Here is a 288,358-nt window from a genome sequence, read left to right as displayed (position 1 = left end):
GGAAGAAGGCAATGAGGCAGATGCCATGGAGCCAGCCGCCAGGTGAGATATGCTGAATCTTCCCTGGTAAGCCTCCACCTCATGGTGCTACACAGATTATTAGAAATGGGTTAAGCAAGATGTGAGAATTAGCCAATAAGAGGCTGAAACTAATGGGCCAGGCAGTGTTTAAATGTATACAATTTGTGTGTTGTTATTTCGGGTGTAAAGGTAGCCATGCAGGAGCTGAGCAGAACAAAAAGCAGCCCTGCTTGCCTCATCACTACATGCATTCCCACCAGCAATGGATGAGTGTTTCCCTTACTCCACATCCTCTCCAGCATAGGCTATCATTGGTGTTTTCAATTTTACCATTCTGACAGGTGTAAGATGGTATCTCGAAGTTGTTTTGATTTGCATTTCCATAATCGCAGTGTACTCGTTCTAATGGGAGCTCACCAAATCCAGCTGGACCGGGTCTGAATGAGCATGTGATCAAACTGGACTCTCTGATTGTGGCTGACAATGGGGGCTGACTGAGAAGCTATTGCTAAAGGCAGTGGGACTTGCTTTTACAGCATATTCTGTCTTTTGGGGACTTTAGTCTATATGGATGCATAGTTCCCGAGGCCTGGATGTAGAGGGGAGGGCCTTGGACTTCCCACAGGGCAGAGTTCCCTGCCCTCTTTCAGGCAGGGAGGGACAGGGAGGAGAGTGGGTGGGGGAGCAGGAGGGATTTGGGGGGAGGGAAGGAAGTGTAAATATTTGAATAGAAAAATAAAAAGATTTGCATTTCCCTGATTGCTAAGGAGGCACAAGGCCAGCTGGACTGTGACTGAAAAAGCATGGGATTAATTGGACTCTCTGAACATGGCGAACAATGAGGGCTGATAAGAAGCCAAGGACAATGGCACGGGGTTTTGATCCTACGTAATGTGCTGGCTTTGTGGGAGCCTAGCCAGTTTGTATGTTCACCTTCCTAGATATAGATGGAGGGGGGAGGACCTAGGACTTACCACAGGGCAGGGAACCCTGACTGCTCTTTGGACTGGAGAGGGAGGGGGAGAGGAGTGGGGGAAGGGGGAGAAGGGTGGGAGGAGCGGGAGAAGGGTGGGAGGAGGGGGAGGGAAATGGGAGGCTGGGAGGAGGTGGAAACTTGTTTTTTTTTCTCCTTTTCTCAATAAAAAAAAAACGATTTCACCTCCACCAAATTGAGAGTTGTCAATAAAGTGACTCTCGTCAATGTGTATATTATAATCAGCCCAAATATGCAATCCAAAGAAGTCATGTAAATCTAGCACTTACATACTAATAACTCTGGAATAGAAATAAAGTTAGTCGTCCCTGATCAAAAAAAAGAAAAATAAAAAGAAATTTACAATGATGCTGTATGTTGCCTAATGTTGTATTAGAGGGGGAGCGGGCTGCGTCCCGCTGCCTAGCTCCCAGCTAGCTTAACCCCCAAAATAATCACACAGAAATCTATATTAATTTAAACACTGCCTGGCCCATTAGTCCTAACCTCTTATTGGCTAACTCTTACATATTCATTTAACCCATTTTCATTAATGTGTATTGCTACTTGACTGTGGCTTACCAGCATGAGTCTAACCAGTGTCTGTTTTGGAGAGGAGAAGCATGGTATCTGCCACACTGCCTTCTTCCTCCCAGAATTCTGTCTGCCACCCCATCTAAGGGCTGTCCTATCAAAAGGCCAAGGCAGTTTCTTTATTTGACCAATGAAAGCAACACATAGAAAGAAGACCTTCCTACACCAGCCTAACATTATTTAAAAATGTTAAACTGAGAAAATTGAGATTTATTTTAGATTTTTAAAGTCTGAGACTTGAAAAAACAAATTCTACAGCAGGTAAGGATAGATTCCATATTCCGAGCCAGATAAATAGACACTAGATCCTCAGCTAGGGAAGGGGACAATAAAATAATGCCTACCTACTTTTTGGGCTTTCATGCATTTGCAATGGTCTGCTCATAAATCAAGTCTACTAAGAGAATCTTCATAGGTGATCTAACCACTGAACAATGTTCTATCACCCAGACAAAAATAGGAATGAAGCCCTCTGTAGCACAATTAATAAAAATCCAGGGACAGAAATTGAGGTTCAACTTGAAGGCTGAAAGGCAAACCTTCTATTACTGGCTTACTTCTACCTCAGTCTGAAATGGTGATTCTGTCTCCAGGAATCTCAGAATGAAACTGAGGGATGAAATTAAAGTTGTGTACCACTACCACCCAGTTTCTATGGCAAACTAGCATGGCTACGGGGATTGAAGGTGTGTGTCACCACTGCCTGGTCTATCAGGCTCATCAGTACAGCTGCTTTACTCTCTGAACTTCAGACAATCTTTATTTATTAAAAGATGAATGAAACAGCTACTACAGCCCTCCTAGGGACTCAGAATTGCTGTGGGATAATCCTTCTGTATGCTGTGAATATGTATTGTTCTCATTGATTAATAAAGAAGCTGCTTTGGCCTATAGCAAGGCAGAATAAGGTCGGGTGGGAAAGTCAGACTGAAAATGCAGAGAGAAAAAGGGTGGAGTCAGGGAGAGATGCAAGCCAGTCACAAGATGTGCTAGAGAACAAGTAAAGCCAGGAAGTCATGTGGCAAAACGTCGATGAATAGAAATGAGCCAATTTAGGTCATAAGAGCTGGTTAATAATAAGCCTGAGCTATAGGCCACACATTTCGCAATTAATGTAAGGTTTTGTGTCTCTATTTAGGACCAGTTAGTTGGGACAAAAGAAAAGCTCTGACTCTGTTTACGCAAAATTGTTTTCTCTGGGCACTACACACTATGAGTCTGTGCCCATCTTGGGAGTCCCATCTCTACAGCTGATCCACAATACTGAATAGACAGGGAAGTTTCTGACATAAGCTTTTATAATGAGGTAAAGTAAATGTCTATATCATTGCAGTCACATCTTAGGGCTGCTGCATGGACTTGAACTACCTGTGGAACTCCAAGGATGGCTCAGTTCATGGGACTGATTGATGGCAAAGGTCCACCTTCCATATGAGCACACATCTTGAAATTGATAATTTTCAGAACAGATCCTTTTTCTAGTGTACAATGTCCTTGGTCACATTTTATACTGATTTATCTACAGCCAGTCAGCTGGCACAGCTCTGTCACCATTTGAAGACTGTTAAGTCTTCATAAAAATCGAATAACATATAAGCTTTGTTTGATCTGATTCTATCTGGACTGTGGATGTCCCAAGTCTAAAACCACATAGGGACGGCAGACTCAGTGGATCCAAACATTCTGTGCTATATTCCGTGTTCTACTAGTCAGACTTTAAGTGTGGTACTCCTGTTATTCTCTCTCACACTCACCTCCTCCATGCTCACTGCCTGGGATGGGAATAACATCTTCATTCTATAGTGGAAAAGCAGAAGTCTAGAAAGAAAAAGGGACTCACCCAGACTGACACTGGATTGGAACTTGAAGCAGGGCTTCCTAATTCAATCAATTTTCAGGAGTGTGTTGGGATCCACAGATGTGGATTTATTCCACCTTGACCAGAGGTCAGAGAGTTCAGGCCTATTCTTCCTCCTTCAAGGTTTGATCCAGGGCTATTTGTAGGGCTGCTAATAGTATGTTTTGATCTAGAGTGTGGTTACTTGATGATTTGGGTATTTGAGAAGGTGATCACTTTATTTGTTCCTTGCATTTTGGTAAAAAGGTCTTTTGTTTTCCCCCTACTCTTTGGATGGGGTATATAAAGCCTATGGAAAAGAAATGTGGGCAGATTCAGTGTTCACTAGGTTGCCCTCCCAACTCTATCCTGTGTCTCCCTCTTTTCTTTTGTGTCTCTGTCTTTTCTGCCTAACACTTCTAATAAACACACCCCCAGCCTGGAATACACAAACCTGTCAAGGCTGGACCCCAATAGATGTGGGGACCCCGACAACAGTGAATCACTCTCTGCATTAGATTTGGTCCATATTCCACCTACCCCACATGCCTAGTCCCCCACACAAGGTGAACTGAGAATTGCTTTTGCTGGATAATTTTTTAAGCGATCACATACCTGATTCTGGGGCTGACATAATTAATTACTACAAAGTTTTTTGTGTGAAGCAACAGCAATTCATTATTTCAGCATTCTGAAAGCTACAATTTTGAAATGAAAACATGAACAATGGAGGTCCTGGGGGAGCCTGTTTGATCGTGGGAACAAGCATTGGTATAGATGCATCATTTATAGCCTAGTCTCTGTCTTCCGGTTGGTGTTATTGAATTCTGGTGCCTGAGGATAACCTTTTGACATGGTCACATCTGTCGGGAAGGAAGGAGCACTGCCCGCCACACCACGGACCTTCTTTGCATTTATTTGTTTGGGTTTAGACTTGCAACATGCTAGAGTTAAGAAAAATAGCAGATTTAATCACAGATTTAAGAAAACTTGAGTTTCTGTCGTAACGCAGGAATCCAGCTCGGAGCCAGGGATATCAAAAGAGATGAGCTACAGCACTTCCCTCCAAACTGCAATCTAATAACGGGCTCTTATGCAACGGATCAAAGACACCAGTGCAGCAGCAGACTTTATGCTGTCGTGCTGCTGGACACTCGCATGGTTAGCAGAGATGAGTAATTGTAACATCAACAAAAGCATCTCCTCAGATCCCACAGTTAAAGGAAATGCCATCATTTCCTCCGCCTTTGGTGTGGACCCGCATACGAAAGATGACAGGACAGAGAGCTGGCAGGAACTAAGGCATGCCAGCCCTGACTCTTTGAAATGATTCCATGTGGTATGTAGCAGAGTCTTGGCTGGCTCCGAGTCCCTTTGATTCCCGTGGCCAGACACTGGTAAGCGAAAGTAGAACTCAAAACAAGCTTCTCGCCGGCCGGCCGCCTCCATAGCAAGCAATCAGCATCCCAGGCTTCCTAAAAGACAAGGAAGGATCAAAGACAGGAAATGTGTTGGCTTCAGTAAACACTTGCTGTTCCCACCTCAGAAACACTGGCAAGTTCGCTGTGAGCACCCCCTACCTCCTAACCTAAAGAAGGCACTGCATTTTACCTACCGTTTCTGCCCATGTGGATTTAATGGATAATTCACTAAAACAAGACTGCTACACTACCCAGAGTCACAAAAATCAAAGTCACCAAATGAACTGTGCCAAAAAGGAGGGATTTTATTTATTTATTTATTTATTATCTTTTTTTAATTGAAAAAAAATTTCCGCCTCCTCCCAGCCTCCCATTTCCCTCCCTCTCTTCCCACTCCTCTCCCCCTCCCCCCACTCCTCTCCCCCTCCCTCTTCAGTCTGAAGAGCAGTCAGGGTTCCCTGCCCTGTGGAAAGTCCAAGGTCCTCCCCACTCCATCCAGGTCTAGGAAGGTGAACATCCAAACAGGCTAGGCTCCCACAAAGCCAGAACATTAAGTAGGATCAAAACCCAGTGCCATTGTCCTTGGCTTCTCAGCAGCCCTCATTGTCTGTCTGCCATATTCAGAGAGTCCGGTTTTAACCCATGCTTTTTCAATCACAGTCCAGCTGGCCTTGGTGAGCTCCCAATAGATCAGCCCCACTGTCTCCATGGGTGGGTGCACCCCTCGTGGTCCCGACATCTTTGCTCATGTTCTCCCTCCTGCTCCTCATTGGGACCTTGGGAGCTCAGTCCAGTGCTCCAGTGTAGGTCTCTGTCTCTATCTCCATTCATTGCCAGATGAAGGTTCTATGGTGATATGCAAGATATTCATCAGTATGGCTATAGGATAGGGTCATTTCAGGTTCCCTATCCTCTGCTGCCCCAGGAACTAACTGGGGACATCGCCCTGGGCACCTGGGAGCCCCTCTAGGTCCAAGTCTCTTGCCAACCCTAAGATGGATCCCTTAATTAAGATATGTGCTTCCCTGCTCCCCTATCCAACCTTCCTTTATTCCAATCATCCTGTTTCCCCAAGTTCCCCCCATCCTCCCCTTCTCACTTTTCTCTCCCCATCTCCCCTTACCCCCCCTCCCACCCTATCCCCAAGATCCCAATTTTTTTGCCCAGCAATCTTGTCTACTTCCCATAACCAGGAGGATAGCTATATGTTTTTCTTTGGGTTCACCTTCTTATTTAGCTTCTTTAGGACATTAAATTATAGACTCACTGACCTTTACTTATGGCTAGAATATGAGTACATCTCATGTTCACCTTTTTGGGTCTGGGTTACCTCACTCAGGATAGTGTTTTCTATTTCCATCCATTTGCATGCAAAATTCGAGAAGTCATTGTTTTTTACCGCTGAGTAGTACTCTAATGTGTTTATATTCCACACTTTCTTCATCCATTCTTCCATTGAAGGGCATCTAGGTTAAGGCAACCCACTGATTGGGAGAATATATTCACCAATTCCGCAACAGACAAAGGTCTGATCTCCAAAATATATAAAGAACTCAAGAAACTAGACTTTAAAATGCTAATTAACCCAATTAAAAAAATGGGGCACTGATCTGAACAGAGAATTCTCAACAGAAGAAGTTCAAATGGCCAAAAGACACTTAAGGTCATATTCAACCTCCTTAGCGATCAGGGAAATGCAAATCAAAACAACTTTGAGATATCATCTTACACCTGTCAGAATGGCTAAAATCAAAAACACCAATGATAGCCTTTGCTGGAGAGTTTGTGGAGGAAGGGGTACCCTCATCCATTGCTGGTGGGAATGCAAACTGTGCAACCACTTTGGAAAGCAGTGTAGCGGTTTCTCAGGAAATTCGGGATCAACCTACTCCTGGACCCAGCAATGCCACTCTTGGGAATATACCCAAGAGATGCCCAATCATATGACAAGGGCATTTGTTCAACTATGTTCATAGGAGGATTATTTGTAATAGCCAGAACCAGGAGGGATTTTTAAAATGCTCAAATCCCCTCCCTCGCCCCAGGCTTTCGTTCTTTTTCTCCAGGGGTTGCTCCTGTGCCTTTTTCTTCCTATTTTTCTGAATCTTCAGCTGCCATTTTCTGAGCAGATTCTGTTCAATGCAGGCTCAGTGCTGTGACCTCTGAAAGCCAATGGGTGAACAAAAAAGAACAAAACAGCTTTTTAAAAAAGTTCCTGGATTTGTTGTCCCCAGTTTTCAAGAAACACTAGGAAAGATTTACTACCTGTGTTTGTAGAAGAGTAGATCTTGAAAAAAAGGTTTAAGAGGAGCAGAGTTCTACTCCTGTGCTACTGGCATAGGGGAAAAATGAGGTCAAGGCCGAGAGCTTGCTCTATGGGGAGTCCCAGGAGGAAAGGAAAGAAAAGAGAGGGGAAAGAGGAGAAGGGAAACTAAGTGAAAAAGTGAGAACCCTATTGCTTGGTGTCTGGAAACAATTTTAGGAGTTAGTAGATTTTTGTGACAAGAACATGACCAGTGGAGTCAAGGAGAGCTGTACTCAAGTATAATCCTAAATGTGTGACCAAGTGTAAAGTTGTTAGATTTGATAATATGCTTACCAAATGGGCACTGAACAACAAATCTAATCATGTTCACATCATAGAGTAATTGGAAGAGTAATCACTGATGTTTCCATATAGCTCCAAGGCCGGGAGTCAAAGTTTATCTTTAGTGACATTTTGGGACTTTGCACTGCTGTGGGTTGAGTGAACGCTACACTCCTGGATCTCATTTTGCTCTCCTGTTCAGACTTTCAACTCTCTGTGCTGCAGTTCTAGGCTTTCTTTCACAAACATTCTCTGTGAGCCTCTGCCATTCCTGTTGTGCCTCACTCTCCATCTTGAAAGCGGGCAGTTCATTCCTATGTCCGCAAGCTCTACCTCTCAGCTCTTGAAGTCAGCAAAAAGAATTAACAAAAGGCAACACACACATTCTCTCTCTCTCTCTCTCTCTCTCTCTCTTTCTCTCTCTCTCTCTCTCTCTCTCACACACACACACACACACACAGAGAGAGAGAGAGAGAGAGAGAGAGAGAGAGAGAGAGAGAGAGAGAGAGAGGGCCCTAAATTTGGCACCATTCACAAGGCAGCAGAAGGTGAGGAAGAGGAAGAGGCAAGATAGACGAAATGACTTGAGAATATTAATGGAAATAAAGCCTAGTGATGTGAGGAGTGAGAAAAGGTAACTGGAGGAGTATGTATTGAAATAATCAAATTCCAGTGTTCTTTATACAGCTTTTTATGTGACAGCTCAAAGTACTGTGACTGCACTCTGAGGTACAATCTGGGCCCTCTGATTTCAACATGGTCACTCACTGGCCTCTTATAGAACCCAGATGAAGGGTGAGTGATTTCAACTGGTTTTAAATCTGGTGAAGCTCTTGAAAAACTTAGGCCATATCCATATCTACAACAAAACTAAAGAGAATATATTTCTTGTCCAGGGAACATCTGAAGTTGGTGGCAAAGCAATAAAGAAAAAGCAATTTGGGGTTATTTGGACTTTCCACTGGTTTCGCTACAGACTGATATTGTTTCACAAACTTTAAAATAACCACAAGGCAAAATATTTCTTTAAATAATTCATTAAAGTCTTTCAAAATTGTGGTGTGTGGTTAAGAGCACTGATGCTCTTCTAGAGGACCTGGGTTTGGTTCCCAGCAACCACTTGGCATCTCACAACTGCCTGTCACTGTAGTTCCAGTGAATCTGATACCCTCTTCTGACCTCCGCGGGCACCAGGCATACACATGTGGTTCTCATGCATGCATACATGTAGGAAAACACTCATTCACATAAACACAAATAAATAAATTTTTTCAAAGTTCATTTTATAAAAGGAAAAGGAAGGGAGAGGTGAGGGAAGAAAGAGGAGGAAGGAGGGAAAGAAAGAAACAGCAGTGATACGGCATGAATTGTTTGCGCTCCAAAATCAATTCCTCTGTTGACCTCTGAGCCTGAATGTGATGGCTGAAGAGATGGGGTCTTCAGAAGATGATTAAATAATGAGGGAAGGTATCTCATAAATGGAATTAGTTGTTATTTAAAAGGGACTAAGGGAGGTTGAAAAAAATGGAACCATTAGAGACTAGGTTCACTATCAAAATGACGAAGAGAAGACAAAGGGCTTTGGAGTGAGACCACAATAACAGTGCCCTCTTTGAAGAACAACCTCTCACCAAGCAATGTATTTATGGCCCCTTGACTTTGGATGTTTCAATTTCCAGGACTGTGATCAATACATTTCTTTTGCTTTAAAATGACATAGTCTAATGTGCTTTGTTTTCTCTGCCTGGAAAGACTAAGACAATCTTTGGCATAAGAATTTAGACCCACAGCAAGAACTAGATGGCACTTGAGGTTTGAAGGAAGCCAGGAGGGAAGAGTGGGGCAGGGATGGACAAGTTTGGTGATTGCCCCAAAGCAGGCTAGTCCTCTTCATAACACTGCCAAACTTTCATATACATCACCACTACAACTACCAACACACCACACCCTATATACACATTTGCCTGCCACTGAAATTTTCCCAATTGTCTCCTCTGGTCTAATTGTCATGGAATGTTCTCTTGTTCTCACAGAAGCTCTTTGAGAAACATCAATTCAGATAGTTGTTCTCAGAAAAGTCTAGAGCAAACTAAGAACTCAGTTTCTTTGGGAGAGGGCTTAAATAAGTAATTAATTAGGTGATTAATATGCACAACTTTATAATTTTAACATTTATGCTTTGGAATATTTAGATTAAAAAGGCTATCTTGCATAGATAAATCTCCAGTTTCCAGTTAGATAAGCAGTTATACTCAAAACATGAGGAAATTTGGGCTTTCAGCTTTGATACCACCCACATCACACTGACTACAAAGAACACATCCACTTTCCCAACCAAGGGTCTATTTCCCCACAGCCAGACATTACTCAAAGAGAGCGTTCTTGGAACACACAGCTCTAAATGGGAGGTCCCCATCAAATCCCTCCTGTCAGAGCTCAAGGAACCCCACAGAAGAGGAGGTATAAAGCGTGTAAGAGCCAGAGGGGATGAAGGACACCAGGAGAACAAGTCCCTCTGAATCAACTAAGTAAATCTCATATGAGCTCATATAGACTGAAGCAGCAAGCACAGAGTCTACATGGGTCTGCACCAGGTCCTCTGTGTACGTATGATAGCTTTTAGTTTAGTTTTGTGTAGGATTCCTGAGTGTGTAGATGACTGGACCTCTGACACTTGTTCCTGTTCTTGGGGTTCTTTTTCTTCTGTTGGGTTTTCTTTATCCACCCTCAATGCAATGGTTTTGTTTCATCTTATTGTATTTTATTTTATTATGTTTGGTTGTTATTTCCTATAAGCATGTATTTTTCTAATGAGAGACAAAAAGGGAGTGGATCTGAATGGGAAGTGAGATGGGGAGGAACTGGGAGGAGTAGAGGGAGGAGAGACTGTAATCAGGATATGTTATATGAGAAGAGAATCTATTTTCAATAAAAGAAAAAAAAAGGAAGGCTCCATTTCAACCACATCTACTTCTCAGTTCTCTTAAAATTGGGCAAGGAATGAGTATGTGGTTCCTTTGCCTGGCCTGCTTTCAACCAGGTTGGAGCTGCACAGCTGAGCTAAAGCCACAGAAGGCTCTTCTAACTCTCAGCTTGATTGTCTGCTATGCTCTTGTGTCTCATTACCACTGGAACCTCACAGAGTATAAGAGAGAGCTCAGTAGTGTATGTGGGGGTGACTTGGAAGACCTCCTGTGAGATAGCACTGTCAGTTCAGAAGCAAGTTCAATAAGAAGTAGCAACAGTCTTAGGGGCTCTTCTGAAAATGCCCCCCCCTTCGCCAGGTTCCCTACCCTCCCTCCTATGGAGCTAACAACAGACTCATCTTCCTCCTGTCCTGACCCCCTCCCCAGTCACAACACTGTCCTAAATACTTTCATGCTCCAGGTCATATTTGAATCACCTCACCTAAGAGCTCCCCTCAAGGAACCTTCTTCCATTACTCCTGAAAACTTCATTTTGCAGGTATTAATTTCAACATTGGTCTGACTTATAGATACTTTGTTGATAACATAAAAGAAGCTACTAGAAGGCAAATAATCATCTATTCCCTGACCTAGAAGATTAATGGGGTTTTTCTCTGTGAGAGTCCCTTGAGCTGAATTCTTAGGATTTCTGTTAGGGCGTATTTCAATAAGAAGGTTTTAAATACTCCCATTTTTACTCTCATCTATTCTCCAAAGGCAATTTTCTTTTCATCTGCCTCCAGAACTAGGAGCAAAAAATGGACGATGCCTAAAAAATATTACCATAGGACATTGATTTCAATATTAATGACCTTTCTGTGGAAATGGGAAAGTCCAGTAATAAGGTAATGAAATATAAATTTTCAGGCTGAAATTCTGCTCCTAGGTCAGCTGTCTTAAATAACTGATTAAATGTTAGCAAGTCATTGGCTGCTTAGTCTCAGTTTATATAATTATAAAATGTACTTTCTCGCACTTGCCTTCTTAATAACATAAGGACTTTTTCTGGGAAAGTGTAATGTGTGAGGTGGCTATAAAATGGATTACAAGAAGCTTCCTACTTCCACCCATGTGGTGTGCTGTGACACAGGGAGCCTGGTGTCAGATCTTTGTGTCTATTTGTGCAGTAGGAATAGAAAATCTTTTTACAATATAGCAAATATTTGTTTTTAATTTTCTCTTCCTTCTCAGCCTGAATTCCTACACCGTTTCAGAGATCCCTTTTCATATTCTCTCAGTTCGTCAGGCACCAGGTCTGACTTATGAAGTCAGTTCTCAACCTTTCTCATGGCCACATGGAAGACCAGTTTCTCACTGTGCACCCTGCAGTGCACAGAGTCATAGCCAACAGGAAGCAGCAGTGAACCAGTAGGAAGGTCACGAGTAAGGAGGAACAGGAATTGGTCTTCTTGTGACAGCAAAGATTTCTCAGAGAAAAAACCTGATCATGACCCATAATAGTACAAGCTGCAAAAGATGAACTCCCTTTGAATGCATGCTTTTGAGCAACTTGCTCAGAAATTGACCAGTCAATCAAGGAACAATGATAAGTGGCCTTCCTATGCTAGAGAGGTGTGGGGTTCCCACCATGACCCAAAAGCTAATGTAAAGGTTTGAAGCTTCTCTAGGATATTGATATGATGTGACTGTTTTTTATGTTCAGAAAACCAACTTTGGGCCATGTCAACTCTAACTTGAATCTGAAGTTATATAGCTTTATGGCTGTGGCCCCTTTGAATGTCACTTGTTTATCTAAAAATGTGCTGGTAGGTTTCTGATGAGATTAATAAGAAAAGACATAGAAAGCATTTATTACTGTGGTTGGCACATGGTAAACACACATGAATTGGCACACAGTAAATAGTACCCCTTACCACTTACATTGTTAAATTAGATTTACAGGAGACCACTATTGTTTGGATGTCCTGCTCAAAGATCATGCAGAAATCTTATCTGTATTACAAGGTATTAAGAGATGGGACAGACTGGGATCTTTAAGACATTATTGTACTGTAAGGGCTCTGCTCTCATGAATGGATTAGTCCATTTATGAGGTATCAGTTACCTTCAGACTGGTATAAAAGTCAGTTTGTCCCCATTTCTCGTAGCTGTGCTTGACTGTTCATGTGATGTGCTGTGATATCTCACTACTCTGCAGAGTCTCCAACAGCAAGACCTCAGCAAGTATTGTCTCTCAGCACTGACCAACTCAACCTTCAGGTACATGAGCAGGCAAGGCTTTTATTCCACTATGTAATATTTAGGTACAGCAATAGAAAGCTAAAGCAGATTATCATTGATTTGGACTGACCTCCTGAACTCTAATAAATGAACTCAAAATGAGTCTCTAAGGGTGAAACCTGGTCTTTTTGTTTATAAGATCTGTGGGCATTTAGAAGAGAGGCTATTGCCAATTCCCTAAACAAGCCAGCATTGTCTAACCCTGACAAGCAAAGTTACCTAATATAAATTAATTTTAACAAATCTACTGCTGTTTAATATTCCTGTTCAAGTTCCCTGACAAAATCCAACTCTTCTGCTGGATCATCAGAGAGCCTTTGCATTTTATAGATATGAGGGTGTCCAATTAATACATCATTAACAGAATTACATTATGTTTGTATACTAAATTTTTTAATTAAAAAACTGATTTTTAAAGTTCTAGTGTGTTTTATTTGAGTCTGTTAGTTATGACGGTGATCTGTTCCAGGTCTAAGGTCTGGGATGCCCACTACTAAGAAGTCAAGTCTGAAGTTGAGAGTTGGGGAGATGTGACTGCTCCTGTCTTACTAGCACTCCGTTTCTGGATGTGTCGTGGGCTCAAAGGGACTGTGAAGGAAAAGAGAGGATAGAAGAGGGGAGATGAAGGGAGAGGAAGGGAGAAAACTTCATGAGGTCATTGGCCATTTGGCATTAAAAATGTGTTATTGAATTATTCCTTGAAACCCATGTAGCCTCAACATTAACTATGAATGAAATTTACATGAGGAACAACCATTTAAAAATATGTGAACAATAAACATACTTGATCAGCATTCATCTTTATAGAAATGCAGGTCAGAAAAGATCAAGAGGTGTTCATTTATGTTCAAAAGTGTAAAGGATGCTAAGTGTTGTGGTCAGCTGCCCCTAGAAAAACAAGATGTGTAAATAAATAATGGTCTCCAATGTTGCAATGATGCTCTATTGCAAACAACTCTAGAAGACATTATTATCATCCTTGTTTTGATGGCTCATCCTACACTGTTAGAACAGTGCCTCTGTTTCTGGGAAAACAGTGGTTGCCTGGCCCATTCTTGAGCTATGCTGCGAAGCTGATCTCCTGGTAACATGAAGATTGCTTCATTTCTCAGCTTTTTTCTTCTCACCTTTTGAATGGGATGAAATTACTTTAACGCTATAAAGTAAGGGAAAACATCAGGGAGCATGCACATAGCTAAAAGAGGCTGCTCCCTAGACAGAGCCCCAGGGAAGGAAATGAGAGTGAATATGTCTCCCCTGATCCTCCCTAAAGGCTAGATAAAGCTTTGGCTCTAATTGTATAGAGGCAACTGTGTGGAGGGGGACATGAATGTCAAGAGAACTGAGCAGAATGAAGCACAGCCTTAATTCCAGACACTCAGTTATCTCCCTTCTAGGCAAGACACCTTTTTGTTTTATTTCTTTGTGTTCTATATATGTCTTTTTCATCCTGGCTCCTGCGTGTGACAGTTCATGAAGACTCACTAATGGGCTGGGTTCTTGGTGTCTCTGCATAAGTAGTACATTTAAAATGCTATGATGCTATAGTCTCTCTCTCTTCTCTCTCTCTCTCTCTCTCTCTCTCTCTCTCTCTCTCTCTCTCTTTCTCTCTCTCTTCTCTCCCCCCTCTCTCTCTCTCTCTCTTGTGTGTGTGTGTGTGCACACACTACGTCCACATGTGGCACATCATCAAGGCCAGATTGCTTGTCATTGTAACCCACTTTTCAGTTGTATGAACCCAGCCTCTTTACTCAGCATTGCCAACCTTCAGTTCCTTTATTTCTAAAACAATGTTCAGGAGGGTACCTACTTCAAGTATTGAAGATATGTAAAATACTTAAAACATAAACATCTAGTAGGTGTTAGCTAGCCCAAGTACCTTCGTCACGACTACTATTCCCTTGTGCAGGCTGCAGTGACCAACCCGGTATATATCTCTTTATTGACCATGCCTGAGCTCCTTTGAGGTGTATACTACAGAGAGGAGTCGCTAGGTCATAGGGTGTAGGCTCTCATAATTTCACCATGTACTGCCAATTTTCTCTCCAGAATGACTACACAGTCTAAGTTCACATCATCAGTTCTGGAGGATTCCGGGAAATGTTTTCTCAGCCACTGAGAGCAGAGATTTTAATGAGTCTCCCTTCAATTTCCACTGACATCATCTGTCTGGGAGACTTTTGTCTAAGTTGGGTGGAGACACAGCTTTCTGACACGCTGCCAATGTAAAAGCATGTACCCTAGAGCCCAGAGTTCTGCAAGGTTCACCAGAAGGGAGTCATTTTCACCCTGAGATAGGGCACATGGCCCAGAGTACTTCCTCGGAGTTTCTGACTCACACTGTAGGAGGTCATGACCCTCCAGCTCCTTGGGGATCCTGGGTAAGAATTTCTACTTCTGGGAGTTACTGCCTTTGCTGGATGATATCTGCTCAGGATACCAGGCAGAGAAGTATTGTATGATATCTTCTCAGGATACCAGGCAGAGAAGTATTGTAAACAAGAGAGTTCTGAGGACCCAGAAGCTGTTAATAGAAAAAGATGGAGCAGGAGAGATGGATGGGTTTTTCCTTTCTAAGGTCTTTTTCACGGTTAGTAATTTTACCATGGTTTAACAAATAATATAAATGAGAGGGTTTGGGTGAGTCTTTGAACTCAGTAACATTTTCCCTGGAGGTAGAACACCATCATTACCTGTGAAGGTTCTAGGTTCAAAGTCTATTGGTATTAGAGGATGTAAATACCTAAGCAATAGATACTAAACGACTTGGGCATGTGATAAATGTTTAGTATCCAAGTGTAATGAATGTTTGAAGAGGTTAGAAGATGTGTCTTGGGCTCCCAGGAACAGTATAATTCTAGAGGAGACTCTGGGCCCTCTGAGATGTGACAGCTATATCCAGCCTGACACTCATATCATTATAAATATTCTAATAATGCCAGGCTTAGTAAACAGGTGTGCAATCCCTGTTCCTTGGAAGGCTTAGGCCAGAGGATTGCAAATTCAAAGCTTGCCTGGGTGGCAATAAATCAAAACCCTATTTTGTAACTTAGCGAGACTATCTTGAATTTTATGAGAAAAGTAAAAAGAAAACAGGGTGCATATAACCTAGTGATAATATACCGGACTAGCCTGTGCAAGGCCCCAAAATTCAATCCCTGTATCACAAGTGATAACAATAATTTTTTTTAATGCTAAGTGTTGTAGGAGGCTACTTGTTCGTCCCGGCCACCCAGAACCAAAATAACATCATAGAAACTGTACTAACTAAATCACTGCTTGGCCCATTAGCTCTAGCTTCTTATTGACTAACTCTTATACATTAATATAACCCATTTCTCTTAATCTGTGTATCACCACGTGACTGTGGCATACCAGCTAAAGTTCCAGTGTCTGTCTCTGGTGGAGCTACATAGCTTCTCTCTGACTCTGCCTTCTTTCTCCCAGCATTCAGTTTAGCCCCCCTTCACCGCCTCTGCACAGGCCCAAGACAGTTTCTTTATTAACCAATGGTATTCACAGCATACAGAGGGGAATCTCACATCAGCTAAGTGTAAGAGCTGCTAAGAATCTAAGATCTAGATCTAGAATTCAGTAAATTCAAAAGAGTTCTTTATTGACATATAAGTCAGTAAAATTATGTAGGCTGTATGTCTTTGTGTCTTTCTCTGAGAAGTTTATTGAATCTTAAAGCAGAATGTAAGTAAAGCATCTGTCTCTACCCACCACTGAGCTGTTCCTCACATAGAGTGAGTTTTTGATTACAAAAAAAGTACAGTGATTTTTGGTTTTGCTAATGCTATTAGAAATGAAAATCCACTGAGATTCATGAAGGTGTAGAAATTCCAGGGATGGCAGAAGCAGAGAAGGAAGCCCTGAAGCAGAAAAGGGAAAGACAGCTGCTGTGAGTGGCAGTCATGGGATGTATCTTGGCTTGTGTGTGCCTTCGTGCTGTGATCTGGAAACTGCTTGCTACAGGCTCAAGGTTTTTAATGGAACAGAAGCTCCTTAGGAAATTTTAAATTGTCATGTATATTGATAACTTTTTTCATTGCTCTAAACAAATGCCTGAGAAGAAGCTACTTAAGTGGTGGGAGGTTTCTTTTGGCTTACAGTTAGAGGGGCATACAGTCCATCTAGACTGAGAAGGCATGGTGGAAGGTGGCTTTGTGGAGGGAGACATGGTGTGGCTGCTTGCTCTCATCTTAGTAGAGACTGAGAGGAAGGTGAATTGTACTCCCTGTAGCAGTGCTTCTCAAACTTCCTAACACTATGATTTTTTAAATTCGGTTCCTCATGCTGTGCTGACCCCCAATCATAAAAGTATTTAGTTTCTACTTCAAAACTGTAATTTTGTTATTGTTATGAATCATAACATAATTATCTGTTATGCAGGATATCTGACATGACCCCTGTGAAAGGGTCATTCAAACCCCATGGGGGGGGGCACGACCCACAGGTTGAGAAATGCTGATCTACTGGCTTTCTCTGTTTTCCTTGCATACTCATTCCAAAACCCAGGCTCATGAAATGGTGCCATCCATATTCATAATATTCAAGGATATTCTCATTTTAATTAAAAATTTGAGAGACCTTCATAGATACATCCAGAAATGCATCTCCTGGATGATTCTAAATCCAATCAAGTTGGCAATGCTGATCAACCATCAGACTTGCTAACAGATTGTTCAGTATTAAATACTGCCTATTTTCCTTGTTACTCTTTTCTTTTGAGACAGGGTCTGTATTTGTTATTCAGGCTGACCACAAACTTGAATCCACCTCCTCAGCTGGTGGAGTTATAAGTGTGTACCACAACAGCTGCCTTGGTGTTACTTTTTTTTCTTAGTAAATTTTTTTTAAGGACCAATCCAGCTATACCCAATAGGTTTTCAGAATGCATCTTTTGGTGAGTGAGTAGTTATGAGAAAACAGGGATTTCTACTCTTCTCATATTTCACCAATGCTGAAACCTCCTTTATTTTCTCGTACAATCTCTTTATTTTTATAAGGCAAATAATAGCTAAGATAAAAGGCATGCTGAAATCTGACATTTTTAAACCTCAAGCTGGAGGTTCTGGAGCCTTTGCAGAAGAATTAGTCTGAAGGATGGCGGCATGGGATGTGAAGAGTCTGCAGCCAAACAAATAGCTGATTCAAGAGAATGAGAAGCTATGGCCTTGGGATTGGTGTTAGAAAGTAGGGCAGCCTGAGGAACATTGATGCTTACAATAAACCTTTAGGAGGCAAGGCAAGATGCTGCTCTGCTCAGAAAGGATAAATTAAATAGGGAGCTCCCAATAGAGTGACACCGTTGAAGATAATGCTGGAGGTAGGGTTTGGGGTGGGTGGGATCAGGTATAAAAGGGTGGAAGAGCCTATGATCAGTAAAATAACCAGAAGCTGAGATTTCAAACTTGATTCTAGAATTCAACTTGGAAGATTCTTATACAGTTTTTCCTTAAAGCCTCTCCCTTTTTATCCAGTTTTATCTCATGGTACTCAAGGCAAGCAATTCTGAAGTTTGACCTTCCTACTTAGGCACCAAGTTGATTACAATAAATGTACCTGTCTGGATTTTTCTGGAGCTCAGTCTTGATGGTCACCACAGTCTCTAAATGAGATGCTCTCAATCAATCTCCATCTAAAGTCTTCCCTTGCTTCAGAGGAGACAGGACTAAGGAGACAATTTTAAGCCGGTCTCTGCCAATCACCTTGGAGTTGACCCCACTATCTATAGCCTACAATCTATTTCTGACTCTGTCTCTTGGTTCTAAACACTAGGTTTCAATCAACTCAAAACATTTTATGGAATTCTGTTGTGAACCAGGCCCTCTTAACTGAAAACCAAGTTAAGAATAAGGTTTTTATTCTGGCTTCATGGAGATTATAGCCAAGGGAGAGACTGCACCTCGTACATAGACACTTTCAGAAAGATGACAGATGCTGGGATGGGGAAATGGAAGCATGTAGGAGGAGAGCTAACTGAAACTGTGGGTGAGAGGGTGGGTGGGACAGGAAGAGCTTCTTGGGGAAGTGAGAGCAAGCCCTGAGGCAAAGAACAAGTGGGAGTGAACTGAGTAGAAGTCTGTGGTACAGGCGGAACGATGATGTTGCCAGGAAGGAACAGAAGTTCACGTCATAGAGATCAAAGAAGATAGGGCATCTTCAAGGCTCTAGACATAATATAGTTGGGGCCACAGAGGATATTCCACTTAATTTTCTGTGAATTGGAACAAGCTACTTGACTTCTTTGATACATCCATCACTTGCCAAAACAAAAAGGATGTTGCTCTATAGAGTTTTAAGGGGTAAATGAGGTTTCACAGTGATGGACCTTGGCTCAGCATCTGTCTTGTGGCAGATGTTCAGTAAAGCTGTATATTCCAAGATAACTGAAGATTATTTGAATCTTGCAGGTTCAAAGATACCGTAGCAATTACCTGCCTTCTTCATTCTCAAGCATGTTTACTCTAGTTGTTCCTTGTATTTTCAGGTAGGGGCTTCACTTTGGATTTCCATCTTTGTGGGTCTCATCTTAGCTGTTTCCTTTAAGTGGGGGCAGTAGTAGATTTATAGTTCATCTATTCTACTCAATTATTTGGTAGGATTTATGCCCAAAGTCCATTAGCTAAGGCTGATAGAATTCTGGCTTCTCATGGAGGGTAGGGACCTGGAAGTGAATTACATGTTGATATTAGAAGTCTTTCTCTTCCCCACCCCGGGTTTCCATGAGCCTACTGGATCCAATAGGCTGCCTTAGCAAACCCAATGCCAGTGTGCAGAGTCCAGCATCTTCACCGGAACTCCCTTCCTTTTAGAGCATCTCTGTCATAGCATCACAGGTTGAAAGGTACGATTCACTCTTAATTTGGAAGTACTTTATCTGCCCAAGAGGTTTGTCATTTCTGTAAAGACTTGGCTACTCTAATGTCCCTCACAGTAAGGACAAAGGATAAGGCTTCTTTGTGTGCCCATCACAAGGGACAGGTCCATCACATTGCATTAAAGGAAGCAGCAATCACACTGGACATCTTCCTTCCTGGGAGCCTGCCCCAGGCCTTCATATTCTGTTCTATCTCTTTTTTTTTTTACAGAGTTTCAGCAGACCTTTCCCTACAGACCTGTGAGCTGATGCTCATCTTATCTCAGAACTAAAGTACATCATGTTTATTTTGTTGTCATTCAACCTCAGGTTGACAGGAAACTATCAAGTCCTTCTCAGGAGAAGCTGCTTTCTATGTCTCTAGTCTTCCAGGTTCTTTTGTCACCTAAAACATGTCTGATAGGTATCTAGGGACATATATGTTCTGCATTCATTGTATACAATGCTTTTGATTAAACGTTTACAATGCCCCTGTTTCCAGAAAGCAGAGCCACAAAAATGAACTCTACTTTCACCTTGTTACTGAGGAAGTCTAATGTATTGCTACTTCCTCTGGAGCCCTTGGATTCTTACTGAAGGATGGTTTGTCACAAAGATAAATCCATCAAATACAGTGTCCTACTTCCTGCTCTGATGTCTATCACATTTACTCTCTGTTGTGCTTAGCTTCACATTGACTACAAAGCCAAGAATCAGTTAGAGTTTAAGAACAGAACCTGCACCAATTCTCCTACCGACAGACTGCAGAAGTAGCAGGCAAACTATCCAGCAATTCTCTCCAACATTTTCAGTGTCTAACTTTTGTCCTATCATGAACAACACATTTGTTCTTCCTGGAGTTAATCAGCCTAAAACCAGTTATGATAACTAAGTGAGTTTCTCTTTTAGGTCATGAGACATGTACCCTGGCATATGATGTGGTAACAATGGTCCCACCAGTCTGAGTCACAAAGAATGGCAAGCCTTCTCCAGACCCTTTAAAAAACAGTCTCCAGTGCAGAGGTTACAATAGGGGTTCAGAAAGAGCATTGATTCCACTGGGCCTAGTGAGCCAAGTCCAAGAAATTTAAACTTACTTGTCTTATTTGCTGCTGTTTCCCAATGTCTAGTGCAGGACTCAGAAGTTAAGTGTTGTTCAGTAATACTAGATACATGAATAATAAGTCAACCTAAAAGAAGAACAACTTTAAAAAAAAGTGGAAGCTAAAGTAAATTCAGTAAAAGGATTTTGATTCTCCTTTAAAAAAATAAAAATAAAGAATTGAAATGAATTTAACAAACTTTGAATTTAAAACTTTGCAAAGACTTAAAACTAGAATGTATCTTACTCACTTTTCTAGCACTGTAATGAGATACTATAACCAAGGCAACTTATAGAAAGAAAAGTTTATTAGGGCTTACAGTCTGAGAGTGTGAATCCATCACCTCATGGTGAGAAACGTGGTAGGAGGCTGGCAGATACGGTGCTGGCATGGTAGCTCAGAGCTCGTATCTTGAGACAAAACCACCAGACAGGGTTGAGGGACAACTGGGAATGGTTCATACTTCTGAAGTCTCAAAGCCTGTACCTAGTGGCATGCTCTTTCCAGCAAGTCCACACTTCCTATTTGTTCCCTTAGAGCTCTATCAACTGGGGACCAAGCATTCAAATATATGTGCCTATGGAGGCCATTCTCATTACAACCACCACAGAATGTAAAAGTTAGTTGTATGGTGCAGGAAATCCTTCTGTATATGTGTTACTTTTATTGGTTAATGAATAAGAAGCTTCTTTAGTCAATGGCTTACCATATAGCCAGGCTTAACAAATAACACACACACACGTGTACATATATATATATATATATATATATATATATATATATATATACACACACACACACACACACACACACACATATATATATATATATATATATCTAGAGAGAGAGAGAGAGAGAGAGAGAGAGAGAGAGAGAGAGAGAGAGAGAAGTAAGCAGAGTCATGGAGAAGCCAAGTAGTCCCTCCAAAGACAGACACTGGACAGAAACTTGCAGTAAGCCACAGCCATGTGGCAATACAGAGATCAATAGAAATGGGTTAAATTAAGATGTAAGTGTTAGCCAATAAGAAGCTAGAGCTAATAGGCCAAGCAGTGATTTAAATAACACAGTTTCTGTGTGATTTTTTTCAAGGTCTGGGCAGCCGGGAATGAACAAGTGCCCTCTACCTACAGTATTAGACAGTATTAATGGTCATTACCTTGTTACTATGTTGTTCTCTTGCACTAACAACAGTAATCCTGGGGATAGTTTGAGATTTTACAGATAGATGTGGTTAAATGTATCCATTGAGCATCTAGGCTTAAGAAGAAAACAATTGAGTTATACATACCATTCACTAGATCACAAATTTCTCAAAAGCAGGAACTACTGACTATTCACCTCCATACCTTATAGAACACTTGATACGTATGTTCTGCCCTTAATCCTTTGTTCTAGTGTTCAGTCTTTGCCTTGGATAATAGTCTTATTCTGCCTACAATTCTGTGGGCTGGATCATCACAATGAAGGTTTCATGTCTTTTAGTAAAAACTGGAGTCAACTACTCTCCATAGGTAGTTATGACATGTTAAGAATACATGCACGCTTGATCTGTTAGGAAGGGCCGGACAGGAGGACCAGGACTCATCCTCCGTATAGAAACTGGCTTTTTGGAGCTCATTCCCTGTGGTGGGAAGCCTTGTTCAGCCTTGATATAGTGGGGAGGGGCTTGGTCCTGCCCCAATTTGATATACTAGACTTTGTTGACTCCCCAATGGAGGCCTTAACCACTCTGAGAAGTGGTTGGGTGTGTGATGTGGGGAGGTGAGGGGTTGAAGAAGGGATAGAGGAAGAACTGGGGCTAATAAAATGAGAAAAAATTTACATTAAAAATGAATACATACATAGACTCCAGGAAAGATGTTCCTTAGTCCATTAAGTTCCACAAATTCCATGAAATAAAGTCTTGACACACAGTATCACACATGGATACTTTGCTGGTCCCTGTCTCTCCTCCCTCCTCTTTTCTCAGAAGCCTTTTATTTTTCTAGGCTTTTGATTCATATGAAAAAATTCTTCCCATCTTAATGCAATTCTCTGGCAGTGACTCATCGATATTTCACAATTATATACTGTCAAAAAACAATACTTACAAGCTTGCCAGTGAATTCTTCAGCTGCCTTTTTCCATCACCAACAGAAACAGCAAAGTCTTTTCTGTCACCAGCACACAACTGATGAAAGGAGGGCTTGACCAATAGACGGGCTACTGTGCTACCTGGGTTTTTATGACCATATTGCTTCAAACAGCACAAGCATCATGGAAGATTCCTGCCATGTGGTTAATGTGGAGTGTTCCCCACAGGCGCTTGTGTTTGCAGGTTTGGTTCCCACACATGGTTTTCAGATGGTAGTGCTGTTGAAAATTGTGTGACCTTTGGGAGGGGCTACCTAACTCAAGGAAGGGGATCATTGTGGGGTCAGAACATGAGGTCATTGCCTGGTACTGCTTCTGCAATTCTGCTTCAAGATCTCTACCTTCTAATTTTCCAAGGTGTAACAAACAGACTCCTGCCCCCATGGAGATACTCTACTGTACCTTTCTGACCACGATGGATTTATATCCCCTCAAACGGTAAACAAAAATGTATTCATTCTTCTTTAAATTGTTTCTTCCAAACATTCTATCACAGTGATGTGTAAGATAACTATAATTAATATAATAATTATATAATTATTATTAATTTATTTTATGTGTATGAGTGTTTGCTTGTATGTATATATGTGTAGCAAAGGCATACCTGGGTGCCAGTGGAGGCCAGAAGAGAGGTTTGAATCCCCCGGAAATGGAATTAAAGAGGCTATGAGCTCTTGTGTGGCTTCTGGGAATTGAACCCAGGTTATCTAGAAGGCAAAAAGTCATGTCGAGTCATGTCTCCAGTCCCAACTGTTACAATTCTTAATAAGAAATCCTAAAAGGGAGAGAGAGTGTCTTAGCTATTTCTAGGCTGGAGAGACAGCTCAGGAGTTAACAGCTACTTGTTGTTCTTACAAAGCACTCAGTTGGTTTCTAATATTCATGTAGTAGTTCACAGACTTCCTGAACTCCAGTTTCAGGGGATCTAATGTTTCTTCCTGGCCACCATGAGTATAAAGTATGTCTGTCGGATATATTTAGGGGAAACATTCATATTTATAAAATAAAAAGAAACTTTGAAGACAATTTAAAAGAGATTAGATATTCTCTAAGCAGACACCCAAGTGAACTGGGAAACAATTATGGTTTAGATTTAAAAAGGGATCACTCTAGATCTTCAGGGAAAAGAGCCACTACCCAAAATCCTGGGTATCCTTCTAAAAATTCATGGGTCACCTGTGGGGCAGCTCTGCTGGCCTAGCTCAGCACCTGTTATGGTTCGTGGGAATAAGAATAAGAATAAGATTGAGTGTGGTGGGGTCACCTAGAGCCAGGGGAACATGAGAAGTAGAGATAGAAATCCAGGCATGAAGTTGGCAGGATGGTCTTTACCATAGACATTGTCTTCATATAGAATCACCTTTGTTGAAGAAGAAAAAATACTGTGCAGTGTTCACTAAATCAGATTTAAGTTGAAGAATTATGTGCTTACACATAAAATTAGTGTGAAATCAATGGATTGAAATTCTTCATTTTATGTCTCTTCTGCATTAGCATACCTATTTTTGAAATTGTTAATGATTTTCTTAAAGTTTAAAGAAAGTACACATGCATGGAAGTGAATCAAACTGTCAATAGTTATATAAGCAACTTAATTTTTTGCCTGAATGATTTCGCTTTCATTAATAGTTTGGATTTAATAAGTCTTCATTAACAGTCTAGAACAAAGTAACTATACAAATTCTGTTTTTACAGACAGAGAATTTTTACTTCTTCAAAGATAGGAAAATTTTACATTTGATAGACTGTTATGGATTTGACCAGATCAATAGAGAAGTGGCATGACCCCTTACTAAGGGAAAGTCTAGCCTGACATTTTGTAGAAAGAATAGAACCAAGTCCAAGATCTGAATGCTTACTGTTTCACGTAAAGTCACACACATAGTTACCCCTTTGGAGGAAGCTTAATCCTCGCCACTTCTCTCTGCTTGTTTTGTTCATAACACTCACCTTCCTCCTACAGACTAATTGATTTCTGTTATCTGTGGGTCTTCACTAGACCATCAACACTATAAAGGACTTAAAACCGTAGGGAGAAACATTAGGCAGGGCCCATGAGAGGAGAAGGAAGGATTTTAGGAGTCAGAGGGGTTGGACATGGGGGAAGGACTGAGTGAGTGGAGGGAGGGGAAAATTCAGTCGGAATGTGATGTATATGAGGAAAGAATAAATAAAATTTAAAAAATTGTTGACAGTTTTGTTTGCTCCCTTATCTCAACTTTCTAGAACAATGCCTGGTAGGTTAATTTTAAAGCATATGCATTCCCAGAGCTATAGACTCACAATCAATACTGAGAGACACATAGTTGGAATGACCCTTTCTCTTGCTTTTATCTGGAATACAGACATAGTGCTGGGCTGAATCCACTACCATAGGAAATAGCCAGAAGAATTTCAGGATCTCATATCTTTGCTTCAAGGACAGCACTCAAGTTTGGATTTTTAATGCCCCTTCAAGGATCATGTGTCAAAAGCCAGGCCGATGGCTCACGGCATCATTGGGAGGCACTGGAATCTTGAAGATAAGGGCTCTAGCACAAAGCAATTAGGTCTTGGGTGATGGTGATATGCCTGAAAGGAGACAGTGAGATAGCAACTTCTCCCTCTTTACTTTCCAGTCAGCATGGATGACACACACGAGAAAACTGGACTGATTGGGCCAAGCACATGATGGGGATGCACCACCAACAGCAGGGAAACGACACATTTTATTTTATAGAGGAGAATGGAGGAGGCAGGTTTATTGTATGCGGCTGAACAAGGAAGCATGTCTAGCTAATAGCAGGACAAAGTGTTTATAGGGGAACCTGGGTGGCTAGAGACGTCCAGGAAGAGGAAACTGTGGTTGATACTTTCCAGACTCTGTCAACATCCACACGAGCCAGGAGAAGGCTTTGCATTCTCATGAGTCTGCGGCTCTGGGGTCGTTGACACCGGCATGCTCATATCAAGAACACACATCCACTCAGGACTTCATCCACTGCCCACACTCACCACAGCTCCAAAAGCCATGGACCGACCAACCATAGCTAAAATTTAGATACTGTGATTTTTCTCGGGTATTTTGTTACAGTAACTGAGAGCTAGCTTATACAGACACGAAAACATCAAGAAGTGTCTACCTTATTAAGTAGGAAAAATTTCTTTATGTAATCCAAGGGTCTGGTCATATATCTGTTCATTTCCCAATTTTAAGTTTTACCCTTGCCTGCAAATGTTGTTTCCAAATTCTATGGGAAAATGGCTTTAGCTAGATGTAATCATCAGAGAAAATAAGGAAAGGGGAATTCAGAGGATTACCATCAATTTCCTTTTCTTTTCCTTCAGATTGTATCTCCAGCATTGGCATTGTCTTCTTTGTGATCCCAGATAGCGCCCACAGGCCTTCTTCCATAGATCCCAGCGTAATACATAGGTATAGTGAGGCAAGTACAAACCCCTCTTGGACTGTTATTTGCTTCTTGGATTGATATTAAGTCAGGCTTAACCATAATCCAAAATCAAACCATGAAAGTCTCATGTTTTGTCCCTTAACCCAGATTAGCATGGAAAATATTTTATCTCCTTCATGACTAACATTCCATCCACACACATCTGATGATCAGAGGAGTAGGGATAGTAAAAATAAATCAATTATTTCAAACTTAAAAATGGATCTAATCAACTTTAAAGTGCACTCAGCAAAGAGACCCACATATCTCCCTAGTTCCCTTGTGAATACATTTATGCTATGTAAAAATACTTTGCAGACATTTTCAGTCTCATATCTAATTGTGGTTAAGCCAAGGAAAAGATTGCAGTTTTATCAGAAGTTTATTTTGTAAGGCTGACACATAGCTCTGCCAGATACAGTATCCATCTCTCTGCACTGCGCTGAAGCCAAAGATCTCCTTAAATAAAGTTCAAGTCCTCAGTTATGCAGAAATATAAACAGTCTTCTCAGTGTCATTCAGAATTACATTATCTTTAGGAAGAAAGGAATATTCTAATATTAAACAGCACTGACCTCTGTATGCGGAAGTTTGAACATGATAGAAGAAATTCTGAAATTTCTTCATTAGAAGATAAAACACTGTATTTTCACACAATACACATGGACATGTATTTTTACCATTATTTACCAATATCCTCTCTCTGGACATATGTGGAGTCTTTTTATATTTAAATAATATACAAAGAATGTTTCCATTCTAATGAGACTACATTTTGTAGCATGAAGCGGAATGAAAGATCTGTCAGTTTTATTCAATTCTACCAGGGCAGTGAGCTCTTCCCCAACTGTGGATATGGTGTTTGTGGTTTTCTCCGAAGGCTTGTGAAAGATAACTAATAATAGGGCCGCATATCTTATGGAAACCTCCACAGATTAAAGCTCTGCTACTGGCTTTGTCCTCAGGAGACCAGACTAGTCGAAGAGATGACCCATTCCCACATGGTAATCCCAGATCCCCATGCCAAAACAAAATTATTCCTATTTCCATGTAGAGTTGTGATCTTAAAGAAAACATACTGTGTGTAATTGGAACTGTCTGCATTCTTTTTCTGCTGGCACGTTTAGAAATCCAAATCGCATTTCTCCAGGGAAGCCCCTACAGTGCAATGACGGATAATTTCGAAGGAGATGCCACTGAGAGAAAAAGTTATAAAACTGCCTTTTCTGAAAGAACATTTAAAACCTCCCTCTGGGAGGAAGGTCTGTTTACTCGCAGGCGAGTTGTGCAAGCAGCATGATCGACCATCTCCATACTTGTTTTGGGCTTTTCACTTACTAAGATGGAGCCTCATTGTGTGCTCAATTATACTATGATTCAGCTGACACAGAATATAAGAAACTCTAAAGTTTCTGTTCACCCTTAAGGAAAGACGGTCTTCTCTGAAGCATTTGACCCCTAAAATTTCTAACATCCTGGTATTTAGAATTAGCAAGTGACCCTGATATTTATCTGGATTCATATGTAATCAGCCAAGAGAAAAAAAAAACCTCCGTTGGCCAACATTGTTTTAATATATTGCCTATATACACTGGGAAATGCACTTTAATTAACTGCATAGGAGAGATGGGGACAAAGGACAAAGTTGAGAGCAAGTTAGAGCAAGCTATTTAAGCCATTTTCAAATAACAGTAATTATTTACCAAAGATTCCTCTAAGGGGAAAGGAGTCCCAGATATCAGGGCCCCTTTTCCTTGTTGAAGATTTAGAGCTTGCATATCTAGGAGAAACATTGAATTACTGAGAAAAATAGAGGAAGCCAAACTATGCTTGTGAACCATAGAATGGAGAACACGCCTCCCCTGAACAGCCAAAATGAGATTTTAGGGGACAGAGGTGAAGAAGATGTAGTGGGAAACATTATACCTTGTCAGCTTACCAGAGTTTAGATAAAACAACGTTGTTTAATTATTATCTTGTCTCTTGCACTGGAGAAATGCAGAGGTATTAGGGTTAGTAAGAAGAAATAGGCTACATTTGGAGACTGCCAGAGATCTTGAATGGTACATATGTCTACATGTTCACCTGCTGCCATGCTTTCACAGCTGATCCTCAATACTTTTCATGGGGGAAAAAAGAAATGTCAAAGAAATCATAATTTGCCTTAAGAGGTCACCCATACCTATATTTTAAAAAAGATTTTTTTTTGCTATTAAAATAGTATTTTATTTTTTTCCGTTTATTTATTTATTAAAGATTTCTGTCTCTTTCCCACCACCGCCTCCCATTTCCCTCCCCCTCCCCCAATCAAGTCCCCCTCCCTCGTCAGCCCAAAGAGCTATCAGGGTTCCCTGCCCTGTGGGAAGTCCAAGGACCACCCACCTCCATCCAGGTCTAGTAAGGTGAGCATCCATACTGCCTAGACTCCCACAAAGCCAGTAAGTACAGTAGGATCAAAAACCCATTGCCATTGTTCTTGAGTTCTGAGTAGTTCTCATTGTCCTCTATGTTCAGCAAGTCTGGTTTTATCCCAGGCTTTTTCAGACCCAGGCCAGCTGGCCTTGGTGAGTTTTCAATAGGACATCCCCATTGTCTCAGTGTGTGGGTGCAACCCTCGTGGTCCTGAGTTCCATGCTCGTGCTCTCTCCTTCTGCTCCTGATTTGGACCTTGAGATTTCTGTCTGGTGCTCCAATGTGGGTCTCTGTCTCTGTCTCCTTTCATCGCCTGATGGAGGTTAATATTCAGGAGGATGCCTATATGTTTTTCTTTGGGTTCTCCTTATTTAGCTTCTCTAGGATCACTAATTATAGGCTCAATGTCCTTTTTTATGGCTAGAAACCAAATATGAGTGAGTACATCCCATGTTCCTCTTTTTGGGTCTGGCTTACCTCACTCAAGATAGTTTTTTTTTTATTTCCATCAGTTTGTATGCAAAATTCAAGAAGTCCTTGTTTTTTACTGCTGAGTAGTACTCTAATACGTATACATTCCATACTTTCTTTATCCATTCTTCCATTGAAGGGCATCTAGGTTGTTTCCAGGTTCTGGTTATTACAAACAATGCTGCTATGAACATAGTACAGCATGTACTTTTGTTGTATGATAAGGCCTTTCTTGGGTATATTCCCAAGAGTGGTATTGCTGGGTCCAGGGGTAGGTTGATCCCGAATTTCCTGAGAAACCGCCACACTGCTTTCCAAAGTGGTTGCACAAGTTTGCATTCCCACCAGCAATGGATGAGTGTACCCCTTTCTCCACAACCTCTCCAGCAAAGGCTATCATTGGTGTTTTTTATTTTAGCCATTCTGACAGGTGTAAGATGGTATCTTGAAGTTGTCTTGATTTGCATTTCCCTGATCGCTAAGGAAGTTGAGCATGACCTTAAGTGTCTTTTGGCCATTTGAACTTCTTCTGTTGAGAATTCTCTGTTCAGCTCAGTGCCCCATTTTATGATTGGGTTGATTACAGGCAACCCAATGACTGGGAGAAGATCTTCAACAACCCACAACTGACAAAGGTCTGATCTCCAAAATATATAAAGAACTCAAGAAACTAGACCGTAAAAGGCTAATCAACCCAATTATAAAAAAGATTTTTATGCACATTTTATGTATATTTTATATCCTTTGAATTTTAAGAGAGGACAGATATACGTACTAGTCAGTAATCTGTGCTCCAGACTGTAATAGAGGCTTTGTTCTGAAGAACAAACTTTTGGGGAAAGTGGAGCAAAAAGGGTCATGTAATGACAGCTTATGACAGTGACCCAGTGTGTTTACCAGCTCTAACCAGTGAGCCTTTGTCCCTATGTGTGTGCTGTGCTTGTAGAAGCCAGAAGAGGGCATTGGATCCCTTAGATCCGGAGTTATGGATGCTTCTTAACCAGCACATGAGTGTTGGATTTGAATCTGGGTCTTGATCAGCCAGTGTTGATGGTCCGAGAGAACTTGGCATCAGGATAAAAAGCCCCCCTGTAAAGACATCGCTACAAAACTCTCAGCATCTCCCATCTATTCTCTTAAGGGTTCACTACCTTTCCGTAGATCTCTATCTCCTGCCCCTATAAAGATGCAATATTATCTCCAAACTCCAAACATCTTCTCAAGTCACTTTTTTTCTGTGAATTTCCTCTTGTATTTTTGCTAGTTTATTTTTCAGGCCCACAAATACTAAAGCAAAGTGGGTAGGACAAGTCTCTACTAAGGTGAGAGAGGAATTCGCCCATGGCCATTACTAGTGTTGACATTAAAACAGAGCTCTCGCTCCAAAGGAATAAGGGATCATTTAGTCTGAGCCAAATATGAATGACCAAAGGTCTGAAACTTTTCAGTTTTCCCTGAATAACATGACCCACTGTGGAAGAAGGCATATGAACTTTTACAATATATTGGTGGGACACTAAGTAAGTGGGGTACAGAAAATTTGGTGTTTCTCTTCTATAGGTTCCAGATGCTGCAGCAGTCTTAGCCTTTGGGTTGCTGGAGACAAGAAGTCTGCTAAGTTTAGCAATACATTCCAGGAGCTTTGCCTAATTATCACAGGAATGTGAGGTCAGGTGTTGAGGTTGGAAGTAAGTGGCTAGTGGAGATAGCCTGTGAAAATATTGGCTTCATCCTGTCTCTCTACAGTCACCATTTTGTGCTCAGTCAAGGTCAGTCTTCAGGATCTCCAATGTAGACGTGGCTTCTTCAAGGTCTCTAGGTCCACCCATGGATTGGGAGGGAAGAGGATGTGCCTCAGTCTCCAGCTAGAATTCAATAGTCTATTTCTGGAAACATAGGAAAGTCAAGCATTGGTTCTGAGACACACTTTGCCCAGTTAATATTGTTGAGGTGTCCCTGTGGTGTGTGTAGACAGAGAAGTCACAGCTGAGGTAGAAGCCTGGGTAAGTGTTTAGACTCCTTAGATGCAGCTTCCTGTTCCTCTTTATGTTGCAGGGAATGAGCACATCTGTCTACTGTCTAAGAGGCTGCCCTTCTTAAAGGATGTTTACTTCTCCCCCACCTGCCTCATATGCTCCTCTCACAAGGACCCCAGTCTGCCCAGACACAAAAGTCACAAAGAACCATTGCCACTGGTAATGTTTGCTCTCTGTATCCAGAGCACACTCTTCTATCCAAGCAAATCCTTCCTGTGTAAGAGAGGAAGACATACTGCACAAAAAAATATGTCATGGTGTCTCAGCAAAACACCCAGATGTGTGTTTAACAGGATCCTTTAAATATGGCAATGATCGATTAAAGTGCTGGTATTTCAACTCGAAACAATAAGATTTTTTAACCACCCCTCCCCCTGCCCTCTCCAGTCTCACACACTTCTACAGAGAGAATAGTGTGAAGCACAGTGAGCTTGAAATATTGGGCTTGCGCCTATTCTTAGAGACACTGTTCTCATCATTTCCCAGTGCTCTCTCTTCTTGTAGAAGGGAGAATACTCAAGAGCTGATCTTCTCACCATGAAGATAGCATCCTTGGGATCTCATGTTGCCTCCTAAAGTTGGCTAAAGCCACCTTCCCTAATAAGCTGTCCCATGTCCCCACTCAACCCTGCCCACCTGGTGGAAGATGTAACTAGCCTGCCAGGACTCTGGTCTCAAAGCTTTTTTGAGAAGTAAACATCTGGGGGACCCTTTCCTGCCCCACCCCTCATCTTCCAGAATGTCAGCAATAATTTTGGGTTAACAAACCAAAGGCAAGCCCTGGTTTACCTGGCTCCTGCCAAAAGCAGCTGTGGCTTTTGCAAAAGCAGCAAAATTAGCAGCCAAGGGAAAGGAGGGAAGGAACCCTGGCACTGGGTGGATCTCACACTGGCCTCCTGCTGCTTGTTTACACTCAACCCAGAGAAGGGAAAATGAGGTCACCAAGTAGTGCTGCTTCCCTTGCCACTGGGCACAGGTTACCTGTGACATGACCTCCCTAACTGGATACATTCATCTTCTGTGAAACCTAAACTCTGGCATGTGGAAGGATTATGGGAGTGTGTGTGTGTGTGTGTGTGTGTTTGCCACCATGCTCTGTTTATTCATGCAGTATTATGCATGCTAGGAAAGTACTCTACCAGCTTTCTAGTCTTCTCTAGGTTCAGGTTCTATTTTTTTTTTTTCAGTAGAACATTGTTATTGTTTAACCTCGCTTTGGTCCAGTCAACAGCAGTCCTTCCTTTCTAGTCTCTGACTACTGTTCACAGATTTCTCTTAGATTTAACCTGGGGATCAGAGGGACAAGGTATCTATGTCAGGTTTCACATATGGTTAAGTTGTGTATTTCATGATTCCAAACTCAGATTGCTGGTTTTCTGGGCCTATATGCAAACTTTTCATGTTTCTACCTCACCGAGGCCTTTATAGATTTATCTGTTAACGGTAGATGGAAGAGGATCATTAAAACACCCTAGCACAACCAGTGATAGTGGCTTCAATCCCAGCACTCGGGAGGAAGAGGCAGACGGATCTCTGTGAACTCGAGGCCAGCTTGGTCTATAGAGTGAGTTACAAGTCAAGGCTGCACAAAGAAACCCTGTCTCAAAAAGGCAAAAATAAATAAATAAAAATAAAAATAAAATAAAATACCAACAAAAACAAAACAACAACAACAAAACTCCTAATATGAAGAGGGTCTGAGTTCTTGTCAGGAAAACTAGGTATATACTTGGGAAATTCTGAAAACTGGCATCCCCAGGAGACCCTAGTAGTTTATAGCTGAAAGTGAAATCTAAACGAGTCTCTATTATTTTACAAAAGGTTGCTTTCTGTTTAGCGAGTACTTTAGAGTGGTTCCATGTATGCACTACTGTAGATATTGGGTGTGTTTGTGTGTGTGTGTGTGTGTGTGTGTGTGTGTGTTTTAGAGGTGTCTATGGCATAGACAAGCTTTAATAGCGAGCAGGGTAAAGCCAAGAATAAGCACATTGTATACAAAAGAAGAACTAGAGTGTTTTGTAGCTTTGACAAACATTGTGGCCAAACAAAATGTTCTGCCAGGGGCAACCAGGGTTAACTCCCTGTCTTCTCAGTGCAAACAGGTTATATTTTACAGTTCTAGGTCTTCACCGCCCAGCCTAAAACACCGTGTTATGTAGCTCGGCAGCCTGGTCAGACCAACAGTTTTGTTTGGAGTCGGAGGAAGGAAGAGCAAATTTCAGAACCTTTCCAGAGAAATCTTTAGTCCTCCCCCAGGAGCTTCTATTCATAGAGGATGGAGGCATATTTTCTTTGAAAATTAAATGGCAACATGTTAAAGCATTCTTTAGTGGGGTGAGGAATTCATTAGACCACACTATTAACAAAGAACTAATCGTTAACAGAAAGTGAAGGCACTGTTCACACACAATCTCTTTAAACCTCCAGTGAAGGTCATAACAAAGCTAATAACTGTTGCATTTCTGACACAAAAACCAGAGGTCAGCAACCAAGTCAATTTGTTCAGAACTACCTTCTGGAAAGTGAGGGAACTTTTCTGTCCCCCATTGTCTTGACCACTCTTTTTGAAGCAGTACAAATCAGACATAGTTATCCAGATGGAATCAATGGTAGGTGGCACTAGACAGCCAAAAAATAAACGGTGAGCGGCTAAGTCAGACAACAGCTGTAGTCTGTCTTCATCCCAGATGCCCAGCCTATGCTTCCTTCGCCCAGCACTAGGAAGCCCACTAACTGAGTACCACCTTCTCCAGAAGGGGGAGGGGAGGAGCACAATTCCAAAAACACAAAATGAGAGGGGGGGTGGAGGAGATTTGGGTTTGAATTCTATCTTAACTTTGAATTCTTTGTTTATTCGACAAAACTGACAAGACAACAAGACAATCCTTCCAGTGGAAGACAAATCCTGGTTTCTTCACGTGAGCCACCTGATATACAGGAAGCTCTTACACACAGAAGATCAGGATTTTTTGTAAATCACCAGGCTAAAAACGTCTGTTCTGATGCACCTTCTTGCTCTCTATTTCTCAGATATTTGCCACTTTTACATTTGTCCTGCTATTAAATATTTTCATTCAATTTGTGTTCCTGCAACATATGCAATGCCTAGTTTCTTTTTCTTTCTTTCTGATTCTTTCTGAACTTAAAAATCAAAATAAAAGAGTGTATTCTATTTAGCAATGATTCTTTCTTCCTCAGAAGCATGAGTTATAGTGGGGAGACCATTACCTCAGCATGCTCAGACACTATTAAATTACTCAGGTCAGTAAAAGGGGTGCAGAAAAGGGGGTGGGCTGAGAAGACGTGAAAGAATGGACCTTTTGTTGGCTCACATATGACATTATTTAGAAACAGTTTATTTTGCTAATGTGACCAGATGGCTCCCAGCCATATATAAAAACACCCGAAATCATAGCGATTTGCTTGACAAATGTCCTAAGACCAGTTAACCCAGACTAAAAGATGTGTGTCTATCTGAGGGCAAACTTCGCTCAAGAGCTTCATTGTCTGCGGAAATAAAGCAGCCCCTGGTGTTGGTGAAATTCCAACCTTAAGAGGAAAGGCAGTTGGTTGAGCTGGAAATTAATAGGTTTGAATTTTTACTCTAGTACTTCCTGAGAGGCGAAAGGAGCAGAGACCTTCAGCCCTTCATTTGACCAGCAGGCGTCATCGCTCAGAGTTCTGAGAGGATCTAAGAAAATAGGAAAGAATACAGAAAAAAACCAGCTGTTTGGAAAAGTAAATATTAGGCAACATCTCAGCTGACTCAGTACATGAACTTGTGCATGCCTTGAAACTTCAGACCTTCATTTCAAGAGGACAGATCACAAGAGAATAAAAGGAGGTGTTAGCCTTTACGTCAAGAGACATCTTCAGACGAATTTCACAACTCATTTCTTTTAAATTTTCATGTATGTATTTATTCTCTCTGTGTTTATTTATTTATTCAGAGACAGGGGATGGCAGAGAGTGTATGCACACAACTTCTCCCCTTACACCAGGTCAGCCCAAGGATAGACCTCAGGTCCCCTCACATGGTAGCAATTGCCTTTACTCACTGAGCCGTCTCGCTAGCCTTGATTCTTACTTTCTTGATATGCAGAATATCTTCCCTTTTCTACTTTTAGTTGGCACTATGTGTCATCAACTTTCATATTCTGTTTCTTTTTCTTTTCCTGTTGTTAAAAATAGCAGTCATAATTAAGGTAGTGTTTGTGTTCTCCCCAGTTGCTAACTCCTGATGGGAGGGAAAGACTTCGAAGCATATTCCAGGGAAAGAACTATAGCCAGGCTCTGCAACCGTAGTCTGCTCTGTGCAGGGACAAACAGCAGCTCCCCAGGAGAGTGACAGTCGTGATTGAGGTGATTATCTGTTCCTGGAAAAGTGTCATTACCTTCTCTGACCTTGTGCTTTTAAGTATATTGAAATGGAAGACTGAGGTCCCTGTTTAACTCCTAACTACCTTCACTTGAACAGAGTGTGAGTCACACTTGAGACATTAAAGAATTTCAAAACCTATTGCTTCCATTGGTACATAAATTAAATGATAAGTCTAAGAAAAGCAGGAATTCTTCAGGGCTTCAAATCAATCATCTGGGTGATATTCCAGCACATGGGATATACAATATACATAGAGCTTACATAGCATAGTCCATAAGAAAATATCTCAGATTTCAACTTCATTGAAGAGTCAATGCTTGAGGTAATTTTCCTTATTATCTTCAATTACTAAAAAAATAAAAAATAAACAATTATCTCTAAAACATCACACATTCTCTTCAAATTTTTGCTATTTGTGTGTGTATGTGTGTGTGTGTGAGAGAGAGAGGGGGGGCAGGGAAATTTCTAAGGGTGAATGAAGGTACATGTGTGCTATGGTGCTTGTGTAGAGGTCAGACAAATTTCAGGTATCCGTTCTCTCCTTCTACCTGAGACAAGGTCTCCCTCATTTCCTTCATGTTGCGCACTCCAGGCTGGGTGATCCATGAACCTCTATGAAATTCTCCTGTCCTTTTTCCATCTTCCTAGGTGTGCTGGGATTACAGGTGTCACCACCACACACACCTTTTACATGGATGCTGGGCATCAAGTTGGGTCATCACGTTTGTACAAGTGCCTTTACCCACAGAGCCATCTTGCTGGTCCTATAAATACATTCTTATTAAAAAAAATTAATACTACAGATAAATCTTAAGTCCTCTTCATCCCCTCTCCTGGCAGAAAAATCTGAACCCAAAGATAATGGGTTTTAGATTTGATTTTTATAGCTGGGGATGGTGATACACTGCTATAATCTCCAAGGGAGATAGATTGAATTAAAAGCTAGCTTCTCAAAGGTAATTACTGCTATCAGTTAATTGTGAATCTTCCAGAATGTTTTCTTCCAATACACATAATATGAGCTATCCTAATTTTATTCAGGTTTCACAAAAGCCTAGAACTTCAGAGAAGAAGCGACTTAGGTAAGAATTATCTAGTCTAAATTGCACTTTATAGACTAAGGAGTGTCCCTGAAGCATAGTTTTAGAACAGCCTTCAGAATTCGGTTTCATAAACAAATTCTAGTGTTTTCCCTGATAATCTACTAACAGGAAAAGAATGTAGAATTACTTTCAAACCATTGTAAAAGCTTCAATTTTTTTATTCATAAAATAAAAGGCAATAAATGGTAAAAGTTTAAGACTATATATACTAAATTGAGAGATCTTCATATTTATACTATGCTGTGAGACAACATAAAGGGAATTAAAATATCCTGAGGTAAATAATATATTATCAATACTTACTGTTCACCTTTTGGGTATACAAGTATTTCATGGAAGGTCGTGTATGGTTTGGGTCTAAATGTACGTTTAAAGGCCCATAGCCTAAATGCTTAGGTCCCAGCCTGTGGAGCCATTGGGAGGTGATGTGACATTTAAAAGGTTGAGCAGGTTGGATTCAGGATGGGTACCTGAAGAAGAATTGGAGATTCCTGTGTTCATTCATACCTACCTCCCTTCCTAGCTGACATAAATAATCAGTCTTTCTTCACCACAAGGTCCCATTATCATGATGTATGATACTGTCACAGGTTCAAATCAACAGAACTAGTGGCTGTGGAACCCTCTGATACTGGGATCACAAACAAACTACTGCTCCATTAAGTTGACCTTCTTAAGGATTTTGTCACTGCTACAGAAAATTAAAAAACACAGATGGCATTGCATTGCTAAGCATGAAAAAACAAGCAGGTTTGCATTGAGCTATGGTGACTATCAAAAGCCTTTCTCTCTTTAGACTGGCATTGTTTTGCAAGCTGGTTTTCCACACTTAGAGCTAAGCATCACTTGAACACTGCATTCTAATAGTCATTTTATTTTTCCCACCAGCACTTTTCTTAGCCAGCACAAAGGACTGAATGGTTTACCTGTGTCATAAACTTCAACAAACAAGATTTTTCGCTACTCCTGGAAAGACAGGGATGGTAGTCAACCTGGGCTTTGGTGTCTTCAGAATTTTGAGCCAAAAGCAGAAAGGGGGTGTGGGTTGGGCCTAAACATTCTAATAAGACTTGGCAGCATAGTCTTAGTGCCTCTCTGGGTAAGTTACAAGGCAAGAAGTGTCCACTGTGCAGCCATGAACTACATAGCCCCATGGAATAAGCCGTAGTTATCCTTGGTCTGCTGTTTGGTCACCTCGCAGCCTGCATGTGTTCGATTACAGTTCTTAGACAAATTCTTTAAGGTTTTTGGTTGCATTTTTCTATTTCAGTTTGTTAGAACTATTCAGCCAGACCACATGACTCGAATATCCTAAGACATGAAACATATGCTCACAATGAGGCCACAGAGGTCGACTTGCAGAGCCAATGCCAATTCTTCCTTGTAGTGGAGACTTTAGATGTCTGTGCAATATATTTATCTGAAAAGTAACCGTTCATCCTGCACATCAGGCTGTCATGAGACAAATTAAAGGAGAGGGCCAAGCTTTTCCCTGCTAGGATCATGTGATACCATCCCTCAGTTCCCTTCCTTCATGCCAGGGGAGTGCCATTCTAAAGAATTAAAGGTTCAAAAGAGGGCATAGGAATAAAGTATAGCTTTAAAAGGAACATACTTTCCCCTTTTCTCAAATGGAAGAAGAAACGACATCAGGTTTCTTTCAGCCTCCTCACAATACTGCAGGGTATCTACATAACCAGTCAACTATATATGGTGGTTCAGAAAAGTACTATTTGTTTTCTACAAGATTGCAGTTCTCCCTTGTTATCCCATAGCAGAGTTTCTGGGACTATGGAAACTAGCCAGGAAGAAGGAAGCTTCCAGCATAGTTCCAGACAGCTTTCTTTGTATTGAGTATCTGAACTGTGCTGTGCCTTCAGAAAAGGGGTCTGATAATTTATAAACTTTATTTCTTTCTCCCCTGTTTGTGAAGTCACTTTCCTGTTCCTTCTGGAGATTTACAATTCCTCGACAATTCTACTTCCTCCTTTTCATCCCATTCCAGTTCTCTTGGAATAAAAAAATTTAGAAGGCAACAGATTTGTGGTGAGACTTTGGAATATAGTCAATTCTCTGCCACTTCTATTGGAAATTCGGTGTTCTTGACTGTAAAGCAGATGAAAACATCCATCTAGCGTTTGATCTCATCAGATTAATGAGGTGATTAAGGAATATGAAATGGGTCTCCATGAGTATTGGCTTCTGTCTCCTTTTCCTAATTATCATTAAGGTTGTAGATCATCTAAATCTGGTCTATAGTCACATATTTGGAAGAGTTTCCTTGTCTCTAATGTCTAACTAGACCAGTTCTCTCTGTTCTGAGTTCTGAGTTCTCTTTGTTCTTCTTTCAAAGTTGGTCTAACCCGTTCTGTCTCTGGATAAAGCTCAGATTTTCCCCGTCATTCCCGTTACCATGGACATACTGTGACAGTGATATACTACCACATACCATACCATACAGTGACATACTACCACAGTAGACTATTTTCCGGAGTCTCCATCATGAAAGGTCCAGGTCTCACATGATGTGTTGATCATCTGCCTTTTTTATGAGGACAACTGGATACAGAGCTCTGCTATCTCGATATAATTATTGCTACCATGTCCTACTTCCAGCTACCAATGATTTAATAAGTTCAAGGCTTACCTAAATACTTAATAATAAACCCCACATGCTAGCAAGAGTACCTCGTAGCATGTGACTGGTGCAAGTTCCAGTTCAGTCACCTTTCTATTGGTTCAAAGGGGTCTCCATGTACTCTATAACCACCACGACATTTCACACCACACTCTAGCACATCCTGTGCTCAGCATTAGGGATACTCCTTATTTATCACTGATTTGAGGTGCTCAACTGTTCAGCATGCCCTGATCTCAGTAAATCCCCTTCCCTTGTTGGACAAGAAAACAGGTCCGTGTGCTGATTCAGCTGGTATCCAGTCTGTGCCATGAAAGACTGACTATTGGGAAACCTTTTCTTTCTTTCTTTCTTTCTTTCTTTCTTTCTTTCTTTCTTTCTTTCTTTCTCTCTCTCTCTCTCTCTCTCTCTCTCTTTCTTTCTTTCTTTTTCTTCTTTCTTTATTCCTTCCTTCCTTGCTTCCTTTCCTTCTTTCTTTCTTCTTATATCAGATTCAACATTACATATTTAAACCCCAAAAAGTGTGTACTATAGACTGTGTTGTCCCCAAATTCATATATTGATATCTTAACCCCCAAAGGTGATAGTAATAGGAAAAAGGCATTTAGAAATTGATTAAGTCATAAAGGTAGAGCGTGTGTGTGTGTGTATGTGTGTGTGTGTGTGTGTGTGTGAGAGAGAGAGACAGAGAGAGAGACAGAGAGAGAGACACAGAGAGAGGGAGAGAGAGAGAGAGAGAGAGAGAGAGAGAGAGAGAGAGAGAGAGAGAGAGAGAGAGAGAGAGAGAGAGAGAGATTCCGGAGAGCTTCTTGACTCCCAGAACTGTAATAACAACTAGGGATTTTCTGTGACAGGAGCCCAAATGGACTACATAGAAAAAATTCGCACAAATTGTCTTCCTTCTCCACTGATTTTATGACAGCAATAGAATTGATAGTGACTCAGTTACGCACAATGGAGTTAAATAAGAAAACAAAGTGAAGATGCATCTGAGACCATGAAGAACAATGCTCTTTGCCCTCTATAACATATGTCTCGAACTGCATGACTCCTTTTAATTCTAAGCAAAAAGAATCTAGTTTTTTTTCAAGCTTACTGATCAGACAAATAATACTGTAAATCTTAATTTTCTAATTTTTCATTTCATTATGACAACTCTGGAAGAGTCATAAAAAAGCACATTTCAATGAAGATATTCCAAATTGGCTTTAATTGAAAGAGATTCCTGAATTACTTGATATTATTAGAATTTCTTGGATTTGTTTAATGATTCAAGCTTAATATATTCAACAAACTCTTTGGGCTTCAAATGATTACCTCATCCCGAGTGAGTATACCTATCTCAGAAACAAATTGCTAGTAGTCCTACTTGACATTATGACTATGAAATCAACTTCTCACACCCAAGTTTCTTTTTAAAAAAATCATTGTCATCATCATCATCATCATCATCATCATCATTATTATTATTATTATTATTATTATTTTGGTGTTTTAAGATAGAGTTTCTAAGGGTAGATTTGTCTGTCCTGAAACTTGTTCTGGAGATCAGGTTGGCCTCAAATTCAAAGATCTACCTGCCTCTGCCTCTCATGTGTTCAGATTAAAGGCATGCACCAACATCGCTATGCCTCAAACCTAAGTTTCTATCCAGTTTAAATCCCACTGTTGATGTCCCAGTGTGCTCCTGTCCAGCACTGACCAGTCCTAAGCCATATGCCTGCAAAAATGTTGCTGAAAACATTCAGCATCTGCTCTACTCGCCACTGGGTCTTAAACACTACCTTGCCCTGAAGCCATGTGGGCCTGAGAAGAAGGACACACGGGAGGAGCACAGTTCCCTGCTGCTCAGCAGGTGAGTGGGCCATCTTCAGAGCTGGTCCTGAAGCCATGTTTTGCCTTCATATGACTGCAGCTGACCTCTTAATTAGGGGAGCTCAGAACCATCCGTTCAGATCCAAGAACTCTTCAACCTGTGTGAAGTAATAAATCTATTTTTGTATTAATTTACTAAATGTAGGGCTATGCTGTTATTCAACAACAGAAAACTAATATGCTCAGGTAAGAAAATTAAAGTCAGGATTTAGAGGTTTGCTGTTTACACGTCTTTCAGAATCATGAGTTCAAAAATATTGTGTTTTAATCCCTAATATGACAGACATCGTTGGGATTTATGAGGAGGGGACGCTATTTGGCTCTGGTAAGAGGTGGATCCAAGACAGGCAAGACAATTGCTTATTTTGTACATATCTCTGATAGCTGGGCTTTGAATAAGTGCTCCAGGCACTTGCCCATCTAGGGTCCTGAGTCAAGAGCTAAGGATGCAGCTGAGGAGTTGAGGGGAGGTTTCCAAAACCCAGTGGCACCATGGTAACACTGTAATCTATGATATCCCCTGCAGTCCAGGAGTTGTGATATTAGTGCCTTTCCTTGTTAGATTGCTTTTTTTTCTCCTCATCTCCTGAGACTGAATTTCCAGCCACAGAGACCTTATGAGATATCAAATATTCCTCAATGAGCATCTTTATGGCTTACACAGACTATTACTGTAAGCATGCTGCATCATGGCAGGTGCAACAAAAGTCTCATGGGAAGAATGGGAGACATGAAAATATCTGAATTCAACAGGATGTGTCTCGTTCTGGCTGACTGGATCTGTCTTCTAAACCGCAGCTTAAAGGACAAAACGCTGAGTCCTGTTGTGCAAAATTGATGCGGCGTAATCGACCAGCAAATAGGATTAATCAGGCTAACTTTAATATCAGCTTTATTAAGGGGAAGAACGGAATAACTTACAAAACCAAGGTTCCCAGGAAGAGCAGGAAACAGAAGGGAAGGCTGAGCACACTCACAATATTTATAAGTAAATAATAACCTCAGGGGATCCCGCCCTTCAAGCTAGGTAATTGGCTGGGCTTCCCCTACACAAAGACAAAGCCCAAAGGGCCAGACTCTAATCCATTATAAGTAAGCATCAGTAGGTTCGAGCAGCTTGGGGTCTCAAATGGTAGTTGTGGGATCCCTCTTTTTCCCAAGGGAAAGATGGAGCCACAGAAGGCTGAGGCAGCCCATGAGCATGGATGGAGACAGACCTGTGGGAAATAGATTTCAGTGAATCAGCTTGATTTTATTCCAGAGTCCAAGGAATATATAGGATTGGAGAGCCTGGGGGCAAACCGTAATTTCCATTAAGTGGCATGCTCCTGTCACAAAGCTTGGTATGTGGCAGCAGGGTCCTATAGCAGAGCCCCTTGCACAAGCCCTTTCAGCAGAGATCTGGGTCAAAGGTCAAGCTAAAGATGAGTCAGGCATCTGTTTTTAGAGACAGCCTTTAGATAAGGTCAATTCTACAGTCCCAGGGACATTCTCCAGATGAGGCCAGGAGGCTTGGCTAGATGGAGAGAGCTCTGTTTTACTGAGCTTATTGAGACAAACTGCTAGGTCATGAGGAGACGGAAACCTCTGGTAAATCAGCAATGTCTTCCAACAGTTAGTGGCTTAAAAATGAAATGACCCTCTGGCTAGATGCTTCCCCTTCTGTAGCCTTATATGTAAATGTTTATTATCATTCTAAAGATAATTTTAAACTTTTTTCTGAACTTTGAGAAACAGAAGCATCTAGAGAAGAAAAGAAAGTTTAATTGTAAAGCCTTCTCAGCTAAAGAAGGGACATGAAGGACAAAGAAATAATTCTGCACACACTATGACGTGCTTGGAATCAAAACTAGATATAAAAGTAAAAGCTAGTCATAAATATCAGACTTTATATCATTTTCCAAAATAATTGATGAGACATATCCAGGACAGAGCTTGGATGCAATGCTTCATTCTTCTTCTCATATGCTCTTAATTAATTCTTAAGTTACAAACTTTCATAAGTTCTGGTGGTGTTAGGCTGCTAAATAAATCTGTAGGCAGGCCAGAAAATGACGTATGTGGAAAAAAATGAAGTAAGATCATGGCTTCTTGCAGGTCGCATTGGTCAGTAGGATCAGCTATGTCTGAGTCTGCCTTAGGTGGCCCCTCTGCACGGTTCCCCTCCTTCTGCTGCTTTATACCGTGCCGTAGCATTTCCCTGGGACGTGTGAATGGCTGTATTCAGTACACACTGAAGGTGGAACTGATAGCCCAGGCACGCAAACCCCTCTCTGCTGTCTCAGCCTGTATTTCTATCAGATACTGCTTGCCCTGTTCCCTCTCTCAACCATAGATTCCATCAGAAGGTTTAGTAGTATAATTTTATTTATGAAAATGACATCTTTAAAACTGCCACTGCCTTGATAATTAATGTGTAGGCTGAATATTATTTCACGTGTGTTGGGCATGTATAGTTCCTATCTTGTAAAATTGGGCCTTGCCGTTTTTGCCTTTTTTTTCTTTTTAATGGACAGGGATGTGCCACTTGGTCCCGCATCCGTCAGTACCATCTGCTGACAGGTGGTTGGGAGGTAATGGGATTGGCGGCCTTAGCTGTAAGGGAATGGTGGAAAATGTTGCTGATCACTGGCCTCCTTCACCTCTGCTGGCATGGCTCCCTTTCTGTGCACATTTTATGACGCGTGGGGGAAATGACAGAAGACAGATGCTTCTTGCTGGCCTGGAAGCTGTTGAATCATTCTTTCTAGTCCCAAGACATTCACTGTAGCTTTTTGGAGCTGGTATCTTGGGCTGCTGCTTAGTTTTCACTGTCTTGTAAATGATGTTGTAATTTTCCATTCCGTGGACCAGGCAGGTCTGTGGGATGGTTTCTTCAAAGGCGATATGCTGTGGATGATATCCTCAGGCCAAGAGCTTTAAAAATTAGGAATGAAGAAATTTGGGGTTTGCTGTAATAAGAGCTGCGGCCTGTGTTCCTGCAGCCCCAGCTCCTGGTCGCCTGGCTAGCTTATGCCCCCAAATAACAACACACAAACTGTATTCTTTTAAACACTGCTTGGCCCATTAGCTCTAGCCCTTCTGGCTAATTCTGATATCATGATCAACCCATCTCTAATAAACTGTGTAGCACCAGTCTTACCTGGAAAGATTCAGCATGTCTGACCTGGCGGCTTGCTTCATCGCGTGCATCTGCCCAGGAGAGGAGAGCATGGCCTCTCTCCAGAGAGCAGAGCTGTCGAGTCTGAGCTCACTTCCTCTTCCTCCCAGCATTCAGTTCTGTTTACTCCTCCCACCTAAGTTTTAACCTATGAGGCCAAGCAGTTTCTTTATTACTTAAACAATGACCTTCCTCCATCAGGGGTTTGTAAATAAACCATGGGGTCTTGTAAGAAAAAAAAATACAACCTTGCCTGACTCCTAGGTCCCACACAGCTATTGACAGAGGTTTCTGTTCTATCCAGTCCTGCAGTTGTTCAGTCCCATAGAAATCACACAGAGGTCTGCATTTAATTATAAACTGATTGGCCTAGTATCTCAGGCTTCTTATTAACTCTTATAACTTATATTAGCCCACAATTCTTGTCTGTATTAACCACATGGCTTGGTACCTTTTTCGCAGAGGCAGTCACATCTTGGCTTCCTCTTTATCTAGGTGATGACTGCAGACTGAAACTTCCCTCTTCCCAGAATTCTCATTGCCCTGCCTTTATTTCCTGCCTGGCTACTGGCCAATCAGTGTTTTATTAAAAATAATACAAGTGACAGGATAAAAGACCATTGTCCCACAGTGCACAGCCTCACTTGGGTCTATAGAGGTGCTCATGTCCTTTTAAAGGCTGGACAACCATATCATATTCGTTTTCCTTATAGGTTCTGTGGCTGCCATGGAACCTTAGAAGGCTGCATAGAAGACAAGTTACCTTTCCGAAGGATGGTAAATCTTATCTTAACTACAGACCACTCTCCTCCAGAGGCCTCTGGCACTCTGTTTTCAGAAAAGAAACTGAAGAGTGTGATGTACGCAAGCATTTTCTTCACATTATTAGAAAACTGTGTATGATCAGTCTCTCACATACAGCTGTCTCCCAGTCAGGATCTTTCTCTTACTCACAAGCAAACTATCCCAGCAATTTGGAAGGTGATTTGTTTTCTCTTTCCCTAAAAGCCTTAATATTTAGTTGAACTTCACGATTCCTCCTGTTTTGATGAATTGTGTTCCCTTTACTGTTGATAAATATGAGTCTGTGGATGCTTTCTCTCTTCCTCTGGTTAGAGTTGTAGATACTCTTGATTCACCCTAGAGCTTCCCTCTGCAATGCTGGCCACCGGCTTCTTCTCTCTCTCATAATTACTAAATCACTAGAGCATCACAGTGGAAGGATGTACATGGCCATGTTCTATCCATGTGTGAGCTCTCAGAAGTGGGGGAAGGCAAGAGTAGCGGGGAACCATGCACTGAACGCTTTTCTGGGTGCTTGTGCAGACATGAAGTCCCTTTGGGAGCTGATAGGCTGAAAGATAAGATTTTTCAGCGTCCTTTGCAGAATCATTAATAACCAGATAGAGATGATCTTCACAACCATGTCTTCAGCCGGCCTAATAGGAAGAATTGTATTCTTATTTCATGGTGGGGGCAATTCTGGGGTCATCAGTTCAGAGAGGAAGGTCTCTCCATCAACCTCACCCAGCAGACCCCTGTTGCAGACCTGTTTTGGCTCTCCAGTACATATGAGCCAGTATTCTCGGCTCCACGTTTGATCTTCAAATCAATGGTGGATGAAACGGTTAGAAGATTTGGACATTCTGTTCAAAGAACTTTATAAATTCATCGAGATTAGCTGGATCTGCAGAACATGGCTGGCGTTCTTAAAAACTGTCTTCTGCTCCCAAATGAATTCTTGAAATGCCTGGTAAAAGATTGAACTAAAACCTAGCTGGGCAAGGCCCCGCCTGGCCCCGCCCAGTTCCACCCAGTTCTGCAAAAGGTCTAAACAGATAAGTATCTTCCCCCTCTTGTTTTCTGGGGATTAGATAACAAGCTATCACATGAACTGGGCCAATCAGACAAGAGAGGTGAGGCAGGTGGGGGCTTTCAGGCCTCATGAGTAGTGACGGCCAGTTCCCTGCCTCTGCGAGTGCCTTTGTCTGGTGTGGCCTCGGGAAAGTAGCTGTGTTCTCCTGGTGAATAATAAGGAAGGGCAGCTGACTTCTTAGTAACACCGCCTGACCACTGAATCTGAGAGTCTTGGTTTCCTCTTTTAGCAAATGCGGAAGTTGACCTAATTTATCTGCAGCTTCCTTCCAGCGTCAGAATACCATATGTGCCTCTAGATATGATGGGAGAGAGCCTAGAGAGTGGGAAAGGAGAGCTAATTTTACCCGAAGCCATTGACTCTAGCAAGCCCTTCTCTCCATCTGAAGCAATGAATACTAATCTTGGCTCAACTGAGAAGACAGTTTAACGACCCTCCTCCCCTCAAGTGTGAATATCCACTCTCAACTCATTTGGTAAGCAAGCCGCGTCTACTACAATTAAGAGAAAAGAGCAGTGCACCTTTAGGAACTGAAAAGGTGTTTTTTCTTCTTAAGTAGAAGTTTAGCGCCTCCTCTTCTTGTATCTATTCCAAGTGCCACCCAAGAAAAACTACAGAGTTAATGAGGTGTAGGCTTGTTGTATGAAACAATAAAGAAATACAGGACAACTTTCCTGAGGCAAAGTTCACTTTATTTTGCTGTAAAATGGTAAAAAGAATTAAGCCGAAGCACCACCTAGTGGTTCTCAACCGGGCTGTGCTTCCAATTTTTTTCAGTCTGAGACCATATTGATTTTTGTGTAAGATAATGTGATCAGACTGGCCTGACCTGAGTGACACCGTATTGTATAAAACAGGAGTTTACAAGGTCAGGCCTTACCCTGAGGGACTCCATTGCATAAGAGCATCAGACTCCATTTGGGTGCAAGTGCAGAAGCAGAGCCAGCTAAACACCACCCCCTGTCCAGTGACACTCAGAAGGCTGATCCTCAACCCAGTCACACCACCCTACACATTTATGAAAGCCAATGGGGATTACATGCAAATATTAAAGTCACATCAGGAAAATGAAGCCCAAGTACATATTGAATGGACCAGAATGAGGGAAGATTAAGACAACTTCACCTGGACTGCAGAAGGAGAAGGATACCTAGCACTGTGATGGCAAGACCCTCACCAACCTGTCATCCGATCACCCTGTGTGGGACTCAAAAAAACAACAGGCACACAATTCCTGACTGCAGCCAAGGGGCTGCAGCTTGGCTTGGTCCTCGCTGTGGATGTGGCCTGCTGTAACTGCTATCAGTCAGTCCATCCACCATTCATCTATCTGGACCATTTGGCTCTGATTTCTCCCTGGTCTGCATCTTGCTATACAGCTTGACTCAACTCTCAGACAACTGAACTCCACCCCTACAACTTGACTCTACAGTAGTAAAGGCAGTCTCTCTGACAGGCTTTCGATGGTTAGTTATTCAACCCTTCTCCCTGAAGACTCTTCTAGCAACCCCTATCAGTTTCTGTTTGTGCCTCATAGTTAGGCCTCTTTGGAACATCTTAGTCTGCTACAGCCTTTTTATCCCTTTGTACACATTCTGTAACCTTCATAGGTAAATAATAGAAGATAGATAGATAGATAGATAGATAGATAGATAGATAGATAGATAGATGATAGGTAGGTAGATAGATAAATAGATATATGGATGGATGATAGATAGACAGATGATAATGATAAAGATAGATGCATACATATACAAACATACATATATGATACATAGACATTTCAGTGTGATATGTAAAATATGTTCTGACAGTGAATATTAATAGTTAAGATTGGAACAAAAAAAAGTAGGTTGCCTCAATCAGCTATCAAGGGATTTGGAACTACCTGGCAAATTGATATCAATGGAACAGCATACTTTATGAATTTATTTAGTAAATTCTAATATTTTGGAAACACATGAGCAAGTTCATCTAGTTTCTGACATGGGGGCATCACAATATACGAACATTCATGAGCATGTACTCATATATACACGTATCTGTATATATGTGCATGCATGCTCAACAAAGGAAACTTTTCACATCTGTGTAGAGATGGGAAGATGAGGGGTTGGACCAGGTGGCTGTGTGGTGTTCAGCTAACACCACACTGAAAACTGTGGCAGTGGGTATTGAGTAAAGAAGCCACATTTGCTATTCTGACAAGTGATGAGTCCAGTCTATTTTAATTCCCCCCCCCCCGCTTCTGCAACACAGACATGTCCTCAAATGTCTGGAGATTGACCAACTACTGGATCACCTTCTCACACCTGCAGATTTCAAGCACTTTCCCACCACAAGCCTTTCTTCACCCTATACAAGTGACACTTCTTCTAAGACTGCCCTGGAGATGACTCTCTGACCCACCATCCCTATCTCCCAAAACTATTACTCCATTACCTTTACGGGAAGAACACAAATGATCCAGGACATGCACATGAGTAGAACACAACTAATTTTAATGGTAGTAAACTTCCCAAATGACCAACTAAGTATTTATTTCTATTAGAATTAATCCCAGCTATATATGAAGTAAAACTAAGAAAACCAAATAGGAGTGCTATGAAAAACATGGTTTAGTCTCTATTACATAAAAGAACAATTGGATAGTCTGGGGCTGGTGGGGTTAAATCTATGGTCATCAGGCCCAAGTTCTTGCCCTGTTCTGTTTTTCCTCTTCGATTAGTAGCTTCCATCCTTAGCATTATCCACGGATCAAGTAGTTCTGAGACCTGCAGGCATCACACCGGTACTGCAGTTCCACAGATACACTGAAAAGCAAGAAAGTCCTTCCTTTTCTTTAAAGGAATGTCCTAAAAATATAACACATCTCTCATTTGCTAGAGCTAATGGTCAGTCTCAGATGCAGAAGAAACTAAAAGAGACAGCTATGTCTGATCTTACGAAATTGAAATTATGTTATTGAGCAAAATATGAGTTACTTATAAAATTGGAGTTACATTTGATCAATGTATGAGTTACTTAATGCCACAAACGTGCCGCCTGGCAAAGAACCACAGGAATTCTATGGTGATAACTGTTCATTTGTCCAGGATCAGCATGGCCTCATATCTGGTGTTCTCGATTGGGCTTGCTCAAGGGTCTGAGAGAACACTAATTCCTGGATCCCTGAGCTGGCCTCAATAGAGAAATGAAAGGTTTGACTGACATGGACCAACTGTGTTCTATCCTCATCCTCCAGTGTAACATGAACACTGTCTGTTTGTTGGGGTTTTTGTCCCACCCGGCCCCCTAGATGTTTAGTCCCAGAGAAAAATCACACAGAGATCTCTATAAGTTATAAAGCTGATTGGCCCATTAGCTCTAGCCTCTCACTGGCTAATCTCACATCTTGATTAACCCATTTTCCTGATCTATGTTAGCCATGTGGCTCAGTACCTTTTCCGGTGGAGCAGATCACATCCTGCTGCTTCAGTGATCTGGGCAAGAGTGGGAGGAATCAGCTTTCTCCTTCCCAGAATTCTCCTGTTCTCATTACATCATTTCTACTTCCTGTCTGGTTTTTCTGCCTATACTTTCTGCCTGGCCAGTCAGTGTTTATTTAAAACATGATTGACAGATTACAGAAAATTCTCCCTAACCACTCCAATGGGTAGGTCACCCATTTTCCCTCAGAATGAAAAGTAGAAACACTAAGGACCTTTTGAGACCCAAACTCAAAATTAAAGAACTGCCATTTCTGTATCTTTTTATTGGCCAGAGAAAACTACTTGGAGTGAGTAACCAGAGCCACAAACTTTGAGGTCTAGTACAAAACATGTCAGAGAGGTTGAATGAAGATAGAATCATGAAGAGAATTGTTTTCACAAGTAGAACAGGGAAGAGAGACAATGAACCAACCTACTTTCAATCTCTGCCCTGTATTTTCTAGTCTGTTACAGAATTATATTTCTTTCCATTTTCTGTCCTGACTTAAATGTGAAGACATTGCAATGAAAGAGGATATAAAAAGAGCACAACCCTTAGATGTGTTTGACAATAATGAATTTATTTACTGCTTAATGCATGGTAATTTCCTACTATTAAAGTAGACAATAATCTCGATAGCATTCTTCTACTCTTTATTGTGTGCAGAGATTTTCTAATCACAAGCCTCATCTTGTAGTGATGAGGCAAGCAGGCCTGCTTTTCATCCTGCCCTGTTCCTGCACAGCTAGCTTAGCCCCAGAATAATTACACAGAAACTGTATTCATTTAAACACTGTCTGGCCCATTAGTTTTAGCCTCTTATTGGCTAATTCTCACATCTTGCTTTAACCCATATTTAGTAATCTGTATAGCGCCATGAAGTGGTGGCTTACTGGGAAAGATCCTAACCTGCGTCTGTCTCTGGTCAGAGAATCATGGTGTCTGCCTGACTCTGCTTTCTTTCTCCCAGCATTTTGTTCTGTCTTCTCCGCCTACCTATGAATGCTGATGCAAAAAAATACTCAATAAAATATTGGCAAACAAAATCCAAGAACACATCCAAAAAATCATCCATCATGATCAAAGTGGCTTAATCCCAGATTTTCAGGGAAGGTTCAACAAACAAAAACCCATCAATGTAATCCACATAAATGTAATCCATATAAACAAACTGAAAGAAAAAAAAAAGCATAGATTCTGAAAAAGCCTTTGTCACAATTCAACACCCGTTCATGATAAAAGTCTTGGAGACAGTAGGGATACAAGAAACATAACTAAACACAATAAAGGCAATATACAGCAAGCCAACAGCCAACATCAAACTAAATGTATAAAAACTCAAAGTGATCTCATTGAAATCAAGCGGATACAAATTATAAAAGAAGAAATAAAACTCTCATTATTTGCTGATGATGTGATAGTTTACATAAGTGACCCCAAAAATCCTACCTAAGAACTTATACAACTCATAAACACCTTCAGTAATGTAGCAAGATACAAGATTAATTCAAAAACTCAATAGCCTCCTTTATACAAATGATAACAGGCTGAGAAATAAATCAGAGAAACATCACCCTTCACAATAACCATAAATAACATAAATATCTGTGGTAACTCTAAATAACCAAGTGAAAGACCTGTATGACAAGACCTTTAAAACTTTGAAGAAATAAATTAAAGAAGACACCAGAAAGTGGAAAGCTCTCCCATGCTCATGGGTAGGTAGAATTAACATAGTAAAATTGGCAATTTTACCAAAAGCAATCTATAGACTCAATGCAATGCCTATCAAAATCCTAGCAAAATTTTTCACAGACCTCAAAAGAATAATACTCAACTTCATATGAAAAAACAAAAAACCCAGGACAGCCAAAACAGCCATGTATAACAAAGGAACTTCTGGAGGCATCACAATTCCTGACTTCAAACTCTACTATGGCACTATGTTAATCAAAATAACTTGGTATTGCCATAAAAACAGACACATGAACCAATGGAACCAAGTCAAAGACACTGATATTAATTCACACACCTATGAATACCTGATTTTTGACAAAAAAAAAGCTAAAATTACACATCTTCAATTAATGGTCCTAACATACCTGGATGTCAACATGTAGAAAGTGGAAATAGATACATATCTATCTCCATGCACAAAACTCAAGTCCAAATGTGTCAAAGACCTCAATATAAATCCAGGCACACTGAACCTCATAGAAGAGAGAGTGAGAAGTAATCTTGAACACTTTGGTACAGGAAACAACTTCCTAAATATAACACCAGTAGCACAGATACTGAGAGCAACAATAAATGGGACCTCCTGAAACTGAGAAGCTTCTGCAAGGCAAAGGACACAGTCAATAAGACAAAATGGTAGCCCACTGAATAGGAAAAAATCTTCACCAACCCCATATCAGAGAGAGGACTTATCTCCAAAATATATAAAGAACTCAAGAAGGTAGAAATCAAATTACCAAATAATCCAATTAAAAATGGGGTATAGATCTAAACAGAGAATTCTCAATGAAAGAATCTCAAATGGCCAAAAGACACTGAAGGAACTGCTCAACATCCTTAGCCATCAGGGATATACAAATCAAAACAACTCTGAGATATCATCTTAAACAAGTCAGAATGGCTAAAATCAAAAACATTAATGACAGCTTATGCTGGAGAGGATGTGAAATAAGAGAACACTCTTCCATTGCTGGTGGGAGTGAACACTTGTACAGCCACTTTGGTAATCAGTATGGCGGTTTCTCAGAAAAGTGGGAATCAACCTACCTCAAGATCCAGCAATACTACTTGGGAATATACCCAAAGGATGTTCAATCATACCACAAGGACATCTGTTCAATTATGTTCAAAGCAGCATTATTCATAATACCCATAACCTGGAAACAACCTAGATGCCCCTCAACTGAAGAATGGATAAAGAAAATATGGTACATTTACACATTGGAGTACTACTTAGTGGAAAAAAACAAAAAAACTATGACATCTTGAAATTTGCATGCAAACAGATGGAACTAGAAAAAACCATCCTGAGTGTGGTAACCCAGACCCAGAAAGAGTAACATGGTATGCACTCACTCATTAGTGGATACTGGCTGAAAAGCAAAGGACATTGAGCCTAAAGTTCATGATCCTAAAGAAGCTAAGTAGCAAGGTAAATCCTAAGAAAAACATATATAGATCCACCTGGATAATGGAAATAGAGAAGGTCACCTGGCAAAATTGGGATCATAGGGGTAGGGAGAGAAGGGAGGGTGAAAGGGGATGAGAAAGAAAGAGAGGGGGAGGAGAATTTGAGGTAACTAGTCAAGATGGAAGAAGGACACAGATGAGAGCAAGAAAAGAGATATCTTGATTGAGGGAGCCATTATGGAGCCAGCAAGAAACCTGGCACTAGAGTAATTCTCAGGAATCCACATAATCCAGATAAGACCCTAAGCAATAGAGGAGAGGGTGCCCAAACTGTCTTTGCCTTGTAATCAGTTTGATTAATATCTTAAATACCACCATGTGACCTTCATCCAGCCACTGATGGAAGAGACTCACATCAGCGCAATGGGATGAGCTCCCAAAGTCCGGTTGAAGAGTGGGAGGAATGAGACTATAAGCAAAGAGGTCAAGACCACGATGGGGTCACCCACTGAAACAGTCTACCTGAGCTAATGGGAGTTCACCAACTCCAGTCACACAGGGAATGAACCAACTGAATGTCAGTGGCAGGTGTATGGTTGGGGCAGATTTTGTACTGACTTTTTGGGAACCTATTCTCTTTGGATGAATATCTTGCTCAGCCTAGATATGGTAGGGAAGGCCTTGGGCCTTCCTTAAAGCAATGTGCCTTATCTTCTCTGAGGAGTGGATGGGTAGTGGGGTGGGGCTATATGTGGAGGGAAAGAGAGGAAGGGAGAGAGTGGGAACTTGAATTTGTATGTAAAAATGAAAAAAGGTAGTTTGTTTTCTTTTGTTAAAAAATAAAAGAAAAGAAATAAGAAAAGAAAATGTGGTACATTTACACAATGGAGTAGTATTCAGCAGTGAAAAATAATGACTGTTGTCAGTGGTTTCTGTCCTGCCCAGTTCCCACAATCATTAAGTCCCAAAGAAATCACACAGAAGTCTACATTAGTTATAAACTGATTGGCTCACTAGCTCAGGCTTCTTGTTAACTCTTATAACTTATAGTAGCCTATTATTCTTATCTATGCTAGCCACATGGCTTGGTACCTATTCAGTGAGGCAGTCACATCTTGCTCCTTCTGTAGCTGGGTCAGGACTGCAGACTCTGTCCTCTTCCCAGAATTCTCCTGTTCTCCTTGACTCACCTCTACTTCCTGTCTGGTTGTCCCACCTATACGTCTTGCCTAGCTACTGGCCAAACAGTGTTTATTTAAAATATAATTGACAGAATATAGACTATTGTCTCACAGCAAATGACATCTTAAAATTTGCGTGCAACTAGTGGCTGGAACTAGAAAAAAATATCTTGACTGAGGTAACCTAAACACAGTAAGACATAGATAGTATGTACTCACCCATAAGTGGATACTAGATGTAAAGCAAAGGATAACCAGCAGTCCACAACTTCAGAGAAGCTAGGTAACAAGGAAAACCCTAACAGAATCATACATGGATTCCCTTGGGAAGGGGAAATAGACAAAATCTCCTGAGAAAATTTGGTGTGTGTGTTTAAGGTAGGGAGAGGGTAGAAGTAGAGGAGGAAAAGAGAAAGAGAAAGGGAGGGAGGAGGAGAACACAAGGAAACAGAATGGTCGAGATGGGGGAAGGACAGAGATGGAGAACAAAAAAAGAGATATCTTGATTGAGGAAGCCATTATAGAACCAGTGAAAACCTTGGCACTAGTGAAATTCTCAGAAATCCATGAGAATGACCCCAGCTAAGATCCTAAGCATTAGTGGACAGGGTGCCTGAACTGGCCTTCCCCTGTAATCAGACTGATGATGTCATCAACGAACCTTCATCCAGCAACTGATGGAAGCAGATGAAGAGATCCACAGCAGAGCACTGGGCTGAGCTCTCAAAATCTGGTCAAAGAGAGGAAGGAGCTATAATATGAACAAAGGGGCCAAGACCATGATGGGGACACCCACTGAAACAGCTTACCTAAGCTAATGGGAGCTCACTGACTCTAGACTGATAGTGGGTAAATCAGCATAGGACCAAAACAGGCCCTCTAAATGTGGGTGACAGTTGTATGGCTAGGACACTCTGTGTGGCCACTGTTCATAAGACCAAAATTTATCCATACTGAATGAACTATCTTTTTGGAGCCCATACTTTTTGGAGGTATACCTTGGTCAGCTTAGGTATAGTAGAGAGGGCCTTGGTCCTACCTCAAAGGAATGTGCTAGACTTTGTTGACTCCCCATGGGAAGGAAGCCTTACCCTTTCTGCAGATTGGATGGGCTGTGAGGTGCAAGAAAGGTGGAGGGATCGGGATTAGGGGAGGGTATGGAAACTGGGAATAATATGTAAAATGAAAAATGATTATTTTTAAAAGCATAAATTAATTGACTAATAAAATTAGACAGAAAAGTAGTATAGGCATAGGATATATTAATAACAATATCAATTATAGTCATTAAAGAGACATTTATAAAGCAGTTCCAATGTAACAATACATATATTTCAAGTGTCCTAGTATGTTTATCAAAGTTGATTATGTGTAGGATCACAAAACAGATCTCTACATTTAAGGTTAGAGGCCAGCAAGATGGCTCAGCAGGTAAAGGCACTGGTGGCCAAGCCTGAGGACCTGAGTTTGAACTCTGGAACCCACCTAGTTAAGGAGAATAACTCCTACAGTTGTCCAGTGACCTCCACATAAATGTTATATAATGGTTACACACACACACACACACACACAACGTAAATATATAGTTTTTAAAAATTTGAAGATATTTAAATTAACTTCATGTAAAGGCCTCTCATGCTTCCTTAATTGTTGAAAATGAATTATTAATAGTGTATTTTATGTCAGACTTCTATTTTATACATTTTGAAATAGAAGGAGATAAACTTGTATTTTTGTATTTGAAGTAAAAATCAATTTGATTTCACATTGATCAGCCTGCTTAAGAACTGTGGTCCTGGTGAAACAGACCTAGGACTAGAGTTCTACCACCTTAGCTAGCAGGCTGGCCTGTCCCATCTTTGTAATAGTTATTTCAGACTCTGGTTCCTATCTTGACCACCTCTTTACATTAATAACTTTTAATAGCTTTACTTCAAATGCTTAAGACTCAGTCATCTATGACACCTGTCTATAAACTGACCTGTTTCCAGGCCACCCTGTAACTTTTTCACTTATAATGGACGACAGTCCCTTCTATCTGAGTTCAATACCTCCACTTTACTCTGAATCCCACTTCTCCCTTCTCAGAGATTCCCCCTCTCTCAATCTCTCTCTCTTGCTCTTTCTCTTTCTCTCTCTCTCTGTGTCTCCCCTTTCTTTTGGGGGCACAACCTTAAATATGGGAGAAGAAAGAAATATACTACAATATTTCTTTTTGGGCAGTAACTCATCTTCACAGTCATGATAACAACTAACAAAATAATGTCTTCGGTAGAATATTTGTAGAAAACCTGCTTATTAAAAATAATCAGTTCAAAAGTAGAGTGTTAAAGTTGTTTGGTTACTACAAAGGTACATTCCTATAATCCCAAGAGTTAAAAAGTTGAGGCAGGAAGATTATTATAGTCCAAAGTTAGCCAGAACAGTGGTTTCAGTTCCTTAAAACCTAAGAATGTCACACTTACCAGGCACCAAAATAGTGATGGATATCAGTAATCCCAAGACTGAAGTCCTCTCCAAAGCGTTCATCTCAAGTGGTTTCTAGTTAAACACAAATCACCATAAGCTCTGGATGGACTCAGTAAATCTATCCCTCGAAGTCAACATCGTTTGTGATCTGTTAAATCAGCAGATTTCAGGGTGACTTTTCTTCCTCAATTTGCCTATCTTTATCTTCATCTCCATTCTGTGTGCTATTCGATGATTAAGCCTGCACAGGAAAAACATCAGTGATGTTTTCTTTGTGATTAAGAAAGAAGGCAAAGCTTAACTCATCCATTATTTCACAATATTAAGCACTTAGATAGACTTTATGGCAATTCCCCTTTTAAAGCAATATTTTAAAAGAATACATTATATACTAGAATATAAGCAAATATTGTATTGCAGCTTATGAATCTGTACATAGGCATGAATTTGAACAAGCATTTGCAAAATTTCCAAACCGAGGAGCTGACATTTTGCTAATTCAAAGTTCCTGACACATTCTTCCTTGGTTTTCCTTCCCAAGAAGCAAACAACCCAGCTCTGACTTCTCTCACCATTAGCCTGTGTAGTCAGTCAGTTACTGAGGTCCACAGGAAGGGAGTGCTTTGAAGAGTTCATCCCTGCATGATGATTTGGACTTCCCAAAGAATTTATCATAATTTATTCATAAGTTTCTCTGTGAATTTGAATTACTTAATTAGGTGACTAACACATATAAATGAGAATTCTTGATTTGTATATACTATTTTGGTTTCTATGGCACCCATTTTCTTGGATATATACCTACAAATAAAGGGGATAGATCATGGGCTAGTGGGAATTTAAACCATTACTTCTTGTAGTTAGTTAACTTTCCTGTCTACCGCCTCCCTTTTTATCTAAAATTATGTCTTAATACCTGAAAATGTAGCCTTATTTTAAAATAAAGTCCTTTCATCTATAATTAATAAAAATGAAACTATATAGGGTTTGTTGTGGGAGCTATGGGCTGATGTTCCTGCCACCCAGCTCCTAGCCACCTGGATAGCTCATGCCCCAAAATAACTACACACAAACTGTATTCATATAAACACTGCTTGTCCCATTTCTATTAATGTGTGTAGCACCACAAGGTGTGCTTACCAGGAAGATTCTAGCCTACGTCCATCCTGGGTCGGAGCTTCATCGCGTCTGCCCCAGAGAGGAGTGCTAAGGTGTATGAGCTCACTTCCTCTTCCTCCCAGCATTCTGTTCTGTTTACTCCACCCACCTATGTTCTAACCTATGAGGCCAAGCAGTTCTTTATTAATTAACCAATGACCTGCCTCCGTCATTTCCCCTTTTTCTGTTCAAACAAAAAAGAAAGGCTTTCACTTTAACATAGCAAAATTACATATAACAAAACAGTTATCAAGCAAGAATTACAGTTACAATATTTACATCTATTTTATCTTTTATCATAACAAAGGAAAACAGCTATAACTATCTATCTATTCTTCAACTCCATGAAAGACTCCAGAAGGATATAATATTACCTACGTAAATAAGAAGTAAGCAATTTACAAAACTCTAGAAATCACAGAGACATCTCGCTGCCTGGACAGTCACCTAAAGTTCCTCTGTACCATTGGGGCATCCATCTTCGGCCTACAGGTCCATAGTATCCAGAAACATTTCCAGGAAGCAGGAAATTTCAAAGGCAATTTAGTCACTATCTGCTATGTCCTGCAGAATGTCTCGCAGACTCCTTCATGAATCAGGAACCCCGAAAGATCATCTCACCTTTAGGCAAGTTCAGTAGTCCTCTCTCTGTGGGTTCTCTGTGTCCAGTTTATACAATAGTCCAGGCAAGAGCATTTTCTTGCCCAAATGGCTCCATAAGGTGCCTCTTCAATGCTCATCTTCTTTCTTCTTGAAGTAGATTGATGCTGCCAGGAGCAGACGTGTCTCATTGTCATGAAAAACCCTAAGTTATCAAAACACTTAAAATGCCATATTCTATAGCCTTTGAAAGATATGATGAATGCCTATCTGAAATATATCCATGCACATCTAGAAAATCTAACTAACATGACTACAAACTTGACTGTTATAGATGATTATCTATTAACAACCTATATACATTACATTTTTAAATGAACTACACAATCACAATACCTTAGTCAAGATCAGAAATACATATACATATAACAAAATTGACCTTAAATTTATATCAAAGTCAAATCCATACTGATGCAAATTATTCATATCTATATCATATCCCCCTTTAAATGTAAAAGAACATTTATAAACAGTATTTGGGAATATGGGCACAGTTATTTCTCTCCAAACTGCTTCCTGCTGAATGGGAGTGCTGTTATTCAGGTATTTTATGGGATAACCTGTCTGCTAGGTTCATCTCAGTCGGCAGTTGAGCAAAGCAATTTTTTGAGGGTGTTCACAGCAACCTTTTGGGAGGGCATGGTCTACCATACCATATTGGGATATAAGTAATCCACAGGGTCTCATCCTCTGTGAAAACAAAAGAAGAAACTCCTTTCCAAAGCATCATGTCCTTAGATCCAAATTTTAAAGTCAAGGTATTTTCAAAATATCTATGTTGGATAAATTCAGCAGCATTTATAAACAAATATCTTTTAGCAGCTGTTGCTCTTTCCTCAGCATTCAAGCAATTCAAAGAGAGCATAATAGCATACAGTATCAAGATTCTCTGTGTATTTTCCATCTTTATGCAGCTTTATTTTAACCTCTATTTCATTTATTTTTACTTTTATTTTATATTCATCCTGGAATAACTCTGTAGACCAGGCTGTCCTTGAACTCTCAGAGATCCAACTGTCTCTGCCTCCCAGGCATAGGGATTAAAGGCACGTGCTACCACACTTTGAAGTCACAGAGGTCAATCTCCCTCTGCCTCCCAAGTTTTGGGATTAAAGGTGTGTACTACCACACCCAACTACTCTCTTTCTTCCTTTTTTTACTTTTAAGAACTTTAACTTTTAGCCTGCATATAATTTTAACACACTGTAAATCATTTAAAGGTTTTTTTGTTGTTGTTTTTGAATCTCTCTTTACTGTATCTCTCTTTTTCTGATGACATGAGCCTTTAAATTACTGAGCATTATGGGCAGGATTAAAGCCGTGGCTTTGGTGGCTGGATCCAGCCCATTCCTTAGCTTTCCAGCCTCATGGCAGAGGTAACAGCTGTAGTCATTTTTATTGCCACAACTCTATGGCATTTCAAGGTCCCTGCCAGCAAGCAAGCTGCAACAGTATGTCCACAGACAACACTCAAGTCCTCTCTCTGTAGCCGGCCCTCCTGCCTCAAACAGTCAGAGTTTGCCCTGGCAGGACGGCCGAGAAAGCTGGCATTTTTAAATGGCATAGCTTTTTCCTGCTATGGCTAAAAACCGAAAAGCATGCGTTCAGCTTTTCATCAACACCGTTTAAGTGTTTCATGGCAGGACCTCTTAAAAGAGCTGCAAGGTTTGCAGCTAAAGCTGAGTCAGGAAGCCTTTCTTAGATGAGAGTGCTTGCTTGCCTCTAGCAAGCAGAGTAGACCCGCGAGAGTGCTGCTACCAAGAAACCATGCACAACGCTGTCATTTTGTTCTAGAATTACTTCCCAAGCTGTCTCAGGCTTTATGTGGAAGCAGTTGTCCACGTGGGCACCATTCGGTTGTGGGAGCTGCAGGCTGGTGTTCCTGCCACCCAGCTCCTAGCCACCTAGCTAGCTCATGCCCCAAAATAATGACACACAAACTGTATTCACATAAACACTGCTTGTCCCATTTCTATTAATGTGTGTAGCACCACAAGGTGTGCTTACCAGGAAGATTCTAGCCTATGTCCATCCTGGGTCGGAGCTTCATCGCGTCTGCCCCAGAGAGGAGTGCTAAGGTGTATGAGCTCACTTCCTCTTCCTCCCAGCATTCTGTTCTGTTTACTCCACCCACCTATGTTCTAACCTATCAGGTCAAGCAATTTCTTTATTAATTAACCAATAACCTTTCTCCATCAAGGATTGGGATAGATTGGGCTCCTGTCCAGTGTAACTGGCATCCATATGAAAAATGAACTAGCACATCCAGGCATATGAGATACATACCTGTGAAGACAAAGGCAAAGACAGAGGCCTGTTTCTTCTATAAGTCAGAAACCATCACAGACTCCAGCAGCCCCCAGAAACTAGACAACGAGGAAAGACCAGATTCTTCCTTCCTGGATACAAAAACTTCAACTCCTGTGATGACAAACCAAAGCACAAAGACACTTGGAGAGTCGAATTGCTCTTCCTTCCTTACAGTTCCACGAAGGAAAAAACCACTGTGCAAAGTCACAAAGCAATGGGTCCAGCAACAGTGGAATAGCAAGCTGGATCTGTAGGAAATGGCTCATGTGTGAAAATCAAGAGGTAGGGGTGGGGTAGCGCTCCTGGGTTGTTTAGCTTGAGTAATCTCACAAGACCTGGGCATGGTTGTCTTTAGGATAGTATTTCCTGCTTTTATAAAAAATAGGTTCTTTTCTCATACAGTATATTCTGATTTCATTTTCTCTTCCCTCTAATCCTCCCAGTTCATCACCACCTGTGCTCCCAACCAGATCCACTCCCTTTCTGTCAATCGAAAAAAAAAAAAAGACTTCTAAGATATAATCACAAAACAAGAAATTAAATTAATAAGATAAAACATAATCCACCACACTAAGGCTGAACAAGGAAATAAACAGAAGGAAAAGAACCCCAAGAGAAGTCAGAAGAATCAGAGACCTACTTGCTCACATGCTCAGGAGTCCCATAAAAACACTAAACTGAAATTATAATATAAACACAGAAGCCCTTGGCAGACCCCTGTGGCCTTGTGCTTGCTGTTTCATACTCTGTAAGGTCATGTGAACTTTGCTTAGTTGATTTAGAGAGCTTTGTTCTCCTGGTATCCTCCATCCCTCTGACTCTTTCCCTCTTCTCTGTGCAGGGTTCGTACTGCACTGAGGAAAGGGATTTGACAGGAGCATCCCATTTAGAGCTCTGTGTTCTAAGGTATATCTCTGTCTATTTGTCTGTCTTTTCTGTCTCTCTGTGTATCCCTCTGTGCCTGTCTCTCTTTGTTTCTCAATCTCTGTTTCCTGCACCCCTGCTCTCTCTCTCTCTCTCTCTCTCTCTCTCTCTCTGTGTGTGTGTGTGTGTGTGTGTGTGTGTGTGTGTGCGTGCATATACTGGCTGTGGGTTTTTGTATTTTTTCCCATCTGATACAAGAAGATGCTTCTCTGATGATGGCTTAAAAAAGAATTGATCTATGAGGATAGAAGAATATCACTAGACGTCATTTTATTGTTACTTTTTTTTAAAGACCAGTAGTATCTGGTTTTACCCTAGGTATCTGGGAAAGTTAGTGTCTGGTTTTTGGTCACCCAAGCAGTGTTAGATATTTGTTCTACCTCATGAGTGGGCCTTGAGTCAATTCAGGCTTGGTTGGTTACTCCCACAAGCTTTGTGCCACCATTGTCCTAGCATATTTTGCAGGCAAGACAGATTGTAGATAAAAGATTTTGTGGTGGTTGGATTGGTGCTTATTTTTCTCTTTCAGTAGCCTGCAGAGTACCTTCCTATACCAGACACTAGAATGTAGGGTTGAAAGTTCTATGTAGGCACTAGGTTGACCCCTCCATGTTCAATGAGTTGTGTGGATGTTGTCTTCAGCGATGAGGCCTTGCTGTCAATTTGTGTAGCTTATTTTCTTTGCAACAAGCCAAGTTATTTTGGGGGATGTTCATGGGACTCCTTTAGCCAACAGTTCAATTGGACATAACCCAATTCCAGTACTAGAATCTTCATTTGGTGACAAGAGATGGCCAGTTGGGACTCAATCTCCCTCATTATTTGAAGACTTCATTAGGATCACCTTAATATATTTTTGGAGTTTCCATTGTTCTAGGTCTCCATACCACCCTTCAAATGCCCCTCAGTTCCTGCCATCATTCCCTGAATTCCATGTCTACTCCTCCTCTCCACCTGATCCTGTTCCCATCCCCCACTCCCAACACACGTATAAAATCTATTCTATTCCCCCCCAGGGAGATCCATGTCCTCCCCCCAGTCCTTTCCTCTATACCTAGTCTCCCTAGGTCTATGGATTGATTCTTCCTTGGTTACCATTTATTTAATTTCCAATATCCACATATATGTGAATAGAATATATACCATGTATATTTTTCTGGGTCTGGGTTACCTCACTCAGTATATTTTTCTAGTTCCATTCACTTGCCTGTAAATTCATGATGTCAATTTTTTAAGAAAGCTGAGTAATACTCCATTGTGTAAATGTATCACATTTTCTTTATTTTTCAATGGAAAGACCACCTTGGTTGTCTCCAATTTCTGGCTCTTATGAATACAGTAGCATTAAAGTGGTAGAGCAAATGTCTATGTGATAGTATGACGTGTCTTTTGAGTATAAGCCCAAAAGTAGTATAGCTGGATTTTGAGGTAGATTTATTCCCATCTTTCTGAGAAACCAGCATATTAATTTCCATAGTGGTTGTACAAGTTTGCACTCCCACCTGCAATGGAAAATGTTGCCCTCTTTCCATATCATGACAAGAATGAGCTTTCACATGTATTATTGGTCTTATTCATTCTGACAAGTATAAGATGGAATCACAGAGTAGTTTTGACTTGCATTTCTCTGATGGCTAAGGATTTTCAACCTTTCTTTGCTCTTCAAGTCTCTTCAGAAAAGTGCAAGCCTCCCATGTGTATCATCCAGCCACGGCATATCAAGTTGCAGTGAGACTAGGCACCTCCTCTCCTATTGAGGCTTAATGAGGCAACCCAGTAAGAGAAAGGGTCCTAACGTAGGTAACAGAGTCAGAGTCAGCTCCTTCTCTCTCTGTTAGGAGTCTCACAAGAAGACCAAGCTATACAACTGTACCGAATGTGAATAGAGCCTAAGTCAGTCAGTCCCATGCAAATTCTATGGTTGGAGGTTCAGTCTGTATGAGCCCCTATGGGCATAAGGTAGTTAATTCTGTGAGTTTTTTTTTTTTTTGAGTATTCTTGGATTCTCTTGATCCCATAACCCTTCCTTCCATCTTCCATAGGATTGCCCCATATCTGCCTAATGTTTGGCTATGGGTCTGCATCAGTTTCCATCAGTTGCTGGTGAAACCTCTCTGATGAGAATTTTGAAAGGGAATAATCTTTAGGGATAGCAGCATATCATTATATATCATTTCACTGACTATTTTCTTTTTTGCGAGTCAAGTGTGGTAATATTCTAGGTCTCTGACTATCCAGCCTCTGGGACTTTGCCCTCCATGCTGTGTCAGGGGTTGGCTCCCTCTCAGAGTATGGGTCTCAAGATGGACCAGTTATTGGTGGACCACACCCATAATTTCTGCTCTACCTGTGTCCCAGCATACCTTGGATGTAATCAGAGACTTCATTTCATTTCCCAGAATAATCACACAGAAACTATATTAATGATGACACTGTTTGGCCTATTAGCTCATGAAGGTGAAGGTGTAAGTCACAAACAATCCCACACCAGTTTGGAATTATGATTAATAGAATGGTTATTTATTTAAAGGGGAAAAAACTTACAGATCACGCTCCCAGACAACAGCCCTCTGCGCAATCAGGAAGGGAGTCTAGTTGGTGGAAGCGGAGCAGGAAGTAAGAGAGAAAGGAGAGGGAAGTAGCCACTTTTTTAAACGGAGAGAGACCACACCCCAATGGGCTGGTATATCAGCGGCTATTGGCTGAAGAAGTGGAAGGAGCTCCCACAACAAGCTCAGACTTTTTATTAACTATCTCTTACGTCTTAAATTAACCCATTCTATTATTTTGTATTTTACCACAAGGCTCGTGGTTTGTTACCTCTTGCATCTTGAGTGGCTACATGGCAACTAACTTCCTGACTCCATCTTCTTTCTCAGTGCGTTAAGCTTAGTTTTTCCACATGGCTATATTCTGCCCTGTCAGAGAACAAAGCAGTTTCTCTATTAACCAGTGCTTTAAAAAAAAAAACATATTTACAACATGCAGAGAGGAACCCCACTTCACATGAAGGTAGAACAAATTGTGGGTCAAAGGTTATATGGTTGGGTTTGTGCCTCAATTCCTTCAGAGAAGTCTTGCCTGTTACAGTAGATGGTTGGCTCCACATCTCCCATTGCTAGGAGTCTTAAAAAGGATCACCTTCTTAGATTTTGGGGACTTTCCATTGCACTAGGTATTTAGCTCATCCCAGAGGTACTCCTGATTCCAGTTCTCTTCTCCAGTACTCTCTCCCTTTGTCTTCTGTGGGACAATGCTTTTGTACACTGTAAAAATTTGTCACTCATATTGGTTTAATAAAACACTGATTGCCCAGAATCCAGGCTGGAAGTACATGTTGTGCAACAACACCGAGAGAATTCTGGGAAGAAGAAAGGTAGAGAGTCAGTCACCAGCCAAATGCAGGAGAAGGAAGATAAGAATGCCTCACTGATAAAAATTTACCAAGCCACATAGCTAACTATAGATAAGAATTTTTGGTTAATTTAAGCTGTAAGAGCTAGTTAATAGTAAGCCTGAACTAATAGGTCAAACAGTTTATAATTAATAAAAGCCTCTGTGTGTTTCTTTGGGACTGTACAGCTGAGATTTCAGGGGTGAAGTGTGGGAAAGGGGACAGAAACTTCTGTCCACAAATAATGTGCAAACTTTTGGCAAGAATTTTCACATAAAACCTGAGAAAACTTTAAAAAATAGAAAGGATTCTAGATGGAAAAATATCAGAGTCAAGCACAGCTTCTTGGTAGCAGCTTTGTCTTGGGTGGACTCTGTTTGGTAGAGGCAAGAAGAGGTGCAGCTTCTTTAACGCTGAAGGCTCAGTGTTAGTGGCAAAAACCATGCAGCTCTTTTGAGAGGTTCTGGCACCAAACACTTAAATAGTGTTTATGAGCAGCCCTCAGCAGACTTCTTGGTATGGCATGGACATTGAAACTCCACAGAGTTGTGACAATAAACATGGCTCTCATTAGTACCTCTGCGATGAAGCTAGATTCTCAAAAAGCTAAGAATGGGGTACAGCCAGCTACCAAAGTCCATAGACTTAATCCTAGCCATATTGTTTAGTATATTAAAAGACTCATGTGATCAGAAAAAGATAGAGGTATATAGTTAAGAAAGATTCAGACAAACAAAACAAAATCCACTAAATGGTTTACAGTTTCTCTAAATATATATGCATGCGAGGGAGAGAAAATGAAAAGGATAGAGAAAGTCCTTTAAAAAGAGAGAAAAAGAGTAGTCAGGCATGGAGGTACATGTATTAAATCTCAGCACTTAGGAGGCAGAGGTAGGTGGATCACTGTTTGAGGTCAGCTTGAAAATAAAAATAAAAACCAAAGAAAGAGAATAAAAAGAAGGCCATGTAAAGATAGAAAATACACAGAGAATATGGATACTGCATGTTATTGTGTTGTCCTTGAATTGTTTGTCTGCTGAGGAAGGAACAACAGTGCTTAAACGACATTTGATTATAAATGTTGCTGGTTTAATACAACCTATATATTTTGAAAATGCCTTGCTGTCAGAATTTAAGTCAAAAGATATGTGACTTTGGAGTTGAGGTTTTGTTTTCACAGGAAATGAGAGACTGTGGATTCATTCTGGGTTAAGAAAAATAGTTTAATCAAGGAAGATGCCCTGAAAATTCTCTAATGGAAACAGAGGTCCCAGATGATCCAACATTTCAGAGCACCTCTATTGCAGTTTCCTCTAAGTTCTACATCCAGAGCAGCTTCAAGACTGCTGGCTGAGATGATCCAGCCTCCATATCGATTCCCATAGTGACCGTACAAATTTACACTCCCACTAGCAATGCAGGAGTGTTCTATTTCCTATATGTACTTTCCAGCATGAGCTGTCACTTGTGTGATTCATCTTAGCCATCCTGACAGGTATAAGATGGAATCTTACAGTCGTTTTGATTTGTTTCCCTGAGGGCTAAGGATGTTGAACATTTCGTCAAGTGTTTCTCAGCCATTTGAGATTCACCTGTTGAGAATTAATGTTTATATCTGTACTCCATTTTTTATTGGATTATTTTTGTTGTTGTTGTCGATGTCTAGGTGCTTGAGTTCTTTGTATATTTTGGAAATCAGCCCCGTGTCAGATGTGGAGTTGGAGTTGGGGAAGATCTTTCCCTGTTCTGTAGGCTGCCATTCTCTCTCTCTCTCTCTCTCTCTCTCTCTCTCTTTCTCTCTCTCTCTCTCTCTCTCTCTCTCTCTCTCTCTCTCTCTCTCTTCTTTTTTCTTTTTTAGTTTTACTTTTTCAGGACATTGTTTCTCTGTGTAACAATTTTGACTGTCCTGTAATTCACATTGTAGACCAGACTGTCCTTGAACTAACAGAGATCTGCCTCACAAGTGCTAGAATTAAAGGTATAATGTGATGTAGTTTATTTATTTATTTGGTTCATTTACATGGTGGGTTTCTTTTACTGATTTTTATGTATTGACCCATCCCTAGGTTGAATTCTATTTGATCATGTTAGATGATCTTTTTGAGGTGTATTTGGTTTATCAGTATTTTAATGACTACTTCCATTTCACTAGGGATTAAGGTCTGTTTAAATTTTTTATCTGAACTTGATTTAACTTTGGCAAATGATACTTATTAAAAATTATTTTTTTTAGGCTTCAAATTTGGCAGAGTACAGGTTTTGTAAAGTATGTCCTTTTAATTCTCAGATTTTTCTCAGTGTCTGTTGGTCTCTTTTTTATATCTGATATTGTTTATTTGGGTTTTTTATGCCTTTTAGTTAATTTGGATAAAGGCTTGTCATTCTTAATAAATTTTTCTCAAAGAACTAACCTTTTCTTTCATTGATTTGTTGTAATGTTTTCTTTGGTTCTATTTTATTGACTTCAACTCTCAGTTTGATTGTTTCCTGCCATCTACTCCACTTGAGTTAACTTGTTTCTTTTTGTTCTAGAGCTTTCAGGTGTGCTGTTAAGTTGCTAGTGTGAGATCACTCAAGATTTTTTTTAAGTAGGAATTAATGTCTTTCCTCTTAGGACCATACTTACTGTGACTCTGGTTATATTGCACATTCATTTTCATTCAATTCTAGAAAGTCTTAAATTTCTTCTGTATTTCTGTCATTACCCATTTTTCTTTCAGTAGAGAGTTGATCAGTTTCCATGAGTTTGTAAGATTTCTGTTGTTTCTGTTATTGCTGAAATCCAGCTTCAATCTGTGGTGATCTAGTCAGATGGAGGGATTTATATCAGTTTTCCTGTATCTATTGAGATTTGCTTTGTGTCAGAGTATGTGGTCAATTTTGGACAAAGTTCCATGAGGTGCTAAGAAGAAGGTATATTCTTTGTGTTTGGGTAAAATGTTCTGTAAATATCTATTAGATCCATTTGGTTTACAATGGCTGTTAGCGCCAGTGTTTCTGTTTGATTTTTGTCTGATTACCTGTCAAAAGGTCAGACAGAGGTATTGAAGTCTCCTGCTATAAGTGTATAAGGGTCTCTATGTGATTTAAGCTGTATTAATATTTCTATTGCCAAATGGGTGCCCTTATATTTGGGACACAGATGTTAGGAATTAAAATGTCTTTTTAGTTGATTTTCACTTTGATGTATAGTATCTTTACCCATCTCTTTGAATTAGTTTCGGTTTGAAGTCTATACTGTTAGATATTAAAGTGATTATCTCAACTTGTTTTGAGGCAAAAAAGCACATCAGAAAGTGTAAGGGAGCTAAATTCTGCATTCTAAGAGATTTAAACAGAATGAGAAATGGAATAGAGGGTATAGTGATTTCAGGACAAGATCCCACCCAACTAAGTTTCCAACTTGTGAAAAGAAACTAAAGAAAAGACTTGGGTGTAGTTGGATGCATCGTTAATCCTAGCACAGGGAAGGCAGAGACTGGAGATCTCTGAGGTTGAGCCCATCCTGGGCTCACAGCAAGTTTCAGGGTAGCCAAACTTAGACAGTGAAGGGCAGAAAGCTGCTGAAGATGTTGCTAGGATTCAGGCATTATACTGGTCCCCTGTAACCTGGTAGGATGAATCAGCCAGTACCCTAGCCAGCCCAGGGTTCTATAGCTGCTACATCACTATATGCTCTAAATGAGCATAGGTCCCTTTAAGAGACATGCTCCACCCATTTCCCCCTCCCTTTTCCACTGCTTTTCTGAAGAGTCAATCAGGTCCTAGCCCCTTCTTCCTCTTTCTATTTCTCATTCGTTCTTCCCTTTCCTTTACCCTTCTCTCAATGAACTCCCCACTTAAGGTTTGCCTGCATGGCATATTTGTCTCCCACTCACGGGGAGTCCTCTGGCTCTCACCTGACATTACAACAGATGTGGTTAAATGAGGAGGCCATGTTCCAGCCCCAGTAAGCACCTTTGCCATGTGCTTACGGTTTTAGAGTTAAGGATAAAAGAAACAGGTTATGGAATTTGACTCCATACCTAAAGAAAGGCATTGAGGCCAGGAAAGTGTCAGGGGTGTCCCTGAATGGAGGCCTAGTAGGAAGGTCATTGCATGAAGCTGTAAAGAAGAAGCCTAGATTGTTTTGGAGAGCTCAAGATTTCAAGTCAAAGATGCCAGAGTCATGGGATACCTGTTGAGGAGAGCTGCTAATACGGAGTAGAACCAGTCCAAGAGAAAGAAGTGTATTGCTGTCAACAAAACTGACCAGAGTTGGAGATCTGATGAGTGTTTTGACATCAGACATGGAGACGCCGAATTTGCCCAACTGGTTTTTAGTTTTACTTTGGTACAGTATTTCTTTTTTTTTTTTATTGAGAAAAGAAAAAAAAAACAAGTTTCCTCCTCCTTCCAGCCTCCCATTTCCCTCCCCCTCCTCCCACCCTTCTCCCCCTCCTCCCACCTTTCTCCCCCTCCCCCCACTCCTTTCCCCCTCCCTCTCCAGTCCAAAGAGCAGTCAGGGTTCCCTGCCCTGTGGAAAGTCCAAGGTCCTCCCCCCTCCGTCCATATCTAGGAAGGTGAACATCCAAACTGGCTAGGCTCCCACAAAGCCAGAACATGAAGTAGGTTCAAAACCCCTTGCCATTGTCCTTGGCGTCTCATCAGCCCTCATTGTTCGCCATGTTCAGAGAGTCCAGTTTTATCCCATGCTATTTCAGTCACAGTCCAGCTGGCCTTGGTGAGCTCCCAATAGATCAGCTCCACTGTCTCAGTGGGTGGGTGCACCCCTCGTGGTCCCGACTTCTTTGCTCATGTTCTCCCTCCTTCTGCTCCTCATTGGGACCTTGGGAGCTCAGTCCAATGCTCCAGTGTGGGTCTCTGTCTCTATCTCCATCCATCACCAGATGAAGGTTCTATGATGATATGCAAGATATTCGTCAGTATTGCTATAGGATAGGGTCATTTCAGGTTCCCTATCCTTAGCTGCCCAAGGAACTAACTGGGGACCTCGGCTTGGGCACCTGGGAGTCCCTCTAGGGTCAGGTCTCTTGCCAACCCTAAAGTGGCTCCCTTAACTAAGAATTGTGGTTTCGTGCTCCCCTGTCCAACCTTCCTTTATCCCAATCCTCCTGTTTCCCCAAGGCCCCACCTCCTTCCCTTCTAACTTTTCTCTCCCCATCTCCCTTTACCCCCATCCCACCCCACCCCCAAGATCCCAATTTTCTCCCCGGCAATTTTGTCTACTTCCCTTAGCCAAGAGGATACCTATATGTTTTTCCTTGGGTTCCCCTTCTTACTTAGCTTCTTTAGATTCACCTATTGTAGACTCCGTGACCCTTATTTATGGCTAGAAACCAATTATGAGTGAGTACATCCCATGATTATCTTTTTGGGTATGGGATACCTCACTCAGGATAGTGTTTTCTATTTCCATCCATTTGCATGCAAAATTCGAGAAGTCATTGTTTTTTACCGCAGCGTAGTACTCTAGTGTGTATATATTCCATACTTTCTTCATCCATTCTTCCATTGAAGGGCATCTAGGTTGTTTCCAGGTTCTTGCTATTACAAATATTACTGCTATGAACATAGTTGAACAAATGCTTTTGTCATATGATAGGGCATCTCTTGGGTATATTCCCAAGAGTGGTATTGCTGGGTCCAGGGGTAGGTTGATCCCGAATTTCCTGAGAAACCGAAACACTGACTTCCATAGTGGTTGCACAAGATTGCAATAGAAACCCTAACTAAGACAACTACCTTTAAGAAAAAACAAAAATGATCCCAAATATGCACATGAGTAGAACATAACCAATTTTAATTATAGTAAACTTCCCAACTGACCAACTAAGTATTTATTTCAATTAGAATTAATCTCAAAGTAAAACTCCAATTATCAGTGCTGTGAAAAAAAAGTTTTATTTCCTATCACCCCAAGAAAACAAATGGTTGGCCTAGGACTAGTGGGGCAAATTTATAGTCATCAGGCCCAAGTCCTTTCATTGTTCTGTTTCTTTTCTTCAGTTAGTAGCTTCCATCCTCAGCATTATGCATGGTTCATGTAGCTCTGGGATTTCCAGGTATCACAGCATTATTGCAGTTCCATAGATACAATGGAAAGCAAAATAAAACCTTTCTTTTTCTTTAAAAATTGTTATAAATATGTCACACATATCATTCGCCAGAGCTAATGGTCAGGCTCAGATGCAAGGGAAACTGAAAGAGGCTACTAGCTATATCTGTCCTTACATAATTGGAGTTATGTTATTGAGCAATGTGTGAGTTACTTTAGGCCACAAATGTGCTACCTGATAAGCAACCACAGGAACTCTATGGCAATGACTGTTCATTTGTCTAGGGTTAGCATGGGCTCATGCCTGATGATTTTGATTGAGCTTGCTCAAGGGTCTGAGTGAAAGCTCACTCTTGGATCCTTGAGCTGACTCAACAGAGAGAGGAAAGGCTTGACTGACATGGATCAGCTGTGTTCTCTTCTCATCCTCCAGCAGGTAGTTTGTTAATATTCCCACAGAATGAAAAGTAAAAACACTCAGAACATTTTGAGACCAAATTCAACACTGCCAAACTGACATTTATGTATCTTTTTATTGGCCAGAGAAAACTACTTGGAGTGAGTAAAAACTGTCCATATACTCTTTATGGAAAGAACTTGAGACATACTAAAAACAAGAGAAGTGGGGTAAAGTCTCAGTCATGAAGATAATTGTCTTCCACAAGTAGATCACGTAAGAAAGATGATGAACCTCTTGTAATCTCTGCCCCTGTATTTCCTAGTCTGCTACAGAATTACAGTACTAGATCTTAATTCTTTATGCACTGAACATTAAAAAAACATGAAAAAGTTATAATGAAAAAGGAGATAAGAATAGTTTATCCCTTAGGTGTGTTTTAGTGACAATTATGCATTTATTTACTGCTTGATACATACTGAGTTCCTATTAAAGAAGGCATTAATGCTGATATTAGCACTGTTTCTTGTTGTTTTTACTTTTATGTTTTGCTCATTGCACTTTTGGGAGCCCACTGTCCAGCTCCCAAATAAATCACATAAGAGTTTTCCTACTTATAAATGCCCGAACTTAGTTTGGCTTGTTTCTTGCCCACTTTTCTTAACTTAGAAAATCCTGTCTACCTTTTGTCTCTGGGCTTTTACTTTTCTACACACCTTTCTTTACTTCTTATTCCATCCCTGCTGTGTAGCTGGGTGGCTAGCCCCTGATGTCCTCCTCCTTTATTTTCTGACTGCTTTGATCCTCCTTCCCAGATATCCTCTATTTATTCACTCTGCCTGCCAGCCCTGCCTGTCCTTTTTGGGCCCAGCTATTGGCCGTTCAGCTCTTTAGTAGACCAATCAGATTATTCAGGCAGGCTAAGTAACACAATTTCACAGAGTTAACCCAATGCAAAATAAAAGAATGCAACACATTTTTGCATCACTAAACAAATGGTCCAGAGCGTAAACAAATGTAACACATCTTAACAAATATTATGCAACAGTTACGGCTTTTTATTCTGTGCAGAGATTTGCTACGTGTGCACTGATCCACAAACTTTTTCTTCAAATAAACTAGCCTACACTGTCTAGGCTTCCTACAAGTTAGTGTGGTCATAGGACTGAGCAGGTGGGCTTACTACTCCAGAACAAACTCATAAATTATCCCAAATGCAATCCTCTCCTCTCCCTATTCACAACTGTATATAAACTACTCTAAGAATGAAGTTGTAGAAGACAAGAGTAGCTTAAAGCAACACGACTTTATCCTTTGCCCTGGCCTAATCAACTACACTAGAGTGTGAAATGGACAAGACTTAAACTTCTAAAGAACCACCTGAGGCTGCCATCCAGGTATCCTCTAGTACCAGGCACTCATTTTCTACCTAGACCTTTAATAAAAATAAAAGTAATAGCCCAAATCCCTTGCCACTTTACCCAAAAAATAATTATTTTAACTAAAAATGTATTTTTGATTATAGAATGCTATCTGTGTCATATGAAGACAAGGTCTTGGTTTACAGTTATTAGGGTTAACCAGTGTCTTACCTTTACCCTCAATGACCATCCCAACCCCTGTAGGTAACAATGCAGACAAGCATGGGGATTGAGACACTGGGTCTTTAAACAGTAAAGGGATTTCCAGGGTTATCTCCATGACCCTGGCAGTGCTTTCCCTGGACTCAACTTGTAACTTTTATTAAAGTGCAGAGATATCAACAACAAAAAGAAGTTGTTCCTAGTTATATATGTAGGCAGAGACTGCTTGTTAGATCCCGGCCATCCAGGCCTAAAATAATCAAACATGAATTCCTCCTTGTTTCTCCTAGCACTCAGTTTAGGTTTTTTTGCCTAGCTCTATTCTGCCCTATCAGAGGCCCAAAGCAGTTTCTTTATTAATCAATGATAACAAAGCATATTCACAGCATACAGAAGGGAATCCCACGTCATATGTATTCAAAGATTAATACAAAACACAACGGTCCAGCTACTTGGTAGCAAGCAAGAAAGAAAGAAGGCCTGTACTAACTGACTTGAAGGTGTTGCTTGTTATGGTATCTGACAGAGTAACATTTATGATCACGTGAAATGTTCTAGAAACAGAGAGTCGATGGAAGCTTTTCCTGGAAGATGTGTGTGAAGGAATTCCATCCAACACTGTTGCTCACCATTTGCTAAACCATCTTTTCTGACCTACGAAGTGGAGAAGAGGGAGTAGATAGACATTTGTAGCATGTATGACAGTAAGACCCAAGCTTTTGTCTGTAGATTCATACTGCATGACTGCAGACGGTCATATGACTTCTAACAAACATGAAGACATCAGGAGCAGGTAAGCTGGATGTCAGTGAGAAAGGTGACGGCAAATGGCTGTTTTCTTGTGCTGTGTCATCAGACTTACGGGCTTCAGAAATCTAGATTTTCATTTTCTAGAAATAAAGAAAATAAACAATATAAAAACGCAATTAAGTAGGAATGAGCAGAAACTTGCAGGTGTCAAGAAACTTGTAAATAAACTCATAAAGTGCCAGGAACTTCGTTTCTACCACTGGTTCCTGAAAGAGAAGGCCAGGCTAAGTCCCTCCTCAGAACCGCAGCAAGTAGACACTTTTGCAAGCACCGTGGGCAACTATGCCTGGGCTCCTTTATTTAAAGAAAGCCTGGGGATGAAGAAGAGCTGCGGGAACAACGATGATGGGGCCACAGCACAGACTTTCCCAGTCAACTGTGAGCTCAAACTTTTGAGAATGTTTTCATCTAAGGAGTCTTAACGTTTCAGTTTTCTGTTCCTACCTGAAATAATTTCTCTTCTGGAAGAAAGCAAATCCTAGGATGAGCAGAATGATCCCCAGAAGGGCAAGTTTCACACACGGAATTATTAGCAGGGAATGCAGTGTGCTGGTGACACCTGTAACTACAGGCAAGTTCAAAGGACAAATCAGTTAAATAATAGTTTTAATCAAGAATTAAAACAGCTTTAAAATCACTTACAGTATTCTTAAAGTCTTAGGGAATGTCAAAATCAGAAAACCTTATCAATTATACTTCAAATACTACTCATATACTACTAATTCAGGATGAAATTCAGCAACCTAGTTCAGCTTTTATGATTCATAGGCATTACCAAATATTTTACAGTGAATAGGTACAAAGTATTATTGTTAATACTTCCCAGTTATATAAGGACAAAGTTCCTGTTTATTTTATTTTTATGAAAATATAATTACACAATTTCTATCCATTCCTATTCCTTCCTCCAATCTCCCAATGCTCCTTCTTAAATTCCTAACCTCTTCTTTCTTGTTTTCCTTACCTATTTTTTACATTATATGCTAATGAAATCTGCTTAGTTTTTGTTGCTTGAATGTACATTATTTCAGAACTGGCCACTTGGTATTGGATAACCAATTGTGGGGCCATCTCTGAGGGAAGACTACTTCTCCCCCTACGTAGCACCCCTGGTTATGTATAATTTTTAATCTAGCAGTGGCTTAGTTAGGGTCTTTATTGCTGTGAAGAGACAATCTGACCACTGAAACTCTTATAAAGACAACATTTAATTGGAGTGGCTTGTTTACTGTTTCAGAGGTTTGGTCTATTTTCATCACAACAGGGTGCATGGCAGCATGCAGGCAGATGTGGTGCTGGGGCTGAGAGTCCTACATCTTGAAAGCTACAGTAAGCCAACTGCCTCATTGGGTGGTTCCTGAGCATAGGAAACCTCAAAGTCCATCCCTGCAGTGACACACTTTCTCCAAGAAGACCATACTCACTCCAGCATAGCCACACCTTATTATAGTGCTGCTCCCTATGAGATTGTGGGAGCCAATTACATTCAAACAAACGCAAGGGGTGAGGATCCATAGGATTTGCTGCTACCATGCTTGTATATCTATTGATGTTGACTTGTTTAGGTTTCATGGGTGAAGCTTTCCTGTCATTTCCAGGAGACACAATCTTTTTTAAAAAAGTTTTTTATTTATCCTTTCATTCATTCATTTTACATACCTGTCCCAGTTACCCCTCCCTCTTCTTCTCCCATTACCTACTCCCCAGCTCCTCTCTACCTCCTCCTAATCCACTCTTTCTCTGTTACTGTTCAGAAAGGGGCAGGCTTCCCATGGATATCATCAAAGTATCAAATATCAAATAACTATAGACTAAATGTCTTCCCTTAGGTTTAGGCTGGGCAAAGCAATCCAGTGTGAGGAATAGGTTCCCAAGAGCTAGCCAAAGAGTTAGAGACAGTCACAACTCCCAGTGTTTGGAGCCTGACAAATAGACCAAGCTACACAATTGTCACATATTAGAGTAATCCAATGCAGGCTCCCTCATTGTTGATTCAGACTCTGTGAATTTCTATAATCCAGATTACATATCTTTGAACTCTCTGATTGCAAAAATCCTTCCTTCTTGTCTTCAAAAGGATTCCTGGCACCCAGGCTAATGTTTGACTGTGGATCTCTATATCTGTCTCCATCAGTTACTGAATGAAGGGTCTCTGTTAACAATAGCAATATGATCATAGGACATGGTCAGTTCAGGATTCATTATTGCTAGGAGTCTTAGCTGGGATCATCCTTGTAGATTTGTGGGAGTTTCCTCTGCATAAGGTTTCTGCCTGATTCCCCAAATCCACGTTTTCCAGTCTTCTCTTTCAGTACTCTAAACCTACACTTACTCCCCAAACCAATCCCTCAAGTTCCTATGCCCACCCATCCCCATTCCGCCCATGACTTCTTTTCTACTTCCCCTTCCCAGGGACATCCTTGTGTCTCACCTTGGGTCCTCCTTGTTACCTAGCCTCTCTAGGTCTGTGAATTTTAACATGGTTATCTCATGTTTTACAGTTAAAATCCACTTATGAGTGAGTACATACCTTGTTTGTTTTTCTAGGTCTGGATTACCTCTCTCAGGATGATTTTTTTTAGATCCATCCATTTGCCTTCAATTTTCCTGTTCCTCATTGTTTTTAACAGATGAGTAATACTCCATTGTGCAAATGTACCACATTTACTTTATCCATTTTTTGTTTGAGTGGCATCTAGATTGTTTCCAGGTTCTGGCTATTACAAATAATGCTTCTATAAACATAGTTGATCAAGTGTCTTTGTGGCATGATTGAGCATCCTTTGGGTACATACCCAGGAATGATATAGCTGGGTCTTGAGGTAGATTAATTCCCAGTTTTTTGATAAAATGCCAAATTGATTCCCAAAGTGGCTGTATAAGTTTGTAATCCCACCAACAATGAAGGGGTATTCCCTTTACTCCACATCCTCTCCAGAAAAGGGAGCTGTTTTTATTTTTGTTCTTAGCCATTCTGACAGGTATAAGATGGAATTTTAGTGTCAGTTTGACTTACATTTCTCTACGACTAAGGTTATTGATCATTCAGTTAAGTGTTTTTCAGTCATTTGAGACTCGTCTGTTGAGAATTTTCTGTTTAGGTCTGTACCTTATTTTTTTTAAATGGATTATTTGATTTTTTGATATCTAGTTTCTTGAGTTCTTTATATATTTCAGGAATCAGGTCTCCGTCAGATGAGGGGTTGGTGATGATATTTTTCCATTCTGTAGGCTGCTGTTTTGTCTTATTTACAGTGCCCTTTGCCTTATAGAAGCTTTTCAGTTTCAGGAAGACCCTGTTTATTAATTGTCGAGTTTTGTGTCCGTGCTACTGGTGGTCTATCCAGGAAGTTGAAGAGACAAAATCTTATAGTAGATTTCCTGCCCTGTGGCTCTTTTAATGTTTTCACCCCTCTTTTATAATATTTCCTGAGCATTAGGTAAAGGAATTGTGTTGTATATGTATCCAAGAGGACTGGACATCCTATGATCACTGTGTTCTGCATTTTGACCATTTGTGGCATTCTACAATGGTTTCTGTCTATTACAAAGAAAAAGTTCTTTGGTAAAGGTTAAGAGCCACATTTACTAGTGGAGTATTTTGAATTCAGATAATCAATGCTCTGGTTTAATGAAGGGCTATAATACCTTTGTCTCTAAGATCACTGACCTCACTAACCTTGAGTAGTTGGTTAGGTTTTTAGTACCCGGCATGATCGTCCTCCTATTGAGTGTGTTTTGGCTATAATTGGACAGCTTTTGGTTGCTGCTAAGATATGGTTACTGTTTAACCTTAGGGACCAGCCTTGCTAGTCTTTGTTGTGGTTCATAAGCTTCATAGCCAGGTGGAACTACCAAGTGCTTCCCTTTTGGGGCACTTTACACAGCACTTTGGTGACTATGAGATTTAGTCTTCAGGGAGGAGGTTTTCAGGTCAAATCTAACTTAGATCCTCTGAGTCCTCTGTCTGAATGGCATCCCATGCAAATTTTAGAATTTTGAAAAGCATTATTCTTTTTTATTTAAAAAAGTTTTGAGAATTTCATGAAATCATATTCACCTACAACTCCTCATCCTAACCTATCAGATCCCCATTCGCTTTGTTTCCCCCAACAACTTTTTAATCTTTATTTTTATAACACACTGACTTCAGTTAGTTTATCCTGCCCATATACTCCTGGTTTGGGGCCTGTGAGGAACTTCAGCCTCAAAGATAGCTGACGCTCTCTCCTTAAGAACCCATCAACTGTCCTTAGTTCACATTTCTCAGTGGAGGGACTCAGGGGTCTCTTTCCACTCCATGATAAACATTGATTGACTTCAGCTTGCACAGGAAACTGCTTTGCTGGGAGCTTGTGAGTTTAGAGACCCGGCCTGTCATGTCCAGAAGTCACTTCCTCTGACCTTTGCTAACCTCAGAATTTACCAAAAATTTTTCTCCTTTTTTTCCCCTTGACCAGTTGAAAGTTTCTGTTCTATCTACTATTCACTTAAAAAGTGACCTCTCTGAAGAGCCATGAGAGATGCAGTGATCTACAGGTAGAATGATATAAATTTAGAGGGTAGTTTGATTCTATGTCCATTCTGCAGAATAGGAGCTGGTGAGCTCCACTGTTACGGAAAATCTGTCACTTGTCTGCTAGACAACTAAGAGGCATGTTTTGGTTAAATAACTCAGACATCTAGAGACCCTTCACCAGCGCAACTCAAAGAAGGGAAACACACACACTCTACTACTAAAAAAGTGACCCGAGTTAACAAACACTGGTCATTAATATCACTTAATGTCAATGGACTCAACTCACCTATAAAAAGGCACAGGCTAAGAGATTGGATACGAAAACAGGATCCAACATTCGGCTGTTTACAAGAAACACACCTCAACCACAAAGACAGGCGCCTACTCAGAGTAAAGGGCTGGAAAAAGTCTTATCAAGCAAATGGACCTAAGAAACAAGCAGGTGTGGCCATACTAATTTCTAACAAAGTTGACTTCAAACTTAAATCAATCAGAAGAGATGGAGAGGGACATTTTATACTCATAACAGGAACAATTCATCTGGATGAAGTCTCAATCCTGAATATCTATGCCCCTAATATAAAAGCACCCACGTACGTAAAAAAATATTACTAAAACTCAAGGCAGCCATCAAACCACACACACTAATAGTAGGAGACTTCAACACTCCTCTCTCACCAATGGACAGGTCAATCAGACAGAAACCCAACAGAGAAATTAGAGAATTAATGGAGGTAATGAATCAAATGGACTTAACAGACATCTATAGAATATTACACCCAAATAGGAAAGAATATACCTTCTTCTCTGCAGCTCATGGAATCTACTAGAAAATTGACCACATACTCGGTAACAAAGCAAACTTCCACAGTTACAAAAAAATATTAGTAACCACCTGTGTCTTATCAGATCACCATGGATTAAAGTTAGAATTCAACAACAAGGCTACCCCCTGAAAGCCTATAAACTCATGGAAACTGAACAGTCAACTATTGAACCATACCTGGATTAAGGAAGAAATAAAGAAAGAAATTAAAGTCTTCCTTGAATTCAATGAAAATAAAGAAACAACCTATTCAAACTTATGGGACACTATGAAAGCAGTCCTAAGAGGAAAGTTCATAGCACTAAGTGCCCACTTAAAGAAAACAGAGAAAGCACACATTGGAGACTTAACAACCCACCTGAAAGCTCTAAAAAAAAAAGAAACAGACTCACCTAGGAGGAGTAGAAGACTGGAAATAATCAAACAGAGGGCTGAAATCAACAAAATAGAAACACAGAAAACAATCCAAAGAATCAATGAAACAAAAAGCTGGTTCCTGGAGAAAATCAACAAGATTGATAAACCCCTATTCAAACTAATCAAACGGCAGAGAGACAATATGCAAATTAATAAGATCAGAAATGAAAAGGGGGACATAACCACAGACACAGAGGAAATTCAGAGAATCATTAGATCTTACTACAAAAGCCCTATGCCACAAAACTGGAAAATGTAAAAGAAATGGACATTTTTTTAGATAAATACCATATACCAAAGTTAAACCAGGACCAGGTGAACAATCTAAATAGACCTGTTAGTCACGAAGAATTAGAAGCTGTTATCAAAAACCTCCCTGCCAAAACAAGCCCAGGACCAGATGGTTTCAATGCGGAATTCTACCAGAACTTCCAAGAAGACTTAATACCTATACTCCTTAATGTATTTCACAATATAGAAACAGAAGAGTCATTGCCAAATTCCTTTTGTGAAGCTACAATTACTCTGATACCAAAACCACACAAAGACTCAACCAAGAAAGAGAATTACAAGCCAATCTCACTCATGAACATCGACGCAAAAATCCTCAACAAAATACTGGCAAACCAAATCCAAGAACACATCCGAAAAATTATCCATTATGATCAAGTAGGCTTCGTCCCAGAGATGCAGGGCTGATTCAACATACGAAAGTCTATCAATGTAATCCATCATATAAATAAACTGAAAGAAAAAAACCATATGATCATTTCATTAGATGCTGAAAAAGCATTTGACAAAATTCAACATCCCTTTATGATAAAAGTATTTCAGAGATTAGGGATACAAGGGTCATACCTAAATATAATAAAAGCTATTTACAGCAAGCCGACAGCTAACATCAAATTAAATGGAGAGAAACTCAAAGCCATCCCACTAAAATCAGGAACATGACAAGGCTGTCCACTCTCTACATACCTCTTCAATATAGTGCTTGAAGTTTTAGCAATAGCAATAAGACAACATAAGGGAATCAAGGGGATTCGAATTGGAAAGGAAGAAGTGAAACTTTCGTTATTTGCAGATGATATGATAGTGTACATAAGCGACCCCAAAAACTCCACCAAAGAACTTTTACTGATAAACACCTTTAGTAATGGGGCAGGATACAAGATCAACTCCAAAAAATCAGTCACCCTCTTATACACAAAGGATTTGGAAGCAGAGAGGGAAGTCAGAGAAGCATCACCTTTCACGATAGCCACAAACAGCATAAAATATCTTGGGCTAACTCTAACCAAGGAAGTGAAAGATCTATTTGACAAGAAGTTTAAGGCATTGAAGAAAAAAATTGAAGAGGATACCAAAAAATGGAAGGATCTCCCTTGCTCTTGGATTGGGAGGATCAACATAGTAAAAATGGCAATGCTACCAAAGGCAATATATAGATTCAATGGAATCCCCATCAAGGTCCCATCAAAATTCTTCACAGATCTTGAGAGGACAATTGTAGTAATAAGAAGTGGCGGGCTGCGTCCCTGGCACCCGGCCGCTCCCAAGGCTAGCTTTACCCAAAATAATTACACGGACACTGTTTTCTTTTAAACACTACTTGGCCCATTTCTATTTAGCCTCTTCTAGGCTAATTCTTGCACCTGGACTAGCCCATTTCTAATAAGGTGTGTTGCATCCCAAGGTGCGCTTACCGGGAAGATTCTAGCCTACAACCATCCTGGGTCAGAGCTTCATTGCGTGTGTCTGCCCAGGAGAGGAAAGGATGGCGTCTCTCAGCTCACTTCCTCTTCCTCCCAGCATTCTGTTCTGTTTACTCCACCCACCTTTGTTCTAAGCTATGAGTCCAAGCAGTTTGTTTATTACTTAGCCAATGAAATCAACAGATTGATATATGACACTCCCACATCAGACAATAATCAACTTTATATGGAAAAACAAAAAACCCAGGATTTCCAAATCAATCTTATACAATAAAGGATTTTCTGGGAGCATTACCATCCCTGACTTCAAACTCTATTACAGAGCTACAGTAATGAAAACAGTGTGGTACTGGCATAAAAACAGAGAAGCCGACCAATGGAATTGTATAGAAGACCCGGTTTTTAACCCACAAACCTATGAACACCTCATTTTCGATAAAGGAGCTAAAAGTATACAATTGAAGAAAGAAAGCATCTTCAACAAATGGTGCTGGCACAACTGGATGTCAACCTGTAGAAGAATGAAAATAGACCCATATCTATCACCATGCACAAAACTCAAGTCCAAATGGATCAAAGACCTCAGTATCAATCTGAACACACTGAACCTGATAGAAGAGAAAATGGGAAGTACCCTACAAAAGGTGGACACAGGAGATCACTTCCTATGTACAACCCCAGCAGCACAGACATTAAGGGCAACATTGAATAAATGGAACCTACTAAAACTGAGAAGCTTCTGTAAAGCAAAGGACACTGTCACTAAGACAAAAAGGCAACCCACTGACCGGGAGAAGATCTTCACCAACCCCGCAACAGACAAAGGTCTGATCTCCAAAATATATAGAGAACTCAAGAAACTAGACTTTAAAATGCTAATTAACCCAATTAAAAAATGGGGCACTGAACTGAACAGAGAATTCTCAACAGAAGAAGTTCAAATGGCCAAAAGACACTTAAGGTCATGCTCAACCTCCTTAGCAATTAGGGAAATGCAAATCAAAACAACTTTGAGATATCATCTTACACCTGTCAGAATAGCTAAAATCAAAACCACCAATGATAGCCTTTGCTGGAGAGTTTGTGGAGGAAGGGGTACCCTCATCCATTGCTGGTGGGAATGCAAACTTGTGCAACCACTTTGGAAAGCAGTGTGGTGGTTTCTCAGGAAATTCGGGATCAACCTACCCCTGGACCCAGCAATACCACTCTTGGGAATATACCCAAGAGATGCCCTATCATATGACAAAAGCATTTGTTCAACTATGTTCATAGCAGCATTGTTTGTAATAGCCAAAACCTGGAAACAACCTAAATGTCCTTCAATGGAAGAATGGATGAAGAAAGTATGGAATATATACACATTAGAGTACTACGCTGCGGTAAAAAACAATGACTTCTCGAATATTGCATGCAAGTGGATGGAAATAGAAAACACTATCCTGAGTGAGGTAAGCCAGACCCCAAAAGATGAACATGGGATGTACTCACTCATAATTGGTTTCTAGCCATAAATAAAGGTCACGGAGTCTATAATTTGTGATCCTAAAGAAGTTAATAAGAAGGTGAACCCAAAGAAAAACATAAAGTTATCCTTCTGGCTATGGGAAGTACACAAAATTGCCGGGCAAAAAAATGGGATCTTGGGGGTGGGGTGGGATGGAGGTAAGGGGAGATGGGGAGAGAAAAGTGAGAAGGGGAGGATGGGAGGAACTTCGGTAACAGGATGACTGGAATAAAGGAAGGTTGGATAGAGCAGGGAAGCACATGTCTCAGTTAAGGGAGCCACTAGGTTGTCAAGAGACTTGAACCTAGAGTGGCTCCCAGGTGCCCAAGGCGATGTCCCCAGTTAGTTCCTTGGGCAGCTGAGGATAGGGAACCTGAAATGACCCTATCATATAGCCATATTGATGAATATCTTGCATATCACCATAGAACCTTCATCTGGCGATGGATGGAGATTGAGACAGAGGCCCACACTGGAGCACTGGACTGAGCTCCCAAGGTCCCAGTGAGGAGAAGGAGGGAGAACATGAGCAAGGAAGTCAGGACCACGAGGGGTGCACCCACCCACGGAGACAGTGGGGCTGATCTATTGGGAGCTCACCAAGGCCAGCTGGACTGTCACTGAAAAAGCATGGTATAAAACCGGACTCTCTGAACATGGCAAACAATGAGGGCTGATGAGAAGCCAAGGACAATGGCAAGGGGTTTTGATCCTACTTCATGTTCTGGCTTTGTGGGAGCCTAGCCAGTTTGGATGTTCACCTTCCTAGATATGGACGGAGGGGGAGGACCTTGGACTTTCCACAGGGCAGGGAACCCTGACTGCTCTTTGGACTGGAGAGGGAGGGGGAGAAGAGTGGGGGTAGGGGGAGAGGGGCGGGAGGAGGGGGAGGGAAACAGGAGGCTAAGAGGAGGCGGAAACTTTTTTTTTTCTCAATAAAAAATTTTTAAAAAAGAGGCAGGGTTTGCATTAGGGATAGAAGTGACCAAGGAAGAGATGTTTTTTCTTTGTTTGTTTTTACCCATAAGGAACAAGCAGCTGTGGTTGAAACGCAGTGGCTTACAACTCTGTTCAGGTTCCCCATTTATTCTTTAATATTTGTACATGGATTTTACACTTTAGTATATGATAAAAGACTTATTTAAGACTCCCCATCCAGGGGCTCTTGGCCACAAATGAAGTACCAGGTACAGGTTTCCTTACGTAGTTTATATCAACCAGAAGCAGTTAGTAGCCTCTATAACATCCATACGATTTTCACTCACAGGCATTGATCACTCATCAGTTGATGGACATCTAAGCTGTATCCATATCCTAGCACAGGAGCATCCATGAACACAAATAGGCATATATCTCTGTAGTCAGAGTACTTTTATGTTCCCAGGAGGGGAAGAGCTTGGTCGTATGGGAGATCTCTTTCTAGTTTTCTAAGGTACAGCTACATTTATCCCCATGGTGGATGTACCAATTTTACTCCCAACAGTGCATGAAGTTTCCGCGACTTCCCACATCTACTGTCTTTTATATTGATATTAATTATTCTGGCTGAATTAAGACCAAAATCTCAAAGTAGTTTTAATTTGCATTACACTGATGGTTAAGGATAGTGAGTCATTTTAAAATATTTCTAGGTCAGTTGTATTTCTTCTTCCAAGAACAATCTATTCAGATACATAGCTCATTTTTAAATTTGGTTGTTTCTTTTCCTGGTGTATTTCATTTTTTTAATGACTTGCATATTCTGGATATGAATTCTCCATCAAATCTGTATGCTACCTCTCTAGTCAATTAACAGTTTCCTTTGCAGTTCCGAAACTTATTAATCTCATGATTTCCCCACTTGTTGACTTTTTAAAAATCTAAATTACCTAGCAACCAGAGTCCTATTGAGAAAGCCCTTACCTGAGTCTATACCCTGCAGGGCATTTATTCTTTAAATATGGGACACTTACCTTGATTGAGTTCTATGGACAGAGTCTGGTTGCCAGTCGGATGGGAGACAAAGCAGAACACAGCAGACACATTGTTCTGCTCCCAGAGGTAGGTGCTCCTGACAGTCACGGTGCCATTGCTGTGTGATTCCTGCATAGTGACGTGATTCCCATCTGGACTCCAAAAGATCTGCGCAGCCGGCTTGCCTGCAATTGCCTCACAAACTGCTGTTCTGTTTTCCCCTGGAAGCAGGGTTACTGCTGGAGGCACTGTGGAGATGGAAGCGAAAATGATTCAGTCTTGTCACAAATTACAAAGGTGTCTGATTCTATCTAAAATCTGGTGACCTGAAATAGCACGATATGTGACCATGTAACTCACCTAGCACGTGGAGGTCATGACTCTCTTGGAAATTCCCCTGAGGTGTTAGTATATCACATGAATAAAGCCCGTCATGATCGACAGCCGCTGCATTGATCTGAAGGTCAGGACTCTGATCAGGTGTGGAGGCCCAGGTGATTCTCTTATCTGTGCAGTTGGTTTCATTGATCTTTGTTTCTGCTATGTAGATTATTCTGCAGGGAGGCTGCCCTCTGGGGACTATGACCCATGTTATTAATACTGTTTCTGTCATTGGAAAAGCAGGGCAGTGCAGCAGAGCCTTTTCACCCATCTGTACAAACAGTGTAGTGCTAACTGGACACACACACAAAGAATGAAAAAAGGAAATCTGTGTTAAGTCTGTCTACAGCAGTGTATATGAAGTTACAGAAGAGCATTGCTTGACTTATAAATGTATTCCAGATAAATTCGATTTTTTCACATTTCTTTTTTTCTGTGTGTTCAATCTATTAGAATTAAATATATTATTTACCTTCTAAAGTAAAAATTCAATGCCTGTTGGCTGCATGCATCATGTACCATTAAACCTCCCACTTCCTGTAGACTGACTAAGCATCCATGATGGATACAGGTTTGCTTAGTGGTGATTACTCAACAAAATTATCTGTTATAGTCACCTGTGACAAAAAAAGTCAGTAATATTATCTCTTTTACATGAGCAATAGTCGATGTGAATAATAAGCCTTGACTCTGATAAGCATTGTATTAACCATCTCAAATATACCATTTCAGTGGCACTTGCCTATTTGAGGTCTCCAGGTCCTCATCTGATGGAGGAAGGTCATTGGTTAATTATAATAAAGAAGCTGCTTGGCCCTCATAGGTTAAAACATAGGTGGGCAGAGTAAACAGAACAGAATGCTTGGAGGAAGAGGAAGTGAGCTCAGAGGCCATGCTCCCCTCTCCTGGGCAGACTCGATAGCTCTGCTCTCTGAGGCACACGCGATGAAGCTCCGACCCAGGATGGACATAGGCTAGAATCTTCCCGGTGAGCACACCTTGGGGTGCTACACACATTACTAAAAATGGGTTAGGCAAAATATGAGAATTAGCCCATAAGAGGCTAGATATAATGGGCCAAGCAGTGTTTAAAGAATACAGTTTGGAACGCGGCCGGACCACCGGGCGGCGGAACGCAACGCGGCCGGACCACCGGGCGGCGGAACGCAACGCGGCCGGACCACCGGGCGGCGGAACGCAACGCGGCCGGACCACCGGGCGGCGGAACGCAACGTCGGCGGAACGCAACGCGGCCGGACCGCGGAACGCAACGCGGCCGGACCACCGGGCGGCGGAACGCAACGCGGCCGGACCACCGGGCGGCGGAACGCAACGCGGCCGGACCACCGGGCGGCGGAACGCGGCCGGAGGACGCCCAGCGCAGCCGGCGGGGACCCACTGGGACCAGAGCGGCAGCAGAGGACACAGGCTGCTGGCGGCGGGAACCGTCCCAGCAGGAGAAGCAGGCTGCAGGGACCGCGCGCGCAACACCAAGAACAGATCGCCCCACTACAATTAAACCAAAGAGGTAGGCCTTCGGTTGGGGAGGTCCCTGGCAAAGGAGGAGCCGGGTCCTATTCCTGAAGACCTTTCTGAGGGGTGAGAGGGATCTTGGCCCCCGGCAGGATCCAGGAAACAGAGCAAGGGCATTTTGTAAGAGGAGCCCCTGGCCAGCAGGGGAACCTGAACCAGTTTTAAAAGACCCCTTAGATAGCATCGATAGGAGGAGATGGGCAGGTGCTAAGGAAAGAATTCACCCAATAATCTGAAAAACAACATGAAAACACCAGAACCCAACGATCTTACAACAGAAGGTCTCCAACACCATAACACAGAAGAAGTGGAAAAAATTGACTTTATGAAAGCTGTAGAGTCCCTTAAACAACATGTGAAAAATGCCCTTATAGAAATGGATGAGAAGTATAACCAAAAATTTGAAGAAATGAGTAAATACGTACATAATACCCTGGGAAACCAAGAAAGAACGATCAAACAGGTAATGGAAACAGTTCAAGAATTGAAAACTGAAATGGAAGCAAGGAAGAAAACACAAACTGAGGCCCAGCTGGATATGGAAAATCTAGGTCAACGAGCAGAGCCTACAGAAACAAGCATAATCAATAGAATACAAGAAATAGAAGAGAGAATCTCAGATTCTGAGGACAACATAGAGAAAATAAACGCTCTGATCAAAGAAAACTGCAAAGCCAACAAATTCTCATCACAAAACATTCAGGAAATATGGGACACAATAAAAAGACCAAATCTAAGAATAATAGGAATAGAAGAAGGAGAAGAGTCACAGCTCAAAGGCCCAGAAAATATTTTGAACAAAATTATGGAAGAAAACTTTCCCAACATAAAGAAAGATATTCCTTTGAATATTCAAGAAGCATATAGAACACCAAACAGACTGGATCAAAGGAAAACATCCCCTCGCCATATAATAATCAAAACACAAAATATACAGGTTAAAGAAAGAATACTAAGAGCTGCAAAGGAAAAAGGCCAAGTAACTTATAAAGGTAAACCGATCAGACTTACACCTGATTTCTCTATGGAAACAATGAAAGCCAGAAGGTCCTGGATAGAAGTACTGCAGAAGCTAAGAGACCATGGATGCAAGCCCAGACTACTATACCCAGCCAAGCTTTCGTTCACTATAAATGGAGAAATCAAGACATTCCAGGATAAAAACAAATTTAAACAATACGTAGCCACGAATCCAGCCCTACAGAAAGTAATAGAAGGAAAATCGCAACCCAAGGAATCCAACATTGCCAACACTGCTTACAATAACTCAGGCATCTAGCGACCCTTCACTAGCACAACTCAAAGAAGGGAGACACACAAATTCTACTTCCAAAAACAATAAGAATATCTGGCGTAAACAACCACTGGTCATTAATATCACTTAATATTAATGGTCTCAATTCACCTATAAAAAGGCACAGGCTAAGAGATTGGATACGAAAACAGGATCCAACATTCTGCTGTTTGCAAGAAACACATCTCAACCACAAAGACAGGCATCTACTCAGAGTAAAGGGCTGGGAAAAGATCTTTCAAGCAAATGGTCCTAAGAAAAAAGCAGGTGTGGCCATATTAATTTCTAACAAAACTGACTTTAAACTAAAATCAATCCGAAGACATCGAGATGGACACTTTATACTCATAACAGGAACAATTTGTCAGGATGAAGTCTCAATCCTGAATATTTACGCCCCTAATATAAAAGCACCCATGTATGTAAAAGAAATATTACTAAAACTCAAGGCAGACATCAAACCACACACACTAGTAGTAGGAGACTTCAATACACCTCTCTCAGCAATGGACAGGTCAATCAGACAGAAACCTAATAGAGAAGTAAGAGAACTACTGGAGGTAATGAAGCAAATGGACTTAACAGACATCTATAGAACATTCCACCCAAATAGGAAAGAATATACCTTCTTCTCTGCAGCCCATGGAACCTTCTCGAAAATTGACCACATACTCGGAAACAAAGGAAACCTCCACAGATACAAAAAAATATCAGTGTCCACCTGTGTCTTATCAGATCACCACGGATTAAAGTTAGAATTCAACAACAATCCTACCTCCAGAAAGCCGACAAACTCATGGAAACTGAACAGTCAACTACTGAACCACACCTGGGTCAAGGAAGAAATCAAGAAAGAAATTAAAGTCTTCCTTGAATTTAATGAAAATAAAGGGACAACATACTCAAACCTATGGGACACCATGAAAGCAGTGCTAAGAGGAAAGTTCATAGCACTAAGTGCCCACTTAAAGAAAACAGAGAAAGCATACATCGGAGACTTAACAGCACACCTGAAAGCTTTAGAAAAAAAAGAAGCAGATGCGCCCAGGAGGAGTAGAAGACTGGAAATAATCAAACTGAGGGCGGAAATCAACATAATAGAAACGCAGAAAACAGTCCAAAGAATCAATGAAACAAAAAGTTGGTTCTTGGAGAAAATCAACAAGATCGACAAACCCCTATCCAAACTAATTAAACGACAGAGAGAGAACACGCAAATAAATAAGATCAGAAATGAAAAGGGGGACATAACCACAGACACAGAGGAAATTCAGAGACTCATTAGATCTTACTACAAAAGCCTGTATGCCACAAAACTAGAAAATACAAAAGAAATGGACATTTTTTTAGATAAGTACCACATACCAAAGCTAAACCAAGACCAGGTGAACGATCTAAATAGACCTGTTAGTCGCGAAGAGCTAGAAACCGTTATCAAAAATCTACCTTCCAAAAAAAGCCCAGGACCAGATGGTTTCAATGCAGAATTCTACCAGAACTTCCAAGAAGAGCTAATACCTATACTCCTTAATGTATTTCACAATATAGAAACAGAAGAGTCATTGCCAAATTCCTTTTATGAAGCTACAGTTACCCTGATACCAAAACCACACAAAGACCCAACCAAGAAAGAAAATTACAGGCCGATCTCACTCATGAATATCGATGCAAAAATTCTCAATAAAATACTGGCAAACCGAATCCAAGAACACATTAGAAAAATTATCCATTATGATCAAGTAGGCTTCATCCCAGAGATGCAGGGCTGGTTCAACATACGCAAATCTATCAATGTAATCCACCATATAAATAAACTGAAAGAAAAAAACCATATGATCATTTCATTAGATGCTGAAAAAGCATTTGACAAAATTCAACACCCCTTTATGATAAAAGTCTTGGAGAGATTAGGGATACAAGGATCATACCTAAATATAATAAAAGCTATTTACAGCAAGCCGTCAGCTAACATTAAATTAAATGGAGAAAAACTCAAAGCCATCCCACTAAAATCAGGAACACGACAAGGCTGTCCACTCTCTCCATACCTCTTCAATATAGTGCTTGAAGTTCTAGCAATAGCAATAAGACAACATAAAGGGATCAAGGGGATTCGTATCGGAAAAGAAGAAGTTAAGCTCTCGTTATTTGCAGATGATATGATAGTATACATAAGCGACCCCAAAAACTCTACCAAAGAACTCCTACAGCTGATAAACACCTTTAGTAATGTGGCAGGATACAAGATCAACTCCAAAAAATCAGTGGCCTTCCTATACACTAAGGATAAGGAAACAGAGAGGGAAATTAGAGAAGCATCACCTTTCACGATAGTCACAAATAGCATAAAATATCTTGGGGTAACTCTGACCAAGGATGTGAAAGATCTATTTGACAAGAACTTTAAGTCTTTGAAGAAAGAAATTGAAGAGGACACCAGAAAATGGAAAGATCTTCCTTGCTCCTGGATTGGGAGGATCAACATAGTAAAAATGGCAATTCTACCAAAAGCAATCTATAGATTCAATGCAATCCCCATCAAAATCCCATCAAAATTCTTCACAGATCTGGAGAAGACAATAATCAACTTTATATGGAAAAACAAAAAACCCAGGATAGCCAAAACAATCTTATACAACAAAGGATCGTCTGGAGGCATTACCATCCCTGACTTCAAACTCTACTACAGAGCTACAGTATTGAAAACAGCTTGGTATTGGCATAAAAACAGAGAAGTCGACCAATGGAATCGAATAGAAGACCCTGACATTAACCCACAAACCTATGAACACCTGATTTTCGATAAAGGAGCTAAAAGTATACAATGGAAAAAAGAGAGCATCTTCAACAAATTGTGCTGGCAAAACTGGATGTCAACCTGTAGAAGAATAAAAATAGATCCATATCTATCACCATGCACAAAACTCAAGTCCAAATGGATTAAAGACCTCAATATCAGTCTGAACACACTGAACCTGATAGAAGAGAGAGTGGGAAGTACTCTACAACACATGGGCACAGGAGACCACTTCTTACGTATAACCCCAGCAGCACAGACATTAAGGACCTCATTGAATAAATGGGACCTCCTGAGATTGAGAAGCTTCTGTAAAGCAAAGGACACTGTCACTAAGACACAGAGGCAACCCACCAACTGGGAGAAGATCTTCACCAACCCCGCAACTGACAAAGGTCTGATCTCCAAAATATATAAAGAACTCCGGAAACTAGACCGTAAAAGGCTAATCAACCCAATTATAAAATGGGGCATTGAGCTGAACAGAGAATTCTCAACAGAAGAACTTCAAATGGCCAAAAGACACTTAAGGTCATGCTCAACTTCCTTAGCGATCAGGGAAATGCAAATCAAGACAACTTTAAGATACCATCTTACACCTGTCAGAATGGCTAAAATCAAAAATACCAATGATAGCCTTTGTTGGAGAGGTTGTGGAGAAAGGGGTACACTCATCCATTGCTGGTGGGAATGCAAACTTGTGCAACCACTTTGGAAAGCAGTATGGCGGTTTCTCAGGAAATTCGGGATCAACTTACCCCTGGACCCAGCAATACCACTCTTGGGAATATACCCAAGAGAGGCCTTATCATACAACAAAAGTATATGCTCTACAATGTTCATAGCAGCATTGTTTGTAATAGCCAGAACCTGGAAACAACCTAGATGCCCTTCAATGGAAGAATGGATGAAGAAAGTATGGAATTTATACATATTAGAGTACTACTCAGCAATAAAAAACAAGGACTTCATGAATTTTGCATACAAATGGATGGAAATAGAAAACACTATCCTGAGTGAGGTAAGCCAGACCCAAAAAGAGGAACATGGGATGTACTCACTCATATTTGGTTTCTAGCCATAAACCAAGGACATTGAGCTTATAATTAGTGATCCTAGAGAAGCTAAATAAGGAGAACCCAAAGAAAAACATATAGGCATCCTCCTGAATATTAACCTTCAGCAAGCGATGAAAGGAGACAGAGACAGAGACCTAAATTGGAGCACAGGACTGAAATCTCAAGGTCCAAATCAGGAGCAGAAAGAGAGAGAGCACGAGCATGGAACTCAGGACCGCGAGGGGTGCACCCACACATTGAGACAATGGGGATGTTCTATTGGGAACTCACCAAGGCCAGCTGGCCTGGGTCTGGAAAAGCCTGGGATAAAACCGGACTCTCTGAACATAGCGGACAATGAGGACTACTGAGAACTCAAGAACAATGGCAATGGGTTTCTGATCCTACTGCACGCACTGGCTTTGTGGGAGCCTAGGCAGTTTGGATGCTCAACTTACTAGACCTGGATGGAGGTGGGGGTTCCTTGGACTTCCCACAGGGCAGGGAACCCTGATTGCTTTTCGGGCTGGGGGGGAGACTTAATTGGGGGAGGGGGAGGGAAATGGGAGGCGGTGGCGGGGAAGAGACAGAAATCTTTAATAAATAAATAAATTAAAAAAAAAAAAAAAGAATACAGTTTGTGTGTTGTTATTTCGGGTAAAGCTAGCCGGTGGCGGGAGCTGGGTGGCGGAATGCAAACCCACAGCTCCTACTACACTCACCAGTCATATCAAATAAAGGTCATCTAATTAGATGGCGAAGGGTTCTTTAGCACAGACTTGGGAGGGTGCTAATCCCATAGCCTCTCTTATTCTGAGACAGCAAAGGTGCAGAGGCCATTGTTCAGGTCCCTCCTGCCGTAACTCTCACATCACCAGATTCTTCCACTCATCCTAAGTCTCTCCAGAAGCTAAAGCATTAGGTACTGTTTCTAAGCAAGGTGAACTCTCCATATCCTGCTGGCCACAGGATAAAGAAGAACAGTACCTTGTGGCTCAGGTAATGAACTATTTTGTGATGCTTGATTTCCATTTGTACCACTTAACTCTAGAAAATGTTTAAATAAGAATGTTTAAATAATTATAAGGCAATAATAAGAAGTTTAATCATCACTGACATGTCAATACCTTGGAAATTATATTTTAAAGCTATTAATCCATTATTTCGCATTTATGAATGACCTTATTTTGTCAAATAGTTTGTAGAGTAACCTTGCTTTCCTTCTTCCAGCTCCTTGACAGTTCCAGTGTACACATACCACATAAGATAGCTTGGTTAAACTCCTTTCTCCACATGCCATTCCCTAATTAAAGCCAGAATGTTGGACACAAGATAGAGTAGAATAATGCTTTCTGTCATGGGTAATGAACTACTCTGTGTCATTTGATTCCAATCCATACCTGAACATCTTGACTCTAGAAAATATTTAAATAAGAGTGTTAAATATTTAAATAATTATAAAATGGTAATTAGAAGTTGTATCATCATATGTCAACATCTATTTCAACATTTTTAAAAATAGATTTATTACATACTAAGAAAGTATTACCATTTATGAGGAACCTTATTTTGTAAAAAATTTGTAGAGTAGCTCTGCTTTCCTTATTCCAGCCTTTTGCCAGTTAGGCATAATACAAATCTGACTTGATTAAACTCCTTTCTTCAGATGTCATTTACTGGAGGATTTACTGGTCACACTGTAAGCTCAAAGTTTGCATTTGCATTGATTAAATAAAAATAATCATGGTTCAGTAGATTGAGTTAGCAACTACTTGACAGAAAGTAATCATAGAATATCAGAGAGCATGAAAAAGAGAAACAGAAACACAGGAAGTAGTAGGGAAGGATTTGGAGTGGCACATCTTTCTTTGTTTTGATTTGGAAGGGTAGGACAGGGGCTTTTTGAAGACACCAGCAAGGAGAGGTTATCTAGCTGTGACCCAGCATCTCTGAGCTAGAAGGTTTTCAACCCAGCCTTTGAATCTTGAGTCTTATCTATAAACAGAATGTAGAGATTTAGTTAAAGCGACCTTTAGTGGCCGTGAGAGAGCCAGTGTCCACGGGAACAGAATTTCTGCCAGGCTGCCACCCTAGTGGCTGCTGATGGAGAAGCAGACCGAGAACTGTGGAGTAACAGTTGTTGGCTGAAATAGCAGTTGATTAAGGTGCAGACACAGTGCCGAAATTTAAGCAACATTTGGTGCTCCAGTGTGTGGCAAGATCACACATATATTTAAATGAGTAGTCATTAGTGGGTCACATTATTAGAGAAAGATTAGAAGATGTGGTCTTGTTTGAAAAAGTGTGTTGCTGTGGGTGGACTTTGGAGTTTCAAGAGCTCAACTTAGACTCAGTGACTACCTCTTCCTGCTGCCTTCAGATTCAGACCCAAGTATAGGACACTCAGCTGCCATGTCTGCCTGCATGCCTCCATTCTAACAACAATGAAGATAATGGACTAAGGCTTTGAAACTGTAATCAAGGCCCAATTAAATGCTCTCCTTTATAAGAGTTGCCATCTTCATGGTTTCTTTTCTCTACCTAAGACAGATGCTTTTCAAGAAATAAATAAAGCGGAAGAAAAGAATAAAATTATTTTGTTAACCTAACATACTATGAGGCATCATCATGTCCATTAATAGTAGAATTGAACTAACTCTAAATGCACATCTCAAGTAAAAAAGAAAAAAATTCCTATGCCAAGTAACAAGAGACAACAAAAGCACATAAGATCTTCAATTAAAAACAGAGAAGGATACAAAGAACACTCTCACTCTCTGTTCCTTGAGAACCAATTCCTGATGGTCCTTCCTAGCATGAAGGCATAAGTCACAAAACAATCCTACACAAGTTTGGAATTATGATTAATAAAAGGATTATTTATTTAAAAGAAAAACTTACAGATCACCGTCCTAGACAACAGCCCTCTGTACTACCAGAAAAAGGGGTCTAGTAACCAGAAGCAGAGTCCAAAGCAAGAGAGAGAGCTCACGGCTACCACTGCTTTAAAAAGCAGCAGAGATCATGCCCAAGTGGGCTAGTATCTTAAAGGCTATTGGCTGAAGGAGCAGAAGGAGCTCCTGCAGCACCACCCCCTTTTGTTTAAGTAAGAGAGATCTAAACATATTACAAAATTATATACAATAAGAACAAATATCCTATTTAACTAGCTTAAGTCTTGTATAATAAATAACTTGGTCAAGTCATGAGAGGAAAGTAACTATATTTATCTAGACTTCAACCCCATTGAAGATCTGAGAAGGAAAATAATGTTACCTGAGTGATTAGGAAGTACAATTAGACAACTTCCAAAATATGCACCAAATCACAGAGACAACTGGCTACCTGGGCAATGACCCAAAGTCATGTTTGCAGCATTGAAGCAACCAACTTTTGCTAAGGCCTAGAATAACTGACAGATTATTTTTAAAGGCAAGAGATTTTTCAAAACCATCTTACCCTGTCTTGGCAAGATTTAACAGTTCTGCTTATCCATTTCTGGATACTATGTATTTTGTCAGTAGTTGAGGTATGTTCAGTTCCTTGCCAAGAGGCCGGTTTTACCAAGAAGAAGACAAGCTCCAAGTGGAGTGTCTTTGGTGCTCAACAATCTCTCAAGAATACTTCAGTGTTGCCAGGAACAATTGTGTCTTTCTATCACAGAACTCTTTTTTTAATGTTTTGTTTTGTTTTTGAGATTTATTTATTTATTTATTACATATACAGCATTCTGCCTCCATGTATGCTTGCACACCAGAAGAGGTCACCAGGTCTCATTATAGATGATTGTGAGCCATCATATGGTTGCTGGGAATTGAACTCAGGGCCTCTGGAAGAGCAGTCAGTGCTCTTAACCTCTGAGCCATCTCTCCAGCCCTCTATCACAGAACTCTAAGTTAGATCAAATGCCATTTTCTACAGTTCTTTGAAGAGGTTGAAGATTATCTATTTATACAGTATATAATCCCTATGTATCTAAAGAACCTTATTAGTCTAACTATAAATATGACAAACATAGATGACTATTGATCTATAATTCCTAATACCTATCTAAGTTAAAGACTAAGAGAATAGACAACTGTGCAATAAATGAGGACAATGACCTCCAAATGTAAACAATATATAAGTATCTTAATCAGAGGTAGAGATGTACACTGCAATATGGTAAATATATATATATACATATATATATATATATATATATATAAACATAGAAATGTTTTAAACAGAGGTAGAAGCATGCATGCATACAATATTCAATATAATTTAACTTTGTATCCATATATAAGAATCTATACCAATGTAGTTGTCTATAAACAATAACTCACAAATACTAATCTATTTTCCCATCATCCAATTTTTCCTCTTTTTTTTCTAAAGATCCCTGAGCTTAGAAAAATTCCTCCCCAAACCCTCAACCGTAATCAACGCCTAAATGATGTCCCTAAACCCAAGGACAAAATTTGCTGGGAGAGCAAAGTGCTTATATTGGTACTCTGTTGGTAACTTTCTTCTGTGTCCCGAAGAATGGCTGGCAGTCCATGAAGCAAGAACTACAAAGGACCATCTCACCTTTAGGTAAATTCAGCAGTCATTTTTCTGTGTGTCCTGCATGTCCAATTCTTTCATCAAACAGTTCAGGCAAGAGCAGTTTCTTGCCCAAATGACTAACCAATTCCATAAGGAGCCTCTCTGATGCCCATCTTCCTCTGATACTACCAGGAACACATGAGTCTCGTTGTCATAAAAAGTCCCAAGTTTTTAAAACATTTTAAATGCCATATTCTGTAGTCTTTGAAAGGTTTGAAGAATACCTAGCCATCTGAAAAACATCTCTGTACATCTAGAAAACCTAACTAACATGACTACAAGAATGACTATTATAGATGACTATTTATTAACATATGTTTCTTCGTTATACATTTTTAAATAAGCTGCACAAGCACAATACCTTAATTAAGAGCATATATATATATATATATATATATATATATATATATAACAAAATTGACCTTAAGTTTGTATCAATAAACTAACATCCATACCAATGCAAATTATTCATATCTATATCATATTCCCTTTTAAATGTAAACAAACATTTATAGACAATATTTGGGAATATGGGCATACTTTTCTCTATACTGCTTCCTGTTGATTGTTGGGCATAGTAATTTTTGGGGGATGTTCACAGTGACCTTCAGGGGGTCTTGTTTTATCAAATCACACCAGTCTGGAAGCAATTCACAGGTTCTCAGCCTCTGTGGAAACAAGAGAAGAACCTCTTTTCCAAAGCAACATATCCTTATACCCAAATTTGGAAGTCATGATACATTTATAATATAAAATCTGGTTTAGCTTAGTAGCCCATACAATGAAATGTCTCTCTATACTTAGCTCACTCACAGTCAAAAAATTCAAAGACAACACAATAATATATATAATCCAGACTTTCTGTGAATTTTCCATTTTTACATGCCTTATTTTTCTTTACTCCTTTTAATCTATGACTACCTGTACTATGTCTCTTTAAAAAAAACTTTACTCTTTTTAAATTATTATCTTTATTTTATGACTCTCAATACTCTTTTTATTCTCTCTTCCAAGCCTATGTACATTTATCCAACACTATGACTCACCTGGATTTGTCTTAATTTTTTTTTTTTTTGGATTTTTCGAGACAGGGTTTCTCCGTAGCTTTTGGTTCCTGTCCTGGAACTAGCTCTTGTAGACCAGGCTGGCCTCAAACTCACAGAGATCCGTCTGCCTCTGCCTCCCGAGTGCTGGGATTAAAGGTGTGCGCCACCACTGCCCGGCCTTGGATTTGTCTTTATTGCATATCTGTAATTCTTTACTGTCCAGGAGCACTTTTTAAAATGCTAAGCACTTTTTAAAACTTAAGCTGTGCCATTACTATGGTATATATGGTACTTTCTGCTTGTCAGCCCAGTCCAGCATGGTGGAGTCACTCACGCTTCTGAAAGCCATGCATATAGCCCCATTCTCAGGCACACAGCCTGTCCATATTGCCATTTTTCAAACTGAAGCAGTATGCTCACAAACTCCACTCAAATGCCCTGTAGCTGAACCTCTTGCCTGAAAGAGTCAAGAGTTCGCACTGGTAGCATGATCCAGAAAGCCACCATTTCAAAATCGTATGGTTTCTTTTCTGCTACACCTGAATCAGGAAAACTTCTCTTAAAGGATCTGTGCTATGCTGCCAGAAAACAGCAAGGAACTGTGTTAAACTCTCTATTTTTCTGTCTAGAATTCCTTTTCAAGCCCTCTTTGGTTTTAAGTGGATTTTAATCAACCACATTGGCACCAATTTGTTTCATGGAGGCCACTTGTTGGTTCCCAGCTGCCCAGCTAGCTCAGACCCTAAATAATCACACATAAACCATATTAATTAAATCACTCCTTAGCCCTTTAACTCTAGCTTCTTAACTAACTCTTACATATTAATTTAACCCATTTCTATTAATCTGTGTATGGCCACATGATAGTGGCTTACTGACAAAATTTCAGTTCTTTCCAAACTTCTTCCTACTTTAGGTTGGGGAAGATAATTTTGAGGTTGCAGAGACCTTTCAATGGGTCTTATTCCATCAAACCACATTAGCCTGGAAGGGATTCACATGAAACTTGTATATCCACTATAGAAATCAATATGGTGATTCCTCAGAAAATTGGGAATTGACCTAACTCAAGACACAGCTATACCTCTCCTGAGCATATACTCAAAGGATGCTCCACCATATACCACAAAGACATTTGTCCAGCTACATTTATAGTAGCTTTATTCACAATAGCCAGAAACTGGAAACAATCTAGATGTTCATCAACAGAAGAATAGATAAAGAAAATGTTGTACACCCATCCAAGTATTAACCAGGCCCAACCCTGATTGTAAGATACACTGTTTCTTTGGGGTTACTATTGACAACCTGTCAAAAGCAGTGAAGTAAAGTAATGGACTGTATGTGTGATATCCCCCCCAGACCCCAGATTTTTTCTTTGAGGTTACAAACAATCAGGAGTAATTTAAGGAGGACATACAGTGAGCATATAGTTTAATGGTACAGAATGGTAGCAAATGTACTGCAGCTGCTGTTTAGGTTGGGCAAGTAGCCAAGAAGCAAACACAGCTGTCTGTGGGGAGGCAATTTAATGGCAAACAATAGAGAACCTAATCAAACAAACCCAATTAAGAAGACCTTATTTCCATTATTTATCTAATCATCAAACAAACTTGCTAATTTTGATTGGTTTCATACTTACTTATTAGATAGTGTTCTGAATAATTTTGAATCCTTTCTGAAATAGAAAACAAGATTAAGTATTAAAAAGGCTTGAGAAAACACTAAGGTGGTGTTCAAAGTTATCAATAAAGTCAGAGTTATTTAGAGAGGACTCCATTGTTGCCATAAGAGAGAATCCAATAATCCAGGCCAAGTTCAGCATGCATAATTCATGGAACTTCACCCTGATATCATGGCACACAAAGCAAAGGAGTTCTTTCCAAGCCTAAAGAAAGACTACTGTCAACACAGTATAACCTTCATCTGACTTCTGTGATTCTCTCCTCCTCGTTCTTCTGGCATAAGGACACATAGACCGTGTATGACCTCTGAAACCTGTGATATAATAAAATATTCAACCCCAGGTGCTCCTGAGACTGTGGATGACCACAGGAAAAAGAAGTTTTGTGTGAGATTCTAGGTGTTTATTTTGAAACAAATACTGTGCCTCTTACTTCCTGCATTCTCACACAACATGCATCTTCCTGCACAGATAATGACCTCTGCATTTTTCTGATGTCCTCAATCAGAAACTGACCTAGGACAATTGAGAAGCAAAGAGCTGTAAGTCAATGTATATACCGGGGTGGCTGTTCCTGGTTCTGTAGGATAATCTCCTTGTACTCTGCCTTGTTTCACAAGATGCCTTTCCTCATTCTAGCAGACAAATGCTTTCTTGAAAACACCCAAGTCTCATTCTGACCACATTGGTACTTACACAAACCAATTTCTATTATGAACATAAAAAACAAAGGTAAATTGTATGCAAAAACAGGGGCATTTTAAGTATCCCCTTAGAAAAATATTTCAAGAGGAAAAATAAAATAAAATAAAAAAATAAAATACTTTTATTGTATTTCCAAATTTTACGAATTATAAGCATTGTTATAGTTCCAGAACATATTTCTTTCCACATTTCATAGGCAGTTCGCTGAGTACTGTTGGGCTCAAAAATAAAAGGAATATTTTTGTTCTTTCCCAGTAATCCCCATTTCCCTAAAGAGGGCTATATATTTAGCTAAAATTTAAACTAATCCTAAAAAGAAATGTATTTGACTTCTAAAAAAGAGCAACAATCCCCAAAAGTAAGACATGATTTCTATTTGTAAGGTACTATAAGTTTTGATGGAACTGGACATATTTTTATATAATGCACAGGGAAAAGAAATGTGTGATGAATGAGGGACATAGACCTTACAAAAGAAAAGGATAATTGTGATAGGTATAAAAGTGGATATTCTGAAATAGATGGGAATGGCATAGCAATGATGAAGATGGAGATGAGAGAAGGCTGGACCTGGGAAGATGGGTCATGTGTGTGAGCTTGAGGACCTCTGCTGTATCTTCAGTATCCACATTCGAGGTAGAAGATGACAGCTCCTGTCTCTAATCCAGTGCTAAGGCAGCAACAGGGGCATCTGTTTCCCACTGACTAGCAAGCCTAACAATTCCATTGAGTCCCGAGTTCACCAGAAACCTTGTCTCAAAAAGTAAGGTAGAGAGCAACTGAGGAAGACACCAAATGTCACCCTCTGTCTTCCACATACACACTTGTGCAGACACATATATGTGTACTTGCATGCACATGTGCATACACAAAGATGAAGCAATGGAAAGTAGTGTTGTTCAGCTTGGCAAGGTTCCTTCCTGAAGTGATCCAAGAAGGTAGGTAGAAAGCTTTGGAGAGTCATTTCGTATTCTGGGCAATAGTCTCGTATGAAGCATGCGATTCGCAAACACTTTCTCATATTCTGTGAGGTGCCTTTTCATTTGTGATAATAATCTTTGGTGAAGAAACATATTGAATTTTGACAGTCTCTTCTGTCTGCTTTTGCTGTTGTTTTATGCTTTTGTAATAATATCTCAGAAATGATTGCAAAATCCAAGATCAAGACTTAGTTTATTTATGCAGATGTATGGTTGATGTAAAAAGTAGTTTTGTAGGTTAATTTCCTATATTTAAATCAGTCGAGGGTCTTGGGCAAGGTGACACATACCTTTAAGCCCAGTATTTGGAGAAAGGGGCAGGGGGATCTCTGAGCTCCAGCACAGCCTAGTCTACACAGCGAGTTTCAGGCCAGGAAAGACTACACACTGAAACACAGTTTGAAAAAACAAAGAAAAACAAAACCCAACAACATCCGAAAGTAAATTGAGAGCCTATAGAGACGACTCAGATGTTAAGAGCATTGGCTGCTCTTCCAGAGGGCCTGGGTCCAATTCCCAGCATCCACATGGTAAACCAAGTGTAATTCCAGTCCCAGAGGCACCAGCCATGTATGTGGTACACAGACATAAGTGCTGGCTAAAACACCCATGCACAGAAAATAAAAATAATAAAAAGTCAACTAATCGTAGATGGAATTTTATTCTACACTCTTAATTCTACTATATTGATCTCACTACAGTATTTAAGTAGCTATATTTTAATAATGAAATTTGGAATAGAGAAATCTTTCTTCTTTATGCAGATTATTTTGGCTTCTCAGGGTCTGTTACACAATATGATGTGAACTTTAGAATTAAGTTTGATTTGTTGGAGATGATGTTTAATCTTGGGGTGTGTCATCATTATAATAGTGAGTCTTCCAAGATGATGACAATCAAATATTTTTACATCTTAATTTTTTTGTTTATTCATGCTACAAATCTGAGCATAACTTCTGCAAATTCTAATCAACAAAAAACAGAAAAAACAATGACAAAAAAGAAAACAATATCATTGTGATCATTTCTGAACCTGTCAAATAAATGTTTTAATCACTAACAACAAGAACAGTCAGTAAGTGGCCTGCTGTGACAGCACATACCTTTAACCCAAGCGCTAGGGAGGCAGAGGCAGGTGGATTTCTGTGAGTTCCATGACAGCCTTGTCTACAAAGAGAGCTCCAGGGAAGCCAGACCCCATCTCAAAAAGACCAGTAACTTCCATTATTTTCCCTCTACTGTTCTTGACCCCACCCTTTTCTCCCCCTACACAAATACTTTATTTTCTCATAACTGCCACAGCATGGAAGACAAGGTAGACTGTGGATCTGATACAAATGTTCCAACTTTAACCACAGTGTCTGAAAGTCGGGATTGCCTCTTTCACAGCAACAGGATGGAAATCTATAGATGGTCTGGGGTAGAGCACTCACCTGTCACATGGAGGGCTATTATGTTGCTATTAATAACCACAGAATTAAAGTTTACAGAACAACTATACGACCCAACGTCACTGGGATATACTGGTTCAAAATGTAGAGTAAAAACTGAACCATAGACCTTGTCTTCCCAACCAGTATGTTGCCGAGGTCCAATCTCAAGAGGTAAACAGTTTTTTCCACTGTACTTGCACCAAGTCACATTAGGTCTCTGAGCACAATATGTCACAGGACATTCCATTTTAAAGAACTTTCCCACTGTGGCATATTCTGAATGCCTGGGAACGATAATTTGTACTTGACATGGCCTTTCACCTAAAACACAAAAAGAAAACTGTAATGAGTATGATCTTCTCAAAGAATCATAGATACCACAGCAATTATTTCCACCAAAGATTTCTCACACAGAATTCCATAATCTTCCTCAATACTATTTTCAGTACTTTATCTCCTCTAGCTCAGTGTGGTGCATAGATGCACATAATCAATATTTGCTTTAAAAATAAATTGCTTCACTGAGTGCTGGAGGCTCACACATTTAATCCCAGCACTCTCGAGGCAGAGTAAGGCAGGTTTCTGAGTTTGAGGCCACACTGCTCTACAGAGCAAGTTCCAGGACAGCCAGGGCTACACAGAAAAACCCTGTCGCAAAAAAACAAACATAAAAACAATTAGTTAATTAGTGAAACACTTAAATTTGATTTTATATGTTTTTTTAAGAACATAGTTTCCTCCAGGGCTAGAGTGTACAATAGTTACTGTAACATGTCGTTTTGGGAAAGAATTTAAAGACTATCTCTTAAATTTAGTTGTATAGGACAATCGCAGCCATTACAATACCACTTGTCTTTAAATACTTAATAGTGCCTGTGGTATTTTCTCCCCTAGAAATCCTTAAAGAAGGACAAACAGACACCTGAGTGGTAATCCAGGCAGCAGCTGTGCAGTTTAAGCTCTGTTTGGCAGATATTTCCAGAACCTTCTCTACTCATTCATAACTAGTTATACAAGTGCACTAACCCTTCCTTATCAGTGTGCACATATACTTCCAAGATCCAGAGCAAAACCAGGCAAACAGAAAGATGACAAACAATTCTAATGTTCTTATATGTGCTAAGCACTTTTGGGCATCATATATGGAAGTACTCCTTATTGTAGAATCATGTCCTGATACACCTATCATGATTTAACATTATTGTAAGCCAAAATTCATTTAGTAAACTTAGTCTACCAAGCACTATATCTGAACCTAACCTTCCTTAAACTTATTCAAAATAGATTAGCCTGCAGTTCGCCCAAGTAAACAAACATAAAGTTTCTTTCATAGTGAAGTTTTGGTACTTCATGTAATTTTAGAATATAGTTAAACAAAAATGCTGGCAACATGGTATACTGGATGATATTGGCCATTTACTTTGTGACTGCATAGTTGAGTAGGGATATAGCCAGCACTGCAAAAGGCTATAACAACACATATTCCTAGACATGGAAAATAGCAACATTCATATCACTTACAAATCATTGTAAAATTTTGATAATTTTCAAGTTGAACCATCCTAATTAAGGAATCACTCGGAGTGTTGCTTCAGTCCATCACAATAATGACTGAGAGGTAATCACTAGTATTATCTGAATCCTAGAACAAATAAGCCATCTATCATAGGTCACCAGCTATTGGGAGACAGACTCAGGACTAGAATTTAAACCCAGGTACACTACTCACTCCAAGGCATAGGCTGTTATCCAAAAATTTATTTTGAATGGGAAATTGTAGTAAAAGTTCTTGGCACTATACTTAGATTATATTTAACAACAATAAATGCCAAGTGTTACTGTTTTTATATTAAAATGGATTTATAAAACTGATATATAAGTTGAGCAATTGTCAAAAGTCATAAAAAGCTATAATTCTTGGAGCCAAAACAAAAATTCAATAGTCTTCCAAAGTACCTCTGATCTGAAAAGTGAACCCTAGCTACATTCACGGGATTAACAATGGTCTGTAATGAGTGGGTCTGTGCCAGGTAAACAAATAGAGAGATTGAAATTTGAATGCTGTATAAAGATGTAATTCTTTCATATAAATAGAGATCTATGGGATAAGACTGACCAGCAAGGCTTGACCCAGCTACAAACTAAAGAGTTTTGGCTCTCTTTCCAAGGTGGCTCTTGGTACTTCATTGTAAGTCGACCAGGTGGCAAATGTCACCTCATGTCACCTTCAACCCTATTACTCATTGCCTTTGCTCCACAGCTCAGGGTTCACATGCATGCCACTTCATGGAGCCTTGTCCTTCCTATGTGTCAATGGTGAGTGTCTGTCAGTTAGGTTGGAAGATAATATATAAATATTTCCAGTGGACAACAGAAAGCTTTTGGTGACTCCAGAGAAGAAAAATTCATGGTGACAAGTTACAGGTGCTTCTGGTCATGGAGACCCTGATCACCTGGTGTAAGTGGGCCTTGTCTTCCAGAGATGCCAGGTCCATAGATCTCTTTCAGGAAGAGAAGCCATTGACAGTAGTGTTTGGTGAGCTCCTCTCATTCTATCAGAAACCAGTCTGTGTTTTACAAATGATGCCCAGGGAAAGGTGTTTCCTTGCGATGCTCAGTAAGACTTTGTTATGTAATAAAGGTACAGTGAAGTCCACCTTCATTTCCCTGCAATATATTTCCTCACTTCCCTAATACAGTCTGCTGTGGAAATAGCACACTGAACTTCGGTGCCTCTCAAGCTCCAGACATGGTTGGCCTGAGGGAAACCTTGGTTGGTTTGTGGGAAAACAAAACAAAACTACCTATTGTTCCCCAGAGTTCATTTCCTTTTCTAATAATATTAGAGAAGAAAATGAATTGAGCCATGACCACCCAGCTAAAGTCTGAATTATTCTCCTGCCAATGTTTTCTGAACCATGGACTATTTGTGATAGGTGTGAATTCCAGGGGGTTATTTGGACAAACATGGCAATTAGGAAAGAGAAAAATGTATTAGAGAGACCTACCAGATAAACTTGTTTTTGTTTGTGACTGTCCTACTTGGTCCATCAGACATTTCCCTGATCCATGTTTAACAGGGATGTCTTGTCAGACTCTGAGGATGCAAAGAATGACATCCCTACATTACACAAACACAAGCACATGAGACACTCCTATCATGGGATGAACACATAAACCATAAGTGCAAGAGCAATAAGACAGGGATATGATATTAACTAATTTCAAGGTAAGAGAACTGAGAACTTGAGAAAAGTGAATTACAAATCACAAATGCTTCCTGTTACTGACACTGTGAGAGAAGCTGAGTAACTCGCCAAAGATAAGCCTATTAGCGCTCATTCCGACTGAAGATGGTAACAGATGACATGGAACTAGCCTGGAAGGAAATATCACTTCCCAAACCACTTAAGAAAACAATAAAGCTAATTAAAGTTTGAAATAAAAGAAAACAATAACAAATAATCACTCTTAACTAAATTGACACAGTATTTTTGCTCTTCCACATTCTGGGTATTTGTCCAGAAAAAAAGGCACTTAGTCGGCATCACACCTCAATAAAACACTTGACTGTTTTCTTTTGACAGATGAGGAATTGAGGACTAGAGCGGCTGCTCATAACCAATAACAGCCAGGGTCTACTGATAAAGCTATTTTTATACACCCATCCTTAACCACTGCACAACAGAGATTGTTCAAGAAAGCAACCAAAAATTCAGTCACATCATATGAACCTGATTACAAATACTTTTCAACATTTTTTTTTCCAGCAAGTTCAAACTCCAAGTTACAGCAAAGCATCCAGGTAACGGAAGTTAAGGAGGAAAGTCCCATGGATGTTTGGTGATAGTTTCAAATCAACTTCAGTAACACAATAGAGGACAATTTTATAGTGCAGTAAAGGAAGTAACAGGAACTTAAAGGGCCCTATGATGCTAGTGAGTCAATTTAAGGAGGCAATCAGCTCATAGCTTAATCTGATTGTTCTCAATCCAGGAAATCCTGAAGCATAGGAAAGTATTTCTAGGTATCTTGATGCCTTTTGATACACAAAAGGTGTTTGGAATTTGGGGAAAGATGCAGCTCTGCTTCCAGTATTTCATGTGAACATTTCAACAGGAATACTGGAACCATGAAGATGAGACAGAGAGGGGACTAGAGAAATAACTCAGCAGATAAGAGCACTTGATGTTCTTCCAGAGGTCCCAAGTTCAGTTCCCAGCAACCATCTCAGGAAGCTCATAACCTCTGTACCTGAAGATCCACAGGATCCAATGCCTTTTTCTGGACTCTATAGGCACGCACAACATGCAGAGGACCCAGGTTCAATTTCCAGCATCCACATAAGTGTAAATCCATTTCCTGGGCAAACTGAGACCTTCACACCATTGCACATAAAATAAAGTTAAATCATTAAAAAATTCTTAAAAAAAAGAAACTTGTGTTCTGGTGGGAGATAATTTCTTATAATATGCTTGAGCCCAGAATTAACTGAGGAACAGGAAACCTCTGCTAACCACTCCACAGGCTTTCCCCTTCTCCAGGGCATGTTGCTGTGCAGAAGCAAAGTGTCGAGAGATAGCAAAGAAGAACTGCAGGTTTTGGTAACAAAATGGCTTTGTAGGGATGAGCCAGCATCACCTATGGAGAATCGCTTTCTATGTTCAGTTGGCAACCACTTACAAGTCACCTTGTTCAACAATGAAACAACAACACCAGTGCTCGCTGCTCTACTTCACAGTATAATGCTTGTCCAGTGTTTTCTTTCATATTTCATCCCACGAAAACGAACGTGATTGTATTTGGATTGAACATTATTTGAGAGTAATGGTGGCCACAGCTATGAACTCAAGTATCCAACACTTTTCCTACCTAATTAAGCACCACTGCTTCCTGCTTACATCCATGTGGAGAGAACATGAGATTTATTTCCCATTAGTATGACAGCCAGAGAGATTTCATGAGCAATGGTGACAAATTTGTACTTAACCATTTATAATGTCTGCTAAAATATCTTTACAGGACAGGCTTCCAGGAAACTTGGCCAAGCTATGGATTCCGTGTTTGCTCTGTAGGAAGGAAAGTGATCTCCATATTCTAAGTTCACTTACACCCTCTAGTATTTTCAGGAAGCAAAGGTAACTACTGAGCTATACGCTGGACATAAACATCCCTCTCCCCTGAGAAAGCTCAACAAGGAAAACTCACTGAAATGAACACTGAGGAAGAAAACAAGAAGTCCGCTTAGGAGGTGCCTTACCAAGGATGCTCCAGAAGCCCACATGCAGGATCAAGAGTTTGCTAAACAACCCTGGAATCCCAAACATGGCAGGCGGTATCTTCATTCTCAGCACCTATCAGGCAGGAGCAGACTCCTCAAGCAGAAGGCTCCTCTTCCTCTCTAGGGATCTCCAGAGCTGGATGGTATTCTCTGCCCTAGCAGTATCTTAGGGGGGAAAATCAGGAGAACTGCTGGGAGAGGACAGTACGAAGAGCCTGATTGATTCTGTGAGAGCAAGTGAACAGAGACTCTGTGCTGTGGTTTTGCTTCTCATCCAATCTGCTCTTCACTTTCAGGCTCTCTGATGTGCAAAGCCTCTTGGTCACTGCTTCTCCTTCCACCCTGCTACCGTTCATACACCACCTTGAGGTTTTTCTCAAAGTGAACAATTAAACTTGAAAGAAATCTAAATTGCTCCAGCCCTTTAGGTTTAGATTTTGAGCAAATCAGTTTGAAAATCCATGGTAAAAGTACCTATGGCAAGCATACATGCCCCCTTTTCATAAGTTGTGATTATAATACTTCTGTGTAGTATATCTTAGGACCCCCTCATCTCCACCCCCACCATGACACAGTAAGATGAGAATGCTCACTGCCATGAACACAGTGAAGACTTCTCTGAGGTTATGGAGAGAATGAGTGACAGGATGCACTTCAGCAGCAGAGGAGAACAGGGCCTCATTCTTCAGTCTGTAGATGTCAATCAACGGAAAATGGTTACCATTAGTACTGGCTTTGTGTTCTTGCAAAATGTTAAAGTTCTAAGAAAATGAGATTTGAATACCAATTGAAGGAAACTTCCATTTTTGGTATGTGGTTGTTGTCTAGATTAAGCAGTAAAGTAAGAAATGGAAAAGTTCTAAATTAGATAGCTGGGAGGCTGTGGGGTCCCAGCCCACAACTAATCACTAGCTTTTAACAATAGGAACTTATGTATTTCAAATGTAAAGGTTTGGTTTGTATCAACGGTGTATTTGTAGTCACTGAGAGAAATTGAGAAATCTTTCCCTCAAAGGTTGGTAATATCCATCGAATGTCAAACTCCAGTTATTGTGTATTCATTGAGCCAAACAGATAAGCCATTATGGCTGGAGATACAAGTATGAATGAACAAACTGCTCCTGGATTTAAGAAACTTAGTCAAGCAGTATCCATGTACCCCAAGCACACCAGGGAATACAGTCTATGGAGCTCTCAAAAGCTGAACTGCTGACCAAGGAGTCACCCTGTTTATGGTGCATTTTATACAACACATTCCTTTTCTCTGTCCAGAATGGTGTGGATAATTCCTGTGACAGTTAAAGCAAGACTCATTGTCCCTCTAAAATGACCTGCCTGAAAGCTCTAGAAAAAAAAAGAAACAGACTTACTCAGGAGGACTAGAAGACAGGAAATAATCAAAATGAGGGCTGAAATCAACAAAATAGAAACACAGGAAACCATACAAAGAATCAATGAAACAAAGAGCTGGTTCTTTGAGAAAATCAACAAGATTGACAAACCCTTATCCAAACTAATCAAAAAGCAAACAGAAAACATCCAAATTAACAAAATCAGAAATGAAAAGGGGGACCTAACAACAGACATGGAGGAAATTCCGAGAATGATTAGGTCCTACTACAAAAGCCTGTACTCCACAAAATAGGAAAATGTAAAAGAAATGGACAATTTTTTAGATAGATACCATCTACCAAAATTAAATCAATACCAGGCAAGCAATTTAAATAGACCTATAAGCCACAAGGAGATAGAAGCTGTCATCAAAAACCTCCCAACAAAACAAACCCAGGGTTGGATGGTTTTAGTGCAGAATTCTACCAGAACTTTCAAGAAGAGCTAATACCTATTCTCCTCAAAGTGTTCCACGTAATAGAAACAGAAGGCTCATTGCCAAACTCTTTTTGTGAAGCTACAGTTACCCTGATACCAAAACCACACAAAGACTCAACCAAGAAAGAGAATTACAGACCAGTCTCACTCATGAACACGGATGCAAAAATTCTCAATAAAATACTGGCAAATCAAATTCAAGTACACATAAAAAAATCCATCATCATCAAGTAGGCTTCATCCCAGAGATGCAGGGCTTGTTCAACATATGAAAATCTATCAATGTATTCCATCATATAAATAAACTGAAAGAAAAAAAAACCATATGATCATTTCATTAGATGTGGAAAAAGCATTTGACAAAACTCAAGACCTGGGAGGTTTAAAAGAAAAACCTTTAGTCATCCATCCTAAAATTCAAGATATCAGGCAAACCAGAAGTAAACATAGCCTGTCACGAGCAGACCTTCAAAATTCTCTACTCTTCTGCTTGTTCTCCACCCTACTCCTCTTCCTCCTTCTCCTGGTTTGGTGTGTGTGTGGTGTATGTAAATGTTCATGTCTGGCCTTGTATGTGATTTCTGGGAACCTGAACTCAGATCCTCATTCTTATGCAGCAAGTTTTTTACTGGCTGAACCATCTTCCCAGTCTAGGGATTACTTTTTTTCATATAAAGGAGTCTATGCTTAATAGATAAAACTTGAAAAAAAATCTTACAAAATACCTCATGGATTTTAAGTGATGTCTATCTTGATAGTTTATCGGTGTGTTTGGATCTTTATCTCTTCACAACTGGCAGTACTAAAAGCAATATTAGCCAAGACTTTGCCATAGAATCTCACTCTTGTTTTTATTCTAGTAAAGAATTGAAAGAAACCAGATTCAGAAATGCATTGCTCTGTGACAGTCTGTATTGCTTTGTGTTTATAACTTATCCAGTAGCTAGACTTTTTATCTCAAACCACCATAATCATGTATCATTTAATCTGAAAACTGTAATTTCCATGTCAATGCACAAGTTAAAGAGTTTGCTGCATTCTTAGAAGTAATTATTTGTATACGAGGAACAATTTTTGAAACACAAGCTTTAAGACACAAACTTCTGGTTTTATGTTGAATGATAGAAAGTAAAAGAAAATTTGGCAACATGCAAATTATTTTCACAACCCACTGGGAGCTGCTTGCACAGCAAATTATCCCATTATCTTCCTGACTCAGTTACTTTCATAAAGCAACTTTATTTTCTGTAGTATTTTCTCCAGGTATTCAAAAAGAGCAGTCACAAATTTAGATGCAATAGTGTTTGGTAACATCAGTCACTTCTTAGCCCTAACTTTTTTGACCCTCACCCAAATAATATTCCATAGCCTCTACAAGAAGCATCACTGTACATCTAAAACAAATTGTCATTCTAACGTATGTGCTTTCCTCACTAATGCTATTGCTAGCAGTAGCACCTACACATGACTGCTCTTTACAAACAGCCTGAGTACATGATAGAAAATGAACAGTTCCTAGATCCTGCCCTTAACGTGCTGAATTCAGATCTCACAGAGCAGGAAATTTTTCAAAACTGTCTTACCCTATTTTGGCAAGATTTGACAGTCGTGCTTATCCATTTCTGGATACTATATATCTTGTCAGTGGTTGAGGCATGGGCATTTTTTTGCCCAAAGGCCAGTTTTGCAAAGAAGAAAACAAACTCCAAGTGCAGTGTCTTCTGTGCTCAACATTCTCTCAGGAATAGATTAGTGCTGCCTGAAGCAGTTGTGTCTCATGTCAACAGAATCCTAAGTTATTTAGATGCCATACTCTACAGCTCTTTGAAGCAATTGAAGATTACCTATCTATGCAGAATATAATCTCTATGTATCAGAAGAACCTTATTAGTCTAACTATAAGTATTACAAACATATATGACTATTGATCTATAATTCTTAATATCTATATAACTTAAAGACTAAGACTCCTTATTAGAATATTATACAATAATCAATTGTGCAACAGGTGAGGACAATGATCTCAAAATGTAAACGATGTATAAGTATCTTGATCAGAGGTAGAAATGTACATTGCAATATGATAAACATATATCAATATATAAAAATATTTTAAGCAGAGGTAGAAGCATGCATGCATGCAATATTCAATATAATTTAACTTTGTATCAATATACAAGAATCTATACCAATGTAATGGCCTATACAATAACTCACAAGTATTCACTCTATTACTCACTATTATTATTAATATGAGTAAGCTCACACTAATCTTTTATCCCATCCAATTTCCCTCTTTTTTTCAAAGAGATGCCTGAGCCTATAAAATTACCCCCCCCCCAACATCCAACTTTATACCAATCATAATCAACCCCTAAATGATGTTCCTAACCCTGAGGACAAACTTTGTTGGGAGAGGGGACATCGTCTTCTAAATTACTTCCAGCTGTCATGGAGGTGGTGTTCTTACTATGGGATCCTGTGAAAATAAAATGATGGTTAAGGTTCAAAATTACTGTTTAGTATAATTGCAAATAGTCTCTGAGTATTTGGTAGGGTTTTCCTGAGGCTCCAGTTTGAAGGTCTGGCCAAAACAGTGTAATAAAAAAAGTGCACCATTTCAGCTAACCAACTTTGAACCATCTTGAGCAGCCCAAAACAGGTCTTGTTGTAGTGCTATCAGCATCATAACATCATATGAACCAGTTGGATTTGCTGTTGTGGGGCCCCAACTTCTTCCTGAAAATTTCAAAGATCACTGCAGGAAAATTCATTGTTTATTGTGGAAAACTTAAACATTACTTATATAGACATATACAGACATATATATTCAATGAAAAGTATGATAGAGACAAAAATAGATATGAAGAAAAGTAAATTTTTTAAAAATTTCTTCTTTATTTCTGTTCCATTTCATGGCTCCTGATATGAGACAGAAACTCTGAATTTTTATTTTAACAACAGCTTGGATTTAGAGAGGGATAGAGCCAGTGTCCAACTCCAAAGCCAGCTCTTTATATCCATAAATATATATACATACATATGCATAAATTTCAATAACCGTACTTACAAATTGTATTCATTTTTCTTGATGATTTTTATTGGATAGTTATTTTTCCTTCTGTGATCATCCAAACATCCAGGGTCTCTTGAATTTTTCAAGATGAGCATTTTTCTGCAAAGACAAGAACAGAACTCTGTCCCAAACCTATATGCTTTCCTTACAACCTATGTGGTTGTCACCATTGTGGATGAGCTGTCATCTCTCTTTTTTAAGAGGTTTCTCGGCCGGGTGGTGGTGGCACATGCCTTTAATCCCAGCACTCGGGAGGCAGAGGCAGGAGGATCTTTGTGAGTTTGAGGCCAGCCTGGTCTACAAGAGCTAGTTCCAGGGCAGGCTCCAAAACTACAGAAAAACCCTGTCTCGAAAAACTATAAAAAAAAAAGAGGTTTCTCATTTTCAAACCAAATCTTTATTAATTTTGATGGTATCCATAGTTTTTCTTCTCCTGTGGAAACAAGAGCAAAACTCCTTCCCCAATGCAGCATGTCTCCTGGCTCCCATTGTGAGATCAGCACATCCTTGAAATAAACCGGTTGATTTAATTTAGAAGACTTTTCTATTATCCAATGTCTCTCTGCTGCTGTTGTACCTTTCTCATTAGCATTAAGAAAATTCAAGGTTAATAAAGTATTATGTAATCTATTTCTGAGGGTATTTTCTACCCCTTTCTGTTTGTTTAACATATCCTTTATAGTTCAATTTGATTTTTCTATAACTGCCTGACCTGTAGGATTGTGTGGTATAATACCTGTAATACGCTTAATATTATAGTAAGCAAAAGATTGTTTCATTTTCCTAGAGACACATGCTGGATCATTATGTCCTTATTTGTGCAGGTATACCCATGATGGCCATAACTTCTAATAAATGTATAATTACTGAATCAAAGAAGTTGCCCACTGAAAACCTGAATAAGTGTCAATGGTGTTGTGTACATATTTTAATTTTCCAAATTCTGCAAAGTGGAACACATCCAACACATCCATCTGCCAGATTTCATTCCTTTGAGTACCCTTCGGTTTAGTCCCTGCAGGTAGTGGTGTTTGGTTATAGAAAGAGCAAGTAGGGCATCTCTTTATAATCTCCTTAGCTTGTTGCCATGTAATACAAAACTCTTTCTTTAAACCTTTGCTATTGACATGATGTTTTTATGAAATTCTGAAACCTGCAACATGCTTCCAATCAATAATTTATCAATTTCTGCATTACTTTGTGCTAAAGGACCTGGCACACCGATATGGGGTTAGATGTGTGTTATGTATATAGGACAAAGCCTATTCCTGATTATGCCTTGCACCTGGATAAATAGTGAAGTCAATTCTGTATCATCTGGTATAAATTCAGTGGTTTCAATATTCGAGACAACTCTTTCGGCATATTGTGAATCAGTAACTATGTTAAGATGTTCATTAAAATCCCTTAGCACCATGAGAATAGCATATAATTTTGCCTTCTGGACAGAATTATAAGGATTTTGTTCCACCTTACATAATTCTTCTGCTTTGTATCCTGCCTTCCTTGATTTTTTTGCATCAGTATAAAAGGTATGGGCTCCAATTATTAGAGCATCACATACAATTTGGAGAAGAATCCAAAAAGTCCTCTTTATATGGTTAAATCTATCACTTTGGGGATAATTGCTATTAATTTCTCCAAAAAATTAGCACAAACTTTTTGCCATGGTTCATTGTCTCCCATAAATGTTTTATTTCATCAGTAGCGAAAGGCACTACAATCTCTGCTGGATCTATACCTGCTAATTGACAAAGACTCAATTTACCTTTTTTAATTAGTTCAGAGACTTTTTCCACAGAAGTTTTTAATTTTTTACTTGGTTTACATGTTATCATCTGCATTAAAATTCCTGTAGGAGGAATTCTGGAAGGAAATAGGACTAAAATACAATTAACCCTGACAGCTCTTTGGACTGGAAAGGGAGGGGGAGAGGAATGGGGGGAAGGGGAGAGGGGTGGGAGGAGGGGGAGAAGAGTGGGAGGAGGGGGAGGGAAATGGGAAGCTGGTGGGAGGAGGTGGAAATTTGTTTTTTTTTCTTTTCTTTATTCTCCTTTTATCAATAAAAAAATTAAAAAAAAAGATTTGGATTCACCCTATCCACATGTGCCTCCTGTAATTTTTCCTCAACAACTGTCAATTCCTATTCTGCTTCAACAGTTAATTTTCTGGGACTATTCAAATCTTTATCACCATCTAAGGTTTTGTTTAAATGAATTATTAGATCAGGTGTTATCCCAACAGCCGGTCATAGACTGGAAATGTCTCCTAACAATCTTCAAAAGTCATTAACAGTCTGTAACCTGTCTCTCCTAATTTGTGCCTTTTGTGTCCTAACTTTCTGCAAACCAATTTCATAGCCTAGGTAACTGCTAGAATCTCTTCTCTATTTTTTCAGGAACAATCTGTAATCCCCATTTGTCAAAACTTTCTTTACTTCTTCAAACATTCTAAAGTATCCATGTTTGAATCAGATATCAAACTGTCATCCATGTAATGGTAGATTATAGATTTAGGGAATTGCTTATGTTTTATTTCCAATGGCTGACTTACAAAGTATTGGCATAATGTAGGGCTATTGAGCATATCTTGTGGGAGGACAGTCCATTGATATCTCCTAGTAGGCTGAGAATTATTATTATAATTAGGAATGTGAAGGCAAAGATTTCTCTATCCTTTTCTTGTAAAGATATAGTGAAGAAACAATCTTTCAAATCAATAACTATAAGAAGCCATCCTTTTGGTAATAGAGAAGGCAGAGGGATTCCAGATTGTAGAGGGCCCATAGGTTGAATTACCTTGCTGACAGCTTTTAGATCTGTCACCATTCTCCATTTACCACATTTCTTTTTTTTTTTACAACCAATGCAGAAGAATTCAGGGGCTGGTTGAATATCATCAATATGGTGAGCATCTAGTTGCTTTGTACCAGCTGTTCTAAAGCCTGCAAGGTATCTTCAGCAAGAAGCCACTGTTTAACCCATATAAGCTTCTTAGTTAACCATTTTAAAGGTAGAGATGTTGGTGATTCTAAAGGTTTTAGTTGCTTTATGTTCTTGTACAGCCTAAATGGCTGGTGACCGTTGTGTGTAGTACCTTATAATATCCTTACCAGAATAATGAGTTCCTAGAGTGCAGAAATGTTAACCTGGGTATTCCTTTGCTGTAGCAGGTCACAACTTCATAAATTTACTGCAATATTACCCAGATATGGCCTTAGCTTCCCTTTTTGACCTTCTGGCCTAATACAGTCAACCCATCTCGTGCTTTGTTTAACTTGAGATATGGATAAAATTCCTAGTAATTGAACATCTGCCTCTTGAAGTGGCTAATTTGGATGCCAAGATTCTTGGGTAATGACCTCATATCTGTACCTGTGTCTATCAAACCAACAATTACAATGCCATTTATATGCATTCTTAGTTTTGGTCTTTGATCAGAAGTCTGCCAGAATATATGCTTCTTATTTTCTATTGCAATTTTTTGACTCATCCTCCATGTTTATGCCATCATTTAGAACAGTATGGTCTTTTACAGAAGTCTGGTAATTTTCCTGGTAAGACATGTCTTCCACAGTTACTGGGAATGACTGGGCCATGTTTGGCTTGGGGGTCTGCGAGAGGCCTTTCAATGAGTTTCTGGATGGTATCAGATTGCCTTGTCTGTCTTTTGTTGATCTGCATTCATTGGTTCAATGTCGGGCTTTGCCACATTCTCTACATATACCTGAAGGCTAAATCCTCCTACTCCTGCCATTCTCAGAGGAGATATTATTCTTAGGAATTCCTTGTCTACATTCCCTTCTCTGATGTCCTCTTCTACTGTAATTAAAATGTTTGGCACTTTTGATGTCTCATTATTCCTTTGGAAATTGCTTTTTCTACCCAAGATTCAGTATTATTGTCAAATGTCTCAATGTTAATTGTATGCAGGATGCATTCATTCATAGGTGCTGATATAACCTTTAAAGACCCAAATATCATTTTGCATTCTAAGTTGGAATTTTCAAAAACCATAGATTCAATAACTACTCTTCTATCATCTTGGTCTGTTACTCTTTTTTGTACATTCTTACTTATTCTTTGTAAAAAGTCAGTAAAGGGTTCTCTCTGGCCCTGTTTAACCCTGATATATGATTCAATTCTTTTTCCTGATTTTTGAATCCTGTCACAAGCATTTAAAGCTGCTGTGTGGCATAGGGACAAAATTTCTTCATTGTAAAGAGCTTGAACCTGTGAGTCAGCATAAGGGCCTTCACCAAGAATTTGCTCTTGGGAAGTCTCAAGGCCTTTTGATTTTCCCTGTTGTTACACTATTTTGGCTTCTTATATGAAATAAATTTTAAACATTAATTGAGGTTCATCATCCAAGACTACTGAAACTAATTTTTAAAAAAATGAGGTGGTGTTGCTTTGATGCTAGAAGCGCAAGTCTTTATCATTTCTTTAACAAATGTGGAATGCAAGCCATAAATTACAACAGCTTGCTTAATTTTTTTTTTTTAGATCATTCATTCCTATAGGTATCCATCTACCTTCTTTGGGTCCTTTTAGGCCTTTAGAACTTGATGTTTTGTCAGAGTAGATTACAGGGTAGAAAGCTAAAACCTTGGGTAAGTCATCTCTGACAGCTACCGGTGATGTTGAATCCTGTCCTTGTGCCTTTTCCCCCTGTTCATCAGCTTCAATAATTTCCTCAATTATTTCAAATCTTTTTATTATTGTTTTTGTAAAGCCTGAATCTCCTGGCCTGTATATATTTCTAGCAATGTCCATACCAATGTAAAGTATTCAATTCTATATCATACCCTCCCTATTTTAGAAAGAGATTGACTGTGACTGTTAACTACTTACAATCTGTCCCCTTTTAATGAAGACAAACATAAACAATCATTTTCAGGAATTTGGGCATTGTTTTCATCAACTGTTTTCTGTTGTTTGTTAGGCAAACTATTTTTAGGGTTCATGGAGACCTTACAGGTTTTGTTCCATCAAATCACATTAGCCTGGAAGGAATCCACAGGTTCTCATCTTCTCTGAAAACAAAAGCAGGATGTCTTTTCAAAGTAACTTATCATTAGACTCAAATTTTTAAATCAAATGTTTTTAAAATATATTGTTCATTTAGCTTAGCAGCCCATACAATGAAATGTCTCTCTGTAGTTAGCTCATTCTCAGTCAAAAAATTAAAAGAACACACAATAATATGCATTTTCATTTTATGTGGCTTATTTGTTTTATATGATTTTATTGCCTCTTTAAAGACTTTGTTTTATTGTTTAAAATATTTGTTTCTTTTTATAACTGTTTTTACTCTTTTTCTCTCTCTCTCCCAAGACTACATATATTATTTCAACACCCTGTGTCTCATTTAGTGTTCTTTTATGTCTAAATCTCACCTATTGTGTATCTAAAATCTTTTTCTGACATGGAGTGGTTTTTTTAAATGGTCAGCTGTATGGTAGCTGCAGCTCTAGATATGGGCTCCACCTCTCTCAGCCTTTAAATATGGTCTTGGTGTCTGTTGTTACATACCCCTTTTCATTTCTGATTTTATTTATTTGAACATTTTTATGCCCTTTAGTTAATTTGGATAAAGGTTTATCAGTCTTAGTAATTTTTTTTCAAAGAACCAATATTTCTTTCATTGATTCATTGCATTGTTTCCTTGGTTCTATTTTATTGACTTTGACTTTCAGTTGGATTGTTTCCTACCATCTACTTTACTCTACTTAACTTGCTTCCTTTTGTTCTAGAGCTTTCAGTTGTGCTGTTAGGTTGCCAGTGTGAGATCTCCCTAGATTTTTTTAGGTAGGTACTTAGTGCTATGAACTTTCCTCTTAGAACCACACTCATTGTAAACCATGAGTTGGGTTATGCTGTGTATTCATTTTCCTTCCATTTTAAAAAGTCTTAAATTTCTTCCTGTATTTTTGTCTTTATCCATTTTTCAATCAGTAGAGAGTTTATCAGTTTCCATGAGTTAGTAAGCTTTCTGTTGGTTCTGTTATTGCTGATATCCATCTTTAGTCTGTAGTGATCCAACAGGATGCAGGGATTTATTTTAGTTTTCCTGTATCTATTGAGATTTTCTTTGTGTCTGAGTATGTGGTCAATTTTAGACAAAGTTCCATGAAGTACTGAGAAAAAGGTCTATTCTGTGTATTTTGGTGAAATGCTCTATAAATATCTATTAGACCCATTTAGTTTATAATGTCTGTTAGCTCCAGTATTTCTGCTTGGTTTTTTTCTGATGACCTGTCAATTGGTCAGAGAGGGGTATTAAAGTCTCCTACTATAAATATGTGAGAGTCACTATGTGATTTATGTTGTAATAATATTTCTTTGACAAATTGGGGCATCAACATTAACAACTGAAAGTTTTTTATTTAATTTTCCTTTTGATGTGTATATAGTGTTCTTACCTATCTCTTTGGATTAGTTTTGGTTTAAAGTTTATAGTTAGAAATTAAAATGATTATCACAACTTGTTTTGAGGGCAAAAAGCACACAAGAAAGTGGAATGTGTAACTTCCTGTCTTAGGCCTCCATCTTTGGAAGCCTCGCCCCGTGCCAGCCAAACCTTGCCCATACATGGAGGAGGGTCAAGGCAGCCCACCAAAAACTTGGCCACTGTCCCAGTCTATTTAAACTGTTCCCCAGAAAAGTTCCCTCATAGTCTCTTCTCTTTCTGCCCCCCTCCCATGGTCACATTCACGGGTTTCCAGTTTTCCTTGGGGCCACCAGAGAGCACAGGAGTCCCATTAAACCTGGACCTCCTTTAATTTGGCTTCTTGTGATTTGGCTTGATTGGATTTTTGCGTCAGCAGAAAGCTTGCATTAGGAAAAAATACCTAACATCTGGAGGTCCCACAGATATAAGCAGCCTTTCCGCATGGCCTATGTCCACATGTCGAACGCACACTAGTCCACAATCTGAGCTATCTACGCCATGCTAAAACCAGCTCCTGGACTACAGGGCCTGTGTCTTTGTGAGTCCCCTTTTCTTGTCTATGCAATAGAGTTTTGTGGGACCCATTTGTATTTTCTTTTGTTGATTATCGGACTCTTGTTGAAGCCATGGGCCTGAGCCAAGAGTCCCATCTCAGTGGCTAGGATGGGCCTAGATGAGGTGGATTTTATTTGCTTTAGGGAAGACTAGCATTCAATTTCCATGGCCCCATTTAGGCCTAAGGGGTATTTTGGCAGATGAGCTGTAATAGACTTAAGCCACGTAGTCAAGCAAAGATTTTAAAATGGGCACTTGCAGTTTAAGCCAAATCTGCTGACACCTCTGGGATGACTTTAACAAAACCTTTATAAATTGGGACTATCTAATACAATCTGTCCCAAATGGTTAGTTTCCCTATGTACTAAGATTTGGCCTCAATACTATCTTGACAAGGGGACACAATGGCCACCAGAAGGAAGCCTTGAGCTTACTGTCCTCTGGGACCTAACAAATTTTTATTGCCATAGGGACAAATGGGCAGAGCTTACATATGTCCATGATTTTTGGGTTCTGTGCTCTCATCCTTCCCTCAGTAGCCAATGTCTCACAGCCCCTGTCTTGGTTTCTAGGGCCGCAATACCTCCAAATTCTCAGTCATCTGGAAACTGAGACCCTGACAATTCTAGATAGACCATGCAGCCAGAGGCACTGGCCCTCCCCCACTCCCTCAAACCACACTACCCAAACCCCTCCTGTGGAACAACATTCTCTACATTTCTCTCCATCCCTGTCTACCCCCTTCCTTGCCAATCCAGAAGTTTAAGGTCAAGTTCCACCTTACACACCTTACTCCCCCCTCCCCCTGCTACCTCATCTTCCCACCCTTAGAGTCCCCCCTGTGCATTGGGCTAGCCCCTCCCAATCCTCCCTAGTTAGTCTCCTCCCATACTAGATTCCACCATAGCTCCGCCCTTCTCTGCCCTCTCCAGAAGTGGCAGGAGTCAATGGTATTATGCAAGTTCATGTTCCCTTTTCTCTTCCAGATCTCTCAAAGCTAGAAAAGTGGCTAGGTTCCTTTTCTATTAATCCTTCTGCTTATAGTAAAGTGTTTCATTACAGAGGCAAGACATTATGGTTTGTTGCCTCCATCGGTGTATGAAAATCGTCTCGGAAAAAAGTAATTAACTTTAAAACTTTTGCCAGTTTTTAAAAATTGGTTACAAAGACTATAGTCCAGTATACCAGGCTAGATCCAGCCTCCCCAGTGTGAGCCATGGTCTTGGATACCCATTTTATTTTTCAGTAAGCACCACATATTAGAAAAACATTTTTAAAAGGCTGAGGAGGTTCCCCAAGCCCCTATACAGAAATTAGTGAAAATGACCTTTAAAGCTTTTAATGCCCAAGAAGAAACAGCTGAGTCTTCCCGACAGATGAGCCTACAAAAAGCAGTTAATCTGCAAGCTCAGACCTTAGCAGCTGTCCTAAGGCCACAGGAAGGGGGACAAGGGAAGCCAAACACAAGGCTCTACCCTTATGGAACCCAGCCTAAGTCAGCCTCACAGGCAGGCTGTTACAAGTGTGGCCTAAATGGCCATGTGGCATGATATTGCACTAAGCCTTCTACGAGGCTATGCCCTATCTGCCAGTAACCTGGACACTGGAAATCACAATGCCCCAGTGTGGGCTTGTCTTCTGTGCCATGCCATGAAGGTCCAGCCTCACCAACATTGACAAGTGAAACTGTGCTGCCTTCAGACTTCTCAGCCTTGCAGAGTGTTGATGCTGCCCAGACTTGGTATATCCCATAACCGTATCTGATCCTAAGGCAAAGCTGCAGGTAGCAGGTAAGTCTGTAACTTTTCTTTTGGTCATAGGATCTACCTATTCTGTTCTAATATCTTACTCAGGCCTTATCCTCTCTCCCACCAACTTCAGTTATGAGGGTAGATGGGACCGTTCATCCTCACTTAAAATTTTGCCACTGCCCTACATTCTTACAGAACAATTTTTCTCTCATTTTTTCTCAGTGATACCTGCTTTCCCAGCACCTTACTGGGTCAAGATATCCTTAGCTAACTCCTAGGTCTCTCAAACTTCAATGGACAGGACCTCACACAACACCTCCCTTCTTACCTCCCCCAAGGAACAGATGCCTGGCTTCTCCAGGATGACAGTACACAGAATGCTTTTCCAGCTACATTTCTTGCTGAGCATGGACCCACCAACACCCAGCTCTCCCCTTCCTCACATTGTCACATGCTTGCAGGAAGAAGCACAAATTGAGTCAACACCCCTTTTTCCAAAGAGAGCCTAAATGTTAGTAAAATATCACCTCAGCTTCCTGTCACCGCTTATAGTAACAGTTTAGAATGTAAGTCCCAGTATTGGGCTTCCATCTTTGGAAGCCCCACGCCTGTGCCTGCCAAACCTTACCCCTCCCCAGAATAGTGTCAAGGCAGCCCACCAAGCTTTGACCCCTCCCCGAGGAGTGTGTTAAATTTGTCCACAAAACCTTGACCACCTTCCCGGGAGGACTTCCCAGTTTTCCTTGGGGCCACCAGAGAGTGCAGGAATCCCATTAAACCTGGACCTCCTATAATTTGGCTTGTTGTGATTTGGCTTGATTGGGATATTTGTGTCAGCAGAAAGCGCACATTAGGAAAATCTCCTAACATTGAAAAACATTCCTAATGGAATGGAGTTAAATTCTGCATTCAAAGAGATAAACAGATTAAGAAATGGAATAAAGGGTGTGGTGATTTCAGGACAACATCCTACCCGCCTAAGTTTTCACCTTGTAAAAAGGAAAAAAGAAAAGCTTACAGTTGGGTGTGGTGGGATACAACTTTAATCCTATCACTGGAAGCCTAAAGAAAGCCACTGAGGCCTGGAATGTGTCAGGGGTGTAACTGAGTGGTGGTCTAGTGGAGAGGCCATTGTGTGAAGCTGTGAGGTTAAAGCCTAAACTGTCTTGGAGAACTCATGATGTCAACAATGCCAGAGTAATGGGATACCTGTCAAGGAGAGCTGCTGACACGGAGTGGAACCAGCCCAAGAAAAAGCTGAACAGATTTGGAGATCTAAAGAGTGTTTTGACAACAGACATGGAGATGGAGAGTTTGGAGCTGCCTTGCTGATTTCACTTGCTCTGATAGAGTATTCCCTTCCCTATGTTTTAAAAGAGTAATGAATATTACGATAATGTACCATTATACATTGGAAGTATGTGATCTGCTTTTTTATTTTGATTTTTACAGATGATTACAGTTAAAAGATTGCATGAGCCTTAAAAAATGCTTTGAACATTGGATTTTAAAACATCGTTGAGACGGTGTACTTTTTCAAAATCTGTGGGGTCTTTTTAATTTGGACTAAATGAATTTTGCACTATGGTATGGTTTGGGGGGGCAGGGAGTGAAATTTGAATGTAATTGCCCACCAAAATTCCAAAGAGCCTGGCAGTATTAAGAGATGTAGCACTGTTGAGGGAGTATGGACTTGTTGGAGGAAGTGTGTGGCTGGGGGCAGGCTTTGAGATCCCTTTTACTTGAGCTGTGTTCAGTGTCAGTCGACTTCCTGTTGTCTACAAGATGTAGGACTCTCAGCTACTACTCCAGTACCGCATCTGCCTGCATCCACCATGTCCACAATGATGAAAATGAACTAAAATTCTGAAACTGTAAGCAAACCACCACAACTAAATGTTATACTTTATAAGATTTGTCATGGTCACGGTATCTCTTCACAGCAATAGGAACACTAACTAAGAGAATTACATTTAAGGGAAGAACAAAAATTATCCAGAAGATGAACATGAGTAGAACACAACCAATTTTTATTGTAGTAAACTTCCAAATTGACCAATTAAGTATTTATTTCAATTAGAATTAATCTCAGCTATGTGCAAAGTAAAAATACAAATAACAGTACTTTGATAAACGTGGTTTATTTTCTATTACACTAAGATAGGTCTAGGAATGGTGGGGCAAATTTATAGTCATCAGGCCCAAGTTATTCCATTGTGTTTTTTTTTCCTCAATTAGTAGCTTGCATTCTCAGCATAATCCATGGATTAAGTAACTCTGGGACCTCCAGTTTTCACACCAGTACTGCAGTTTCACAGATACACTAGAAAGCAAAAGAAAATCCTTCCCTTTCGATAAAGGGCTGTTCTGAAAATGTCACACATATCATTTGCCAGGACTCATGGTCAGGATCAGATCCAAGGGAAACGGAAAGAAGCTATTAGCGGTGTCTATCTTTACATATGGACTTATATTATTGAGCAATGTGTAAGTTACTTTATGCTACAACTGTCCTACCTGATAAGCAAACACAGGAACTTTATGGCAATGACTGTTCATTTGTCAGGGTTAGTACGGATCATTATGTCTGATGATTTTGATTGAGTTTGCTCAAGAATCTGAGGGAAAGCTCACTCTTGGATCCTTGAGCTGACCCAACAGAGAGAGGAAAAACTTGACTGACATGGATCAGCTATGTTCTCTTCTCATCCTCCAGCAGGTAGGTCATCCATAGTCCCACTGAATGAAAAGGAGAAACACTCAGGACCTTTAGAGACCCAAACTCAAAACTGAAAAACTGCCATTAATGTATCTTTTTTAAATTTATTTATTTATTAAAGATTTCTGTCTCTTTCCCACCACCACCTCCCATTTCCCTCCCCCTCCCCCAATCAAGTCCCCCTCCCTCGTCAGCCCAAAGAGCTATCAGGGTTCCCTGCCCTGTGGGAAGTCCAAGGACCACCCACCTCCATCCAGGTCTAGTAAGGTGAGCATCCAAACTGCCTAGGCTCCCACAAAGCCAGTACATGCAGTAGGATCAAAAACCCATTGCCATTGTTCTTGAGTTCTCAGTAGTCCTCATTGTCCGCTATGTTCAGCAAGTCCGGTTTTATCCCATACTTTTTCAGACCCAGGCCAGCTGGCCTTGGTGAATTCCCAATAGAACATCCCCATTGTCTCAGTGTGTGGGTGTACCCCCTCGTGGTCCTGAATTCCTTGCTCGTGCTCCCTCTCCTTCTGCTCCTGATTTGGACCTTGAGATTTCTGTCTGGTGCTCCAATGTGGGTCTCTGTCTCTGTCTCCTTTCATCGCCTGATGAAGGTTAACATTCAGGAGGATGCCTATATGTTTTTCTTGGGCTCTCCTTATTTAGCTTCTCTAGGATCACTAATTATAGGCTCAATGTCCTTTGTTTATGGCCAGAAACCAAATATGAGTGAGTACATCCCATGTTCCTCTTTTTGGGTCTGGCTTACCTCACTCAGGATAGGGTTTTTCATGTACCTTTTTATTGGCCAGAAATGACTACTTGGGGTGAATGAAGACTGACCATAAAATGCTTATGCAAAGAACTTTGAGATCTACTAGAAACAAGACAAGAGAGGTGGGGTGAAGATTCAGTCATGAAGAGAAGTGTCTTCCATAAGTAGAACAGGGAAGAGAGACAATGAACCAAGGTACTTGTAATCTCTGCCCGTGTATGTCCTAGTCTGTTGCAGATCTCTTAACACTTTATGTCCTGACTTAAACTTGAATATGCTGTAATAGAAAAGGAGATAAAAAGAGCTCATTCCCTAGATGTATTTGAGTGACAATTGTGACTTATTTACTTATTTACTGCTTGACACATACTGATTTCCTACTCTTAAACTGGGCATTAATTTTGATATTAGCACTATTCCTTGTTGTTAGTAGGTTTTACTTTTATGTTTCTGCTTTTTGCATTTTTGGGCCAAGTAAGTCACATGGAGTCTTATTACTTACAAATGCTCGGCCTTAGTTTGGCTTGTTTCTTGCCCTCTTTTCTTTCTTTCTTTTTTTTTAGTCTTTTTTTTTAAATTTATTTATTTAGCTATTACAAACAATGCTGCTATGAACATAGTTGAAAACTTGATCTGGGGAGGGGGAGGGAAATGGGAGGTGGTGGTGGGGAAGAGGCAGAAATCTTTAATAAATAAATATATATATAAATAATTTTTTTAAAAAAAATAAAGAAATTTAACCAGAAAAAAATTATATGTTTATTATGTGTACAACATTCTGCTTCCATGTAAACCCACACACCAGAAGAGGGCACCAGGTCTCATTACAGATGGTTGTAAGCCATCATGTGGTTGCTGGGAATTGAACTCAGGACCTCTGGAAGAGCAATCAGTGCTCTTAACCTCTGAGCCATCTCTCCAGCCCCTTGCCCTCTTTTCTTAACTTAAATAGTCCTGTTTACCTTTTGTCTCCAGGCTTTTACCTTTCTACACACCCTTCTTTACTTCTTATTCCATTTTTGGTGTGTAGCTGGGTGCCTGGCCCCTGATGTCCTACTCCCTTGTTTCCTACTTCTTTGATGTGCCTTCCAGGATTTCTCCTATTTATTCAATCTGTTGGCCAGTCCCGCCTATTTTTCTCTATCCAGCATTTGGCTGTTCAGCTCTTTAGTAGACCAATCAGGTAATTCTGCTAAGAAACACAGCTTTAACCAAATCAATTAATTAACCACAGAATTATTCCAATGCAAAAAAAATGCATAACATATGTTGCATCATTAAACAAATGTTCTGGAGCATAAACAAATGCAACACATCTGAACAAATATTCCACAAGTCAATAAAAATTCCTGCTATTTATTGTGTGCAGAGATTTTCTAAGTGTGCACCAATCCATAAACTTTTTCTTCAAATAAACTAGCCTACATTGTCTAGGCTTCTAACAAGTTAGTGTGGTCATAGGACTGAGCAGGTGGGCTTACTACTCCTGCACAGACTCATAAATTATCCCAAATACAATCCTCACTTCTCCCTAGTCACAAATGAATATAAACTACTCTGAGAACAGAATTGTAGAATAAAACAGTAGCTTAGAGCAGCATACGTTTGTTCTCTGCCCTGGCATGATCAACTACACTAAAGTGTGAAATGGACAGGACTTGAACTTTTAAAGAAGCACCTGAGGCTACCATCCAGGTATCCTCTAGTATCAGGCATTTATTTTTTACCCAGACTTTTAATAAAAAGTAATTGTAGAAATCACTTACCACTTTACCTAAGAAATAATGCATTTAACTGAAAAAATATTTTTTACTATGGGACTACTATATGTTTCATGTAAAAATAAGGTCCTGGTTTACAGTTGCTAGGGTTTAACAGTATGTTACCCTTACCCTCACTGACAACCCCAAACCCTGTATTCACATTGGAGACAGCAAAGGGGATTGAGACCCTGAGATTCTAAACAGCAAGGGGATTTCCAGTGTTATCTCCATGGCACTGGCAGGGCTTTCTCTGGGCTCAACTTTTAGCATCTACTAAACTACAGAGATACTTATTTAAAAAATGGTTCCTAGCAATGTATACAATGATTAATTTCAGAAAAAGACAACTGTCCAGATACTTGGCAGCAACCAAGGAAAAAAAGCTAGCTAGAGGCTAACTTGAAGATTTTGCTTGTCATGATATCTGACAGTGTAACATTTATGATCACATAAAATGTGCTAGGAACAGGAAGTTGATAGAAGCTAACCTGCAGGATGTGGGTGACAGAAATCTATCCAGTATGGTTGCTCACCATTTGCTAAGCCTTCTTCTTCTTTGGTTTGAGAAGTGGGGAAAGATGATAGTAGATGGACATTCATAGCATGTATGGTGGTAAGACCCAAGCTTTTATCTGTAGATTCATACTGTATGGCTGCAGGCTGACATACAACTTCTAACAACCATGAAGACATCAGGAGCAGGTAAGCTGGATGTCAGTGAGAAAGGTGATGGCAAATGCCTGTTTTCTTGTGCTGTGTCGTCACACTAATGGGCTGCAGAAATCTAGATTTTCATTTTCTAGAAATAAACAAAAAATATTATAAAATACAATTAAGCAGGAATAAACAGAAACCCACAGGAGTCAAGAAACTTTTAAATAAATTCATAAAGTTCCAGCAACTTCATTTCTACCACTGGTTCCTGAAAGAGAAGGCCAGGCTAAGTCCATTCTCAGATCTTCAGCAAAGCAGAACTTTGCCAGCACTGTGGGTATCTAAGCCTGGGCTCCATTATTTAGAGAAAGCCTGTTCTGTAGAAGAGCTGCGGGAACAACCATGATGGGGTCATATAACATACTTTCCCAGTCCACTGTGAGCTCAACCTTTTGACAATGTTTTCATCTAAGGAGTCTTAACATTTCAGTTTCTATTCCTACCTGAAATAATTTCTCTTCTGGAAGAAAGCAGATCCTACAATAAGCAGAATAATCCCCAGAAGGGAAAGTTTCACATAGAGAATGGTCAGCAGGGAATGTAGCGTGCTGGTGACACCTGTAACTACAGGCAAGGGTAAAGGGCAAGTCAGTTCAATAATGGTTCTCATCAAGAATTAAGACAAACAGCTGTAAAATCACTTACAGTACTCCTAATGTTTTAGGGAATACCCAAACCAGAAAACCTTATCAATTATAATTCAAATTAAATGATATTCAGATATCATTATTTCACGATCTAATTTAGTAACCTAGTGCACCTTTTGTGCTTAATAGGCATTGACAAATATTTTACAGTGAATAGATGCACACTAAGTATTGTTAATACTTCCCAGTTATATAAGGAAGGTTTCATGCAAACTTAAATTCATTTTTATAAAAATATGATTGCATTTTTTTCTACCCATCCCTACTATTTACTCGAACCTTTCAATGCTTCCTCTTAAATTCCTAGCCTCTTCTTTATGAATTGATTTAGTTGCCTATTTTTATACAATATGCAAATGCAATCTGCTTTGTTTATTTAGTGTAGCTTGAATGTGCATGATTTCAGAACTGGACACTTAGTATTGGATAACCAACTAGGGGGTCATCTCTGGAGAAGACTACTTCACCCCCTTCTCAGTAACCTTTAGTTATCCATAATTCGTAGTCTAGGGATGGCTTAGTTAGGGTCTTCACTGCTGTGAAGAGAAAAACTGAGCATGGCAACTCTTATTAAGACAGCATTTAATTAGAATGGCTTGTTTACTGTTTCAGAGGTTTGGTCCATTTACATCACAACAGGGAGCATGGCAGCAAGCAGGCAGATGTGGTGCTGGGGCTGAGAGTCCTACACCTTGCAGGCAACAATAAGTCAGCGGCCTCAGTAGACGGTTTCTGAGCATAGGAAACCTCAAACAAAGCCCACCTCCACAGTGAGACACTTCCTCCAAGAAGACCATACTCACTCCAGCATAGCCACACCTTATAGTGCTGTTCTCTGTGTAATTATGGGATCCAATTACATTCAAACATTTGGGGTAGTCACCTATCTGATCATAGGAAATGACCAGTTCAGAATATGTATTCACTATTTCTAGGAGTCTTAGCTGGGATCATCCTTGTAATTCTTTGTTTTTTTTTTAAATATTTATTATTTATTATGTATACAATATTCTTTCTCTGTGTATGCTTGCAGGCCAGAAGAGGGCACCAGACCTCATTACAGATGGTTGTGAGCCACCATGTGGTTGCTGGGAATTGAACTCAGGACCTTTGGAAGAGCAGGCAATGCTCTTAACCGCTGAGCCATCTCTCCAGCCCCTCATCCTTGTAATTCTTGAGGGTTACCCTTTCATCAGGTTTCTGCCTGATCCCCAAAAGCCATCCTTTCAGTATTCCCAACCTTTGCCCACTCCCCAAACCAATTCCTCAAGCGCCCATGCTCACCCACCCTCAGTCCACCCACGACATCCCTTCTATTTCCCCTTTCCAGGGACATCCATGTGTCTGACCTTGGGTCCTCCTTGTTACCTACCCTCTCTGGGTCTGTGGATTGTAACATGATTATCCTTTATTTTAAAGTTAATATCATATCCACTTATGAGTGGATCCATACCATGTTTGTTTTCCTAGGTGCAGATTACCTCTCTCAGGATGATGCTTTTCTAGTTCCATTCATTTGCCTTCAAATTTCCTGTTTCTCATTGTTTTAAACAGAAGAGTAATACTCAATTGTGTAAATGTATCACATTTTCTTTATCCTTTATTTGGTTGAGGGTTGTTTCCAGATTCTGGCTATTACAAATAAAGCTGCTATAAAATAGTTGAACAACTATCATTGTGGCATGATTGAGTATATGCCCAGGAATGATACAGCTGGATGTTGAAGTACATTAATTCCCAGTTTTCTGAGAAACGGACAAATTGATTCCCAAAGTGGCTATAAAAGTTTGCACTCCTATCAGCAATGAAAGGTTGTTCCCCTTGTCTACATCCTCTCCAGCATAAGCAGTCCTTCCTTTTTTAAATCTTAGCCATTCTGACAGGTGTCAGATGGAATTTCAGAGTCAGTTTGACTGGCACTTCTCTATGACCAAGGATATTGATCAGATCCTTAGGTGTTTCTCAGTCATTTGAGATTCAACAGAGAGAATTTTCTGTTTAGGTCTGTACCCCATTTTTAAAAATGGATTATTTGGTTTGTTGATATCTAGTTTCTTGAGCTCTTTATTTATTTGGAGATTAGGTCTCTGTCAGATATGGGGTTGGTGAATATCTCTTCCCATTCTGTAGGCCACTGTTTTGTCTTATTTACAGTATTCTTTGCCTTACAGAAACTTTTCAATTTCAGGAGGTCCCGATTATTAGTTGTTGACCTTAGTGTCTGTGCTACTGGTGTTATATTCAGGAAATTGCAGAGACAGAAACTTATAGTAAATTTTCTGGTCCTATGGCTCATTTAGTGTTTTTCCCCATCTTCTATAATATTCTCTGAATATTAGGTATAGTAATTATGTTGTATATGTATCTTTGGGAAATGGACATTCTATGATCACTGTTCTCTGCATTTTGACCATTTGTGACATTCTATAATGGTTTTTTGTCTATTACAAAGGAAAACTTCTTTGGTAAGGGTTAAGAGCCACACTTATTGGTAGGCATAAGAGTATTTTTAATTCAGATAAGCATTACTCTAGTTGAACTTAGGGATGTAGTACATTTTCTCTAAGATCAATGATCTCACTAACCTTGAGTAGCTGGCTAGGTTTCCAGACCCAGGCATGATCTTCCTCCTATTGAATGGGCCTTGAATAAAATTGGACAGCTTTTGTTGTTGTCAAGATGTGGTTACCACTATTGAACCTTATGGACCAGCCTTGCTGGTCATTGCTGTGGTTCATAATCTTCATAGACAGTTGGCACCACCAATTGCTTCCCTTTTGGGGCACCTTGCACAGCACTTCGGTGACTATGAAAGCTAGTTCAGGGAGACAGTTTTTGGGTCAATTCAATCTTAGATCTTCTGAGTCCTCTGTCTTAAGGACATTCCATGCAAATTTTAGACCTTTGAAAGGCATAATTTTTTTATGTAATAAAAAGTCTTGAGAATTTCATACAATGTATTTTGATCATATTCACCTACAACTCCTCCTCCTAACTCCTACCAGATCCATACCCCTCTTTGTTACCTCACCAACTTTTGATCCTTGTTTTTATAACACACAGGCTTTAATTTATGTTCCCCTTTAATCTCCTGAGTTGGGGACTTTGAAGAACAACAGCCTTAAAGCTAGCTGACTCTCCTCAAGAAACTGTTAACTGTCCCTAATTCCTCATTTTTCAGTGTATGGCACGAGGAAGACACCATCTCACACAGCTCATGTGAAAGGATTTCTGTTAAGGGAAAAGTAGCATTAAAAAAAAGGAAGGAAGGAAGGAAGGAAGGAAGGAAGGAAGGAAGGAAGGAAGGAAGGAAGGGAGGGAGGGAGGGAGGGAGGGAGGAAGGGAGGGAGGGAGGGGAGGAGAGACCAACCTTTACAGAAAGTAGCATCAGAAAAGAGAGGCAGGGGGCGGGGGGAGACAGAGAAACAGGCAGAGAAGCAGAGTGGAGGGACAGACAGTCGGGGGGGGAAAGAAAGGGGAGATAGATAAAGCAAAAATACATCCTCAGTTCTGTGAAACATTCTACCAAATCACTGATCCTGATACATAGATTATGAAAACATCCTGAATGTATAGATAGTTGATAAGAACTGCAGGTGATAACTGAAAACTTGTTACTGGTGTCTGAAGCGGATCTGCTGTCCTAGTTAGCATTAACTATCCACTTGACACAGCCTAGATCTTCCCAAAAGGCCAGGACACTATGGGTAGCCCCACTCCCTGGGCAGGTGAGATAGTAGCACAGGTCTGAGGAGCTGGTAAGCAGCTCCATGGTTTCTGTTTGAATTGCTTTGACTTTCCTCTCCCCTCCTCTAAGTGGCTTTGGCCACATATTTGTCACAAACAGAATGAAATTAGAATACTTCTCTTTTGTGAAAGAATAAGTTAAATTTCAAGTATTTATTCTTAAAAAGGGGTGACACTTACCTTGATTGAGTTCTATGGACAGAGTCTGGTTGCCAGTCAGATGGGAGACAAGGCAGAACACAGCAGACACATTGTTCTGCTCCCAGTGGTATGTGCTCCTGACAGTCACGGTGCCATTGCTGTGTGATTCCTGCTTAGTGATGTGATCCCCATCTGGAGTCCAAAAGATCTGTGCAGCCGGCTTGCCTGCAATTGCTTCACAAACTGCTGTTCTGTTTTCCCCTGGAAGCAGGGATACTGCTGGAGGCACTGTGGAGATGGAAGGGGAAAATGATTCAGTCTGGTCCTAAATTACAAAGATGTCTGTTTCTATCTAAAGTCTGGTGACCTGAAATAGCATGATATGTGACCATGTCACTTACCTAGCACTCGGAGGTCATGTGTCCTTAGGAAATTCCCCTGAGGTGTTGCTATGTCACATGAATAAAGCCCATCATGATCGAGAGCCACTGCATTGATCTGAAGGTCAGGACTCTGATCAGGTGTTGATGCCCAGGTGATTCTCCTGTCCGTACAGTTGGTTTCATGGTTCTCCTTTATATCAACTCTGTAGGATATTTTGCAAGGAGGCTGCCCTCTGGAGGCTATGAACCACATTATTAATACTGCTTTTGTCTTTGGAATAGCAGGGCAGCACAGCAGAGCCTTTGCACCCTTCTGTACAAACAGTGTAGTGTTAACTGGACACACACACAAAGAACAGGAAAAGGAAACCTGTGTTAAGTCTGTCCACAGCATTGTACATGAAGTTACACAAGAGCATTGCTTGGCTTATAAATGATTTCCAGAAATACTCAGTTTTTCTCACATTTTTGTTTCTGTATGTTCAATCTATTAAAATTAAATACATTATTCATTTTCTAAAGTGAAAAGTCAAGGCCTGTGGGCTACATGCATCTTGCACCATAAAACCTCCCACTGACTGGATACTGACTTAGAGTCTGTGATGGATACAAGTTTGCTGAGAGGTGATTACTCAACAAATTATCTGTTATAGTCACTGTGACAAAAGAGTCAGTGATGTCACCACTTTAACAGGAGCAGAAGTCACTGTGAATGAGCTTTGACTCTGATAGACATTGTGTTAACCATCTCAACTACACCATTTCATTGTCACTTGCCTCTTTGTGTCCTCAGGTCCACACAAGTCACATCAAATAAAGGTCATCTAATTAGATAATGAAGGGTTCTTTAGCACAGGCTTGGGAGGGTGCTCATCCCCTAGCCCTTCTTACTCTAAGACAGTAAAGGTGTAGATACAATCAATCGTTCAGGTCCCTCCTGACATAACTCTCACATCACCAGATTCTTCCACTCCTCCCAAGTCTCTCTAGAAGCCCAAGCATTAGTTACTGTTTCTAAGCAAGGTGAACTCTCCATTCCCTCAGTGCTGGCCTAAGATAAAGAAGAACGGTACCTTCTGTCTCAGGTAATGAACCCCTCTGTGTCATTTGATTCCAATTCATACATGAGCATCTTGACTCTAGAAAATATTTAAATAGGAGTTTTAAATATTTAAATAATTATAAAATAGTAATTAGAAGTTGTATCATCATATGTCAACATCTTTCTCAACATCTTTTAAAAATAGATTTATTACATCCTAATCAATTATTTCCTTTTTATGAGCAACCTTATTTTGTCAAATAGTTTGTAGACTAGCTCTGCTTGCCTTCTTCCAACCCCTTGCCTAGTAGGCATAATGCATGAGCTGACGTGATTAAACTCCTTTCTCCAGATGGAGAATTGGGGGATATTCAATCACCCTTTGATCCTGAAGTTTGCATCTGCATTGATTCAATAAAATTAACCATAGTTCAAGACACTGAGTTACCAACAAGTTGACAAAAAGTAATCATAGAGCCTTAGAGGACATCCAGGAGGGATAGAGATAGGGAGGTATTTGGAGTAGCACAGCTATTTTTGTTTGTTTGTTTGTTTGTTTTGGAAGAGCAGAAGGACTGGGCTTTTTGGAAACACCAGCAAGGAGAGGTTATCCACTTGTGACCCAGACTCTCTGAGCTATCAGGTTTTCAACCCAGCCTTTGAATCTTGAGTCTGATTTATAAACAGAATGTAGATATTTAGTTAAAGCTACCTTTAGTGTCAGTGAGAGAGCCAGTGCCCACGGGAACAGAATTTCTGCCAGGCTGCCACCCTAATGGCTGCTGCCAAGTAGGCTGGTATTTCTGGATTAATAATTGTTGGCTGAAATAGCAGTTGATTAAGGTGCAGACACAGGGCCAAAATTTAATCAATATTTGATACGTCAATGTTTGGCATGACCACAGGGATAGAGAAGTCATGCCAGCTGATTCTGCTTCAGTTGCTGTCTGGGCTTCTCTGCATGAGCACTCACAATAGTCAGCTGCCATTTGATAAGACTCTGGGAAAGGAGGCTCCTGCTTGGGAATTGTGGAGGGACTTGAGTTTGCTGGCCAACAACGATCACAAACAGTGAGAAGTCAGCAGATTTACTGAGATGCCTGTGAAGTCCTTTAAGAATACTTAAATAGCTGGGTGATGGTGGCGCACGCCTTTAATCCCAGCACTCGGGAGGCAGAGGCAGGCGGATCTCTGTGAGTTCGAGACCAGCCTGGTCTACAGAGCTAGTTCCAGGACAGGCTCCAAAGCCACAGAGAAACCCTGTGATGGAGGAAGGTCATTGGTTAAAAAATAAAGAAACTGCTTGGCTGGCCCTCATATGTTGCGGGAGGTCCTCCCGCTTCTCCAACCAATAGCCGCTGAGATACCAGCCCATTGGGGCGTGGTCTCTCTCCCTTTAAAAAAGCAGCCACTTCCCTCTCCTCTCTCTCTCTTCACTTCCTGCTCCGCCGGCGACTAGACTCCTGGTTGCGTAGAGGGCTGTTGCCTGGGACAGTGATCTGTAAGTTTTTTCCCCTTTAAATAAATATCACCCTATTAATCATAATCCCAAATTGGTGTGGCATTGTTTGTGACTTACACCTTCACTCATAGGTTAAAACATAGGTACGTGGAGTAAACAGAACAGAATGCTGGGAAAAAGAAGCTGAGTCAGGGAGTCGCCATGATTCTCCCACTCCAGACAGACACAGGTTAAGATCTTCTCCGGTAAGCCACCTCATGGGCTACACACATTATTAGAAATGGGCTAGTCCAGGTGCGAGAGTTAGCCAAGAAAAGGCTAGATATAATGGGCCAAGTGGGGTTTAAAATAATACAGTTTCCATGTAATTATTTCGGGGCATAAGCTAGCCATGTGGGTGGCCGGGGTGCTGGGGACGCAGCCCCGCCTCTCATATTACAACAACCCTGTCTCGAAAAACCAAAAAAAAAAAAAAAAGAATACTTAAATAATACTAAAAAGAAAAGTATTTCCAAGTTTAAGAATGGGGACTATCACAATGCAGGGCATGAGGACCCTGTGTAGTATTACCATGTATGGTATGAAAATGTAAACTCTAAATGAAGGTATACACTTTTTAGCGGGAATTGACCTACTGTCGATTTTAATTACTATCAGTTTGGTAATTAATATTTTATCCTTAAAAATGTAGTTTGATGACTATGACAAATAAGATAATTTTATTCATAAGATATAAGCCTATTATTGATAAGATATAAGCTTTAGAAATACTACTGATTAAGATAAAAGCTTTAGACAGATTTACCAATAAATAAGAAATAAGAAAAAAAATTGGCTGGGAAAATACAAGTCTTAGATGGACTTTCTATAGAAAAGATACGTTTTAGAAAAATCTACTAAAGAAAAATAAAAATGTTCACACAGAGACAGAGGAATTTAGAAAAGAAGCTATGCACCTTTCTTTTTCCCAGAATTCTCCTGTTCTTATCATTCTGCCTTTACTTCCTGCCTGGCAACTGGCCAATCAGCATTTTATTAAACCATACAAGTGACAAATATTTACAGTGTACAAGATCATTGTCCCACAGCACTACCCTCTTTTGTTTTATTTTTAAAACAAAAACTCTGAATATAATGTCCTTTGTTTAGCTTTCTTCCTGATTATTATCCAGAAAAACTTGTAACCAACACTCTAAACAAAAATATCCATAATCCATATTGTGGCAATGTGGGTGTAATTTTCTAGAGTACTTTTTGCTGATTGTAGGCACTGGTTTTAGAGCAGAATTCTACCTAACATTAAACAAAAGCTAACACCAATACTCCTCAAATTATCCTACAAAATAAAAACAAAAAGAACATTGTCCAACTCATTTTACCAGGCCACATTCACCTTGATACCCAAACCACACAAAGACTCAAAAAAGAAAGAGAATTACAGACCAACTTTCCTCATAAACATAGATGTAAAAATTGCAAATGAAAGCCAAGAACACATAAACAAGATCATCAAACATGATCAAATAGACTTCAGCACAGAACTACATGGATAGTTCAACTTATGAAAATCAGCCAATGATATCAACCATATAAACAAACTGAGAGACAAAAACCTACATTTCATTAGGTGCTGAAAAAGCCTTTGATAAAATCCAACACCTCTTCATTTAAAAAGTCTTGGAGATATAAGGAATATAAGGGACATATCTAAACATAACAAAAGCAATTTACAGCAAGCCTGTAGCCAATATCAAATTAAATGAATAGAAACTTGAAGTATTTCCCCTAAAATCAGGAACAAGGCAAGTTCCCCACTCTGCAAACCTATTCAGTATAGTACTTGAAATCCCAGCTGGAGCAATAAGACAGCTGAAGGACATCAAGGCGATACAAATAGAAAGGGAAGATATCTAAGTATATGTATTTTCAGATGTTATGATTGTACACATAAATGAGTCTAAAAATTCCACCAAGACTCCTAGAGCTGACAAGCACTTTCTGGAAACCATCTGGATACAAGGTTATCAAAAACCAAAAACGAATAGCCCTCCTATATAGATGATAAATGGATTGAGAAAGAAATCAGGGGGAAATATCATTCACAGGAGCCTCAAATAATATAAAATGTCTTGGGGTGACTTCATCAAAACAAATGAAAGCCCTGTATGACAAAAACTTCACAGTTTTAAAGAAAGAGTAGAAGAAGAAATCAGATAACAGAAAGATCTCCCAGGCTCACAGACTGGTAGGATTAACATAGTAAAATTGGTTATCCTACTAAATCCAGTGGTTCAGTGCAATCTCCATGAAAGTGCCAGCACAATTCTTTACAAACTTTAAAAGGACAATATTCAACTTCTTATGGAAAAACGAACAACCCAGGATAGCTAAAGCAATCCTGTACAATAAAAGAACTTCCTGAAGAATCACTATCCCATATTTCAAATTACAGTAATAAAAATAGGCTAATTTAACAATGGAATCCAACCAAAGACTCAGAAATAAATCCACACTCCTAGGAACACCTGATTTTTGCTGTTGAAGCCAGAAATACACATTGGAAAGAAAAAAAAGCATCTTCAACAAATGTCAGCATATAGAAGAAGGCACATCTATGACCCTATACAAAACTCAAGTTCAAGTGGATTAAAGGTCTCAACATAAATCCAGATACAGTAAACCTAGTAGAAGAGAGTGGGGAATAGCTTTGATGGTACTGGTACAGAAATATTTTCTTGAATAGGACACTTATAGCATACGCACTAAGATAAACACTCAATAAATGGGACCTAATGGAACTGACAAGCTTCTGTAAGGCAAATGACATTATCACTAGGACAAAATAGCAGCCTGGAGATGCAAAAAGAATTTTACAAACTTCACATCTGACAGAAGGCTAATGTCCAAAATATGTAAAGAATGCAAGAAACTAGATAACAACAAGCCAAATAATCCATTAAAAATGAGATATAGATCTACACAGAGAATTCTCAACAGAGGAATCTCAAATTGTTAAGAAAAACAGAAATATTCAACATCCTTAGCCATCAAGAAAATACAAATTAAAACTACTTTGAGATTCTATTTCAGACCCGTTAGGATGGGTAGAATACAATATAAAAGTGTGTCAGCTCATGCTGACAAGGATATGGAATAAGGCAACACTTATTCATTGCTAATTAGAGTATAAACTTGTACAGCCAGTATGGAAATCAATATGGTGATTCCTCAAAAAATTGGGAATCGACCTACCTCAAGACCCAGCTTTACCTCTCCTGGGCATTACTCTAACCCGAAGATTACTCTACCATAACACAAGGACATTTGCACAGCTCTGTTCATAACAGCTTTATTCACCATAACCAGAAACTGGAAACACCCTAGATGCTCATCAACTGAAGAATGGATAAAAAAATGTTTGACACCCATCCAACTACTAACCAGGCCCAACCCTGCTTAACTTCTGAGAACAGATGAGATCGGGTATGTTCAGCATGGTTAATGCGACCTCCTAATTGAGAAACTTCAGTAAAGCAGAGGACACAGTCAATAAGAAAAAAAAAACAGTTTAATGAATCGGAAAAATCTTCACCAACCCCATATCAGACAGAGGACTGATCTCCAAAATATATAAGAAACTTAAGAAATTATACATCAAAATATCAAATAATTCAATTAAAAAACGGGGTACAGATTTAAACATATAATTCTCAACAGAAGAATTTGAAATGACTGAAAGACATGTAAGAAAATGTTCAACATCCTTAGCCATCAGGGAAATGCAAATCAAAACGATTCTGAGATACCATCTTACACCTGTCAGAATGACTAAAATCAAAAACACCAATATTACCTTATGCTGGAGAGGATGTGGAGTAAGAGGAACACAGCTCCATTGCTTGTTGGAATGTAAATTTGTACAACCACTCTGGAAATCAGTATGGCAGTTTCTCAGAAAATTGGGAATCAACCTACCATAAGACCCAGCAATACCACTCTTGAGCATATACCCAAAGAATGCTCAACCACACTACAAAAACATTTGTTCAACTATGTTTATAGCAGCATTGTTTGTAATAACCAGAACCTGGAAACAACCTAGATGCCCCTCAACCAAAGAATGGATATAGAAAATGTAGTGCATTTACGTGATAGAGTACTACTCAGCAGGAAAAAGAAAGACGCCTTGAAATTTGCATGCAAATGGATGGAACTAGAAGAAACTATCCTGAGAGAGGTAACCCAGACCCAGAAAGATGAGCATGGTATGTACTCACATAAGTGTATACTAGCTGTAAAGCAAAGGATAAGGTTCACAACTCCAGAGAAGCTAAGTAACAAGGAGAACCCTAAAAGAAGCATACATAGATCTCCCAGGGAAAGGGAAATAGACAAGATATCCTGAAAAAAAAATTTGGAGTGTGGGGGTGAAGGAGAGAAGGCAATGCGGCTGGACAGAAGGTGGAAAAAAGAGGAGGGCAGAGGAGAACTAGAGGGAAAGGGATGGTCAAGATGGGGGAAGGAAAAAGATATCTTGATTGAGGAAGCCATTATGGGTCTAGCAAGAAACCTGGCACTAGAGAAATTCCCAGGAATCCACAAGGATGACCCCAGCTAATACTCTAAGCAATAGTGGAGAGAATGCTTGAACTGGCCTTGTCCTGTAGTCAGATTGATGACTATCTTAAATGTCACCATAGAACCTTTATCTATCAACTGATGGAAGCAAATGCAGAGAACCACAGTGGAGCATTGGACTAAGCTCCAAAGTCCAATCGAAGAGAGGGAAGAGTGAGAATATGAACAAAGAGGTCAAGGCCATGATGGGGACATCCACTAAAACAGCTTACTTGAGCTATTGAAAGCCTCCAACTCCAGCCAGACAGCAAGGAAACCAGCATAGGACCAAACTAGGTCCTCTGCATGTGGTTACAGTTGTATGGCTGGGAGACTGTGGGGTCACTGGCAGTAAGACCACAATTTATTCCTACTACTTGTTCTGGCTTTTGGGAACCCATTCTCTCTGGAGAGATACTTTGTTGAGCATAGATATAGGCGGGGAGAGACTTGGTCCTGCCTCAAAGCAATGTGTTAGACTTTGTAGACTCCTCATGGAAAACCTTACCCTCTCTGAGGAGTGGATGTGGGGTGGGGGAGGAAGGTGGAAGGAGTAGGAGGAGAGGAGTGAGAAACGGATTTGGCATGTAAAATAAGAAAAGATAGTTTTTAAAAATATTTTTAAAGAAGAAAAGAAAATGTGCATTTACACAAAAGAGCATTACTCACCTATTAAAAATAGTATTATGGAATTTGCAGGCAAAAGAATAAAACTAGGAAAACAATCATCCTGAGTGAGGTGACACAAACCCAGAAAGACAAACATAATATGTACTCATTTATATCTAGATATTAGCTGTTAAGAAAATGATAATCATAACACAATCCAGAGACCCAGAGAATCTAATTAAGAAGGGAGTTCAAAGGTGGGGTGCATAGATATCCCTGGAAAGGGGAAATAGGATAGGTTTTACTGGAGGACAGGGCAAAGATGCGGACAGGAACAGGAGGGTTCAGGTGGAAGAAATGGAAGAATGGAGCACTTGGGGAGATGACCTGAACTGGAGGGTACTTGGAGGATGATAAAGAAGCCTAGTGAAAACTAAAAGTGACCCTTGTGAAGTCTCTCAGTAATGGGGAATACGAGCTTGAGCTGGCCATCTTCTATTGTCAGACAAGGCTCCCAGGAGTGAGACTGTATGAGAGAAGAAAGAAAAAAAAAAGAATAATAACAAAGAAAACAGATTTTTTTTTGTAAAAATAGATTCTGATTAGTTTCCCATCCCCCAACTCCTTCACACCCTCACCTACCAAATGCACACCCTTTCCTGCTTTCTCTCATTAGAAAATAAAAAGCAGACTCCTAAATGTAATAAAACAGCAGAATACAAACAAACCAGAACTGGAGGAAACAAGCAAATAAGCAGGGGGAAAAAAGGGAGGGAGGATGCCAAAGAAACAGCACGAGAAATTCTTGTAGTAATAGTGTCACACACAAAGAAATCCCATAAAAACACAAAACCAGATGCCATAATATAGAAGCAAAAGCCTCTAAAGTTAAAAGAAAATGCCAAACACACACACACACACACACACACACACACACACACACACACACACAGAGGTGGGGAGTCCAAATGAGTTTATTTTGTGTTGGCCACCTACTGCTGGGCATGGGACCTGCCCTTAAGTGTAGTTTATCTACCTCATGGGACTCTATTAGAGAAAAACACTTTTCATTCATGTGGGGTTTTCAGTTGGAGATAACTTCTGGGTTAGGAATGGGACTCTGTCCACTTCCTCTCTCAACGTTAGTACCCCGTCTGGGTTACAACTGTGCATGTGTGTGCATGTTGTCACTGTCTCTATGAGTTCCCATGTGTCTTCCCACTGTGTCTAGAAGGCCTTGTTTCCTTGGTGTCTTCCCTCCTCAGCTCTTACAATCTTTTTGCTTCCTCTTCAGCAGAGATCACTGAGCCTTGGAAGGAGGGATTTGATGGAGACATCCCATGTAGGACTATTACATTTCTCCTGTGATCGCATGCAGAGTACGTTCTAGTACTATGAATACTAGTCAATAGGGGTGCAGGTTCTAGGTAAGCACCAGTTCAACTTCTCCATGTTCAATGAGTTACATGATTGTTATCTTCAGCATTAGAGCCTTACCACCAATCTGTGGAGATATGCCACAGCCTTGGCAATGCAACCACGTGATTTCTACCAAATATGTCAAAAATGTGTATTGGAAGAGGACAAGCTTGTTTAAAATAGTGCTGGGAAACCTAGATATCCTTACGTAGACGGATGAAAGCAGACTCCTCTCTTACCTCATAGAGGAATCAACTGCAGATGGATTAAAAACATTAATAGGAGCCCTGAAACTCTGGACCCTTAGAGGGAAAAGTAGAAGAAACATTCGAGATAAAGTAATAGATAAAGACATTAGTCACTCAGGAAATAAGAACAGCAACTGACAAAAGAGGTTTTATTAAATTAGAAAGTTTCTGTACAGCAAAGGAAATAATTGCGTGAAAAAACAGGATGAAAGAAACATCTTTGCTAACTATATACCTAATGGAGGACTAACTCAGAGAACATTTAAAAATTCAAAAAGGTAACGAAAAAATCGAATGACCCAATTAACAAATGAGTCAATGAAACAAGCAGGCAATTCTCAAAAAAGGAATGTAAGTGAACAATAAACATATAAGAATGTTCAATATGACTACCCACCATAGCAATGCAAATTAAAAACACATTGAGAATAAATAGTACTCCAGTTAGAAAACAATTACAGACTGGAGGTAGGAGGGGGAGTGGGAAATATTGTAATAATATTTTAGTTAAATAACACACTGAAATTTTAATTAGACAAAAGAAAGGGAAGATAGCCACACACATGCAGATAAGGATACAGAGAAAAGAGAGCCCTTCCCCATTGCTGCTAAGAATGTATATGAGCTTCCATAGTAAGTGACAAAATTTGGAAAGTAACGAGACATTCCTTAGAAATTAAATATATTATGTCACATTTGGAAATGGCACTATCACTCAGTGCATGAAGTTTCCAGAGCTGAGGACTTAGGTAGAGTCCTTGCTTAGCGGACACAAAGTTTTGGGTTCAGTTCCCTAGTCCTGCATGGTTCTGGACATCATAATTTGGCATGTAAATTCCAGTTAGAAGGCCAAGGATTAGAAGTTCATCACATTATTAGCCAATCAAATTCACAAACTTATAAAAGGGTAATAAATCGTGACAAGTGGGATTTATCTCAGGGATACAGGGTTGGTTGGACACTCAGAGACTCATTGCAACAACAGGCTAAAGAGAAAAGTCATAGGATCATTATTAGTAGATGCCAAAGAATTGTTTGATATAATATAACATGTATTCATGAAGAACTCTCAATAAACTATTCAATCACATTAAAAACCATTTTTAAAAACTAGAAAGATTATTTGAGAAAACACTTTACAAAAAATGATCATAGTCAAATGGCCAGTAGACACATGGGAAAGATTAGTAACTGTTAAGTTGAGAGCATCACCCCAACCCCTGGTGTCTATTCCAGCTCCCTGGCCTGGGAGTTGCATTGGTCTGGACTCCAAATCCCAGCATACCATTCCTATAGGGTATTTAAGTAGGTTCCCAGAGGAGGAACACGTGGTTCTGGGTTTGCATGTGCTTCCTGCTTTCCTGTCTCCCGGCCATGTGCTCAGCCACCCGAGAGCACCATATTTAATAAAACGAGGGCATTTTAATTTGGTTGATTTGACCTAATTGGATTTCATTGCACCGGTGGAGCGGCCCATCTTGGGATTTTTTCCTAACATGATGGAGGTCCCACCGAGAGGCCTTAATTTTTCTTGCGGGCCAGGCCCCAGGGCCTGGAGTCCAGGGCCATGCTGGAAAAATGGGCATTCCTGAGCACCTGCTCCGCCAGGCAAGTTCGGTTTCACTTGGTGAGTTCCCCTTTTAAACTGCAAGCAGGTAGGGTTTTGGGGTGACTCCTTTGCTTTTCCAGCTTTTGTTGAAGTCAAGGCCGTGCCAAAAGCCTGACACACAGGGCAGAGGCCGGACCTCCTGCTGAGATGAGATTTTTTTTGGGGGGGTGATGGAAGGTGTTCCCAGTCAATTTCTCATGTACCCTGGTTTCCTGACTCAGTGGCGTTCCAGTGGACGCACTGTAATGGGCTTATGTCACAGGCATGCATTTAAAGTGGGTTCCTTGCAATTTCTAGCAGATTTCAAATGTCCTTAAGTGGGCACTTAAGAACCTTTTTAAATTCCAACAATCTAATGTAAAGCAAATAAAGCTCTAAAGCCTGCATTTTTTTTCAAGTATAGCGCTCCCGTTCTTTCCCTCCTCTTCCACTTTTCTTTCTTTCTTCATTCACAACTATGAGCTTTGTCCCACCCCTGCTTCCTTCTCCTCTCTCTTTCTCTCTCTCTCTCTCTCTCTCTCTCTCTCTCTCTCTCTCTCTCTCTCTCTCTCTCTCTCTCTCTCTCTCTCCTTTAGTCCCACCCCAACTTCTATCCGCTTTGGTAGAGGGCAAGGCTCTAATGGGTCCCAACACAGGCCAAGTGCTCGCCCTTCTGTCCTCCATAGCTGTTTCCCTGGTCTCTGTCATCCATGCCTAGACCACTCTGGCATCTCCACTGCTGCCCCTCCCTTCTCTGCTGACAGCAAATTTGTCCCGTCCCCCCACCCCCGTCCCCCCGCCCCTCCCCCCGTCCTTCCACTCTAAAACTTTACAAAAATGTTACCTCCTTATGTTTCTGTTTTCTCTTGCAATGCCTAGTCAGTTGACACAGGTGCCTATAGCTATCCTATCTGTTTCTCTGTTAAAATAATGTGGCCACAGTGTTTCTATAAGTGTGTAACTGTGGGTTTTGTGATGTAAATTTAAGTTTTGTGTATGTGTGCTTCCAGAATAAAACAGCTCTAAAAATTTAGTTTATATGCCCAGTGATGGTACCTGGCTCTCAAGTGCCTTTATAGCTCTGAGATCATGGCATTTTAACAATAAAAGAGCTTCTAGCACAGACACATGCAAGCTTCTGCAACACCCTATGGTTTCTCCAAGAAGACAGAAGATCTGCCATCCCCAGGCTTGTTCTGGGTTTGCAAAATGAGACCTTTTACCCAGGGAATCGATCTACTTATCTTGCCAAGACAGGTTAAGTAAATCTTTTTCCTCACAGGAAAAATCTTAGGGCCTCTCACACTCAACAGCTAATGGCAAATATTGCTTCAAAGACTGATGTTCTCGAAGGACAAGAGAGGACTTGGGATTGCCTGCTAGCCAAAAGCCGTCTCTTTTTTTGCTCATCTATTCCTCCCAGATCTGTCTAAAGGCATTTGACAACTCAAGGTACTGTTCTTTAACAGGCTTCATAGTCCATGATTAACAGGTTTCAACCTTCAGAGGTTCAGAGTTCCCAATTTCCTCTAATAGCCTTCTAACTTATGACAACAAGATATAAAATCTGTTCCAGTTCTCTTACAGGTACCTGGAAAAGTTCTATCACTACACCAAAATCAGGTCTGGTAAAATCCAAGGTTTTTAATTTTAATCCAGCCCATTTTAAGTATATTTTCCAGGTTATTCCTGCTGCCTACATCAATAACAACCTACAACATGCTCGCAGGACAACACCAAAACACCTGTACCAGCTCCTGGGACTTCACTGGTACCAGCTCTCCTGGATCAAGGACACCTCCCGACTCTTCTGGATCAAGGACACCTGCTAACTAAAATCTGGTTTCCTCTGCTATTATGTCTCATCCCATGGCTAGCCCCATTTCATAGAGCCAATAACAACAATATTTTTTCCTCCTAGACACCTGTCTTCTTACTTCTGTCAAGAAACAAATGTCTGGCATCTTTGGGATGACGGCAAACAGGATACCTTTCCAGCCACACCTCCCACTGAACATGGACCCACCAACACCCAGCTCTCTCACCTCCATGTCGCCCCGTGCCCACAGAAGTAGCCAGACTGGAGTCTATGCCCTTTTTCCAAAGAGACCCTAAAATATTGGTCCTAATTATCACCTCAACTTCCTGTCATCCCTATATCAAAAGAGTCCAGGATAGGAACAACTGGAGAATTGCCATAAACAGGATGCCCATGCACGCTTAAGCATTGCCAGACACAAAAAGGAAAGAAAGGAGAGAGAGAGAGAGAGAGAGAGAGAGAGAGAGAGAGAGAGAGAGAAAGAATATACTTTCATATACTAATGTAACAATGGAATAGTGATCCTGGGAAGACTGCTTGAGTTCATAAAGACATGTAAATAATTACCAGTAAGCACATAATAAATATTGACAAAGCAGACCTTTTCCAGAATTTTCTCAGGACAGACCAATTTAAACACAAATGCCTGGCACATACTGTAGATTGTATCTGGGAAAGCATGAAAGCAAGGCAGAAGGCCATATCCAGATTCGGGGGGCACTGACGACAGCACTCAGCAATCCTTTCACCAAATTGGTTTTGTGAATCATGTAGTTATGATCTGACATCTAACAAGAATAAACATGTCTTATAAATTAAATATAAAAGTTTAACACTAGAGTCGTGAAATCACATCCAAGAACAACCCAGGAAACAAAATGCACTTGAGATAAAAGGCCCCCTGTCTTTCCTCCTTGAGCCTCTCACTCTTCCCCATGGGTCATTCTTTTAACCGTGTCTGACAGGGAGTTACAGGATCGATGGTGATAATGTGAAATGCCATGTAACTACACCAAAAACTTCTGGCAGCAAAATATTAACTGCACAAACATGGGAGAGGGGAAGGAAGGAGAGGGAAGGAAAGAAACCTGTGTCTATAATAATAAAAGGAAAATTATTCAAAAGCACAAAGGAATACTAGTCATTTTAAAATTTGTACAGTGTTAACTGTTGGGATTAAGTACATACCTAGTAGTGAAACTTCAAAGCACATAAAGCAAAATTTAACTAAATTAAAGAGACATATAGATGGTATCATAATCATACATGGAGGTTTTGAAACCTCTTCCTCAGAAATGGACCAAGCAATCAGAACTTTAATAATAGTACCAATTGTAGCCAGAGACATTCATAAAAACAATTTCAATGTACATAATGTGTATTTTTTCAAGTGACCCAGGTACATTTATCAAAGTGGATTTTGCGCTGGATCATAATACAAATCTCTACATTTAAGAAGGTTAGGGGCCATCAAGATGAGTCAACAGGTAAAGACATATGCAGCCTCAGCTGAAGACCTGAACTTGAAACCTGGATCCCAAGTAGAAAAAGAGAACAAACTCCTCCAGTTGTCCTGTGACCCTCACACAAGTGCTGTGAACTGGGTGCACACACACACACACACACACACACACACACACACACTAAATACATATGTAAGTAGTTTTTAAAAACCTGAAGATGGTTAAATTTACTTCATGTAAATGCTTCTCATGTTTTCTTAACGTTGAAAATGGATTATTAAATTCTGTATTTTATGTCAGACTTATATTTTATACATTTTGACATAGAAGGAAATACACTGGTATTTTTCTCTTGGGAGAAAAGTCAATTTGCTTTCATGCTGATCAGTCTGCTTAGGATCTGTGGTTTTGGTGAAGCAGAACTCAGACTAGAGTTCCACCACTTTAGCTAGCAGCCCGGCCTGTGCCATCTTTGAAATTGTTATTTCATGGGCTCTGCTCCTTATCTTGCCCCTCTCTCCACTGGTAACTTCCAACAGCTTTACCTCATATGCTTTAAGACAGACTCCATAGTCTATGACACCAACCCAAAAACTGACCTGCATCCTGGTCAACTCATCCCTTATTCCCTTATAACGGAGGACTGTCCCTTCCTACCTGAGTCCAGTGCCTCCACTTTACTCTGGATCCCACTGCTTCCCTTCTTAGAGATTTTTTCTCATTTTTTGTTTGTTTGCTTGCTTCCTTGGATTTTTGTTTGTTTTTGTTTTTTGATATGTGTCAATCTTACAGATGGGACAAGGAAGACATCTTAGTAAAATACTTATTTTAGGGAGTTTCATGTCCTGAAATTCATGATAATGACTAACAGAACAGTCTATTCCATGGGATATTTGTAGAAAACCTGCTTATTGAAAATAATCAGCTTGATGGTTTTTTAGGGCTCACGCCCTATGCTGGGATGCCTTGGTGCAGGGAGGAGAAGCAGGTCCTGCCCCAACTTGATATACCAGGCTTTGTGATTCCTCATGGGAGGCCTGCCCTTTCTGAGGAGTGGATGGGGAGGGGGTAAAAAAGAGGTGGCGGAGGAAGCCTAAGGAAAGGCAGGAGGGGAAATTGTGGTTGGTATGTAAAATAAATAAAAAATTGAAAATAAAAAAAGTTTTAAAGTATGAATATTAGAGTGGCTATGTTACCTGCAACACACCTGTAATTCCAGAGTCAGGAGACGAAGGCAGGAGGATTATCATAGTCCCGTCTCAGAATGTCATACTTACCATTCCCATCAGGTGCCAAAATAGTGAAGAAGATCAGTAACCTCAAAGCCGAGGTCCTCCCTACAGAGTTCATCTGGAGTAGTTTCTAGTCAACACAAATCACCATAAGCTCTGGATGGGCTCAGTGAATCTGTCCCTCGAAGTCAACATTGAGCTCAGTTCACCAGATTTAAAGTTGACTTTTCTTCCTCATTTTGCCTATTTTATCTTCACCTGCATTCTCTATGCTTTTGGATGATTAAGCCTGCACAGGAAGAAATAGCAGTGATGTTTGCTGAGTGATGAAGAAAGAAGTGAAAGCTTAAATTAAAACATTAAGATATATTTTTATGGCAGTTCCTCTTTTAATGCAATATTTTTAATTTACTTTTATTTTTTGTTTCTGTTTGAGCTAACATTTTCCTCACTCCCCTTCCACCCTCCCTTTTGCCCCTAGTACTCCCAACTTACTCAAGAGATGTTTTTTTTTTTTCTCCTTTCTAGGCAGACCTATATATTATGTCTTTCTTAGGGTTCTCTTTGTTGTCTAGGGTCTCTGGGGTTGTGGACTGTAGGCTGGTTATTCTTTGCTTTATGTTTAAAAGCCATTTATGGGTCAGTAGACAATATTATAATGTTCTTTCTGGGTCTGGGTTACCTCACTCAGTATGGATTTTTTTTTGATTCTTCCATTTGCATGCAAATTTTAAAATTTTATTTTTTTTAACCACTGAGTAGTACTCCACTGTGTAAATGTAACTTACTTTCCTTATCCATTCTTTCACTGAGGGACATCTAGGTTGTTTCCAGGTTCTGGTTATTATGAATAATGCTGACATGAACATAAACATAATTGAGCAAGTGTCCTTTGCTATGATTGAGCACCCTTTGGGTATACGCCCAAGCGTGGTATTATTGAGTCTTGAGGTAGATTGGTTCCAAATTTTCTGAGAAATCACCATGCTGATTCCAAAAGGCAGCTGTACAAGTTTGCACTTCGAGAAGCAATGGGGAAGTATTCCCCTTACTCCATATACTTTCTGAACATAAATTGTCATCAGTGTTTTTGATCTTGGCCATTTTGACAGCTGTACGATGGAGTCTCAGATTTGTTTTGATTTGCATTGCTCTGGTGGCTAAGGATGTTGAGAATTTCCTTAAGTGTTTTTTGGCCATTTGAGATTGTGAATTCTCTGTTTAGGTGTATGACCCATTTTTTAATTGGATTATTTGTTCTTTGATGCCTAGTTTTTTTAGTTCTTTGTATATTTTGGAGATCAGCCCTATGTCAGATGTGGAATTGGTGACGATATTTTCCCATTCTGTAGGCTGCCATTTTGTCTTAGTGACCATGTCCTTTACTTTGGAGAAACTTCTCAGTTTAGAGAAGTTCCATTTCTTAATTGCTGCTCTCAGTGTCTGTGCTTCTGGAGTTATATGTAGGAAGTGGTCTCCTGTACCCGTGTGTTCAAGGCTATTTTCCACTTTTTCTTCTATGAGATTCAATGTGGTTGGTTTTATGTTGAGGTCTTTGATCCATTTGGACTTGAGTTTAGTGCATAGGGATATTATATGAATGTATTTGCATTCTTCTACATGTCAATATTCAGTTATGACAGCACCATTCATTTAAGATGTTTTCATTTTATAATTTTAGCTTCTTTATCAAAAACCAGGTGTACTTAATTGTGTTGGTTGATATCCAGGTCTTAGATTTGAATCCGTTGGTGCTCGTGTCTTTTTTATGCCAAATATCAATCTGTTTTTATGACTGTAGCTCTATAGTAAGGTTTGAAGTCAGGGATGGATATGGAGATAGATATGAAGAGAGTGGAAAGCCTTGTCCTGTTTCTGATTTCAGTGGGATCATTTTGAATTTCTGTCCATTTAGTTTAATGTTGGCTGTTGTTTTGCTGTACATTGTCTTCATTATGTTTATACATATTCCTTGTATTCCGAATCTTTTTCAAAATCTAATGAGAAGATTTTTTTTCAGCATCTAATGAAAAGATCATGTTGTTTTTTTTCTTTCAGATTGTTTATATAGTGGATTACATTGACAGATTTATATATATATATATATATATATATATATATATATATATATATATATATATATGTTGAGCTATCACCGAATCTCTGTAATGAAGCCTACTATATAGCACAGAGGAAGTTTCCACAATACTAGGTTTCCAAACCACCCTTAGGACTATGAATTATAGTTTGGTTGTTTCCAGTGTCTGGCTATTATGAATATAGCAACAATAAACATGGTTGAGCAAGTGCCTTAGTGACAGGATGAAGTGTCCTTGTGGTATATGTCCAAGGTGGTTCCTACATTGAGGAACAGATAATGTGGTACATTGACACAATGGAGCATTACTCAGCTCTCTTTTAAAAACTGACATCATGAGATTTGCAGGCAAATGGGTGGAAGTAGAAAAAAATCATCCTAAGTGAAGTAACCCAGAAAGACATACATGGTATGTATTCTATTCACTTATATGTGGGTATTAGATGTTAAATAAATAGGAGCTAAGCTATAATCCATAGATCTGGGGAGGTTAGGTATAGCGAGAAGGACTGAGGGAAAACAGGGATCTCCCTTGGAGGAGGAAATAACAATAGATTTTTAAGGGTGGACTGGAAGCAGGGCTAATAAGAGCAGCAGGATCAGGTGGGGAGGGGTAGGGTACACGGAATTCCGGGAAAGACAAGTAGAACTGAGGGGCATTTGAGGGGTGGTATGGAAACCTAGTATCGTGGATGTTTTCAGACAAAATTCGTTTGGTTGGTTCCCTCACCACACCCCTCTTCCTCATCCTCCCTTCTGCCCTCCCACCATCAGTAGTCTCGTTTCCACTCTCATGTCACATGTGACCCCCTCCACATTCTCTATACTTCCTGTTCCCTTCTAATAATTGCGTACTGTTACATACACAAAGTCATGCCCCTTTATTTACATATATATAAGCATTAAAATTTAAAGTTTATTTTGTCTAAGTTAGATATTTATTTTACTGCTTTCCAGATCCAAACTCAGACAAATTTCTATGTACTTGAATAAAATTCCATTGTGTATACATATAGCACTTTTATTAAATTTATCTGTTGATGTACATCTAGACCCATTCCATTTTTGCTATAATGAATAATGCAGCAACAGACATGAATGCACAGATATCTTTTTGCTGTGATATTGTATCCTGTGGACATACGCCCAGGAGTGGTATAGCTGGGTCATGTGGTAGCTCTGCTTCCATAGTAAGCACACCAGTTTATGCTCTCACCAGCAGTGAAGAAAGATTCCTCTTTGCCACACTCACGTCAGCATTTGTAATTTGTTTATTTGATCTCAGCCATTCTGGCATGGATGAAATGAAGCCTCGAGGTGGTTTAGATTTGTATTTCTAACAGATAAAAATGAAAGACAATTCTGTAAAGTAGGACCCTTGAGCCTGCTTCCAGTTCGGTGGTGACTAGCCAGTCAGGAGGGGAGTGGTAGGTAAGTGAGTTAATATGCCAGCCCCTCCTTTCCCAAATTCCAGCAGCTCTCCTCTCATTGCTTATACTGAGCCCCAGAGTTCTGATAATGTGCACTGGGGGCAGCTTAGTTGTTGCCTGGATGGAGGAACAGAGCTTCTGGGCTTCTGACTCTACCATTTTTACTGATGTGACCCAACAGATTTGCTCTGAAATGACTTAGAGTCATTTCTACACCACAGTTCCTGAAAACAGTCTACGTTTTCCAGACCCCAAAGTCCCGCTGACCTCAGAAGCTAAGCTCTGCTATTTATATGGAAGCTACATAAACCACCTACTACATAAAAGATGTATCAATTTTCAAGGTGACAACCTTTTGCCACATATGCCTTTGCCTTCTTTTAGAACATGTCAGGTTCTCTGGTCTCTGCCTTCCTTCACAGCCAGCTTGCACCACCATCCCCCACTGCTCTGGACAGCCCTCTGACCCTTCCTTACCTGCTCCTCTAAAGTGCACATTCAACACTTGGTTGCCCACGTTGATTTCCTGTTCAGGCTGATGTTATAACAAATATTTCCACCACAAAATGCAAGCATTTCATGTAATGGCATTAATTTCATGAGCAAAAATACCACATAGATACATATAAAGCAGATATTGGTTAGCACCTTGTGATGGCTTGAGGTTGTTAGACTCAGCTTAGTTTAGACTATACTGCCCTTTGTTTATCTCTCATCTGAGCCACGTACAAATTTGTACAAATGCTGCAAGTTCTATATCTTCCTAACCTCTGACCAAAAAATAATGCTTAGCCTATTAACACCTCTAAATGGTTTTGATGATAAGTTAGAATTTGGTTTGTTCCTGAGGGTTTGTCCTATTTTGTTTCACTCAGAATGAGCACAGCCCTGGGACTCTCCATTGTCTGATCTCACCATGTTTTAATAAATAGTATCACAAAGAGAAACAGACACTGTGAAATGAACCAAAGTGAGCACTGATGGGATTTGCTGTATCTTACCTGAAGATCTGTAACAAAGAGAATAAAACTAATTTAGATAGATATAGATAGATAGATAGATAGATAGATAGATAGATAGATAGATAGATAGATAGATAGATAGAGATAGATAGAGATAGAGATAGACAGATAGATAAAAATCAATGGCTCAACATTCAAGAGCACATACTGCTTTCACAAAGAGATCTGAGTTTGATTCCATGCAACTACATCAGGTGGTTTTCAACCATCTACAATTCCAGAGCCGGGGTATCTGAGAGTCTCTTGTGGCTTCTGTTGCCACCTGAACACACATGGTGCACATGCACACATGCAGGCAAAATACACATACATATAAAATAAAATAATGTCTTATCTTTAGTGATACAAGCTCAATAACAGTACATCAAGGTGAAAACACAGTAGAACAAATGTATATGGAATTAATTCTTGAATATGGCTCACTATTATTTGTGTTTTAAAGAATTCCTTTAGTATCATTGAGTCTGATAAGTTACGTTTTTCATACACGTACATACATACACACACACACATATATATGTGTGTGTGTGTATGTATATGTATATATATGCTGGAGAAATGGTTCAGCAATCAGAAAATTACACTTCTCTTGCAGAAGACATGAGTTCAGTTCCCAGTACCCATGTCAGGCAGCTCACAGCATCTCATAACTCCAGAGGATCTAAAACCCTCTTCTGGCATCCATGGAAAATAGCACTCTTGTGCATATGTGCATGTGCTACACACACACACACACACACACACACACAAACACACACACACACACTTGCATGCGTGCCTATACATAATTAAAATATTTTTAAAATAAATGTTAAGAAAACTTAGATAACAGTACTTCAGACTCATTAAAATATGTGTTTTATGTAGATGTCTCTTTGTATTTAATGCAGTTCATTTTGATTTGTTGAGTATCTTACATATTCTGATAGGCCAGAAAATTGCTGCTAAAAGGAAGTTCTTGAGAAACACAGAGGGGAAAAGAGCAGTTGTATTTTAGTTTTAAGTTCATGGTAAAATGAAGTGAAAAGTGCAAAGCATTTCTAATGCTCTGCCTTCCTCACAAGCATAGACTCCCCCACCATCAGCATCCTTACTATTAACAGGAAGACATTTGTGAGATGCAGAGCTGGGAGAATCAGCTCATATATGGCAGCCAAGCCTTATTTCTGTCTGCACAGACAGAAAACCTATAATAAAGCCACAGCTTTTGCTTGTTGGGGTACAGCCTCAACAAAAAATACCTCTTGCCAGGGTAGGGGAAAGGCACTGAGAAAAATAATAAAGACAAACACATCAACAAAAATAAAACAGAAGACATAAGATAGTTTTGAGAAGGAGTTTCAGTGAATACTGAAATCGCCCATGTTTAATATTTTATACACATTTATACCCCCATAAAAGGGGGATTAAAGCAACAAAAGACTTCTTTAACATGATACAAAGGACAACTCGAAGAGTTAATTGCTTTAACACTTTCAGACATCAAGTCATTAGCATTCTGTTGTTAATGGGGTGAAGCTACAGTAGTTCAAGCACCCCAAAAGCAACCCCAAGTATCCCTGTGTCAAACTTCCCATAACAAAAGAAGGAGCAGTACTCTAATGTGTATATGTTCCACACTTTCTTTATGCATTCTTCCATTGAGGGTCTTCTAGGTTGTTTCCAGGTTCTGACTATTACAAGTGATGCTGCTATGAACATAGTTGAACAAATGCTTTTGTAGTATGATAGGGCATCTCTTGGGTATATTCCCAAGAGTGGTATTGCTGGATCCTGAGGTAGGTTGACTCCCAATTTCCTGAGAAACTGTCACACTGATATCCAAAGTGGTTGCACAAGTTTGCATTCTTACCAGTAATGGATGAGTGTTCCCCTTACTCCACATCCTCTCCAGCATAGGCTATCATTGGTGTTTTGATTTTAGCCTTTCTGACAGGTGTAAGATGGCATATACACATTAGAGTACTACTCAGCGGTTAAAAAAATGACATCTTGAAATTTGCATGCAAATGGATAGAAATAGAAAATAGAAATAGGAAACACTATCCTGAGTGAGATAATGAGTAGTATGTACTCACTCATTAGTGGACTCTAGCCATAAACAAAGGACATTGAGCCTATAGTTCACAAGCCTAGAGAAACCAAATAATAAGGTGAACTCAAAGAAAAACATATATAGATCTTCCTGGAAATTGGAAGCAGACAAGATTGACGGTCAAAAGTTGGGAGCATGGGGGTGGAGGTAGGGTGGCCGAATGAGAGAGGGGGAGAGAGAATGGAGGCATAAAGGATTAGAGAGAGCTTGAGGGAGTGGGAGGGTTGAAATGGAGGAAGGGCAGATATAAAAGCAGAAAAGAAGATAGCTTCATTAAGGGAACCATTTTAGGATTGGCAAAATACTTGGCTCTAGAAGGGATCCCAGGTGTCCATGGGGATGTCCCCTGCTAGGTCCTTGGAGAGCAGAGGAGAGGGTGCCTGAACTGGCCTTGTTTCATAGTCACACTGATGAATATCTCGAATATCACCATAGAACCTTCATCCAGTGATGGATGGAGGTAGAGAGAGAGACCCTCATCAGAGCAACGGACTGAGCCCCCAAGGTCCAGATGAGCAGAATGAAGGAGAAGATGAGCAAAAAAGTCAGGACTGCAAGGAGTTAGTCTACCCACTGAGACAGTGTGCCTGATCTAATGGGAGCTCACCAAATCCAGCTGGACTCAAACTGAACGAGTATGTGATCAAACCAGACTCTCTGCATGTGACTGACAATGGGGGCTGACTGAGAACCCATTGATAATGGCACTGGGACTTGTTTCTACTCCATGTACTGGCTTTTGGGGACCCTAGTCTTTCTGGATGCACACCTTCCTAGGCCTGGATGTAGGGGGAAAGGGCCTTAGACTTCCCACAGGGCAAGGTACCCTGCCATCTCTTAAGACTGGAGGGTAAGTGGGGGAGCGGGAGGGGAATGGAAGGAGGGAAGGAAGTGGAAATTTTTGAATGGAAAAAGGTATATATGTGTATATATATATAATATAAATAAAATATATATATGTGTATATATAATATAAATAAAATATATATGTGTATATATATATATTATATATATATAAACAAAAGAAGGAGCAGAAGTATTCTTGCATATTCTGACCATCTGTCAGGAAGGAGTGGATCTACATGTATGGGTTATTTTACTGTCAAAAGAACCAAGTAACCACACCCTGAGTTAGTATGTGTAGCCTTGGTTGTTGTCAACAATTTTGAGTAACCTCAAACTCTCTGACCATCAGACAAGCTTGAAACAGGCTCACATTTTTTGGGCCTCCACATCTGCTTAATGATGAAACAACAATTTTTAAAATGACAGAATTTCTTAGTAGGAGCAGCAAATGTCTTAATCAAAGGGCGATCATGAGACCTTGAGCAGCTACACAGGAGATAATAATGAAACTACACCTGTATTTTGGTACCCACATCTCTTTACAGACAGAGTAAAGATCCCTGAGGCTACAGGTAGGTTGTTCCCATTGTTTCATATCTAAGGCTCCTGAACATTTCCTGCACATGTGTGCAAGCAAAGCCTCTGAATCTTCAAAAGACTTCTGCTTCACTCTTAGGTCTTTTATATTGTGGTTTTGACACTTCCCCCTCTGTGGGTTTTTCTCGAGGGTCATAGTATCTGAAAAGTACCATCCTTCTGCTCCATCAGGATTCAGGGGAGAAAACTGTCGTCTTGCCTAGTGAATATGCCACCAACCTCATAAATGTGCATAAAACTTCTTTAACACTCAAAATATGGGACTCAGGGAGCTTCTACACCCATCTTTCTTCTTTGGAGTGCTTGATAGAGTTTGCTAAATTAACTTCTGCATAACTATCTGTGTCTCTTCATTGAATTCACAGAGGCAATAACCGGGAGACCCCACAACCCCACTAGTGTGGTATTTTGTTGTAGCTGATGGACCTACCCTGATGCTTTATCATTCAAAGTCTCTAACTCAGACTGGTCTTCACTCAGGGTTGCATGGGCTTAAGATGTTTTTATTCTCAAATTCAGAAATGGCTTCAGTTTCTTGCTCTAATTTAAAACAGAGGAACAATAAATGTGATAATTTTTATTTAAAAACAAGCTTATAGATGAAAATACTTTGTATTTTATCTGTGTAGGTGTTTTGCCTGCATGCATGTTTGTGCACCACACTCATGTGCAATGCCCATGCAGGGCAGAAGATGGTGTTGGCTCCCCTGGAATGGGAGTTACAGACAGTTGTGAGCTGTTACGTGGGTTCTGGAAATAGAACTCAGGTCCTCTGGAAAATCAGCTAGTGCTCTTAATCACTGAGCTATTTTACTGGGTACAGAGAGAAAGCATTTTTTTAATTATTTTTTCTTCCATGTAAGATATAAACCTACCTGTATATTCATGGAAAATCTTTCATCTAATACTAACAGTTTATACGACCAAAAACTATTGAAGCACTTATGTTTTTAATGTATTGCTTGAAGTTTGTATAAAAAGCATGCCACATTTTCAAAAAAATAAAATGTCACTTAAAAAATAAGAAAACTAAATGCCTAAAGAACCACTAGTAAACATCTCTACAGTAAATGTGAGTGATTATCATAACTATACAACAGAGTCTTGTATTCATTGTAACAAGGTAGTACATGACAATTTAAGAGAGTTCTAAGGCATAAATCTAAAATGTCCTCAACAAGCTGAGGTTTTCTATGATTCATTCCCCAGCTGGTGTACTATTTGGGAGTCTAATGGCTTTCAAGAGGAAAAGCCTACTTAGTAAAATCATTTCAGTAGGGGTAGTGCTTTGAAGGATGTAAAATGACCCATGTTCTGATCCCTTCTCTCCTCCACTCTGCCATGATATGAAGATTCTCCACAACACAGACCCACTACTGCGAAGGACAACATGCTTTCTCTGCCAAGATGTACTGAGGGAGGACCTTCCTCTCCTTCAGCCAATATTCGCTGAAGTACGAGCCTATTAAGCTGAATGAGTGCCTTCCGCTCCTTTGGCCAATAGCTGTTGAAATACCAGCCCACTGGGGTGTGGTCTATTTATCTTTAAAAAAAAGCAGTAAGCCTCAACCCTCTCTTTTGGTTCAGGCGCTTGGTTCCTGTTCCGACGACTAGGCTCCTTTCCTGATGGTTGGTGTTTCGTGAGTTTTACCCCCCTAAATAAATATCCCTTTAAATCATAACTGGTGTGGGATTGATTTGCGCATAAAAGACGGACTGAAATTCTCTGAAACAATGAGGCAAAATGGACCTCTCTTCTCTTCAATTGTTCTGTCCATATTTTGTCACAGTAACACAAAGTAACCGTTATGGGGAAGATTTATTTATGCCTTGTTATTTCAGAGGATCAAACACAACAGGGCAGAAAGGGAGTGGCCGAGTAGAGCAATTCAGGCCACAGCAGGTCAGACATTGGAGGAAGGGGAAATGTCAGCACACCACTTGCTTTTTTCTGACTCTCTCATTCAGTCAATGTTCTGGTGCCACCTGTAATTAGTCAGGATGGGGCTTTCTTATGAGTTAATCTTCTGGAAACCCTCTCAGAGATACTTTATTCTCCTGGATGATGCTAAATCCAGTCAAAATGAAAATGAAAGTATTTTGAAAAATCAATAAGGCTAAAAGTAGCAATATATTTATATCAAAAACAATGCCTCCATGAAACCGTCTGAGGGCGCACCCACTCCTAACACTCCTCAGTCAGTCTGCTCTACTCAAGTCAACCCCCACTGTACTTCTTCTGCAGCCCACAAGCAATCTCATAATTCTACATCCTTTCATATATAGACATCTTCATTTAAAATGCCCACCTCTTACTATAATCAGAATTAAATCTTTGAATACCTAACAGACATCACAAAGTTCTCTCTGAATCATGCACTCAAACAATCTCCCATTCACCCTATATCTGTCATTGTGTCTACAAGTCTACGATTCTACTACAGCAGTCCACAGGAGAAATGTCAAAACAGTCATCAAAAATAACACAGGAGGGGAAAGGCTGCCTCCAAATAACACATAGTTACTATGATTTAAGAGGAAAAGAAGAAAAAAATAAAAGAACCAACTTTTTAGAAATGTAATCATTTAAGCTAAATTTCAATGATAAATTAACAACAGACCAGAGACAACAGAGAAGAAATTTATGAGTTTAGCATTAAATGGGAATAAATGTGTGTGCCTACGAGTATTTCAAAATGAATGCAAAATCAAAAAAAGATGGGGTTGCCATTCTTTAAAGGAGTAAATCTAATTCCTATCAAAAGGCATCAATCAACCATTCACTGCATTATACATTGCAGTCCAGTTCTTCAGTGAATCTATTTTAACTAATAATACAGAAGAGGACTGATCTGAGAACAATCTCATTGCAACATCTGGAGAAGAAAAGCATGAAAGAGGGAGTGAAGTAGATGGAGAGAAGAATGAGAAAATCCAATCTAAGTCGATTTGGATTCTGGAAGAGATAATTCAGTGAGTGAAAAAGGTCAATAACTGGAACCATAAATGCCAGTGTACTTACCAGTGATCAGACTCTTGCTCCAAACAAATGACCAAGAGAGCAGGTCCGCCGTTTACCTGTGTTCTTTGTAAGTCACATTTTGCGACTCTGCTCAGTGATGCAATTTCCTCCTGTGGGCTAGAGCTACATGGTTGGCTTGCCGTACACTTCACACTGTTCACATAGACTTGCACGGCTCTCCTTTTCTGAGATAGGTGAGACCTCCAGGGATGACAGGCACAAGAACAAAAAATACTTCTAGCTTAGGGTTTTACAAAGTGTGGAGCTTATGAATAGTGACAGAGGACTATTAAAGCCTGAGTTGAGGGGCTTGGAGTATAGAGTAAGACATCTCGCTTCAATCTCTGCCACAACTACTTCCTCTGACTTGAGTGATACTGTTGATTTTTAATATGTTAACTATATAAAGAAGTAATTGAAAATCCTGGCCAATTATGCATAGCATGATATTTTTCTTAAGGTATATCCTCTTCTGGACTACATTGTTTCTCTATCTAGATCTATTCCTCAGCATTTTCTGTCCTCTGTGACCCAGAAGGGGACCCATTAGCAGCACTAGCAGAAAACTGACAGTAAATATAGACCAGCAGATAGGAAGAAAGTGAGGTCACAATATTATTCCTGTTGAGATGTCACATTGTATGTCATTGCTGTGATCAACTCTGATGGGCACTGGAGCAGGGGTGGGGAGGGCAGAGACAGGCAAATCACCAGGGTTGCTAATCAGCCAATCTAGTTGAAACATTAAACTCTTTTTTCACTGAAAGACCCTACCTCAAATAAAAAGGGTGAAGATCAATTGAAAGATATCTGTAGACAGCCTGTAGCCTATACATGTGTACACATGGAGAAGCATATCTGCATATATATATATACATATACCACATATATATACACGTACTAACACACCATATGTGTGTGTTCCAAAAATAAACCTTTGAAAAGGAAAATATTGCTCTTTCCCTTAGTAGACATTACCTACATAACCATCCTTACAGAGAAGTGGGACCTTATGATGCCCTAACCCTTCCATTACAGTCTGTTGATATTCCTGTTCTTGTGTAGATCTCATCCATGTAATCATGGTTGTTGTGAGTTTGAGAGTTCAATGGCCATATGATGCCTGGAATACAACATTGATAGCACATCACACCGTTCCCTGGTGCTTAATTTCTTTTTGTCTCATATTCTGCTCTGACTATATGTTTTTAGTGCATATTTTCACTGAGATATGAGATAACTGATACTCATTCTACACAGAAGATACTAAAAAGCAGGAAACACATGCATCTTAGGAGCAATAAGAAATGACACTTACTACCACCCTGTATGCCTTAGCTTTCTTTCTGTAAACTGAAACTAATTGTCTTCTTGAAATATGATAGCTAAGTGAATTAATGTATGTACAACACACAAGATTCTAGCATGTAGTAAGTCATCTGTAAATATTAATATCAGTATTTTCAAAGTGTTTTGATAGATGGTATGGAATATAGAAAGTTGGGGAAAAAACAAAGGATTCTTCCAAGAATCTTGTGGGGAGGAAATCTGCCCTTCCATCCTGAACCTGAGTTAGAGTATCACTCTTCCAGAGAAGTACTTCACTAATACAAGAAGGTGAGTACCACACTGGAAAGTTCCAGCAAGCATTACAAGAATACACATGTAATAGTGAGTAACTCAGTTTTTAAAAAAAAGAAGAAGAAAAGGGAAGAAGATTAAGAAGAAGAAGAAGAAGAAGAAGAAGAAGAAGAAGAAGAAGAAGAAGAAGAAGAAGAAGAAGAAGAAGAAGAAGAAGAAGTAGTAGTAGTATATGGGCTTGTAGATAGTTTAGCTGGTAAAAATGTTTGCTTTCAAGTCTGAGGACCAGTGTTCTATTCCATATGGCATATGGTAGGAGAACAAGTTGTCCTCTGGCCTCTACATACTTATATGGCACATGCACAAACACAATAAATAAATAAATAAATAAATAAATAAATAAATAAATGGAAACAAACAAGGAAAGAAAGGCATAAAAGTTAAAAAAAAAAACTCACCACTTCTGTTCAGTTCTACGGACAGTGTCTGCTTACCAGTGGAATGGGAGACAAAGTAGAACACAACAGAAACATTGTTCTATTCCCAGTGGCATGTGCTCCTGACAGTAAAGGTGACTTACTGTGTGATTCCTTCTTAGTGTGATGATCCCCATCTGGAGTCCAAAAAATCTGTGCAGCTGGCTTGCCTGCAATTGCCTCACAAACTACTGTTCTTTCTTCCCTGGAAGCAGGGTAACTGCTGGGGTCACTGTAGAGATGGAAGGGAAAAAAAGGTTTAGTCTTGTCACAAATTAAAAAGATACCTATTTCTATCTAAAAATCTAGTGACCTGTAATAGCATGATATGTGACCATGTCACTTACCTAGCACTTGGAGGTCATGTTTCTCTTGGTAATTACCCTTAAGTGTTGCTATATTAAATGAAGAAAGCCCATCATGATCGAGGGCCACTGCATTGATCAGAAGGTCAGGATACTGGTCAAGTTTGAAGGCCCAGGTGATTTTTCTGTCTGTACAGTTGGTTTCATTGGTCTCCTTTGTTTCTACTTTGGAAAATATTCTGTAGGGAGGCTGCCCTCTGGGGGCTATTACCCATATTATTAATATTACATTTGTCTTTGGAATAGCAGGGCAGCTGAGCAGAGCCTTTGAACTCATCTGTACAAACAGTGTAGTGTTAACTGGACACACAGAAAAAGAACAGGAAAAGGAAAGCTGTGGTAAGTCTGTCCACAGCATCGTACATGAAGTTACACAAGAGCATTGCTTGGCTTATAAATGATTTCCAGAAATACTCAGTTTTTCTCACATTTTTGTTTCTGTATGTTCAATCTATTAAAATTAAATACATTATTCATTTTCTAAAGTGAAAAGTCAAGGCCTGTGGGCTACATGCATCTTGCACCATAAAACCTCCCACTCCCTGTATACTGACTTAGAGTCTGTGATGGATACAAGTTTGCTGAGAGGTGATTACTCAACAAATTATCTGTTATAGTCACTGTGACAAAAGAGTCAGTGATGTCACCACTTTAACAAGAACAGAAGTTACTGTGAAAGAGCCTTGACTCTGATAAGCATTGTATTAACCAGCTCAACTACACCATTTCAGTGGCGCTTACCTCTTTGTATACTCAGGTCCTCAAAAGTCACATCAAATAAATGTCATCTAATTAGATGACAAAGCGTTCTTTAACACAGACTTGGGAGGGTGCTCATCCCATAGTCCTTATTACTCTAAGACAGCAAAGGTGTAGAGGCCATCGTTCAGGTCCCTCCTGCAATAACTCTCACATCACCAGATTCTTCCACTCATCCTACATCTCTCCAAAAGCCAAAGCATTAGTTACTGTTTCTAAGCAAGGTGAATGCTCCATTCCACCAGTGCTGGCCACAAGATGAAGAATAGTACCTTCTGTCTCAGGTAATAAACCATTCTGGAATGTTTGATTCCCATTAGTACAACTTGACTCTATATAATAAATAAGAATGTTTAAATATTTAAATCAGTATGATATTTTTCTAGTTCATCCACTTGCCTTCAAATTCATGACGTCTATTTTTTAAGACAGCTGACTTATAATACTCCATTGTATTAATGCATCACATTTTTTTTTTATTTTTCAGTAGAGGGTCCACCTTGCTTGTTTCAAATTTCTAGCTATTATGAATACAGTAGCATTAACATGATAGAGTAAATGTCCTTGTTATAGTTTGAAGTATCCTTTGAGGATAAACCCAAGAATCTTGGCATAGATTGCTTTCCATTTTTTGAGGAACCAGCATACTGATTTCCATTCCCCCCTCCACCAATCAAGTCCCCCTCCTTCATCAGCCCCGAAGAGCAATCAGGGTTCCCTGCCCTGTGGGAAATCCAAGGACCACCTACCTCCATCCAGGTCTAGTAAGGTGAGCATCCAAACTGCCTAGGCTCCCACAAAGCCAGTACGTTTCACATGTATTATTGATCTTAGCCATCAGACAGGTGTAAGATAGAATCTCAGAATAGATTTGCATTTTGCTGATGTCTAAGGATGTTCAACATTTCTTTAAGTGTCTCTGATCCTATTGAGTATCCTCTATTGAGAATTTTCTATGTAGATCTGCACATGAGTCCTCTATCAGATGTGGAGTTCACAAAACTCTTTTTTCATTCGGTGGACAGCTGATTTGTCCAAATGATGTTGTACTTTGCATTACAGAAACTTTTCAGTTTCATGAGGTCCCATTTAATAATTGTTGATTTTAATATCTGTCCTACTGGTGTTCTGTTCAGAATGTCTCCTTTGTCACTGTGTTCAAAGTTGTTCCCCACTTTCACATCTATCAGGTTCAATGCATCTGGTTTTATGTTAAGATTTTTGATTCATTTGGAGTTGAGTTTTGTGGAGGGTGGTATATATAAATCTGCTTACATTCTGCAGGCAAACAGGTAGTTTGACAAACACTGTTGACAAATGCTATCTTTTTTCCAGTGAGTATTTCTGGCTTCCTTATCAAAACTCAGGTGTCCATAGGAATGTGCATTTTGTCTGGGTTTTCAATTCAGTTCCATTGATCAACATGTTTCTTTTTATGCTAATGCCATGTGGTTTTCATTACTATAGTTTGTACTACAACCTGAAATCAGGAATGGTGATAGCTCCTGCAGTTCTTATCTTGTTCAGGATTGTTCTGAATATCCTGGATTTTTTGGTTTTTCATTATGAAACTGAGAATTGACATATCAAAATCTGTCAATAATTATGTTAGAATTTTGATTGGAATTCCATTGAATCTGTAGATTTATTTTAATAGGATGCACTATTTTTTACTTTATTAAAAAACCTACTTGTCTAAGATCACGGGATACAGTTCCATCTTCTGACATCTTGTCATTTCTTTTTTCAAAAAATTGAATTTGTGTCATATGAGCTTTTCCCTTGCTTGCTCAGTTATCTCCAAGATATTTTGTATTATTGTAGATTATTGTGAATGGTGCTGTTTCCATGTTTTCTTTCTCAGTACATTTGTCACTTTTGTATAGAAAGACTATTGATAGTTTTTGTTTGGTTATTTGTTTTAGTTAGTTTGGTATCCAGCCATGTTACTGAAGGTGTTTATCAGCTGTAGGAACTCCCTGATAGAATTTTGGGATTACTTATGCATACTATCATATCATGTGCAAAAAACAAAAGTCTGACTTTTTCCTTTCCAACTTGTATTCCCTTGATCTCCTTTTGTTGTCTTACTGCTCTAGCTAAAAATTAAAGACTATTGAATAGCTATGGAGAGAGTGGAGAACCTTGACTTATTATAGATTTTAGTGGAATTGCTTTGAACTTGTCTCTATTTAAGATGATGTTCGCTATGACTTTGAGCAAATGCCTTTGCTGTGTTAAAGTATGGCCCTGGTATCTTTAATCTTTCCAGGATATTATTTTTATATTAATTAATTTTTCCCAGCTCAAACAAGTTTCTTTCGTGCCCTCCTCCCCTCTCAGTTCCTTTCCCCAACCTCCCACCTTTCCCCTTCCCCACTTTCAATTTTCCATTCTCTTCAGAAAAGCACAGCTGTCCCCATATATATCAGCCAATTATGCATAAAACTTTGCAGTGAGACTAGGTACCTTCTTCCCTACTAAGGCTGAATTAGGTGACCCGGTAAGAGGAAAGAGTCCTAAAATAGGTAACCGAGTCAGAGTCAGCTCCTCTCCTTCTGTTAGGAGTCTCACTAGAAGACCAAGTTATACAACTGCAATATATGTGAATAGAGCCTAGGTCAGTCAGTCCCATTCAAGTTCTCTGGTTGGAGATTAAGTCTCTGTGAGCCCTTATGGGCACAAGTTCATAATCCTATCTCCCCATCTTCCACAAGATTCCCCAAGGTTGGCCTAATGTTTGGCTACAAGTCTGCATCTGTTTCCATCAGTTTTGGGGTAAAACCTCTCTGGTGACAATTTGGATAGGGAATGATCTTTAGGTATAGCAGAATATCATTAGGTATCATTTGACTGACTTTTTTCTGTTTTGCCAGTCATGTTTGGTACTATTCTAGGTCTCTGAATGAATGTCTCTGGGTTCTGGCCCTCCATGCTGTGTCAGGGGTTGGCCTCCTCTCATAGTATGGGTCCTAAGATGGACCAGTCATTGGTTGACCACACTCATAATTTCTGATCTACCTGTGTCCCAGCATACCTTGAATGTAAAAAGAAAAAAACTGTATTTGGTTTTCCAGCTCCCCAGACTCAAACAATTACACAGAAACTATATTAATTACATCACTGTTTGTCCTATTAGCTCAGGTTCTTATTAGCTAACTCTTACATCTTAAATTAACCCATTTAAATTATTCTATATTTTACCATGAGATTCATGGTTTCTTACCTCTTGCTTCTTGAGCAGCTACATGGCTTCTGCATGACTCCACGTTCTTTCTCGGTGCGTTCAGTTTAGTTTTCCTACCTAGCTATATTCTGCCCTGCCATAGGCCAAAGCAGCTTCTCTATTAATCAATGATAATAAAACATACTCACAGAACACACAGGGAAATCCCACATCATCTTCCCTTTTCTGTCTAAATAAAAAGGAAGGTTTCAAATTCAACATAGTAAATTTACATATAACAAGACAGCTATATCTGACAAAATTAAAGAAATATTCTATTATCTAGTTTATCTTTATGAGTCAAAAGTTTTATATCTAAGCCAGGAGGTGTTGTCACATGCCTTTAATGCCAGCACTTCGAAGGTAGAGGAAGCAGATCTCTGTGAGTTTGAGGCCAGCCTGGTCTACAAGACCTAGCTCCAGAAGAGGCTCCAAAAGCACAGAAAAATCCTGTCTCGAAGGACAAAAAAAAAAAAGTTTCATATGGAATTTGTCTTTTATCTTAAATTAGCAAAACTATAACTATCTTTCTTCATCTTCATCAAAGACCCCATAAGGATATAATATTACCTAAGGAAACAAGAAGTGCATTGTAAGCGACTTCTAAAACAAAAGAACTGACAGAGGCCTCATGCTGCCTGGACAGTCATCCAAAGTTCTTCTGTAACATTGGAGTATTCATCTTCAATCTATAGGCCCATAGTATCTGGCAGAATTTTCCATAAAGCAGGAAATTTGAAAATCTGTTTTGCCTATATTCGCATTTTGTCAGTCACTATCTTCTGTGTCCTTCAGAACGTCTGGCAGACTCTTTTACAAAGCAGGAACCCTGAAGTACTGTCTCACCTTTGTGTGACATGTTTAGCAATATTTTTTCTGTGGGTCCTGCTTGTCCAGTTTATACAGCATACCATCAAGCAGTCCAAGAAAGAACAGTCTCTTTCCCAAATGACTGGCCTTCTCACATTCAAGTCAAATTCCATAATGAGTTTCTTCAATGCCATCAACCTCTCTGAAGTAATTGGTACTGTCAGAAGCAGAGATGTCTCACTATCAAGAAAAGTCTGTTTTAAAAACTTTTTAAATGTCATATTCTGTAGGTCTTTGAAGTGTTGAAGATTATCAATCTAACTGAAATATATCTGTGTATATTTGGAAAAGCTAACTAACGTGACTACAAGTTGGACTATTATAAATGACCATCCATTAATTCATAAAATTAATTATACATTACATTTTAAAATAAGCTGTATAAAAATACCTTAAACAAGAGTATAAATATGCATATAGTAAGATTTACCTTAAATCTGTATCAATAAACCAAAGTCCATACCAATGTATTCATTTCTATATCATACCCCCCATTTTTTTAGAAAGAGATTGACTGTGACCATTAATCACTTACAATCAACCCCTTTAAATGAAAACAAACATTTATAAACAATCATTTTCATTTTGGAAATTTGGGCATTGTTTTCTTCCAACTGCTTCTTGTTGTTTGTTAGACGAGGTATGTTTAGAATTCACGGTGACTTTTTGTGGGGTCTTGTTTCATAAAAAAGAAAACACATTAGCCTGGAGGAAATCCATAGGAGTCAGTGAACCGACATGTAGCCCCACTGGAATGAGATACTGGAAATTTACCTGTTAAGCTACAGTCACGTGGCAATACACAGATTAATGGAGATGGGTTAGTTTAAGATATAAAAGTTAGCCAGAAATACACTTAAACCTTTGGCCAAACTGTATTTTAAATAATATGGTTTCTGTGTGGTTTTTTCGAAAGTCTGGGCAGTTGGGAACACATAAGTAGACACCTAAAACAGGAGCATATGAGCAGCCATCTTCGGGCTGCTCAGGATCTTGGGGAGGTCAAAGTGAAGCCTTGGCTTCCCCCACAAGCAGTGGTGCTATGGTCACCTAGTCACAGCCTCTGTTGCTATTGACCAGATGGGAAGAGTGAAGGAAATGTGGCATTTGGCCTAGCAATGGACTAGGTTACCGCTGAGATTGTGGCAGTCCATGCACAGGGGCTGTAGCCAGCTGAGTCTGACCTGTGCTGTGTGGTGGAGCCAGGAAAGCAAGGAGACAAAGAAGTTTAAAGGGCTATACCTCCGCAGTCAGCGCCCAGAGCAGGTTAAAGAAAACGCTGAGAGGCTATTTGACCCATCAGGCAAGGAGTCTATATGGATAATTCTATAGTTTTGAACAAAGGAAAGGATTCAGGAATTCTCCTAATTTTATGTTTACAATATTTAAAAACAAATAAGCAAAGATAGTAAGAACAGGCAAGGATATACCAGCCTAAGCTTGTGGTCGCACACTGCAGTCTCAGAGCCACTGCAAAGGCGGACACCTGAGAGCCTGCAAATTCATCAGCCACCTCTAACACTGGCCTCTGATGGGACTGTTAAAGTCAAAAGCATGGCCTGTGCCTCAGCACAGCAGGCAATGCAGGACGGGCACCTCCTTGTCCCTAAGACCCAGGCAGGACAGAAAAGGGAGCATGGCTTGGACCTTGCCAGGCAACCCAGCTTCGCCTAGGAGTCTAGCCTGAACTGACAGCCAAGTTGAAAAAGAAAGGAGCCACAGGGGACTGCAGATTCAGGCCAGTCAAGTGACTGTAAAAATGTAAATAAGCAGGTTAAAGATGCTTTCTTTTTTCCATTTTACATTCTTTGCTTCTTTGTCAAAAATGTGGTGCTTGCAACTGTGTGGATTGATATCCAGGTCTTCAATTTGGTTCCATTGGTCCTCATATCTGTTTTTATGCCAATATCAGGCTGTTTTCAGCACTGTAGCTCTGTAGTAGAGTTTAAAGTCAGGGATTGTGATGCCTTCAGAAGTTCCTTTATTGTACAGGATTGTTTGGCTAACCTGGGTTTTTTTTTCCATATTAAGTTGAGTAGTGTTATTTTGAGGTCTGTGAAAAATTTTTCCTGAAATCTTGATGGACATTGCACTGAATCTGTAGATTGCTTTAGGAAAGATTGCCATTTTTACTATGTTAAATTCCACCTACTCAAGAGCATGGGAGATCTTTCCATTTTCTGGTGGCTTCTTCAGTTTCTTTCTTCAAAGATTTAAATTTCTTGTCATATAGACTCCGAGATATTTTATGGTATTTGTGGCGATTGTGAAGGGTGATGTTTCTCTGATTTTTTTCTCAGCTTTTTAATCACCTATATAAAAAGAGGGGCATTTAGATTATTTCCAGGTTCTGGGTATGACAAATAATGCTGCTGTGAACATTGTTGAACACATGTCCTTGTGGTATGATTCAAAATGCTTTAGGTATATACTCAAAGGTGGTATTGCTAGGTATTGCTTGGTAGTTTGTTGCCTAATTTTCTGAGAAATTGCCATACTGGTATCCAGGGTGGCTGTGCCAGTTTGCTCTCCCACCCGCAAGAGAGGAGTGTTCCCTTTACCCCACACCCTCTCCAGCATAAGTTGTCATCAGTGTTTTTGATTTTGGCCATTCTTACATGCATAAGATGAAATCTCAGAGTTGTTTTGATTTACATTTCTCTAATGGCATGATGGTACCTAGGCAACTTTTGCTAAGGCAAGGTGAAAAAAACCCTTGCATTGGATTATGGAAAAGACCTGACTTTGTATTAATTTGGGATCGAGGATATGTTTGTGCTTTTTTTTTACAGGAAGAAAATGAAGCTGGATGAGATAACTTTTACAGCAGAGGAGTACCATCCTTGATGACATCACAGCTACTGATGACAGCATAGGAGAAGTGGAAAGAGGTTCCTGAATGCATGATCCTGATTTCTCACACCATCACGCTGCAGGCTAAGGAAAGGGGTACCTGAACCAATGATCCTGACTGACAACAACTTGCTTTAGTCTGACAAGGGAGAGAAGATCATGGTGACTACCGGTCACAGCCTCTTGATGGAATTGCTATGCAGACTTCTAGACCTAGTGAGTCCTGTTTACCTTGAAGCTAAACAAGAAATGCAGACTGAATATTTATTTTTTAATTTATTAATTTATTTATTAAAGATTTCTGTCTCTTCCCCGCCACCGCCTCCCATTTCCCTCCCCCAAACAAGCCTCCCTCCCTAGTCAGCCCAAAGAGCAATCAGGGTCCCTGCCCTGTGGGAAGTCCAAGGACCACCCACCTCCATCCAGGTCTAATAAGGTGAGCATCCAAACTGCCTAGGCTCCCACAAAGCCAGTACGTGCAGTAGGATCAAAAACCCATTGCCATTGTTCTTGAGTTCTAAGTAGACCTCATTGTCTGCTATGTTCAGCGAGTCCTGTTTTATCCCAGGCTTTTTCAGACCCAGGCCAGCTGGCCTTGGTGAGTTTCCAATAGAACATCCCCATTGTCTCAGTGTGTGGGTACACCCCTCGCGGTCCTGAATTCCTTGCTCGGCTCTCTGTCCTTCTGCTCCTGATTTGGACATTGAGATTTCAGTCCGGTGCTCCAATGTGGGTCTCTGTCTCTGTCTCCTTTCATCACCTGATGAAGGTTAATATTCAGGAGGATCCCTATATGTTTTACTTTGGGTAAGTCTGGGTAATGGAAAAGTGTTCACATAAAGCAGATGCGATCATCTGTCTTGTTATAGAAGCATGGGCTTTATTAAAATTAACAAAAAGGGAGGAACTGTAGAGGCCCAAAAAATGCAGGCCCATTTCCACCTTGTCTGCAGGTGAGTGTTTAGAGACTGACAGGCATAGTTGCATGTCCTAACTCAGTAGGTGACTGCTTGCTTCTCTTGAAATTAAAATAGCTCAATGCCATCCTGACAGGTGGTCAAGATATGTAAATGTACTTCTGCTCCTACTTTTGTAACTGTGAGGTTACCTAGGAAGGGTGGCCTTCAGCATATGTGACCTAGAGCACCTTAGTTACCTAGGTAACTGAATGCTAATGATGCCACAGAGTGATAAAGCTCTGTTTATGTCGTGGGTTACATTTACTGATTTTCATATATTGAACCATCTCTGGGTTGAAGTCTCCTTGATCATTTGGATAATCTTTTTGATGTCTTCTTGGATTTGGCTTGCCAGTATTTTATTGAGTATCTTTGCATCTATGTTCATAAGGGAAATTGGTCTGTAAATCTTTTTCTTGGTTGGGACTTTATGTTGTGTGGACTCAATGGGATCTCGTAAAATGAGTTGGGCAAGTGGTGTAGGAGGTCCTTCTTTTTATGTGTTGTTTGTATTAGTTAATGAATAAAGAAACTGCCTTGGCCTGATAGGGGTAAGAACTTAGGTAGGCGGGGAAGATGAAACTGAATTCTGTGAGGAAGAAAGGAGAGCAGAGAGAACCGTCATGGAGCTGCCAGTGTCAAACATGATGAATCTTCAACAGTAAGTCACTACCACATGGTGATACACAGATTAATAGAAGTGGGTTAAATTTAGATGTAAGAATTAGACGATAAGAAACCAGAGCTAATGGGCCAAGCAGTGTTTTAAAGAATACATTTTCTGTGTGATTTTTTTTGGATGTAAGCTAGTTGGGAGGCAGGGACAAACAAGTGGGCCCCCCCATACAACAGGCAAGGTATCTGCTCTCTACTTTTTGGAATGATTTGATTAGTATTAGTGTTAATGCTTCCTTGGAAGTCTGGTAGAATTCTTCACTAAAACTATCTGGCCATGGGTGGTTATTATTTGCTTGTTTGCTTTTTTTGCTTTTTGGTTGGTAGACTTTTAATGACTTCTTCCATTTCACTAGGGATTAAGGTCTGTTTAGATTGCTTATCTGATCTTGATTTAACTTTGGGAAATAGTACTTACTAACAAAAGTATTTCTTTTTAGGTTTCCAATTTGGCAGACTACAGTTTTTATAAAGTACATCCTTATGATTCTCAGATTTTCTCAGTGTCTGTTGGTATATACTTCTTTTTGATTTCTGATTTTGTTTATTTGGATATTTATGTGGATATTTTCTCACTGTCTATTAATATATACTTCTTTTGATTTCTAATTTTGTTTATTTGGATATTTTTGTGCCTTTTAGTTAATTTGGATAAAAATTTGTGAATCACAATAATTTTTTCCAAAAAGCCATTCTTTTTTTTCATTGATTCATTGTATTGTTTTCTTTGATTCTATTTTCAAGTCTCAGTTTGATTGTTTCCTACAATCTACTCCACTTCTTTTTGTTGTAGTTTTCAAGGGTGCTGTTAAGTTGTTAGTGTGAGCACTAGATTTTTTTATGTAGGCACTAGTACTATGAACTTTACTCTTAGGACCACACTCATTGTGAACCATGAGTTTGGTTCTGTTGTGTATTCAATTCTAAAGTCTTAAATTTCATTCTGCATTTCTGTCTCTACCCATTTTTAATTCAGTAGAGAGTTGATCAGTTTCCATGAGATTATAAGCTTTTCTGTTGCTCCTGTTATTTCTGATATCCAGCTTCAATCTCTGGTGATCCAGTCAGATGAAGAGATTTATGTCAGTTTTCTTGTATCTATTGAGATTTGCTTTGTAATGGAGTATGTTTTTAATTTTGGACAAAGTTCCATGAGGTGCTAAGTAGAAGAAGGCATATTCTTTGTGTTTAAGTAAAACGTTCTGTAAATATCTATTAGGTCCATTTGGTTTATAATGTCTGTTAGCTCCGGTGTTTCTGTTTAAGTTTTGTTTGATGACTTGTCAATAGGTCAGAGAGGGGTATTGAAGTCTCTCGTTATAAATGTATGAGGGTCACTATGTGATTTAAGCTGTAGTAATTTCTTTTAAAAATGGGTACCCTTATGTTTGGAACACAGATGTGAAGAATTGAAATGGTTTTTAGTTGATTTTCTCTTTGATCGATATTTAGTGTCCTTCCTCATCTCTTTGGATTAGTTTTAAAGTCTATAGTATTAGATATTAGAATGATTATCACAACTTGCTTTGAGGAGGAAAAGAGTATTAGAAAGTGGAAGAGAGTTAAATTCTGCATTTAAGAAGATAAACAGTAATAAAAATTATCAGAGGAACAAAAGAAAAAATAAATAAAACACTGTTTGACATATTAGTTTAGGCTTCATATTAACTAACACTTGTATCTTAAATTAACCCATTTCTTTTATGCTGTATGTTGCCACAAGGCTGTGGCTTATTGGGTAAAGTTTTGGCATCTGTCTTCTTTGACAGCTACATGGCATTTCCCTGACTCTACCTTTTTTTTATCCCAGCATTAAGTTTAGTTTTCCTGCCTAGCTCTATTCTGCCCTTCCAGAGGCCCAAGACAATTTCTTTATTAACCAATGGTTACAATGCATATTGACAGCATACAGAGGGGAATCCCACATCATATGTATTCGATGATTAATTTAAAATACAACTGTCCAGCTACTTGGTAGCAAGAAAGTGAAGAAAGAAGGCCTGCTAGTGGCTGACTTGAAGGTGTTGCTTGTCATGGTATCTGACAGTGTAAAATGTGCTAGGAACAGGAGATGGATAGAAGCTATTTCTGGAGGATGTGGGTGAAGAATATCCAGTCAGCACTGTTGATCACCATTTGCTAATCCTTCTTCTTCTTGACCTGCTACTTGGGAAAAGGAGATAGTAGATAGCCATCCACAGCATGTATGACGGTAAGACCCAAGCTTTTGTCTGTAGATTCATACTGTATGGCTGCAGGCTGCCATATGACTTCTAAGAACCATGAAGACTTCAGGAGCAGGTAAGCTGGATATCAGTGAGAAAAGTGATTGCAAATGGCTGTTTTCTTATACTGTGTCATCAGACTAACGGGCTTCAGAAATCTAGATTTTCATTTTCTAGAAATAAACAAAATAAACATTATAAAATTCAATTAAGCAGAAATGAACAGAAACCCACGAATGTCAAGAAACTTGTAAATAAATTCATAAAGTTCCTACAACTTCATTTCTACCACTAGTTCCTGAAAGAGAAGTCCAGGTTAAGCCCCTCCTTAGAACTTCAGCAAGTCAGAATTTTGCTAGCACTGTGGGTATCTGTGCCAGGGCTCCTTTATTTAAAGAAAGCCCAGTGCTGTAGAAGAGCTGAAGGAGCAACCATGATGGGGTCATATAACATACTTTCCCAGTCCACTGTGAGCTCAATCTTTTCTAGGAGTCTAACTTTGCAGTTTTCTGTTCCTACCTGAAATAATTGCTCTTCTGGCAGAAAACCAATCCTAGGATGAGCAGAATGATCCCCAGAAGGGAAAGTTTCACATAGAGAATGGTCAGCAGGGAACGCAGCGTGATGGTGACACCTGTAACTACAGGCAAGGGCAAAGGACAAGTCAGTTCAATAATGGTTCTAATTGAGAAATAAGACAAACAACTAGAAAATTACTTAGAGTACTCCTAAAGTTAGGGAACATCAAAATCAAAAAATCTTATCAATTATACTTCAAATACTACTCATATACTACTATTTCAGGATCAAATTTAGTAACCTAGTCCAACTTTTGTGATTGATAGGCATTAACAAATATTTTACAGTGAATAGATACAATGTAGTATTGTTAAAACTTCCCAGTTATATAAGGAAAAAGTTCCCATGTAACTTTATTTTATTTTAGGAAAATGCAATTACATCATTTCTATCCATTCCTATTCCTTCCTCCAACCTCCCAACACTCCCTCTTAAATTCCTAACTTCTTCTTTCTTAATTGTTTTCATTGCCTATTTTTACATAATATGCAAATAAAATCTGCTTAGTTTATGTTGCTTGAATGTACATGATTTCAGAACTGGCCACTTGATATGGAATAACCAATTAGGGGACCATTTCTGAGGGAAGACTCCTTCTCCCCCTACCCAGCACCCCTAGTTATGTGTAATTCTTAGTCTAAGGGTGTCTTAGTTAGGGTCTTCATTGCTGTGAAGAGACAAGCTGACCACAGCAACTCTTATAAAAACAACATTTAATTGGAGTGGCTTGTTTACGGTTTCAGAGGTTTGGTCCATTTTCATCATGACAGGGTGCATGTCACCATGCAGGTAGATGTGGTGCTGGGGCTGAAAGTCCTACATCTTGCAAGCAACAGTAAGTCAAATGCCTCATTGGGTGGTTCCTGAGCATAGAAAACCTCAAAGTCCACCCCCACAGTGACACACTTCCTCCAAGAAGACCATACTCACTCCAGCATAGCCACACCTCCCTGTGCAATTATGGGAACCAATTACATTCAAACAAACACAAAGGATAAAGACCCATAAGATTTACCGCTACCTTGTGTGTATATCTACTGATGGTTGACTTGTTGAGGTTTCATGGGTGAAGCTTTCCTGTCATTTCCAAGAGACACAATCTTCTATAAAAATGTTTTTATCTATTCATTCATTCATTGTCTCATTTTACATACCTGTCACAGTTACCCTTCCCTCCTCTACTCCCATTCCCTAATCCCCAGGTCCTCTCTACCTCACCCCAAACTACTCTTTCCCTGTTACTATTCAAAAAGGGGCAGGCTTCCCGTGGGTATCATCAAAGCATCACATATCAAGTAGTCATGAGACTAAACACCTCCCCTTTTGTTTAAGTTGGGCAAGGCAATCCAGTGAGAGGAATAGGTTCCTGCAAGCCAGCCAAAGTGATAGAGATAGTCATGCTCCCAGATTTCCGAGCCCAGCTACACAACAGTCACATATTAGATCAGTCCCATCAGCCTCCCTGGTTGTTGGTTCAAACTCTGTGAGTTTCTATAAGCCAGGATACATGTTTCTGTGGGATTTCTTTGATGTTCTTGGTCCCTCTTGCTTCTACATTCCTTCCTCCCTCTCTTCAAAAGCATTCCTGACATCCAGCCTATTGTTTGGCTGTGAATCTCTATATCTGTCTCCATCAGTTACTGGATAAAGGCTCTCTGATAACAGTTGGAGTAGTCACCAATTTGATCATAGGACATGGTCAGTTCAGGTTATGTATCCACTACTGCTGGCAGTCTTAGTTGGGATCATCCTTGTCGATTCATGGGGTTTTCCCCTCATCAGATTTTTGCCTGATCCCCCAAAGCCACCCTTCCCAGTCTTCTCATTCAGTACTCTCAACTTCCAACTATTTCCCAAACCAATCCCTCAGGTTCCCACGCCACGCAACCCCAGTCCACCCACGACATCTCTTCTTTCCCCCTTCCCAAGGATATATATGTGTCTCACCTTGGGTCCTTCTTGTTACCTAGTCTCTCTGAGTCTGTGCATTGCAGCATGGTTATCCTTTATTTTACAGTTAAAATTCACTTTTGGCTATTACAACTAATTCTGCTATAAACATAGGTGAGCAAGTGATTTTGTGGCAGGAGGGAAACATCCTTTGGACATATGCCCAGGAGTGATATAGCTGGGTCTTGAGGTGGATTAACTCGCAGTTTTCTGAGAAACTGTCAAAATAGCTGTATAAGTTCATACTCCCACCAGCAATGATGATGTATCCCCCTTACTCCACATCCTCTCCAGCATAAGAAGTACTTTCTGTTTTTTATCTTAGCCATTCTGACAGCTGTAAAATGGAATTTCAGTGTCAGTTTGACTTGCATTTCTCTATGACTAAGGATATTGATCGGATCCATAGATGTTTCTCGGTCATTTGAGATTCTTCTGCTGAGAATTTTCTGTTTAGGTCTGTACCTCATTTTTAAAAAAAAATCAATTATTTGGTTTGTTTAGTTACTTGAGTTCTCTATATATTTTGGAGATAAGGTCTCTGTAACATGTGGGGTTGTTGAAGATCTTTTCCCATTTTATAGGCTGCTGTTTTGTCTTATTTACAGTTTCCTTTGCCTTACAGAGCTTTTCAGTTTCAGGAGGTCCCATTTATTAATTGTCAACCTTAGCGTCTGTGCTCTATTCAGAAAGTTGAGGAGACACAATCTTATAATAGATTTTCTGGTCCTATGGTTCTTTTAATGTTTTCCCCCTCCTATAATATTTCTTGAGCATTAGGTATAGGAATTTTGTTGTATATGTATCCATGGGGACTGGACATCCTATGATTACTGTTCTCTGCATTTTGACCATCTGTGACTTTCTATAATGCTTTCTCTGTATTACAAAGAAAAGCTTCTTTGGTAATAGTTAACAGCCACACTTATTAATGGTCATAAGGGTATTTTGAGTTGAGATAAGCATTCCTCAGGTTTAATGAAGGGCTGTAAGTACATTCACCTCCAAGTTCAATGACCTCACTCACCTTGAATAATTGGCAAGTTTTCCAATACTAGGCATGATCTTCCTCTTATTGAGTCAGCCTTGAATTGGACAGCTTTGGTTTGCTGCCAAGATGGGGTTAACACTACTGAACCTTAGAGCCCAGCCATGCTGGTAATTGTTGAGGTTTACAATCTCCAAAGCCAGGTGGTACTACCAAGTGCTTCCCTTTTGGGGCATCTTACAGAGCACTTTGGTGACTTTGAAAGTTAGTATTCAGGGAGGAGATTTTCAGGTCAAATCCAGCTTATATCCTCTGAGTCCTCTGGCTAAAGAACATCCCATGCAAATTTTAGACTTTTGAAAGGTATTGTTCTTTTTTATTTCAAAAGGGGTTTGAGAATTTCATACAATGTATCTTGATCATACTCACCTACAGTTCCTTCTCCTACCTCCTACCAGATCTACACCCTGCTTTGTTACCCCACCAACTTTTCACCTTTGATTTTATAACCCACTGGCTTCAGTTTATATTGCCCATATCCTCCTGTATAGGAGCCTGTGAAGAACAACAACCTTAAAGATAACTGACTCTATCTCCTCAAGATACTGTTAATTGTCCCTAGTTCCTCATTTGTCAGTGCAGAGACTCGGGAGCCCTTTTCCACTCAATGACAAATTTTGATGGGCTTCATCTTGTGCAGGAAACTGCATTCCTGGAAGTTTGTGAGTTTAGATACCCTGCCTGTCATGTCCAGAAGTCACTTCCTCTGACCTCTGACCTCTGACCTCTGAATTTACAAAATGGGTTTCTCTGTAGCTTTAAATTCTGGGTTGTTTTTCTTGACCAGTGAAGAGTTTCTGCTTTATCCCAACACCACCTATTAAAGATGCTATTGTTATAATTTAAAAAGTGGCATGAAAAAGACACCATAACACAGAACTCAGGTGGAGGGAATTTTATTAAGGGAACATAAAAAGGGGAAGGGGAAGTGGGGCAGGCCTCAGGGACAGGAGCAGCAGAAGAGATGTGAGAGGATGCGGGGAGAAACAGAAAGACAGGGAGAGGAGGAGGAGGAGAGAGAGAGAGAAAGAGAGAGAAAGAGAAAGAGAGAGAGAGAGAGAGAGAGAGAGAGAGAGAGAGAGAGATTGAGAGAAGAATAATAGATAGACAGAGAGGGGAGGTAGATAAAGCACTGTGCATCCTAAAGTCTGTGAACCATTCATTCTACCAAATCACAGATCCTGATACACAGTTTATGAAAACATCCTGACTTTATAGCTAGTTGATAAGAACTGCAGGTGATAACTGAAAACTTGTGACTACTGTCTGAAGTGGATCTATTTGACAAAGGCTAGTCCTGCCAAAGAGACCAGAACACTATGGGTGGCCCCACTCCCTGGGCAGGTGAGATAGTAGCACAGGTCTTCGGAGCGCCATGGTTCCTGCTTGAGTTGTCTTGACTTTCCTCTCCCCTCCTCCAAGTGGCTTTGGCCACAGTATTTGTCAGAAACAGAATGAAATTAGAACACTTGTCTTTCATGAAAGAATAAGTTAAATATCAAGTATTTATTCTTAAAAAAGGGGTGATACTGACCTTGATTCAGTTCTATGGACAGAGTTTGGTTGCCAGTTGGATGGGAGACAAAGCAGAACACCACAGACACATTGTTCTGCTCCCAGTGGTATGTGCTCCTAACAGTCACAGTACCATTGCTGTGTGATTCCTTCTTTGTGACATGATCCCCATCTGGACTCCAAAAGATCTGCGCAGCCGGCTTGCCTGCAATTGCCTCACAAACTGCTGTTCTGTTTTTCCCTGGAAGCAGGGATACTGCTGGAGGCACTGTGGAGATGGAAGGGAAAAAAGATTCAGTCTTGTCCCAAATTACAAAGGCGTCTGTTTCTATCTAAAGTCTGGTGACCTGAAATAGCACGATATGTGACCATGTCACTTACCTAGCACTTGGAGGTCATGTCTCCTCAGGAAATTCCCCTGCGGTGTTGCTATTTCACATGAATAAAGCCCGTCATGACTGAGGGCCACTGCATTGATCTGAAGGTCAGGACTCTGATCAGGTGTGGATGCCCAGGTGATTCTCTTGTCTGTACAGTTGGTTTCATTGATCTCCTTTATTTCTGCTCTGTATAATATTCTGCAGGGAGGCTGCCCTCTGGGGGTTATTACCCATAGTATTAATATTGTTTTTGTCATTGGAAAAGCAGGGCAGCACAGCAGAGCCTTTGCACCCATCTGTACCAACAGTGTAGTGTTAACTGGACACACACACACAAAGAATGAGAAAAGGAAAGCTGTGTTAAGTCTGTCTACAGCAGCGTATATGAAGTTACGCAAGAGCTTTGCTTGACTTATAAATGTTTTCCAGAAATATTCAATTTTTCTCACAATTCTTGTTTCTGTATGTTCAAACTACTAAAATTAAATACATTATCCACTTTCTAAACTAAAAATTCAAGTCCTGTGTGCTACATGCATCTCTCACCATAAAACCTCCCTTTAACTGTATACTGACTTAGAGTCTGTGATGGATATAAGTTTGCTCAATCGTGATTACTCAACAAATTATCTGTTATAGTCACTGTGACAAAAGAGTCAGTGATGTCACCACTTTAACAGGAGCAGAAGTCACTGTGAATGAGCCTTGACTCTGGTAAGCATTGTATTAACCATCTCAACTACACCATTTCAATGTCACTTGCCTCTTTGGGTCCTCAGGTGCTCACAAGTCACATCAAATAAAGGTCATTTAATTAGATGACGAAAGCTTCTTCACAACAGACTTGGGAGGGTGCTCATCCCATAGTCCTTATTACTCTAAGACAGTAAAGGTGTAGATGCAATCAATCGCTCAGGTCCCTCCTGCCATAACTCTCACATCACCAGATTTTTCCACTCCTCCTAAGTCTCTCCAGAAGCCCAAGCATTAGGTAACTGTTTCTCAGCAAGGTGAACTCTCCAATCCCCTAGTGCTGGCCACATGATAGAGAAGAACAGTACCTTCTGACTCAGGAAATGAACCATTCTGTGATATTTGATTCCCATTCATACAACTTGACTCTAGAAAACATTTAAATAAGAATGTTTAAATATTTATATCTCTGTAAGCAATAATTAGAAGTTTAATCTTCACTGATATTCAACACCTTGGAAACTACATCTTAATATATTAATCCATTATTTACCATTTATGAATGAACTAATTTTTTCAAATAGTTTGTACAGTAACCGTTTCCCTTCTTTCAGCTCCTTGCCAGGTCCAGTGTAGGCAAACCACATAAGATAACTTGGTTAAACTCCTTTCTCCAGATGTCATCCCCTAATTAAAGCCACAGTGCTGCCCATAAGATAAAGAAGAATAGTACCTTCTGTCATGAATAATAAAATACTCTGTGTCATTTTATTTCAATTCATACCTAAACATCTTGACTCTAAAAAGTGTTTAAATAAAAGTTTCAAATATTTAAGTTGCTATAAAATAGTAATTAGAAGTTGTATCATCATATGTCAACATCTTTCTCAACATCTTTAAAAATAGTTTTATTACATACTAATCAATTGTTTCCCTTTTATGAGTACCCTTATTTTGTCAAACTGTTTGCACAGTAGTCCTTCTTTCCATCATCCAACCCCTTGCCAGGTAGGCATAATGCATGAGCTGACTTGATTAAACTCCTTTCTCCAGATGTCAGCTATTGGGGGATATTCAATCACCTTTGAACCTGAAGTTTGCAACTGTATTGATTAAATAAAATTAACTATGGTTCAAGAGACTGAGTTAGCAACTAGTTGACAGAAAGTAATCATAGAGCACCAGAGGCATCCAGGAGAGATGAGAGACACAGGAAGTAGTAAGGAGGGATTTGGAGTGGCACAGCTTTTTTGTTTTGTTTTAGAAAAGTAGAAGGACTGGGGTTTTCTGGAGACTCTGAGCTGCAGGTTTTCAACTCAGCCTTTGAATCTTGAGTTTTATTTATAAACAGAATGGTAGAGATTTAGTTAACGCTACCTTTGGTAGCAGTGAGAGACCAGTGCCCGCGGAACAGAATTTCTGCCAGGCTGCCTCCATAGTGTCTGCTGATGGAGAAGCAGGCTGGTGGTACACTGTGGAGTAACAGTTGTTGGCTGAAATAGCAGTTTAATTAGGTGCAGACACAGGGCCGAAATTTAAACAACATTTGGTGCTCCAATGTGTGGCATGACCATACGGACAGAGAAGTCATGGCAGCTGAATCTGCTGCAGTTTCTGTCTGGGCTTCTCTGCATGAGCACTCACAACAGTCAGCTGCCATTTGCCAGGACTCTGGAAAGAAGGCTTCTGCTTAGAAGCTGTGAGAGGGACTTGAGTTCCTGGCCAATACCATGCAGAAACAGTGGGAAGTCAGCAGATTTGGTGAGATACCTGAAAAGTCCTTTAAGGCAAAGTTAAATAATATTAAAAAGAAAAGTATTTCCCATGTTAAGAATGAAGAATATCACAATGTGACCCTGCATAGTATTACTATGGATGATTTGAAAATGGTAAATTTAAATGAAGGGATAAACATTTTAGCAGGAGGGACCTAATGTCGATTATAATTACTATTAATTTGGTACTTAGTATTTTATCCTTAACAAGTAGTTGTTTGATTAATATGCCAAAATGATAATTTGATTGATAAGATATAAGCATTAGAAAGACATATTATTGATAGCATACAAGCTTTATAAATACTTACTATAAGATATAAGCTTTAGACAGACATACCAATAAATAAGAAAAATTTGGCTGATAGAATACAAGTTTTAGAATGACTTCCTATTGAAAAGATACAAGTTTTTAAAACCCTACTAATAAAAAAAGAAAACACACTGACACAGACAGAGGAGTTTAGAGAAGAACATACTACACCATTGCTTTGTGAAACTGAAGAAGACTGACCTAAGGTTATTAAAACACCAACCTTAATTTAACCTGTCATCATAGAGGAATGGTCACCAGATGATAGGTACCCCCAAGCTATGCAGAACTTAACTGGAATCTTGTAGAAATGTTAGATTTAAGGAAGAGATTTATGGAAGCTGTCATTTTATATGGTATGTGTTCACTTTTTGAGAAATAGATGTTAAATTCATACACAACTAAAAACACAATTATTCCAGAAGACTGGAAAGATTTAATTACAGTAGTATTGGAAGCTGGTCCACAGTTACAATGAACAACATGGTGGAGAGAAGAAGCTAAGGTCATAGAACAATGAGGTAGGGATAGAGGAAATAAGATTTCCCAAGATCAGCTTCTCAGTTGGACCCAGTTTGCTGATTTGCAAAGACAGTCTATATTAGATGATAACATCTTGGTTCCATGCCATATATCAGCTTTGAATGCTTGGGACAGGGTTGCAGAATTAGGAAAAGGATTGATTTATTTAATCAAATTATATGAGACCCAAAACAAGCCTTCATTATTTTTGTTACAAAGACTGACTTCAGCTTTAAATAGAATAATATCAGATCCAGATGTTAGACAAATATTAATTGAATATTTGGCTTTTTAGAAGTGCTAATTCATAATGCAAAGGGGTGATTAGGCAAGATCAGCACCCCTAGAGGAATGAATCCAAAATCCGCCTGATATTGGATATCATGTTATGATAATATTTGGATAGGAGAGGTGATTTCTAACAATTTTAAGAAACATTATAAGGTCATATAATTTAATTGTGGTAAAGTAGGGATTGTAGGCAAGGTGTTCCTAGAAATAAGGTTATTTCAAGAGATAATCCAAACAGAAGTCCCCAGCCTTCTGGAGTATGCATAATGCATTACAAAGGCCAGAATTGGACTAATGAATGCAGATCCACAAGTGTCAGGCAAAGAAACCCTTTGCCATCAGGAAATGCATTAGGGAACCTCTTGCAGGCACCAATGTTAAATCTGGTTCAATCATTCCCAGTCAAAATTGGGGAAATTCCTCCACAGAGCATTTAAAAGACTTGATACATATTGGTAAAAGCTATACTGCTCTGGATGGATGACAGAACAGTTTCAGGAAGACCAAAAAACAAGTATTTTGGCAAACTTCTAAAACTGGTCAAAGACTAAAGCTAAAAATACAAATTAAATAGCACTGAAATTGAGAGTTTGGTAGACACGGTACAGATGTAACAATGATTCCACCAAAATCTTGGCATCCCAATTGGCCTCTTCAGGTAAATGTTCAATTTCTAGGAACTGGACCTTTACCTCATGCAAAACAAAGTGCAAGATGGGTTGAGTGTATAGGTACAGAAGGACAGATAGGAAAATTAAAACCATATGTGGCTACCATAGCAATGAATTTGTGGTGACATAATTTGTAGCAACAATGGAAAACACATAGTAACATTCTCCTCCAATGTCAGAAACAAACCATAAATTAGCAAAAGTTTCTGAGAAAAATTAAAAGGTACTATCAAAAAGAGTCACAGACTGTTTAGGTTTATGTAAGCAGGGCATACCAGCTGCTGATCTTTCTACCAACAGCCCAACCTTTAAAATGGTTATATGACAAACCTGTGTGGGTAGAACAATGGCCTTTGACATCAGAAAAAATACAGACATTAGAACAGTTGGTATACAAGAGCAAATAAATGCTCAAAATATTGAAGAATTGACTAGTTGTTGGAATTCTCCTATATTTTTTATTAAAAAGAAATCTGAATATGCAAGAATGTTAACAGATGTAAGAGTCATAAATAAGATAATTCAGCCAGTGGGCTTTTACAGCCCGAAATTCCCTTACCCTTCATGGCATGCCTATCCATGTCTCTGTCTCTTGCCCGCTGCCATGTGTCTCCCTGCCCTGGACCAGCCATGGCGCAGGGACCTCCCTGGGACTGGTTGCTTTCAGGTCCTGCTGCCAGCTGCCATATGGCCGGCTGCCACTGCTGGGGACCCTGCAGCATTTTTAATTTTTCCATTACAGTAATTTTTCCATTACAGTCCAAGAAAATTATCAGATTATGCTGAGAGAGTATTGGCTCTTGTTAAAAAAAAAAGCAACAGAGAGAGAGAGTGAATAAGTTGCATATTTGGAACTTTTAGATCAAGAAGAGCTAGACTGTATTCTGACTATTTTACCATCTCCTTATTCTCCTTCACGAATTCTTATGCAGAGAGAAGATAGTAAGTATCTTAGAAAGGATATTTTCACCACAAAAAAAAGAGTAAAAAAATAAAGACCTATGTAGAAAAGGTTTCTGAATTGATTATGAAAGGAATATTGAGACTTTGACAAATAGCAGGAATAGACAAAGAAGAAATTGGAGTACCTTTTACCAATGTTCAATTGCCTCATTGTGGGCAGAAAATGAACATTGGAAAGAGCTTCCAATAATTTCTTGCGAGAGATTAGCAACAAATATCCCAAAAGCAAAAAAAAATTTCATCGTATAAAAAGAACTAATTGTATACTCCCTCATATAAAAAAGGTAACACTACTTTGGAGTCTCTACATTCTATACTGATACAAATAAATCAGGAAAAATGGGTTTTATATCAGGGAAATTAAGTAAAGTTGCTCAAAGCCCTTATAAATTAGTTCAGAAATCAGAATTATATACTATTCTCGTGGTATTATTACATTTTCCAGAACCTCTTAATATAACTACTAACTCTCAATAAGTAGATAGAGTTGTTTTACGTACTAAAATTGCTGAGCTTATTCCTGGTGATTCAGAATTAATTTTTAATAGATTCAGAATTTATTAAATAACAATAAATTCAAAAGGTTTAGTGCTTTCAGTCACAGCAATTTATCATATAATCCTGCTTGCCTTGGAAACCCAGCCAAGGAAAATGCCAGTTCTTTAGTCTCAATCTTAATTACCAGTATCAACTCTCACATCATACAGCACACAGTAATTAAGTATATATGGATATATATCCAGGTTCAGGTTCAGAATCAGATGGGTAAATCGATAGGCAGGCAAGCAGGCTGTGTCAACAGTAAAGGAACAAGCAGATCCAAAGGTCCAAGAACAGCGAGGAGTTCTTTTGTTGGTCCTTGATGCATGCCCCAGGTGTCAGATAACAGATTAGCACATAACATGTGGTCACACATCACAGGGCTAGATTTGCATCACTGTAAGGTTCAGGTGAGGTTTCCTTGGTTTAATGTGTTCTTTTAATTGCTCATGTGTTCATGTCTCAGTTCCAGAATTAACTTTGTTATTTATTCAGTTACATCAAATAATCAGAAATAGAAATCATTCTTTGTATATAACATGTATTAGATCCCATATAGGTCTACCAGGCCCTCTAGCACAACATAATGATAAGATTGATCCTCTAAAGGCAGGAAATATGTTAGAAGTCTAAGAATTTCATAAGAAATACCATGTTATCAACAAAGGTTTTAAGAAAGATCTTTTTATCACTTGGAAATAAGTCAAAGAATTTATAAGGAAATGTCCTACTTGTTCTTTGTATAATCAAACTCCATTACCTGCAGGAAGTGACCTAAAGGGAACTCAAAGAAATGATATTTGGAAAATGCATCTGTTTCATTTTTCAGAGTTTGAAAAATGAAAATATGTGCACCATAACATAGATACACTTATAGGATTTCAATTGGCAACTACTTTAAGTTCTTAAAAGACTGATTCTGTAATTACACACGTATTAGAAATCATGACCATTATGGGAATACATGTACTAATTAAGACTGACAAAGCACCAGCATATGTCTCTAGTAAAATAAAATGTTTTTTTTCATATTACAACATCAAGCATATTGCAATATACTACACAGTTATATAAAGCAGTTATAGAAATATCTAATCCCACTTTACAAGATATGCTTAATACACAAAGCTAGATTACACAGTACGTTATTGGCTTTAAAAAATTTAAACGCTAATGAACAAGGAATAAGAGTGGTAGACAGACATTAGTTAATAACAAAATAACTGCTGAATTAAATCAGCCTATACATTTTAAAGATACGTTGACCTCAGACTGAAAACCAGGATATATTATGTTGGGAAGGACTTTTGCTTTTATTTCTATGGAAGAAGAAATGTTATGGATACCACCTAATTAAAGCAATTTGGTCTAATACTAAACACCATGCAGATAAAGAAACAGTCATTCTCAAGACCTGTAGGAACAGAACCACAAAGAGTTCATCCTCTCTCTTCCTGCTTTCAACCCTGTGCCTGAACAGCAGAAATGATGCAAAACAGAGGTAGGAACAAAATAGGGGTCATCTTCTCTATCCATTTTCTCATTATGTGGTTCCTAAAACTATATTCATCCTTTCCTTGGGGTCTGCAGAATTTCTCAAAATAAAATAGCCCTAAGCCAGGCATGGTTGGACAAAGGGGGAAGCAATAAAATCATAAATTTCAGAGTAGCTGGCCACATAGTTAATCTGAGGTCAGCGTGGGTTACATTGTGATATACCATTTTAGGAAAAGAAACCAAAATTAGTCTTAATCAACTTCAAACTCCATTTCCCCAAAATCTTGTTCTGTGATAGTCTAGTGCTGAGGTAGCTTGAATATGAATTTCCCCTGAGGCTCATATTTAAATGAGGAGTCATTAGTGGGAGGCACTGTTTGAGAGGAATTACAGATGTAGTCTTGTTGGAAGAAGTGTGTTGCTGTGGGTAAACTTTGGAGTTTTAAAATCTCAACTTAGGCCTGCAGGTTCAGACCCAAGTATAGAACACTGGGCTGCCATGTCTACCTGCATGAAGGGATTGGACTAAGGCTCTGAAACTGTAATTAAGTCCCAGTTAAATGCTTTCCTTTATAGGAATTGCCATGGTCATGGTGTCTCTTCACTGCCTAAGACAGATGTTTTCCAAGAAATAACTAAAGAGACAGGAAGAAAGGAGTAGAATTTATTTGTTATCCTAACATTCTTATGCTACTATAAGGCACTATCATGCTCTTTAAGAGTAGAATTGAACTAACTGTAAAAGCACATCACAAGTATAAAAGAAAAAGAATTTCTATGCCAAGTAACAAGAGACAACAAAAATACGTAAGATCTTCAATTAAAAACATAGAAGGATATAAAGAAAACTGGCACTGTCTGTTCCTTGAGAACCAATCCCTCAGGCTTCTTCCTAGCACAGCAGTATAGTGTTGTAATATGGGCGGCGGCGGGGCTATGTCCCCAAAACCCCAGCCGCCTACCCTGCCCGGCTAGCTTGTGCCCCGAAATAATTACACGGACACTGTATTCTTTTAAATACTGCTCTGGCCCATTTCTAATCATCTGTGTAGCGCCCCTAGGTGCGCTTACCGGGAAGATTCTAGCCTAAGTCCATCCTGGGTTGGAGCTTCATAGCGTGCGTCTTCCCTGGAGCAGGTAGCATGGCGTCTCTCCTGCATCTGCTCCCAAGAGGAGAGCTGCGGAGTCTGACCTCACTTCCTCTTCCTCCCGGCATTCTGTTCTGTTTACTCCACCCACCTAAGGGTGGGCCTATCCAATGGGCCTAGCAGTTTCTTTATTGCTTAACCAAGGAAATCAACAGATTGATATATGACACTCCCCCATCAGTATAGGCATGGTTCAACTCACGAAAATCAGCCAATCATATAAACAAATTGGGAGAAAAAACCTACATGATCATTTCATTAAATTCTGAAAAGCTTTTGATAAAATCCAACACCCTTTCATTAAAAATGTCTTGGAGAGATAAGGGATATGAGGGAAATATTTAAACATAATAAAGTCAAATTACAGCAAGTCTATAGGAAATATCAAATTAAATAGAAACTCAAAACAATTCCAATAAAACCAAGAACAAGGAAAGTTTCTCCACTCTCTGCACACATACTCAATATAGTACTTGAATTCGTGGCTAGAGCAATAAGACAACTGAAGGAGATCAAGGGGATACAAATAGGGAAGGAAGAAGTCAAAGTATCTTTATTTTCAGATGATATGATTGTATACATCACGAGTCTAAAAATTCCACCGAGACTCCTATAACTGATAAAATGCTTTCTGCAAGGTATCTGGAAACAATCAGTATCCCACATACATATAAATAATAAATGGACTGAGAAAGAAATCAGGGGAAATATAATTCACAATAACCTCAAATAATACAGAATGTCTTGGGGTAACTCTATCCAAGCAAGTGAAAGCCTTGTATGATAAAAACTTGATGTTTTTGAAGAAGTTGAAGAAAGATTTCCCATGCTCATGGATCAGTAGGATTAATATAGTAAAAATTGTCATCCTACTAAAAGGAATCTACTGATTCAATGTTATCCCCATCAAAGTCCCAACACAATTCTTACAGACTTTGAAAAGTCAATATTCAACTTAATATGGACAAACAAAAAACCCAGGATAGTTAAAACAATTCTGTACAATAAAACAACTTTCCAAAGTATCACCATCCCTGATTTCAAGGTATAATAATAATTAAAAAAAACATGTTTATCAATGGAATCCAACCAAAGACCCAGAAATAAATCCACACTCCTAGGGACACCTGATTTTTGCTAAAGAAGCCAGAAATGCACACTGGGAAGAAAGAAAGCATCTTCAACAAATGGTCTGCTCTATCTGTATGTCAGCGTGTAGAAGGCACATACATCTTGAATTAGAAGGAAATGCACTGATATTTTTATCTTGGGAGAAAAGTCAATTTGCTTTCATGCTGATCAGTCTGTTTAGGATCTGTGGTTCTGGTGAAGCAGAACTCAAACTCGAGTTCCACCACTTTAGCTAGCAGCCTGTCCTTCCTATCTTTGAAATGGTTATTTCATGGGCTCTGCTCCTTATCTTGCCCCTCTTCCCACTGGTAACTTCCAACAGCTTTACTTCAAATGCTTTAAGACAGACTCCATAGTCTATGACACCAGTCTTTAAGTTGATCTGCATCCAGACTACCTTGTCGCTTTTTCCCTTATTATAACAGAGGACTGTCCCTTCCTACCTGAGTTTGGCGCCTCCACTTTACTCTGAATGCCACTGCTTCCCTTCTCAGAGATTTTTCTCATTTTTTGTTTGTTTGTTTGCTTATTTGGGATTTTGTTTGTTTTTGTTTTTTTGTTATGTGTCAATCTTAAAGATGGGACAAGGAAGACATCTTAGTAAAATATTGTTTTTCAGGGAATCATTTCTCCTCATATACATGACAACGAATAATAGAATAATCTATTCCATTGAATATATGTAGAAAACCTACTTATTAAAAATAATCAGCTTTATGGCTTTTTGGGATCCATTCCCTATGGTTGGATGCCTTGATGTAGGGAGGAGGAGCTTAGTCTTGCCCCAACTTGATATGCCAGGATTTGTGACTCCCCATGGGAGGCCTGCCCTTTCTGAGGAGTGGATGAAAAGGGGGGGTTAAAAAAAGAAATGGGGAAGGAAACATAAGGAGAGGATGGAGGGAAAACTTGTTGGTATGTAAAATAAATAAAAAAATTGAAGTTAAAAAAAATTTAAAGTGGCCATGTTAGCCTGAAACAAATGTGTAATTTCAGAGTGAGGAGACTGAAGCAGGAGGATTATTATAGTCCAATGTTAGGCTTAAAGATAGTTTCATTTCCCAAAAATCTCAGAATGTCACACTTACTAGTCCCATTTGTTGCCAAAATAGAGATGGAGATCAGTAATCTCAAAGCCAAAGTCTTCCCCACAGCGTTCATCTGGAGTGGTTTCTAGTCAACACAAATCACCATAAGCTCTGGATGGGCTCAATGAATCTGTCCCTCGCAGTTAACTTTGAGCTCAGTTCACCAGACTAAGCGTGACTTTTCTTCCTCATTTTGCCTATCTTATCTTCATCTGCACTCTGTGTGCTGTTGGATGATTAAGCCTGCAGAGGAAGATTGGCAGTGATGTTTGCTGAGTAGTGAAGGAAGAAGACAAAGCTTAACTTATTCTCTAATGATATTAAAACATTGAGATATATTTTATGGCAACTTATCTTTTAATGCAGTATTTTAAATTTAATTTTATATATTGTTTCTATTTGAGCTATACATTTTTCCCACCTCCTTCCTTCCTCGGCTCTCCCCTTCTACCTGGCTCCAGCTCCAATATTTCCAATTTACTCAGAAGATCTTGTCTTTTCTCCTTCCTAGGCAGATCCTTGTATGTCTCTCTTAGGGTCCTCTTTGTTGTCTAGAGTCTCTTGGTTTGTGGACTGTAGGCGGGTTATTCTTTTTGTTATGTTTAAAAGCAATTTATGAGTGAATACAAATTATAATGGCATCTCTGGGTCTGGGTTAGCTCACTCAGTATGATTTCTTTTCTAGTCCCTTCCATTTTCACACAAATTTCAAAATTTTCATTGTTTTTAACCACTAAGTAGTACTCCATTGTAAAACTGTAACACATTTTCCTTATCCATTCTCCCATTGAGGGGCATCTAGGTTGTTTCCAGGTTCTGGTTAATATGAATAATGCTAACATGATCATAACTGAGCAAATGTCCTTTGCTATGATTGAGCATCCTTTGGGTATGTGCCCAAGAGTGTTATTACTAGGTCTTGAGGTAGATTGGTTCCTATTTTCTGAGAAATCACCATACTTATTCCAAAAGCAGCTGTACAAGTTTGCACTACCACCAGCAATGGAAGAGTGTTCCCCTTACTCCACATCTTTCGAGCACAAGCTGTCATCGGTGTTTCCTGGTCATTTTGACTGGTGTAAGATGCTATCTCAGAGTTGTTTTGATTTGCATTGCTCTGGTGGCTAAGGATGTTGAGCATTTTCTTAAGTGTCTGTTGACCACTTGAGATTTCTCTGTTGCAAGTTATCTGTTTTGGTGTGTAGTCCATTTTTTAATGGGATTATTTGTTCTTTTGATGTCAGTTTTTTTAGTTCTTTATATATTTTAGACATCAGCCCTCTGTCAGATGTGGGGTTGCTGAAGGTATTTTCCCATTCTGTAGGCTACCGTTTTGTCTTAGTGACTACGTCCTTTGCTTTACAGAAACTTCTCAGTTTCAGGAGGTTTCATTTATTAATTGTTGCTTTCAGTGTTTGTGTTACTGGAGCTATATTTAAGAAGTAGTCTCATGTACTTGTGTATTCAAGGCGACTTCCAACTTTCTCTTCTATGAGGTTCAGTGTGGTTGGTTCTATGTTGAACTTTTTGATCCATTTGGACTTGAGTTTAGTGCATGATATATATGATATATATGGACGTATTTGCATTCTTCTACATGTCAATATCCAGTTATATCAGCGCCACTCAGTGAATATGTTTTCATTTTATAATTTTATCTTCTTTATCAAAAATCTGGTTTTTGTAGGTATGTGGGTTGATATCCAGATCATTGGTTTGAATCCATTGGTCCTCCTGTCTGTTTTTATGCCAAATACCAAGCTGTTTTCATTACTGTAGCCCTACAATAAAGTTTGAAGTCAGGGATGATGATGCTTCCAGAAGTTCCTTTGTTGTACAGGATTGTTTAAGCTATCCTGTTTTTTTTTAATTTTTCCATATAAAGTTAAGTATTGTTCTTTGAGGTCCATGGAGAATTTTGCTGGGATTTTGATGGATATTGCATTGAATCTATAGATTGCTTTGGTAAGACTGCAATTTTTACTATGCTAACCCTATCTATCCAAGAGCATGAAAGATCTTTGTATTTTCTGATGCAAAGATTTAAAGTTCTTGTCATACAGTTCTTTCACATGTTTGATTAGTTATACCAAGATACTTTATAGTATTTGTGGCTATTGTAAAGGATGATATTTCTGTGATTTGTTTCCAGTACATTTATCATCTGTATATAGGTAGGGGGCACTGGTGTTTTTGAGTTAATCTTGTATCCTGTTATTGTACTGAAGGTGTTTATCAGTTGTAGGAGTTCCAAGGTGGAACTTTTGGGGTCATTTATGTATACTATCATATCATCAGCAAATAGTGAAAGTTTCCAATTTGTAACCCCTTGATCTCCTTTTTTTGTATTATTGCTCTAGCTAGAATTTCAAGTACAATATTGAATAGAAATGGAGACAGTGGACAGCCTTGTCCTGTTCCTGATTTCAGTGGAATCGCTTTGAGTTTCTTTCCATTTGGTTTAATGTTGGCTGTTGGTTTGTTGTATATTTTCTTTATTGTGTTTAGGTATGTTTCTTGTATCCCTGCTCTTTCCAAGACCTATATCATGAAGGGGTGTTGAATTTTGATGAAGACTTTTTCAGCATCTAATAAGAAGATCATATTGTTTTTTTTCTTTCAGTTTGTTTATATGGTAGATTACATTGACAGATTTTCATATGCTGATCTATCCCCAAATCTATGAAATGAAGCCTACTTTGTAGCACAATTAATAAAAACTAAGAGACAGATATTGAGGTCCAATCTGAAGGTCAGAAAAGCAAAACAACAAGCCACTGGCTCTTACATCTATATCTGTCCAAAAAGGTGATCCTGAACTCTAGGAATCTCAGAATGAGATTGTATGTGAGAGCTGTCTCCTCCTGTCTTATATTCCTCTCTAGTATTGGGTGAAAAGCTGCACCACTACCACCTGGTTTTTATAATCAGATAGGGTGACTATTGGGATTAAAGGTATGTGTCACCACTGCCTGATGTCTAAGGCTAATCAGTGTGGCTGTTTTACTTTCTGAACCTCAAGCAAACTTTATCAAAGGACAAATGAAATATCACTACAGTATGTTTTCTTGGATTCAGTTTGCCAATATTTTATTGAGTATTTTTACATCAATATTCCTGAGGGGGGGTTGATCGGTTATTCTCTTTCTTAAGTGTGTCTTTGTGTGGTTTGTGTATCAGAGTAACTGAAGCCTCATAAAATGTTTGGCAATGCTCCTTCTGTTTCTATTGTTTAGAACAATTTGAGGAGCATTGGTATTAGTTTTTCTTTGAAAATCTGGTAGAATACTGTTTTGAAACATTCTGGTCCTGAGTTTTTCTTGGTTGGGAAACAGTGATGAATGTTTCTATTTCCTTAGTAGTTATATATCTATTTAATTTGCTTAACTGGTGTTGATTTAATTTTGGTATGTAATATTGATCCAGAAACTTGTCCATTTCCTTTAACTTTTCCAATTTTGCTGAATACATGTTTTTGAAGTATGACCTGATGATTCTCTGAATTTCCTACATGTCTGTTAGTCCCACTTTTCATTTCTGACTTTGCTAATTTGCATATTCTATCTGTATTTTGGTTAATGTGGATAAAGACTTATCTTTTTTGTTTATTTTCTCAAAGAACAAACCTTTTGTCTCATTGATTCTTTGTATTGTTTTCTTTGTTTCTATTTTGTTGATTTTAACTCTCAGTTAATTATTTGCTGTCATCTAGTCCTTCTGGGTGAGTTTGTTTCTTTTTGTTCTAGGGCTTTTAGGTGTTTTGTTAATTTGCTAGTGTTGGATTTTTTCCAGCTTCTTTATGTAGGAATTTAGTGCTATGAACTTTCCTCTTAGCACTGCTTTCATTGTATCCCATAAATTTGGGTATGTTGTACTATAACATGAATAATAAAAACCCAGAGACAGATAATAGGATTCAACTGGAGAACCAGAAAAACAAGGCAGCCAAACCACTAGAAAATTCTTACCTCTACCAAGGCTGCGTGACTATAGACTAAACAGACTAAGCAGACTGAACCTCTTTCTCCTCACATTTTATATTCTCTCAAGTGCATGACTCCCTAGTACTGGGATTAAAGACGTGACCCACCACTACCTGGATATGTTTTAGCATTGATCTTGTATAGCTCTTGAACTCACAGAGATCCATCTGTCTCTGTCTCCAAAATCCTGGGATTAAAGGTGTGTGCTGCCACTGCCTGAACTCTAATCGCTTAGCTTTGCCCTTCTGATCTTTGGGCAAGCTTTATTTATTAAAATACAAATAAACTATCACTGTATTATGCAGTCATTTTCATTGAATTTTAGAAAGTCTTTCATTTCTTTATTTCTTCTTTATCCTAGTGCTAATTCAGTTGAGAACTGCCAAGTTTCCATGAGTTTGTGGGCTTTCTGCAATTAGTGTTGTTGTTAAATTCTAACTTTAAGACATGATGGTCCAATAAGACACTGGGGTTTATTCCAACTATTTTTAATCTGTTGAGATTTGCTTTGTTACTGAGTATGTGGTAGATTTTGGAGAAGGATCCATGAGATACTGATAAGAAACTACATTTTGTGTTTGGGTAAAATGTTCTGTAGATGTCTCTTAAGCCCAATTGAGTCATAAATAACATCTATTAGATCCTTTATTTCTCTGTTAAGTTTCTGTCTGGAAAACCTGTCAAGTGGTGAGAATGGAATGTGGGTATTAGAAATTAAATAAATAGGAACCAAGCTATAATCCAAAGACATAAGGAAATTATTTATAGAGGAAAGTGTAGTCTGAGGTTTCTGTTCTGCCTGGTTTCCACAGTCATTAATTCTCAAAGAAATCTCACAGATACATTAGTTATAAACTGATTGGCCTAATAGCTCAGACTTCTTATTTATTATAACTTATATTAGCCCATAATTCTTGGCTATGTTATTCACATGGCTCAGTATCTTATTAGGTGAGGCAGTCACATCTTGCTTCTTCTGGGGCTGAATCATGACTGCATAATGGGACTTCCTTCTTCCCAGAATTCTCCTGTTCTCATTGCCCTGCCTCTACTTCCTGTCTGGTTGTCCCACCTATACTTCCTGCCTGGCTACTGGCCAATCAGCGTTTATTTAAAATATAATTGACAGAATACAGACCATTGTCCCACAGCAGGAAAGGATTGGGGGAAAACATGGATCTCCCTTGGAGGGGGAAATAAAATAGATTTTAAGGTTGCCTGGAGGCAGGGCCAATGAGAACAGCAGGATCAAGTGGGGAGGGGAGGGTACATTGAATTCAGGGGAAGACAGCTAGAACTGAATGGCATTTGAGGGGTGGTATGGAAACCTAGTATTGGGGCTGTTTACTGACAAAATCTGTTTTGTTGTTTCCCTCCCCACACCCCTCTTCCTCATCCCCCCTTTACCGCCCCCCAGTAGTCTCCTTTCTACTCTCATGTCACATGTGACCCCCTCCACATTCTCAATACTTCCTGTTCCCTTCTCATAGTCTCCTATCTCTACACACTCACAGCCATTCCCCCTTATTTACAGACATATTAGCATAAAACGTTAGTAGTTTTTTTGTCTAAGGTACCTCATTTAACATACCACTATCCAGATTCATATTCAAGCAAATTTCATTTGTCTTTATAGTAGAATAAAATTCCACTGTATATACATGCCACATTTTTATTACATTTATCTGTTGATGTACATCTAGACACATTCCATTCTTTGCTATTGTGAATAATGCAGCAACAGACATGGATGGGCAGATATCATTTGCTATAATGTTGTATCCTGTGGACATACGCCCAGGAGTGGTATAGCTGGGTCATGTGGTAGCTTCACTTCCATAGTAAGCACACCAGTTTATGCTCTCACCAGCAGTGAAGAAAGGTTCCTCTCTCCCACATCCACATCACCATTTGTAATTTGATCCCAGCCATTCTGGCATGGATGAGATGGAGCCTCAGTGTGGTTTGGATTTGTATTTCGCTGATAGCTAAAAATAAAAGACAATTCTGCAAAGTAGGACCCTTGAGCCTGCTTCCAGTTCAGTGGTCACTAGCCAGTCAGGAGGGGAGTGGTAGGTAAGTGAGTTAATATGCCAGCCCCTCTCTTCCCGAATTCTAGCAGCTCTCCTCTCGTTGCTTATACTGAGTCTCACAGTTTGTTTTTTTTTTTTTTTGGTTTTTCGAGACAGGGTTTCTCTGTGGCTTTGGAACCTGTCCTGGAACTAGCTCTGTAGACCAGGCTGGTCTCGAACTCACAGAGATCCGCCTGCCTCTGCCTCCCGAGTGCTGGGATTAAAGGCGTGCGCCACCACTGCCCGGCTACAGTTCTTTTTTTTTTATATTTATTTATTTATTATGTATACAATATTCTGTCTGTGTGTATGCCTGCAGGCCAGAAGAGGGCACCAGACCTCATTCCAGATGGTTGTGGGCCACCATGTGGTTGGTGGGAATTGAACTCAGAACCTTTGGAAGAGCAGGCAATGCTCTTAACCGTTGAGCCATCTCTCCAGACCTGAGTCTCACAGTTCTGATAATGTGCACTGGAAGCAGCTTAGTTGTTGCCTGGATGGAGGGACAGAGCTTCTGGGCTTCTGACTCTGCCATTTTTACTGATGTGACCAAACAGATTTGCTCCAAAATGGTTTAGGGCCATTTCTACACTACAGTTCCTGGCAACGATCTACGTTTTCTGGACCCCAAAGTCCCGCTGACCTCAGAAGCTAAACTCTGCTATTTATATGGAAGATACATAAACCACCTACTACATGGAAGATGTGTTCATTTTCAAGGTGAACACCTTTAGCCACATATGACTTTGCCTTTTTTTTTTAACATGTCAAGTTCACTGGTCTCCGCCTTCTTTCACAGTCAGCTTGCACCACCTTCCCCCACTGCTCTGGACAGCCCTCTGACCTTTCCTGACCAGCTTCTCTAACGTGCACATTCAACACTTGCTTCCCACATGGATTTCCTGTTCAGGCTGATGTTATCACAAATATTTCCACCACAAAATACAAGCATTTCATGTAATGGTATTAATTTCATGAGCAAAAATACCACATATATACGTATAAAGCAGATATCGGTTAGCACCTCGTGATGGCTTGAGGTTGTTAGACTCAGCTTAGTTTAGAATATACTGTTCTTTGTTCATCTCTCATCTGAGCAACATGCAAATTTGTACAAATGCTATAGGTTTTATGTCTTCCTAACCTCTGACAAAAAAAAATAATGTTTAACCTATTAACTCCTCATAACGGTTTAGATGATAAGTTACAATTTGGTTCTAATGAGATTCGGCCTATTTTGTTTCCCTCAGTCAGAATGAGCTCTAGCCCAATTGACTCTGATCTCACCGTGTTTTAATAAGTAGTATCACAAAGAGAAACAGACACTGTGAACTAAAACGAGCTATATCTTGCCTGAAGATCTGTAGCAAAGAGTACAGAACTAAGACAGACAGACAGATGGATAAAAAATGAAAGTTCGATATTCAAGAGCACGTATTGCTTTCACAAAGAGACCTGTATTTGATTCTCAGCAACAATGTCAGGTAGTTTACATCCATCTGCAGTTCCAGTGCTAAGATATCTGACAGCCTCTTGTGGTTTCTGCAGGCACCTGACGACACATGGTGCACACACACATGCAGGCAAAATACACATACAGAAAAAAATAAAACTAAAATAAAATAATGTCTTATCTTTAGTGATGCAAGGTCAATGGACACTGTCAAGGTGAAAGCACAGTAGTACAAATGTACATTGACTTAATTTTTGAATATGGTTCATTATGATATTTGTTTTTTAGAGAATTCCTTTAATATCATTGAGTCTGATAAATTTCTTATATATATATATATATATGTATATATGTGTGTGTGTGTGTGTGTGTGTGGAGAGAGAGAGAGAGAGAGAGAGAGAGAGAGAGAGAGAGAGAGAGAGAGAGAGAATGATTCTGCAGTCAGAAACATTCATTGCTCTTGCAGAAGACCTGAGTTCAGTTCTCAGCACCCATGTCAGGCAGCTCACAACATCCCATAACTCCAGCCCCAGAAGGTCAAAAGCCCTCTTCTGGCCTCCATGGGCAATACCACTCATGTGCGCATGCATGCACGTACACACACACACACACACACACACACACACACACACACACACGTACCTATACATAATTTAAAAATTTTAAGAAAATCTTAAGAAAACTTAGAAGACTGTACTTCAGACATTAGAATAAGTGTTTTATGTAGATGTCTCTCTCTATTTAACATGGTTCTTTTGAATATGTTGAGTATCTTACATATTCTGGTATGTAAGAACCAAGTAACCACATCCTGAGTCAGGATGCATTGTCCTGGTTAAAAATAACAATTTTTAGCAGCCTCCAAACTCTCTGACCATCAGACAAGGTGGAAATAGGTTCACATTACTGGGCCTCCACATTTGCTTAATGATAAAGTGACAATTTTCAAAATGATAGAATTTCTTAACATGAGCTGCAAATGTCTTCTTAATCAAAGGACAGTCATGAGACCTTGAGCAGCCTTGAGAAGCTAGATAGGAAATAATAATGAAATTACACCTGTATTTTGATACCAGTGTCTCTTTACAGTCAGAGTAAACATTCCTCAGGCTTCAGGTAGGTTGTTCCCATTGCTTTGTAATTTAAGGTTTCTGGGCATTTCCTACACATTCCCTGTTGTTTCAATTGCACCTTAATCTAAGGTTCCCAGGATTTCCCACACATGTGTGCTAGCAAAGTCCCTGAAATTTCAAAAGACTTCTGCTTCACTGTTATGTCTTTTATATTGTGGTTCTGAAACTTCCTTCTCTGTGGGTTTTTCTCGAGGGTCATAGTATCTGAAAGGTACCATCCCTCTGCTCCATCAGGATTCAGGAAAGAAAACTGTCATCTTGCCTAGTGAATATGCCACCCACCTCATAAACATGCATAAAACTTCTCTAACACTCAAAATATGGGACTTGGGATGCTTCTACACCCATCCTTCTTTGACGTGCTTAATAGGGTTTGCTAAATTAACTTCTGCATAACTATCTGTGTCTCTTCATTAAATTATTGCCTTCACAGAGGTAATAACCAGGAGACCCCACAACCCCACTAGTGTGGTATTTTGTTGTAGCTGATGCTTTACTATTCAAAGTCTCTAACTCAGACTGGTCTTCACTCAGGGTTGCATGGGCTTAAGATGTTTTTAATCTCAAATTCAGAAATGGCTTCAGTTTCTTGCTCTAATTTAAAACAGAGGAACAATAAGTGTGATAATTTTTATTTAAAAACAAGCTTTTAGATGAAAATACTTTGTATTTTATGTGTGTGGGTATTTTGCCTGCATGTATGTTTTTGCACCACACTCATGTGCAATGCCCATGCAGGGCAGAAGATGATGTTGGATCCCCCTGGAATGGGAGCTACAGACAGTTGTGAGCTGTCACATGGGTTCTAGGAATAGAACTCGGGTCCTCTGGAAAAGCAGATAGTGCTGTTAATCACTGAGCTATTTTACCAGGTAAAATGAAAGCATTTTTAATTTGTTTTTCTCCCAAGTAAGATATAAACCTACCTGATATATATGGAAAAATCATTCATTTAATACTAACAGTTTATGTGACCAAAAAATATTGAAGCACTTATGATTTTATGTATTGCTTAAAGTTCATATAAAAAACATGCCTCATTTTCATAAAAATAAAACATCACTTAAAAAATAAGAAAATTAAATGCCTAAAGAACCACTAGTAAACATCTCTACAGTAAATGTGAGTCATTATTATAACTATACAACAGAGTCTTGTATTTGCTGTAACAGGGTAGTACATGAGAGTTTAAGAGAGTTCTGTGGAATAAATCTAAAGCTGAAGTACAATAGATAGAAAATTCAGTTAAGGCCAAAAGTAGCAATGTATTTATATCAAAAGTGAAGCTTGCATGAAGTCATCTGTGGAAGCACTCTCCGCTAACACTCCTCAGTCAGTCTGCTCTACTCAAGTCTACTTCCACTGTTCTTCTTCTGCAGCCCACAAGCAATCTCATAATTCTATATCCTTTCATATGTAGGCACCTTCATTTAAAGTGTCCTCTTCTTACTATATTCAGATTCAAATCTTTGAATACCTAACAGACGTTCCAAAGTTCTCTCTGGATCCAGCACTCACACGAACTCCCATTCACCCTATATCTGTCACTGTGTCTACAAGTCTACAATTCTACTACAGCAGTCCACAGGAGATATGTCAAAACAGTCATCAAAAATAACAGAGGAGGGTAAAGGCTGTCCCCAAATCATGGTTATTATGATTTAAGAGGAAAAGAAGAAACAAAATAAAGGAACTAACTTTTTAGAAATGTATTCATTAAAGTTAAATCTCAGTGATAAATTAACAAGAGACCAGAGACAACTGAGAAGAAATCGATTAGCTTAGCATTAAATGAAAATAAATGTGTGCACCTTCAGGTATTTCAAAATAAATGCACAATCAAATGAAGGTGGGATTGCCATTCTTTAAAGGAGTAAATTTAATTCGTATCAAAAGGCATCAGTCAACCAATGGCATTCACTGCATTATACATTACAGTCTAATTCTTCAGTGGATCCATTTTCACTAATAAGACAGAAGAGGATTGACCTGAGACCAATCTCATTACAACGTTTGGAGAAGAGAAGCATGAAAGAGGGAGTGAAGTAGATGGAGAGAAGAATGAGAAAATCCAATCTAAGTCGATTTGGATTCTGGAAGAGATAATTCAGTGAGTGAAAAGTTCAATAACTGGATCCATAAATGCCAGTGTACTTACCAGTGATCAGACTCTTGCTCCAAACAAATCACCAAGAAAGCAGGTCTGCCTGTTATGCATGCTCTTTGCAGTTACATTTTGAGACTTTGCTCAATGATGCAACTTCCTCCTGTGGGTTAGAGTTACACAGTTGACTTACCATACACTCCCAACTCTTCACATACCCTTGCACGGCTCTTCTTTCCTGAGAAGGGCGTGACCTAGAGGAATGACATAAACAGGGACAGAAAGCTGCTTCTTGCTTAAGTTTTTAAAAAGCAGAGGAGCTTGTGAATAGTGACTGAGGACTATTAGTGAGCTTCAATTAAGAGAGCTGGACTCTAGAATAAGACATCTGAGTTCAACCTATGCTGTAACTCCCTGTGACTTGAGTGGTTCTGTAGATTTTTAACATATTAAGTATATAGACAAGAAATTGAAAAACATTGCCAATTATTCATGTCTTGATATTTTTCTTAAGGTATATCCTGTTCTGGAATATCTTGTTTCTCTATCTAGATCCATTCCCCAGCATTTTCTGTCCTTCTCTGTGACCCAAAAGGGGACCCATTAGCAGCACTAGCAGAAAACTGACAGTAAATATAGACCAGCAGATAGGAAGAAAGTGAGGTCACAATATTATTCCTGTTGAGATGACACATTGTATGTCAGTAATGTGATCAACTCTGATGGGCACTGGAGCAGGAGTGAAGAGGGCAGAGACAGGCAAATCCTGAGAGCTGCTGATCAGCTAATCTAGTTGAAACATTAGCCTCTTGTTTCATTGAAAGACGCTAGCTACCTCAAAAAAAGGGATGAAGAACAATTGAGAAAGATATCTGTAGACAACCTGTAGCCTCCACATGTGTACGTGTGAAGCATATCTGCATATGTATACATACGCTATATACATATACACGTACTAGCACATCATATGTGTGTGTGCCAAAAATAAATAAACCCTTAAAAGGGAAAATATTGCTCCCTTCTTTAGTAGTCATTAGCTGCCTACCTATTCTTACAGAGAAGTGGGACCCTATGATGTCCTAACTCTTCCATAACAGCGTGTTGATGTTAGTCTTGTGTAGGTCTCGTCCATGCAATCATAATTGTTGTGAGTTTGAGAGTTCAATGGCCATATCATGCCTGGAATACAGCATTAATAACATATAACCCATACCCCTGGTGCTTATATTTTTGTAGCATCTTCTGCATCTGACTATATTTGAGTACATATTTCCACTGAGATATGAGATAGCTGATACTCATTCTACACTGAAGATACTAAAAAGCAGGGAATACATACACCTTAGGAGTAATAAGAAATGACACTTACTGCCATCCTGTGTGCCTCAGTTTTATTTCTGTAAAATGAAAGTAATTGTCTTCTTGAAATATGATAGCTAAGTGAATTAATGTATGTAGAACACACAAGATTCTAGCATGTACTAAGTCCTCTGTAAATATCAAAATACGTATTTTCAAAGTGTTGTGATAGATGGTATGGAACATAGAAAGTTGGAGAAAACAAAGGATTCCTCTAAGAATCTTGTGGGGAAGAATTCTGTCCTTCCATCCTGAACCTGAGTTAGAGTATCACTCTTCCAGAGAAGTACTTCTCTAATACCAGAAGGTGAGTACCACGCTGGAAAGTTCCAGCAAGCATTACAAGAATACACATGGGGCTGGAGAGATGACTCAGAGGTTAAGAGCACTGATTGTTCTTCCAGAGGTCCTGAGTTCAATTCCCAGCAACCACATGGTGGCTCATAACCATATGTAATGAAGTCTGGTGCCCTCTTCTGGCCTGCAGGCACACATGCAGACAGAACACTGTAAACAAAATAAATAAATCTTTAACAAAAAAAAAAAAAAGAAAGGAAAAAGAATACATATGTAATAGCGAGTCAAAAGGCTGATCTGGAGGTACAAGTCATTCATTGGCGAGTGAAGTTCATTTCTATGTCTCCTGGAGACCTTGGTAGCAGAAGACTTGTCTCTGAAGAGTGTCTCCCTTGTCTTTAGCATTATGTTTTTCATGAGGCACAGGAGAGCAGGGCTAGTAGCTCCTGATACAAACTGAGAAATGTTAACTGCTCATAGGAAAGAAGGAATGATTAATAATATCCATGCATCAGTTACATTGGGAGCACTGCTCAGTTTGCCTGTTCACAACACATTTTTACCCAAAACACCTGAAAAGCATAAAACCTTTAGATGAACTTTTAGAGAACTGAGGAGATGGCTCCATGAGTAAATGCTTACCATTATCCCAGCAACCATGAAAAAAAAAAACAGATGCAGTTTTGTGCTCTTTGCATTCTCAGTACAGGAGAAGTAGAGAGAGCAGGATCTGGGACTTTGTGGCCAGCCTGTCTAGCCTAAAGTAAGTGCCAAGGTTTGTAAGAGACCTTATTCCAAAAATATGGTGGAGAAGCAATTGAAGAAGATGCCTGATGTTAGCCTTTAGCTTCTATCTGCATGTACTTACAAGTGTATGTGAACCCACACATGAACACATACACAAACACGTGAATATATACATACACATAAAAATACAGAAATTCATAAATACAGAACAATATTCTTCATTGATCTACCCGATGCAAATATTTTTTACTTTAATTGTGAACATCCATATAAGTAAAACAGTCAACTAAGTCATAGATCTCTGTTCTAATAAACATTGTTTATTTAGTATGTCATTCTGTCCAAAGAGACAGCACTACCAACCCATATAGATAGAACAAAAATGGCCTGGTTTTTATTATCTCAGATTGGTTGCAGTCTTTTGAGATGACCGAGGACCTGTTTGACATGAGCTCACACAGAAACCCGGCATGAAGGAAGTCCAGGAGAGGAATTCCATGGGACTGCATGAGAAGAGCACATGCAGTAACAGGAGAATGCGGGAGATGAGAAATACACACATCATTCAATACACAGAATAAATGAGAAGATGGCTGTTGGGAAATTTCGGAAACATGGGTGTTGACGGGATAATGTATAAGAATATGTGGTTGCATTCTGAAGGATGGCTTTCAAAAAGAGACTAGATGTAAGGATATGGGTTTGAAGTCTCTAGCTACTATCCAAAAAAAGCGGGGGTAATAAGTTAGGACAGAACCTGTTAAGGGAGTGAGAGATACAAGGACATCTCCAGATCAAACAGCTGACAGCAGACATTCTGTGCTGACACGGGGTTAAAGTCTTGAACAGCTCCATCTGAAAGGAGGAGAACACTGGGCACAAAAGGTACAGCAGGAAAGGGGGGTGGCAGAGAATCAAATAAAGCGAAATAACCATGAAAATGCTGTATGGAAGTCTGTTGTTTTGTAAACTATTAAGTTATTTTTTGAGATTACATATATGAGTAATTTACGTCATTTATATCATTCTTTCCCTTTCTCCCTTCCTGCCAGCTCCTCTCATGCTTTCCCACTCCCTCTGAATTTCATGACTTCTGTTTCTTTAATTATAATTGTTACATGCCACACACAGAGAGAGAGAGAGAGAGAGAGAGAGAGAGAGAGAGAGAGAGAGAGAGAGAGACAAACACACAAACATACACACACCCTTGCCTATTGAGTCCATTTAGTGTTGCCTGTATTTACATGTGTTTAGGACTGACAAGCTGGGATGAGATGACCTATTGGAAGTCTGCAATAGAACTAATTCTCTACCCAAATGTCAGTATTAGCATCTTTATTCTTTCTATTTCACCTTTTTCCTCGATTTGATGTGTTTCCGGCTAGAGCGATTTAGGATATGCTGTCTCCTCCTCAAACAGGTTTTTATATGGAATGTAAAAATGAAGACTGAGGACACTTATGCACAGGCTGAACTTTCTGCTCACACATTCTCTTTCAGCCTCCTAGACAGGAAATGACCCAGTCCTTTGAGTTTATCCTGTAGCACCCTCTGAAACCCCATGTTTAACATTGGTGGTGCAGGAGGCTCCTTGTTCATTCCTAGCTGCCCAGAACCAAAATAATCACACAGAAACTGTCAAAAAAAATTCAAAGAAAATGCAATAATATACATAATCCAGACTCTCTGTGTATATTTCAGCTTTACATGGCTTATTTTTCTTACTCTATTACTTTTTTTACAAGTTTAATATTTATTTTATTATCTTTAATCTATGACTGTCTATACTCTTTTATATTACATTTACTGTCTCTTTACTCTTTTTCTTTTCTCTTCCAAGCCTATGTACATTTTTTTAAACACACTATGTCTTGTTTAGATGTCTCTTATGTCTGAATCTGTCCTATTCTGTATCTGAAATCATTTTTGTTCAGGAGCACTTCTTAAAATATTAAGCGGCTTCTTATTTAGCTTCTCTAGGATCACGAATTATAGGCTCAATGTCCTTTATTTATGGCTAGAAACCAAATATGAGTGAGTACATCCCATGTTCTTCTTTTTGGGTCTGGCTTACCTCACTCGTTTGGATGCTCACCTTACTAGACCTGGATGGAGGTGGGTGGTCCTTGGACTTCCCACAGGGCCTGATTGCTCTTTGGGCTGACGAGGGAGGGGGGCTTGATTGGGGGAGGGGGGAATGGGAGGCAGTGGCGGGGAGGAGGCAGAAATCTTTGATAAATAAATAAATAATATTAAGCGGCTAATATCATTACTAAGACTAAGGCTGCTTTGCCTTTTGGCTCTGCCCAGTTCAACCTGGTGGGGTAGAGGTCTGTTCACTGCCTCTGAGACTGTTAGGTGGGAGTTATGCTTACCACCTCAACTCTGGTAACCAGTTGGTCCATGCTGCCACCAAGTAACTTGCAGCACACTGCCCACAAACCCCATTAAATTGTTTGGTCTCATGAAAGAGTCAGAGTTCATGCCGGCAGCATGGCATAAGAAGCTGCCATTTCAAAACTGCACATTTTGGTTTTTTTTTTCTTTTTTTTTTTCTTTTCTTTCTTTTTTTTTGGCTACCATTGAATCTAGAAATCTTCTATTAAAGGAATCATACGTCTGCTTGCTAGAAGCAAGTAACTTGCTAGAAGCAAGCAGAGCAAGAAGCTGTGTTAAACTGTGTGTGTGTGTGTGTGTGTGTGTGTGTGTGTGTGTGTGTGTGCACGCATGCTCATGTATGTCTAGAATTCCTTTTCAAGCTCTCTTGGGTTTTTATGTGAATATAGTTACCCACATTGGTGCAACAATCTGTTGTAGGAGGCTGCTTGTTAGTTCCTGGCTGCCCAGAACCAGAATAATCACACAGAAGCTGTATTAATTACAACACTGTTTGGCCTATTAGCTTATGCATATTTCTAGCTCATTCATTTTTCTTAAATTAACTCATTTCTATTAGTTTATATTTTACCACGAGGCTTGTGGCCTACTGGCAAGGTTCCAGCTGGCAGTTTATGTCTTTCTCTCTGACAGCTCTATAATGTCTCCTGACTACACCTTCTTTCTCCCAGCATTCAGTTTAGTTTTCCCCACCTACCTCTATGTTACTTAGCCATTGGCCAAGCCAGATTCTTTATTCATTAACCAATAAAAGCAACACATATACAGAAGGACTTCCCACACCACATTGGTTCCACTTTGTTTAGCCAAAAGGAGCAATTGATAATATCTTATTATAAAAAGGTCAATATGATATCAAAATTTAATTCTTCAGACTATAGATTATTACCACAGGCTTAATTTGGCCAAGAGATAGACCACTGCTTTGGTACTCTGGTGGTCAAAGTAGCAGTGTTTGGTGAAAGGACAATGCCTGTGTGCCTTATTTTCCTTATCAGCCCTGAGTTTTGAATTGACTTTTGCATACTCGATAACACAGAGGTCAGATTTGACTTGTGTGCAGCATAGGGATATACAGCTTCTCCAACATTGTTTGTTGGGGAGACTATCCTTTCTCCACTGTGTATTTTTAGACCCTTGTCAGAGGTCAGTTAATATGAATGCATGTGGGTTGGGGCTGGAAAGACTTGCTGCTCTTACAGGCGATTACAAAATGCAGTCAAAGAAAATGTTCTCATTAAACTAAATTTTAATACAGGAGACCCCAGTTCAGTTCCCAGCACCCAAGTCAGGCAACTCACAACTTTATGTAATTCCATGTCCAGGGGATCTGATGCCTCTGGCTTCCAAGGGCACATACCCACATGCCAACACACACTCTTACACATAAGTAAAAATAAACCTTTACTTTTTGATTTATTTATGGATTTGCTTCTGCTACCTTTTTTGTATTATATGAGTTTATATACATATGTCTTTATAGCAATGGTATGCAGTTTAAGTTATTATGACTTTATAATGTATTTTGAAATAAGAAGGTGTGATATCCCCAGGTTTGTTCTTTTATTTATAATTGTTTGGGCTATCTAGAAATTGTATAGATCCATATGGATTTCAGAAAGTTTCCTATTTCTATAAAAATATGTTAGCCAGGCGGTGGTGGCACATGGCTTTAATCCCAGCACTCGGGAGGCAGAGGCAGGAGGATCTCTGGGAGTTTGAGGCCAGCCTGGTCTACAAGAGCTAGTTCCAGGACAGGCTCCAAAGCTACAGAGAAACCCTGTCTCGAAAACAACAAAAGAAAAAAATATGTCATTATGATTTAATAGAGATTTATTAAACTTGCAGATCTTTTGACCTAAAATTGTAGGTTTTCATCTATGAATAAATAAAACGTCTTCATTTGTTTAAATCTTAATTTTTCCATCAGTATTTTATAGTTTTAGTGCTTTTTTACTTCCTTAATTAAACTCTAAGGACTTTATTCTTTGATATTACTGCACATAGAATTTGCTTTTTAATTTCCTTTCCAAATAGATTCTTATAAAAATATGAATGTACAACTAATTTTTCTGTTAATAAAAAAATTTCACACGTGTGTGGATATCTACATATTTTTGAACAACTTGTAGATCAAAGAGCAAATTAAGAATAAAACTTAAAGAAACAGCATTTTAAGTTTAAAGTTTGTAATGACAAATACCTACATTTTTAATAGTATCAAATCAAAATTGTAAGTATATTTCAAAGACCTGGAAAAAGAAATTACACTAAACCAAACGTTTGCATAAGGAATGAAACAATAAACGTTAGATGAGAAGGCTGGAGGTGTAGATTAATGGCACAGTGCTTGCTTAGCATGGATAAGGCCCTGGCTCAATTCCTAGTATGAAAGAAAAAAAAGAAAAAAGAAAGGAAGGAAGAAAGGAAGGAAGGAAGGAAGGAAGGAAGGAAGGAAGGAAGAAAGAGGGAGAAGGGAGGGAGGGAGGGAGGGAGGAAGGAAGGGAGGAAGGATGGGAGGAAGAAACAGAAAGAAGGAAATGGAGAATGAAAAAATAATAGAAAAAATTAATGAAACTAAAATTTGGATTTTTTAAAAACTATATATAATCATAAGTGGTACCTGTAGATTTATCAAGGAAAAGGAGAGAGGAGATACAGACAGATGATGCCAAAATGGAAGAGAAAACATTACAACTGCTATCGCAGAAACAGAAATATCATAAGAAATTGAGGAACAGTGGTTCACATCTGAGATCCAAGCACTTGGGAGGAGAAGGTAAGAGGGCTGAGAGCAGGACATGGTAATATCCCTATCTCTAGAGTACTATACAGCTATTGTTATAATAGTAATAATGAAAATAATAAATTGAAAATTAAATATCATTAGAGACTACCATGAAAAATCACCAACCAGATAACCAAAAGGAGTAGGGATCTCAGAAACATACTGTCCAGCAATATGATTAAATAAAAGGTTTGGACAAACACAACAAGTAATATGATTAAATCAGTAAAACAATAACTCCTAATCAAAAAATAAATAAATAAGAGTTCAGAACCTGACGGCTTCATTGGAAACCTTGGTATATTTCTAATACCAAAACTAAAGACAGCTGGGCGGTGGTGGCGCACGCCTTTAATCCCAGCACTCGGGAGGCAGAGGCAGGAGGATCTCTGTGAGTTCGAGACCATCCTGGTCTACAAGAGCTAGTTCCAGGACAGGCTCCAAAACCACAGAGAAACCCTGTCTCAAAAAAAAAAAAAAAAAAAAAAAAAAAAAAAAAAAAAAAAAAAAAAAAACTAAAGACATCATTAAAGGAAAACTATAAACCAGTGTTCTGGATGAAACTGATACCTCCCAGGCTCTTCTTTACGTCTGAGTGGCAGCAGCCACCACACTTGAATTCTGTAGTCTGCATAGCACCCACATCGGCTGCGTGATCACTCAGTAGTGGAACATGCTTGATCCAAGGTCAAAATGGCCTAAGAATGTCTAGAGGACCCAATATAGGCAAGTGCTTCCATAGTTGACTCTGTGCAGCAGCTGCCTCTGCTGTCTACTTCACCAACATCAGAACTCAACTGATTTGGTTGTTCCATGTGAAATGAAGATCCGTGGCTCTCCAGGAATACTCCAGGCATTCAGCAGCAGCTTGTGACCGCCAAGACACCCAGGCTCATGAACACTTTTTAGAGTCTCCACTTCTCCTATGTGAGAATAGCCATCTAATAAATCCCATATATATATGGGATTTCCTCTAGTGGTTCTGTTCCACTGGAAAAGCCTGACTAATACAAAGATAAAGCCTAAGGAGCCTGCATGGGACCATCCTAAGCCCTTCGCATGTTGGTGACAGTTGGGTAGCTTGGTCTGTTTGTGGGATTCTTAGCAGTGGGATCAGGACCTGTCCCTGGCGCATGAGCTGGCTTTGGGGGACCTATTTCCCATGCTATTATGCCTCTGACAGCCTTGGTGTAGGGGGATGAGCTTGGTCTTGTGTCAACCTGATATGCCACATTTTGTTGAATCCCACGGGAGACTTGCCTCTTTCTGAATGGAGAAGGAGTGAATTGGGGAGGGTAGTGGGAGGTGGGGAAGGAACTGAAGGAGAGGAGGGAAGGAAAATTTTGGTTGGTATGTAAAATAAATGAAGAGATTTAATAAAAATATTTTTTAAAAGAATAAACTTTAAATTTCAATCATACCTCAATAACAGTATTTTTAGATGTTCAAAAATAAAACATAGGCACTAATACATATAAGTTATAATGCATAACTTCCAAAGAATGAAGTGAGTATGGGAAGAAATAGGAAGAAGAAAAAGAGAATTTTCCAGAAAGAAAAGAAAAAATTTTTAGTATACAAAAGAATTACCTTAAATGTCTCAATTGGGATATGTGAAGAGTGAGTCTTGTTTAATTTCTATCATTTTATTGTAATGAGAAAGAATTGTGCATGTAAGTCGCCACACAGCTGTAATCACAGCTCTTGGGAGGCCAGCCTGGTCTGTATGGTGAGTTGAGGAACTACCTTAGAAATCAGCAAGGCCTTGTTTCAAAAAAAACCAAAGCAAACAAAATAAGACAAAAATAAATCCATCTTAAATATTTTTTCTAAGATGTAAAGGGGTACAGGTTTATTCTTAACAATTAAAAATGTCAAAAATTATCAATATATATACTCCTCATATCTCCCTCAACAAAACTGGAGGGGAAATCATATCATCCCATTGCCATCCTTTCAGCATGTAAATACCCCCTAGTTGCCCCACCTACAGATATGGTCCAAAGACACTTGCTATTTGATAAATACATAAGACTAGAATGTTAAAAATGGGCAACTCACAACATCTGTAAAACTGTTAGGCATGAGATGTCAGCACTTCTGTAGCAACACAAGCAGTTGAGAACACCATCATTACAAATACTGTCTCTTCAGACAAAACAAGGAGGAGAATCCAGTTTCATTAAATAATAGAGTTAATATCATAACATATCACCCATCTTTTCCATAAAAACGGAAAGCAGAAACTGTAACGGTAAGAATATTAAAGACACCAGAATAAGAATATGGAGAAAGGCACATTCAAACACAATCAGAGGGAATGTAAGTAGACACAATTTGACTGATCTATTGATAATAAAAGTACATTCCAACTGCCAGGACCATTACATCTTTAAAAAAATCTCACAATATGATCAAATAATGCAGAGATTATCCACAGGAAACATTCTACTTGGTACTGTTTAATACCACACACGAAACAAAATCTAAATGCCCATCCAAGGGCCATGATTAATTAAATTACAATGTAATTATACAGTGGAATTTTACATAGCCATTAAAAAGAATGAGGTAGTTTTGCTTATGCTGATATTTCCAAGACTCACAGTATTAACTTTTTAAGTCCAACATTCCAACCTGTTTTGACAAGAAACTGTCTTGACAAGGTGATGTGTGCATGTATATACACATATGTAAATAAACATATAAATGCACACATATTCTATATGCACATATACAGAGAAATGTTTTTGGAAGAATTCATGAGAAACTCTTTAGTAATGATTGTTCCTTCTGCAATTACATCTTGAGGAAACTCAGGTTTCATCATATTGTATTGAACAATTTGATTTTATTATAACCTTGTGCTTTCTTTGTAATAATTTCATCAGTTCTTCAAAGAACTAACTGGTAGCAGCAAAGATTCCAAACTTCCAACCATGAAGAATACAAATACAAAACCATTAGAACATTTGTGTTTCTAAGAACTTTTGAAGAGATAATTTCCAAGTCATCCTTCTGTTGTAGAATTTTAAGGAAAGCAAAAGAGTAACGATGGTGTCTCTGGATTCATTTTTCTTGGTTCTAGATTCCAGTGGCTGATAAAGCAAGCCAATCTGTGCCATTGACTTCACCTTGTGACGCTGGACACACCTCCACCTTGGTCACAGTGTCATAGAGTGGATTACTCTTCTCTGTGTAGCTAGCATATGGCTGCATTTCATCCTAGGACAAAGTTCAAAGTCAAAATCCATTGAAAAGAACTAGAAATCATTACCCAAATTACCCATTTTTTCTACCATGTTAGCATCTACTAGTAATGCGTATATGTGTATCTCTGACTTACGTGAACAGAAGAACAAGATTTTGTTCAAATAGTTTATCAAAAACATTTGTTGATTATTTATATTTTGGGTGAGATAGATGTTGGGTAAAAGTAGAAATGTAGAGGAATGCAATAACATGAGGAATATTTCAAAGGGACGAATAAAAGACAATAAGAAGTTAGTTACAGGAGACTAGACTAAGGGGCAGGCTGTTTTAAACTAGGATAAGAGAAAAATGGTGGTGGTGTTGAAAATGGGAAGTCAAGAATAAGACACACGTTCCTGGAGAAGGAAACATCACTTGAATTCTCCAGAAATGACAGTCCAAACGGGGCAAAAGTGACACCGATGCAATTTATCAGATGAAAAAGTATATTGGATTATATATAAATATATATGTATATATTTGCCTATCAAATTATATATATACATAAAATTTGATAGGCAACTGGCAAAATAAGTACATCTGACTGCTAACTGTAAACTCAGAAATATTTTGTTCAACTAAAGCATGAATATTAATGTAAATTACAGATGATGTTGCTAGATTATGATCATGTGGCTTTAAAGTTTACAAGTATCCTTTAATATATCTTACCTCCTCAACAGCTGGAGAAGCTTCTGGTCTTGTCCATCTACATTTTCTAAAAAAAAAAAATGAAATAAGATAATCATGAGTAAATGCAGGCAGCATCAATGTTTAGAATAAACAGTTATAATATCAAAATGTTCTGACAACTGTTATGTAAGTCTCGGTAAACCAAAAGTGAACTGCCAGAAATGAATGGAATATACTGATTTTCAGTTATTATATAGAGAAATAAAAAAAATTCTGGATCTTAGAATTTGGTAAAAACCCAAAATCTTGGGATAGGAACTTGACACATTAAAATATATGTGAAACAATCTCTTTGTTAAATCAAAAGAATTATTGTAGTTATTTTCTCTAATTAAAATAAAATATCATGCCCAGATTCTTTGCCCTTACTGGCTTAATTCACAGTGCTTGCACACTTGAGCAACTCACTAAACAAACACGGTCGCCATGCAAAGTTGTGCCAGTCTAACACCTCATGTATCCCTTTCACTTATGAGAGCATTGCCATTATTCCCCCAATGAATCAGTCAGCCAGCACCATATTCTCCAGCCTTTTCTAATCCAGTAAGATTGGAAAAACATTCATCCGTTAATACCTGAAGCCAATGATTTTCAAAAGCCAAATGAATCCTGTGATGATCAAAAGAATAATAGAAGATGAGATGATGTATGGAGTATATGATCCTAATGCTCTGCCACCTGTAATGACAGACAGGAAATTTATGGTTGAAAGAAGATAAATCCAGATAACAGGAGATTTTTCATTGATATAATGAAGAAAGAATTCATGTCTGGTACTGAAACATGCTCAAAAGCAAGCAGTCAGAAAGATTACAAGTCCTGGGGGTAGGGAGCCTACTAGTGTTGCTTTGCTAATTGGACAGGGTGTCACGCTGTCTTCTATTATTTTATTTTAAATAATTTATTTTATTCTCATAAATTAATGATGCTTTCAATCTTGGTCAGAGAAATTTCTGTTTGTAATGGTTAATGGAGGGACCCATAACTGCTCAATTTTCTGAGAATAAACCATTGTTAAATGCAATGTTCAGTCCTAAACATGGTATCCTTATCACCCCATCCTAGGTTCGGGGAACAGGAAGAAAGCAGGGCAGAAAGAATGTAAGAGGCAGAGGATGGGAAGGAGTGCTACAGAACATTATCCTCTGGGTAAAAATGGGTGTTGAACTGACAGCAGCAGGGGCTACATGTACAAGCTGTACAAGACTGGACTCTTCAGCAGTCCACCACTGGTGGGGGAAGGGATCATAAGGTGTTCGATTACATTATTCCCCATCCATGGATCATGTAAGCAACCTAAAACAAATACAATGTGCCACACAGAGAAAGAAAGAAAGAAAGAAAGAAAGAAAGAAAGAAAGAAAGAAAGAAAGAAAGGAAGGAAGGAAGGAAGGAAGGAAGGAAGGAAGGGAGGGAAAGAGAGAGAGAGAGAAGGAAGGAAGGAAGGAAGGAAGGAAGGAAGGAAAGAAAGAAAGAAAGAAAGAAAGAAAGAAAGAAAGAAAGAAAGAAAGAAAGAGAGAAAGAAAGAATTAGAAAGTAGCATGCCGGGGAAAAGAGCTTCAAGGGAAGGAGACAAGAGGGGGTAATGGGAGGAACATTATCAAAGTAAAGCACATACATATATACGTGCATATATATTGCAAAATAATAAATTTTTAGAAGAAAAACTTGTGCTTTATAAATTTCAGAGACTAAATAAAAGTCAATCCCTTTGTTGATTTAAAAAAAGTAAAGAAATAAAAGATGTCTTTAAGAAAAAAATGATGTAGAAATTTTCTGTTACTTGATGTCTTTGTAATATGCTAAACTATCCTACTTCCTCAGAAAGAAAAATGAAGGGACTATCAGATTATACAGTAAGTCAGAATATTTTGAATAATATTCATACTTACACAGCTGTGAATGAGAAGCTATAGCATACAAATAATTTGCTCCTGACTGCCATATTGTATTCCACAACTCAATAAAAAGCTGGGGATGTTCTCATTTTTATCATTGTATCATGAGCTTCAAATGGATACATAATTTCTAATAAATATTGGATTCAGAAGACAAGCCAGAATGAGCAGGAAAACCGGATCTCACTTTGAACAACTTCACGAAACAGGGAAGTCAGTAAGAGAAGAAACACCATTGAGTTGTTTACTCCACAAGCATAAAACATTGCAAAAAATATTGATGATATCAGTAACCTGAGCATTAAAGTCTACACATCTCAGAAATACAAACGTACTTTTATGGTGGACTTAGTAAAAGGCACTTACAGAAGTACAGATAAGAAGTATTTAGTACAGCCAATTCTTCCCACTTGATAGGGAGTTAGAAAATATTTCTCCAGCACAACAGTGCATTGTTTAGCTACAGAACAATGTCCAAGTGAGAAGCTCAATTTGTCTTCCCTGTGTTGGGCTATTCATTATTTACTACTTAAGAATAAGTGAAATACCAATTCCCTTTCAAGGAAGAAACAGCTCCTTTATAATCCCAGAACTCAGGCAGCAGACCAAGACAGATCATGAATGTAAGGCCAGTCTTGGCTACAAAGATAGACCTTATCTCAGTAGAAGCCCATGATAACAATTTTAAAAAAAGAAAAAGAAGAAAGGAAGGAAGGAGGGAGGGAGGAAAGGAGGATGGAAGGGAGGAAGGAAGAAAGGAAGGAAGGAAGGAAGGAAGGAAGGAAGGAAGGAAGGAAGGAAGGAAGGAAGGAAGGAAATAGAGAAAAAGAGGTGGATAGGCCTGTGGATAGATCAGCTGGTAAAAGCATTTGCTGTCAAGTCTGAGGGCCAGATGGTAGAAGGACATGTTGTTCTCTGGCTTCTATATACTTAATATGGCAAATGTACAAACATAATAAACAAACAAACAAAGGTATAAAACTTAAAGAGGTACACACCACTTCCGTTCAGTTCTATGGACAGAGTCTGGTTGCCAGTTCCATGGGAGACAAAGCAGAACACAGCAGACACATTGTTCTGCTCCCAGTGGTATGTGCTCCTGACAGTCACGGTGCCATTGCTGTGTGATTCCTGCTTAGTGACGTGATTCCCATCTGGACTCCAAAAGATCTGCGCGGCCGGCTTGCCTGCAATTGCCTCACAAACTGCTGTTCTGTTTTCCCCTGGAAGCAGGGATACTGCTGGAGGCACTGTGGAGATGGAAGGGAAAACGATTCAGTCTTGTCACAAATTACAAAGGTGTCTGATTCTATCTACAATCTGGTGACCTGAAATAGCACGATATGTGACCATGTCACTTACCTAGCACTTGGAGGTCATGTCTCCTCAGGAAATTCCCCTGCGGTGTTGCTATTTCACATGAATAAAGCCCGTCATGACCAAGGGCCACTGCATTGATCTGAAGGCCAGGACTCTGATCAGGTGTGGATGGCCAGGTGATTCTCTTGTCTGTACAGTTGGTTTCATTTGTCTCCTTTGTTTCTACTTTGTACAATATTCTGCAGGGAGGCTGCCCTCTGGGGGCTATAACCCATGTTATTAATATTGCTTTTGTCGTTGGAATAGCAGGGCAGCACAGCAGAGCCTTTGCACCCATCTGTATGAACAGTGTAGTGTTAACTGGACACAAATGCAAAAAGAACAAGGAAACCTGTGTTAAGTTTGTCCACAGCAGAGTATATGAAGTTACACTTGAATATCATCTGACTAATGAGTATGTTTTAGAAATGCTAGATTTTTCTTACATTTCTTGTTTCTGTATGTTCAACCTATTAGAATTAAATACATTATTTACTTTCTAAAGTAAAAATTCAAGGCTTATAGGCTACATGCATCCTGCACCATAAAACCTCCCACTGACTGTATACTGACTTAGAATCCATGATGGATACACGTTTGCTGAGTGGTGATTACTCAACAAAATTATCTATTGCAGTCACCTGTGACAAAAGATTCAGTGATGTCACCACTTTAACAGGAGCAGAAGTCGCTGTGAATGAGCCTTGACTCTGGTAATCATTGTATTAACCATCTCAACTATCCCATTTCAGTGGTGCCTGCCTTTTTAGGTCCTCAGGTCTTCACAAGTCACTTCAAATAAAGGTCATCTAATTAGATGGCGAAGGGTTCTTTAACATAGGCTTGGGAGGATGCTAATCCCATAGCCTTTCTTACTCTAAGACAGCAAAAGTGCAGAGGCCATCGTTCAGGTCTCTCCTGCCATAACTCTCACATCACCAGACTCTTCCATTCATCCAACGTCTCTCCAGAAGCCAAAGCATTAGTTACTGTTTCTAAGCAAGGTAAATTCTCCATTCCCCCAGTGCTGGCCACATGATAGAGAAGAACAGTACCTTCTGTCTCAGGTAATGAACCATTCTGTGATGTTTGATTTCCATTCGTACAACTTGACTCTAGAAAATATTTAAATAAAAATGCTTAAATATTTAAAACATTGTAAGGCAATAATCAGAAGTTTAATCATCACTGATATGTGAACACCTTGAAAATTACATTTTTTTGAGACAGGGTTTCTCTGTGTAGCTTTGGAGCTTGTCCCAACACTAGCTCTTGTAGACCAGGCTTCCCTAGAACTCATTTTTAAGACATTAATCCATTATTTCCCATTTATTAATGACCATATTTTTGTCAAATATTTTGTAGAGTAACCCTGCTTTCCTTCTTCCAGCTCTTTGCCAGATCTTCTTTCTTTACTTTCTTCAAAATAGAGGGCGTAGGGATAAACCACAAAGTTACAGCCACCTTATTCTGTAATTAAAAGTCGATTTTTTTCTTACCACATAAGATAACTTGGTTAAACTCCTTTCTCCAGATGTCATTCCCTAACAATAGATTTAGCCATTTGGTGCAATAATGAACAACTTCACACAGATGAAGAGACAGAGCCATCCTCAAAAACTGTAGAAACAGAATCACAAAGAGTTCGTCCTCTTTCTTCCTACTTTCTACCTTGCGAATGAACAGCAGAAGTGAAGTAGAACAGGGGTAGGAATGGAATTTATGTCCTTTTCTCTGTCTACTTTCTTGTTGTATAGTTCCTGGAACCTATTTCTATTCCTTCCTTGAATTCTGTAAAATTTATCACAGTTATAGTAGTCCCAAGCCAGGCCTGCCTGCACAGAGCAGAGGGCAGGAGAATTGTGAATGTGAATGTTAGAGCCACAAACTGAATTTGAGACCAGCCTGAACTACACAATGATACAATGCTTTATAAGTAGAAACAAAAAATAGTCATAATCATCTTCAAAATTGGTTTCTTAAATATTTATCTGCAATATTTCATGTTTCCATGTAACAATTAAAGATCTGGGAAGGAAAGAATAGAATTATTTTGTTGTCCTAAGGTACTTAGGCTACTATGAAGTTCTAGTGTGTTTTTTAATAGTAGAATTGAACTAATTCTACTAATCTTTAGAAATGTATGTCTCAACCAAGAGCAAATGAATGTCTGTGCTAAATAACAGAAGAGACAACAACAGTACAGACAAACTTCAGTTGGGAACTCACAAGGATACAAAAAATTAAAAAAAAAAATCTGTCATTTGTTGGAAAATGAATGGAACTAGAAGACATACTATTAATCAGAATAAGCTAAGTACAGCAAGGTAATTGAGATATTTTATTGCATGTGAAATCAGAATAAAACTCAAAGACCTGAAAATAGAAGTAGGGTTACAGGGGACTAGAAAGAAAAGGGTGACCAGAAAGGGGAGGGGCTAAAGATAAGAAAAGAAACTTCTGCTTCCTTTACTTTCTTCAGAATAGAGGGCATAGGGATAAACCACAAAGCTACAGCCACCTTATTTTGCAATTGGAAGTCAATTTTTTTTTCATAAAATAGATTCTAATTATGATTTCCCCGCCCACAACTCCTCTCAGAACCTCCCACCCACCCAAATCCACACCCTTTCTTGTTCTCTCTCATTAGAACACAGCCAATATCTAAAAATTAATAATAGTAATAAAGTACGATAAAAATAAAAAACAAACAAACCAGAATAGGACAAAACAAACGAACTAGAAAAAAGAGCAAAGAGAAAACACAAGAAACACAAACAGACACAGAGACATACATGTTTGCAAACACAGAAATCCTATAAAAACACAAAACCAGAAACTATAATATAAAAGACCTATAGGGAAAAAATGCCCAGACAAAGCATTATGACATCAAAAATATTCCAAAAATACCAATGAGTTTAATTTTGTGTTGACTATCTATTGCTGGGCATGAAACACACTCTTAAGTAGTTTATATACCCAGTGAGACTCTGTTGAAGAAAAATAATTTTCCTCTGTGTGCAGTTGGAGATAGCTTCTGTATCAGGGATGGGCTCTGTCCACTTCCTCTCTCAACACCAGAACCCCATCTGCCTTAGACCTCTGCAGGCTGTGTTCATGTTGTCACGGTCTCTATGAGTTCACGTGTTCAGTCTCTCTGTGTCTAGAAGGCCTTGTTTTCCTTGGTGTCTTCCCTCCCTACTGGCTCTTGCAATCTTTTGGTCTGCTCTTCAGCAGAGATCCCTGAGCCCTGGAGGAGGGATTTGAAGAAGACATCCTGTTTCAGGACTGTTACTTTTTCCTGTGGTGGAATGCAGAGTACCTTCCAGTACCATAAACACTAGTCAATAGGGCTGATGGTTCCAGGTAGACACCAGCTCAGTTTCTCCATGTTCAATGAGTTACAGATGTTGTCTTCAGCAATAGAGCTGTACCATCAATTTGTGGAGATGAACTAACAGCCGTGACATAATCACTTGATTGTTAACAAATATGTCAAAAATGTATATTGTGAGAAGATAATCTTGTCAACAAATAGTGCTGTGAAACCTGGACATCCACAGATAGACAGAGGAAAGCAGACTCCTCTCTCTCAGCTCATAGAGGAATCAACTTCAGATGGATCAAAGACATTGATAGGAGTCCTGAAACTCTGCCTCTGTGTGAATGTTTGAATGAAAATGGCCCCTATAGTCTCATAAGGAGTGGCATTATTAGGAGGTGTGACCTTGTTGGAAGAAGTCTGTCACTGGGGTGGGTTTTGAGGTGTCAAATGCTCAAGCTGGGCCCAATGTCATTCTCTCTTCTTGCTGCCTGCTGATCCAGATCTAGAACTCTTGGCTCCTTCTTTAGAACCATGTCTGCCTGCACACTGCCATGCTTCCTACCATGAGGATAATGGACTAAACCTCTGAACCTGTAAGCCAGCCCCAATTAAATGCTTTTCTTATGGAGGAAATTAGAAGAAACATTTAAGATATAGCAATAGACAAGACTTTAGTCACTCAGGAAATAAGGCCAACAATCGACAAAAGAGATTTTATTAAATTAAGAAGTTTTTGTACACCAAAGGAAATAAGTGAGTGAAAAGTCAGCCCTCAGAATGGGAGAGACATCTTTGCTAACTGTATATCTCATGGAGGACTAACTCAGAGAACATTAAAAAATTAACAAAAAAATTAAATGGACCAATCAACAACTGAGTTGATGAATTGAATGGACAGTTCTAAAAATGGAGTACAAGTGAGTAATAAACATATGAAAATTGTTCACTATTACTAGTCATCAGAGAAATGGAAATTGAAAACATTGAGATTAAATGTCACACCAATCAGAACGATAATTTGAGAAAACAACTACAGGCTAGAGGCAGGAGAGGTAGGGGAAATAATATAACAATATTTTAAATAAATAAAAAATAGAAATTTTGTTTTTAACAATAAAGAAAAGAAAAAACAACACACATACAGATAAGAATGAAGAGAAAGGGAGCCTTTATACATTGCTGCTGAGAATGTATATTAGCTTCCATCATAATTGAAAAAATTTGAAAAGCAACAAAATATTCTTTATAAACAAATAGGTAAATATATTATGTCACATTTGGAAATGTCAATATCACTCAGTGCTTGAATGAAATTATCAGAATTGTGACCCAGTGGGTAGAGAACTTGCTTAGCATAGTTCAATCCCTGAGTTCAATCCCCAGCCCTGCATGGAATTGAACATAATATACTCATGTAATTCTAGCAATTCGGAAGCAGAAGGTAGATGACTAGAAATTCAAGGGCACCCTTTGAAAATCCGAAGTTAAAGGAAGAGAAAGAGAGGGCTATTGGGCCATTAAAAGACATGAAAAAATTAAAAGTACATGGCTAAATTTAAAGAAAAACTTGGAAAGCTGCACACTTATTGCTGCCCTGTGGCACAGTAGGAGAAGCAAAGCTGTGGCTGGAGGAAACAGTAGGGGTTTGAGGGAAGGGAAGATGAATACACAAAGCACAATGACTCTCTATGATGTTGTAATCTTAAATATTGCTGCTTACATTTGTTTAAACCCATAGAATATACAAGAAACCGAATGTATAAATTCCAGTGCTATAATAAATGCAGCATTTTAGTAGAGACTGCAGATAACTGAGGTTTTGTATGTGCGGAAGCAGGAGTAGAGGGATGGATGTGGACATTTTCTGCACCTTCCACTGAGTTCTTCTGTGAATCTAAAATTGTTCTTTCAAAATCTATTAATGCTTAATTTCAAAGTTATTCAAACAAAACACTTGTAAACAGTAGGAGAAAATAAAATAAAATAAACTACTAACTGCTCATTGTTCAAAAGTGTTCTGGATGATGTACGTTCCAAACATCGGATGAAAGGAGTTTTAGGTAAGCCATGTTTTTTTTTTAATGATCACATTCTTGAAATTTGTACTAAATAAACAGCAATAATTTCAGAATGGAAATTTTGTCTATACGAATTTGTCTTAAACACCAAGAACATAATATAGATAATATTATAAAACAATGGTTCTCAGTCTGTGGGTGGAATGCCCAACCGTAATTCACTTTCATTGCTACATTATAACTGTGATTTTGCTACTGAGCAGTGTCTCCATTCCTAAGATCATCAGAAAAATACATGTTTTCTGATGGTCGTGGGCCACAGGTTGAGAATCACTGTTGTAAAATGTTTCCTCTCAAAGTACTAACCAACATGGCCCTGCTTATCTTACAAGATCTGACAGGATCAGGCATGCACAGGGTAGTGTGGCAGTAGAAAATGCTCTATAAACATTAACTGCTTATAAAGCAGTTCGATAGCCTAAAATCCAAACACTGTCTAAGCATCAAGCACTGACTCATTATGATTATCATTAAAGGATGGGCATCGCCTAAAATGTGACCATACTTGCTCATCTGCTGCAGTAGAGAATCCCTTGGTGCCTTGGTGAAATAAGACCTTTCGTTGTGTAACTTACACATTTTGAAAAAAGATAGAGTGGTAACATGCATAAATAAATCCATTCATTTAACAACACCTTTTCCCACGTTCTTCAGGCCATTGTAGATTACTGTTATTCATGCTAATAAGTACATAAATGACAACAGTCGAGTAATCTGCCCTACCACAAACTTTTGACTTGGTCTTCTTTGATTGACACTTTTGCTCCCCTTCCCTCTCTCCTCTCCATTTGTATCCAATGACTAAGTATTTCTTCTTCCAGGATCATAGTATTTAGTGTATCTCTGAGTATGAAAATGCTCTTAATTATCTGTTAAAGGATTTCCAATATGATTGTAATGTATTGATTCGATATTAATATGCATGAACAAAAGAGGATTTCCCTTTATGCAAGCCATAGCATATAGACAGCTTACAACTGAACATCTTGTAAGCTGTTGTAACATGTTGTCCTTAGTGGGAATTGCCAGTGCCCATACTTTGAGCAGAAATTACTGGTAAGAGAAAAAGATCATTAAACTTTTTAATTAATAAATATTCCCTCTCCCTAAGACTTTAAGGCTGGAAGATTAAATAGCTGCATCAACAATACTGTGTAAAGCTTCAGTGTGGTGAGGAAAGCATGCTAGGGTGCCCAGCAGCTCAGGATGGTGTTGGACAGGAGTGAGTGCTATGAGGACAGGAGAAGGGGGAGGCTTCCAGATCACAGATGGAATCTGAGATAGACCTTGGGGTGTGGAACTTCTAAGAAAAGATAATTGCAAAGAAAAATACTAACATTTAAAGGTAGCGTGAAACAAAGAGATACAGATAATCAGTACCATCAAAAATCGGATGGATAATTGGAGTTGAACCTAGAAATTGACACCTTTAATTCTAAATATAAATGGACATAAGTGGGTTAGGGAGGCGGATCTAAGAAAAAATGTGAGATATTCATCTCTAATTAAAATTTTAGTTAGCATAAAAATTAGGTTTCATTATAGCATTTTCATTATAGCACAGAGATCTTTCCTCTCTGCAGCTGGAGACATGACTCAGTAGTTAAGAACACTTGTTGCAATGGACTGGAGTTCAATTCAGTGGCTCACAGCTCCAGGGCATTCAATGTCCTTTTCTTGCCTCCATAAGCATCTTTCTGTACACATGTGCACATTCACACACACACACACACACACACACACACACACACATACATACACACACAGGGGGGAGGGAGGAAAAGAGGGAGGGAGGGAGGAAGAAACGAAGGAAGGAAGGGAGAGAAATTTTTTAAAGTTTATTTTTAGGTCTCCTGTTTTTTGAGGCTATTAGAGATGGGAATCTCCCCCTCCCCCAAATCCTGTTTAATGAGTTCTTTATTATTATATAGAAAAACTGCTAACTTCCATAGGGATAATTTGACCTTTCCCTCTTTACTTCTTTCTCTTGTATTATTGCTGTAGCTAAAGACTTTGAACTCTATTTATTAGGAGTGGAGAGAGCAGACACCTTTGTTGTTCCTGATTTTTAAGAAAATGCTTTCATTTTTTTCCATTACAGTGTATTGTTTACTATAGATTTTTCATGAATAAGCTTTATTCCACTGAAGCGTGCTCTATTCTTAGCTTCTTCAGAGGTTTTATCAGGAAGGGATTTTAAACCTTGTCAAAGTTCTTTACTGAATAACTGAGATGCTCATATGATTTTTGTCCTTGAGTCATTTATGTCTTGTATATATTTATTGATGTGTATGTTGAACCATCCTTAAGTCACTTGAATAAAATTTGGTCAGGGTAACTGATCATTTTAATGTGCTCTTTAATTCAGTTTGCAAGTGTGTAAAATCATTTCTTTTAAAACAAATTGGTAAATATTCTATAGTGACAAAAATAGGTGAGTGGTAACTAGTAGGTGTGACAGGGATGGACTGCAGGGATACATGAGGAATATTTTGGAAATCATGTAAATTTTTGTTTATCTTCTTGATGGTGATACTGCACAAGTGTACACCCCTGATGAAACTCATCAAACTATACAGTTAAATTATGAAGCTGGAAGAGTTATTAAAAGTTACATCAGAAGCATCAGGTTTTACATGGCCCAACTATCTGCTGTCCCCCAAGAAATACCTACAGCAAAGAAAAACATCCAGACACTGAGAGTCGAAAGTTGAAACTTCAGCTACCAAAAAGAAGCAGCAAACAAGCTGGCACAACAACTTTTATATTTGATAAAATAGACCTCAAACCAAAACTGCTCAGAAGGGATACAGAGGACCACTACATACTGACAAAAGGAACAGTTCATCAAGAAAATGCTATTGCTATAATATTTACACACAAAATATTGGAACCCCAATTGCATTAAAAAGAACACTACCAAGGCATAAAATACCACACAGATCTGGACACGATGATAATGGGAGACATTAACATCTCAATCTCACACCTAAATAAGTCCTTCAAATAAAAACTCAGCAAAGAAATCTCAAAGTCAAGTCACTCCAAAGACCAGGACTTAGATATTTAAACAAATATTCCACCCAACAAATATGGACAAACAGATAAAAACAATACTGTCTTTAACACTGGCCATATTATAAGCTACAAAGTAAGCCTTAATAAATGCCAAAGATGAAATAATTCTCTTATTCAATATAGTGATCAAAGTCTTAGCTAGAACAACACAAGAGAAAGAACTATCCCTACTTGCAGATGGTAAGGTTTCATATTTACTTGGCCTGTTTTGGGGGCCCCTAGCAGTGGGGTCAGGACCTGTCTTTGGCACTTGAGCTGACTTTTGGGAACCTATTCCCTATGTGGGTTACCTCACCCAGGTTTGATGCAGGAAGAGGAGCTTGGTCCTGCCTCAACTTGATATGCCCTTCTTTGTGACTCCCATGGGAGGCCTTCCCCTTTCTGAACAGAGGAACAGATGGGGAGAGGAAGTAGATGGGAGAAGGAGGGAGGAAAGGGGAGGAGAAGAGGGGAAACTGTGGTTGGTGTGTGAAATAGATGAAATTTTTTTAAAAAAGAGAGAAGAGAAAGATTTTGTTCAGCTGTATGGAAAATTGGAATTCACAGGAAAATGGGCAGAACTAAAAATGTATTAAGCGAAGTAACCCAGGGTCAGAAAATGAAATGTTATATATGGATCCTAGCCTCAGACTATTGAATGTATGTCCAGTTGGGAGTAGATATGGGAAAAGGCTAGGAAACTAGGAAGGAGTCAGTCAGACTTGGCATGGGGGAGTTAAAGGAAGGGGTAGGGAAGACAATAGAACAAAGCAGAGGAGGGAATAGTATGTGGAGAGCAGGTATTAAACTGAAATGAAATATGTATAAAAATTTCATCTGGAGAGAATATTCTGTAAGCAAATTTTAAAAATAAAATATTGTTTAAAAAAAAGAAACACCAAGTGTTAACTCATGTACCATCACATCATCACATGCAGCTACACCGTATGCAGCCACACAAAGAAGCACGTAATAAAGACCTTGATTCTCAATGAAAGTAGTATTTAAATGGAAGAAAACTTTTCCACCTAAGTCAGAATCGTCATAGGAGAATGCGTTTTACTGTTTTGGTTTTACTGTTAGCGAAACTTCTTAGTAAGTTCGAGCAGCAGAAGTTTCCTTTCCCAAATCATCTTTGTCATATGCCTGAGCAAGCAAATCCCGCCCACACGGGACACATTGCTGAGGCATGACTGTGCAAAGCCGGAGCAGCTTCCTCAGTGACAGACAAGGGCTCTCAGAGGCAGCACATGACTTCTTTGCAAGATTAAACAATTGTCAACTGTTGCAAAATGCTGCATTTGAGTGCACACTCAAGAAAAAAAAAACACCCTAGAGGAAGGCATTTCTGAAATGTCAGCAGTAGCAGTGATACTACTGCTGGTCCTGGAACCATCATTAGCTCAAGCAGAGCATGGTGTGCGCCACAGTTCAGCAGCGAATGCTGCTGTTAATAGTCACTTATTATTACTAATGCATGAAAATGAGAAACATAGCAGCTAAGAGTTTCTTCCTTTTCATTCATTTGCAGGTTTTTTTTGGAGGAAATGCAAACTTACAGCTAAAGTTCTAATAAATGAGCTTCATACTAGAAGTTTTAAATCAGGCCCAAACAGTAGGCTTTTTTAAAATGAAGCTATGATTTGATAACTATATCACTGCAAAAAAAAAGTGTAAGGTGGTTTTGTTTCCTTGTTTCTCTAGCTATTTCTACACAGGCACCGAGCTAAGTAAAACTCATTCCTACTGCTTATCATAAATTTCAGAACCTGTCACCTTTGTTGGTATTTAACACACAAAAAAAAATCAGAATCTGTGAAAAACATCTAAGGAAACCAAGTTAAAAACATTTCTGTCTTCACTTGTCGGTCCTACATCTCAAACTTCATAGCTGTTTCCTTTCAACTGTTAGTATCCTTCGAAGCTATTCTAATACACTCAGGCCCAGTCTTTGCAGGAAGCCAGTTCTAACTGCTAGAGAATACAAGCCATGGGAGTTTTACTTCTTCCTATTCCTCTAAATGTTTTATATAATGAGGTGAACTGTGGTGCATTGCTTCCCCTGTGACAAATACATGCAGTATTGTTTATTTGTTTAACAAGCAAGGAATAAGAAGACTATAAAACCAGATCGCAAGCTAAGGTAGCAAATCCATTAATTTCTCCTAAAGCGTCAAGGTTTCATCTTATCTTACTTATTCATGTATTTTCAAGCAGGATCTATCTATGTAGTTTTGACTGGCCTGGAGCTTGCTACATACACCAGGCTGGTCTCAAACTCAGAGATCTGCCTGTCTCTGTCTCATGAGTGCTGGGATTAAACACATGCGCCACCACTGCCCAATTCAAGGTTTTATTTTAAATGAATGTAACTTTATGATTCATATCTTCATCATAGAAGATCCAGAAATTCAGACGGCATTAGCAGACCTTTATGTAGCCCAACTGCGAGGTGATTTTTGCTAACCACAGAATAATAAGGTCACGTTGGTGTGGAAAACTCCTGGCTCCAGCAAAGGTTAATGTGGGAACTTTAATTGTGACTTAGTGGATGTTTTTCTACATTTCACAAGCTGCATGTTGTAGCTATAGGTTAGAAAAGTGTCGTTTTCCAAAGTATTTTTGAGTTACAGATGAAATGAGATTGAAAACTCTTTGAAATGTGTGATTGAATTGCCTGTTTTCCAGAGGTTATGAGACTAATTTTTCATCATCCAAATGACTTCATTATATTCTACTCTAATGCAGAAGTTTTCATTGTGTGGCGGGGAAACTGGTGGAAGATTGTGATAGCTAACCTGAAGATCCAGGAACACCACACGTATGCATGAGAGCATCCATGCACATACACACATGCACACACATACACACAGACATGCACACAAATACACATACACACACAAAGCATACATGCATATATGCATGCATATATACCACATAAATAGAAAAAAATTTAAATATGGATTACTCTCACCCTTGATAGGAAAATCAAATAAATGAAAAGCTTAAACATAAATTCTGGCTTAATCACTAAGATTTCTGCAGTTAAGGAAACTCATTAAGCCTATGAAATCAAGCTCCTACTCATCATATATCCTCCTCAAGACTCAAACAAAACAAAACAAAACAAACCCCAAAATGACTATTTTTAAAACTGAGTTCCAAGTAAACTGAGACGGTTCATTTGTGCTGAGCAATTGAAAGCAATTATAAGATAAAAAGTTCAACACATAAAAAAGCAAGAGACACATTATTATTATTATTATTATTCAGGGCTGCACATATATAAGATGATGAATAAAGAATTAAGTAAGCAACTGTTCTACAAAGGGAATCATGAGCTCCGAAGACAGTGGCTGCTGTTGGGCAGAGTTGGGGGAGCATTCTGCTTCTTACTTACTCAGGCCCTTGGTATGCAACCAGCCCTTCATGTCTACGCATGTCTTACAGTACACAACATAATATATTTAACAGAGATGAAAATTAAAATAATTGCAAATAAATAAAAAGTACAAATCTGTATGCTCTATTTTTAATATTTTAAGCATAACTGGCACAATTGACCTAGGACTCTGTTTCATATTCTTAGACTTTATGAAACCGTCTTTTCTTATTGAAGATACCAGTAGCAGACAGCACACTAGCTAGGTGTTAAGTAACAAAATTCTGGACAGAAACCCAAAGTTCTATCAAGACAGAGGAAGGGAGACATCAAAATCTGAGTCAGAATATCAACCAATTTATTAAGTCTTCATTTCTTATCCCTGTCGTCTTACATGGGTTTCTGAGAACCTCAGTGGCTTAATTACACATGTGGGAACTGAGTGCCTGATGTTATTAGTGGCACTTAAGCTCCTATAGGCAAGGGTGATTCGTTACATTATTAGTGGCTTGTATTAAGAGGGATAACTAGGCATGTGAAAGAAATAATATCAGGTTCCTATCTCATTCCTCAGACAAAAAAAGAATGGAAATATTTAAATATAAAAATAAAATAAATAAAATCCCTGAAAAAAAAAAAACAAGGGTAGTTTGGGGTTTTTCGTCTTGCACAGAGCTGACGATGGTGAGGTAATACGTTGCAGGAGCTGCGGGACTTCCTGGGATGTGTGAGTTCAAGTACTGGAACCAGGAAGAAAGTTCCAGATAAAGTGTGACCGTTGACTTTAGCCAGAAACTTTACTAACCATAGAAAACTAAAACTAGAAATAATAATACTGAAATATTTAACTCCAGAACTTAAATTCTTTTTATGGAAAAAAAAATCACTAACAGATTGCCAGGCAAAATTCTAAAGATTGTTCACACATTTATGATGAACAAAGGCCAGTTTTCCTCAGAAAATATACAGAACACATACAACCAATTTGGAAAATAAAATGGAAAAGCTGAATAAATAGAAACTGGATAAAAGATGTCAAAAACTTTGACAAAAGATTGAACAGCATCTTAGTTATAATGACTAGAAACTCCAATTCTACTGATCAGATGGGGTGCAGAGATCAAATAAACACCCACACAGTTTGTAAAATGAAAAAATGAAGAAAATAATTACAAAAGCAAGTCTTAAGACACAAGAATTTAAACAATTCAACGGGTAGATAAAATTTCGAAAGCAAACAATAATTATTGCAAAAAATAAATCTTATTCCACAGCAAAGTGGTTACCTGTGTCAGCAACTTGTGCCAACTGCTAATAAAAAACCATCTCGCTGTATCAAAAAAAAAAAGTCAATCTATAAAGAGCTAACTAAATGGCATGAAACAATGTATGTGAAAACTCTTGGAGAACTATAAAATAATCATTTTTAAATGTTCATGAATACAAACCATGCCAAAAATTTCAGTTACATTGTTGGGCCTCATCCTTCCAGCAACTCTAGACACTAGACTAAAGAACAGGCTAATTTAGAGTTTGAAAATATGAGTGACTGCGTGTGGGCCCAAGCCTGTGACCTGCCGAGTGTCTGCCTATGGTATGGAAATTAGAGAAAAGGTCAAACACAGACCTTTCAAACCTGCGTACCTAGGGTTCTGCTGGAGGCTGTGAACATGGCAGAAAGTGCAACAAAGCAGAAATAAGCATAGTATCAAGAAGTCCAGAAGAAATAAGATCTCCTGACACAAATGGGAAAACCTTGAAGTAAGAAGATTACAACTTGGCAATTAGAATGTCCCTGATGGCTCTCGGGACTTACAAGGAAGCCATCTTAGCAAAGACGCTGAAGAGGAAGCCAGCCTGAAAGGGCCTAGAGAGCAGAGCCGACTGAGTCAACAAAATGGAGGCTTAAACTCTCAAGGATTCTGCCCTAGATGAGATGGAAGCCATGAGACCGTGACTTTGTTACCTGTTCATGACAAACGTGGGAAAGAGATTGAGCAATACCTGGTGTGTGAAGACGGAGGAAGTGTCTTACAAACAGTGAAAGACACCGCGTACTTGTAGACGGAAAGAGGTAGAAGTTAAAAGAACAAAGACAGCTAAGTGGGGAAGCAGGATTCTAGATGTACTGAAGGAGCATGAGGCAAACAGCAAAGTGGTTTCCTTTCGAAAAGCCCTAAGGGGACATGATTGCAGACACATGAGGTAGTAAGGATGTTTAAGGCTACTAACAGTGAAGTAGCTTAGTGTCCCTTATCAGGCAGAGCTCTGGGCACGCTAGGAGGGATGAAGCAAGGTCTAAGATGCCCTACCAGTGGGAGGTTCAAGTCCACATTGCAAGACGGTGCATCAGAATGAGCCACGATCCTCTGGCTGTGGTACAGGGATAACCCAAGCTGCAAAGAAACTAAGAAAATCCTAGAGCAGAGCTCTTAACGCCGCCTCTTTCCACACACACCTGGAAAGGTTCGTGAAAACACAGCTGCCTGGAACTTTGAAAGCCTGAGTGTCCCTAGCAGTTTAGGGCCATAGAAGACTCCGTGTGGTACATCTGCTGTTGCTGTTGTTGTTGTTGTATTGTTATTGTTTTGACTGCTTGATTTTTTTGAGACAGGATTTCTCTGTGTAGCCATTGCTGTCCTGGAACTTCCTCTGTAGACCCAGCTGGCCTTGAACTTGGAAATCTGTCTGCCTCTGCCTCCTGACTCCTGGGTTTAAAGGTTTGTGTCACCACCACCTGACTCCTCAAGGCACAATTTAAAAGTACCGGATCACAACAGCCCCTGGGCAACTTCTAAGAAGGGACCAATTAAGGTTTGCTTTGGGAATAAAAATAGCCAGACTTAATCATTTGGAATCTCCATGTATTTACCACTTCAACTTTTTGTCAACATCTTAGAAAGGGCCATAGAAGTAAATGTTCCTGTAACATGCAAAGGGGTTAGTTGGTCAGGCAGTGACATTTCACGGTAAAGTAAGAAAATGTCAAAAGAAAAAAGGAAGTTACTAAGTACCTTAAAATCACACAAACACACAGATCAGAAAGACATTTCTACTGAGCAACTGCATTGTCTCAGATGGTGTCCTTATCCCTAGCACTGTCCCGGGTTTACCACTGTTGATAGAGATTTAAAAAGTAAAAGGGGGTAGATTCTGTTTTCCCATTCTTGCTACAGTCTTTTCCCTTCTTTGCTACCTGACTTCTAGAATGAGTGGCCGGGGCTCTCAGCATCGCTTCCCTCCCACTCACTTCCCCAGGAGTACCAGCAATCTGGCTGTTCCCCCGCCTTCTACTCAAACTGCAATCTTGAAAGACACCGGCGTCTTTATAGTCAAATTCTATCTCTTCAGCTGTATTTGTGCACCTGAGATGCTTGGCTGGGTTTTTATATTGGAAAGTTTTTATTAAAGCTTATTTTTAAACATTGAATAAATTTAATAAAATGAATAAAGCCAGAAGATCATGACAGACAGGGATCTTGGTAGTAACAAGAGCTATCGTGACTCTGTAGAACTTGGGATAAAGGTCCCTGGTTCCTTACACAGAAAGCAAGACAGTTACCTAACAACGATGGGCAAATACAGACAGACCCACTCATGGCATGAATCCTTGCAGCCAACAATGACAGCTTGAAGACATCTGTGTAATCCTTCTCTTTCCACCTTTAAAACCTTCCCTTGCTATGCTGGGTGGTAGTGGTGCTGGCCTTTAATCCAAGCACTCGGGAGGCAGAGGTAGGTAGATCTCTGTGAGTTCGATAGAGTGAGTTCCAGGACAACCAGGACCACACAGAGAAACCGTGTCCCAAAACAAACAAAAAAAAGAAATTAGCAGCTTCTCTTGCCTCAACCTTTTTGAATACACACATAGTTAACTATGACTCATATTTGCAGGACAGTACTGCTCCTAAATATACTTACTAATCTTTGGGCTGCCTCTCTCTGTTCTCTAAGTTAACAATACACATGGTCACTTTCTCCTTGTGAAGCCCCTTTCTTCACCTCCACCACGACACCTACACATTTCCTTTTCTGTCTCCTTGCCTCCTATTCAGGACCCTCTTGGTAAACGACCGAACTACCTTTGTCCTCCAGCACCTTGGTGTGGGGTATTCCTCTCAAGCATCGGCTGCCCCTCTAGTTTTAAAAACATTTGTTGACTTCGTTTGCTCCTTTGAGACAGTGTCTAACTAGGTAGCCTAGGTTGGCCATACCGTCTGCCCCATCAACCTAAATGCTGAGGTTTCAGTCATGCAACACCCTCCGTGGGTCTTCACCTACTCTTGTTTCTCTAATTCTTCTCCCATTATCCCTCCCATCATCCAAAATTCCCGCTAAACCTCCACACTGTGGATTTGCTCACCCCTACCATACCTCAGCTCTCTCTGTGTGGCGCAGGCTGTTCCACCAGCCTGAGGGCTCCTCTCAGAGCTCTCCCTGGATAGCTCTGCCATTCACCTTCTCTGTCACTTCCGGCAAGATTAGACTCACCAATTACATTTTATGCCACCCTGTATTTTCCCTGAATTCTTTATGTTGCTTAATTATTTTATTATTTAATAATCCTCGCCAGATTCTAAGCTCCCAGAGAACATGATCTATAGCTGTCTTTTTTGAAGTGCTCGGGTTTAATTTAAAGCCTTATACCTGACAGAGCAATGCTCTGGTACTGAGCTACATCTCCAGCCCCTCCACATCTTTCTTCACCAAATATCCCCGGTACAAAGCACAGTGACAGACACATGGCAGAACATCCCCTTTACTGACTGAATGACCAGATGATCAAGCCTCATTCCAGCTGTGACTTGTTTTTCCTAAACAGGGATCTCAAACCTTTAGTCACTATTGTTTCTCTCTTGAATGTCACTGTCATTTCCAGCGCATCACATCGGAAACCAGAAGTCGCATACACACACTCTTACCGCGGCTCTTTCCCCTCTGTTGTTGGTACTGGAGAGCTGTTCCAAGCCAGCTCGTCCATTGAAAGGTGAGGGGACAGGGTCAGCAGTTCCTGGAACATGGCTATGCTTTTTGGTCCTCATACAAAATGAAAGAATTTAATATAGAGGCATCTTGAGTCCTTCCCTTCTGAAAAGTCTATATCTCTTAATAGTGTCATACCTACTTGTTTCATAAATGGGGAAATACTATCTAAAAAGATTAAGTAACCCCTTATCGATGAAATACCACAGTTAGACAGATTAAATGTGGCAAACCCCAGCAATGAGGATGTAATGTGGAAAACAGCCCTATGAGATAGGAGATTAAATTTAGAGAAATTATGTGAGTGGCAGGCTGGCTTCTCATGAGACTTTTTCAGTGCTAAAAGGGGGCAGGGGAATCGATCTCTCCCCAGAACTCTACACATCTCCAGCAAACAACGTGCTTTGATAACGAAAGTAAAATAAAGGTTTCAGACATAAAATTGTTAATAATTCTTTTCATACAAAAGAAAACAGAACATTTCAACAGCAAAAGAAAAGTGAAATAAAAGTTAAAGATATAATATTAATTAAGGAAATAAGACCAGATAGAGACTCAGAATTTCACGAAGGAATGAAGACTATAGGAGGTGGCAAGTACGGTGCATATCTAGAATGTGCCACCCAGAATCCCCTTCAGGGACAGCCCCTTGCCCCAGCCAAGAGAGCTGCCAGCAGACAGCCCTCAGTTTTCTGGGACTTCAGAGGGTGGTTTGCCTTCCTTGCTCAAAATCAAGCCCTCCCCAGGTCAGCCCACCCAACAAATGAATGGGGGGGGGCGGCGTAAAAGGCATTCTGATCAGTGTGGAATCTCTCGAAGGCCAGCTAGCTCAGTAGTACCACCACCCCTGCCTGCTGTGTCCGGGGAGAGAGATGGCTGAGATGGAGGAATGTTCTATACACCTAACCGCATCTAAGTCTGACTCCAGGAAAACCTGCCACATTATCAACAGTTTGGAGCCTCACAGATGCTTAACGAAAATTACTCTCTATAAGCAAAACTCCCAGGTATACCTCATCGCTGCAGCTTCTTTATGGTACTTTCCTTAAACACAAATAAGATTGTGTTCTCAGAATGGAAGTTTCCAGACATGCAAGGCATTATACATTCTAGGTATGAAAACCTTAAAATTCTTTGTTTAGTGTTAATGCATAAATGACATCAGTTCTTGGGGGGAAATGAGTCGATTATAATCAACTCTCATAAAAATTACATATATCTGTGATGTTTATCATTTCTTCAAGTGATGAATGGTGATTAGTTCTTAGGAAATATTAGCGTCACACAATCAAAACCCACATAACACCCACTGTCCTGCTCCCTAAAGCCAGTCAGGAGCTAGAAAATGGGAGTCGGAGACAACGTGGGAGAAGAGGCAAAACCTCATTGTCACACATCGCTTTTTAATGACTGCATAGACCAATTGTTCAGACGCAATATAAGACCAAATGACCGCTGGATCATTTTGTTCAGGAGATCGTCAGCCGAAATTCCCATGGTCTTACTCAGAAGCAGTTTACCTACAGTGAGACCTTCATTTATCCCCATCTTATTCTAGCCATTCTGAGCTGGCCAGCCTCCCTGTAGCTAACATCTGTTTCAAACCATTTCTCAATCTCAGAGCATGTCTTTTCTCCTAGCTAAGGCTAAGCACATAATCTGTTGATGATATTGTCTTCTTTCCCATCTCTTATGAGATCTTGCTCTCTGTTATAGAGGAAAAGAAATCGTTTGGCTCCTCAGATCTGAATGCAAGCATTTCTGGTGTTTCCTCTGTCATTCGAATCTCTGTATTGGCTTTGAAGAAACACCTGCTCTAAGCGTGCTTCAAATATGCTGGGTTTCCCTATACTCCCCAGTATGGAGAGCAATGTCCAGCATCATGCCCTTCCTCTACGATTCCCTTCTCAGGCGCCAATATAATAGTATGGAACTCCTATAGTAGGAACCCCTGCTAAGAAGCCCCCTATTTCTGCTTCAAAGGGAAGACTTTACTAAGTGCCACTGCCAAACAACAGGATGCTACTGACACATTATCCTCCAAAACTACTGCCTTAGAATATTGTTTCTTTTTACAAGCTAATAGACGACCTTACTGTTAACTGTACCAATTTTCCATTAGAATCCCTTGAAATGCATTCTTATTTTTTATTATTGTATGATACACTGTTCCTGCAAGTTAGAGACCATCGTCTCACAGAACCGCCTTTGTTCCTGTTACACATCCTTCCTCCCAATTTCCTTCTCTGACTTACCCTATCTATCCAAAGCTCAGTCAAGGCCAAACTCAAGACCAGATCCTCTGTAACGCTGTCAACACCCTATGGTTTTACCGTTCCCCGTTTTTACTTTAATATTTTCTGATTTTAAATGTTCCTTGAAGATTTAATTTTATTTTTGTCTCCCTCATTTAGATTGCTGGAAATGTTTAGTTGGCATTCTTTCACACTTTACACATGCACGTTGGGGGGGGGGGAGAAAGATGGAGGGAGAGAGAGCGAGAGAGAAAAAGAGGGAGATAGAGGGAAAGAGGGGAAGAGAGAGGAGGGAAGGGGGGAGAGAGGGAGAGAAAGAGGGAGAGAAAGAGGGAGAAAGGAGAGAGAGGAAAAAAGAGAGCACTCTTAGGATTTTTATTTAGCAGAATATTGAGCATGAAGCTCCAGAGAGAAACACACCTGTGTATTAAGCTAATAGGCAAATTTACAGCAGACACAAAATTAAAAAAAGGAAGATAGGACTGAAGTTAGTAAGGACAATTCACTGCTTTTCTGATGTTGCTTTTAATCTCTTTAGAGCTGAGAGCTGATTGTCTCCTCCTGTCACTGCCTGCCCCCTAGTGGAAGATGAAGAAAAGGAGTAAGAATTATGAAAAGAAAAAAATAAAAAACACTGGAGAGTTGGTTCCTTCTTTTTTTTTTCTTTTCTCTCTCTCTCTCTTTTTTAACTTACGTTAGTAAAACCAGTAACTTCAATAAAAGGTGTAATGATTTCGGTCAGAACATGAAACTATAATTTGAACATAGGGAAACTCAGAAGACAGTGGGGCAAAAGTAAGTAGACAGAAATGGTATGGTCCGTGAAAGTGGAGGACAAGCAGCCACGCATGAGATGAGGAGTTTAGCTTCTTCTTAACTTCTGCCTTGACTATTTCATTGGATAAATACCACATGGTTTACAGTTTACAGTACACAGGCAAAACAAAAGCATCCTGTCCTCTACCCTGCCTCCCTTCCTCTACTCCTGTCTGCAGCACCAGTAACAAAGCCATAAAGTTGTGGCCCTGGTTGGTTTTCAGCTCCCCATCCTAAATGGTTTCTCCGTGAACTTAGCGTGCAGATCGTGTGTATAAAGTCCTTTGCTTATTTGCGTCTAGACACTCGATGACTTTATGATGCCAGCAAGGACTTCGGAGATTTGATGAACGCAGAGTCTCCAACTTGTGTCCAGACACAGTTTTAAAAATTAACCTCTACGCCTTTAAAGTTCAAATTATCTGTTAGCATTTCCATTTGGTTGCTTTTCTGTCTGCTTCGCTAAGTTAATATGCAACAGGACACAAACAGCTCCTTGTCTGCCTGGCTTTCCCTGTCAAACTCATCCTGCACGGTTTTCAGGAACTCTCTAGAGAAGCTCAGCCACTAAAAGATGCAGATCTTTCTTTTCCCATTTAGCCTCTAGCCCATATTAGCTTAGCACTGTCTAGCGGTGCTACAGAGGGTGGTTCTGGGCAGTGAAAAGCCTACAGGCAAACGGCTCACTCAAGTGTTTCATAATGTCCTTTTTAGAACCACGGACAAACCACTTTGACTCTCTAAGCCTCAAGCTCTAGTTTTGTAAGTAGGAGCTGTCTTCCATGCCTACCTCACTGGGTTGCTACGCACATCAAAGAGAAAAGACATGTAAAAAAAAATCTCAGCAGAGAGGTGAGGTGGTAGAACAGAGCTGTTTTACGTGTGCTCACAAACAAGGTTATCATGAGATAATCTTTTTCTGGGAGAGAGACAAAAAATATTTTAAAGGAATTCTGATGAGAGAAAAAATACCATTTCTCCTTTAAATCGCTGAACTATAAAAATTTAGAACTAAGTGCGTTGTTCCTTTGCAGCTTCTCCATCCACTAAAAGTGAAACACGAAAATGCCCTCCCACACTAACTCCCACCTAGCTTCTATAGTGAAACCAGGACACCCCCACAGTAGCCCCAGATTCTATTCACCTCCTACAAGAATGCAGACACCAAGGAGGGCACCTTCTGATTCAGAAAGTGTCTCCCGTAGCCCACACATCTTCAAGATAAATACAGACATACATCACCGATATGCCAGCGTAACTCTATGAGTAAATCCCACAGTCACAGAAAGTAATAGAAAAAAACAAGTATTCCCGACTTACACTGTTGGCAAGAAAGACCTAGGCGAGATATGGGAGACGACAGTCATTTTAATTTTTCTCCAAGAGGGAGAAAATACAGAGAACCCATGTCACTTCGCTTGCTATGAATATGTGTTTAATTTATTCTCCCTTGTCCTCAAAGGGGAGGGGAGATGAGGACATGACAGTGGAGGAAATTATAGCCATGCATATGTTGTAGAACACAAAACAAAATAAATATGGCAAAGCAGAAAGGAGGGGTGATGAGATGCCTCACATCTAGAGGACCCCCCCGCAATCTCTACAACAGCAATTGGCTTGCACTGCCTTGCAAAAAGGGCAAGGCTCAAAAGCAGCACACAGCAGGTCGCTCACCCCTAGTTCTTCTCCCAAAGGAAATTCAGACTCACCAGCCACAAAGACCCCCCATATCAAGAGTGCCGCTAGGTCAGAAGTTCTCCAAAAGCAGGGCATTTCTGGTTTCTGGTTTCTGCTGCTCACTCGGTACTTTTTCTCCTCACAGGTAGGAGAGCAGTAGTGACCATGGCCAGGCTCCCTCTGCTCGCCCGTTGGCTTCTGTGTGGTAGCACCTCTTGACCATCAGCAGCGAGCTCTCCTTTCCTCCCTGCCCTTTCCGTGGACTCGACGTGTTGCAGTCTGATTAGTAAGCTGGAAGAGAAGAAACTTCTCTGGGACTTGACACAGCAGTAGGTTTCCTGTGCAACGCTTTGCAGAGGAAGCAGAGTGAGTTATCTTCCAGCTCATTGGTTCTCCTCTCCTGCTGCTCACAGATAAACTGTACAATACGGCTCTGAACATGCCTGAGACAGATGGATTTGTCCATTCAAAACAGACATGGGATATTGACCTATTTGGAGCCTACACTTGTAAATGTTCCAATCACAATTAACTTCAGGGAAATTCTTCAATAGGAAAAAAAAAGTGCACAGCCTTTTCCAGTCTTTTAATGTAGAATATATATTTCTCCTTGGAAATGCTTGGGTGAAATTGCAATCTAGTCTGGAGGTCCATATATAACACTGGAGAACTGAAAGCGTGCCACTTTTCTGATATTACTCTAGCAATCCCAAAATTGGTGGCGTAACACAACACAAATTCAGTGCCTAAGAGTCAGAGTCTAGATGGCTATAAGGGGGCAAACTCAAGGCATGGCCAGGGCTTCACTTCTGGGCACCCAGTCTTTCCCAGAACGTAGACGACATCTCCACTCTCTGGCCTGTGGATACATCATTCTGGCCTTTGCTCTGCTGTCAAACCTGATGCCCTGACTGTGACCCTTCTGCCTCTCTTAGAAGGATCCTCTGTGATTGATTTGCTCAGGGAATCCAGCACTGTCTCTCTGTGTGAAGACCCTTAACTGATTTATGTCCACAGAGGTCCATTTGTCAGATCCGTGGACACTCAGCCGTGAGTCTCTGTTGGAGTTTTAACACTGAATCTCCCTACTCCCTGACTTTGGGAGAGAAAGGTTAGTGTAAGCACAGATAATCATCTTTCATTTGTCACACATCTGAGATTCTGACTTTCCAGAAAAAATTCGGTGTAATGTTGCTAGTTAATGTGCGCTTAGATTACAGTTGAGAGGAAGAAAGACAAAAAAAAAAAATTTCTGTGGCTGTGGTAAGAATTTCCTACCCCACGACAAAGTGCTTCAGGAAGGGGAAGAAAACAGTGCAAACAGGAAAAAAGATAAAACAACATGCATTTTTTTTTCAAAGTTAGCAGTTCCCTCTTCCCTCTTACCAAACATTAAACTATGTATATTCTCCCCTCCCCCCTCTCAAGCTTTCTCAGTGAATCAATCTGATTCACATCATGAGATGAGATCCTTAAGAGCAAGGAAGGCTTGAAGACGTGGGCTATGACAGTGAGGGAAGAGTAGCTGTCCTTCTGTTCAATGATTCATCAGATATCTGAAAAGAAAAATCGAAGAAATGTCATTTAAATCGTGATGTCATTTTTCCATCACACGAAGCTGTTAGTCCTGGAGGTTCTGACAACAGAACAGAAGTAGGTTTAAGTTCTCTGCCAGGCGATGTCAGTGAGACCAGCTAATTTTAATTTCCTTAGTCATGACTGCATTCTTTTTTCCATTTGGTATTGTAATGAAGTGAGCTGTTTTTAATGCCACCAAAAATTCTTCATGATCAGGGCAGCAAAATGGCTTAGTGGGTAAAGGTGTTGTCCGTACTGATGTGGGATTTCCATCTGTGTGCTGTGATTACCATTAATGAATAGAGAAACTGCTTTGGGTCTATAGCAAGGCAGAACTTAGGAAGGCAGAGAAAGCTAGGCTAAATGTTGGGAGAGAAAAGGGCGGAGTCAGACAGAAGTGATGGAGCCATGGGAGACAAATGCTAAAAACTTTAGCCGGTAAGCCACTGTCTTATCACAATACACAGATTAATAAAAATGGGTTAAATTAAGATGTAAGAGTTAGCCAATAAGAAGTTAGAACTAATGGGCCAATTAAACTGTATTTAGTTAATACAGTTTCTGTGTTATTATTTCGGGTCTAAGCTACCCGGGGGGGGGGGGGGGGGGCAAAAACCAACTAGTGGCCTCTGTCTCTCCTCCTACACCTTCCAAAACTAAAGACCTAATTACAATCCCCAGAAACTACACAAAAGGAGGGGAGGAAAGAGAGAGAGAGAGAGAGAGAGAGAGAGAGAGAGAGAGAGAGAGAGAGAGAAAGAGAGAGAGGGAGAGAGGGAGAGAGGGAGAGAACAGAACCAACTCCACAGTAATTCTTGTCCTTCATAAAAGCACCATGTCATGTATACACACACACACACACACACAAGAATGAGAAAGAGAGCACACATTGTTTCATTTTGCTTTTATTTAATTTTATTCTCTTTATCATTTATTTTTGTGATGCGATGGATTCAAACTTTCTGTGTATCTGAGAATGACCTTGAACCCCTGATCGTCCTGTCTTCACCAACCCAAGACTGAGATTCTACTGTGACATGCCCTACCACACCTGGTATACTGGCGATGGAACCCAGGGCTTCTTGCATGCTAGGCAAGCATAGCATAAGCTGAGCAACATTCCCAGCCTCAAAAACAAATGAAATTACTTGTCATTTATTTTAATGCCTGCCCGATGCTAATATCAAAACCAAGCTCAAGAGACCTGCCAAAGTCTAAGGAGACCTGGTGGCTGAGCTGAACTGAGCATTGCTGCCTGTGAGGTCTTCAAACTAGGCCCCCACCCCCAGTCTGAGATTTCAGGTGTGACTTTCACAGGCACGCTCCCTGGGTGCTCATCTGAGAACAAACCACAGTCTTTAACCAGATGTGTAAGAGTCAAGTCAATGGTTGCCACAGCACACAACTCACAAAATAGAAGATAGAGTGGGGTTTTTCTCTCATCACCCCCTCACATAATCTACCCTAAAGCCCCACACCCCAACATTCTCAATATCCACCTTCTCTTCTTAAGAACAAGCATTTGGACTGGGGGGGGGGCGGTAGGAGGGGAAGGGAAATGGGAGGAGGGGAGGAGGTGAAAATTTTTAATTAAAAATAAATTTTAAAAAACAAGCATTTAAATTAAGGCACCAGGAGTTTATCATCACCCACTGAAGATGTGCAGTGAGAACCCCCATAATAAGAGAAGTGTGTGTGCATCTTGTAAAGGCTTCTCTCTGAAAAATCTCCGGCGCTAGTTTCTTCCTGCATGTGCTTTTCGGAAACAGAACAGAAAAATGAGAAAGCATCAAGAGGAAGAAACTGCTCAAGCAGAAATGCAAACCCTTCAACTGTCTTCTTCTAGAGGACAGTTCTATTAAGAACCAGGGAATTTGAGGAAAAAAGAAAGCAAGACATAAAAACCAGAATGGTGTCATGTCGATTTAAAAGACAGAACAAAGCAGACGGGATGGTATAGATCCATGATGTGGTAGCCAAAAGCTTAGCTCAGCAGCTTTCAGTAAGTTAGAGCCCCTGTAAGCCATGACAACCACAAACTTGAACCTTTGGTTTGCTCAAAAATTACCTATCTGTCTACAAATGCCTTTCAAGTAAACATCTGCTCAGGAGTATTTCTCGCCCTCAACGGGCTGGGGTGTAGCTCAGAGGCTGAGTGCTTGCCCAGCATGGTCAGTCCCCGACACTGAAAACAGGGATGCAGCCCATACACTGCATGCTTCTCCTTTCACATCCTATCATGCTGTTGATATTTACCTTGAAAATTTTCACTTCTACTTACACTATGTCATCAACAGAAAAACAACCTTCAGAAAATATGTGTGTGTGTTGTGTAAGAGCTAACCATCTTGTTATAATTTTTCAACTAAATGTGTGTGTCATGTAAGAGCTAACCATTTTACAATAATTTTACAAAGTGTACAGAAAAATTAGACAAGGACGTCTGAAAACGAAGTACATACACTATCAAACAAGTGAGCACCGTGTGCAGTGGTTAGTATGTTCGCACGCTTTGTATACATCAAGAAACTGTAGTGATGTTTTATTTGTTGCAAAGAATCAATTCTAGATCTCACAAGTCATATCTATGGTAAAGAACACTTTCTAAGCCCTACACTTAACAACCTAAGTCGAGCCCTAAACACTTCACAAATATTACCCTGCTCAATTCTCTACACAACCGTATGCAGAATTCTCTACACAACCTTTATTATTCCCACCTTACATTGTTCCTTCTTAGCAAAAGGACTAGGTAGATTTTCCAAAGACACACAGATGATCTGTGATGGAAGCAGGAATAAGACTCCAGAAAGCTTCCTTCATAGTTGGGTACTATTAGTTAGACTTTCTTAATCCATTTCTAATGGTCTATATTGTCTTCCATACATCTTCCAGGAAATAGTCATCTGGTATTTTTTTTTCTCTTTCAGTTTCACACACTTCTTATTTCATTGCATTTTTGTTGTTGTTGTTGTTGTGTGATTGTTTAATAAATAAACCATGAGCTGTAATTTACTTCATATTAATATTGCTCTTTGCTGCTTACTGCAATTTTGTGAAACCAAAACTAATGTTTAAGCCCAGGATTCAGGAAGCAGAAGCAAGTAGATCTCCATAAGTTTGAGGCCAGCCTGGTCTACACAGCAAGCTCCAGGACTTCCAGGACTACATAGGAAGACCTTGTCTCAAAAAAAAAATTACAACAACAAAAAACCCCCCATTACAACTGGTTGCCTAATGGATAGTGTGGGTGCCATAGCCAGAAGACACGTCATTTAAAAGGTCACATGGCACAATGGCGGTGTATTTTGCATAAGGATAAATACTGGAAAAGAATCAGATCCAATTCTGTGCTCAGACACAGTGCTTTTCTGTGTTACCAACTGTATTTATGCCAAAGAAATCTTGTTGAAAATGCAATCTTGAAGCATTTTCTGCATTAAGATATTTCCTATCTAGGGCAGTTTTTTCTTATGGGTGGCAATTGGGAAGTCCAGAAAAATACAGAAGTCAACCCCCACACGTACACCAAAAATAAAATGTTGAAAATCGCTGTCACATATCTTGACTAAAAACTAACAATGTGGCAAAATAGTCTAAATTCAGACAATGATCATCTGACCATCACCAATGTCTAAGGCAGAAAAGTTGGAAGAGAATATTCCAAGTGTGATTATCTTAAATGCCTTAGATAGAGTTCAGTTAATAAATAAATGAACTCCTTGTGGCCTTCTAGTAAAATAATACAAAACATGAAAACCACAGCAGTCACAAAAGCTAATATTTTTCTGAAATTCATTCGCATTTCATTAGCTCAAGATTTCTCAAGGGAATGATAAATGTTCTGTTGAATTATTATGGGTTTAGTTGTTGAAATAAGGGCAGCGGGGCTGCGTCCCCGGCACCCAGCTGCCCCCACGGCTAGCTTTACCCGAAATAATTACACAGACACTGTATTCTTTTAAACACTGCTTAGCCCATTTCTATCTAGCCTCTTCTAGGCTAATTCTCACATATTCATTTAGCCCATTTCTAATAATCTTTGTAGCATCAAGAGGTGCGCTTACCAGGAAAGATTCAGCATGTCTGACCTGGTGGCTGGCTGCATCGCATCTGCCCGGGAGAGAGCTACATGGCATCTCTTCAACTCAGCTTCTTTCTCCCAGCATTCTGTTCTGTTTACTCCACCCACCTAAGGGTTGGCCTATCAAGGGGCCTAGGCAGTTTCTTTATTCCTTAACCAATGAAATCAACAGATTGATATATGACACTCCCACATCATTTAGTCTCCCAGTGGCTTAAGAATGTTGTCTTCAAATTACATAGAACTAACCATGCTGTATTTTATAATTGTATATCGTTTGCAGTGAATAGGTGAGTTTTAAACAGTCAGAACTCAATGTGTTGAATGTAGACTAAGTAAATCAAGATGAATATGGTATGGACTCACTCATTAGTGGACTCTAGCCATAAAGTAAGGACATTAAGCCTATAGTCCACAAGCCCAGAGAAGCCAAAGAGCAAGGTGAACCCAAAGAAAAACATATATAGATCCGCCTGAAAATTGGAAGCAAACAAGATTGCCCAGCAAAAGTTGGGAGTATGGGGGTAGGGGTAGGAGTGGGGGTGAGGTTGGGGGAAGGGGAGAGGGGGAGAGGGAAGGGAGAAGGGAAAGACTGGCAAGAGCTTGGGGGAGTGGGAGGGTGGAGATAGAGGAAAGGCAAATATAGGAGCAGGGAAGACGAAGAAGGTTCTACATTAAGGGAACCATTTTAGGGTTGGCAAGAGACTTGACTCTAGGGGGTATCCCAGGTTTCCACGGGGATGTCCCCAGCTAGGTCCTTGGTCAGCAGAGGAGAGGGTGCCTGAACTGGCCTTGCCCCACTATCACACTGATGATTATCTCAAATATCACCATAGAATCTTTGTCCGGCAACAGATGGAGATAGAGACAGAGACCCTCATCAGAGCAATGGAATGAGCTCCCAGGGGCAGAAGAAGGGAGAAGATGAGCAAGGAAGTCAGGACCGAGAGGGGTTGGTCCACCAACTGAGACAGTGTTCCTGTTCTAATGGGAGCTCACCAAATCCAGCTGGTCTGGGACTGAATGAGCATGTGATCAATCCCGACTCTCTGATGGTGGCTGACAATGGGGGCTGACTGAGAAGCCATTGATAAAGGTACTGGGACTTGTTTTTACAGCATGTTCTGGCTTTTGGGGACCCTAGCCTATATGGATGCACAGCTCCCTAGGCCTGGATGTGGTGGGGAGAGTCTTGGACTTCCCACAGGGCAGGGTTCCCTGCCCTCTCTCAAGCAGCAAGGGGGAGGGGGAGCGGGAGTGGGGGAGTGGGAGGGGATTGGGAGGAGGGGAGGAAGTATAAATTGTTGAATGGAGAAAAAAGAAAATCATGAGTTTCCTTTTTGAGGTAGCTGTTAAACTGTACGGCTAATGGCAAACTTCACCTCTGTCACTTGATGTAGGATGTCCTTCCAAATGCTGTGAATATGTGCTTCTCTCACTGGTTAATGAATAAAGCTGTTTCGGCAAATGGCGGAGCAGAATATAACTAGGCAGGAAATCCAAGCAGTGTTAGAGAGAGAAAGAAGACTGAGACAGGAAGATGCATGTAGCAGCCTAAGGTGTAACATGCCAGGGCATCACTGGTAAGCCATGGCCATGCAATAATAATCAGATCAGTAAAAACAGGTTAATTTACAAGTGAGAGCTAGCCAGTAATAGCCTAATCCATTGTCCAAACAATTACAATTAATATTAAGCCTCTGAGTGGTTGTCTTCCAAGTGGCTGTGGGGACCGAAGGATGGAGAGAACAGGTCCAGTGGGGCTGGGTGAGATGGAGAAAAGTCTCCATTTACAATCACTTAACTGTTTGTCTCTTCTAGAATGTCTATCTGATTCCTTTTTAAGATGTGTCATGCTGGTTGGTGATGGTGCATGCCTTTAATCTTAGCACTCAAGAGGAAGAGGCAGAAGGATCTCTATGATTTCAAGGCCAGGCTGGTCTACACAGTGGTGTCAGGGATACAGAGAAACTATGTCAAAAACATTCTTATCTGTATGATTCTTCCAGTGGAGACTTGTTTGAAGTGTCTGGCACTGTTTGTACTTTTAAATTATAGGAAATTTGAGCCCCTGTGTGATTTTTATCGTCTTCTGGAAGTGATTTTCATGTACTTCTAGGAATCGGTGAACATAGCATCTTCATCCTGAACTAAGACTAGGAGTAGAGGGTGACATCCTGTGACTCAAAGCAAGAACTAAGTCTAGGTGGAGAGTGGTTTTCTTGTCCACTCAGCCCCCATTTCATCCTACTCTTCCCCATTCAAGGGGCTGATGGGAGCACCGTTAATGTTTTAATCGGTTCACGTAGATTACTCAGCAAACACCACCAGTGTAAAACGTTATCATGTCCAGCATATACATCTTTCTTTTATTCTTCGTTCTTTTGTTCCTTCGTTCCTTCCTTTTCCTTCCTTTCCTCTTGTGGACCTTACCCAGGCAATTCATCATTACCTGGACAGCTCTCTTACCAACTAGCAGATTTTATTACTACTATCATGTCCAACTTGTCTACTAGTCTAAAGGTCTTCGCCTGCTACCACACAGATGTCCCTCTCCTTGATTCTTCACTGTCCCCCACTCTCACAGCATTGTTTCTTCAGCAAGTCCCCTGAACCTGACCATTTCATCCAGTCTCCCTTGTGCTACATTAGAAAAAAGGAGATGAAGCTACATATTCAAAATTTGTTTTCTGAAAGGCGAAATCTGTGTCTTTAGTTTTTAGACCACAGTTAAACTCTAAACAAACAGATCCTCAAGGATCCTTGCCTTTGGCCGCTGTGCTCCTCCACCACAGCCTTCTTCAGTGTGGTCTGTTACAATATGCATCTGGTTTGGTCATTTCTATCAGTTGTTAGTATTAAATAACCACAAAGGCTCAGGCATTTCATAAGTGAAATATCAGAACTTTACAAGCCCAGTGTTCTACATTAACATGGTTTTTCCTTAAAAAAAAAAGCATTAATATCTAAGTTACTTTTCTGTGACAATTTTTCTACTATTGATCAAGTGCTTCAATTCACTGTTAGTTTGACATACAGTATTGGCGATAATTTTGGGCTGATTTAATATGCTTTGAAAGTTTGTGTAGGGGAGTTTTATTAAAAATACTCTTATGATTATCTCAGCTTGGGAAAAGAAGAAGTAAGGATTATGGGACTGTTGAAAATGTTTAGATTTTGAATGTTCCCTATCAAGAAAAGGAAGTAGATAAGATCTTTTTAGACTTAGTGTTCTATATTTTACTTGGCCGAACATAATACAGCAACTAAGCCCATGAGAAATAATCTCCTACTTCTAACGATTTTGTCCTGGGAGTAAACAAAACAATTCTAACTGAGCCCCTGATTATGATGGAGCAACTTTGGTGAAAATGAACATGGACTGTGGTAGAACCATGGTTGACCTGTAGTCCTTGGTTCTGCAAATTAAGAATGCCAGCAGCATGGCAGAGGGACCACAAGCAGCCATGCCTCCATCTTCAGATGGAAGTCCCTTTTTATTATATATTAGTTTTAATTTTTGAGAGTATAATATAGTTGAATCATTCTCATCTTCCCTCTAACCCAGGGGTTCTCAACCTTCCTGGTGCTGTGACCTTTAATAAAGTTCCTCATGTTGGGATGGTCCCCAACCATAAGATTATTTTCATTGCTACTCCATAACTGTAATTTTGCTACTGTTATGAATCATAATGTAAATATCTGTGTTTTTCCAATGGTGTTAGGCAACCCCTATGAAAGGACCCAGAGGTTGAGAACCACTGCTTTAGCCCTCCCATAGAGCCCCTCCCTTTCTTTCAAATTCACAGCCTCTTTTTCTTGTTGTTACATATATGTGTGCATACACATAATAAATAGTTTATATATAATATTTGTATATATTTGTAAATACATAGGTATAACCTGCTCAGTCCACATAATGGTACCGATATGTATATTTCCAGGGATGATCATTTGGTATTGGAAAACCGGTTGCTGTGCGCTTCCCTGGGGAAGACTATTTCTCCCTCTCTCAGCATTCCTTAGTGGTCTGTAGTTTTGTGTCTACAGTCGAGGCCTTCTGGGTCTTCCCTCTTTCTTGTTCAGGCCGTATTTAGGCAGAGAAGTCACTTTCTGTTTTGCTTTTTTTCTTTATATTGACAGTAGATTTTTTTCCTCACATAATATATTCCAATTATGGTTTCCCCTCTCTCCACTTTTCCCAGTTCCTTCCCACCTCCTTCCACCCAGATCCACTCCCTTTCTAGCTCTCATTGGAAAACAAACAGGTTCCTAAAGGATAATAATAAGATATAGCATAAGACAAAACAAAAACTAACATGTAAGAATAGGATAAATTAAGAAAAAAGAAGGAAAAGAACCAAAAAAAAAAAAGGCATGAGAAACAGATCTAGGCACAGAGACCCACGCATTCACACACTCAGGAATCCCATAAAAACACTAAACTGGAAACCATAATATATACACAAAATACCCCTGCAGGGTAGAAAAAGTAGAAAATTTATATACATATACATAGCAAGATAAACGTTTTTCAAAAGAAACTAAAGGAAACCCTTGTCATGACATTATGAAACAAAGAACCTCCAAAAATGCCATTGAGTTCCTTTTCCATTGGCCATCTATGGCTGAGCTTGTAGCCTAGCCTACTCTTAAGGGCACTTTGTTTCCTCAGTGTGACTCACTTAGAGAAATCTAAATTTTCATTTTTAAGTGGTTATCAGTTGGAGTTAGCTTCTGGATTAGAATGGGGGTGTCCATTTCTCTTTTCAGCTCTAGGGCCCCGAACCAGACCTGTGCATGCCGCCTCCGTCTCTGTGAGTGTGTGAGTGTGTCAATCATGTTGATTTAGATTTGGAGGTCCCTGTTCCTTGGTGTCCTCCATCATGACTGGCTCTTACACTCTTTCCATCACCTCTTTTGCAGGGTTCCCTGAGCCCTGAGAAGAAGGAGGTTTTTCTTTTTCTTTTCTCTTGTTTTTTTTTTGTTTTTTTAGAGAAGTAGTAGTTTTACCCTATGTCCCTGGACTGTCTAGTCTTAGGTCCTTGGTCACCCAAGCAATGTCGGGTATGGGTTCCATCTCATGGAGTGGGCCAGTGGGCCTTAAGTCAAATCAGATATTGGCTGGTTATTCCCACAGTGTGCCACGATTGCACCAGAATATCTTGCAGGCGGGACACTATTGTAGATCAAAAGATTTGTGGCTGGTTTGGTGTTTATATTTCTCATATGGTAGCGTGCAGAGTACCTTCCTGAACCAAAAATGCTAGCACGCAGTGGTGAAGGTTCTGTGTTAACAGCAGCTAGAGTTCCCCATGTTCAGTGAGTTGTGTGGGTGCTGTCTTCAGCAACTGGTCTTTGCTGTCAGTTTGTGGAGAGCAACCTAGAGGCTTGGCAATAGCTTGGTTTGTTTGGGGGGAGGTCCCATAGGGCCCCTTGGCCAACAATTCTCTTAGATGTAACCTAATCCCTGTACTGAAAGCTTCATTTTGTGACAAGAGATGGCCAGTGGGGGCTGTCTCACCTGTTATTTGGCAATTTCATTTAGATCACCTTCACATATGCATATATTTTAGGAAGCTTCTTCTACTGTCTTAGATTTCCATACTAGCTCTCAAATAGTCCTTAATTTTACCTGTCTCTCTCTATACAATTCCCCTTCATCCCCCAATTCCCTTCTACTCCCTACTTGATTTTCCATTTCCAGCCCTCCATATCCATCCATAACTATGTATTCTATTTCCATTTCCTGGAGAGATCTGACCTTCCCAGTCCCTTACTCTATACCTAACTACTGTGTCTCTACAGAATGTAGTTTGGTTATCATTGGGAAGTCATTTTCTTAATACTAGCATCTCCTGGTGCATCCATCTTGTGAGTAAGAATGTCTTGGTAAATCCTTTTGGAAGAAGGGATATTAGTTTAGCTTACAGTTCTGAAGGTCCCAAAACATGGCATGGAGATTAACTTGTTTTGAGAGCCTCAGAGCCAGTAGCATACGAAAGAGAGGTCATGCGGCCAGAAAGGGGGAAGAAGAAGAGAACAGTTGAAAAGCTGAACTGTAGTAACCATTCTAGTACCACAGAACCTAACTGTCCTCTCTGACCTGTTAATATTTTCCAAGAGTCAATCTAACCACCTCTCACTAGACCCCACCCCTTAAAGGTTCCACCACTTCTCACGAATGCCACAATGGGGCCAACTTGGCAGCCCATGAATCTGGTGCGACAAACCATACACAGATCCCAGCCACATGTATTAAATAACCATACTGCAATAAAATATTTTATGATTGTTGAAATTTCAGTTTTCCACATGACAGGATTGGGGAAAGAAAGATATCAAACATCGCTACCGAGGAAAGAGAAAAGAAACATTCTGGAATATGCCAGTGAGTCTCTTTGGTCTAGCGTCTGTCTTGGGTCCATTGGGAAGCAGGGAGTAACTCCCTGTCACTGGGACACCAGTATTAATAAGACAAAGAGACTGGAACCGGTTAGAAGAAAATGACATGCTGAAATACTTTCTAAATATGGGCTATATTGGCTTTTATTTTTGTTTTGCTTTGCTTTATTTACAGTGTCTAACATTTTTCTTCTCACAATGATTATTTCCTCGATTCAAGAATGAATATCAAAGAAAGAAAAAGGAAAAACACAAAAAAACAAAAAGAAAAAAAGGACAAATATCATATAACTCAACTATGTTCTATATACTCTACTTTTTTATTTCTTCTAAATAAGGTTATTTAAACATAATGAATCCCAGACGACATTGAAAGTAAATGCTTCTAGAAGTCAGAGAGGTGCATAATTCAGATTTTATTGTCTACAAACAGAAGCACATAATGGCTGAGGAAACAAAATGTCTTGTGTGGTTACAAGCTATTGAGTCTGTGGTATTTCGCTAAAGCAACAACAGAAGGTCACTGCTTCACTAGGTTGCTCCTACATTTACATACCAATGTGAATAATATTTTTATTATCTTTCTGTCTTTATCAGGTCAGGGCTTTATACTCTTGAGACTCTAGTAAAAGTGTCGATGGAAGCCCACACATAACATGTCTAGGTTTTTAAAGTTATAAATAAGAATAATAATTTGTTAAATAAAGTCTGTTTGGCGCCCGTGAGACATTTCAGAAGTTGAAAGTGCTTGCTGCTAAGGCTGAGAACCTAAGTTCGATCCTCCCAGCCCTTGTGGTAGAAGGAGGGAAGTGACTCCCGAAAGTTGTCCTTGAACCTCCATACATGGGTCAAGGTGTATGAGTATATGCTCATGCACACATGAAACCTATACAATAAACAAACAAAGTTATTCAGCATACTTAAATGTGTCCTCTTGGATGCCTGGGTGTTGTCTTGATGGCCCCTCTGTGTTTGGAAGAGTCTTAAGCCATGCAATTCATAAGCCTTCATACATAATTCGGCTATAAAATTTTTGTTCTTTATGCTTCATTTATCTTGACTACTGGCATTGCCTAAGCTTGTCTCTGATGGTTGTGCATATATTGGCTGGTTGTGTGTGTCAATTTGACTGGGCTCGGGATATCCCAATGACAGTAAAAGCATTACTGATGGGTGTGAATGTGAAAGTGTTTCTGGAAGTGATTAGTATCTGAGTTGATAGGTTGAATGAAGAGAACCATACCATTTTGGTTGGATTCGCCATCCTATTATCAGGAAATCCCCTAGATTCCCTACCATACACGGTATGCCTTTCTAGAAAGTAAATATTCTCTCTCCCTCTCTCTTTCTCTCTCTCTCCCCCTTTAGTGACTGACAGTCCAGCTCATGGAAGAGGGCAAGGAAGCTGAAGGAAATGTTTCATAACCTAGCAGTCCCCAATTTCAGCTTAATATTTCAGCCTCTTTTAGTCAGCTGAGAATCTGCCATACAGGAGTTGTAGCTGGGGGAAGTGGATGGAGTGGGGTAGGGACAGAACCCAGTACCACCTGAGTTGTTAGGCAAGCACTCTGTCACTGTATTACTTCCTAGCCTGAGACAGCCACTTTGATTAGAATTTCCTAAACATGTAGAATTCTGGGCTTTACACATTTTATTAAAGTGCTAGGGCAAGTCCACCCCATTTTTCTTAAACATTTCTAGAGAAATTACTTATATTTAAAGCAGAACCTATAGTATAAGCACACATATGTAAATATTGAATGTATACATTGTATATATGTGTTAATATCTCTGTGTATATATATGAATATATATCTTACAATAATCCAAATGAGAAGTGTCTCACTTTTCAATGTTTTCCTACTAACTCTGTGTGCAGAAGGGAGTGAACCTAGCTGACCAATAGCCAGAGTCCAGCTTACCTATAAGACTGGCCCTGAACTGCTTCTGAGTTTTTGACTAGCGAGCACTTCCTTCACTTATGTGGCTTTCTGTGCTTGCTCTGTTTGGACAAGGTTGCTTAGAGTTGTGTTAGGAAGCTTGCTATAGCCATGGCAAATACTAGAAATGATCAACTTATGCCAACTATTTTGACCGGTAGTTTTGGAGCCTTCAATCGGTCCTATTGTGTTTAGCCTTATGGTGACGCAGCATATCTCTGGCCAGAGGGGCTGGCAAGGAAAAAACTGCTTACCTCATGGGAAACTAAAGAGAGAGGATATGAGATTGGAGTCCCAACATCCCCTGAGAGTACATACCCATTGATCTAGAGCAGTGGTTCTGAACCTTCCTAGTGCTACAACCTTTCAATACAGTTCCTTATGTTGTGGTGACCCCCCAACCATAAAATTATTTTCATTGCTTCTTTGTAATTGTGTTATGAAGTATTTGTTATGAATCATAATGTAAACATCTGTGCTTTTCTGATGATCTTAGGTGAACCCTGTGAAAGGGTCTTTCAATCCCCAAAAGGGTCATGGCCCACAGGTAGAGAACCACTGAGTTATAGACTTCCTAGCAGGCCCCACCTCTTAAAGTTTTTGTAATCTCCTGATAGTGCCTCTTTAGAGACTAGCCACGCCTCTAACACCTGGGCCTCTGGAGGCCATTAAGATAAAACTATAGCCATAACTAAGCCAGATGTGGTGGTGCATGCCGTAAGTCCTAGCATTCAGGAGGCAGAAACAAGTAGATCTCCACAAGTAGACCTCTGTGAGTTTGAGGTCTACATTGTAAGTTCCAGGACAGCGGGGACCACAGAGTCATACCCATCTCAAAAACAAAATAAAAACTGTAGCAATACTGAATGCATGATTACCTTCTGGGAACCGGAAATTTCAGAAAGTTTCGTCAGTTGCACAACCACAAGGTAGTTACATGGCCAGCCCTTGATATTAACCCTAGGCTCCTGGTTCCAGTGAGGGCTCCGTGTGAACAGCAATCCCTCATTTCAGCTCAGTGCTGGCAGATGTAAACGTGATCTGTGCTGTGGCAGAGAATTCTGAGAAGCTTGAGCCTCGTTTTCAGGGACTTCAACTTGAGTCTGTTCCTTCAACTTGCATCCTTTGGTTGTGGCAAATTCTAGAGACAACCATCCACTGGGTTTCGGGAATCTTCCTATTGTATCAGCAAACTTGGAAGCCAGACTTGGAGATATCTGACAAACACCTCTCCGTGAATGAGTTTAAGACTGGCACGTGTGTTTAGTATGTATCCCTGAGGGATGTTGCTCTGTTTCTTCAGGGCTGTCAAAGAGTATGCTGTTCCTGTCAGTTAAGCAATGAGATGTAGTTTAGATAGTGTCTGAGATACTTTTCTGCTGCTGTTCTAAGACACCATGGCCAAAGCAACTTAGAAAAGAAAGAATTTCTTGTGGGCTTACAGTGTGAGAAGTTGGTGTCTGTGACCATCATGACAGAGAGCATCACAGCTGGCAGACAGGCATGGTCCTGGAGCGGCGACTGAGAGTTTACATCTTGATCTATAAGCATGAGGGAAAGACAGGTAATTGGCAATGGCATGGGCTTCTGAAACCTCAAAGCCTGCCCCCTGTGCCTCACCTCTTCCGACAGGCCGCACCTCCTAATTGTTCCCAAATAGTTTCACCAACTGAAGACCAAGTATTCAATATCTGAGCCTATGGCGGCCATTCTCATTCAAACCTCTACAGGTTTGAATATAGCAAATGAATACAGTATTGATAGCAATACTACTATCAAGTAAACCCACCAAAATTTTTTGCCTAATAAATAATGAAGATTAAGATGTTAATGAATTCATCGCTTGGAACAGAAAAACCCATGCTTTTTATCAACCACTACAGCATGCACATGTGTGTGTGCACACACACACACACACACACACACACACACACAGAAGCTTTTAACAGATACAAAATCACCAACTATAGATAGCAAAGAGTTCCAAAATAGTACCATTAGTATGGTTAAAATGAAGCACAGAATTAACAATGGGAAAATATTGTTTAAAGCAACTTGCTTTCTTTTAATTGAAAACAAATAACTTGATGGAAACAAATTTTTATTTTCCTCTCTGAACCCAAGTTTTTCTAAGAACTTACCTCCTACCTGACTAGTACTTGATATTTAATCTCCAGATCTCTTTAGAGAAATTTGTCAGCATGGCAGATACAATCTTCAAAGAAGCTGAAGATTACATAGAGAGAATATGAAAAACAACCACACAATTATTGAAGTTGTTCGAGACATTATTTAAAGCAACATTAATGAGATATAAATGAAATTCAATGATTTAATAAACTACGAAGGATGGTCAAGAGAAATGCATCTGTTATTTCTCAGATGGTAATATAGTGGCTCTCACATGTAATAACAGTATTCCCCCCAAAAGATAAATTAGGTAGAAATTCAGGCATCACATAGCATGTGTGGGGGTCACAAACCTGTATGAATGTGCTGGATAAACAGCTAATATAATTGTTTAAAGGGAAAATTTCACAGAGAAGTTAAGATATAATTAAAGAAATTGCAAAATTGCCCTAGAGAGATAGCTCAGTGTTTAAAAGAACTTGCTTCTCATTCAGAGGACTTGGATTTAGCTGCTAGCACCCATGTTGAGACATTCACAACCTCCTATAACTTCAGTTCCAGAGGACCTAATGCTCTCTTCTGGCCTCTGCTCGCTCGCTCTCTCTCTCTCTCTCTCTCTCTCTCTCTCTCTCTCTCTCTCTCTCTCACACACACACACACACACACACACACACACACACACACACACACAAATAAATATTTTTTAAAAATAAAATTTAAACTTAAATAATTCATTCCAATAGTAGCTCTTAGAATTCAGGCAATTTGTGCAACACAGTTTCTCCGTGTCACTCTCTATGTAATGCACCTTCTTTCCCCCACTTTGGCCTTCCCAATGCAAGCACTCAATTTTAATATGACCAGGCCTTTGCCATAATTGATCTCTGATACTCAAATCAATTCATTTTATGGAAAAAATTAAATAATGTTTTTGAGACAGATTCTTTGTAGTCTAGGCTGGCCTCAAATTTGGTATATAACTGAAAGGGGCATTTAACTTCTGGTCCTCCTTCCTCTACCTCCCAAGTGCTAGCATTACAGATACCACCATGCATGGTATTTTGCTGCTGTTAGGAAGAGAAAAGTAAAGGTAAAAAAGAACCTTTTGTAAAAACCAACACTGAGTACTAATCCATTACCTCTCCATACCTAAAAGCGATTTTTCCCAGCATCCCTACTCTTATCTCGGTCCAGACAGTCTAAGTGTGGTGTTTCTAAACTAGAATAGGAGTTGACCTGTGTGAGTTCTGCACTTGCTGACTCTCTGACGTCCATGATTCTGTCTGCTTGTCTAGGCCTACAAATGCTTAACTTCTTCTCGGATTAGATGGAATCCCTACTTCATACCTACTGGATCAACAAAACTCATGATCGTTTGGAAGCAAAAAGCTGTTCAGCTCAGAGACGGACAACAATGGAAAAACAGCTGTGCTGATCTGTAAGAATGGTGAGATCTCTTCGCTGATCTGCCAGCCTTCTTCCTGTCCTTACCAGCTGAGCCTGGCAGAGCAGACTACAGCATTTCAGTCACATGAACGTTAGTGAAAAATCTTAGCTCTAAATCTGGGTGTGGCGGTACATCATCAGAAGGCAGAGACAGAAGGACCATCAATCTGAGGCCAGTCTGACCTATGTAACAGACTCTGTCTTAAAAGCAACCACCCCCCCTCAGCAAAAATAAATAAAATAAAAATGACTCAAGGATTATGTGTAAAGTCTGCAGTACCTGTCTATATCATATTAATTTTTTAAGTGTTAACTCGGTGGCTAACTACCTCTTCAGTCCACAAAATCAAAACCACTTCTTCAGAAGGATGGCCACGAACACTCCAGATGGTAAAGAAGTAAACCCTGTAATAACAATCTGGAAGGAAACATTCCAGGCAGGGATGTAGAGAAAGGTGGGGCTCCCTATGCTTCTTAAGTTACTGGGAGAACTTTGACTTTTCTTTGAGACAGGAACATGCTGGAGATTTTCGCTTTCACTTTGACAGCATCTTCTTGCTGGTATATGTCGGGGATGCACCTAATGGAGTAAAAAGCAATGGTAGACAACCAGTTTCTGGAAGGTATAGCCGTTATCTAGGTGAGAGGTAATGGGAACTGGAAACATGATACTAATAGTGGATCTGCCTGAAGACTCAAATTCAGGATATGTCAAAGATTAATTCAATCAGCAAGACTGCTGCTGTATTAAGTGTGGGATATAAGGAAAGAAATCAAGACTTTACCTCAAGAAGTCTGGCTGGATCAATTGAAGGGATGCTGTTGTCATTAACTATGATAGGAATGAATACAAAACCAGCAGAACAAGGGAGAAGAGAATACTAGGAATTCCATTTTGGACATTGAATGTTGTGCATAGATCATGTGTTTTTCTAAACTATATTGTTTTACCTCACTGGGGCTAAATTTTATTCTCAATCTTAGCCCAGACAAACCTCTTATGTAGGAAGCTAGATCCTGACTCCTAATATATTTCTATAGACTAATATCTACTTCATGTAGACAAAACACCAGAAACCAAGATATTGCCAACAAACAGGTTCCGAGTATTACTGGGGGCTATTACAAGATCCCATTTACCAGATGTGATCTCCTATACTGATTTTGGCTTTTTTTTTCTTCCTGAACTTACACGATTCTCTGTATTCTTTAAGACTCCCATGGCAACTCTAATGGGGTTAGTTCCCTTAAATCCAATTGTAATTTTCCACCCTCTCACTAGTAGATCTAACTGCTATAAGCATGTCTCATCTTTGATCTTCTGTGTACACTGGGAAGAGTTTGATCACATAGGACCAGAGAAAATAGCATATACTTACTCTAATTCATCTCCTTAAAGTTTATGTCCCTGGTATATACAGATGCTTTAAAAAATAATGGAGAGACAGAGGGGGAAATGATGATCAAATGTTTGTGCTGGTTTGAATGAGAACGGGCTCATATGTCTGAATACTTGGTTCCCCAGTTTGAGGAACTGTTTGGAAAGGATTAGAAGGTGTGGCCTTGTTTTCAAAGGCCTCCGGTCATTCCCAGTTCCTTCTGTTTCCCGTTTGTGGATCTGGAAGAGACCTCAGCTGCAGCTCCAACGGCATGTTTGTCGAAGGGTTAGTCCCTCCTCTGAAAACGAGGTGCTATTCCAACCACATTTCTCACCAGCTCATTTAATTTTGCAAACGTGCTTTTCTCAGTGATGTGAACTGATGATTAAATGCTAATTATCGGTAAGACGACCGGAAACAGATGACAAAAGGGGCATGGAACCCCACTAGAGCTTCGCTGTATGACTCCTTCCCTTGAGACTCAAAAGACCACAAAGACGAGGTAACTTTTTCGCCTCTGGAAACCGCTGAAGACTTTCCCACAGAACACACCAATCCGATGCACAGGTGGGAAGGCCAAGGTGTTAAAGAAAGTCGGCGGGCTTTCCCCTGCCGGTCCGGACATCCTCTCAGTCTTTGGCTGCGAAAAACTTGAGCAAGCAAGAAGGCCCTGAAAACTACAAGTCCCAGCAGGCGCCGCGGCAGTGAGACTCACTAGCGCTGTTCAGACCCTATGAATGAATGAATGGAATTGTAGCGAGGATTGTGGGAGGGAAACATGGCGGCTGCTGGGCTGTGGCGTAGGACGGGAAGGCTCCTTGAGATGGCGCCAGCCCGAGGGGGTTGGCCCCGGCTTTACAGCACGTCCCCTGCCTTCGCTGACGTGCTAAGGCTTCCGCAGAAACAGCTAACGAAAATTGTATACCCGCTGCGAGAACTGGCGCAGTACCTCGTCACGGACACCGGGCCAGGCCTCTTAGAACAGAGACTCTTCGACCCCAGCCTGGAGGACATCGCTAGGGCGGAGAGCGTTTTCGAGGCCACAGCCCGGAACCGCATCGACTACCTCAGCTCCGCCGTTCGCCTAGACCACGCCCCGAGCCTGCAGCAGCCGGAGGTGAGAGAGCTGGAGCTCGCCAGTGTTCATGTCTTGTCACCCAACGTGAGAGACCGTAAGAATCAGAGAAACGGGAAACTCGGTATGGATGCACCACCTCTGTGTGCAGTGCCCGTTGAGGACCGCAGTGAGCCGCACGGAATGTGGGTGCTGGGAATCGAGCCCCGGTCCTCTGGAACAGCAGCCAGTGTTTTGGGTTTTTTGTTTTGTTTTGTTTTAATTTCATTATGTGTGTTTTGCATGCATGCATGTCTGTGCACCACATGCGTGTCTGTTGCCCTCAGAAGCCAGAAGAGGGCATCAGATCCTCCTGGAACTGGAGTTTCTGGCATTTGTGAGCAGCCATGTGAGCTGAGAATTGAACCTGAGTCCCTGAGCAGCAAATGCATTTAACTGCTGAGCCATCTCTCCAACCCCGCAAATAGAACATTTACAAATAAACCACTCTTCAGATCTCTAAGCTCTCCCTTCTCCTTTCTGCCCGCATTCTAGGTGTGTTTCATAGGCCGAAGCAATGTTGGAAAATCCTCCTTGATAAAGGCCTTGTTTTCATTGGCCCCTGATGTAGAAGTCAGAGTCTCAAAAAAACCGGTATGCTGGATATCTCTTGAATTTACTAAAATGAAACCTAAGTATTGGAAGGTAAAGAGATCATAATTGCTAAATTCCTAGAGAAGAGATTTCTTTTAAACAAGTCATAAGGTAAGACATGCTTTTAGTGCCTGTGTATTTCCTCAAGAAAAGGAAGTATAACTGAACTGACCGTAGAGCTCTTGCCAATATCTTGAGGAAGGCATCCGCTGTCTAAATCTTCTCCACTTGCCCAATTAAGTATTGTATTGCTGTTTTCCGTTTCCATACATAACAGTGAGCATCCAGTTCTACACTGATTATAGGATAAAAGGGTTTCAAGTTGTCTTATCTTCTACAATCCTTTATACCTTCTCTATTCATACACTCTCATACATTCTTGCATATTGTTTGGTTGGCAGCATCACCTCAGCTCTCTGGCACCCCTTTATACAAAGAGTCTGGGATATTAAGTTGGGGGCTTCACTCCCAGCCCCCTAACATCCATTTTTGGAACGCTGGGCAGAAAACTCCATTCCAAGCTCCCTCCCCTGGGAGTTGCCTCAGGCCAAACTTCACCTCCAAGAAAGCCTGCCCAATGGTGACCCCTCCCACGGGATGGTCAAGACCACTCCCACAGGCTATTTAAACTGCCCCCCCATCCCCCGAGAATGAACACATGCTCTCCCCTTTTCCCTCCCTGGTGGTCCTTCTGGTCCCCCCCCCCCGTGTTTTCGGGGGGTCATCCAGGAGCACTGGCACCCATTAAACCTGGGTAACTTTTAGTTTGGTCTGATTTGGAATGATTGGGATTATTTGTCGGCGGAGAGGTTTGTTGGCTGGAAAATACTTGACACGTATATACGAGTCGTGCTTGTTCTTTTACCCAGGGCCACCCTATGCTTGTTGTCGCAGATGCCCTGCTCTGCTGGCATTCTGTCATTTTCCCTTCCTTCTACCTCCTTCTCAATTCTGCAGACTCAGCTGGGACCTAAAATAGCCTTTTCTGTTCCCCTCGCATTGGTGTCTGTATGACCCCTCAGTTTTACCAGCTGTAATGCTCACTGTTCCCTTTTCGTTAAGTTTAAGCCCTTTCATGATTCATTCCTCTTCTTCACCAAATAAGCCACCAAGCTATGACTTTTAGATGTGATGAAGTCCATTCCTGCATAAGAGGACAATGGATAAGGGTGATTCTTTTCGTTCTCTAATATACAATTCTAAAAACACTTTCTAACAGATGGACGAGTAAGTTAACCAGGAACATAATCATCAGTCATAAAAAAAAACTCTCCTTGGTCTAAATTGTTTGTCTTTCCTTTTCTGATTCCTGTTTCATGATCACAAAAGCATAAGGAGCCATATTTTATCTTTGCATGAATTTTAATCAGACTTTATTTTATAATTATGGTGTTGCACAGTCTTTTAAAAAAAATCTCTATGAGGACACTAAAACCCACATCCAAAACATCTTGGCTTAGGAAAACACTAGTCTGCAGGTAAGAAACATCAGGCTTTGGATATAAGAATCTGTGTGATGGGACAAACGTTTGATCAGTGCCCTAATTCATGCTTTTCTGTGTATATTGTTCACCAGAGAACTGACTAATGGCAGACATACAGGTTAAATCTGGATGACATAAATAGACAGCAAAAGGAAAGATTCTGAAATATATTATCTATTTTTTATGGGAAATATAAAGTTTTTAAGCCAAACATTTTATTTAAAAACAAATTGAAGAGATTTAATTATGATCTAATTATTGGTGGCCACTAATCACTTCTCCCTTTGCTCAGAATATATACTTCAATTTTTAATTAATATTTGTTGAATGAATGGAATACATTTCTAGTTATGAAATAAAGGAAATATCTTAAGCCAGCTTTTTTTTTTTCATTTACTTTATCAGGGGCACACAAAGAAAATGAATTTTTTCAAAGTTGGAAAATACTTTACATTGGTGGACATGCCAGGGTATGGCTATAGAGCCCCCGAAGACTTTGTTGACATGGTAGAGGCCTATCTAAAAGAACGAAAGAAGTAAGAAAATTTCTTTCTTACAGTAGTTACACATTTCATAGCAAAGCATGTTATTAAATCCAGGGTATTCTACACATGACAACTACATAGCAAGTGACTAATTTGTAGGTGCTTTTTATCCTCATATTACTCTACAATACAATATTGAGGAGCAGGGTGTACACTGCCTGTTTATCTTCTTCTGCCTAGAGCTCAGGAAAATCTTAACTTCCTTTATTTTCTCAGCTTGAAACTATAAAGAATATTCAACAGTTAGTTCATTTTTTTAAAAAAGCAAAACTCTCAGCTGACAAATTTTGAAAATGAAAATCATTAGCTAATTAATTTAAATAAAATTCAGTAAACTCTGTCTTAAAGTAGCTCAATCACAAACTCTGAAAATGTTTACTTTTTGATCTCCATAAGTAATCAAGCAGTAAGGTGTTTGAAGAACCACACAATCTAGAGGAAAATAATGTTAGGCTTCTGATACACACACACACACACACACACACACACACATTCATTCATAGTAGGCAGTGGTGGTGTGAGCCTTTAATCCCCACTGAGACAGAGGCAGGCGGATCTGAGTTTGAGGCTAGCCTGGTCTACAAAGAAAGTTCCAGGATAGCCAGGGCTATACAGTGAAAGCCTGTCTTGAAAAACAAACAAACAAACAAACAAAAAGAAAGAAAGAAAGAAAAGTATTTATTTATGGAAAAAATAAATAAGAGGGCTGGGTATGTAGCTCAGTAATAGAGTACTTGCTTAACTTGCTAAAGGCTCTGTATTTGATCTCAGCATCACAAATGAAATGTGTGTGTATACACATATATATGGAAATTTGTTTCCTGTAGCTTTACATATAAAGGCTAAATTAAAAGTAAAAGTAAAATTAATTTTAATGAAAATTGGAAAATTAAAGTAACATTAAAAATTATAACAAATTTGATTTTTGTCTCTTTTTTCCACTAGACTTTTAAAGTCTTACAGGAGGGGGCTCATTTATCTTTCTGCCAAGACTCAGTCAGCTTGATATGTTCTTATTGAGATAAATTGATATTTAACAAATTTAGGTATTGAAAGTACAGTAAACTGTATTGAGTTCTGTTGGACTGCAGGATGAAGTTCCTAGGATGAGAGAGACATGAATGGGTATGTCTTATATTGCAGTTGATTTTCTTTCTATTCTTACAGCTTGAAGAGAACATTTTTGTTAGTGGATAGTGTTGTTGGAATTACAAAGGTAGACAATATTGCCATAGAGATGTGTGAAGAATTTGCATTGCCTTATGTGGTAAGTATTTCCTTAAAGTTATGATGCAATTAGAAATCGCATTCGGGATGCATGTGAATATGCGCATATACTTGTTAGTAGTGAGCAGATATTTCCTCAGAAGATAGAGTGGCTGGGAAGATGGGTCCACGGGTAAGAATGCTTGCTACACAGAATGGACACGTAAGATCTAGTCCTTAGCACCCACCTGAGAAACTGTGGTCACATACATGCCGTAACCCTAGTGCTCTAGAAGTTGGAGACCAGAGGATCACATGATTGCTGGCTACCAACCCAGCTCCAGATCCAGTGAGAGGCCCTGACACAAAGGAAACAGGCAAGAGTGATGAAATAGACACAGGTCCTTCTCTGGCCTCTGCGTGCAGACATGTGCACATGTACACACACACACACACAAAAAAAAAAACTTATACACACAACATATGTATATATCACATATACACAAAAAAATTGAAAGTGCTTTTAAGTTCTGTAATACTTTCTTTTCCCTTTCAGTTTTAAGTTTTTAAATTTATGTAGGGAGGAGGGGGAGAGAGAGAGAGAACACATGTATGTACACACATACACATGCCTATATCACCTGTATGCGGATACCTATGAAATCCAAAAGAGAGCAACACATTTCTCCAAAGCTGGAGACACAAGAGGTTGCCAGCTATCCACTGGGAGTGCTAGAAACTGAACTCAGGTCCTCTGAAAGAACAGCGTGTGCTTTTAACATAATGGACTTATACACGCTTTTAAATTTACAGTCAGAGTTTCTTAAACTGTTCACTTAGTGTTCTGAAATGTTTTTTATTCCCAAGATGTTTTGTTTTTGTTTTTGTTTTTTTTTTTTTTGGTTTTTTCGAGACAGGGTTTCTCTGTGGTTTTGGAGCCTGTCCTGGAACTAGCTCTGTAGACCAGGCTGGTCTCGAAGTCACAGAGATCCGCCTGCCTCTGCCTCCCGAGTGCTGGGATTAAAGGCGTGCGCCACCACCGCCCGGCTTCCCAAGATGTTTTTTATGGAAATAGAATCGTTTGTCCAAAACATGTTACTAACTCTTGAATAGGAGCTCATGGTATAGTACTTACAAAGGTCTAACTAAGACTGCAGCAGAAACTTAGACGATTCCAGCACACACAAATAGAATTTGTATATTCTTAAAAAGATTTATTTTCTAGAATGGAGAGATGGCTTAGCAGTTGGGAGCACTGCTGCTCTTCCAAGGTACCCACTTCTCAGCACCCACTTGACAGCTCATAACTCTCTAACTCCAATTCCAGGGGTTCTGACACCCTCACACAGACACATGCAGCCAAAACACCAGTGCATGAAATACATAAAATTGAAGATTTATTTTAGGAATATCTCACTAGGTTTTTTTTTACTAGCATAAAATTGACCCACACTAAAATGCAGATAAACTTTATATTACTTCCAGATTTTTAAAATTCCTTTTTAAGAAAAGTAAATAACTCAATGATTATAATTTACTTTTCAGAAACCACTAAAGTGAAGCAGTGGATTTATTCATGTGAATAAAGCCATGCAACTCGGCAGTCACTCTTTCTGTGTATTCTTGGAATACCAAAGTTCTTGGGATTTGCAGAAGTCCTATGAAGTATTAGGGTCACTCTTATAATGCATCAAGGAACTGGTATAAAAATGACAGAATATTATCAAACTGGCTAGGAAGTAATTCCTGATTTAGTATCATAGGTACCACTCTGTGCAATCACATACTGAAGAGAGTATTATTTCTTCTTTGGAAAAGGAGTTAAGATTAGTAATAATCTAAGTACCCAAGAAGGGGGGAAAGAACAAAAAGATGACTTTAAATTTTAGCCAGGGAGAGTTATAGTTCAGTGAGATCACTTGCCTGGCATGGGTTAGCTTCAAATAAGAGTGTGTGTCTGAGTGTTTGATATTCCCTGGGAAAACCTGATAGATTGAAATTTCACCTTTTCCTTGATTTGTAATCACTTATAATTTGACCTCTCTACTATTTGTAGTTTAATAAGTAACATTTTGGATTCATCAAGAGTACAACTATAGTAATATAGCCAACAAAGAACACAATTTCTAATTTTTCCTATGAAGTATTACATGTAAAACCAAACTTTTTGGTTCCAAAGTTGTTACATAGTTGCATCTTTATGTGGCTTAGTCAAGTTACAGTCATTTAACTATCTTAGACTATAAAATACATTGTAATCACATTAAACAGCCGATGTCAGTTATAAGTGTGGCTCTGGTTCTCTGATCTTTAAAGTCCAAGGCATTATGGTCATGTCTAGTAAAGCATTAGGTAGCAGACACACAGTGCACACTATATGTGACATTTAACTCATCATCAGAGCAAATTATTTATGGCTTGTTTTTATTGTATAGATGAAAAAGTAGGTAGAGATTGAGAAATTTACATGAACCAACTCAACCTAAGTACTAAAAAATTATAGTTAAAATGTGTAAAAGCTATATTGATAAATTTTATTTCTATTACTTATTTTCCTATAGATGGTATTAACAAAAATTGACAAATCTTCCAAAGGCTATCTTTTAAAACAAGTGCTTCAGATCCAGAAGTTTGTTAACACACAAACACAAGGCTGCTTTCCTCAGTTGTTTCCTATAAGGTAAGAGTCAGATTCTCTAATAATGTTGTGAACTAAAAGCCTTTACCAGGCGGATCTCTGTGAATTCGAGGCCAGCCTGGTCTACAGAGCGAGTTCCAGGACAGCCAGGACTGTTATTCAGAGAAACCCTGTCTCAACCCCACCTCCCCCACCCCCAAAATAAACCTTTACTACGAAGTCAGTGTCCTTGATCAAGGTGCCTCTAGGAAACTGTTAGCTGTAGTTTTCAGTACTGTCTGTTAGTGTTTCTTTTTTTTTTTTCATGCTGACTCTTCCTTACAGATACTTCATTCTCTTTCTGCTTCACCTAGTTCAACCCTAGACCATGACAGAAATGAAACCTTCCCTTTTCAAACCAGCTTTTCCTTATTTATTTATCTATCTGTGGGGTGGGGGCACATGCATGCTGTGGTGTGCTTATGGAGTCGGTTCTTCCCTGCCTGCCCCCTGTGGATCTGCCATTTGAACTCCAGTCATCAGGCTGTCGAACACTTCCACCTGATGAGCCGTCTCTCCAGTGCCGTCTCCTTCATTTCAATGAACACTATTTATCTTAGAGTAAAAACTCATTGGGGCTGCAGTAGATCAGTTTGTCTGAAAATGGACAGGAACATTTTTCTTCCAGGAAGACTATGTAGACTTTGAGTTCAAGACCACCCTGGACCCACTCCCTCAGAAAAAGAATTAAAAATTTTAGTATAAAATAGGTCTATATAAGCTGGGCAGTGGTGCCACACGCCTTTCATCCCAGCACTCGGGAGGCAGAGGCAGGTGGATCTCTGTGAGTTCGAGGCTAGTCTGGTCTACAAGAGCTAGTTCCAGGACAGGCTCCAAAGCCACAGAGAAACCCTGTCTCGGGAAAAAAAAAAAAAAAAGGTCTATATAAAGAAAAATGTTTCAAGTTTGAATTAAACTAAACAGATGAAATAGGTATCTGAGCTGGTAAATTTTGGGGCACTATGATGTGGTTTCATGAAAAACTTCTGTTTTTAACTTGTACTGTGTATCTTGGGTACAGTAAGTAATGTGTACTGAGGCAGCTGGAGCATCAGTCTCTGGTTTTCTTGCCCTGACTTGTTTGTGGAAGGCACCAGGGATAGTTTGTGAGAAAATTAAAAACCAAAACCATATAGCAGTTAGATGTAGGTGTAACTCTCCCCTTAGCCGTTTGAGACCTATCAGTCTAGATCACACTGAAACTGCCGTTATGAATGTGCCTTTCCGGATCCCCCTCTGTATTCCTACAAAATGCTCTCTGCATTCACCTACATTCAGATCTGACCTGTTCCTTTATCCTCCAAGTGCAGTGGAAATCCTGGAGGTGGAGTAAACTGATTCCTCCAGAGCCCTCAGCATTGTCATAGAAAACTGCCATTTATTTTAACTGTTTAGTAAAAAATAAAGCAGGGTTAAAAAGCACACAAAGTTAAACTAGCAACATTTTCAACTTTTTTTATGTTGAAAAAATGTAAATTTTAGTTACTATAAGCTGTTTGTTTTAACAGCATGATGTTACTAGGGAAAATTAACAATTTTGGGAGCTACATCAATGGAATTATTGAGCTCCAAAAAAGGGACTGATGAGGCAGTAGCCCCACACTGCTGTATATACTCTATGCCAAACCAGTCCTGTCAGATTGTGGCTAAACACTAACTAAAGCTATGGGAAGACAGATAGTGGGGAGGGGTGCTGCACATACACACGCTGCCTTGATCGTCATACTGAGCGTGCCTGTTCCCCAGAGAAGGCTACAATGAGAAATGGAGTTACAGAGAGGTATCTGCTGAAGCGGAAGGAGCATGCGCCTTAGGGACAGCTAGCCTTGGGTTTGTGTGACATATGTGGGTCTCTGGTAACCAGAGAGGCTACTGGTTTTATTTGAGTCCATTTTCTCACCGGTAAACATCACTATCAGGAGCATGTAATGTGATTGATAGACACTTCACATAATTTCCTTTCTTGCCAGTCGTTAAGTGGCAGGGTTAGGCTTAAGAGCCATATTATTGGATTCATGGTGTTTTTAAAGGAGTTTGCTTTTTTTAGACATGACGGATTTCTCTGCTGCATGACCCTGTTGAGTGGGATTATTACCGCCACTCATATTTCCCACATGGGACCTGTAGGAAGTCACCCAGCACTCCTAATCTGTGAATTGAGACATGCAAGCCTCTTGTCCTGAAAGAAGCTCGGCATTCACCGTAACACAGCAATCATTCGTAGGAATATACTCCTAGCTCTCCAATCCTGGTAGACTTGTGGTGCTTGCCCACCTGCTTACTAGAGCTCCAGGCATATTTCGGATGGAGTAAATTAGTACTGTAAATGAGTCAGGTTTTCTTTCTTTTCTTCCTCTATTAGGACAATGGTTCTCAACCTTCCTAATGCTGCAGCCCTTCGATAGTTTCTTGTTGTGGTGACCCCAACCAGAAAACCATTTTCATTGCTACTTCATAACTGTAATTTTGCTATTGTTGTGAATTATAATGTAAATATTTTTGGAGACAGAGGTTTGCCAAAGAGGTCAAGACCCACAAGTTGAGAACTATCTTAGGAGAAAGGTAAAGACACTTCGTCTGGAAAGGTTTGGCTTTGAACCTATCGACAGAACTTAAATGATAATTCTTATGCATGAACTCTGGCCCAACACAATAGAAAAGTATAGATGTGAGGTGTCCGTATAGATTAATACTACAGGTGGCATATTTTATAAACGATATGGGGAAAATAGGTGAATGGGTCCATCTAACTGCTTCTGTATTTTTGTGTAGTAGAATTCCCAGCATCTGAGAACTGACTCTGGGGACAGAAGTGTGAGCTAACAGAAAACAATGCATGTGAGTGCAGAGTGCCAGGCAGTGTGTGAACCATCAAATTGTATCTCCCTCTAAGTTACATGATTAGTTCAGTTGTAAAAGCCATCACAAGGCTGTTCTAGGCACAGGAGTCCAGAAAATCCACAACACTGTAGGTACTAACAGAACTGGCAGCCCACAGGAGATAGCAGCTTTATAAAACCAGAGGATCTTCAGGCCTGAGACCACAGCTGTCCACTTCTGCGTGGGTGGAGACAGACACAAAAGTCAGTGTGTGGTGATGATTACTTTTTACCTTAAATATACTTCAAGGTGTTTGCATTTTCATCACAGAAAGACTAAATTCTGTCAGGACTTACTCAGGAGGACAGAAAGTAAAATGGAAGGTGTGACAAAATGTTTAGACTCCTGAAAGAGATGGAGCAGATGTTGTGGATCCTCAGAAGAGTTACGTGAATCTATTTCAGATACTGTAGAATACTGTGTGAAACTAACAAAAGAGAAGGAAGATGGAGCAGACTAAAAGGCATTGCCCTCCTACATGGCATTATAAGACTTTGTTTAAAAACAAGTTTGTATAACATGAATTCAGTTCTGTTACCTCTGAGCAAGGGGGGAAATTAAGCTTTCTTTTCTCTTCACAGTGCAGTGACCTATTCTGGAGTGCATCTGTTGAAATGCTTTATAGCAGACATAACAGGAAATCTCAAGTAAATGCTCCCAGGGTTGATGAAGGTTCAACGTTCTTTGTGTTAACTGGAGTTAAACACCTAGAAGAATTCCAGTATTGTTTTAAATACTGCGCATCTCAACCTGCTGGAGAATCAATTCAACTTTAAAGCCTGCATCATCCTGAGCAAAAACGAATTTGTTGGGGGTGAGGGTTATAATTAAATCATATTGTTCATTTCATTAGGACAGATGCTAGCTGTCTTCTATTTTAACAAACTGACAAGTCCAAGAGCATATAGCAATATATGAAGTGAGACTGTTGCTACTATGTAGAGAGGTTTGTTATATTATTCTTTGTCTTATAAAAGAAATGTCTACCATCTTTAATGCTGTGAATTTGAACTAGGTAAGGTGGGGTGCCTTTCTGTAAATTGCCTAGGTAAGTAGAAAAGTAAATGGCTGTTATGCTTATAATTCTTTTAGTCATTATTTGAATATAAAAAAACTGTCAAAATTTGTCCAGCCATGGAAAAACCAGTCATGTGGGAGTAGAATCATTCACTACTCTTTGGGTGAACACAGGATTGATAATCAGAATCCAGGATTCAGATTCCTATTGTCTGTTATTACTTGCTCCTTGGGAAAATCACCTGATGTCTCCTCACCTTGTTGATAGCTGTCAGCACCTTAGCTATGAAGGCTAACAAGTTATATTGATGGCGGCTGTGTATTTGCAAGCCATCATCAACCAAAGCACACAGCAAACCTCATAGGCTTTTATCACGAAAACATCCCACCTTGAAAGAAGTAACAGAGATCACAGGACCTAGTTTTAAATGAATTCGCAAGTCAGTGGGATGGTTTAGAATCATTGCACCACAGATTTAAAACGGGCAGACTGGCTTTGAGCTGCAGCTTACCGGAGCAAAATTTTTATGAAGATATCAACTCTTCATGAAGTGTCTTAGTATTCCAAAGTGAGACTGCTGCCAGAGGGTATAGCTGTGGTAAAGCCGTACAACTTTGTAGCTTTTAAAAACTCAATAGGAAAAGTTTCAGCTGTTTTATTGAATAAAGTTAGTCTATTTTATCCTAACTAGCAGTATTTGAAGCCAAAAACAATTTTTTTTAATTTTTTTCACAAAGCAAACATAAGTGTTAAAAGAATTACATTCAAAGGCATCCTTCTGCCAGGAGCAGGGCTCTGTCAAAGCTGTAGCGTGAGGTGATGAAGGGAACAGGAGTGCTGAAGAAGGAAAGCTTGCCCCGCATGCCTGGCCACCACAGACACTGGTACTTGGTGTGGAAGGATGTGAGCAGCCTCGAGACATGGATTTCTGGTTCAAGAGGATGTAGTTCAGTGGTAAAGCCATGGCCTAGCAGATATGAGGCACTAGGTTCCATTCCCACCAAAACAAACAAAACCTTGGGCTTTCTTTGACCAGAGGATGAAGCAGGTATATTCCTCTTCCTAGTTGCACGTACCCAAGTGCCAAGCAGTTCCTGTAGCTTGTCTAAACCCAGAGGTTCATACACTCGTACACACACACACAAAGCTACATACTTCTCTTAAGTCACCCTTGCTGGCCTGGAGGAGTTGAAGGCCAGCAGATTTCCCATGACCATCATGTCCGGGAGCAGTTGTACTGATATGTACAAAGTCAGGTGATAGCACTGATACCAGGTTGCAAATTTATGATGGGCCTTATTCCTGGCATACACTCACCTACTTTTTTGCATCCCTTAGAAACAAAAAAAAATTCCAAAAGCCTTGTAACATATCCTCTTAAGAGTTACAGTGACAAAATGAAAATTAAATAATAGTTTTTCCATTTGAGTAATGGCAAATATTTTGATAATTCATTTTAGTAACAGCATATACTGCATATACACATTGTTATTCAAGAGAAGAACCTGGGCAGTTGAGATGGTCCAGTGGGTAGACACACGTGCTGCTAAGCCTGACACTGAATTCAACCCTGGGACCTGCAGATCAACCCCCACCAGTGATCCTCTGATATCCACACCCATGTACACACACACACACAAACTGTAAAGACTTTTTAAAAGGAATGGGGCCAGTGAGGCCAAGTGAACCTTTATGGTGCTTCCTTACTACTCTCCAACCTTGTTCCCTGTTTACCCTCAGATACAAAAGATTTTGTGAACCTTACCTCTCTAGTAAATCATAAGCATCTAATTTTCAGACACCTACTTGCTTCAGTCAAGAAGGTGTATTATTCAGGGACAGACTATTATGGACTTTTCATCATATTTCACACCCTGCAGAGTCAACGCCAAGTAAACACTGATTAGCTGACACAGAGCTGCTGTAACTTTATTGGACTGGCATGCGCTCCTGTGGAATGCTGCACAGAAGAAGCTCCTGGCCCAAGCAGTGTTCCACTTAAAACAGCAGAACACCAAACCAGCTTGTCAGCTGCTCAGAAGTTTCATATGTGCACATCTAAACTCCCATCAAAGCAAAAATATCATCAATGTCATCTGCCTCTTTAGCAGTTTCTCGCATACTGTATGTGTGTGTTTGTCTCTCTGTCCACAGACCGGTTTCATTTCCACTGCCTGCTGTGACATTCCCATGGATCCCCATCTCCTTTGTTTTTAGAACGGGCTTTGAAAGTCTTCTCAAGACCTCCTTTTTGTTAGGACAGACATCTGTCCTCTGAACTGTCCCACCTGAACGGCTCCTCTTAGCACTGGTGTCCCTAGTGCTCTTTAGAGTCCCTTCAGGGACCTTCTGAGTTTCCTTTAAAAGACTTGACTGCAACTTTCTCTGCGGTTTCCTTTGTCTCGATAAAACTTTATGCTTTGATCTTCTTTGTCTAGGAGGACACTTTGAAGTGCTGGTAATGGAGCCTCGAAGAAGGCACTTACAAAGAGATGTTTTCATGCACTGTAGCTTCTTTGGCAAACTAAAGGACAGAAGAGAAAAATCTCAACTTATTATGATGCTAAAAAGCTCTCAAGCACCAATTTCCAACACAAAAGTACACAATTTGCTATAAGTCCTATGCCTGTATGCACATAAAACCTCAAACACACAAAATAAGGAAATTGGAGTTCCAACCTAAGAGCATGTTTTTCAGAGCCTGATTCCCTCTCAGGATGCAGGCAAATATGCCTCCATTTTGCCCTCAAAGTAACTCCCATAACTACCCAGCAAGGTCACAGATGGTGAGACACCTCCATGCTTGAGAGCCATGGCCTTTCCCTTATGCTGATAAATCTGTTCCCAAGGTAAACATGTGGAAATTGTAAAATATCACAAATAGAAATCTCTGCAGTATGTCATAATCCATTTCTAGCTAAGTTCATGTTGTAGCAGGAAATGAAGAGAGGAAAGGTTGGGGGGCTCCTGGGGAAGACCGCGTGACAGCTGTGAGACACCCTAAGTGTGAGCTGCACTGGACCCCCTCACGTCTGCAGCAGAACTCAGCTGATGAGTCCAGGCGTTTGCTTCCCTACCCGATGGCTGATTCTGGCCTTGGTAAACCACCTCACTGTTAGTAAAGGTTAGCAGAGCCCATGTGCCTACCCAAATCCCTTCATGCTCATCATTTGAGGAAACTCTGTGTAATAAGCAATTCGTGACTCATTTCCCAGACATGACTCTAAGCCGTGACTTTTCCTGTGTAAAAAGTGGGTGCATCTCTCAGTTGAAACGAAAACAAGAATCAGAGAAACTGAATTGAGTTCTAGATCTCCAGTTCCAATTCCTTGAGCAGTACCATCTCTTTATGAATAAAATGGGATAATGCCTACCTCCAGAGTGCTGTGGACATTAAATGTTTTACAAATTGTACTACAGAAAAAATGATGTATTTAATGAAACAGCAATTGGACAATATGATTTCTATATTTTGAAAAGTAGAGACTAACAGTTTTACCAATAAAACCGAGTTTGTTACCCCTCTTGCTAACTGTTCATTGTTATTAACTGTTTTCCTTACTATTCTAAACTGTTCTTCAAGTGTAAGAACCATGATAAATTTAATGCATCAATATGTAAGCACCCAGCTGCTATAAACATCAAATCTGACCCTAATCCCTGCGGCCTGTGGGCCTCATTGGCAGAAGCACTCAGTTCCCTGATGTCCTCACCCAGCTGTGCTGACGCTGTCTACTGAAGGGCTACCTCCCACTGGACATGAGCTCCTAAGACTGTTGCCTTTGGCTCTGAAGGCCACAGGTAATCTTAATGCTTTCTGACATGAAGCAGTGGGAATGATGAGTCCAGTGAACACTTTCTTTCTCCCTCCTGACACAACTGCCCAGATGCCAAGAGCAACACAGGCAACTGTGCTTTGAGTAGGTCTTATTTTAGCGTTCCGAGGGCTGCTAGACATCCCGTTTTAAATGTACACTTTCTTACCAAAAAGAGAAAAGAATTTTCTAGCATAATCACCTATAGCCTTGAGCTTCCACGTGTCTCAGCCTGTTGCTCTTCAGAAGCTTGCTGCCCAGATAGGCAGCCTGAGCCTTGAGCTTTCTGCTCCGGCACCATACGACTGCTGTTTGGATTTCTTCAGAAAGCTGGGCGAAAGTCTTGGTCACGCGAATTCTTTGCACAATACTGTTAGCCCAGGGAGCTCTTCTCAGTTGCTGAGAGGACAGTTTGCTTGTCTTAAATTTGGATTGAGAGCACTTAAACTCAGGGCTGGTTTCCTGAAACATAAAAAGGTAAGAAAGATAAACTGACTTGAAAATAAAGAACAAAAGTTTGGGGAAGCTGATTTATTTTTTTAAAAAAATCCCAATGATTACTTTTTTTTCTTCTGTTTTTTTTAATTTGGCAAGGAAAGAAACTCTAAATGCATTGACCTGTTCTTTTTACCCATTCTCCTAACAACACTACTTTCTACCTTTCTACCAAGGCAGGTCCTATCTGACTTTTAATTAAATGTACAGAGAAAACCCCAAATAAAGCTGGGTGGTGGTAGTGCAGAGGCAGAGGAAGAGGCAGGCTAAGTGAGTTTGAGGCCAGCCTGGTATACACAGCGAGTTCCAGGACAGCCAGGACTACATAAGAGAAACCCTGTCTCAAAAAAACCGAAAGTAAAAAGAAAACCCAAGATACTCTCATATACATGTAACATGCATAGTGAAACTGATTAAACAGTAGTCAAAGTTAATGATGAGGGGAATTACAAGTCTTTCACAGGGACATCACTGAACTACCTTGTTCGTTTATTGGTTTGGGAGGTTTTATGTTTTGGCTTTATTTCTTATACTGAAGACTAAACACAAGACCTTGTGCATACCTGGCAAGTAGCCTGTATCTCCAGTCCTTTTAATTTTTTCACTCTGTTATGGCTTCAACAAGTTACCCAGGCTGATTTGAACTCACTCTAGTTCACAGAGGCTTCGTACTTGCCATCCTCCTTCCTCGGCCTCCCAGGTGTGAGGGAAAACAGACCCATGCCAGCAGGACTGACTTGGACTACACTTGTTTTCACTTGTTTCTATTCCCCCAGGACCAATCTTCAAGACAGGTCATAAACATTACTGAAAACACGGCCGGGGGGCCCAGCATGGTAGACCTGTCTGTCAGTGAGTGCACAGGATAAATGATTTAAGTAAGAGTGCAGCCCTCCTAAACCTGCACCATTTTGAACACAGCATCTTTATTCCTTCAGTCTCTTCTACAGCAAGTCAAGTTTGGATTTACCAGCTTTTTCTACTTTAGGAAAATTATATACCACCACCAAGTCTACTTATCTTCCAACCAAAGCTAACTTTCTTTTCAAATTTGTGGTGCTGCACACCTTTAATCCCAGCACTCAAGAAGCAGAAGCAGGCAGGTCTCTATGAGGCCAGGCCAGTCTGCAGAGTCAGACCCTGTCAAATAAATAATAAATCCCCACACTCAACAGGAGCCTAAATAACTATAAAGACCCTTGAGTATTGTTTTGTGATCAACAATTTGCTCTAAAAACAGGCTGAGCTATGGATGCCAATTACAATATTCTGCGATTCTTCTTGAATAAGGGGAATGCTAACCAACCAGATCACCTGTAAGCTGGCTCTCAGGCTGCAGAAGTGGGAAGGCTCACAGACACCACAGTTCTTAAGACCAAAATTCAGACATTCTCCCTGAGACTGCTGCACTATGCAATCACGTGGCCTGCGTTCAAACCTGATCCCTGTCACTTCACTATGTGGCCTGAATAACTTTTGAAACTTTCTATGCCTCAGTGTCCTCCTCTGAAATATGAAAGCAGTAATGGAAGCGCCTACCTCATTCAGCTCTTCTGAGGATAATGGGAGCTGATACACATAAAGATTTAAGATAGTGTCAAGCGCTCAAAGATATATCATACTTTCTCCTTCTGAGCTCATGAATTGGGTAAGATAAAAATGCAAGCTGCCACCTGTGTTAAAAAGTGCAAAAAAGAACTATGGGTTCGAGGCTGGAGAGATGGCTCATCAGTTAGGGGCACTGGCTGCTCTTTGAGAGCTCCTGAGTTCAACATGGCTCACAACCATCTATAGTGGGATCTGATGCACTCTTTTGTAATAAAGTTGTACATGCAGACAGAGCAGTCATATAAATAAATAAATAAATAAATCTTTAAAAAAAATAAACATAGGTTCTTAGAAATGATTAAGAGTTCTTAAATAAAATGGAGGAACTAACTCAAGAAGGAAACCAGACCCAGGGTAAAAGCCAAGCAGCTGCTGAGAGAAGGGTGACACTGACGCACTTATCAGACGATTTTCCAACTCTAATAAAAGCTATCAAGTTAAAGTTCGAACCCCCAAAGATGGCTGGTACCTTATGACAGATGAGGAGGAAGACAAGATGATGCTCCCCACACTCGAGAGTCCACGTAACATTATACGAGTACTGAAGCTAGCCCAAAGTTAGGAGGAGCATGGAAAGGAGAGGGGAGGTATAGCGAGGTCAGCGAACTTAGAGATCACATAGCTAATATGGAGTGGGATCAAGGTTCCAGCAACTTAAACTGCTCACCATCTGTACTTCAGATGGACCATATGGTTACTCTAAAATTCTAGAGAAATGCCTACTAAAGCCCTTCTGAACACAACTACTAGCTGGAGTAACCAAATCCATCAAAAATCCTGTCCTGTTCATTCAGAAGCTCACACTGAGAACTAAGAGCACAACCAAGCTTTCTAGAGAAAAGCCCAGCTCCCTCTTTAGTGAGTAGATTCCTGTAAACTTGGCAGAAATGAAAAGCTGTGTTAGGGTAAACCAGACAGACCTGAGCAGCCTTGTTTCGCAGCCTCGTGCAGAAAGCCCGCACGTCAAATCCTGATGGTTTTTCTATGGAATTAAAAAAAGGAAAAGAAAAATTCAGTCACATGACTTTCACATTGCCAACAAATTCTTAACTTCATGACATTTCCTGCCAAGTTACTGCAAAAAAACGAAGAGAATAAAACAAAGGCCCAAGAAGGACCTAGAAGCAAAGCTTTGAAATGGGTAACATTCTCACCTCCCTAAATATAACCAGTGACTTAGGAAGTGAGATCCTGAATTTCTTTCTACATAATATGTGACTGTATCATGCTTTCAAAGGCTTACTTTAAAAGTATGTCTTAAAGAATAAAAAATAAAATTTTAGCCGGGCGATGGTGGCGCATGCCTTTAATCCCAGCACTCGGGAGGCAGAGGTAGGCGGATCTCTGTGAGTTCGAGACCAGCCTGGTCTACAGAGCTAGTTCCAGGACAGGCTCCAAAACCACAGAGAAACCCTGTCTCGAAAAACCAAAAAAAAAAAAATTTTTAAGAAGAAATGTAAAAGAATATGTGCTTATCCAAGCAACTCACCGTTTTTGGTCTTTTTACTCATTCTCACTGGCTGTCCCAGGTCCACACCACTCTGCAGACTGCTCTTCATTGGTTCAGATGATTTGGAAATTCTATCTAGAGTGTCTTCATTGCTCTTTGGTAGCTGTTCTTTCACTAAAAATAGTTTATTTAGCAACTTAGTTACTCCTTTAGTGGCAAAAGCTGCAGGCGTTTTTTCCTTAAAGAGTTCAATGTAAGGTGACCCTAGAAAGTCAGTAATATCGGAGGGAAAGGAAAAATCTTTGAAGTAAGGCATGGGCTGAATCCTGGAGACCTCCTGAAGCAATCCAAGCAGCGGCTCATATAAGGAAATCAGCCTCCTTAGAAGCTCCTTATGAAGAACCCTAGAAAGACAGAAGCTCATGAATTAGCTAGTAATATTGTCTGCAGATATGCAGAAAACACAGGATTCAAAACTGAAAATAAAGAGTTATCAAGCTCTGCCACTACAGATTAAACAAAACCAAACAAAATGCCTATAATGTGTATTTGAAAATTGCCATTTTAATCCACCCCAAACACAAAAATCCAAGTATTAAATGCTACATGAAAAGAACTTCCTAGAGACGTGTTAAAGTGTGCACATAAAAATCCTATGGGTATTTGATCGAGATGAGATTTCAGGGGCATTTCAAGTTCCTCACACTTTTGTGGTTTGGGATTTCTAAGCATAAACCATTATTTTAATCAGTAAAATGTAAATCCCTTTCACTTCAGAAAACAATGCAAGTTAAACATTTTAAAATAATATGATTAGCAAGCCCAGCTTGGTGGTACACACCTACAACACTTGGGAAGCTAAGGTAAGAGAATCATGAATTCAGAGCTACCCTGGGCTACACAGTAAGAACCTCTCTTAATTTTTTAATTAACAAAGTTACATTAGTAATTCAAATACTATTACTTCTGATTAAAAGTAAGCAGAATAAAAAGATGATTGAAAAAAGAAATGAGATATCTGGATTAAGACATCAAAGCAAGGTTTATGTTCGAAGATAGAAAGAATCTTCTGGAAGTTTGTTTTCATTGTTGTTTTGATAGTTTTGCTATGTTCAAGTAATAGCTAATGATACAACTCTCTATCCATCAAACCTTTTTATGCTGCACATATGCACATAAGCAAATGTCTGGTGGGGGCTGGAAAGATTACTCAGCAGTTAGTCACGAGCACTGGCTCCTGAGTTCAATTCCCAGCAATCACATGGTGGCTCACAAACATCTGTAGTAGGATCTGATGCCCTCTTCTGGTATAAAGGCATACATTTAGAAGAGCACTTATATATATAACACAAATAAACAAATCTTTTTTTAAAAAAGCTCTTAGAGAAAGGAAAATGCTTTTTTTAGTGGGTATTACTAGTGTTATTTCTATCAACCAAATACACGTCAGAAGCAGTGTGTGCTGGCAGCAGGAAAGTCCAGAGCATACTAGGAAGGCCAAATTCTATTTCTAATTGCTATTAAAATTAGAAAACAGTTGTCAAAAAGAATCAAGATATGACCACCCCAGGCACAGCAGCTTCTTCAAAAGCCTATTACAAAGTCACTTCTGCCACCAATATTATCATTACCATCATCATCGTCTTCATTATTATACTATTATTATAGGTCCTAGGTCCTAGGAGTTTACTTTCTGAGCTACTCAGTGTCAGGCTGGTCGTGCATAGCCACCAGCCCTCAGCTTACAATCTGCACGGGAAGACAGGGAAGCCCGTCTGTCTTCCTTCAGATCCCAGAGACAACAGCGAAACATAACTGTGTGGACACTAATAAGAAAAAGGCCAGGCAGAGAAGAACACAAACCTAGAAATGTGAACGTACCATAACCTGCTCACCAGCCCGATCATCACAAGGTTCAGAATAATGAATTCCTGCAGTCCTAAGTGCTTCACAGTCAACCTGAGAATCAGTTTAAGTTGGAAAAAAAAAAAAAGGAAGATTTGTGAGTTAAATTATGAAAAAATACACTGGCAGTAAAGAAGACCTTAAAGGTATCGATGCCCTAGCATGGAAATAAAGGCATACATAGTACACTAAAAACACAGCAGTGTCTATTCTGCTCGAGCTCCTAGGACTACAATGAGTGTCTGCGGGTAAGAATTTCTAACAGCCATGCTCTTAGAATGCATGCTAGGTAGAGATATGGAGCCTCTGGCACCGGCCACACCAGCAATTGCTGGAAGAGGAGCCAAAAGGCAAAGCTTTAAGAACTCTCACAGGTTACCCCACCTTATAGCACAGCTTTCGAAGGGAAGCTAAACAGACCCAAACAGCCCCACTGCAAAGGTGTTCCCGTAACCATGGATACCGGAATGCCTTGCAGCAGCAGTCCAACAAGCGCAATAACAACTTGCAGCCTCCCAAAACCTTCATCAGCACCACCTCCACCACCGGCTGGCTGGGGACGACACAGTTTTTGGTGGCTCCAGACTGAGTTTCACTTGACATAAACAGAAAAGGACATGAGTTTCATTTTTAAACACAACATCTCTCCAGCAGTATTCAAGTGAAGACTTGCTTCAGGCTCAGCCTGAAGTGGCTATGCCCACAAGCAACCCACTCATCTTTCACTGTAACCCACTGTGAGCCACATTTCAGGGTCCCACCAGTCCCTCCCGTCAATCAACAGGTGCCCCTTATTAAAACACAACATATACATCTTGGCATAGTTGACTATATCTCAACACCAAGCAGGGAGTAGCAAAGGCATCCTGACAGAGCAATGGGCCACCTACTTGGCAGACAACAACTGAGACAGGTCTTCAATTGAGCCCTCCAAGTGCATGGTTTTCAAACGCTTTAAGCACTGCTCTACCTGAAGGAGGAATCAGCTCACATTAGCATGTGTGTAATACATCAGTGTCACAGACAGGACCAAGGGCGCGAGGAGAGCAAACGCTCACATTATGGAAACACACCACAGAAGACCTTCTCATTTAAGGATGAGGAAACCCAAATCCCAAAGCAATTGCTTCTGCTTATGAATATGAACTTTAACCAACCCAACAAATTTCTCAATTTAAGAAATTACTATGTGCCAAATACCCGATGCTATTAAGGGACCAAAATGAACAGAAGTCCAATATTACAACTTGCTGAGGGAGTGTATTTACAACAGAGAACCTAGGAAAACAAGATAGCAAATTCTCTACTCAGTTTCAACAGTCTGTAAACACCAGAAATGTAGAAAATTGACTCAGTCATATAACAACTCCATACTGAAGACCTAACTATACGCAAGGTATGTTAGGAGATAACACTGTATATGACACATCCAATTTTGAGAGCTTTCTGAGAAAATAAATAAATCCTGGAAAGACGGCTCTGGCCTGCAGTGGGCAGCACGCTGAGCTTTGAAAGGTACCTGTGGAATTAGTAAAGAGGGTCTGTGAACGGCACATACAGAGCCCGGCTTCAGCATCTCTGCCATGGAGTCAAGAAGCTGAAGGTCACAATAATTTCTTAATTTCCAAAACTTTCAGGAAACCACTTTACACCACAATTTGCCATAAACCCACTCACACACACCGACAGACTGCTCATATTATGACCCCACAAGAAGCAAACCACAACACTAAACCACAACTGTTTTCATTTTTAAGATATTTGGGTTTAAATTAGTTTACTTTCGGACCAGTCCAAGACACTGTTAAAGGCTGCACATAGTGAAAATTAAATTGGAAAGAATCGAAATAAACTTCTTGTTTGAGTTTTTTGTTTTGTTTTGTGTTTGGGGGTTTTTGTTGTTGCTGTTTTGTTTTCTTTCTTTTAGACGGGGTCTTTCTCCATAGCCCTGGCTCTCCTGGAACTCACTACATAGACCAGGCAGGCTTCAAACTAATAGAGATCCACCAGTCTCTGTCTCCCAAGTGCTGAGATTAAAGCTGAACAACAGTTTTAAATGCACTTCTTGATCATAAATTACCTTTTGAAACTATTTTGGAAAAATAGAAGGTCAAAATATCCAACGTGTAATTGTCTTATACACTTACGAATCAATTCCCCTCACCTGTCGGAGAGCCAAATGCGGCTTGTGGCGGCTCAGTCTGTTATGATTGCTGTAGAGGACGGAGCATAACACATCGACTTCCACATCTAAAGTCTGGCTCTTCAGTGACTTTGTGACGAGATGGCATCCTTTAAGGACAGCTGCAGCGCAAAGGTCTAAAGCAACAGTTAAAACAAGACTCGGTATGCATTTCTACATCTACTGCACCATAGGAGACATACGCTGGAAAAAACACTCGCCTTGTTTGTCTTAAAGAAATCAGCACACAAATCAGCCTCGACTATAAAGGTTTAAGGCTAAGAATGTAAGAAATAGAGTGGTGTCAGGTGATCAATAAGAGAACGTATTTTACACATGAATGTGTGTGTGTGTCACTACGTCCCTCTTTGATTGTGAGCGCTATGGCCACAGTCATCATATGTGATGACCACTTACACCGCAAACACACAAAAGCTGGGCACATGCTGCATCTGCCTCGAAACCCTCACTCTGCTCTGCAGGTAAGCAAGACAGAGTGAATAAAGTCACAGCCTTCAAAGCCAAAGGAACTGTATCTGGAGACCACTTTGTGATGAGAATATATATAACACACTCAGCCCTCTACCAATGCCTGCCCTGTGTGCATTCAGCCAACCCCACACTGAATATAGTACCCCCCAAATTCCATCTGTAATATATTTCAATAGCAGTCACACTGTACACAATATCATAAGTCACCTAGAGATAGATTAATGGATAAGGAAAGATGTATGTGGGTCATACTGCAAAATACTGCCTACCATGTTATAAGATATGAGCATTTGCACATTTTTATATAGGATTCCTGGAACCAATCCCCCAAGGATAGCAATGGGAAACTACATTCAGAAAAAAATAAACCACCAGGGTCACTTGAAGTTGGATTGTGTAACTGAATGGGTGTGCCCATTTGTCCTAATCTTAACAGGAGCAGCTGTGAAGCAGGTATAACGTGCCACCTGGTGGCCCGAAAAGGAAACACAAAGTATTTTGGTTTTTGGGTTTTTTTTTTATTTTTCGAGACAGGGTTTCTCCTTAGCTTTTGGTTCCTGTCCTGGAACTAGCTCTTGTAGTCCAGGCTGGCCTGGAACTCCCAGAGATCCGCCTGCCTCTACCTCCCGAGTGCTGGGATTAAAGGCGTGCGACACAACCGCCCGGCTCACAAAGATTCTTACGTGGAAGAATCTTGTCGGTTCCTCCCAACTATCTGAAGAATTTATGTTAGCTACCTGGGTAAGGAGGAGTTGGTGAATTTTCCATAGCATTGTTTTTTAGAAACGTGGCTAGGGAGGAATTAGAACTTTAAGATGCATAACAAAGACAGATGGGAAGAAAGGTGTTACGACTTGAGAGTCGTACTTAATAATTATGACCAAATGTGTCTATTTAATATTAAAGACATTTGACTGTCAACCCAGGCCGTGTTACAAATGCTTCATGGTATCTACTCTTTCATTTTCCAAACAGTCCCAAGAAGCTGGTACTATTTTTATTCCCATCTTAGAGTGGTCTAAAACCTCAGTTCTAGAAATAACGAATTTCTTAGCTGACAGTAATAGGACTGTTAACAGCTTCAAAAAAAAAAAGTTAGCTATGAGGTAACCAAGAAAACTATAGCATATCTTGGTAGCTATGTCCCCTGGTCTGAACCAGTTAAACATCCTTCGGGCTGTAGGTAAACTTGAAAGACCCTACAGACCCCCTCCTCAAAACCCGCAGCTAGCATGCTCCCGGGGGAACGTCCTGTTTGTTTTAAACAAATCTCCGGATCAGCAGCCAGCCTGCTCCCGTAAGAACATCCCAGGTGCCTGAGAGAACAGGAGATAGAGATAGGAAGACTGCAAGGCAAGATGTCAATAAGATAGGATGTCAACAAAGCAGGTTAGTTATAAGATAGGAACAGGATGACTGTTGCCAGGCATCCATGCTGAGAGAGGAAACCTTTCATGCCCCCCGCCGCATTCCGATAACCACGCTTTTGCTTCTGTAAACTTGCTTCTTGCTGACACCCATGCTAAGAGGGGAAACCATTCATGCCCCCGCCTCATTCCAGTCGATCGATAACCACGCTTTTGCTTCTGTAAACTTGCTTTTTGCTCTTCCCTATAAAAAGCCCGTCCTCCAGTTGGCAGGTGCGCAAGTCCTCCGAAAGACTTGCTGCCCGCAGGTACCTGTGTTTACTCAATAAACCTCTTGCTAATTGCATCCTGTGGCCTGGTCTCGGAGTGTCCTGGTTCTGGGGTCTTCATCAGAGAGGAAAGGTCCTCTCTGAGGGTCTTTCATTTGGTGCGTTGGCCGGGAATTGAAGACCTTCACCCAGGAGCTACCGACCCACCACCGGGAGGTAAGCTGGCCAGCACCCATTCGTTAGTCTGTGTCTGTGTCATTTGTGTTCTTTGTTAAGCTCTGTACGCTCAGATCTGAGTGCTCTGAATCTGGCGAGGTAGAAAGGAACTGACGAGTTCGGACTTTCCCTCGCAGCCTTTTGGAAGACGTTCCAGGGGCGTCTGGAGCCTTCGGGGCTCAACCCGTGTCGGAAAGATACGTGGATCTGGTTGGAGAAGGGAGGTCTGGACTCCCATTGTCTCCGTCTGAAATTCTGCTTTCGGCATTACGCCGAATCCGAGCCGGCGCATCTGTATTGTCTGTGTATTTTTGTGCTTAATATGTTCTTTGTTTTGTATATCTGTTTGTACTCGAGTCTAAATCTGGTACCATGGGGCAGTAAATAACCACCTCTTTGACCCCAACTCTATGAAAATCCAAAAGGAATGCTGACAGTCTGCCCCTCCTTTACTTCTCTAGGCTGTGCCTTGCTGAGGCTGTGCTGCTGAACTGCCCTGCTTGCTATTGCAAGGGGGGGAGGGAGCAGGGCTGTGATCTCCTGCGGCGCAGCCTGGAGCCAGGCCTAGGCAGGCAACCAGCCTCTGAGCAAACTTCTCAGCAGGACGCAGGGCAGGGCATGGCAGCAACCCTGGCCCAAGTCAGAGAAGGGGGCAGCTGTGGGCACCCCCTGAAATCCTTGTGCTGAGAGTGACGTCCTCTCTTGCTGACCTGAAGTCCACCAGCACCGCAGGGGAGGACTGGGGGAGGAGGGCTGCCTTAGACAGTCCAAGGTGTTCCCTCCCCCTACAGCCAGTGCAAAGGTCTTCACAGCTGCTACTGGCAGTGTGAGGGCTAAAGAGGAACTGAGTTGAGGCTTCCAGACGGTGGACCAATCCTGACCTCACAAGTTCCCTGGAGGGAATTCCTCCTGGGGCCTCTGGAATCCCATTCAGAGAAAAGCTGCTAGATTGCTGTGAGTACTGAGGTGGGGTATGGGAAGCTTGTGCTATACAACTAGGAGCTCACTATGGACAGAGCTGAGACTGAAGCCAGGTCCTGGGAGGATCCCCAGTGGGGTTCCCTGTGGAGAAGGCTTGTTTTCCCTGGAAAATAAGGTGCTAGAGATTGAATGGCAGCCCCCATCTGCAAATGCCATGTAAAACCTTGTGCCAAAGATCTGTGGCCCTTGCCCAGGGGAAATAGCTGGTGCTAATGCCAGGGTCACAGAACTAAGGCCTCCTGTGGAGACACATGCCAGCCAGTTGGGTCCAAGCTGGTGCTAATTCCTCCCCACAGGACCCAGTAAGCCTGGGAACCTACAGTAGGCTATTTCTCTGGGGTCGGATACCCTATTAAAAAAGCAAAGGTCCCCTAAAGAACCTGGACCTTTCCATTTTGGCAGTAGGGCAAGAGATTGCAAGTAAATATCCCTGTGGCTGTTGGTAAATGGTGAATGTGGATTCAGGAGTGGCAGGTAATGGAGTAAGCTGACATTAAAGGGCCTACCAGCCCTGATAACATCTGTCTTCCGGGGATGCTCTATACCAGTCATCATGTGCTGCATCCAGGTAAAAGCCTCTGGTTTAAAAATTGGGAAAATTAAATTAAGTCACTTTAAAATAATATGCTTATAAAAAAAAAAAAACTACAGATTGTTGGTTTCTATATTTCTTACTATGCAGTGTGTCCAGAGGAAGTAAATTCCCAGCTCTGTTTAGATGGATGCAGGACTACACTGTCTTCAAGAACTATTGCTGTAAAAGGCCTGGCACAGGGCCAGGGCCATATGAACAGCCCAGCTGAGCTTCTAAGCCAGCCCATGTTTAGATCTGAATTTAACACTTGTTTGCTCACAATGCTTGTGATAAGGTGGGGGCCCCGAGTTGCCCCACAAGGCAAAGATCTGCTAAAGCCTCTCACCCCACTACGATGGCAAAGGGGGTGTTACTGAATGATGAGGTTGAGTTAAAATGGCCCTTTTGACTCTTTATAATGTTTATGGCTATTTAAAAAAAAACATGGCAAAGATTCTCATTTATTATTAATATAAAAAAGGTACATTTTGGGTTGTTTTCAGATTCTGTCAATAATAATATAAAGGATGTCGCTAAGTTTTTAAGGTAATATGTTATCTAATTCTGAAAATCCACCATGCTAATGTTCAAAGTAGCTGTAAGCATAAATTGTCAAATGATATTTTTAATCTTGGTCAGTTTTACAGGAATAAGATAAAATCTCAGAATTGTTTAATTTGCATTTCCCTGATGATTAAGGATGTTATATTTAAGCAAATTTTAAATATCTTTCAGTCATTTCAAGTTCATTTGTTGAGAATTTACAGTTTTGGTCTGTGACATAATTGTACTGAAATATTTGTTTTTATGAGGATTAAGTTCCTAAGTTCCTTATATGCCTCATGATACCTCCCCATTCTACAGGTTGATATTACATTCCGTTGATTATATCCTTTGCTATACAAAAAGCGTCTCAGTTTTAAAAATCTTATTTATTGATTGTTTCTCTCAACGTCTATGCCACTGATTCTGTGTTTGAAAATGAATTTTAAACATTTTTTCCTTCTATAAAAAGTTCAATATTGTTGGTTTTATGTTAAGGTCTTTAATTTGTTTGGATTTCAGTTTTGTGCATAGAGATAAATATGGATCTATCTTCATTCTTCTACATGATAATGTCTAATTAATTCTTAAAGGGAGAAACTGACAGTCAAAATGCTGGGCTCATGGCAAATCTCGGGGGGGGCTGCAAGGCACCCCACTAATTCGGCCAAGGTAAGAGAGGTTCTCCAGGGACCAGTTAAAATCTATGCTCCTTAAATGATTAATAAAAGTTTACAGGCATTTTACCCAACCTCTGAAAGTCAGCAGACAGCAGTAGCCATGGCCTACATAGGACAGGCAACATCAGATATAAGAAAAAGTTACAGCAAGTAGATAGGTCACAAGATTATACCTAGTAAAATTTGGAGAGACCAAAAAAAAAAAAAATGTTAAACGAGGGACAGAGAAAGGGAAGCAAAAGAGAGAGAGGCGGGAAGCAAAAGAAAGATAGGACTCAGACAGATTAGGAGCCTGGGCAACAGAAGATCAAAGACAAATGAAGAGGAACACTGGAACTGAGTAAAGAATACAAACTGGACACCTTACGAACTAGAAATTTGGGAAAAAGACAAATAAATGACTCGTTCCTCCCTGGTCACTTCTGAATGTATGACCAAAGCCTTATGTTGACCAAACGAGGGACTTTTGCTTTCGCTGCTGTTTTCAGTTCTGCAGGAGACGCAGGCTGCTTGTCTGCCTCTGCCTCTACCACGCCCTCCTCAGCAGGATGACCACCTCTCCCTGCCATCACCGCTGAAGAAATCCTCACCTCCTAGCAACTGCCTTGGTGCTGTGCTTGCTCTAAAGCCTGCATGAGCTCTGACTGCTCACTCTACAGTCTTGCTCCCCTCACCCATGTCAGACTGTGATACAGCAGTCACCATGCTACCACAGGTGCCCTCCTGTGCCAGACTACTGCTCCTGTGCTGGGCTGACGTCGATGGACTATGGATCCTGCCAGCATCTGCATAAAGGACAGGCGAATGGCAAAATGGCAGGCTAAGCTGTGCCAGGCAGAGCCGAAAATGAGGGCGAAGCTTGCCAGGGGCACAAGGCTGGCGGTCCGAGCTAAGCAGGTACACAAGACTGAAGGTAAGCGGAAGGCGGGGGCAACATTGGTGGACAGGAAGCAAATGATCTGGGCCAGTAACCTCCCTTCAGGGATGGCGGCCCGACTGGAACGCTGAACTTGTGGCTTTGATACAAGCTCTACAGATGGCAGAGGGAACGTCTATACTAACAGCAGGTATGCTTCAAAGCAATATACAGACAAAAAGGACTGTTGACATCTGCTGAAATTTTGAGCCTCCAGGAGGCCACACATTTGCCAAAGAAGACAGCCATCATACATTGACCAAGATTGAGACATCCAATGTAATGGCTAAGAAGATCATAAAAAAAAATCATCCTAAGGTTTGGGATGCCCAAGATAATCATGTCCCATAATAGACCTGCCTTTGTTGCCCAGGTAAGTTAGGGTGTGGCCAAGACATTGGGGATCAATTGGAACTTAAGCTTACCAACCCCAAAGCTCAGGGCAGATAGATAGGATAAATAAGATTCTAAAAGAACAAATTGACATAATTGGCCCTGGAGACCAGCAAAAATGACTGGACAGACCTCCCTCCCTCCTGTCCTGTCCTGGGTTCAAAACACCCCGGCAATCGCTGCCACTAGTTCTGTTGCCTGGCTAGTTAGCTGCTGCTCATGTATCCGCTGACAGTGGCTGACCCTGGTGATGAAATCCTGAGCTCAAGGCTTACACAGGGCAGGCACATCCGCTATAAGGTGGGCTTACATCACCTTTTAGGCTCTTCTTTCCTAGAGTCAGAAACCCACAGGGCTCTGCTCATTTTTCTTTAGGGTCTTTTGAAGCACAATATCAGACAGCAGAAGCAAAAGGCAATTCTGTTCTGTTCCTCCACTGTGTGTCTGGGACTTATTGACAGGAATTATTTTTTTACTGTTTGAGATTTTTCCGGATCAGACCGTTTTGTGCAGATAACTTCAGAGAAAAAGCAAACACACCTAAAGCTTCCTTACCTCTTGACAGGTTTTGTTTTTCTACAGGAAAATCTTGTTTTAATCTGTGGGGTTATGAAATGATATGGCTTTCAAAAGATAAACAGATATGGTTCAATATATGATAAAATAGATGTCAATGGGATGTTAAAACTTTTTTTTTAATGCTGTACTTACAAATGTAAAGCCTGAGTAAGTCAGTCTCAAAAAGATATTTATGTCCTCATTCGCTGTCCTCTGGTTTTAGGGCTTTTTGTTTTGTTTTAAACATTTGTCATCCTGTATTGCATTTTCTCTCATTGTTTGTTAAAGTTCTCACAATGGACACAACCCTGTACATTTGGATAAAGCTGATGCTACAGGATGCAATGGAAACCCGTAAATGCCATGTGGTGCCAGCTGGACCGAAACTGACTTCTCCGGCACATTCTCTGGAGTTGAGGAACAACACTCCCGGTGTCTACAGCAAAAGAGATTTGTATTCATAATACTGAACTTGCCTCTTATGAGAAGGCATCCATGTGTTTCTTAGGGCTGAGTTAAGCTCTTTGTAGTCAATAGACTATTATTGCCACAGTGTTGGGTGCTATTCTCGGGTCTACAGTGGTTCACAATGTCTACCATGTAGTTACTTTCAAGCCTCATTCAGATAATTTTGTTAAGAGCTATGTACACCCTAGAGATGTTCTACTATCTTCTCCCAATACTGCTCTGTAAAGTATAAGTTATTTTGTCCCATCAGTTGTACTAGTTTTCATATGGCTATTGTCTGAGCAAATCTTTCAGAGGTGGTGCTCCATAACAGGAGGGGCCTGGACCTGTTGCTTTTAAAGAAAGGGAGTCTTTGTGCTACACTCAGGGGAAAATGTTACTTTTATGCTGACCGTACTGGATTGGTTAGAAGATCCATGACCAAGCTTAGAGAGAGGTTAAGACAGAGACAAAGCTGTTCGAATCACAACAAGGATGGTTCGACGGATGGGTTAATAAGTCTCCCTGGTTTACAACTCTATTGTCTTCTTTGATGGGTCCCTTGATTATCCTCCTTCTGCTACTCCTGTTTGGGCCTTGCATCTTAAACCGCCTGGTCCAGTTTATAAAAGATAGGCTGTCAGTCATTCAGGCCCTAGTACTGACCCATCAGTATCACATGTTACCACAACAAGATACCGAGGTTCTGTAATTGCTTTGAGTAAAAGATTTAACTCATTAACAAAAGAAAAAGGGGGAAATGAAAGACCCTACAGACCCCCTCCTCAAAACCCGCAGCTAGCATGCTCCCGGGGGAACGTCCTGTTTGTTTTAAACAAATCTCCGGATCAGCAGCCAGCCTGCTCCCGTAAGAACATCCCAGGTGCCTGAGAGAACAGGAGATAGAGATAGGAAGACTGCAAGGCAAGATGTCAATAAGATAGGATGTCAACAAAGCAGGTTAGTTATAAGATAGGAACAGGATGACTGTTGCCAGGCATCCATGCTGAGAGAGGAAACCTTTCATGCCCCCCGCCGCATTCCGATAACCACGCTTTTGCTTCTGTAAACTTGCTTCTTGCTGACACCCATGCTAAGAGGGGAAACCATTCATGCCCCCGCCTCATTCCAGTCGATCGATAACCACGCTTTTGCTTCTGTAAACTTGCTTTTTGCTCTTCCCTATAAAAAGCCCGTCCTCCAGTTGGCAGGTGCGCAAGTCCTCCGAAAGACTTGCTGCCCGCAGGTACCTGTGTTTACTCAATAAACCTCTTGCTAATTGCATCCTGTGGCCTGGTCTCGGAGTGTCCTGGTTCTGGGGTCTTCATCAGAGAGGAAAGGTCCTCTCTGAGGGTCTTTCAAACTGTTCTCGCACTAAGACCCGCACCATCTCATTATATTTGCATTGTTTTAATATTTTATTACATTTCTTTATTGGGTGGGAGGGAGTACCACACACAGCTGAGTCCAGTGGTAGATCAGAGAACGTACTACTTGCGGAAGTTGGTTCTCGCCTTCTACCACGTGAATCCCAGGGATCGAGAAGCATGGAACCATCTTTTCGTCCCGCCCACCCAGTAGATTTTTCTATTAAAAAAAAAAAATCCTGCGATGCCCTAAAAGCGAACCATCCACTATTTGGGACAGGGTAAATAACATTACCCGATTCCACAAACACGTACCCTTCCACGTCATACTAATACAAACTTAATTAAAACTCACAACACAGACCCCACTGAGCTTCCACCCGTATCTTTGGGAGTTCTTGTTTTGTAAAAAAAAAAAAAAAAATCGCTAAAACTGTCTCGGAACTGAAATTGCTTTCCTCGAGAAGAACCGAGGAACTCCCTCGCCCGGAATGGGGAAAACGAGCTCCATTTTAGAGACAAGAGCGAGGTCCACCGCCAGGGTGCTTGGGGACAGCACTGGGCCCCAGGCAGGGTATGAGGATTAGGAGCAGCACGCGCCAGGTCAGGGCAAGCCTTGCTTTCACGTCCCAGCTACGGCCCGCAGGAGACCAAAGCTCCCAGTCCAGGAGCCACCGGCCCGAATAACCCTGACGCCACACGAGCAGCCCGGACCTTCCGCCCGGTGCGCCCCTTCCCGGCGTGCCCCGCGCTCAGGAAGTCCCACCCCATCCCGCGTGAGCGGCCCGCGGGCTCCGGCAGACGTGCAGAACCTCCCCGCGTGTCTCACTCACCTAGGGTGGCGCTGGGGTCCGGCACCGTCAGTGTGCTGCTGCTCCCCGCCTGCGGGATCCTCACGCGGTTCCACGGCTCCTGTCGTACCGCAGCGGCCATGTTGCGCGGAGCGGGAGAGCCCGGGGAAGACGGAGCCCGGAAAGACCGGGTGGGGCGGCCTAGGCAGGAGAGGGAGGGAGGAAGTGGGGGGGCGGGCCGAGGTGGCCGGGCCGGGGCGGGGTTACGCCGGGTAGAAACCTCTGCGAAAGGAGTTTCTAAGTTCCATCAGGTTTGGGACAACTTCAAAGCTAGGTATTTTACAGATAAGTCCGAGTGAGGCCCAGCCTTTAACTCCGCTTCCGAAATTTAAAAAAGAAGACTTCGGATTATATTAAATGTGGTTATGTAGTTCGGAACGATTTATTTTGAGTAGTCGAGGAAGAATGCATACCTTGGATAACAACCCAACTTTGATAATAACAAAGAAACCCAGAGACTGTCAGGATTACTACCGTCATTGTCTCGGACAAAACATCCCAAGCTCTGCTGGTCCTAGCCCCCAGGATGGTTGTCCATTCATACCGTCTTGCTTATGTACTTAAGGTTCCTTTCACAATGTGGAGAGGAGTAGTTGGTGGGCATGAGAGACTGTTAGGTTACTTCGCTCTTTCTTTTCGGGTTACTATATGTTAGCTCTGTGACCCCCAAAAAGCTACTCCTGACCTCAATATGCTTGTGATTAAAACAAAGACCTTCATAAGTTATGGAATACACTGGAACTATATCCTACTATACGAACTAGAACTGTACCTGCTATACAAATATTTACTCTTCTAGACTTGTTTTTGCCTTACTGAAATATTTCTGTCCTCGGTGTGTACCCTGTAGATGATTGCTCTTCCATTTGGACCGTCTCCCAGATACAACCTCACTTCCTCAGTCAGTCCTGGGACTATTATCTGATAATTTTTCCTAAACACCTATCCTCACTCTGTAACTACCTAGATTCCCCTTTAATGCACAACCATTGTGTCCTCTTGATGG

General features: G+C 40.0%; 5 protein-coding genes and 1 pseudogene across 13 annotated transcripts; 1 reads left to right on the top strand and 5 right to left on the bottom strand.

Moving 5' to 3' along the window:
• Nucleotides 1-73,198: 73,198 nt before the first annotated feature.
• On the bottom strand, nt 73,199-158,637 carry LOC142844860 (cell surface glycoprotein CD200 receptor 2-like). 2 transcript variants are annotated; one of them, XM_075963664.1, is made up of 7 exons: nt 158,560-158,637; nt 147,495-147,738; nt 133,024-133,089; nt 131,969-132,286; nt 131,607-131,855; nt 127,476-127,596; nt 73,199-73,769 (listed from the first exon to the last, which is right to left on the bottom strand). In XM_075963664.1, exons 2-7 carry the CDS (start codon nt 147,565-147,567, stop codon nt 73,763-73,765), a joined length of 834 nt encoding a protein of 277 aa, XP_075819779.1. In that variant the 5' UTR covers nt 147,568-147,738; nt 158,560-158,637; the 3' UTR covers nt 73,199-73,762. The 2 variants fall into 2 exon arrangements, with proteins under 2 accessions (XP_075819779.1, XP_075819773.1); XM_075963658.1 differs by lacking the exon at nt 73,199-73,769 and adding an exon at nt 126,946-127,117.
• Nucleotides 74,130-102,374, bottom strand: LOC142837085 (cell surface glycoprotein CD200 receptor 2-like). The gene is made up of 5 exons (XM_075951973.1): nt 102,128-102,374; nt 93,039-93,104; nt 84,987-85,301; nt 84,626-84,874; nt 74,130-74,248 (listed from the first exon to the last, which is right to left on the bottom strand). The coding sequence occupies exons 1-5, from the start codon at nt 102,372-102,374 to the stop codon at nt 74,130-74,132; spliced, it is 996 nt and encodes a 331-aa protein (XP_075808088.1).
• Nucleotides 158,477-161,339, bottom strand: LOC142857804 (cell surface glycoprotein CD200 receptor 1-like; annotated as a pseudogene).
• Nucleotides 161,340-169,042: 7,703 nt separating this feature from the next.
• On the bottom strand, nt 169,043-236,370 carry Cd200r1 (CD200 receptor 1). 6 transcript variants are annotated; one of them, XM_075963611.1, is made up of 7 exons: nt 199,452-199,545; nt 188,653-188,895; nt 179,082-179,141; nt 178,022-178,339; nt 177,660-177,908; nt 173,068-173,188; nt 169,043-172,721 (listed from the first exon to the last, which is right to left on the bottom strand). In XM_075963611.1, exons 2-7 carry the CDS (start codon nt 188,723-188,725, stop codon nt 172,715-172,717), a joined length of 828 nt encoding a protein of 275 aa, XP_075819726.1. In that variant the 5' UTR covers nt 188,726-188,895; nt 199,452-199,545; the 3' UTR covers nt 169,043-172,714. The 6 variants fall into 6 exon arrangements, with proteins under 6 accessions (XP_075819726.1, XP_075819734.1, XP_075819729.1 ...); XM_075963619.1 differs by having other exon boundaries at nt 173,068-173,182; XM_075963614.1 differs by having other exon boundaries at nt 188,653-188,737; nt 199,452-199,516.
• Nucleotides 236,371-255,472: 19,102 nt separating this feature from the next.
• On the top strand, nt 255,473-267,000 carry Gtpbp8 (GTP binding protein 8). The gene is made up of 6 exons (XM_075963527.1): nt 255,473-255,842; nt 256,335-256,433; nt 258,323-258,453; nt 259,630-259,729; nt 262,230-262,348; nt 265,807-267,000. Exons 1-6 carry the CDS (start codon nt 255,504-255,506, stop codon nt 265,874-265,876), a joined length of 858 nt encoding a protein of 285 aa, XP_075819642.1. The 5' UTR covers nt 255,473-255,503; the 3' UTR covers nt 265,877-267,000.
• Nucleotides 267,001-268,301: 1,301 nt separating this feature from the next.
• Rmp64 (ribonuclease MRP subunit p64) lies at nt 268,302-287,513 on the bottom strand. 3 transcript variants are annotated; one of them, XM_075963508.1, is made up of 9 exons: nt 287,335-287,513; nt 277,681-277,835; nt 276,407-276,486; nt 275,980-276,111; nt 275,493-275,570; nt 273,651-274,015; nt 273,082-273,143; nt 270,261-270,520; nt 268,302-268,767 (listed from the first exon to the last, which is right to left on the bottom strand). In XM_075963508.1, the coding sequence occupies exons 1-9, from the start codon at nt 287,432-287,434 to the stop codon at nt 268,302-268,304; spliced, it is 1,698 nt and encodes a 565-aa protein (XP_075819623.1). In that variant the 5' UTR covers nt 287,435-287,513. The 3 variants fall into 3 exon arrangements, with proteins under 3 accessions (XP_075819623.1, XP_075819635.1, XP_075819630.1); XM_075963520.1 differs by lacking the exon at nt 287,335-287,513 and adding an exon at nt 286,866-286,988; XM_075963515.1 differs by lacking the exons at nt 276,407-276,486; nt 287,335-287,513 and having other exon boundaries at nt 277,681-277,790.
• Between the last annotated feature and the right edge of the window lie 845 nt (nt 287,514-288,358).

Source organism: Microtus pennsylvanicus, chromosome 1 (assembly GCF_037038515.1).
Source record: "Microtus pennsylvanicus isolate mMicPen1 chromosome 1, mMicPen1.hap1, whole genome shotgun sequence".
Lineage (NCBI taxonomy): Eukaryota > Metazoa > Chordata > Mammalia > Rodentia > Cricetidae > Microtus > Microtus pennsylvanicus.
Note: the sequence above shows the minus strand (reverse complement) of the source record. Positions and strands in the feature narration are given on the sequence as shown.

Excerpts from the sequence above, each read along its gene's own strand:
- LOC142844860 (XM_075963664.1), bottom strand. The coding sequence starts at position 147,567 with ATGAACTCTGTAGGGAGGACCTCGGCTTTGAGGTTACTGATCTTCTTC. Across the intron at positions 132,287-133,023 it reads TTCATTACCTGAGACAGAAG|TTAACACTACACTGTTTGTA; the intron begins GTACCGTTCTTC and ends GTGTGTGTCCAG. Across the intron at positions 131,856-131,968 it reads ACATGACCTCCGAGTGCTAG|TGCCTCCAGCAGTATCCCTG; the intron begins GTAAGTGACATG and ends CCATCTCCACAG.
- Rmp64 (XM_075963508.1), bottom strand. The coding sequence starts at position 287,434 with ATGGCCGCTGCGGTACGACAGGAGCCGTGGAACCGCGTGAGGATCCCG. Across the intron at positions 276,487-277,680 it reads CGCATTTGGCTCTCCGACAG|GTAGAGCAGTGCTTAAAGCG; the intron begins GTGAGGGGAATT and ends TTCCTCCTTCAG. Across the intron at positions 276,112-276,406 it reads TCTCAGTTGTTGTCTGCCAA|TGAAACTCAGTCTGGAGCCA; the intron begins GTAGGTGGCCCA and ends GTTTATGTCAAG.
- LOC142837085 (XM_075951973.1), bottom strand. The coding sequence starts at position 102,374 with ATGGAATGTCCTGTGACATATTGTGCTCAGAGACCTAATGTGACTTGG. Across the intron at positions 84,875-84,986 it reads TCATGACCTCCACGTGCTAG|TGCCTCCAGCAGTAACCCTG; the intron begins GTGAGTTACATG and ends CCATCTCCACAG. Across the intron at positions 74,249-84,625 it reads GTCCATAGAACTCAATCAAG|GTGTCACCAGCACACTGCAT; the intron begins GTAAGTGTCCCA and ends CTGTAGTTACAG.
- Gtpbp8 (XM_075963527.1), top strand. The coding sequence starts at position 255,504 with ATGGCGGCTGCTGGGCTGTGGCGTAGGACGGGAAGGCTCCTTGAGATG. Across the intron at positions 255,843-256,334 it reads CGAGCCTGCAGCAGCCGGAG|GTGTGTTTCATAGGCCGAAG; the intron begins GTGAGAGAGCTG and ends CCCGCATTCTAG. Across the intron at positions 259,730-262,229 it reads AATTTGCATTGCCTTATGTG|ATGGTATTAACAAAAATTGA; the intron begins GTAAGTATTTCC and ends ATTTTCCTATAG.
- Cd200r1 (XM_075963603.1), bottom strand. The coding sequence starts at position 235,859 with ATGCCCTGCTTTTGGAGAACTTCTGACCTAGCGGCACTCTTGATATGG. Across the intron at positions 214,509-215,242 it reads TTCATTACCTGAGACAGAAG|TTAACACTACACTGTTCATA; the intron begins GTACTGTTCTTC and ends ATTTGTGTCCAG. Across the intron at positions 211,609-213,826 it reads CATAGAACTGAACGGAAGTG|GTGGCAGAGCATTAGGATCA; the intron begins GTGTGTACCTCT and ends CTGTCATTACAG.